This window comes from Heteronotia binoei, chromosome 9 (assembly GCF_032191835.1).
Source record: "Heteronotia binoei isolate CCM8104 ecotype False Entrance Well chromosome 9, APGP_CSIRO_Hbin_v1, whole genome shotgun sequence".
NCBI lineage: Eukaryota > Metazoa > Chordata > Lepidosauria > Squamata > Gekkonidae > Heteronotia > Heteronotia binoei.
In genome coordinates, this window is record NC_083231.1 from 4,215,700 (window position 1) to 4,488,120 (window position 272,421).

The window sequence follows — 272,421 nt, forward strand, 5'->3', positions numbered from 1 at the left end:
ATTCCTTTTGCATTGTGTTGTTGCTGCTTTTTCCTCTCGTATTTGGCCTTTCAGTGTTTATCATCAGTGTGTGCGTGTGGCATGATCTGGGTTTTTCGGCATGGCATGATTGAGTTATGGTATACCATGGAGCAGGGGTGTCAAACATGCAGCCCAGGGGCCAAATCAGGCCTTGGAGGGCTCCTATCAGACCCCAGAACAATTGGCTGTCATCTGCTTCCTTCTCCCTCTCTTTCTTCCTTCTGCATAACAGCTTGATTTGCAAGGTTTGCTCAGTGCACAGGAGCTACAAAGTCTCTATTGGCTGAGGCTCCTCCCTTGGGGAAGAAGTGGGGGAAGGAGAGCTTGCTTTGTCAGGCTCTCTCAATCACACAGCAGAGCTACTGAGCCAAGTCTCTCTTCCTTCTATTGACTGAGGCTTCTGGCCCCCTGGGGAAGGAAATAAAGAGCCAGAGCTTCCTTTGCCCAGTTCCCTGGATCCCATAGGAGAAATACAAAGAAAGCACCTTTAAGACCAACGAGTGTTAATGTTTTAAGCATGTTTTATTTTAAGTTTTTTTTAAAAAAAAAAATCTTTGTGTTTATCTGTGTCCTTTATAAAATTTATGTCTCTGCTGCCTAATCTTCAATAGGTACACATATGGCCTGGCCTGACATGGCTTGGCCCAACAAGGTCTCATTTATTTCAGATTCGACCCTGCCATCAGATTTGACACCCCTGTCATAGAGTATGCACCTCAAGGTAGCCATTTTCTGTAGAGGAAGTGATTAACTTTAGCTTTTCATCTCCTCCCCCCTCCCTGTAGCCTCTACCAAGGAAAAGTACAGTCTTTCTCCACAGTGGGGACCAAAGCAGGAGGGAAGCTACCTACACAGAGTCTACCCTGCAAAGCAGCCATTTTTTCTCAGGGAAGTGATCTCTGCCATCTGGAGAGCAATTGTAATTCTGTGTGGTCTCCAGTCCTCACCTGGAGATTGGCAACAATGGTCCCCCAGGAGGAAATGGCTGGTTTGGAGGGTGGAGTGTATGGCATTGTACCTGTCTGTGATCCTAGCCCTCCTCAAACCCCACTGTCTCCGCCCCCCCCCCCTCAAATCTCCAGAAATTTTCCAACCTGGAGTTTGAAACCCTCTCTCTTTCTCAGCCAATTTTTATCTGCCCCTCTGACTTCAGCTTTTCATCTCCTCCCCCCTCCCTGCAGCCTTTAACTAGGAGGAGAACAGTCTTTCTTTGTAGTGTGGGCCAAAGCGGCTTACATCATTCTCCTCTCCCCTTTTTGATCTGTCCAACAACCCTGTCAAATAGGTTAGGCTGAAAGTCCAAAATCACCAAGTCAGCTTCCACAGCAAGAACTTGGGTCTGGCAGCCCCTTCTCTGAAGCACTAACTGCTACAGCCAAGCCTAAAGTCATGCCAGTCAGGTGGCATCAAGTCACCCATAGGGTGCTGTCAGGGGTAGGGTAGCCAACGTCCAGGTGAGCCTGAAGATCTCCTGGTATCACAACTGAACTCTAGACAACAGGTCTTTCTTCCCCTGGATAGGATAGCATCCAAATCGCAAGAGGTCATCGTTCTATTGTACACTGCATTGGTCAGGCCACACCTCGAGTATTGTGTGCAGTTCTGGACAGAATGGAGTGGGTGCAGAGGAGAATGACGAGGATGATCAGGGGCCTGGAGATGAAGCCCTGTGAGGGACTGCCGAGGGACTTGCAAATGTTTACTCTGAAAAAAAGGAGGTGGAGGGGGGGGGGGACAGGATTCCTCTCTTGAAGTACTTGAAGGGCTGTCCCTCAGAGAAAGGCAAGGAGCTGTTCCTGTTGGCAGCAGAGGAGAGGGGTTTAAAGTAAGGGCAGAAAGGTACTGGCTGGATAGTAGGAAAACTTCTTTACAGGAAGAGTGGTTTGATAGGGAGCGTAGCCTTGGTTTTTACCACCCTGAATAATTTAGTGTCATCCGCAGACTTGGCTACTCTGGTGCTTTCTCCTGGTTTACTCAGGAGTCTGTGATGAGATGCATTGTCACAAACCGTCTGCAAGTCCAAGTATATCAGGTCTCCTGGGTCACCGTCGTCCACGTTTGTTCACTTTCTCAGAGAACTCCAAAAGTTTGGTGAGGGAGAACTTCCCTCTGCAGAAGCCCTGCTGGTTTCCCCTCCTTAGGGTCTGTGCCTCACAGGTCTCTCTTGGATTGCAGCTTCTACTCATCTGCCTGGGACAGCCCTGTAATTACAGCTGCCTGCCCTGTAATTCCCTGGTTCTCCTCCGGACCCCCTTTTAAAAAGCGGTGTCACATTCGCTCCTCTCCAGGCTTCTGCTGCAGTGGCTGAATGTAGCAATAGGTCATAATACATGCAGGTTAGTAGATCCACAGTCTCACTTTTGATTCCCTAAGCCATGGCAGCAAAATCTTTATTGCACTTCTCTTCCAGATGAGACTCTGAAGTGGGCTGAGATCCAGCCCTTGTGCTGTGGGTGTGACCCCGCCCTTTGCCTAACACAGCAGTTCCCCATCAGTGAATAATTGCAGGCGATAACCCATGGCCAACATATTGAGGCTGTTCTTTGAATGGATTTTCCAGCTGCAGGCTCAAGAAGCCACCTGCGTTTTCATCCTCTACATATGAAGGTCTTCTTGTGACTCCTGCGATCATGGCCAGATCCTTCTCATCGTGCTTTTCATTCTAACCCTCACTGCTTGGAGTAGAGAAACTGCAGGAAGTCTTCTTCAGCATTCAGAAACATCTACTAGGGGGCTCTGCACCAAAGGATCATCCAGCTATCACGGTCTTTGCCTGAGGCCCTTTGCTTTCTCCTACTGTGGCCATTTTAACTTGTTAATCTGAAGAATCATGGCATTGTGTAGGCTGCTGTTTCTCCCTCCCCCCCAGCATCACTGTCCAGTTCAGGGCTGTTCTGTATCCAGTGGCCAAATGTTTCCTCAAGGATCTCACATATTGTCTGCATCTACATGGAGCCTGTTTCTGGTACTGGCAGAACTCCCACACAAAGCCTTTGAGCTCCCTGACTGTCTCTGCTCTCCCTTTCTATGACTCTTAATTCTGCTGCAACTCCTGCTTGCCCCTGTGGAATGGAGGGGAAGCACTTTCGCCTCTTGGCCGGGGCTAGTGGAGCAAGAAGGCAGGAGGGACAGGGCTGCGGAGGCCTCCTGTATGCAGGTCCTTGGGCACTCCCGAGACATCCTGTCCGTGGTCTGCAGAGCTGCCCAGGAGCGTTCTTGATCTGCTTGGAAGGCAGATTTCCTTGGCTGGGTTTTCAAGCTGTACCAAGTATTTTTGAGTTTGAGTTTTTGTCCTTATCCCTAACATAACTTCTAACTTTTGGAATATTGTTCTTTGAATTCCCAGACAGGTCAACAATATTATTGGCTTTCCCGAAATTCTTTCAGGTTTATAGGCAATTGCTGTCAGTTGTTTTCTGAATATGTGGTTGCGTTTACACTATAGGTGAATGGGTTTGATATCTGTCTCTCTCCCAGGGCTTTTTTTGTAGCTGGAACTGCTTTGCCTATTAGGCCACACATCCTTGATGTAGCCCATCCTCCAAGAGCTTACAGGTTCTTTGTACTGGGCCTACTGTGAGCTCCAGGAGGATTGGCTACATCAGGGGGTGTATGGCATAATATGCAAAGGAGTTCCTGCTGCAGAAAAAGCCCTGCTCTCTCCCAAGGGGACTAGTTCTGCAAGCAAAGCTCGAGAAAGCTCACCTTCACCAAGCTACAGTTCCCAGGATTCTTTGGAGGATGCCATGATAGTTAAACTACTGTACTATTGGCAGAAGTTTGCAGTAGGCAAAGTGTACCCTTTGGACTCTACCGTGACATTTTTAAATAAAGGATTGCACCCAATAGCTTTGTTCATACAACCACAGAAACTTGGTTGGCCGTTCGTTTTTACTGTGAGTCCAGTATTGCAGAGATGAATGCACGTGGATCAAGCTTGGGAATCTGCTTTTTAAAGCAAGCTTGGGGTTTCTGGGACGAATGTGGTTGGGTTATTCTTATTTTTAATAATAAGATGATAGGAGTTTGCCATAACCACGCCCTCCCCCCACTGATTGCCCACTGTTGGGCCACATCATGTTTTGGAACCCCGGCTGACGGGGGAATCCTGGCCTAGCGGGGGGGGGGGCAGGCTAGTTTGGGGCTTTCAGAGATCTTGTCTTTTCTGCAAGGCAGCAACATCCCACCTATCAGCCTTCTTCTCCTGCTGCACGTTGACCCTCCTGCTCGCTTCTGTGCCGTGAAACTGGTGGAGCCCAGGCAGGGGCTGGCCGTGTGCTCGCTTCCTTCCTCTCGCTGCTTGGGCTTTGTGCTGCCGAAAACTCCACAGTGCCTTGTTTTACATCAAGTATATTTATATCTTTTGTATGCCAATAAGATAATTACACATATATATAATAAAAATGTGACATTTTAAGAAACTTTCCTCTTTTGATTGCTTCCTTTGGATTTTTGTGCCACTTTTTAGACTCTTGTCTCCCAAAGCAGCTCCCATCCGAGAGAGAGAGAGAGAGACAGGCCTTGGCTCAAGTTTACAAACAAAACATAAAGAAGACCCCCAAAGGAGGAGGAGAAGGGGAGGCTGTGATGCTGACCCTGCAATTCTTGTGTGACTGGAGCAGGGGGCAGAACTCTCCTGCGGCCCAGTCATGGAGGCTAGCCATGCCCTTCTCTTTTCTTCCCCACAGCCTCAGGGCAACTGGCTGGGCTGTGTGTGTGTGGGGGGGGATTCTTTTTTGGGGGGGGGAGCCTCTCAGGTAGCTACTCACCCCCCTCTGGCTAATGGCTGTGTCTAAGATAGGCTTCTCCTTGAGAGCCAGTTTGGTGTAGTGGTTAAGTGTTCAGACCCTTATCTGGGAGAACTGGGTTTGATTCCCCACTCCTCCACTTGCACCTGCTGCAATGGCCTTGGGTCAGCCATGGCTCTTGCAGAGCTGTCCTTGAACGGGCAGCTTCTGGGAGAACTCTCTCAGCCCCACCCCTTGCAGGGTGTCTGTTGTGGGGGAGGAAGATAAAGGAGATTGTAGGCCACTCTGAGCGGAGGGCAGAATATAAATCCAATGTTGCTTTCTTCTTCTGGGTGGGAGTCATGTTGCTCCTTATTTAACCACTTATGCCCGCCTTTCCTTGGGCTTCAGGGCTGCTCCTTGATGCCACCTTCCCGTCAGCCTGGCACCTCCAGGTGTCCTTCCCCCACCTTCAGCAGCCCGAAGAGGATGCTGCACACCCTCCCCCCAAGTGGCTTCTTGTCCTCTGGCTCTCCTCCTTCAGCAGCCCGACCTCCTTCTGAGTCAGCTAAGCCCCAATGGGGCCCAGCAAGGCCAGCAGCTTCCTCCCTGGCCTCCCAAGATGGTTTCTCTTCTCGCTGCTTGTGCCCAACACACAAGGGGCCCCTCCGGCTGCTGCATGAAGTCAGAGCCTGTGGGCACCCTGCTTGACGAGGATCTAGCCTGGGGAGGGGAGGGGATGTGCAAACATCAGTATGTTGGGGACCTGGAAAACGGGTATTCCTGATATTCCAGAATACTGGGATGATATTTGGATGCAGGGGTTTTTTTTGGGGGGGTGGGGAGTGTTCTGAATCTTTTAGGTCTATTACTCCTTGTGGAGAAACTTTCCAGGTGGCTGGGGGTGTTTGTAAAGCCTCAGGCCCCAAAATGGCAAGAGAGCTGCTCAAGGCGCTGGAAGGAAGGAAGGAAGGGGCCGCTCCCAGCCCTCCCCCGCTCCTTGCAGGCATACAAGCGGCAGGCCCCACGCCCTGGCCCAGTGCCTGCCCTGGAAGGCAGTGCTGGAAGTGGGAGCCAGGGTGCCAAGGCAAAGAGAGCCCGCGAATTGTGCAAGCCCGGCAGGACCTGTGTTGAACGTGCAGCAGAGGCCAGGGCTGGAGTGCACTGCATGCTCTCTGGCTGAGGCGGCCACGCCGGGGGGGGGGGGGGGGGCTCCTGCCCTGGAGGTTGGCAAGCGCCGGGGCTCTGGGGGCGGAGGGGGAGGCTGGCCCTGGGGCTCCCGGCAGCGGCAGCAGCAGCAGGAGGGAGGGAGGGAAGCCTCTTGGCGGCGGGCGGAGCCAGGCGGGCCGCCCCCTTCCTCCCTCCCTCCCTTCCCCGGGCTTCCGCTGGCCGAGCCCGAGCCCCGCGGCAGCAGCAGCAGCAGCAGCAGCGAGAGGAGGAGGCGGCGGAGGCCGGCGCGGGACGGAGGAGCGGCGGGCGGTGAGTCCTCTGAGCGGCGCCCCCCCCCCCCCCGGAGCCACCGCCGGACAAGGCCCTGCGGGAGGGAGGGGGGGAGGCGCTTGCCCGCTGCCTGCCGCGGCATCCCTGGAGAGCCCCCCGCCTCCCCCCCCCAGCGCTTGTGGCCTTCCGCGGCCCGCCTGCAGCCGCCACGTGGAGCTCCCAGGAGGCGGGGGGGGGGGAGAGCGGCACGGCCCCTGCGGCCTCCTCTGCACCCCCCCCGCCCCCCGCTGCCTTGAGGGCAGGGCGAGGAGAGGAGAGGAGAGGCCGGGGGTCCCGGCGGTGCAGGCTGGCCCTGAAGAGCCGCTTTCCATTCCCTGCTTTGCAACACCCCCCCCCCCTTCTTGTAGTGAGAAGTTGGGGGGGGGAGAGCAAGAGGGGTCGCTGAAATGACTTGCGGGCTCCGTTGGGCAGTGCCCAGGCTGTGGCAGCTCCCCTTGCAAAAGCCATTTAAAGGGACCTTCCCTTCCCTTCCAATGGCTTTTGCAAGGCGCGTTGTGCAGGAGTAAGGTCCAAGCGGGCCTGGCAACAGCCCTGCGGGGCAGGACGGAGGAGTCCGGCGGAAGCCTTAAGGGGCGTCTCTCAAAGCGAAGGAAAAAGTCTCTCTTCCGCCTCCTTGCTGGAGCTTCTGATGCCCGCGCGCCCACCCCTTAGGCCCAAGGCGGATCTCGCACCAGGGACTCTGGCGCAGCCTTTCAGGCCAGCTCCTCTGCAGGGCAGCCTTCGCCGGCATAGAGGGGGAGACCACCCAGAAGCAAGGCAGGGTCCCATAGAAAGCTCACCTGATAAGCATGTGCGGGGGTTGGGGGGGGGGGACGTGGAAAGGGCCCTGAAGAGCAGTTGTCTGAGTTGACTTCTTTGCAGAGAGCCGGGGAAAGGAGAAAGATGGAGACCGGGAATGCTGATTTGGCTTACTGAACTGGTTCCTTTTGTGAGGTTTGTGACCCGGTGAACTCACCGCTTGGACCTTACTCCTGCACAATGCGCCTTGCAAAAGCCATTTAAAGGGAAGGGAAGGTCCCTTTAAATGGCTTTTGCAAGGTGAGCTGCCACAGCCTGGGCACTGCCCAACTGAGCCCTCAAGTAATTTCAGTGATCCCTCTTGCTCTCCCCCCCCCCCCCACTTCTCACTACAAGCGCCACAAACCTCAAAAAAACCACGTGGAGGCTTGTGAGAAGGTCATGGGTGGAGATGGGCACTGACCTTGGTTTGCAAACCACAATTAGGCAATTTTTGGGGCGTGCCCCATCCCTAGTCAGGACATTCTGACTTGCATTTTATTCTTGTTGGGAAAACACAACCGCAAAAGTTCAGTTAGTATTATGTTCATGTAATATCACTGTGGCATGACTCCGTGAACTCAGAAGGCATCTACAGAGACCATGGTCTTTTTAAATGCCTTCTATCCGCACCAATTAAAAAGCCGAATAATATTTATTTATTTAGTATATATCTATTCCACCCATTCCCCCGTAGGGCCCAGGGCAGAGTACAACATAGAATAAAAACATTCTATAAACGAACAACTCTGCAGCACTCAGAAAATTTTCCATATCATCACAATAGTGCCCAGCCTGGCCATCTCACATCATGATGAGATGCTGTCCCATAGAGATGGCAGATTTTATTCCATTTTATAACAAGAACAGATCAAGAATAGACACCCGCAGCCTCAACTAAAGCCTGGCGGAACAGCTCTGTTTTACAGGCCCTACAAAAGGCTAATAGACCAGGTAGGGCCTGGAACTCCGTAGGGAGCTGATTCCACCAGGTCGGGAGCAGGACTGAAAAAGCCCTGGCCCTCGTTGAGGTGAGGCGGGCGTCTCTTGGGCCAAAGATGGCCAGCAGATGTTGGGAGGCCAAATGTAACGACCTCTCGGGCATATATGGGAGGACACGGTGCCACAGGTATGTTGGTCCCAGGCCACGTAAAGCTTTGAACATTAAAACTAAAACCTTGAAGGGGACCCGGTGCTCAATAGGCTTTTAACAATATTGGCTTTTATTTGGGTGGGGCTAGTTTGGTGACTAAATCAGTTTGTATAATCTGTATTCAGCTAAATAAATTCTCCCCAAATACCAATAAGGTATTTTCCAGCTATTTATTCAGCTTGGTGTATACCGAGTACACATCCCTAGTGAAAGCTCCAGAATATAGAGATAAAATACAATGAGACTCAGATACATTGGGGAAATGAGCAGATGTGAACAAGATGTGATTTAATAGAAATAATGTAAAGTTACGCATGCAAAGCAAATCGTGGATACTGTTCTGGGTAGTAGCATGTGTGGAGGGGATCTTGGGGTTTTGGTAGACTGCAACTTGAGTATGAGTAGCTAGTGTGGTGCGGCAGCAAAGAAGGCAAATGTGATTTTTGGTTGTATAAAAATATATATAATGCCTGGGACACAAGATGTGATACTACCACTGTAGACTGTGCTGGTCAGACCCCATTTGGAGTACTGCGTCCAGTTCTGGTTTAACTTTTTTCCAGTTTAACTTTTTAAAAAGAGTATTAAAATAGGAAGGTCATAGAAACGTTCAAGTGGGTGCAGAGGAAAGCGATGAGGTTGATTAGGGGTTTGAAGACTAGGCCTTATGAAGAAAGGCTGCAGGAACTGGGAATGTTTAGCTTGGAGAAGAGGAGGGACATGATTACTCTTTTTAAGCATTTGAAGGGCTGTCATTTACAGGAAGGTAGAACACTATTTCAGCTGGTGGAAGAGAATAAGACTCATAATAATGGGTTTAAATTACGGGTGGGGAGATATTGGTGGGAGATTAGGAAAGACTTTTTAACCATAGAAGCAGTTCACTGGTGGAATGGCTTCAGGCCAGGGGTGTGGTGAGGCCTCCCTCCTTGGAGGTGTTTCAGCAGAGAAGCTGGGCACTTAGTTGTCAGGGAGGTTTTAGGTGCCATCCTGCCTGGTGCGGGGGTGGGGGGTTGGATGGGATGGTCTTTATGCCCTGCCTAACCAGCTTCTTTAATTCTATTATTTTAACTGGAAAAGCTGCATGGGAGGAAGAAAATTTAACCCCCCTTCGTAAACCTCTTTCTTTTTTGCAGTTAATTTAAATACTTGATCCTCAGTTGGCACTCAGTTTCTGTGCTCCTGTGGTTTGATTTCCCCCCCCCCCTAATGAACTAGCAGGCAGTCGGCGTCTGTTTTGACGTCTTCCAGACCTGGCTTCAGTTCTGTTGATATCATCAATTATAATAATTGTGCTGACTTCCGCTGAATTGTGTACATACGAGAGAATATTCACTGTTGGCCAAATGGAAAGTTTGAGTAAAAGAGAATGTCTTCATTTGCATTTTTTTCCCCTGTCCATCCAAGAATCTTTGAAAAACTTTAAAAAAGAATAATACCCAATGTGACTTAACATCTGTTTCCCAGTTAATATGTGAGATCTGTTGGCTTTCTGCTGACAACAGAAACTTTTCAAGAGCAACAGAAACTTTTCAAAAGCAAGGCTGTGATAATTCTCCGGCCTAAGCTAGTATTTGCACGTAGACAACATAAATGATCAGAAAGCTGCACTGAAGGTTAACTCTCATTCTGATGTTTGACCTAACTTGGCTCCAAGTTTTGTTTGCCCTTCTGCCTTTAAAAATCTTAGTGGATCTTAATGTAGAATTCCTGGTAATTCTTGGGGGCTGTCTCCCAGGCCCAGAACAGATCTGCTACTCCCATGGGCCTCCTCCACTGGGGGGGGGCTGTCATGGGAGGCTCGCGATGCTTCTGCTACTTCCAGGGACCATCAAGCTACCCCCTGGGATGTCATTTCAGCCCCAGAACAGCAAATCCTGAGAAGGGAGGGAGGCGGGGGGCGGAGTAGAGAGGGGAGCTGGGAAAGAGGCAGCCCCCCCTTCAGATTATTCCTTCTCCGGACCCCTCCTTCGCTAGACGGAAGCTGGCACTGGGAGTGGGCTCACTGGCAGCTCTCATTGGTAAGTCCACCCTAATGCCAGCTATGCCTGAGATGTTTGAAGGACGGATTGGAAGCAACAGAAATCACTCTGGATTTAGTTGTGGCTGCTGGAATGTGTCTCTCTTTTCCTGCTGGAAGAAGGCAGCTCCACTCTTCCGCACAGATTTGTTTAAAGAGATGTGGGACATTGCACTCTTGTCTAAATTAGCATATTATAGAGCAATGGGTATGAACTTTCACCCAGAAAAGCTATTAAAATTTCTCAGTAAGTGTGAATATGCAGCCTTGTTGTTTTCAGTGTTATAGGCAAACAATTTGGTAGCTTGGACCTCTTTGGTTTCTCAAGGAGTCACTCCAACTTTTGGTGTTATATCTGTGTGATTGTAGGATTGTATGTTATTGTAGTTTTTGTCTTTAAAATTTTTTTTTAATTACCACTATTATTTCACTACCTACTAAGAATGAATCTTACTCCTCCCTTCTCTAAAAATGGTGGCTGATGGCTCAAAATCTAGTCTTGCAAGATGCTCAGTTTTTTTAACCAAAATGCTTAATTATGTTGTTCTTTTGGGGGTTTTTCTGCAAGCTTGGGGATTTCCCCAGATCTGTTGTAAATGTCTGACGGCCCCATTTTCTATCTGCGTGTTGGCCAGGTTCAGAATTATTTTAATTGTTTTAAAAATTACTTGCATTATTTGCAGTCCTCAAAGATGCTGAAGGTGAACCCCATATAGTGCAAGTCAGTGTTATCAGCACAATGCCAGAGGGCAGAAATCTGAAATGAGGCAAAGGTATTAAATATGACCTCTTGGACAGTGCAAGAACTGGGATTTCATAAGGATAAATATAATGCAGTGAGACCTCAATAAAACACGTAGCCACAGGTGTACGACAAGTTGGAAGCCCACCATGGCTTCATTCCTCACCCCGTCCCTTTCCCTGCCCTGTTCCCTCTTTCTGTCCTCCTGGCTGCCACCATATCCTCTCCCCCCTTTCTCTGCTTTCTTCTTTCCTTCCCATCCACCAGCCAACCTTTCCTTTATTTGTCCCCTTCCAGTCTTCAGCTATATTTATTATTTATTTGCTTCATTTATATCCAACCTTCCTCCTCATTGGGGACCCACCATTCTCCTCTCCTCTATATTATCATCACAACACCCCTCTGAAGTAGGGTGCGAGAGAGTGACTGACCCAAGATCAGCCCAGCAAGCGTCTGTGTTAGAGGAGGGATTTGTACCTGAGCCCCCCAGATCCTAGCTCAGCACACTGACAGCCCTGCACAAAACTGGCTCTCCTGTCCTGTAGGTCTTGTAAAACAAACCCTCAAGCCCTTGTTTTTACCCTGGTCTCAGGCTGCTGGATCGCAACGAGGAGTCAGCCTCTCCAGCTTTCTCCCTCTCATTCCCTTTCACCAATAGACCTTCCTCCAGGCCCACAGGATGGAGCTGGCCTTTGGGGGGCTCCCGCCCCACCCATGAGCATTGGGCTCTCCCTCCCTCCTGCTTCCCTTCCCTGCAAATCAGGCCCAAAGCCAAGCCCCCTGCCCTCCTGACTGAGATGGGGAGGGCCAGGAAAGAGCCGGAGGGAACAGAGGCTGAGTCCAGGCAGGCAGCTGGAAGGCCAACAAAGCTTTATTTGAGGTATGACCTTCGCCGTGCAGGCACACCTCTTCAGAGAGGGGGGGAGGGGGATTCTTCTGACAAGCAGAGTTTGCATTGAGGTTGCCATGTGCACTCTCTCACACGCACACGCACATTAAAAGAAAGGAAGGGACGGGATGCGTTGGGATAAGAGGAAAGGGGAATTAAAAGGAAAGTATTTGGCTTGTTCTGAAAAGAATTTTTTATAAAAAAGATAAGGCATTTATGGTTCCATAGGAATTACAGTACTTGCATTGGATTTAAATGTTTAATGGCTGGAAGTGGTTGGCTAAGTATTTCAAAATACATTTATGGTTCCATATGTTCCTCACTTCCCTCCCAGATTGCTGGCTGCCTTCCTTCACATGAAACCCCCTTTTGCTTTTTTAACTGTTTCATGGTCATAACACTAGCACTAAGTGGATTCAGTCTGAAATCAACACATTATTTCACTTGGAGAGACCCCCCCCTCCAGTTCTAACAGATGAAAGAAAAAAACCAATCTTACAGCACAGCTTGCAATCTGTATTAGTGGAAAGGGGCAGGAGTCCAGCAACACCTTAACGACTAACAAAAGTTGTGGCGGGCATGAGCGTCCATGAGTCACTGCTCACTTCTTCAGAGGCAGCTGGAATGTGAGCCCATCTCTGCTTATATCTTGGAGAGTGGAGCGATAATAGCAGGCGTTGGTAATGAGACAGGAAACCCAGGTCTCAGTCCAGTCCAGGAGGATGCCTGGTCTCGAGCTTCATCATCAGTTGCAATTCTGCAGTCTCGCTTTCTAATCTCTCTTTGAAATCCCTTTGTAAGAGAACGGCTACTCTTAGGCCAGCAACTGAATGTTCTGGAAGGTTAAACTGTCCCCCCCCCGTCCCCCCCCCCCACGGTTTTTACATAAGAACATAAGAGAAGCCATGTTGGATCAGGCCAGTGGCCCATCCAGTCCAACACTTTGTGTCACACAGTGGCCAAAAAACCCAGGTGCCATCAGGAAGTCCACCAGTGGGGCCAGGACTCAAGAAACCCTCCCACTGTTGCCCCCCAAGCACCAAGAATACAGAGCATCGCTGCCCCAGACATGGAACTGTATCTATCCCCTGTGGTTAATAGCCACTGGTAGACCTCGGCTCCATATGTGTATGCAGTCCCCATTTTTGAATGGTGTGGTTTCTAATGTCAGACTTATATTCTTTGCATCCTCCTGGACTGAACTGAGACCTGGGTTTTCTGTTTCATTATCAATGCTGATGTCTCCATGCCTACTACCCCTCTGCATATCACTCCTAACCCAGTCAAGCCTGCTGTTGCCATTTGGCATCTGAAATCACCTTTATAACGTTTATATCCGTGGTACCTGGCATTAAATGTTATGGTACACACGGCCCTGGCCCAGCAGTGGCATTTATGCCGGATCCAGCCCTCCTAACCAATGAATTTGACACTTCTGGCTTACTCTCTGCTGCCACCAGCAGGCTGTTACTGCAATTGCAATCTGACAGCTGACAACAAGAATCCCTTCCTTTTATTCAGTCAAAGGGGAGTAGGAGGACGATGCCTGAAATGTCACGAGTTAGATGCTCAGCTGAGCTGACTCTCCCTGCTTCTCTCTGACACTCTGATAACCATGAGCCCGAGCAGGAGGCTTTGTTGCAGCTGCAGAGAGCAGGCAATTCCGGTTTCACACACACACACACCCTTAAAACAAGATGCACAAACCATGCAGTTGGTAATGGGAAGGGGCCGCAGGTCAGCTGGTCAGCCCTCGAGCAGGACAGCTTGAATGGGCAGAGCTGCAGCTGAGGACTTGTGGGTGGGAAGATGCAGGGGGCTGGGCAGAGACCAACCCCAAGGGAGGCTGAGCCGGGACAGATCCTGAAGGGGAAGGATTAGGGGTGCACCCCCCCCCCCCCACGCACGAGAGAGGTAGTTTCCAGGTTCAGGTATGCTGAACCCCCAGGATATGGGTATTTCCCGATATTCCTAAATCCCAATATCAGATTCAGGAAATATTTGGGATTGCTGGATTTTTTCAGCCCACAGACGTGGTTAGGACTCTGGGGCAGGATCCGTGTGCAGCTGGGGAGCCTTCTCCTGCCTGGGGACATCAACCGTGGGCAGAGAAGCTGCCCCAGCTTTTGTTTGGGCTCAGCGATATTGGTAGCCAAATCAGATCCTTTTAGCTGCATTTGGCTGAATTAATACCCCCAAACACTGATAAGGAATTTTTTTGATATTTCTTCAGTTAGATTTCTGCTGAACACGCAGCCCTAGGAAGGCTGTGTCTCTGGAGACCAAGATCAAGTTAATTCACGCCATCGCATTCCCCGTGACTATGTATGGGTGTGAAAGTTGCACAATGAAAAAGAGTAGATTTATTAAAAGTGTGGTGTCATTACCAATACCGCAGACTGTCCAAAAGATAAAGAAGTGAGTACTAAATCAAATCAAACTAGAATTGCCTCTGGAAGCGAAAAAGACTAAACCAGGGTGTCAAACTCATTTGTTAGGAGGGCCAGACTGACGCAAATGGGACTTTGTGGGGCCGGTCCATTTGTGCCATAAAATGTAGTGTGAGGTAGCAGAGGTATAAACTTTATAAAGGACACAAACACATTAAAAGTATTATTTTTTTAACTTAAAACACTTAAAACTTTTAAAACTCTCGCAGGATTTTGTTTAAAATGGAAAGGTGGGGGAATAGTGGGATTTGGCAATGCAATTTTTAAAATATCAAGAAAAAGCACAGGGATCACAGCAGAAACTACAAATATAAAATGGTCTGAGCTTGGGAAAACAATGAAATGGCATTGCAAGCTTCTCCCCCTCCCCCGGGGTCTACTCAGATCAGCAATGGCTCTCCAGTGTAATATTTCCGTTTGACTATGGGTTCCCAGGTTAGAGTACTCTAGATGCTGGAAACCACATGTGAGACAAGTAGGTCAGGTCCATTCAGCAGAGGCAAGCTGGCTGAAAGCATCAACCTTTTATTTGCAAGGAACACAACTCCAGGAAACCTGAGCTTCAACTGTCCAAATAGGAATGCTGAAAGTGAAACTGATCTCCATTCCATTTAAACACATTGCAGCACAGAGTTGCAAGGAAAATGTGGCATGGATTTTCTATTAAGGTCTCTGGGCCCTATCTGCCTTGGCACAGAGACCTTAATGGAAAATCCATGCCACGTTTTCCTTGCAGCTTTGTTCCCTGCTGCAGCCTGCAAAGACAAGACAGAAGAGGCAGGGAATTAAAAGAGCAGGGAACTTCGTCAGCTTTGGAGCCTCAAATGGTGAGGACAGGAGGGGAAGGGGGGAGAAAAGAGCCCTGGGGGGCCTGATTAAAGCCCCATGTGGGATGTTTCTGGCCCATGGGATGGGCATTTGACACTCCTGGACTAAACTATCATAGTTTGGTCCTATTATGGGAAGACAAGAGTCACTAGAAGAGACAGTAATGCTAGGAAAAATTGAAGGCAGCAGGAAAAGATTTGGATTGACCTCATCAAGGAAGCCATGAGGGCCCTCAGTTTGCGAGACCTTAAAATGGCCGCTAACAATAGGACATTTTGGACAACATTAATTCAATGGGTCAACATAAGCTGGAAACAGCTTGAGGGCACTTCATACACACAAACACAGAGCGTTGGACTTAGAAGGAGGTGCTCTCAGCGTAGTTGGCAGATTAGTGATGCCCACTTTGGTTTTTGCACCCCTGATGAGAGAGGAAAAGGGCGGTCATCCCCAGCCAGAGACCCAGACAGTTGCTGGTTTTCCTGACCTAACCGGAAGGCAAAGGGAAGCGTTGGTGAGTCTGTTCCTCCACAGGCTGCTCCCCCTCAGATGGCGTCTTCCCACAATTCCTCTCCTGTGACTTTGTCCAGGGATGAAAAGGAAAGGCCCCTTGGAGGCTGCCTCTTCGTGCCCTCAGAGCCTCATATGACTCTACAGTCCCCAGGCAGCAGCTAGGGCTTCCGGTGGACAGGGGGCTGTGTGTGTGCAGAGAGAACTAGCGCTTTCTTTTGACCAGACGGCCCGTGAAGGCAGTTTGAGCTGAACTCCGGAGCACTCACACAGTGAAAGCCCAATTTTCATAAAGCAGAGTAGACAATCCTGACAGATTGCATCACAGGCTCCTCATTAAAAGTGCTCTCCTCTGACTTGTTGTCCTTGGAGGTGTGCAATTGTGTGTCTTGTATGTGCTTTGCTGCCTGTGCCATGTGCCCAGTGGCTCCCTGGGGCCTGGGGAAGGCTTCCTGGCCTGCCTGCTACATCCAGGCGGGTTTTCAGATGGAATCAAAAGGGGGAAATAGTTTTGTTCCAGGGAAGCCAGACTTTTACATAATGCTGATGTTTTTATATTCATAAATCTAAAAGGAATGCACTTTGTTTTTTCCTGCAAAATCCATTATCAGCATCCCCGATTTTTCCTTTCTTCCTGGACCGAAGCTGTAGTACATAAAATAACAGCAGAATGGATCTGGGGGAATCCGTTCCTTTCTGGCACAGTTGATTCCAAAGAGGTATCGAAAATGTAAGCCCCTCCCCTTCCCAGATTCTCTTGCAATCCTGTCCTCTGTGCCATTTTTAAAACTTGAAGCTTTCACTGAAAAGCCATTGGGGTCAACTAGATGGATCCCTGTTAAATGACTCCCATCATGACACAAATTCTGAGCAGTTCTTTTGGTTGTAGTTTGGGGAGCTTTCTAGTTGGAAAAAAAGGGTCAAGGGTTTCCTAACAGGACTAAATGTTAGGTCTCATCACAGATCTACAGACCCACCTCATTGCAGTGCTGCACTACAGACCATGGTTTTTAATGCAGTTTTATAAAAAGGTAAAGGAAAGGTCCCCTGTGCAAGCACTAGTCGTTTCCAACTCTGGGGTGACGTCGCTTCCACAACGTTTTCATGGCAGACTTTTTACGGGGTGGTTTGCCATTGCCTTCCCCAGTCACTTACACTTTCCCCCCAGCAAGCTGGGGACTCATTTTACTGACCTTGGAAGGATGGAAGGCTGAGTCAACCTGGAGCCGGCTACCTGAAAACCCAGCTTCCGCCGGGGATCGAACTCGGGTCGTGAGCAGGGAGCTCAGACTGCAGTACTGCAGCTTTACCACTCTGCGCCATGGGGCTCTAATACAGTTTTATAGTATGTTAAAGTATGACAATCTGTTTAAAAACTGGCTTAAACGATGACTCAGATTGATGTCTCCACGAGTAAGTGGAGATATTTATATGCAATGGATGGCAGTGAAATGCCTTTTAGCAGCACAGGAGGAAGACAGTGCCTCATCTATAAATAGGTACAGTTGCTACAAAACCCTTTAGTGGTATTTTTGTACCAATGTTACATGCATCTATGATAAAGCTTCTTGCTTTTATGTTGCTGTATGAATGTTCCTTTTGATAACAGCCCAGGACAATAGAGGTTCTGAGGGCTTTAGATAGTTTTAACAGGAGTTCATTGTCCAGAGAGAGTGGCTTAGAGGTGGCCAGTGCCAGTCAGCTAGAACTGCCGGATCCGGAGTCAGGCTCAGGGAGTCCAGCCAGCCTGCAACAAGCCCCTGTCTGTCTGTCTGTCGAGGCCTGCAGAATATCTCAGACTGGACTTGTCTCCCAGGTGGTTTCCAGCATTTAGAGTGGTGGCTCCTTTGCACTGCCCGGGTGCTTTGTATTCTGAAGGTCCCACGGAGCAAAAAGGAGCCAGAAGAGCCAGCAGGCTCAGTGAGGGTCTTCCCATGCGCAGAAACCACTTCTCATCATAGAAGAAGATGATTTATATCGCGCCCTCCACTCCGAATCTCAGAGTCTCAGAGCAGCTCACAGTCTCCTTTATCTTCCCCACAACAGACACCCTGTGAAGTGGGTGGGGCTGAGAGAGCTTTCACAGAAGCTACCCTTTCAAGGACAACTCCTATGAGAGCTTTGGCTGACCCAAGGCCATTCCAGCAGGTGCAAGTGGAGGAGTGGGGAATCAAACCTGGTTCTCCCAGATAAGAGTCCGTGCACTTAACCACTGCACCAAACTGGCTCTCATAGCCTTCCTTTCCCTTCTGTTTTTGACAAGATTGTCAAGATGAACAGAGACCCTTTCAAGGCCAAAAGCCAATGGCCACATTATTTCCCAGCTCTCTTCCTTGGCTCTGGAGGTGGCAAAAGAGTTCATACTTTTGCAGACCCGACCTCCACCCAGGGTCATCTTGGCAAATTCTGCAAAAATCATCAGCCACTTTGTGGGCTTCCTCAGTGGGCTCACTGTTGGCCCTCTAGAGCCGTCTGTCTTTGGGTTTCCAGCCTCTCCTCTGCTGATGAAGACATCTCAAAGGCGCTCCAGGATGACTGGAAGGAAATCGCCCAGAGATCAGCCTTCACAGCAGATACATCTCTGGGGGCCATCCGGCTTTTGGCCAGGGCCAGAATACCTAGCTTGTGCTCCTGGGAAATCTCTCCCACCTTCCGGCTCAGGAGGCCAGTATTCCCTTCAGAGGGCTCCGTCTCTTTAGGGATGTCGTGGATAAATACTTAGTGGATGATAAAGACAAAAGGCACTGCTGAACCACAGGAGAAAGGGCTAGCCTAAGAAGAGCTTTCAGTCCTCTGGGGACTCCCAACCACATTCTGGCTTTAGATCCTACACTGCTCAAGGAAAATGGCAACAAGCTAAAAGCTCAGCCAGTCCTAGCAAGCCTTCTGCCAGCACCAGGCAGGGAAATCTCCCCCACCTTCCAGAAACTCTCCTTAGCCTGATGCCAAACATTCAGCAACTCCAAACAACACTGAGGACCACCCAATATGCTTCATGCACATCTGGGAACACTCCGTTGGAGACTGGGGGGTGTTGGACACAGACTGCAGGGCCTGCTCCCTGGGGCTCCGATTTCTGCCTCCAGACAGATTCATATCGGTCCTCGGGTATTGCCACTCAAACACCATCTCAGGCTCCAGGCGATAAACCATCTCCTCCAGACAGAGGCAGTAGGAGGACGAACCAGATGACCAGGCAGCATCTGGGGTCTACTCCATTCTTTGCTTGGTCTCTGAGAAAAACAGAGGTGTGAGTGCGATCTTCAGCCTGGGGTGGCTGAACCAGCAGTTCAAAGACAGAGAGGTCCAGATGGGTAGTGTTGATGGTGTTGGTTATCCACAGTGAATTCCTTTCTTCGGTGGGCCTGTTTGATCTGCATATCCTGGCCATCCAGGCAGGTTCATTGGTGCTTCAGTGCCTCCATTTCCATTACTGGATCCTCCCCTTTGGCCTCAGGTCAGCCCCTCAAGTATTCACCAAAGTGCTGGTTTCCCGGGTTGCAGCCTCAGTTTCCCTTACCTCGATGACAACCTCATCAGGTCCGCTTCCTTTCCCCAGGCATTGGCAGATGCGGACTGCATCATTTCTTGTCTCCAGACACATGGCTTTGTGATCAGCTGGGAGACGAGCTGCCTCCTTCCAGCACAGCTGATTGGCCCCCTGGGAGTGGTGCTGGATATGGGCTTCCTGCCTCAGGAATGCCAACTCAAGACCAGAGAGAGCTAATAGAAGGAGTGGTGCCGAAGTCTTGAGTCCCTCTTCTGGCATGCGAGTGTCTTCCCAGGGGTGTCTTTACAGGCATGGTTCTTGTTGCTTGTCCAGAAGGAGACTGAGCAGTGTCTTCAGCTCTCTGTTCCCCTTTCTTACCAGCTGGTACAGGATCTCCAGCATCACCAGGAGGGCTCCTGCATGGATTCCACGGAGAGAACCCCTCGGGACTCCCTGGCCGTTGCACCTTTCCTCTAATCTAGGACAACCTCTCCACAAGGGGATGCAGAAAGCTGAAGTTCTTCTCGCAACTCCTTTCTGGCTCTGGTGATTGTGGTCACAGGACTGGTGAGATGCTTTTCTCCCATCCTCCTTGTCCGGACTTGTTCCAGGCCGAGCAGCAGCACTTCAAGGAAATTGGCTGCTGCTCGGTAGCCCCCTCCCCTGAGCAGCCTCCAGAAGGAAATCCACCAGCTGGGGGGGGGGCAGTGCTGGGCATTTGCTCTGGCCGGCCCCTCTCAGGCTCCTCCCTCTGAGGCATTGTGTGGGAGGTCTTCTAATGTTCCATATTCAGATAACCTTTATCCTTGTGGCCAGGGGAAGACTGATACTTGGTCTCATAAAATATTGATATGTTCCCTTAAAAAAAAAAGTCTTTTTAGGAATCAATGGATTTTACCTGCTTTATCATATTTATTGTTCAATAATTTCCAAAGGGATGTTGTGCCCTGTCTGAAGCTAGACAGTGATCTGAATGCAGCCTTATTGGTTGCTAAATTCCTAACATATTTTCTTGTGAATTTAGTTCTCTTCTGGTCATTGCTCAAGATCTGAAAAGGAAAGGGACGGGTGACACTTGGACAAAGCTTCCACATCCCGGTGTGGGGAGAGGAATGTCGTTCCCCTTTGGGCTAACATGGGAGATGTTTGGGCTCCTTCAGTCGGGGCTGGGGAAGTGCCCAAGGGATATCAGTGTCCGCAGATGTCAGGTGGTGGCCCCCTCTGCCATAGTAGGAGCAGAAAAGGGGCGGGGCTTCTCCTCCCACCCTCCCATCAAGAGGTTCCTTAGGAGACCATCTTCTGAGTCTGCCAGGAGTACACAGGGGTCACACACAATGACAAAGTGATGTGAAGAAATGGCCCTGCTTTCATCCCTGAGGTGCATCCAGGTTTCCACAGGTCTCAGGAAATAGTTTTGCCTTCCTTTTGCCCTACATCCCAAGCATCCACTGGAATGTGAGCGGCTCTGCCTGGACATTACGAGGGCCCTGAGTTATTCCACTGCTAGGCCCAGGGCTGTAAGGAAGTCTGCCTCTTTTTGTCTCTTTCAGGAGGTCTTCCATGAGCACCACAGTGTCTTCTTCTGCCATATGAAAGTGGAGTCGAGGTTGTCAAGATCTGGCATACAAAGCCCCAGACAGAGGGTTGGAAGCCCGGGGGGGGGGGGGGAGCGGTAATGGCTCACTCTTTAAGGGGTGGGGTGTGCTACCTCAGCAGCCTAGAGGGGCTTTTCTTCACCGTAGGTGGTATGCTGGGCGGCTGCTTGGAAGTTGCTGCACATCTTTACTTGGCGCTACCATATTGGGAGGAGAGTCCTTCAACAGGCTCTGGCAGAATTATTAAAGGACCCTCCCTGGGATTTATTGCTTGTGTACATCCCACGGGTTGTGAGTGTCCCACCCTGGAGAACAGAGAGCTCTTCTTGTTTTCTAATCTTTGACTGTTGGAGTTTATAAGTTAATAAGTTTTATTGATGGGAGTAGGAGGGCTTCTGGAGGGATCTGGGGGTTGTGGGAGAAGTCCCTCCCACTGGGAATCAGTAAAAGAAGGATAACCCTGCCTGCTTCCAGAGGGAGCTTCTGCCCATTAGTTATGACTGCCCTATCCTAGGACCACTGAGAAGGGAACTCCACAGCAACCATTCCATTAACAAATAAAGAATAATAGATAAGAATTCCCTAATGATGGTGGCCAGATGAAACGCTCCCATTGGCTGATGGGCGCACTCAAGAAACCATGGGCCCATCTTACATCAGTCATCACCTCTGGGTTCCCATTGGCTGATCCCCCTTTCCCCTGCAGCCCTGGGAACACCGAACAAATCACCAAAACAGTCTTACCTCAGAGACAGACACTTCTCTGTGTCCTCTCCATCAACTGGCATCAGAAAGGGCTGCTGCTCTACTGTGGCCTCATAAAGCGTTTCCTCAAAGGCCATGGTTGCCACCTCTTTTGTGTCACTCCCTCCCTTCCTCCTCCCCACTGGGGAAGCTGCTAGCCAGAGGCTGTTGCTAGGCAACCAGTGTTGCCCTCCAATGAATAAAATGCCATAGAGTCCACCCTCCAAAGCAGTTATTTACTCCAGGATGGAGAGAGAGATTTGTTGTCTTCAGTTCAGTTGTGATCCCAGGAGATCTTTAGGTTCTGCCTGAAGGTAGGCTACCCTAGGCCCGGCAGCACCCTCAGGATGACTTGATGACTGTTCAGCAGCAGCCCCCTATGACAGCCAGCGTGAATTAAAAGTTGCCAAATCCACATTGGGAAATTCTTGGAGATTTGAGGGGTAGAGCCTGGAGAGGATGGGTTTGAGGAGGGGTCGGGCCTCAGGCAGGTACAATGCCATAGACTCCACTCTCCAAACCAGCAGTTTCCTTCAGGGGAATCACTGTTGCCAGTCTCCAGGTGTGGGCTGAAGATCACTCAGCATTATAACTGCTCTCCAGATGGCAGAGATCAGCTCCCCTTGAGGTGGGGGGAGGGAATGTCTTCACTTGGGTGGGTGGGAAGACGGCAAGGGTGAGGGGGCACTCACCCAGAGCTTCCTTCTAGAGCCCATTGTATTCCCCCCCCCCCCCCCCAGAATAGGCCTTATTCCTTGTGTGACATATAATTATGTACCCACAGGACTTACTGAGCACAGCAGTTGTCCGAGGATCAAGCACACTTCAGTTTACAAATTCTGTAAGCTCAGGAAAGCATGGTGGTGCCCAGATAAGAGGCATCTTAACGTCTGTGCCACATAAACTGTTCCATTCTTTGCCTTTGCTTTGGTCTTTCAGCTTGACATGGGCTCAGAAGCAGAATCCAACAGGGGCAAACAGATGCTGCTGTCTACTCATGTAATGGGAGCTGCTAACTCAGCAAGAGCATGGTGACTCATAAACTAGTTGCAGAGATTGTTTCAAAGGAATGTTTTCCATGTGTAAGGACTCATCTGAAAATCTGATTTTTGTGTTCTGGTTCTGCATGGGCTGGGTGAATTATTTAATTTCCTCACTACCTGTTGGTTCCACTGGGTGGTGCTTGCAACATTTCCATAACCACATTTCCTTCGGAAAATGACTCTGTCCTTTGGATTTCTTCAGAGATGCTAGGAGGCCTCGTTAATTGTTGAGCTTGGGTTTTTTATAGCTGCTGTGCTATTAAAGAAGTTTGCAAAGTTTAAGACAATTTCTGTTTAAAAGTAGCCTCATTGAGACCAGGTCATTTATCATAGCAGAGGAAAAATTAACTTTAATAGATTTTAGAAAGCATTGTACCATAATTTGTCATTTAAATTTGTATTGCCCAATAGTGGAAACTGATTTCATGTGTATAGTCTCACTGGAAATCTGTGGCAGCAAATTTCCGAAATGTTGGCAGTCGCTCCCAGACATGGTTTGTGATGGAGCCGGGGCAGGCGGGGGGGGGACTGCGTTGTTCTGAAGCCATAGAATAAAGTAGCACCTTTAAGACCCCCCCAAAATTTATTCAAGATATGAGCTTTTGTGTGTACGCATTGTGTGATGTTCATTTCATCAACATGTTATTGAGATAGATTAGATTGGATTGGATTTATGTCAACCGTGTTCCTTTTGAAGAAATACATTACGGTTTGTATTACTTCTGAGTGGAAGATAAGACATTCCATTCTTTGACCCATGTTGTTTTAATCTGTTTTCTCAGTGGAACCTCTGTGTACAGAGGCCGTCTATCTATACATATCCAGAGCTACAAAGGAACAGTAGTGGAGACTAAAGCAGGAGTAAAGTTGGACCTTTAAGACCAACAAAGTTTTATTCAGAATATACGCTTTCGGGTGCTAGAAGCCCACTTTATTAGACAATAGGATAAAATGATAAGAAGAAGAAGATTAGAAGAAGATATTGGATTTATATCCCACCCTCCAAAGAGTCTCAGAGTGGCTCACAATCTCCTTTACCTTCCTCCCCCACAACAGACACCCTGTGAGGTGGGTGGGGCTGGAGAGGACTCTCACAGCAGCTGCCCTTTCAAGGACAACCTCTGCCAGAGCTATGGCTGACCCAAGGCCATGCTAGCAGGTGCAAGTGGAGGAGTGGGGAATCAAACCCGGTTCTCCCAGATAAGAGTCGACACACTTAACCACTACACCAAACTGGCTCTCCATGTCCTAAGCAGTCCTAAATGCAGAGAAAGTGAGCATTAGTATGCAAAATCATGGAAATGTTTTTTAGCAGATTAAAGGAGTAACAAGTTGGGGTCTGGTGATAGTTTGTGTTGACTGTACTGAAACAACAAGAAGGCAATATAAGTTGGAATATTAGATTGATGTCTATGTCATTAGGTGTGAAGTGCAACAAATAAGAGTCTGTTGTAATGTCAGCTCTGGGTTAAAATGAGGGCATTAGTTTCTCAGAGGTTTAATTTAAACATGTAACACACACATAAACATCAGTCTAGTTTGTCATTAGGAAAAAAATAGAATACATTAAAATATAGTAGAAGATGGGTTAGTATATCATAGAATCATAGAGTTGGAAGAGACCCCCAGGGTCATCTAGTCCAACCCCCTGCACAATGCAGAAACTCACAAACACCTCCCCCTAAATTCACAGGATCTTCATTGCTGTCAGATGACCATCTAGCCTCTGCTTAAAAACCTTCAAGGAAGCAGAGCCCACCATTTCCCGAGGAAGCCTGTTCCACTGAGGAATCGCTCTAATGATATCTCATATGTAATGAGATGAACAGCCAATATCCTTTATTTGAGTATGTCAATACAAAAACACACACACATTATTCTGACACACTATTCTATTCTTTTTTCAATAACCCTATAATGGCAAGGCTCTTGACAATATTGCCTTCTTGTTGTTTCAGCTCAGTCAACACAAACTAACAATCACCAGACCCCAACTTGTGATTCTTTTAATCTGCTAAAAACATTTCCATGACTCTGCATACTTACTCACTGCCCACTTTCTCTATATTTAGGACTGCTTGCCATTCCATCCTATTGTCTGACGAAGTGTGCTTCCAGTACCCAAAAGTGTACATTCTAATAAAACTTTGTTGATCTTAAAGGTGCAATTTGACTCCTGCTTTGTTGTTTCAGACCAACATGGCTGCCCAGCTGGATCTATCAGCAGTGGGGACTGTTGACCACCATTATTGATGGCTTATGAATTTCCAGAGGTTGGCTTTAGAGGTGTAAAAAGTCTGGAAATTTGAAACCTGGAGGGGAGGCATTCTTTCATTTTGTGGAGGGAACAAGTTTTGGGGAAAATTGGATACTTTCCTATCAATACAATTCTTTTACTGATTTAGCAATATAAAATGCATCATTTATAAGTCAGCTTGCCAAATGACCACTTGTGGTTGGCAAATTCTTAGCAATTTTGACTGTGCCTCTTTGTTGTATTTTCATTGGCTTAATCTAGAGATTAATCTGAGGCAACATCTGTGCTGTAGCAATCTTGAGTATGCTATTCAGGTGTTGTTCAGGTGTGTGTCTGTAAGTTGCAAACCTACTTTCGATTTATTGACATTCATTAGAGAAATCTCATGGTCTATGTTTTTTTCGCCTAAGACCCTGGGAAAAACATGAAATGGCTGGGCATTGCGAGTGTTTGTACATAAGTTGTTTTATGTGCTGGTCAGCCAGTAGAGAAAACAGAGGCTTTGCTCTGTAACTCCTGTGTGCTTGAGCAAGCCTGAAAAGGCAAACGGTGATACAGAGGAAGCAAGAGAGAGAGAAGGAAGCAGATGACAGTGAGTTGCTGGTGGGCCTGATAGGAGCCCTCTGGGGGCCTGATCTGGCCCACAGGCTGCATGTTTGACACTCCTGCTCTAGAATCTCAAGCTCCCCAGCCAGCATTGCCTCTTCGTCTAGATCCATTTTTTTGAATTTATAATTTTTATTAATTTTAACAAATTCAGTACAATATAATAGCACTGACATCTGATAAACATTCATCAAAATAACAGACTGTAACCATCACACCCCTAAGCATACAAGCAAATAATCAAGTTTTATGGTGGGAGTAGCTGAATGCAACTTACTCTTCTACATATATCCAAGAGGTAAAAAAAACAAGTGAGCATTAAAACCTAGCATAGGGAATCACACATAAGGTCTGGGTTGTAAGGCAGAAGACCCCTTTGTGCCAAACGGACCTCTATCCTAAACAGCAACTGACAAGCAGATTTCATCAAGGGTTCTCTCCGGTCATAAGAAAGACTCGCCCAACACTCTGGCCACAAATCCAAGGGGAACTGAGAAGCAAACATTGTCCCACAGATATGGACCTGTAATGATCAGGTTCTGATTGTAGTATTCTGTCTGATAAGCATCCCATAACAAAGCGATTTCCCCCCCTGCGTTGACTGTCCCTTCTTTCCTTTTTGAAGCTATTGTTAGTTTGGCCACTATGAGTGTCCTGAAGACCCCCAACTCCAAAGCTCTGGGGTTTTAGTTCCGGCACCAGGAAAAGTGGAACTGTGGCAAAGATCTCTTTTTGGATGCCCGCTTGCAAGAGCCACGGAACCCAGTCCTTACATTCACCGCAGCAGCTCTTGAGCCCCAGCTGCAAGGAGCAGAATCCCTGCAGAGCAGAGGTGGGCTGCACGGCCTTCGGGCCAGATGACCTGATCCAGGGTGGGCGGGGCCTCCTCCCACTCCTGCGGAACAGCCCCCGTTCTCTGCCCAGGAGGTCCTCGGTTGAAATCCTAGACATGGTCTCATTAGTGGAGCGTCTCCCATCAGGACACCTGAGAGGACGTGTTGCAAGCGACATTAAGCCTCTTAAGCTGGTTACGTGGTTTTCACCTGTCTTGGCATGCCTGCCGTTTGGCTCAGCCGCCTTCACCCCAGGATTTATTCCAGCACGAGGGCTTGTGAGCCAAAGCTCAGTGCTTCCGGTGCGCATTAGAGGGAAATTGTTTTGCACACGTTTTAAGTTTGAAGGTCCCGGAGAAGCCCCCGCCCCTTGATGACTCCTGCTTGCGTTTGGGGGGCGGTGGGGTGGCTTGTAATTGCGACCAGCCCAACAGTGGAGCAAGGCCACGAAGAGGGGCCCGGCCTTCCTTTTATCTGCTTAGAGACCGGCTTAGACTTCTAATTCCATTGTCCTGGAGGGAGCATCAGCTGGCCATGCCAGACCTTCCTGAGGCTCTTCTAAGGAGCCGTTGATCGTTCTTGTACTAGCAAAAGAATAGAACACGTTTGTTTCAGGCAGGAGGGGAAAAGGGAAATCTTGGGGCTGGTTTTGCTTGTTTCTGCCCTTTCACTAAACTTGCCGCATTGTTGTAGAGAAGAGGATGGCCAAGTGGGGCATACGGCTGGAAAGCTGATGCCCAGCCTTTCCCCTTCCTCTCTGCTGTGTTTTTGGGTCTTGATGTTTTGCTCATGGAGGTGGTGAGATTCAAGCTAAAGATTCAAGCTTCTGCCCTAGAGCTCTGGGAAGGGAAGGAGCTGCTGTTCCCTTGCTGTGGTGCTCTGGGCAGCCGCCCTCTCCTGATCCAAAGGCTCTGTTGCCTTAGCCTGCTTATGGAACCCCCTGGGCCAGGTCAGCCCAGGAAGACAAGGCCAGACAGAGCTTCACAGCTGCTGCCGCCACCGCCAGGCTGCCTTCCTCCTCCTCCATTGCTGCTCTTTTTGTTGTTTAAACCACCTCCTCTCTGTATGGCTGATCCGGGAGGACACAGTCCTCTTCTGTTCTTAACAGCAGCAGTGATGCAGTGGGGAGAGAAACTTCACCAGTTGAACTTCCTTGTTGAGTGCTGAGACCAGTTAATGCCCTACCAGTTAATATCTCCCTCCATAGCCTCAGAATTGCCTTTACTTCAACCGCAATCCTTAAGGACATCAATATTTTCACTCTCTCTCTCTTGGCTATAGCTGTAAAATAAATTTCCAAAAATGTGCTGAATATTCTTATATTAGAATCCTAGAGTTGGAAGGGACCTCCAGGGTCATCTAGTCCAACCCCCTGCACCAGGGCTTTTTTGTAGCAGCTGCCCAGTCAGCTGCTTGGCGTGTTTCCATCTGGAGTCAATCAGTTCGGCTGCCTAGTTGTGGCTCCCCTCAACGGCACAAGGGGGAGGACTCGGCCCGCAACTGGCTGCTTCTTAGGGAAAAATCCCCACTGCAGCTTTTATCATTGCTGGAGGAGGGAGATTTTTTTGTTGGTTTAAACTTTGATACTAAAATAAAAGAGGATGGTCTAGAAACTTCCAAGCGGCCTTGGGGATCCCCCACCCAAGTGCCTGTGGACCTCTTCTCTTCCTCTCTGTGGCTGCAGCAGTGCAGCTGAAGAGCCAGGCTGCAGGGAATTCTGCTGCAGAAGCAAAACCTTGGCAGATGGAGCAGGAGACCCAACTGCGGGAGCAGAATTCCTAGCCTCTGATACGCTGCGGTCTTCCATCCAGATACATGCAGGGAGGACACCTGGCAGGAGGGGAAATCATTCCCCCCCCCCCCCCCGCCAAGAGGGAGAGAGCTCTGGGGGGGGGCAAGAGTACCTTCCGGTCAGTGTCCCCTCTGGGGATCCCTTCCTTCCCCAACCCCCTCTCACCCTCAGGGGCTTCTTGTTTTTCTAGCAAGGGGTCTTGAGCAGCTGTTTTGAAACAATGTGTGTTCCTGCACACAAGCAGCTTTTTTGGGGGGCGGGGAGGGCTCCCATTTATTTATTTTGGGTTTCCCGCTTTGCAGAAACATCTCCCCAGTTCTTCTTGGGCTCCATTGTGAAGATTTCCTGATCTTCATGCGGGGGGGGGGGGGGGAGCCTGAGATTCTAATAGTGAAGTCAGCCAAGCCTTTGGATGCTGCTGTCTGGTGACTGGTGCTGGGAAGGGGCAAGACAGAGCTTTCTACAAACCCGAAAAGGGCCCCAGGCTTGCAGGAAAATGTGGACTCTTTTAACCCCCCCCCCCCCTTGGATGGTTTAAAAATCTGAAATCTGGTTTAAAAATCTTGCTGTGGAAACTGACAGGGTGATTTTGGATCAATCCTATACATTCAGTGTAACCTCCCTCACTGGGTGGTTGTGTGGATGAAAAGGAGGAGAGGGGAAGAGTGTTGTAAGCTGCTCAGTCCCCACTGGGGAGGAAGGCCACAGTTTTCCTAGGCAGAAGCTGCCGGGAGGGAGGCTGGCTGTTGGCTGGGAAGAAGAGAGGGGGGCGAGTCCAGGCGGGGAGATTCCTGGAGATTCGAGGAGTGGAGCCAGGCAGGTACAATGCCATAGACCCCACCCTCCAAAGCAGCCTTTTTGTCCAGATGAACCAATGTTGCGAGAGCTGAGAGATCACCTAGAATTACAACTGCCCTCCAGATGGCAGAGATCAGTTCCCCTGGAGAAAGTAGCGTTTTTTTAGGGGGGTGGACCCAGCTGAGGTTGCTTCCCTCCCCAAACCTCATGCTCCCCGGGCTCCACCCCCACATCTCCAGGAATTTCCCCACCTGGAGCTGGCAACCTGAAGGGGAACAGATCTCTAGTTGGGAGATTTGGGGTGATTCCTGAAGAGAGGCTGCTGGTGGGGGGGGGGGGAGGTTGGTGGGCAGAAAGAGAGAGTCAGAGAAGAAGGGCGGGGGAGAGAAAGAATGAGAGACAGAGAAGTGGGGGGGGGGAGAAGGGGGGGAGGGGATAGCTGTTCCTGCCTGTTTCTTGTGGGTCTGGCTGGTTCCTACGCAGGATACACAGACACAGGGAACAAGGTCAGCAGTGGGGCAAGGAGCAAGGAAAGGCAAGAGCTGGAATTGGCAAAATTTCTATGCAAAAAAAGTGCCCAAAGGAAGCCCGTGGCTGTTCCCAGCAGCTGTGTGTGGTCTGTGGAAGGGGTTGTGGCTGGTTGTGGGGCCTGCTGAGCTGCTGGCTCTGTGGGGCCTGTCCTGGCAGGGAGGGAGGGAGGGGCCTGCTGCTGGACCACTCGTCCTGCAGTGCCAAGAAGGCCAGGCTGGAAATCCTGGAGGGACTAAAAGAAACGTGGCTGGAGGTGGCGGCCCACGGTGGTTGGAAATGGGGGCGTTTGTGTCTCCTCCGTATGAGGCAAATTTGGCCCTCCTGTGGGGATGGACGATTGCTCAGAAAAGGTATCTGCTGCAGGGACAGGTCAGTGACATCCCGGTTTAGAAGAAAGACAGACATGGGGTTTTTTTAAAATACTCATTTTCCAGTGCAAAAAAACCATCTCTGTTTTCTGTGATATCGCTTTCTCTTGGGGGGGGGGGGCGCGTTCTTGGTAGTCAGGGTGGACAACTGTGGGCAGCTTCTGTGCACTTCTTTATTCAACAGTTTTTTTGTGACTATTTTTGTTTCTTTTTCTATTGGCTGTACAGTACAGAAACTCACCCATTTTGCTTATTTTTTTAAAAATATTTTATTTATGCAAGTGAGATGCAGTTCAGTAATTATTTCATGGAATTTTTCTACAGTTTAGCGGGGAGGGCACTAAGAATTATTTCACATACACAAAATGATTATTAATATCATTTTTAAAACCCAAGAACACAAAAGAGTCATCCTTTAGCAAAACAGACTTTCATAGAAGGTGTTTTACGCAGGCAAATGTAGTACTCCAGAAGCCAAGAAAAGAATCCATAGTTAACCAAAACCTCAGGAATTCTTTCCCTCCACCCCCATACCAAAACAGAGACACTTTCCTCTGATCCTGGCACCCTTCTCTCTGGTCTGGCTTCACTTTTCTGCCACCAGCGACAACTTTGAGGCACAGAAAAATATTCCTCTTTTCAAGTGAGGCAGTGGAAGGGAGGGGAATATGCAAATCCCTGTCAACTGCGGGGCTTCTCCAAGGACCCCCAGGGGCTCCTTTTAAGAGAAGGGGAAGGGGGGGAAACGCCCTTCCAGATGTTACAGCATCCAAACAGGTAAGTCAAAGCCAAAGAGAAGCAGAGTGTTGTCAACTAAGCAGCCTCAACTAAATGAACAATAACACCATCTGAAGCAAATCCTAATACAACAGAAATGTTTTCACTTGGCACCAAAATTAAAACAAAGATGTTGAGTCTTCGGGGTGAGCTATTCCACAGTTCACCACCACTGAAAAGGCGTTGTTCTTTCTCCACCATTTCTTCTGTTGGCAGGACTCCTCATGGACACCAGAATTCCATTGACAGCAAGCAGTCCTTCCTTCCCGCCTTCCCCTAGTACAGACCTCAGGGCAAGTAACAACATATTATCATAGAATTGTAAATTGATTAAAACAATTTTAACAAATTTTAAAAAACCGGCTTTAAATTATTAATCATAACAACAGATGGCAGGTACTGACAATAATCCATAAAATCACAATTCATCTGGGGAAGAATTTTGCCATGCTGAATCTAGGGGGAGTGTGCAATCCACAAAGAGAATCATGGCAATCATAGGCAGAGAAATCCAAAGCACAAGGCTTTCCATGAAAACCAGCCTCCGTACAACCAATAAACTCACCAAACAATTCAACAAATACAAAAGCATATATTAGTTCATGACAGACCACACAATGAGTCCTTAGCAAAATAGGGAAAGTGTTCACCAAGAATCAATCCAGTCTTTATAGCAATCAATGCTCAGTTCATTCCAGGGAGTCCTGGTGAAGTAGTTGTGCAATGTATCTCAATAGATGCCGCCAGCAATCCAAAAGGTTGAAAAAAACAAGGTCGTACTGGAACGCTTGTTTCGCACAGGCTTCTTCGAGCTGCAGTAATCTTAAATGCATGAGAAGATCATATAAATTATTAACCAGTATACATATAAGCCACAAATCTTAATATGGAACTAAAACGTTAAAACATACCTTTTTACAACATTTTCATACCCTGGGCAAAAAACGCCATTCCATTACAACATGGAAAGGCACTTGAATAGTGATAGGGAAAACAGTTACCAGTGGCTTATATGTAACAGGTGTACATCCTTGGGCGTTCCTTAAAGGTACAGTGTAACAAGCTTCAGCAGTGTCCCAAACAAAAACTTACAAATAACCAGAAAACATATCAATACACAGATCCATTTGATTATAGAAAGCATGTTAGGTCCCAATCGTTATTTAACCCATGCAGAGTTAAAGTTCTTAATTTAAAAATCATCCGCATTTTTTGTTGAAGAAGCCTCCTACTGCTGCCCACCTTGCCCTGCAACCTGACTGGAAATTTAAGCAGCACACAAAAGCGCATCGAATCAGGTTCTTGTTTAAATTTGAGGAAATGCTCCACCAAAGGAGAATCTAATACGAGATTTTTCACTCTTGATTTGTGCTCCAACACGCGTGTATGAACAGCACGTGTGGGGGAGCCCAAATAGATTTTTTTGCAAGGGCAGATGATCGCATAAATACATCTTTGAGTAGCACAAGTCGTGGTCTCTTTCAAAAACACCTTATAGCCCGTATCAGGATGAACGAACTCAGACGTTTGCACAGATAAGCCACATGCTAACCAGGCACTGCATTTAAAGTGCCTACCCGTCTTCCCCACATTTTGTATAGATTGTGCAAGGTCTGCTCTCACTAGGAATTCACCTAAGTTTCTAGTTCTTCTAAAGCCGATTTGGGGTGTCTCATGGCAACCCGGAAAATCCTTTACAAGAAACCAAATTTTTTAAATTATATTGTGGACCGATTGTGTTATCATGAACTAATATATGCTTTTGTATTTGTTGAATTGCTTGGTGAGTTTATTGGTTGTACAGAGGCTGGTTTTCATGGAAAGCCTTGTGCTCTGATTCTAGGGGGAGGGCAGAAAGGAGGGCATCAGGAAGCCCATTTTTCTTCTCTGTCAAGAGCCTTGGCCCTGGGCCTAGTGAAACGGCTCTGTTTTGCAGGCCTGGCAGAATTGTGGGATAGAGTGAGTTACTGTAGTCTGGTCTGGAGGTGACCATTGGCCTGATGCCTTTCTCTCCCAGTAGAAGCTGTACTGTGGTCTGAGGCAGGCAGCTGTCAAGTTCCCAAAAGTTCAAGAAAGCACACAGTCCATTCTTTAGGCAGGCTTTATTCCTTGAGCAGCATGGAAGCAAAACAGAGTTTTGCTAAGACTAACGTCTTACATCAGGGGGTCCTTATATAACCCTATGCAACCGTTATACATTTGGATAAAGTGGAAAAGCAAGGCGGGAAGGTTTTTTGGCGGGTCCCCCACCCCATCACCCGAGAAACCCAGGTGCAGGTTAATCACATTCTAGTTCAGTGTCTGACCTTGGGCCACAGCTCAGGCCGGTGGAAACAGTGTGGGTAACAAGTTTCATAGATAAGTGAAGCTGGTATACGAAGGCAGTAATTGCACTAGGAATGCATGCAAGATGCATCATACAATAGGGTTCAAAATCAACCAAACACTTGACAGCAGCGGGACAGAGTCAGGTGGACCCTTGAGGTCTGTCTGTGCCATCAAGGAGACACTGAGGGCTGCTCGGACCTGCGTCGCCCCGGCAAGCCCCCCCCCCCACTGGATCTCGTCAGATCTTGGAAGCTCAGCAGGGCCGACCCTGGCAAGGACTTGGAGGGGGGGGAAGACCTTGGAAGACCAGGGCAGGAGGCAGAGGCAGGCTGGATCCAGCCACTTCTCTGAACGTCCTCTGTGCCCCAGAAGGGGTCACCAGAAGTTGCCATGACTTCCAGGCACACGCACACACAATACAAAGGAGAGAGAGAGAGTATACATTTAGGGCCTAAGTGCACAAGGATCAGGATGGAGGCTGTGGGGGCAAGGGGCTTCAGCTGGACCAGAAATGTCCCTGGGAAGCAGCGTTTGCCCCATTTTCAGATAAGTCTGAAACTCCTGCACTAGCACCTGTGGATGTTTTAATAATTGTTCTTATGTTTTTACTGTTGTTTTATCTTGTTTGGTGCCGCTAATCCAATTGCGTGACCCTCCGTCTGTGAGCCGCCCTGAGCCTGCCTTTGGCGGGGAGGGTGGGATAGAAATTAAACAAACAGACCAATAAATAAAGTTCAAGGGAGGCCTAGAGCCAGCAACACCTTCCTGGGGGATGTGGGGGAGGAAGGATTCTGCCCCACTTCCCATGCGCAGGGGTGGGGACTGCATTTTGAATTGCCCCCCCCCCCCCCGCCCACCTGAGCCAGGAAGTCAGAGTTTCCCCCTGCAAATGCGTGCTTGACCTGGGGACACCCAGGAACCATTTCTTCTCTTAGCTGCCTTCAGTAGATGCACAGGTCATTTTCAAGCCTCTCTTCTACCCCTGGTGGTTCTGCTATGTTTGTTTGTTTTACTGTGCAGCCAAATAGATCCAGTTCTCTCTGGCAGAGTTTTACGCGGACGATGCACACAAAAGGACATTTTGTCATCTGAATTGGGGGCCTGTTTGGGATCCCCAGACTGGAAAAGTCACCCCCCCCCCAGGACTTTCATGCCCTATTAAACTCATTCATCTGGGACAGACAGACAGACAGACAGACCCGGTCTCTTCCCCTGTTGTTGTTGTTGTATGTAGGGCAGGCACATCAGCTATGGCAGCATTTGACAAAAGGGATGTCACGCCTCTCCACCCAGCATAAACAATACCAGTCCCTTTTTATTTAGTTGATAGTCGTAGGACTTTGCCTATCATGGAGATGGCAGAATGTCCCCCCCCCCCCATTTTCCACGCAGGGTTCTCAGGGGAGGGGTGTTGTGGCGCCCAGAGAATACAGCTGGGTTAAGCCCCTTCAGCAGACAGAAGCTGTCCTGCTGCCATGCGGACTGGTGGAAGGGGTTGGTCTCCCTCTCTCTGCCTCTCTGTGCAAGCAGGGCACTTGTGTCCTGGAGATGGAGGAGTATGCAGCAAGCGAGGCCTGTGACGTTTCTAGCAATGGGCAGTCCAGTCCGAAGGAGGCTGTAGGTTTGGAAGGATGGGGCTCTGCCAAGGAGTGGGCTGCGGGAAGAGTTCGAGGCTGGCTTTGGCCACCTTCAGTAGTGTGTGTGTGTGGGGGGAAGCTGACTGGTTAGCATGGGGCGGCCTAGTCCATGAGGGGAGGGGTTGTAGGCAGCCCTCTTTGGACGAATGCAGCTGTGCAGAATGAGCCAGGTTTATATGCATATTATGCTGCCTTCATAAAACCAGCAAAATGCATTAAAAGGATTTTAAAAAGATTTTATAAAATATTAATGGAACATCTAGCAGGTTTGCATCACAACTTCAAAGCAACAGAACCAAGTCTGAATCCAGCGGCACCTTTAAGACCAACAAGGTTTTATTCAGGGCGCCCAAAAGCTTCTACCCAGAATTAAACTCCATTGGTCTTTTCCTGCCTTGACATAGCAGCATATACTTTCCACAGTTGCCACTTGTGTTGTGCCAGGGCGACTTCTGGCAGGGAGCTGAAGGCAGGTTGAAAGCAAGGCCATTTGCTCCAGAGGACGAGGATTGGCCCCTTGCCCTCATTTTGTCTCTCTCTCTCTCTCTCTCTCTCACACACACACACTCTCTCTCTCTCCCTCTCTCCCTCCCTCCCTCCCTCCCTCCCTCTTCCCCCCCTTCCCGTTGTGGCTGTTTGTGGTCCTTCTTTGCCCTCCTCTCTTCTGGGCTTCAGCCTGAGCCCTGGCCTGGGGCACAGAGCAGGGGGTCCCTGGGGCTGTGTGGGGAGGGGCAGAGGTGTTTCCTGCCTGGTGCCAGGAGTTGGACTAGATGACCCTGGAGGTCCCTTCCCACTCTTCTGTAATTCATCCCCAGCTGCCTTCATGCCCACGACACGCCATTTCTTCTCCTTGCTCCCCTGGCTGCGAAGGGTAAAGCCTTGCTCTGTCCAGAGGGCAGCAAGGGGTATCTTTTGGTTGAGCTTCTTTTTGTTCTTCTGACATGACCATTGTTGTCCAGGCACCCGAAATGTGAGCTTTGCATTAATTCCGTTTCCCTGTGAAAGATCTCAGACCTCATTTCTCGGCCCCTGGCTCCATCCTGCTCTACTGTTGCAGTGCCTGGTGGATACTCAGCTGTTCTGTTGCGGCCAAATAAAACAGGCCAGGGCCATTTGAAAAGGCCAACAAAACTGTATTCCAGCAGAAGCTTTTGTGAGGAACTTGGAAGAGGAGAGCTTGTCTCTGAGGTGGGGGCTCCCTTGCAGGAAGTGTCTGTCGGAATGAGGTTTGCCAGTCTTCCAGGGGCCGTTGAGACCTCCGTGCAGAGCTGCTGGTTGAGGTTTCAGGGATGTTCCTTGTGGTGTCTCTCTCTCTCTCCTTCCCTCTTCTATCCTTCTCCTCTCAGGGCTGAGGGGGACTCCAAGGGGCCTTTGCCCCAAATGATGGGCCTTCAGCCTGCCTTTACTTTTCCATTGAGGTGTTTCTCACGTCTGTTGAGGCCAACCGGCTCCATGGCCAGACTGTCTGCAGGCTGTGCCAGTTGCAGACCTTCTCATTCACGGTCAGCGTCGATGCTGCTTTGGTGGTCGATTGGTGCTTCGGTGGCTCCACTTTCAGGTCTGCTGCTGTGCCCCCCCCTGCCAGCTGTGCATTCCCAGAGGGGTCCATGCTGGGTCTTCCTTGCAACAGGAGATCTGGAAGGGGGGAGGCGCTACCGATATGTGGAGGACACCCAGCTGTTTTCCTCCTGCACTGCTGACTCAGGTGTGTCTGTGGAAGGCCCAAACAGGTGTCTGGAGAAAAACTATGTGAATGGGAACCAAAACTGAAGCTTAATCCAGACAAGACTGAGATACCTTTGATGAGGCTGCCCAAGAACTGAGGTGACCCCCCCCCTTGGAGAGTGGATTTGTAGCTTGGGAATGTGGCCCATTCTGGCTTTCTTGAAGCCTCCGCTCTTCTCACCGGCACACAGCAACTTTTATTTGCTCCAGTGGATAGGCTGTATAAAAGCGTGAGCTGCTCTGGTCATAGATCATAGAATCATAGAGTTGGAAGGGACCTCTAGGGTCGTCTAGTCCAACTCCCTTGCACAAATTCATTGCTGTCAGATGGCCATCTAGCCTCTGTTTAAAAACCTCCAAGGAAAGAGAGCCCACCACCTCCTGAGGAAGCCTGTTCCACTGTGGAACTGCTCTGACTGTCAGGAAGTTCTTCCTCATGTTGCGCTGGAAACTCTTTTGATTTAATTTCAACCCACTGGTTCTGGTCCTACCTTCCGGGGCCACAGAAAACAATTCTACACCATCCTCTTCAGTGTTAGGTGTCTGTCGTGTATTCCTCCTGCGTGCGGTGGCTCGATTGCTGTTGGGGGATGACATGGGGGACATGGCTGCCCAGTGCTGAAAGATCTGCTCTGGCTACCGGTTTGTTTGGGGTCACAATTCAGGGTCCTGGTGGTCACCTTTAAAGCCTTCAATGGCTTGAGGATTGGGGGGGGGCAGGTTGTATAGGACCGGCTCCTCCCCCAATACTCTGCAGCTTTCCATTGACATAGAAGTGCAGGCATATATATATATATATACACACACACACACACACAGTATATTCCCTGGGGCTTTTGATTCCATCAGGTGGTATTCCTGCGCTGTGAAGATCAGAAACTTCCTCTTGAAACTTGTGTGGGTTCTGAGGATTCTGGAGCTCATTCTGTGCTTTTTTTCCTGAGTGCCTACAAAGCATCTCATTGAAGCATCTCAGTGTTGTCAGAGAGAGCTGCCCCGTTTGCAGTGCTGAGCCTTGTGACCTCAGGGTGCCACGAGTGGCCAGGACCGAAGGAATATGTGGATGAGAGAAGCTGAGGCCCAACCCTGACGCATCTGTGCCAGTGTTCCTTCTAAGCTGAGTGAGTGTGAATTAGCTCCCAGTTTTTTTAGCTTCTGGCTCACCCATTTTTGTCTCAGCTCAGGAAAAATGGCCCAGAGCAAGCTAATTGATGCAGTTGCTCCCAGCCTTAATGCCAGTGGCTCACAGAGTTGCATTTTTGCTCACAAGACTCCACAGCTTAGAGGGAGCATTGAGTCTGGGCAGCTTTGCTTCAGCAGGAATGTGGTGTGACGCTAGACAGGCCCTCTCGGTCAGACTAGCAGGCATCCTATCTGCCCTTCAGTAGGAGAGATGCTGGCAGAAGAGCCGTAAGGGAGCAAGTGCCCTTTGAACCCATTCCTGTTCCCTCTCAGCTGAGGATGAAGCTGAGGGTTTTCTGGGCCTGGAGGCTTTGAGGAGTGGTCTGGTGGGTGAGTGAGAAGGGGCAACAACAGGGCCTTGGTGGTCTGGGGGTTCTGGGCCGGGAGGGCTGCAGGAGGTGCTGAGGCAGCAGTGCTGAGCATCCTCTCCCTCAGGGAAGTGACTGGGCCGGGGGAGGGAGGCAGGCTGTGGCACAAAATGGATCCAGTTCCTCCCGGATGGAAGCCTGGCTGCTTTTGAACAGTGGTGTGGACTGAAATAAACGCCTGGCCAAGTCTTGACGGTCTTTTCCACTCTTTAATCATCACATGCCTGAAAATCCAAAAGTTCCATTTCTGGCAGGTGTGCTGACTTCCACCAGGATGCGGCCTGCTTCTTGGAGCCCTCCCCTTTTCAGCCCCTCCACTCTGCTTAGGCACACTTTTGGGGTGGGGGGTGGGGAGGGGAAGTGCCAAAGGGACTGGCTCATGGGAACTTTTGTGAAACCCAATTCCGCTTGAGCTCCAGCTGTTACAATGGCTCCAATCATCTCCTCCTTTGGCCTCCTGCAGCTGTTGCCATTTCATCATCTCTTCAAATGCCGCATTACCGCTTCGCCCCTTCTGCTCCACAGAGAATGTGGCTACTTCATGATTGCTAGGTAACCACCACCAACAGAGAGCCTTCTATCTCCGGAGGCCGGGAAGCTGGATTCCTCCATACCGCATGCATGCAAAAGGAAGGCATGCGGATGGGGTGAATTGCAGACTGGCTGGCAGCAGCAGTTGCATCGCATTGTTCTGCATTTCCTTTCTTCTCAGGGCCTGGCAGGAAGCAGGGCACAGTCAGGGGAAGGTCTGATGCTGTAAAGGGAACAGAGATTAGTTCCGCTGAACATTTTTAATGACATGAGCTTTTGCTAATATGTCCCTCGTTCCCAAAAGTTTCAGGTTCCGGTTCACGAGAATAATTTGTACTTTGCAATTATTAGGCTTTCTGCTTAGGTTTGTGGGAGGAGCTATAGCTCCCCAAAAGTCATAGTCAGTTCCTGGGCTGCTTCTCACAGATGTGTTTGTGCTGGTGGTAGAGAAGGAAGTAGGTGCCCTTTTCTGCCATGGACTTCACAGGCTAGGCATGGGACCATGACCTGCACTCTGTTGGGTCGTTTCCCTTTCCAGGTCCCTTCTGTTTGCGCCCACCTCCCTTCCCATCAGCCTGGGTCATCGTTTGGCCTGAGTGCCGCCGCAGGGAAGCAGTAAGAAGGCAGCAGAGGTCTTGTGGGCCTTGGCCGTGTCCAGGCTCCACCGTCCACCAGGGCACTGACAGCAGCAGCTCAGCCAGGTTGACTGGGAATGCCGTCTCTCACGATGGGGGAACGTTGAAGTGACCACCTCAATGCTGGATTTACTCACTGTCTCCCTAAGCAGCAACAAAGACAGGCAACAAAGTGGGACATAGCACACCTCACAGTCCCTATTTTGGCGAATTCGACAGCCCTGAGTTCAAACTTGTCCTTGTCTTCAAGAGAAGTTCCCAGTGAGTTCGATGCCCTCTGAAGCCAAGGGAAACAAATGATGGGAAGTGATCTTGCCCTGTTGTGAACCTTTCGTGATCCCAAAGCGTTGCTATCAGGGCTTTCTTGGAGCAGGAATGCAGCTGCGACTGGGTATTTTCTACAAAAAACGCCCTGGTTGCACATTTAAAGGCAAACATGGGCCTCAGCCTACAACCAGCTTGACTGACCGGAGGGCCTCAAACAATCTTGATGTGTCCAGAAACAAGTTACAGCAGGGGGGTCCAAACTGTGGCTCAGGAGCCACGTGTGGCTCTTTCACACACATTGTGTGGCTCTTAATGCCCCCACCACCCCACTAGCTGGCTTGGAGAAGGCATTGGTCTCTTTAAATCACTTTGCCAAGCCAAGCCAGCCAACAGCTTGCATTCAAAGTTAAAGTTGTGTTCTTTCCATCTCTCTGCCTCCCCCCTCTATTTGCCTTCCTTTCTTGCAACTCTCACAGACCTGACTTTCATGTCTTGGGTCTCTCAAGCATCTGACGTTTAATCTATGTGGCTCTTACATTAAGCAGGTTTGGCCACCCCTGAGTTAGAAATGCTCTGCCCATTTCTCTTTTTCCCTCCTTAATACCGGAAGTGTTTGGTGCCTCCTTTTAATATTGCAGAGTGAGCATTTAAATTGCCATGAGGAGTTGCAAGAACTGAAGGATTAAGATGGTTGTGGATCTCTTTGTGACTTCGAGCTCCTTGACAGCTGAGTTGGGGGGGGGGGGCTGTGGAAGTGCCCATGAGGTTCCCGGAGAAGGGAACGGGGCGGATGAGAGCAGGAAACAGGCGGGACTCAAGGGCGGAAGGACCAGCCTGCCTTGGAGGGGGTTGCTCTCCCTCGGAGGAGCAGGTCCTCAGCTCAGAGATGTGGCCGGATCTTGGCCAGTGGCTGGAAGCCGAGGTCTCCTCCCCACCCCACCCCGTCCCCGGTGGCACAGAGTCGTACCTTTGATCAGCTCCAGTCGTCCGTTGAAAGTGTGACCTGACCAGGATGATACATCCCACTTAAATTAATTCCTGGAATGTGCTATATTTTGGGCTTTGAAAATGGTCCAGAAACTTCAGCTGGTCCCAAATGCAGCAGCAGCAGACAGCTCCTCTCAGTTGTGACACCCCCCCCCCCCCCCCAAGAGCTTTCCATTCTTCTGCTGCCAGAACCCAACTTTCCGTGGTTATAGCCAGGGCTTTTTTTTCCTGGATAAAAAGGGGAAGGAATTCTCCAGAGGGAAAGAAAGGAGAAACACACAGGATTCTTTGGAACTATATAATTTTCACACATTATGGACTTACCTCTACTTTAAAACAGTTTCCAAACTTTAGACATGTCACCAACTTCCTCAGTTCTTTTTCAGGTCTTGCTTTTGATGCTTAACGCTGAAGGAAGACCTTTAAGCAGCCACGTTTTAACATACCTGGTTGGAACAAGGACTGTTAAGGGAGATCCAACAGTTTTTATAAACAAGAATGATGTCGTGGTTTTGACCGACAAGGGGATCTTTCTGGAGTGACTGTATAGCTCTAAACCGGAGGCGGCCAAATTTGCTTAATGTAAGAACCACATGCAATAAATGTCAGATGTTTGAGAGCCACAAGACATGAATGTCAGATGTTTGAGAGATGGAAGAAAGGAAGGAAGGAAGGAAGGAAAGGGAGGCATGGAAAGAGAGCAGCTTTAAATTATTCTCTAAGCCACCAGCTGGCTTGGCTTGGATAAGTGATATAAAGAGAGAAATGCCGTCTCCAAGTTGGCTGATGGGACGGTGGGGCTTTGAGAGCCACACAACATGTGTGAAAGAGCCGCCTGTGCTTCCCAAGCCACAGTTTGGCCACCCCTGCTCTAAACAAATGGTCACATGCTACAGACACAGTCACATCATATAATAGTGTAAGATACCCAAAGTACAAAGTGCGTGTCAGGCCTGGACAAAGGTACTGATCACATTCTACACTGTAGTGTGAAGCGGAGGAGCTACATGGCAAGGCTGTATAGAGGAGTTAGCAAGGGACTGTCGCTTGCTGTGAACATATTTGAGTTGCACTTAAAGTAAATAGTGACAGTGTTATTTCTCCAATTCCCCTGCAGAAATTATGACAGATCCAACTTGTCATCCAGGGGCCACTGTTTTAAGGGTGAACACCCAGAATGCCTCTCTTCTCGACCGAGTCTGTTCTGTGGCTTTAGGACTGAACAAGCAGGAGCTTCCAAGGACTTAGGAGGTGAATCTTCTTTCCCTCTGCCCTGCTGCTGTTTCTTCTTTCCTTTTCTTGAAAGCCCCCAGAACCTCTCCTCCATTCCTGTCTCCTTCCCATATACCAGCCAACCTACCTTTATCTCTTCCCCAAATGCAGTTTCCCTCCCTCCCCTCCCCTCCGCTGGCCCCTTCTGCCCAGGAACCCTGTGGCCTAGCTGCGTGGTGCCACTTGCCAGGATAGGCCCAGTTAAACAGTGGGTGACTGCTAGGACTTGCAGAGGGCACCTGTTTCTTCTGCCCCAACTTCCCCACACCATGTCCTCTTTCCCCCTGCCTGGCAACCCCATATCCTCAACCTTCTCTGCTTCTTTCTGCTTCCTCAACCTTCTCTGCTTCTTTCTGCTTCCTTCCCAGCCACCCATCTTTTGTCTGCCCCTCCATCTATATTCATGACCCACCAGCTTGACCAGAGCAGAGGCAAAGGGCTTGGGGGAGAAGATGAGCGGGGGCTTTGATGGCAGAGGGCCTGAGCACAGTGTCTCTACCGTGGTGCTGCCTGTGCCGTCTGTGAGAGAAGGCACCCTGGGTTGCCAGCTGGCATGTGTATTTGGGGCCGATTAGAAGAAAATGCCTGGCTGAAGCTGTGTCCATATATGGGTGTCCATAAGCCAGGTGAGGCTGCACCATACAAGGGCATGGGGATGTTGGCCTGTTTTTCTCTTCACTGCCTTTCTTCAGAATCCCCTGCATGCAGACATTCTCATTTTGCTGTGACTCTTAGTACATTCATGCCCCATCTGCATAGGGTGGGGTTTTATATTCCAGTGTGCATCACTTTACACTTGCATACATGGATTTTCAGTTGCCATGTTGTTGTCGATTTCTGAGATCCTCCTGGAGCTCTTCACAAATTTATTTGTTTGTTCAAAGTGGGTCACAAACTGGGATCATCTAGTTCAACTCCCTGCACAATACAGGCGCTTCACAAATACCTCCCCCCCCCCCAACTCAGTGGCCCCTCCTCCATGCCCAGAAGATGGCAAAAACTGGCCTGGAGGAAATTGCTTCCTGGCCCTGAAGTGGCAACCGGCATTTCCCTGGACATGCCAGAAAGGGCCACGAGAACTCAGCACTGACGCAGCCCCCCTTCCTGCCCTCCCTCTCGCAATCTGCCCAAGTTCACAGAATCAGCATTGCTGTCAGATGGCCGTCTAGGCTCTGCTTAAGAAGCTCCCCAAAGGGGACTGGTTTGCCAGCTGAAGCCTTTCTTGGACAGAAAAGATCTGGCTGCTGTGGCACATGCCCTGGTGACATCTAGAATAGACTGCTGCACTGAGCTGTACTTGGGGCTGCCCTTTGAAAGTGTTTGGAAATGTGCATTGGTACCGATTGCTGCAGCAGGGGTGTTGACTGGAGTGGGTGATGGGAACCAGATCACAGCACTGGTTTCCAGGCTTCAGCAGGATGTGGATCGGGAACTACCGGACGTACAAGCTGGGTTTCGGAGAGGTAGAGGAACTAGAGATCAAATTGCCAACATTCACTGGATTATAGAGAAAGCGCGTCTATTTCTGCTTCATTGACTACGCTAAAGAAAAACATCTATTTCTACTTCATTGACTACACTAAAGCCTTTGATTGTGTGGATCACAACAAACTGGCAAGTCCTTAAAGAGATGGGAGTACCAGACCACCTCACATATCTCCTGAGGATCAAGAAGCTACTGTCAGAACGGGATATGGAACAACTGATTGGTTTAGATTAGGAAAGGGAGTTTGACAAGGATGTATATTGTCACTCTGCTTATTTAATTTATATGCAGAGTATATCATTCGGAATGCCGACCTGCATGAACCCCAAGCCAGAATTAAGATGGCTGGGAAAACGGCAACAACCTCAGATATGCAGATGATACCACGTTAATGGCAGAAAGTGAAGAGGATCTAAAGAACCTCTTGTGGAGGGTGAAAGAGGAGAGCACAAAAGTAGGCTTGAAACTCAATATAAAAAAAAACTAAGATCCCACCATTGCAAAAAGTCTTGTGGCGAAAAAGCACATTATATCCATTGTTGGTGGCGGTGCAGATATATTTATTATGCATTTTGACAACAGGTAAATAGACAAATAAGTAAAATTACCCATACAACCTTAGCATTGGAACCTGATTTTTGTAACTTCATAATTGGCAAGACCAAAGGTTAAGTTTGTTTGTTTGTTTATTTATTTATTTATATTTCGATTTATATCCCGCCCTTCCCACCGAGGTGGCTCAGGGCGGCTTACAACATATAAACTTACATAGGTTTGGCTTAAAAACAGTTAAATAACAACAGTTAAAACAATAATTTAGTAAAACGTAAAACATAAAAAAGCAGCGGTCTGTCAGAATGCATTCTAGCTCCATCCAAAGATTCTCAGTGTCAGTTAGTTGTGGTAGGCCAGCCGGAAGAGGACTGTCTTGCAGGCCCTGCGGAACTGCCCTAGGTCCCGCAGGGCCCTTACCTCTTCCGGCAGCTGGTTCCACCAGTAAGGCGCCGTTACCGAGAAGGCCCGATCCCTGGTGGATTTCAGACGGGCCTCCTTTGGCCCGGGGATTACTAGCAGGTTTTGCGAGTTCCAGTACATCAGAATTAATTCATATCTTAATAGCCACGGCACGGTTTGTCGTAGCCTCACACTGGATAGGTAAACACCCACGCACATTAGAAGCCTGGTATCAAAGGCTGTGGGAAACGTTCATATTATGCAAAATCGCTTATAATTCATACACTATATCTTATGACCAATATGAAAGTCATGTGGTGCCTGTTTGGTACCCCTTACTTACTTTTCTTTCTGAAAATGACATCATTCCACAGAATCAATATTATAGAAAATTTATTTTTGATAGTCCTGTTGCTTATGTATATTATGCAACCAATTGTTAAACGTCAGTTAGTTTTGTGTAACATGCAATGAAGGTCAGATTTTGAAGGATTGTATTAGATTAGATATAGCAATGTATCTATGTTTCCATTGGTTTTCTGTTTTTAAATGTAATATTGTTGGAATAAAAATTTAATTTAATTTAAAAAAACCCCTAAGATTTCTGGCCCCATCACACCTTGGCAAATAGAAGGGGAAGATGTGGAAGTAGTGACAGACTTCACATTTCTGGGATCCAAGATCACTGCAGATGGTGACTGTAGCCATGAAATTAAAAGACGTTTGCTCCTTGGGAGGACAGCTTTGGCAAACCTGGGCAGTATAATAAAAAGTAGAGACATCACCCTGCCAACAAAAGTCCGTATAGTCAAAACGATGGTATTCCCAGTAGTAATGTACGGCTGTGAGAGCTGGACCATAAGGAAGGCCGAGCGCAGAAGAATAGATGCTTTTGAGCTGTGGTGCTGGAGAAGACTCTTGAGAGTCCCTTGGACTGCAAGAAGATCCAATCAGTCAGTCCTAAAGGAAAACAGCCCTGACTGTTCCCTGGAAGGTCAGATGCTGAAGCTCAAATACTTTGGTCGCCAAATGAGAAGGGAGCACTCACTGGAGAAGACCCTGATGCTGGGAAAGACAAGGGAAAAAGAAGAAGGGGACGGCAGAAAATGAGATGGCTGGTGTTACTGATGTAATAAACACGGATTTGAGCAGACTTCGGAGGATGGTGGAAGACAGGAGGGCCTGGCATGACTTGGTCCATGGGGTCACAAAGAGTCGGAGTTGACTGTGCGACTGAAGAACAACAACCACCTGACAGACCACCTAATTCTGTCGGTGTGGGATCCTTCCTTTCAGACTTGGTTTTTCATGAAAAGGTGATCTAAATCTTCACAAGTGGACTGTTGTTCACTGTTATTGGTTCTTAAATCTGTACCGTGTTGCATTCTGGGCCACTGCCTACCAGCTCTGTAAGACTCTGCTCAGCTCTGTATGGCTTTGCTCACTGTGCTGGATTCCTCGTCTGATGAAGTGTGCTTACGAGCGCACGAAAGCTTACGTTCTAAATAAAAATTGGTTGGTCTTAAAGGTGCAACTTGACTCCTGCTGTGTTCTACCTCAGTTACTTTCTTGTTCATTCTCCAGGCTGTCAGTAGGACACTGATCTCACTCTGAAATGGCTTCAGTCTCACAGGTTAATGATTAATTGGGAGAAAAGCTCTAGGATGGCCAACATTTTATCGTGGTTGAGACCTCTGGCCTGGCCAAGTGTCCCCTGCTGTCTAGATACCACAAAGCAGACTCAAAAAGATATCTTAACCATAGCTGAACTGGTAGTCACGTTGGCCTCACAACAGAATTCCTGAGGAAAGCTTTGTGTGAGCCTTACTTCAAAGCCTGGCTCCCTTTTCGGAACAAGGTGGTGCACAGCAGCTCGGACTTCAGATATCTCTTTTGGACTCATCCCCCTTGGAATGCCAGTGGTGGCCAATGCAAGATCATCTGCCACTCATATTGCCTCTCCAGGAGCTAACATGCATGGTAACCCCAGAGGACGGACACCTCAGCTGGGTAGCCCAGTTCAAGAGCCTGGACATCAGCAGAAAGCCGGAACGGTATTGGCTGACTAGGTCGTAGGGCAGACCTTCTGGAGGTCAGGGACCTGCAGACCCAGACAAGGATGCAGGAAAGCAGGCTTAGTGGGTGACAAAACGTGAAGAATCCTGAGCTGCTTGGAGAGATATCAAAAGTCCATAAAGATAGAGCACATGGGGGGGGGGAGGAGGCAGTTGGCTAAGTTCCGATGACATCTCTGTGTAGTGATTTTACTGAATAGTTTGTGGTCTGCTTCATGCAGATTGTGTGTGTGTGGTGGGGGGGGATAGAAAGCCTGACGCCCTTGGCTTCTGCTCCCTCGAAGGCAGAACTGTCCAACCTTCCTCCTTTCCTGGGTTGAGTCTTGCATTCAGCCTCTCCGGGCCCTGGTTTGCAGTTGTGTGCTCTGTTGTTGAGCATGTTGATGTTGCTACATGAATATCAAGAGCAACAACAACTAACTGCTGCTTATGCCGTCAGGATCACCGAAGGTCTCTTTGCTTTGGGTCTGTTCTGGGGGCCGGAGACTGTACAGGCTCAGTCAGAGCTCTTCCTTCTCCGGAGGAGAGTTCTCTGGGGCTTCGAGGAAGGTTCCAGAAGGCACTAAATTTTTCCAGCTGCTGTCTCGGGTTTCTAAGATAGCTCCCCCTCCCATGATTAGTGTGGATTTCTCTTTGCAGTCCCCTCACAGCACAAGCGGCCATAGTGCACCGCGTTGACATCTGAGCAGATTTCTTAATGGCCTAGCTACATTTTTCCCATTCTTTTCTCACAGGAAAAAAAAAATCTCTGAAGGGTTGGCTGAAACTTCTGACTCTGCGAGGTTTCCTTTCAGCCTGCAGAACATAAAGGCCTGGTTTTATTGGGGGAGGGGGCAGGGAATGGTGCAGAGAGCCAGTCAGTCCCCAGAGTGTGAACATGGATGAGGCTTACAAGTTGTTTGCAGCCACGTTGGTCCAAAATCAAAATCCTGGTCCAAAGTCATGAGGATTATGGACCCCCCCCCCTCCCGAGTTTAAATGCTGGGGTAGATCTCATTTTTCCATTCAGTTCAAAGCAGTTCAAAATACAGATTAAAATGGTAAAACAATTTTTTAAAAATATATATAGCTAGTGGCAGAAGAATCCACCAGCAATTTGAAATAGCAACAAAGAAAGAAAATCAGGATTGGGGAACTGCAGCACTGGGATAAATGAAGATCATGGAGTTTTGTCAAAGTAGTTAATAGCTGTAGGTTACCCAAAACCCAACCAGAACAAAACTGGCTTGGAGAAATGCAGCACTTAGCCGGACTGCAAAGCCTCATGGGATGCTAACCAAAGAACCAATAGACAAGAGGCCAGAGCTGATACCACATGGCCGAGAGAACAAGAGCTCACCTCCCTTGACAATAAATTCCCACTCACTCTGTTTGGGGTGGTCTCCTGTAGTTCATCGCAGCCCCTTTGTCCTTCAGCATCCTGAATAATTTGGTATCCTCCATAAACTTGGTTGCACTGTTGCCTTTCACAAATCAAATAGCACTGGGCCCAGGACCTATATTTGGGGGCTCTGCTGCTCACTTCCCTCCCGTGTAAGAAATGTCACTTTATTCTCACTCAGCGCTTCCTGCCATTTGGCTCAAAAAACTGGATAGAATAATGAGGCAGGACTTCCACCTGCAGAAGGGGAGGGACGGTGCCTCAGTGGTAGAGCATCTGCTTGGGAAGCAGAAGGTCCCAGGTTCAATCCCTGGCATCTCCAAAAAAGGGTCCAGGCAAATAGGTGTGAAAAACCTCAGCTTGAAACCCTGGAGAGCAGGGGAGGGATGGTGGCTCAGTGGTAGAGCATCTGCTTGGGGAGCAGAAGGTCCCAGGTTCTCTGGGGAATGCCAGGGTGAGAGGGATGAGCTGTGGGAACCAAGTGTAATGGCCAAGGTGTCACCATGCTTTCACATTATTTATTTAATTAATTTTTGACCACCCTTCTTGATGGCCGGGCTCAGGGTGGTTCAGAGCAATTTACGTTTCAGAAATAGATAAAACCAAATTAAAAATCAGTAAAAACATTCAGTTCCCTAAAAATAAGATGGCGCTGTTATCTCATGGGGAAGTGAGAGTGGGAGTGCCAGATGTAAACCGCAGCTGCCCTCAACCCAATACCTGGCGGAACATCTCTGCCTCATGAGCCCTGTGGAATGGTAGGAATTCCCCCCGGATCGGGATGGAAATTGTGTCATCGAGGAAGCTCTGGAGATGTCCAGCCACGACTCTTTCAGTCACCTTGCCCAGAAAGGGGAGATTCAAAACTTGGGAGGGATCACAGGGATTCAAAGTTTGCTTCTTGGAAGAGTTGAACAACCACAGCCGCTTTCAGGAACCTGAGCACAAATGTTACCTGTTGCAACTGCTAAACAGGACTCATTATTAGGAATGTCTATGTTTAAAAAATACTGGTTGTTTTTTTCAGTTTTAGATTTTGAGAGGGGCAAATATGCTGATATTCAGGGGTATTTGGGTCCCAGTATACAACTGCAGAACTTGGGTCCTGGTTTTTGACTTAGCGGGGTGGGGTGACTTTATGGAGGCATGGGGCCATTGCCATTTGCAGACCGCCTCCCTCCATGCTAAGCTTGTGGAAGAAGGGGGGGGCATCATCAGTGATTGGTAGTTGTTGGTGAAGTTGCTGTGGAACCCGGCTTAATAATGATATTGTCGCTGATCAGTAAGGAAACCTGTCTTATTCGCTGCTTTCTCTCTGGAAAGTACTCTTTCCATTTTACTTCTCCAAAAGTATGAGTGACCAATTGTACAGCATTAAAGCTACAACAATGTAAGCTGCCGCTAGCAAAGCTGGCATTTAAGGTTGCTCCGTCTGGCATCTTCTGGTGCATTGGGTTCTGGTGGGCACTCTGTACTGCTGGGCACTGCTTCTGCTGGGCTTGCAACCCTTTGCTTGGAGGGTGATTCCATGCTACATATCAGTCCGTTTGAGCTGGCATTGCCACAAGGGCACTGGGTTCTGGTGGGCACTCTGTACATTGCACTGGTTCTGCTGGGCTTGCAAAAAAAAAGTGCTTAATATTCAGCACATTTTAGAAATTTATCTTGCAGGTATAGCTAAGAGAGAGAGAAAATATTGATGGCCTTAAGGACTGTTATTTCACTAGTAATTATTTATATACTTCATACCTAAATTTTTCCCTATAATATGAGGAAGGGCTTGAATAAATGTTGAGTGTCTCTTTGATCTGTTGATCTTTGATCACATTTTGAAAATGTCTGGCATTTTGGCTTTACCTTTGATTACTGTAAGTTGATATGCCAATTTTTCTGCCATAGCTCAAGATACCAAAAATGGAATGTTAAAATTTCTGCACATTTCCAGCTTTTTGCTATTATCCTACGGGCTGCCATGAACATAAACATTATTAATTCTTTAGAGGTCACTTTTTCTTGTTGTTCCTCCCTGGCTGTTAACAGAGCCCCAGGGCTGGTGTGGCAGAAATCATTTGAGGAGTCCCTCGAAACTGTGACACTATAGGGCAGGACCACCACAGGGGGTCACAGTCTCCTTGCCCTGCTGATGACAGTTTCTCCCCAAAATTTTTAGCATTTGTATTACTTATTCTTGCAAGACATACTGGAGTAATTTGCCATCGATGTGACCATTTCAAGGAGTTCCCTAAGGACTATTTTCTGTTTAAAACAATTTTATTGATTTGCAATATATTGTTATAGAAATCTATCAGAATTTTTTTTAAAAAATAATAAAAAATAAAAACAATACATTGCTTTTTCCCCTTCTCCTCCCTCCCTTTTTCTTGACCCTCGCTGGTGTTTGCTTATAATTATAAAAAAAATGAAACAAGGTAATTTAACACATCAAGAATCTCCATTTTAGAACCTTATATCAATACGAAAGAAATAAAAACATAAAATAAGAAAAGTTAACTCTTTAAGTTCATCTTCATTTTTCAAAGGAAAAAATTTCCCCTTTGTAAACTTTAGTCCATTGTTCCACTCCATTCATCTATTATCAAAAATCACTAAATGTCCCTTTACTTTCCATTGCTTTTCAACATATTTTTGAAATTTCTCCCATTCCTTCCTAAACTTCTCCAAATCATAGTCTTTTAAGATTCTTGTAAGTTTGTTCATTTCACTCCATGACATAACTTTTAAAATTCAGTCCCATTTTTCTGGTATTTTATCTTGCTTCCACAAGTGCACATACAATGTCCTTGCAGCTGAAAGCAGATACCACACCACATCTTGTTTTGGAAAGCTTTCCATTTGTAATCCCAACAAAAAAGAGTCTGGAGACCTCTTGATGTCATAACCTAAAATTTTTGTCATTTCTTTCTGAATCATTTGCCAAAATTGTTTTGCCTTTTAACAAGTCCACCACATATGGTAGAAAGATCCTTCATGTTTTTTACATTTCCAACATCTGTCTGACACCTGATTGTTCATTTTTGCCAGTTTCTTAGGTGCCATGTACCATCTATACAGCATTTTAAAACAGTTTTCTTTAATATTATAACATGTCGAAATCTTCATAGAGTTCTTCCATAAATACTCCCAAGATTCCATTTGTATTTCTTTGTTAAAATTAATTGCCCATTTTATCATTTGAGATTTAACTACTTCATCTTCTGTTGACCACTTCAATAGTAATTTATAAATCCTTGAAATCAACTTTTCATTATCACCCAACAGCATTTTTTTTCCAATTCTGTTTCCTCCTGTCTTATACCTTCATTTTTAATGTCCTGTTCCACCAAGCTCTTAATTTCTGGTAGTTGAAACCAATTATATTTATATTGCAATTCTTCAGCTGATTTTAATTCCACCTTTCCTCCATGTATTTGTAATAGTTGATTGTACATTAACTCATCCCTTCATCAGTTTCTGAAGATAATTTTAATACTTCCGTTGGCACAATCCATAGTGGCTTTCTCTAATCACCATATTTTTTATATTTTACCCAAGTGCTTAGCAAGTTTCTTCTTATATAATGATGCGAGAAAAAGCCATCCATCTTATTTTTCCCCATAAAACATATATGCATGCCAACCAAAAATATTTCCATGACCTTCTAACTCCAACAGCTTCTTATTTAGTAATGTCATCCATTCTTTAATCCATACCAAACAAACTACATCATGATACATTTCAAATCCGGCAGTTGGAAGCCTCCTCTTTCTTTTGCATCAGTTAAAATTTTCATTTTAATTCTTGGTTTCTTAGCAGCCCATACAAATTCTGAAACTTTTCATTGCCATTTACTAAGTTGTTTAATGTCCTTCACAATTGGAATTGTTTGAAAAAGAAACATAACTCTTGGTAGAACATTCATTTTGATTGCAGCAATTCTGCCTAACATAGACAGGTTCAGTTTATTCCATTTTATCAGATCTTCATCAATTTTCCGCCAAAGCTTTTCATAGTTATTTTTATACAAATCTATATTTTTCATAGTAATTTCCACACCTAGATATCTTACTTTTGAAGCAATTTCACACTCTGTTACTCTCTGCAGTTCTTCCTGTCGACTGTCATATTTTTATTCAATTTTTCTTTTATATAGAAGATTCACAATCTTGAATTTTATGAAACAGTAATGGTGTCACAGATAGGGGATTTTCATTAATAAACATTACATCATCAGCAAACGCTCTGTATTTATAAGAAAAACCCTTCAGTTTCAGCCCCTCTATTCCTTTATCTTCTTGTATTTGCATAAGCAATATCTCTAGCATCATTATGAATATCAATGGAGATAGAGGGCAACCTTGCCTTGTACCTTCGCTAATTATTATTTTCTCTATCAAATCTGCATTTAAACAGAGTCTTGCTTGTTGCTCAGTATATATCGCCTTAACCATTCTTATAAAAGCTTCTCCAAGTCTTAATTTCTCAATCACTGCAAACATAAAGTCCCAATTCACATTGTCAAAGGCCTTCTCTGCATCTGCAAAGAATAATGCCACTTCTTTTTCAGGATGCTTCTCATAATATTCAACAATGTCTATAGCAGTTCTGATATTGTCTCTTATTTGTCTCCTGGGGAGAAATCCTGCTTGTTCCTCTTTGATAAAATTGTTCAAATGCTGTTTGAGTCGTTCTGCTAGTATCCTAGCATATATTTTGTAATCGTTGTTAAGTAATGAAATTGGTCTATAATTTTTTACATTTGTGGTGTCTCTATCTTCTTTTGGTATCAACGAAATTATTGCTTCCTTCCATGTATTTGGTATTTTCCCATCAATCCTTATAGTATTCATCAATTTTTGAAGTTTTGGTACTAACACTTCTACTAGGACTTTATAAAATTTTGCTGTAAAACCATCTGGACCTGGTGCCTTTCCCAATTTCATTGAATTTATTGCTGTTTCAACTTCAATTTTTTCAATTGGTTCATTTAAGACTTTTTCCATATTTTCTGTTAACGGGCTTACTTGAATTTTCTGTAAATATGCATCTATTTTATTTTTATCCACCTTTTGACCTTGAAATAACTTAGCATAGTATTTAAAAAATTCCCTTTTAATTCCTGCTTGGTCAGCTATTTCTTTACCTTCCAATACAATTTTAGTAACAAATTTACTTTTCCCTTTTTTTTTCATTTGCCAAGCCAGGTATTTTCCAGGTTAATTTGCTCCTTCAAAGGATTTCTGTTGTAATCTCTTAAGGTTCCATTCTACCTCTTTATTTAACAAATGTCTCAGTTGATTCTGCAATATTGTAATTTCCCTTATTATTTTCTTTCCCCCCCCCGGTCTTTTTTTTAGTTCCTTTACTTTTTTTCCAATCTCTTTTTGAATATCCAACAATTGTTTCTCTTGATCTCTTTTGTCTTTCTTATTCATTGTAATTAAAAACCTCTAATTACAGCTTTATTCACATCCCACACAGTTAGAAAATGAATGTCCTCATTTTCATTTAATTGAAAGAAAGCTTTAGTTTCTTTTTCTATAGACACCACTGTCTCTGTTTTCTGTAGCAAATCTTCATTTATTCTCCATCTCCTAGTCTTTTTCACACTTTTTGCCGACCACATCAGTGGGTTGTGATCAGCCCCAACTTTAGGAAGAATCTCTATTTTTTTCATCATAAGTCCAAGATCTTTTGTAGTCCATAACATAACAATTATTGAGAAAGAGTTATGCCTTGCTGAAAAAAAAGTATAGTCATGCACCTTGGGATTAAATTTTCTCCATGTATCTTCCAGATTTTCTTGCTTCACTAAATCAAAAAATGACTTTGGTAATTTCCCCTCCTTACTTCTTCTTCCTGATCTGTCCAAATCATTTATAATTGTTCCATTGAAGTCTCCCATTATCATTATTTGATCATAGATCACTTGGTCTAATTTTTGCATGATATCTTTAAAAAAAGAGTCTTTTGCCCCATTTGGGGCATACAATCCCAACAACAACGTCTTTTTATCATTCATCGTCACTTCCACAGCCAGATATCTGCCATCACTGTCCTTAAAAATCAATTTTGGATCTAATTCTTTTTAAACAAAAAATCACACCCCTTTTTTTCTCCTTAGCCAAGGAAAAAAATTCTTTCCCCAATTGTTTATTCCATAAAAATGTGTAATCCAATTGTTCAGTATGTACTTCTTGTAGACAAATTATATTACATTTTTGATTTTTGATCCATTAAAATGTAGCCCTTCTTTTTTTGTGGTGAATTTAGTCTATTTACAGTGCAAGATATTAATTTGTAATCCATAATGATTCTTCTTTTTATTCTGTATCCCCAAATCCCCTATTTTCTTCAAAAAACTTCCGCAGTTCCAGTACGTTTGTAATAGTAATCCTTTTTCCTCCATGTTCAAAACTTAGACCTTCTGGCAGTATCCATCTGTATCTTACGTCCATATCCTGAATTTATCTGTTAACCTTTTGTATAATCTGTCATTTATAACTTTTCTTGGCAACTGTTTCATGATTCTTACTCTCAGTTTCCCTCAATTTCCAGTGTTTTTTCAAATTGCTCTTTAAGATCTTTCCCACCATATCTCTTGTAATGAATTTGACTATCACATCTCTTGGTAATTTATTTTTCTTGGCATACAAGGAATTAACTCTCTAACAAATAGCTGGATTCATCAGAGTCTATTTCTAAAAACTCAGCAATGATTTTTATTATATATGTCCTTAAATCAGATTCTTCATCTTCAGGCACTCCTCTCAAACGAATCTGGTTTTCCATTAACTTGCAATTTTGCAGTGCTGCTTTCTCCTGCAATTTATTAATCATGGAATCTTGATCTTTCACCTTATTTTCAACCACATGTACTTTGTAAGATTTAAAAATAGACAAAATGGCGCCCATGATTTTTCTAGCCCTTTTAAAATTTTCTTTTTCTCCAAAAGGCCACCAAAATTAATACCTCTCATATTTCAGTATGTTTCACTCTGCGATGATGAAATCTACCGGCACCAGTAATTTTTAAAGTTCCGTTTTTTTTCCTTTAAAATTTTAAATTATTTTGACCTTCTTTTAATGGCTGCTGCAATTTTTCTATGATTTTCAAGTCCTAGAGAAGGCCAGGAGGTCTTTAAATTCCCTTCTTTCAATGGCCTCTTCCTGCTTTTCTTGCCACAAAGTCCCATTTTCAATGGTTGAAAGATCTCGCGATACAATTTATGCGTCACTTCCTGCGCAGTCTTCCAGCTCAGCAACTCAGTGACAATGGGGTTTTTTTGCAGAAACCGCAAGTATTCCAAACATAAGTTGTTTTTTTGCCTTTAACTTTGCTTCTAAGTCTCCAAAAAGTCTCAAAATTGCCCCCTTCTCTTGTTTATAACTTTAGAGCATTGTAGCTAAGTCCAAATTTCAATCTTTATCTCAAATAAAGTTGATTTTAATCCCGGAATGAAAGATAAAGCTCTCCTTACCTTGCAGCCAAATTTAACCTTCTTAACACAGTCCTCGTCAAAGATTAATATTTAGAAATTTAAATAGTTCCAAGAAAGCTTGAATCTTGATGAATTTAAGTCAATTTAATGACAACGGAGACCCTCTGTAGATGCTGGAATGCAATTCCTCGATGGAGACTCTTCAAAGCCTAAAAGGAACCCCCGCTGGGACTCCTCGTCAGCCAAAGTAAATCCCCTCAGAATATTCCATGCATGTCTTGGCCTTTTCCCTCACTGCGAAAAGTAGGCAGCAGGCATTAGAATCGCCTTCTCTACCCAGAACAAAAGCTCTGGTCCGCTCCCCTTTTGAGAAGCAGCTCAATTCTCCATGATCCAACCCAGGAAGTCAAGGAGTTCCCTAAGGACTATCGATACAGTTTTCCTCGTTCGGCTCGGACAAGGAAATAACTTGTTCCATACATTTTGTTCTGTTTTTGTCCCAATATTATTTCCTCATGTTATTTTCAGACTGCTTGATGTATCTATTTTGACTAAATGAGAATATATTTTAGAAATTATTCCCTTTGCGTTCTTTATATGTTGCATTAATGATTGTTAACCCTTTATTTAGGGTTTACAGCCAACACTGCCACATAATCTGTGAACATGTTAGCTGTGTGTACTTTACTGTTTATTTCTGAGCCTCCAAGATGTTGTGAGTCTTTCTGGCAGTTGCCAGAGGTTCTAATGAGAGACAGAGAAGCAGGGGGGATGGGGAGGGGGCAGCAGCTGGCGGGGGACAAGAATGGCTTCTCTGCAAGCAGCTGAATTGAAGTCCAGGAGCACCTAAGAGACCAGTGAGATTTTTGGGTAGAAGGTCTTCTTGAGAGTCAGAGCTCCCTGGGTCAGATTTGAATCCACCACTTTGGCTACCGACCAGCATGGCTGCCTCCCGAACGGCCTGTTCTGTGAATTTTCCCCCTGGCTGGACTGGGTGGGGGATTGGAAGAGAACTGGCTGTGGAGCCCTCTGACCATCTGGGGGGTGGTCTGGGCAGCGGAGATGCATGTGGAGGCCCCCATGCTGGGTGAGGCCGTGGGCTCCGTCATTAGGCCAGGTAGAAGGATTAAGCCGTCGTTCTTCTAGAACCCACTTCAAGGGATTCCTTTTATTTTGCTGCATTGTGGGCATTTGGATTTTTCCCCCTTAAAAACCAAAACTGGGTTTATGTTCTTTGGTTTCCAGGCCAGAACAAGTGAGGTTTCAGCGGATGACGTGGATTCCTCACCTGGGAAGAAAACAGCTTTGAAAGAGCCACAGCGACGGCCCAAAGTAAGAATTCCTTCGTTGCTACTTTTGTCCTGGTTGTCTGATGGGTGAGCCTCTTAAGATGTTGTGTTGTTTTTATCATTTAAAAAGTCTAAGCAATGTAATAAAAAGAGGAGAGAATAAGAAAAAGTGGGACTTTATTTTTGTTTTTATTGTAAAGCAGCTGTGCGGAGCTGATTGCCAGAGCAGTGCTCCAGTATCTCCTCCCCTGGGACTGGTTTCCGGATTCCTTCTGCTGCGCATCTATTTATTATAATCCATCAAGTCCATCTGTCTTCTGCTGTTCTCCCTGGTAGGGACACAGAGTTGCTAACAAGACACAGAGGAAGAAGCAGAGTGCCAACACGGAAGTGGGGTGGGGGGGCGTTCCTGAAGGCCCAGCAGGTTTTGTTTCTTCCTCTCTCTCTCTCTCCACCAGCTGATCTTCTGCCCAGATCTAGGCAAAGACCTGAAGGGCCAGAGCTTCTCCGGCAGGTGTCTCTGGGCAGGCCTTGAGGGCCTGGGTGCAGAGAGGAGAGCAAAGACAGGGGGATGTCCACTGCTGCTGCCAACTTTCCCATTTCTCCCTCCCTCCCCCTGCCGGTCCACTGGTGGGAAGGAGGGGCTGAGTTAGACTGGGAAAAACAACATGGGGGGTGGGGGTGGGGGTGGGAAAGGAGAGACAACATCAATTTATCAGAGCAGCACCCAGGATGAGAAAGAACTATGCTTATGATACTAACTATAGTATTCCCCAGTTTCCAGTGGAAACTGGATGAACAGGATTGCTTTGACAACATCTGGGGTGTGGTCCCCCCTCCCCCCCACTTCCCTGTCCCTGCTTGGAAATGCCTGCACTCCCACCACATTGCCAGCAGGGGCAGCTGGAGCCTCTGGCTTCACTGGGGAGGGAGGGGGTCACTTATCCACTCTCTGGAGAGACGGGGGTTTGGGGGGGGGGTGTTTGTGCACGCGTGCAGTTTCTCCTGAATACTGTGGGTAAGGAGAGATGTGCGTTTGTGTCCCAGTTCCTACAAGAGCCAGAAGCTCTGGCAACAGGCTGCATGGTGCAGGTTCAAGGGTTAGCCACTCAGGTTGCCCACTCCAGTTTGGAAAATTCCTCAAGATTTGGGGTGGACCCTGTGGATGGTGGAGTTTGAGGAGTGGCGGGGGGGAGCTCAGCAGTGTGGTAGAGGTCGCCCTCCAAAACTGTCCAGGGGAAGGGGTCTCTGTACTCAGCTGTAGTTTCCCCGCCTGAAGGGAGGGGCCCACACAAAACCTTTGACCCCTCTCAAGCAAGATTTCGTGGACTGGCATCCCAGCCCTGGTTTGGCTGAGATTCTCCATTGGGCAGCTTTGTGCTGAGTAGGGTGACAGATATCTGAGTCATCTCTTACTAAGGGAAGGATGTGAGAGGCATTGTGAAAGGGACAGTTGGCATTGTCTGGATTCCACCATTGTTTCGATTCATCCTTAGATTCCACTCGTGCAGCCCTTTTGCAAGATTCTGGGAATTGTTCTTAACCTTTAATTGTTTAATAAATCAACTATGAATCTTCTCCTCTGAATGAACATTGGAAGTCTCAAGAAAACGGGAGAAGGAATGCAGGGGAAGCCTTTGGGGACTTAGTAATGCCAGAGAAGTTCAAAATAAGCTGCAACGATGGATTTCATGGCACAGTCGCTTCTAAAAATGGGCTCTTGTCTTTTAGCTAGAAATGCTCTTGCAACAGAATCCTTGGATCACAAAGTCTGTTGTGAACTTCTGAGTGTAGAAGTTACATTTGTCCAAAAGTTAAGTGGTTTGTTTTCATTGGTATTTCAAAAGGAGGGCTTTTTAGCTACCAAGGCCAACTTGTGGGAGTCCTCTCCCAAGGCGGGGTGGGGGGTGTTGAAAGTGCTTCTGTCCCTCATAGCTGCAGGCCCGGCTGTGGAAGCAGGGCCCCTCCAGAAATAGTTCACAGCAGCTCCTTATCGTTGGAACTCTCTGTCTGGGGCAAGGATGCTCTGCATTCTAGGTGCTTGGGGGGGCGCTTCTGGTGTCCTGGCCCCACTGATGGACCTCCTGATGGCGCCTGGGTTTTTTGGCCACCGTGTGACACAGAGTGTAGGACTGGATGGACCACTGACGTGATCCAACATGGCTTCTCTTATGTCTGGGGCAGTGATGCTCTGTATTCTTGGTGCTTGGGGGGAAGGGCAACAGTGGGAGGGCTTCTAGTGTTCTGGCCCCACTGATGGATCTCCTGATGGCATCTGGTTTTTTTGGGCACTGTGTGACACAGAGTATTGGACTGGATGGGCCACTGGCCTGATCCAACATGGCTTCTCTTATGCTCTTCTCTCTGAATTCTTCATCTTCATTTTAAAAGTAAAATATCTGACTGAGACAAAAGGAAAAGCTGCAAGCAGATTTTTTTTTCTGGATTGACTGGGAAAGAGCGAGGGAGGGGAAGCTGCAAGAGGCAGGGCCTAATCCCATCCACTCCTTCCTGTCCTCCTGTATCCCCTCACCTTTTCTTCCTGAGCCCTTGGTGTCTTTCCTTGTTTTTAGCTGTCCTTTTGCATGTTTACAGTGGCAGATGAGAAGAGGCAGAAAAACAGTATAGAATAGTATTATGCTATTTTGGGATTGGGGAAGGCAATGGCAAACCAACCTGTAAAAAGTCTGCCAGGAAAACATCCTGATGTGACATCACCCCATGGGTCGGTAGCAACCCGGAGCTTGCACAGGGGGACTGCCTTTACCTTTTTATGTTGGGGTTGTCTTATGTGTTTGCCATAGAGGCCATCCAGTCCACTCCCTGCTCAAGGCAGGATCAGCCTAGAGCCTCCCCAAAAGGGTTTGTCCAGCTGGAGCTCCCCACCCCACCTCCCTAGGAAGCCCATTCCACTGCTGGACAACTAACCCTGCAAAACAGGTTTTTCCTAATAGCCAGCCAGGCGCTTTCTGCCCTTAATTTAAACCCCTTGTTGCCAGTCCTCTCCTCTGCTGCCAGCAGGAACAACTCCCAGCCCTCCTCTAGGGACAGCTCTTCAAGAGAGCAATCCTGTCCTCCCTCAACCTCCTCTTCTCCAAAGGAAACACTCCCAAGTCCCTCAGCCTTTCCTCCTTGAAGGACTTCTTGGTCTCCAGGCCCTGATCATCCTCATCACTCTCTTCTGCATCTGCTGCGTTCTGTCCACATCCTTCTTGAAGTGAGGCCTCCAGAACTGCTGGTGGTATTCCTCCAGGTGTGGCCTGACCAGTGCAGTGTTCAGCAGGACTATGACCTCTTGTGATTTGGATGTGATGCTTCCATTGATGTACCCTAAGACCACATTAGTCTGTTTTGCTGCTCTGCCACGCTGACTGCTCCTATTTAGCTTACAGTCCACCTGTAGCTCAGGTGAGGTTCACACATATCCTGCTGCCCAGAAGCATATCCCCTGTCCACGAGACCTGCTTCTCATTGTTGTTACCCAGATTTACATGTAAATATCCAGGGTTTTCTCTATTTAGGACAGAAGGGGCAACTACTGAACTGTGCAGTTCAAAACTAGGCACTTATCAGCCCTACATAGGAAGTGTGTGTGTGTTTATGCCAATGAAGGTCTGAACTGAACTGAAGTGCGTATGTGTGTGTGTGTGTGGGGGGGAATTTCATGCTTTCCTGCCACAGCTTCCCTGTAAATGGCTCATTCTGGGCTCCCCCTTTTCTGTGTGGAGAAAATGCTACTCAGGTTCCCGGACTGATGCCTCACCTGGCTCTGAGGAGGGGCGAAGAAACCTTCCAGGAAGAAGATCCTGGACTTGGCCTTTCAGCCCAGCATCCCCCCTCCCCCGGCCAGCCTCCGCTTGGCTGTCTCGAGAACCCTGGCTCTGCGCGTGAGCAGCTGGATCAAGCCCTTTCTTTCTGGAGCTCAGCTTTTGCAGGGGTGTGTGGGGGGGTGCTCAGCTCTGTTCAACTGCTTTGTTGCCTGGTTTCTTCACTTGGCACTCATTTTTTTTACACAAGCTATTTTTACTCAGTGTGAGCTGAGGTAATTGTACTATTACTGTAGTAGTAGTAGTGGCAGCAATCATCACGTTATGTCCAGACACTTTCCAAATCAAAACTATGACCAGTCTTTCCAAATCTCCACTGGAGAGAGCGGGGTGGGGGTGGGACTCAAGGCTTCCTCTCACTGGTGCTGTTAATCTTGTCTGGGAGCTCCAGGCCTCCTTTCTGTGGGGCATGACGCCTGCGAAGCCCTTGTGAGCCCTCTCCTGCACGCAAGTAAAAATAACCCCGCTGGAAGCGAAGATGCCATCTGTGTATCTTCCCGAAACATAAGCGATGGGTGCTGCCCTTTTCAAAGCAGGTCTGATATGGAGCGAAGGCCTCTCTTGGCTGTTCTGTCTAAGGAAAGCCTAACCACAATCATGCCTTTTACGGGCAGCCAGGAGCATTTCAGATCAGAAGAGGTAGAACTGGGGCTTTAAGGCTCACACGCAGAGTTTGGGTTTTTTAAAGAGGAATATCACAGGAGTCTTCCAAATCTTGGAGACTCTCGTCAGCTAGTTCAGTGGGCCTCTTTGAACCCACCGAATCCCCTTGAACTTCCTCAGATGGTGAAGGGGGGAGACCAAGGGGGGGGGGAGCATCATTTGCAATGCTGGAAGCAGGAGGAGGAACAGAAGAGAGCATCCCAGCAGTTGCCTTTGCTTCTGCAGAACCAACTTGGAAGGGGGGGGGGGAGTTGGCTCTTCTACCCTCTCTTGAGCCACGACTCCCCCTCTAAACACCATGAAGAATAAAAGATGATTGATAGTTTATAGAAATATAAAATAATTAAAATGCTGGACTAAAATAGCCCAAGGCAGAGTTTTTTTAAAAGCTAAAACAATGCATAATAATATATAAATATATATAATTTTAATAAATTATTCTAAAATAAACTATTGTAAAATAAATTATATAAAATAAAATATTTATTAATGTAGGAGTCAAGGAGCCGTGGGAGTCAAGATACTGTGGGAGTCAAGAAATCAGACTAGACGACCGTGGGGTAAAAAGCTGCTCTGTCGGGCCAGGAGCAGTGCTTTATTTTATATCCTTGTAAGCCAGGCGTTGGCTCAGGTAATGATTGATACCCTTTTACAACAGGGCAAAGTACAATGCACATGAAGCGGTTTCGGTTGGGGCCCTGCGGGGTACAGGCAGCACAGACAAGTCACGTGGTTTGCCAGCGTGATGTCTGATACTTGTTCCTGTACCCCTACATCTCCCCCTTTTTGTTTTTAAGCTGATGATAAGCATAATACAATGCACGCCGTTGCCATGTTTCCTTAGAACGTGTACACATTTGCAGCAAATTAGGAAGGCACTGAATACAACAACAGGCAATGATTAAAAGAACAACAATTACAATTATGGCACAAATCAATTGTCGGAGCCAAGTAGGGTCTGGGAGCAGGGAGGTTAGCCAAGCGAAAGGGTCCCAATCAGGACGGAGTGCATTATCCGCAATGAGGTTGTGCAAGTGCTTCAACTCTTCCTCGATGGTCCGGTTGAAGTCTTGAAACCGTACCTCACAGGCTGCTGGTCCAACAATCTTGCAAAACCCTCCCTGGCGTGCCAACAGATAGTCCAGGGCAAGCCGGTGCTGCAACTGTATTTGGTGAAGACTGAAGATCTCCTTCTGTAGGTCACGAATGATGGAGGTAGTTGCATTAATGGATTGTTCTAGACGGCAGGTGAGTCCAATGATGGAAGCGCGGTTCTCCTGCGCTACTATATTAGAGTAGCCGCCTAAGGTTAAAATGCCTGTGAGACTTGCAGCGGCTGCCCGCCCCGTACCCCAGAAGAACCATAAATTGGGGTCTTTTATGATCCACCCACTACAAATGGACCCGGGGGTAAAGGTTGAAACATTTGGAAACAAGAATGGAAAGGTGACATGAAGCATGTCCCAAGTAGAATTCATGAGGGAAATATTAACATTATAAGAAGAATTAAAGTTCATGTTATTACCGCCTCCCACCCAGAATCAGTCACTACAATGAGTCTGATTCTTGCGACTAAGCCAATGTTTGTTCCCATCAGCAAGTCCCTTCCACTTGGAAAAGGCGTTATTTGTAGCGCCGCAGCAAAAGCACAGTCCTGGTAAGGCATATTGGTAATGAAACATGCGAAAGCGAGTAGCATTAACATCGTCCTCCAATGGGTTGGTAAACATATAGGATCGATTTAAGTTCTGTAATTGGGCTAACACTATTTCTGGAGCTTGAAAGGGGGTGGGCAGGAAAGACATAGAGGAAACAGACATGGGGGGTTCATATACAAGTGTAACATTAGTACCATGATGCCAAAACATATACGCGTGTCGAACCCACAAATTCTGAGGAGGAGACTGAGTAACTAGTTCTGCATTGACTGGAACCAACAACAAACAATAAAAAGGTTTTGTGCTCAGAGCATGTCACAGGAAACAGCGGAGGGGGATTCTCCCCCTTTCTGTTTTTCAAGAACAGCCAGGGCAGCGGTCAAGGTACGGTTGGCACGCTCCACAACAGCTTGACCTGTGGAATTAAGGGGAATACCGTAGAGATGTCGAACGTGCCAGCGGCCACAAAATTCAGCAAAGGCGGAGCTACAGGAAGCAGGGCCATTGTCTGTTTTGAGGGTGGCAGGACGACCCATAACAGCCATGGCGCGGGCAAAATGAGAAATAACCCGTTTCACGTTCTCCCCTCGTTGATAAGCTTCTCATACTGGGGTTGAAAGAGGATCTTCTGCCATGGACCTATTGGGTATGTGAAAGTCCTAGGGGAGGGTGAACTAAAGAGTCTTCCCACCCCCCCTAGCACCCAGTGAAATGAGTCTTTATGGTTGCCAAAAGGGAATTCTTCCTGTAACCCAGCATAGAATTGGCAATGGTGCTGTCCTGCCGGTATCACCGATGGTCCATACAGCAACAGGGGGCTTGAGGAAAAAAACCAAAAAGGAACCAAAAACATTCACACATGACAACATGGAGATGATTCCGTACCATTGTAGGGAGCAGTGAAAGCAGATCAAAAATGCATACATGCAACCATGAAGAAAGGAGTCTTAAAAAGTTATTAGTAAAGTGTCCTCCTGTCCAGAGTATGGTGACCAGTGAGCTTTTACGTCACAAGCTTACATATGTCATGTTAGGGGCCTGCATTGGGCAGGTTTGCCTAGTACACTAAGCATTCAGGACTTCAGGAGGCTTCTTCCTTGTCAAGGGAGGAAAGTAACATACACAATACAGAAAACACAACCCAAAATATTCTTTGTTGCAACATAAAACTTAAAACATTGTGCACAATCCAGGAAAATGACCATAGTTTGGGGCGTCCCCCATATGATGAAAATAGTTCCATAAAAAAGAGACAAAAGAAAACCTTTGCTATAGCCTTGGAATATAATAAATTGTCAAAACAATATAAAAACTTCAAAAACAAAAACTGAGGCCTCAATAGAACAATGCTAGCTAGCTTTATATGATAGGTGAGCTAGATCAGAGAAATTAAAAACCTGGACATAAGTGAGGTGATCAGGTCCCACTAAATCCAGTGTTTCTCTGGGCTAGGTCAGCTAAAACGATCTTGGCATGGGGGTCTCACATGTGAGCATAGATTTCAACAAAAACTTAACAAAACAAGGATTCTGAAAAGGAACATAATGGTCACACATACATAAAACAATTCTTAACAGGACTATCAACAACCTTTAGAACTACTGAGCATGCATTAGACTTGATTTGCAGGTCCAGAGTCCCTGCACATCTATATTGAAAGAAAAGATGAGCAAACTTAACAAAACGGTTACAAAATCCTAGAAATCAAATCATGGTTAATACCTTGATAGACACACTAAAACAATGCATGAAAAGAGAAAAGATGTGTCAAGGCATCTGTAGGACCAAGATTAAAAGGCTGAGTTGTTGCAAGGACAAGTCAAAAGAAAGACTAGAAGCACGAAAGCATATCCCTTTAAGAAGAGACCTTTTATGGAGTAAAAGGCAAAACTAGGATGATGGCACAATGCTCCAGGTTTAAGGCTTGTGCCAGAGAATGAGTTTCCCCTGTGCATACACAGAGTGCAAAGAATGTGTTGCTGGAAGGCAACACGCTGTCAGAAATACCAAGTAGACCAAAAGTTGAGCATAATACAACAAGACTGAAATTGAAGGGCCTTTATTGAGGCAAAAATAACACAAAAGGACATTTAGTAGCAAGAAGAAAATCATGATCAGAAATGAACCCTGAGGGATCTACATTAAGAATCTAACAGGTTATGGCTCATTTCCTTGAGAACATGGAAAATAGAAAAGGGTTTTCACTCAGAAAAGTCAGGCTCTAACAAGATATACTGAGCCCACAAGGCGGGGCCTTTTAAGAACATGTGGATACCTCTTTTCACAGGCAGACTGGATTAAACAACAATTAAAACTCAAGCTGCACCAAATAGCTAGAAAGGGGAAGATTGATCATAGATGGAACATAACTACAAATGACATGCAGAGGGCAAATGAAGATATCAATAGTTGAAATACATTTGAGGAATCCAGATTTCTAATGGAGACCAAGAACTTTCAGGAATTCTGCCAAAAAACAAGAGTATGAGGTCTGGAAGCTTAAGAGAGAAAAAGCACAGGGAGAGGGTAAGTTTACCCCAAGGAAATGTACAGATGTCCTATACTGCTTGTAGGAACCAAAATTTGTGAGGTAAAGTTTAAAACATTGCCCTGTATAAGAAAACTACTAGAAATAACAAAAAGGATTCTCTATGAGGTGCACCATTTCCTTAGAACAATGGAAATCATAGGCGGACTATTTTAAAAGGGTTTACCAGTCACTAGAAAATTATTAACCTAGGAGAACTCCTGGTATTAGGGCAGTTTACAGGCAGAGGAGTCTCTCCAGCGGAGAAGGATTAGCTGTAAGTAGAACTTTGGGATGCCAGCTCCAGGCTGGAGATTCCTGAAATATTGAATCAGATGTGAGAATCACAAGGCGTGCAGTTCATTTCCTTGGACACCTATTCCCTCCAGAGGCTTTAGCCTCAATGTATTGGGGAAAAGGCTATGATTTCGGGAGAGACCTCCAGGTCCCACCTGGAGACTGGCGACCTTACAAAAACAAAGTAGTATGCACATCTTCCATCCAGGTATTTCTCTGGCTGGGGAGAGGCTGTCTGTGAGAGACTGCAATATTAGAAAAAGGTTTGGTAATGAAAGACTTTTGAAATTATATCTTTTAGACCCAAAATCAGGAGATGAGAATTCAAAATAGCACAAAAATATTTCCACACTATTTCCACCCTCCCCCCCTAGATGGGAAAGAAGGGGAAGGTTTTAACAGACACAATGGATTTGGCCAGTACTCTCTTATCTAATCCTGATAAGTTTTTACAAAGAAAGGTGGAAAAGAGGGACATAATGAGCTTTCTGCCTGGGTGGGGCTCAAAATTGTAACTCTTTCCAGTTTCTTTAACTCAAGCTGAATTTGGCTGAGTTTATTTCAAGAGGGTTTTCCAATCATAGGGCAACATGGCATATCCTTGGGCGATGCCCTCCAAGGTCCCTTGCACAAAGGTGGATTTTAACCCATAATCCTTAATAGATTTATTCAATTCTCTCAGGACAGAATAAGGTAGCCCTGTCCAGGTCACCTAACCTCGGTCAGGGTGACTAGGATCTGGTCCCCGTGTTCTGGGGAACAGCCCTGGAGATTCCCCCCCCCCCAATCCTCTGACAAGTCCAGTTCCCCTGCCTCTCGGGCTCGAGCCAAAGAGCGTTCTAAGGGGCTGAGAAGGATGGCGGGAGAGGACTGGGGCGCTGGGAGGACTGAGCCCAGCGGCTCACTGGGAGACACAACCGTCTGGGGAGCTCCCGCGGGAGCTGAGGCCTCTGACCAAGGGGCCAGGGCCGGGTAGAGATGAGGAGGGGGTTCACCCGACGTCTCAGGGGGCTTACAGAGGATGTTATCAGTCGGGGTGAACTGGCAAATAGCATGATGAATCCGCTGCCAGGTTATGAGCAGAGACATAGGAGCGCGGGGTTCCTGTTTTAATTCCGCCCCGATTTTCCCCCAGTCACTGGGCTTCATGGAACCACATTGTGGATACCATGGACACTGGCAGTCTATCTCCCGCAGGAGCTCAAGGATCTCTTTCCCTGACGGGCATCTGTCTGGCTGCTGTGACTGACATAATTCATCTGCATGCACTACCTGTTCCTTAGACAACGTTTCCCCCATACTCACCTGAAATTGGTGCACCGTGAAGACCGAAGGGTCGGGTGAGCAGGAGCCGGGAGCTGATCACGTCGGGGTCACCAGCTGTAGGAGTCAAGGAGCCGTGGGAGTCAAGATACTGTGGGAGTCAAGAAATCAGACTAGACGACCGTGGGGTAAAAAGCTGCTCTGTCGGGCCAGGAGCAGTGCTTTATTTTATATCCTTGTAAGCCAGGCGTTGGCTCAGGTAATGATTGATACCCTTTTACAACAGGGCAAAGTACAATGCACATGAAGCGGTTTCGGTTGGGGCCCTGCGGGGTACAGGCAGCACAGACAAGTCACGTGGTTTGCCAGCGTGATGTCTGATACTTGTTCCTGTACCCCTACATATTAAGAACTGAATCAGTGGTACCCTGCAGGGCAGACCTATAGCCAGTTGGCGGGGCCTCACAGGGCTCCACCCCCTTTTGCCTCTGCAGCCCCCCCCCCCGCTCAGCCTTCCCTTTCTCTTGTTTCTGGGCGCCTGGTGGCTGTGGTTGCAGTGCTGGGCTGCCGCGTGTGCTGCCCGTCGACTTGTGCAGCGAGGCGGGGCTGGGTTGGTCCTGAGGGCGCTGCTCCTGCTTCCCGGCCACTGGCTGCTGCCCAGGCACCTGAGGTGGAGGGGCGTGGCCAGTGGGGGTTGGGCTGGGCCCGCTCTGGGGCTGTTGCGGCTGTGTGGCTCCGCTGCATGGCAGCCAACCTCTGTCTGGGACCCGCTGGGCTCGGGAAGAGCCAGTGCAGCCTCGTCAAATAATTTAATTAGTGTCCCTGGCACCCTCCTCAAACAAAAATCCTGGCTCTGGGGTAGCTGCAGGGGCTTAGTCTCCCCCCAAAAGTGAGCTGCCCAGTGACTCCGCAACTCTTTCCAAATACAATTTAAAAGATTACTGACTTTAACATGCCCAGAGGTCAAAACAAACAGCCATAAAGAAAACCTAAGGAAACAATCTCCTCCCTCTAATTAGAGATGGGGGGGGGGAGAGAAAAAAGGGGGGCAGGAGGAATCTTCCCAAAACATGCACCCCACCTCTCACGTAGACAAAGGAAAATAAACTAATGTACCAAGAGAGAAAATTACTCGAAAGAAAAAGAAGGCAAAGAAAACCAACCAAGCTGCACAGAGCAAGAAGACACCTGGCTCTCTGGAAGGGAGGGCAGTCCAAGCGGAAACGAGAAGCAAACGTTTTGGGTGACTGCTGACTGCTCCTAGTTGCCCCCAGGCCTCTGCCGCTGCAGTCACTGGTGCTTGCAAAAATGGCTGTGGAATTTTAATATGCTGAAAGGAGCTGCAAGGCTAAAGCAGAAGTTTGCAGGGCTGTTTAATGCAGAGCAGGAAGCACATGGACGGAGGGCAGGCTGGGGAAACGGCAAGGGAAGCCATCCAGTTCTGAACGGCGGCGGCTGCTGCTGCACTTAATAATAACCCATGAATAACCCCCAGTGGCGTGTGGATGCCGACTTGGCCACGTTGAGTTGAGAGGCCCAGCTTCTTCCATCTGGTAGGCTGTTCTTGCTTTCTCTTCCAGGATGTTCCAAGACTAGAGTTGCCAACTGCAGCTTGGGGAATTCCTGGAGTATTGTGGGTAGTTCCTGGAGAAGACAGGTTGGGGGGGGAGCGCAGCAGAGGCATCGTGTCCTAGACTGGAGGTGTCAGGCTTGTTGGTTACGAGGGATGGAGCTGACATGAAGGGCCCTTTGTCAGGGGAGGCCATTTGTGCCATCAAATGTAATGCTGGATCTGGGAGATATACATTTTCTAAAAGACACAGGCAAACCCAGTTAACGATATAGTTTGTAGTTCAAAATACAAGCATGCTTTAAACTTTTACACTCTTCTGGTATTTCCTTCAAGTGCCGTATTTTTCGGTCCATAAGGCGCTCCGGACCATAGGATGCACCTTCCTCCTGGGGGGCGATCCACTGCCTCCGCCTCCGATCCCGGCGCTTCCCCCACGCCTGCCTGCCTGGCTCCAGCTCTGCTTCCAGCAAGTGCTGGGATCGCTCCACGCTGCCCCCCCCCCGCAAACCCAGCGCTTCGCGAGCGCCGGCTGTGGAGGGGGCAGCGTGCTTCCTCTGTGCCTGTCTGCCTGGCTCCAGCTCTGACGCTTACAGCAAGCGCCAGGATCGCTCCCTCCGCCCTCCGATCCCGGTGCTTGCTGTAAGCATCAGAGCTGGAGCCAGGCAGACAGGCACGGAGGAAGCACGCCCCCTCCGCAGCCGGCGCTTGCGAAGCGCTGGGTTTGCGGTGGGGGCAGCGTGGAGCGATCCCAGTGCTTGCTGGAAGCAGAGCTGGAGCCAGGCAGGCAGGCACAGGGGAAGCGCCGGGATCGGAGGCGGAGGCAGCGGATCGCCCCCCCGGAGGAAGGTACGTCCTATCGTCCCTTCGCTCCATAAGACGCACACACTTTTCTCCCCACTTTTTTTGGGGGGGAAAGTGCGTCTTATGGTCCGAAAAATACGGTATCTCATTGCTGCTCTCCCTCCCACTTCCACCACCTCAGACTCATGAGCTCTGGGAGCAGAGACAGGGACAACGTGCCCCCAGCCTCTGCCCTCTAGACTCCAGGGCAAGACAGGAAAGGATCACTTGCTTGTGGGTGGGAATAAGTGAGGGAGAGCCCCGCCTCCACAGCTGCCGTTTCCTCAAGAGGAGTCAACTGCTGTAGTCTGGAGATCAGTTGTACTTCTGGGCAATGTTCCCTCTAAGCTGCAGAGTCTTCTTGTGAGCCAAAATTCTACTTTGTGAGCTACTGGCATTAAAGTTGTGAGCTGCTGCATAAATTAGTGTTCTCTGGGGTCATCTTTCCTGAGCTAAGACAAAAATCTGTGAGCTGGAGGCTACAAATCTGTGAGCTAGCTCGCGCTGACTCAGCTTAGAGGGAACACTACTTCTGGGAGAAGTCCATCTGATGCCAGTCCCAGTAAGAGGCCAGGCTGCTAGTTGGGTTGATAATTTCTGGAAATGCAGTGTCATATTTCAAACATTCCCCCCTCTGGGGAGCACTTCAGGGGAAAGTTTGCTTGTTTAAACATTTCATATCCCTCTTCTCTGCTCAAGGTGTTCAACCTATGGCTAAAAATCATGTTTCTTTTTGCATGAACAGCAGATTTGATTATCCTGAGTACATTATGTGATAAAAAAAGAAGATAAATGTGATTAAAGAAGAATTTCTTTCTGCAGGACATCTAATAAGAAACAGATAATTGGGATAAATATTTTCAGGCTATTTTTGCCCTTCTGCAACCAGCTGTCTTTTGGCAACAGCTTGTGACATATTAATGAGGAGGCCAGAGTTAAACTTTGCACACACGGCAGGGCAGGGCAGATGCCGCACCAACACAATTTCCCTTTCTTGTACAATGTCACTTTCCAACTCTTTTTAGTACCTGATAACAGCAATGAGCCAGTAGCAGGATTGCCACTGGCAGGTTCCCACTCCAGGGAGGAGACCCCCAGCCCCAGCTGGCCCTTTCCACCACCACACAGCGAGGCAGCAGAGTGGAAGGGGATTGCCAGGGTCCTGACATGATGACATCACTACCTGTGTCACTGGAAGTGACATCATTGCATCACTGGCAGCACTCTAGCATTCAGTCAAAACTCTCTGGTTAAACCATAGAGTTTTGGCCAAACACCAGAGTATTCCCAGCAACATGGTGAAGTCACTTCTGGTTGTAGCAACACCAGCAACATTATTATGCTACTGGCCACCCGTCCCCCGTCAGGCTTCCAGCAGCTGCCATCCTAATGCTGGCAACCCTCTCTGGTAGTGACCGGGATCCTCGGAAGAGGCCAGCCTCCTTCAGAAGGATGCCAGGCTTAAGGAGCATCTTCTGAGTTTTATTTGAGCCCACTTTATTTGGGGGGGTCTTGCAGTGCCCCTTTTTATCTGGGTTTATGATAGAGCTCCAAGCGTGAAGGCTTGTCTTTCTCTTGTCTTCAAATGTTTGCTGCTTTTCAGTCTTCTCTGTTGTTTCCCAATGTTTTTTTTTTGTTTGGTGCAGAGTTGTTTGCAGTTTTTTGCAAGGGTATGTAAGCTAGTTCTCCAGAGGGGACAGCAGAGCTAGTAAAGTGCCTTCTGCATTCCTCCTCTTATCTGTTCTGCTGTTGCTTTTTTATTTACCCATAATACTAGTCTCAGGGACTCCTTCTCTTCCAGTGCTTGTGCTCTTTCTCTTTCTGCAACCTCTAAGGAACAGGCTGAATTCTGCTCAGCTTCTCTCTCCAGGACTCCCTGGTCTCCTGCCCCTGTTGCTCCCTCTGTCCACTCAGCTGGGCGTGGGGGAGGGTGGGAGGAAGATGCTGCACAGAATGGGGGCCCAGGGCCGTTGGGCACTTCCGGCAGGATCCAGAAGTGACACCACCACAGTGGCTGATGCTCTTGCATTTGCCCCAAAGGCTGTGGTTAAACTGTAAGGTTTCAGGGTGGATGCTAGAGCACACTTCCCCCCACCCCCGTGCAATGATGTCACTTCCAGTGTTCAATCATTGCAGTGGAGACAATGCCGCTAACATAAGTTCCTGTCTCCCCCCATTCCCGCTGCTGCAACCCTATTCTTGATCCTGTAGTTAGATACATGGAATGCCTATATTGATTTTCCTATCATAGTATAAATGGCTCACTAAAGGCTCACTCCAAGACAATGGAAAAACTTATCCGAGAGCTACTGTTTGCTGATGATGCTGCACTCGTCTCCCACTCGGTATCAGCTCTGCAGCATATGATGTCCGGCTTTGCAGAGGCTGCCAAGCTATTCGGCCTAGAAGTTAGTCTGAAGAAGACAGAAGTTCTCCACCAGCCTGCACCCCAGGAAGATTATCACCCTCCCTGCATCACTGTGAGTGAATCAGTTCTGAAGACAGTCCAGCAGTTCAGCTACCTGGGGTGCATCATCTCCTCAGATGCCAAGATCGACAAGGAGATTGACAACAGGCTGGCAAAGGCAAACCGTGCATTTGGCCGACTGCACAAAAGAGTGTGGAGCAACAAGCATCTGAAAAAAGGCACAAAGATCAATGTTTACAAAGCGGTTGTGATGACAACCCTCATCTACAGCTCCGAATCGTGGGTTTTATACCGTCATCACCTGCGACTCCTTGAGCGCTTTCATCAGCGCTGCCTTCACACCATCCTTAACATCCACTGGAGTGACTTTGTGACCAACACTGAAGTCCTCAAGAGGGCAGAGGTTACAAGCATCGAGGCACTGCTGTTGAAGACACAGCTGCGCTGGGCAGGGCATATTTCTAGGATGGAAAACCACCGCCTTCCCAAGATTGCTTTATATGGCGAACTTTCCACCGGCCATCGAAATAGAGGGGCACCAAAGAAGAGGTACAAGGACTCCTTGAAGAAATCCCTTGGCACCTGTCGCATCAACCATCACCAGTGGTCTGACCTAGCCTCAGATCGCAAAGCATGGAGGCACACCATCCACCAGGCTGTCTCTTCCTTTGAGAACGCACGCATAGCTGGTCTTGAGGACAAAAGGAGATTGAGGAAGAATCGCACTGCTACAGCACCAACCCCAAATCAGACTTTTCCCTGCAGCCACTGTGGCCGGATCTGCCTGTCCTGCATTGGTCTTGTCAGCCACCAGCAAGCCTGCAGCAGAGTTTCCGGTAATGGCGTGGTGGAAGAGAGTTTCCGGCTGGTGGAGAACTTCTGTCTTCTTCAGACTAACTTCTAGGCCGAATAGCTTGGCAGTCTCTGCAAAGCAGGACGTCATATGCTGCAGAGCTGATACCGAGTGGGAAACGAGTGCAGCATCATCAGCAAATAGTAGCTCTCGGATGAGTTTTTCCATTGTCTTGGAGTGAGCCTTTAGTCGCCTCAGGTTGAACAGGCTGCCATCAGTGCGATAGCGGATGTAGACACCATCGTCATAATCTAGATCTACTGCGGCTCTTTGAAGCATCATGCTAAAGAAGATCGTAAAGAGAGTTGGCGCGAGAACGCAGCCTTGCTTTACACCTGTGCCTATTGGGAAGGGCTCCGAGAGGTCTGACTTGGCCTCGCTGGTCTTCATGTAGCTGGATGATCATGCTGAGGAACCTTGGGGGACATCCTAAACGTTCCACGATTTGCCACAGGCCTTTCCTGCTAACGGTATCGAAAGCTTTGGTAAGGTCGACAAAAGTCACATATAGACCCTTGTTCTGTTCCCTGCATTTCTCTTGGAGCTGCCTGAGAACAAATACCATGTCAGTGGTGCTCCTGTTAGCTCTGAAGCCGCACTGGCTCTCTGGGAGGAGTTCTTCTGCAATGGTGGGCACCAGTCTGTTCAGGAGTATTCTGGCAAGGATTTTGCCTCCAATGGAGAGCAGGGTTATCCCCCGGTAGTTGGAGCAGTCTGACTTTTCTCCTTTGTTCTTGTGTAGAGTGATGATGATTGCATCGCGAAAGTCCTGTGGTAGTTTGCCTTGTTCCCAGCAGGTGACAAGTACTTTGTGAAGTGTGCTATGTAGTACTGTGCCCCCATGCTTCCAGATCTCTGGTGGGATTCCATCTTCTCCCGCTGCCTTGCCACTTTTCAGTTGCTTGATGGCTTTAACAGTCTCTTCTAGGATGGGGATCTCATCCAACTCTGTTTTCACTGGTTGAAGTGGGGTGAGGTGGGTTGCTGAATCTTGAACTACATGGTTGGCACTGAAGAGAGCCTGAAAATACTCCGACCAGCGGTTCAGTATGGATGCCTTGTCTGTGAGGAGCACTTGGCCGTCTGCACTACGCAAGGGACTCAGCCTGATATGATGGGCCATATACTGCCTTCAGGGCTTCGTAGAACCCTCTTAAATAACCAGTGTCTGCACACAGCTGGGTTTTCTCTGCAAGCTTGGTCCACCACTCGTTCTGAATGTCTCGAAGCTTGCGCTGGAGGTTGCTACATGCAGCGCGAAAGATTGCTTTTTTCCCGGGACTGAGCAAGATGTGCTTGGTAGGCAGATCTCTTTTTTGCTAGTAATTCTTGGATCTCTTGATTGTTCTTGTCAAACCAGTCCTTGTTTTTCCTTGTGGAGAACCCGAGGACTTCTTCAGAGATCAACAGGATGGTAGTTTTTAGGTGTTCCCAGAGTGCTTCTGGAGAAGAGTCTGTGGGGCAACTGGGGTCCTCAATTCTTGACTGGAGTTTTGCCTGGAAGGCAGCTTTAACTTCGGCTGACTGAAGGCTGCCAACCTGAAGCTTCCTCCGAGGGATACCTCCTCTCCTGGGTGTGGGTTTAAAGTGAAGACGGAGATTGCAGCGTACAAGACGATGATCCGTATGACATTCCGCACTGGGCATTACTCGGGTGTGTAAGACATCTCGAAGGTCTCTCTGGCACACCAGAATGTAGTCGATAAGGTGTCAGTGCTTGGACCATGGGTGCATCCAGGTTGTCTTCAGGCTGAAAGATAGTGTTGGTGATGGTGAGCTGGTGCTCCGTGCAGAATTCTAGCAGGAGGCGCCCGTTATCATTGCAGTTGCCAATGCCGTGTTTGCCAAGTACTCCTTTCCACGCTTCCGAGTCTTTACCTACTCTGGCATTGAAGTCGCCAAGGATGATCACCTTGTCCTCTGTAGGGGTCTTCCGTACGAGGTTGCGTAGATCAGCATAGAACTTGTTCTTTTCTGCAGGATCTGCTTGAAGGGTTGGGGCATACACACTGAAAATACTAAAGGCCTAAAAAACAATCAATGGGTGTTAGTCCTTGTGATTAAAATAACAATAAGTGGTTAGTAAACCCTGAGGGCTAAGGTACAGTGAAATAATAGTGAACCATTAATGAGCAAGGATCATAATACCAGCAATACAACCAGCAGTCATCCACTGAAGCTGTAACTGCCAGAGACTTGTTCCTGACACCAAACAAGGGAACAAACCCTCCTCAGAAATAGACACCTTCCTCAACCAGCATCTTGTCAGAATTTCGGCTTTAATCATTATTCTCAAAAATAGCAGAGTGGATCTCAACACACACAAAAAAGAGCAATGAAAAAAGTAGTTCTGTGTTGGTAAAAATACTTGATTTTTTTAAACAAAATCTGTTGTTCTGGGTATGACAACATTGGCTGTATGAACACATCTAAAGAGAAGGAAGGCTTTTATAACCATAACCACTTAGACCAGGGGTGAGGAACAGTGGCTCTCCAGATGTTTTTTGCCTACAACTCCCATCAGCCCCAGCCAGCATGGCCAATGGCTGGGCTGATGGGAGTTGTAGGCAAAAAACATCTGGAGAGCCACTGTTCCCCACCCCTGACTTAGACAGAGGTTGTCTGTCTACTGAGAACAAACTCTGTCTCAACTTGCTGCTATTCACAGATGTTACCAACAGCGCTATTCCAATCTCAGCTGTACTTATGCATCTTGACTCTAATTTGTCCTTCCTGACAACTGACCCCGCCCCATCTATATGTAATGCTTGAGGAAATCTGTTTCAGTGTATCTGAAGAAATGTGCATCTATGCATGCTAATTCTGCAGTGGCCCTGGTAGTGGGTCCGTCCTTCTATTGGGAATGTAGTTCCTCCTCTCCAAGGACAGGGCCGGCTCAGACTTGATCCTGGAGGGGAGGGACATCCCCTGGCCCTGCCCTTGAAGCAAGACGTGTCGGCTTGAGCTCTCTTGAGCTCGAAGTTCCTGATAAGAAGAAAGAAGTTGAGGCAGCCACATGGAAGTCAATTCATTCCTTTACCAGGCACTACAGGATGGATAAGGTGGCCTCAGCAGAGGCTGCTTTCCGTAGGAGGGCTCTAAAGCATGCTGTCTGCCTGGGGAAGCTGCTAAACCCACCCTGGGATGCACCGCTTTGCTATGTCCCAGTAGCAAGGACTGACCCACTACCAGGACCACTGGAGAACAGAAGCTTTGTTTCACTTACCATGAAGCTTCTTTCTCGGTGGCCCTAGAGTGGGTCGGTCCTACCCAACCTTTGACGTGGGGCAGCTTCCAGGTATGGATGATTTGCTCAAGATCTATCTAGGTTCGGACAGATCATTATGCTGTGTTTTTCCCCTGCAAGTTTCTTTTTCCTGAGAGCAGGGTCCTCTGTTTTTTTCTGGGTTCCTTTTAGAGCTCCCCTAATGTAGGTCTTTGACTACAGAGGGGGAGTCTGATGTTGGAAAGCATTTTTTTGGGGGGGGGGTATGTTTTTCCCTTCCCTGTCTTAGATAGTGGAGATGGGAGGCGAGGCTTGGATATGACTGGGAAACCAGGGGATAAGTCCCTCCCCTCCAGGATCAAGTTTAAGCCGGCCCTGTCCTTGGAGAGGAGGAGCTACATTCCCAGTAGTAAGGACTGACCCACTCCAGGACCACTGAGAAAGAAGCTTCACGGTAAGTGGAACAAAGCTTCCAGTCTCTCAGTCCTCATCTATACCTGGAACTGAATATGTTGGGGATGGCTGACTGGACTCAGACTTAGTTCTCTTGCTTTAGACCAACACGGCGGCCCATCTGATTCTGTGTCAGTTTGTTAGTCTTACTTGTGCTCTGTGTCCCGTCCCACACGTGGGTTCAATACCTTCACTTGAATTCGACTTTGGGGAACTTCAGGAGCTGGCGTCTACTGTTTTGGCACTCTTTTCTCCTGCACCCCAGGGAGAAGACGCACAGTGGGCATGCCTGGAGTGGGGGGAAAGTGCCCTTCCGCTCTGTGCCTTCTTGACCGCCATGTTGCTCACACCTCGCTGCATCTTCTCCTGATCTTTGAGCTGCTTCATCCCTGCCGTTCCTCCTTCTTAATTTCTCTTTTTCTTTCCATTTCTACGTTCACCTGAAAAAAAGTTCTAAATTTTTTCCTCCTTTTCTACCTCCCTCACCAACTCTGCCCACTCCATCGGTACCAAGGACCATTCCTTCCTTTGGCACCTCCCATCCTCATTGCTCAGACGTTGATGTCATCAGTGCCTTCATCTCTCACTGCTGCTCAGACCCAACTGGCTATTGGCTTTTTGGTGCGCTGAGCAAACTATGATGTTGGCATCCATCTAGTTCAGCATTCCATTTTCAGCAATGGCTAACTGAATGTTTCTGAGAAACTTAAACATCTTACAAAGGGCGCGGCTGCCTCTCCCATAGTGGCATTCCCACATACACCGCCTTTGCATATGGAGACGACATTCCAGCTTTTGACCCTCTCCTCTTCCATTCTTCCCCCTAATACCCCCTATGATTCTAAATAACCCATGCCAGGAACCATCCGGACACGTTTTACTTGATCAGCATGTATATGCAGTGAAGAAAAGAATAACTAGCTAGTGTATGACATGGAAGATCCTGTTTCCAGGGTCAGATCTTGGTTTCCAAAATACAAAAGAGAGCAATGGAAAGGGCAGGGGAGGCCATTAGAGAAGGCTAGCCCATGACCTCCTTTGCAAACCACTTTTGGGTTCCGACGAGGGGTGTGCAAGAAAAAAAAATGGGCTGTTTTATTTGGGTATATTGGGCCCGAAAAATATCGGCTACCCTTCCTCACCCTTCCCACCCCCCAGCCCTGCAAAGAAGAATGTTTCACAGCAAATTAGCTTCATTATTTATGCTGCACCTGCGGGTTCTGCTGGTTCCTGTTTCACAAACAGGTCTTGTGTCCTGCTCTACTCTTTCATCTCCATCAAAATGAAGAACAGCTTTTGTGTTGCTGCTTTAATTCCAGCATGCAGTTTTGGTTTGGGGTGGCGAGTGGCTAAGTGAATGAACTTGAGGACTCCACCATCAGAATCACCCTGTGTTGCACTCCCACCTGAATTCTGTAGAGGTATTTTGATGCAGGTGGATTCAGAAAGGCAGTGGGGAGATTGGTGGGGCATTTCTGGGCCAATCCAGTTGGTTAAAGGCCCTGCTACTTCTTTCTGCTCTCATGTTAATTTTGGAAAGAGCATTTTGCCCCAACTTCCCAGCGCTCATTGAGAGAGGATGCAGGCACAAGTATGTACTCACTTCAGTCACCCTCAGTGTAGTCAGGCTTAGAGTAGCAGCTGAGACCAAAGCCAGCACACACTCCCCAAGCCTCTATCAGCAATGGAGTCTAGCTCAACCAGACCCTTGCATTTATGCTTTTTGCCCATGCCCAGGAGAATTTTTAAAAAACAAACTTCTGTGATTGGCTAAAGAGCAGTGTTCCACTAACCTGAAATTCTGTTTGCCGAATTACCACTGCACCTTCTCCTCTCTTTCCTGTTCCTTGGGAAATGGGTGGGGAAAGCAAGGTGGTTACTGAACTGGACTTCACGTTTGAAGCCAACAATAACGTTACCTGTTGCAAACCCGCAATGCAATGCCATTTGCAAAAGCATTGCAATGATTGGCTTTAAAGCACTACAGGTCCCCCTAAGGTGCTTTTTGCCTTTGGGCTGCAGAGATGCCCATTCCTCCTCCCTCCTGTTGCTCTGAAAAAAGACAAAAGGCAAGAAAGAGCTCCAGAGGCACGCTGAAAGCCTCTATGCAGCCTTTTAAACCTCCCCAGCACCAGCTATTCAGGATAGCCGAATATTACCAAATAGAATCTGAATTTTTTCAGCTTTAGTCAGGGTCAGTTTCTATGGTAGCCAGTCAGATTCTCTGATCTGTATTTGGCTTAGAAATTGCAAAAAAAAATACTGGTAAGATGCACACCCCTAGTTCCAACAGCAGCTTTGCTTGCAGCAGCAAAGGAATACTATTTAATGACCCATTTCTTGTATCTGTTCATGCTGGATGTTTGCAAGAGCTCTGTTATCCCCCCCCCCCCCCCCCAATCTGCACTGTCTGGTAAACCTCCTGGGCCAGATGGATTGCCCAAAGAATTTACTAAAGCTTGTAATTACTAATCCCTGTTTTGTTTCGCTTGGTTTCTTGAGGCGGGGAGGGGGGGATCTGAGGGGGAGTGGTGGTTTGTTTTCTTCAAATATGTTAGAATATCTATTGAGGATAAAATCCTGCCTTTATCTCAGCTCCTACTGTCTCTCGTGGGTCTACTCTGTTGCAGTGGAGAGGATGGGAGTTCTGTGCATGCAGCTGTTTCCCTCTTGGATTCTGTTCCTCTTGCGAAACACAGAACTGAAATCCTGGCACTGATGGCTGTTAACGGATTAGGAAGGATCATTACCAAATTAATTCACCAGATCAGATAGATTACTGGTGTTCAGGTGCTTACTTAAGAAGATAAAGCGGTTACTAATACATTTCTCTATGAGATCCCGCTAAACAATTTATTTTATTTTCCTTTCTGAAAATCGTCTTACTTGTCCTGTCTGTGACGGTCCTCTGTTTAATAACATTTGGCCACATGTGCTTATATTAAAGTGGCATCTGCTTCCCTGACCCATCCTGCAAAGCTCTTAAACTGCAGGGAATTACTGGCAGGCTCTTCAAGCAACAGATGCTTCGATTCTTTTTGCGCCTAATTCTGAAAATGGGAAGGGTCTGGTTAATAAGAAGGAGAGCTGGTAGAAGGGCAGACTAGATTGTGGGCCTGAGGCCAGCCTGACGTCTTCTGAGCTGTTGCCTTGTTTCCCTCACACTGTTCAAGGCGGAAAGGACAGCAGTGGGAATATCGGGTGAGGGGATTTTAGCTCCCCCAGAGACCTGTGCATGGTATGTCATAGATGTGGCCATCTACTCGTTCTTATCTCTCTTCCACAGAGATCTCTGAGGCACCACAGTTACACCATCACTGTCTGTAGCATCACTCACAATATTGGCTAGCTCCATGCCAGATTGGTTATTCCAGTATCCCTTCCACCATGTGAGAGGACACATACAAGAATTTCAGCATTTAGCATTTTGATTTGATCTACAAAGGCAGTCAGGTGAATTTCTGAAATAAAAGTATTCTGAACTTGGAAAAATAATTCATAACTTGATTTTTAAAATTCGGATTATTATATTTGTGTTTTTATTTCTCCTTCACATCCTTAATCTAAAACAATGAAACATACATGTTCTCTCATCTATCTACCTGTGTGTCTCGTTTTCTAACCCACCCTCTCCGCAAGTGGACTCAAACGATAACTTTGAAACTGCCTGGCTTGGCTGTTGATTGTGTTAATGATGGCATCCACTCAATTTTGTGAAGTTACAGGAAGTGAGAGATCTAAGAAGGATTCTTTCTCCAGTAGCTGGATTATGAAATCCCTTTATAGTTAACATCACAAGGGTGATGCCCTGTGGGTCTATGTTGTATTTGGTCTAGCTTCTGATCTTTCCTAAATTCTGCTCTTACAAGTTTACAAGGCCGAGCGCAGAAGAATAGATGCTCTTGAGCTGTGGTGCTGGAGAAGAATCTTGAGAGACTGCAAGAAGATCAAATCAGTCAGTCCTAAGAGAAATCAACCCAGACTGTTCACTGGAAGGTCAGATGCTGAAGATGAAGCTCAAATACTTTGGCCACCAAATGAGAAGGGAGCACTCCCTGGAGAAGACCCTGATGCTGGGAAAGACAGAAGGCAAAAGAAGAGGACGGCAAAAGATGAGATGGCTGGACAGCATTACTGATGTAACTAACACGAATTTGAGCAGACTTTGGAGGATGGTGGAAGACAGGAGGGCCTGGCGTGACTTTCTCCATGGGGTCACAAAGAGTCGGACTTGACTGTGCGACTGAACAACAAAAGAACAACCTGGAATGGGACAAACCAAATGCCAATATTACTGAATAATCAATAAAGGAGAATTTAATAAATCACTCTGAGGTTATCCTGTAATAAACTGTTCCTGTTGTCTGGAGAGCAGGTGCAATACCTGAGGATTCCAGGCCCCACCTGGAGGACGGTCACTCTACCTTGCAGGGTGCCTCTTATGTTCAGCTCAGAAGACTTAACCAGCACCTCAGTCTCTGGAAGAGGCAACAGCAACTTCCACTGTAGACCCCTCATTTTGCCCCAGGGCTAACCCCAGGGAACAAAACTGGGGAGGGAGTGAGACTGGACTAAAGCAGGAGAGGGGGGCAGGATATATCCCATTACTCTAAAAGGTGGCGTGTTGTTTTTATAGAGTTGGAAGTTTTGCTGCTGGGAGATGCCGTTTGGTAGGACAGGAAACAGGAAGTAGAAAGGAGATTAGGCCTGGGCCTACTTCAGTTTACTAAATTTTGCAACAGTTGTTACATTTGTTCTAATGCCTACAAAAGCCATCTAGTTTGTAACCTGAATGGTGTTCAGTTGCTCGATGCAACAGTTGGGTCCCACCACAGAAAAGGCCAGTGGCCACCACCTCATTTCTGAAAGGAGGGGGCGCAGAGTGAGGCCTCAGCAGGTGGTCTGAGCATCCAAGCAGCTCCATAGGGGAGCAAACAGACCTGTGAGTTGGGAGCTTTCATGGCAAGGACGGAAGGGTGCTTGGAAATAGCTTGGTAGCCAGAGAAGACCTTCAAGCCCTGGTGAACTGTAGGTCTCCATCAGCAGCCCAGTGGCTGCATTCTGAGTCTATGAAGTTGCTGAAAGATTCCTCAGCAGTGGCCCCTCCCTGCGTCTGAACACCCTGCAGTTGCCCAGCTTGGGCAGTTCTTAGGAAGGGCACAGCTGGCGGATACTCTTACGTAAAACTGGGAAAGGGCAATAAGTTTAAATGTTAAGACTTGGACAAGTAAGGTATTGGAGTTGGCTAAGTTATCTAAATTGATTGAGCTGAATAATTTGAGAGATGGGGAGGGCTAAGCATACTTCCCTGGTTCTTGGAATCTCTTTTGATTTTTGGAACAGAGAACAGTTTGATGTTTTCAGTTGTGCAGTTCTGTATGATGTGACTGGATTGATTGGGAAGTAGCAGATGATTGGGAAAAGAAGAAGATGACTGTAGATTTATACCCCGCCCTTCTCTCTGAATCAGAGTCTCAGAGAGGCTTACAATCTTCTTTACAATCTTCCCCCACAACAGACACCCTGTGAAGTGGGTGGGGCTGAGAGAGCTCTCACAGCAGCTGCCCTTTCAAGGACAACCCCTGCGAGAGCCATGGCTGACCCAAGGCTATTCCAGCAGCTGCAAGTGAAGGAGTGGGGAATCAAACCCAGTTCTCCCAGATAAGAGTCCGCACACCTAACCATTACACCAAACTAGCTCTCATATAATTAATGATAGGTATGCAAGGTATGCTCTTTCCTGAGAGAGGCAGGTGGTGGCAAACCACTTCTGAATGTCAGTGTGGTGTAGTGGTTAAGAGTGGCAGATGGTAATCTGGAGAACTGGGTTTGATTCCCCACTCCTCCTCCACATGCAGCCAGCTGGGTGACCTTGGGCCAGTTCCAGCTCTCTCAGAGCTCTCTGAGACTCACCTACCTCACAAGGTGCCTGTTGTGGGAGAGAAAGGCGGTTTTAAGTTGCTTTGAGGCTCCTTATAGTACAGGAAACTCTTTTTCTTTTTCTTCTTGCCTTGAGGCAGCTGTGACTTGATGGCAAAAAGAAAGAAAGAAAAGGGTCTCCTGACCTGTCTGTCCTCCTCAGAGCTCGGAATGGGATGGGAGCCCTCCGAGGAATACCAGGAGTGTCACGGTGGATGGGGAGGCAGGCAAACCGCCTCTGGACATCTCTTCACTGTGACTTGATGGCCAAAACAAAGAGCGAGTTCTCTCCCAGCCTGATCTCACCAGTGCCCCTCTGCTGCAGAGGCAGGCAAGGCCAGGCTGCTGGTGTGTTTAGTGAAGGAGTTTGGCTCCTGGCCGAGTATTCTTGCCTTCTGGAAACCAGAAGAGGCAAATATGCCCTAGGAAGTATACTGGAGTTTTTGGGAAACACTGAAACAAAAGCCTCTCAGAGATTCTAAGCCACTGGGAAAAGCTCATTATTTATTTCAAGTGTGATCCTGTGAATTTAGGGGGAGGTATTTGTGAATGTCCTTCATTGTTCAGGGGGTTGGACTAGATGACCCTGGAGGTCCAACTCTATGATTCTAAGCATAATCTGTGCCTATATTGATTTAGCTCAGAAATTTTACCCCTGATTTCACCTTTCCCCGGTACATTGAATGAAGTATTTTGTTATTATTTAATTTTAAAAAGCCTCAAGTGCCATTTCAGTGGTTCCTGCAGCAAAATTGGATACAGTGACAGGGTGGGACAGCCATAATTATCCAGAAAAGAAGGAAACTAATAAATAGGGCTGCTTAGAAAAGGAGAGAAAAATGGAGAGAAAACCTTGTCTCTGAGGGAGGGAAGCGGGCAAGGACATCATAGTCACTGTAAGTTGGTTGCACCACCACCTTGCAAGGGATCTTAGAAATGGGTTTAATTTAGCTGTGAGAGTCATGTTGTTTGGCTATGGGGGGTTTATGACCTTCTGTGAATGCACTGCTTATAGGCTGCTTATCTCATTGGGGCTAGACAAGATATGTATTCTATTTATGAACTACCTGACTGACTATGTCTGGCTTGCACAATTGTGTGTTCTACTGTGTTATGTGTATGGAAAACTAATTTTAAAATCATTGTCCTGTATATTCAATGCAGAATCTATGAGACAGTTTTAAAAACATTAAAATACAGTGAAAGAACTAAAAGAAGAAATAAATGATGAGCAGCATAAACATATAAAGTGGCAGATTGTTGTTGTTCAGTTCCACAGTCGATTCCAGCTCTTTGCGACCCCCTGGACCAAGTCACGCCAGGCCCTCCTGTCTTCCACCATCCTCCAAAGTCTGCTCAAATTCGTGTTAGTTACATCAGTAATGCTGTCCAGCCATCTCATCTTTTGCCGTCCTCTTCTTTTGCCTTCTGTCTTTCCCAGCATCAGGGTCTTCTCCAGGGAGTGCTCCCTTCTCATTTGGTGGCCAAAGTCTTTGAGCTTCAGCTTCAGCATCTGACCTTCCAGGGAACAGTCTGAGTTTCCCTAAGGACTGACTGATTTGATCTTCTTGCAGTCCAAGGGACTCTCAAGATCCTTCTGCAGCACCACAGCTCGAAAGCATCTATTCTTCTGCGCTCGGCCTTCCTTGTGGTCCAGCTCTCACAGCCATACATGACTACTGGAAATACCATCGCTTTGACTATATGGACTTTTGTTGGCAGGGTGATGTCTCTACTTTTTATTATACTGCCCAGGTTTGCCATAGCTGTCCTCCCAAGGAGCAAACGTCTTTTAATTTGATGGCTACAGTCACCATCTGCAGTGATCTTGGATCCCAGGAATGTGAAGTCTGTCACTACATCCACGTCTTCCCCTATTTGCTAAGGTGTGATGGGGCAGATAAAAATACATAAATACAGCCCAAGAGTTTATTTGGTTTGTTGGGGACAAAGTGGCTGTTCGGGGAGGGGCATAATTACAGGTCTCCTTCACACCCTGCTCCCCCCCCCCCCCCCGAGCGGCTGGGCACGAGTGAGGTGTAGACCGAAGTGGTGGGACATAGTCCTTCCAGCAACTAGCCTGTATCTTCAGGCCACAGTCTATGAAAGTTGAACATCTCATGAAACTCTCCTACAATTTGGGCCTGCTGAAAACACCACAAACAACAACAAACCCTTCGGTTTAAATGCTTTCTAGGCAATCCAGGAGCAGAACTCTGTGGTGGGCCTGCCACTGCAACTGATGCTCTTCCCCACTGCTCTCCTCCTCTCTGTGCCTGCTGGTGAGATCAGTTCAGATGGTAGCTCATCTCCATCTCCTCCTCCGGTGTCAGGCAACCATTTCTTCTGCTGCACGGCTGGCAGAAAGCGCTCCAGTACACTGGCCTTCAGGAAAGTCATGGAAGCATATGATGTGGAAGCTCTAGGATGTGGTCAGCCTCTAGGCCCAAAGTTTTCCCCAAAGATCAGTGGTGCATGACATCCCCAAAGTGCCGACGCCACTTCTGCATGACGTTGGGGACACCATGTTTGGTGGCAGGCAGAAGACCCCCAAATGGGGGGATGCTCTGCGCAGCCAGGGGGTTCATGCTAGGAAATGGCTGCTTCACGCCCACCTTCCTTTCTGTGTCTGAAGAGATCTCTAAGGCTGGGGTAGATTAGGGACCCGCTCTTGGAAGGCAGGATGATGGCGAGGGAGAGCCTGCCCGTAAGGGGCCATGGCTTAGCCCAGGGGTCACAACCTTTTTGAACCTGTGGGCACCTCTGAAATTCTGACACAGCATGGTGGGCACAGCCACAAAATGGCTGCCGCAGTTTACCTTGCTTCTAAAGCCATTTTTTAAAAGATCTGCACAGACAATCAGAAATCTTGTGCAAAAGTCCCAGGTGGCCCACCCACTTTCTAAAAACATCTGACGGGCACCAAGAACTGTGTCGGCAGGTGCCATTATGCTGGGCTCCGCCAGAAACTCCCTCCAGCTGTTTGCAGAGCCTCCTGCTGCGCCTCTCCCTCCTCTGGCCTCAATATCATTTCCGTCACTCATTTCCCTTCAGTGCTTAGAAAATGGTGCTACCCTCAGCAGGAGAGAGGTTGGTGCAGATTAGAAAATAACTCATGCACTGATTTAAGAACATTTCCAAAGCTTGCTGAGGGAAAAAAATCTTTCTGTCCTTTACAAGCCAGATGGCCTTCCTGGTTCCCAGTAGCTCAGTAAGGTCAGGAGGTTGCTGGCAGCCATCTTTGGAGAGAGAGCCCCAGGTTACCCTTCTGCCCAACTCTTTTAAGCTGAGGCACACGCTTGTGGTCGGCTCTCCTCACTAATCCTGTCAGCAGACTAGAAAGGCCTTTCTTTCCTTTGGACTCCAGGAAAGAAATGGCAGGAAAGAAAGGATCTTCTCTCCAAGTAAAGGAGTTTAATTTAGTTACTGGTCAGAGGACTCTGTGGAAAATCTGCTTCTGCAAAGGAAAATAGCCAGGCCATTTTGGGAGAAAATCCCTTTCCAGCTGTGAGGTTTGTCAGATCTAGTGCTAAGCACTCACATCTTTCCAGAACCCCAGAGCTCGGTGATCTTGGGTTTTACCTCCAAACAGAAAGAAAAACACACACTGCCCTACAGATCCTTCTAGGCCTTCACAGACAATTAGTGAGGGATTCTGACCTGAGAGATGATGCTGTCTAGTGGCTCCCTGGCCTTTGCCTTCTGCCACTGGATGGGAAGTGAGCCTGCTGCACTTGGCCTGGGACCCCCCCGCCCCCAAGTACCAGAGCTCTCTTCATGCTGGGCTCAGTGGGTCAGTGGTTTGACCTGACAGAAGACCACTTTCCGTGTTCCCAGAAGAGGGCTGAAAGGGTGTTTGGAGAATTAAGGCATCCTTTTTTGGTGGGGCCTTTGTGCCAGTAATTGCCGCAAGGATGCCTGTTTGGTATTCAGAGAGTTCAGATATCCCAACGTATCAAAAGTTTGGGACCCAGTGGGTGAACAGGCTTCAAAAGCATTTGTGTTACCCTCCAAGTTTTATTATTTATTTTTTTCACAGTACATTTTATGTTTTAAGTGGAAGGTAGAGAAAGAATCAATAAATATGAAGCTTGAGACAACTCTCTGCAAGCTTGGATACACGTGAACTACCCATTAGTGAGCACCATGGGTGTCCCCCCCCTCCTGCTTATGCTATAGTTAACTCTGAGTGTAATTCGGAAGGTCCAGTTGGAGTTCATTGATGATGGAGAGGGCCTGCATACATGCGGCCAGTGCATTAGCCTGGAGGCAGAACTGTGCCGTCTTGTATAGATCTGGCTGGGAAACCTCTAAGAGAGAGACCGTAGCACAAAGTGTTGCCTGTTGATGCACAGAGTGGAATAAGTGATGTTAAGTGGCAGGGAACGGTGTACAGTATGGATGGCAGCAGAATACAAAGAAAGCTAGAAGACGACATGGAATTCCCTTTGGCTGTAAAAGAATAGCTCTTCAGCAAGACCTTTCTACTAGGGATGACTAACAGGGTGCATTTTTTGGATCAAATCCTAGCCTGTTTAATGGATCAAAACCTGGCCTGTGAGAGACTGGCTGTGGACACCGCATGGATGTTTCACTACAGCTCATAACACATCAGTCACCTGGAACTGCTCTCCATCAGGTATGCTCTCCATTCCTTCCAGCACCTACTGAGGAGCCAAGTAATGGCCATCTTAAAAGACAGCACAACCGCCCTACCTAAATTAGCAGGGTGGTCCTGTATCCAAGAGACTTTGTCTCCTAGTCCTGGACATGTGGGAGGACAGTCTCTCACAAAACATCACTCCCGTGACCTCCTACCTCTCTGGTCTCCAAAATGTCACTGCAGATTTCCTCAGCAGAGGGGGCACCTCCCTCCACAAATGGGAGCCGAATTGGGAGTATCTTCTGCCCCTCATCAATAAATGGAGTCACCCAACCATCACTGTTTTTGCCACTAGACACAATGCGAAGTGTCCAACCTTCTGCTCAAGAGGGGGGACAGACCCCTTGTTGCTAGGGGTTGGCTTCTTTACCCCTGGCACCATCGGCACCTCTTTCTGTTCCCCCCACTACCTCTCAACAACCAGGGTAGTAAATATACTGACGGGAGAGGCACCAACAGGCATCCTAGTCACACCATGGTGACTGAGGCAGCACTGGTTTCCCTCTCTACTCCTCCTCTCCAAGGGAATCTTTCGTCACTTCCCCCCAGAGCCTGATCTGCTCCTTGCTTACAGCAGTCAGGTCCTGCATCACAATGTGCCACAGTTGAAATGGACAGCATGGAAACTCCCCTGACGGGACTCTCCGCCAAGATTCACCATGTTCTTCTTAATAGCAGGAAACCTTCCACATGCCAGTCGTATAACTACAAGTGGAAGACATTTCTCCAATATCTGGGATATGGAAATAGTTCCGTGTCACGTTCTACTTTAACAACTATATTTGGGTTTCTGTTCTCATTGGTGGATAGAGGTCTCAGTCAAGCCTTGATCCCGGGTCTCTTTGGCAGCTGCCTCAACATCCCATCCTCCGGTGGATGGTTTCTCAGGGTTTACTCACCCTTCTACCAAAATTTTTTTGAAAGGTCTGTGACTGTTCCCACCAACATGGTAGCCCATGCCAGTCTGGGACCTGCCTCTGGTTCTACACTGTCTGATGTCCAAACCCTTGGAACCCATGGCTACATGTTACCTACACCTCCTAGTCTGGAAAACGGCTTTCCTGGTAGCCGTTACTTCCTCTAGGTATGTGGGAGAACTCATGGCGTTGCAATATGACCACCCTATCTCTCTTTCCATGAAGACGGGGCCTCTTTAGTCCCAGACATCAACTTTTTACCCAAAGTGTTTTCAGAGTTCCACCTCTCAGTGAATGTCATCCTACCCACCTTTTCCCTTCATCCCCAGGAGGATGCAGAATTCCGTCTGCATGCCATTGAGGTCTGCAGGGCTTTGTCCTTCTATCTTCATCAGACAAGCAGTCACCACAAATCACCCCCCTTGTTTGTACGCTGTGTCCTCAGAACCTTGGGATACAAAATCTCATCTCAATGCCTGTCATGATGGATTGTAGAAACCATCAAATTGTGCTGTCTGTTAGCAAAAAAAACCCACTCCCAGGTTGTGTTTGTGCCCACTCCCCTAGGGTGTTCGCAGCCTCTACAGCATTTCTCAAAGGGGTTCCTCTACCTGAAATCTGGAGAGCTGCCACATGGGCAATGCCTCACACATTGGTGAAGCACTATGTTCTAGATGTTCATCACTCACAGAGGACCTCTGTGGGCTGAGCAGTCTTGCAAGCTGCTTATTCCTGAGTCCTTACAGCACCCACCTCCAAGTAGAGCTCTGTTATTTTGGCTTGCTATTCTCCCATCGGTGTGAAGCACACAGACCACGAAAAAAGATAAACAGGTTGCTTACCTGTAACTGATGATCTTCGAGTGGTTATCTGTGCAGTCACACCACCCACCCTCCTTCCGCACTGCTGTGGGATCCTCGTGCCCCTCGCAGTGAGCCTCATGCATAACAATGGGAAGGGCACAGAAATCCTCTCTACTTAGGCTTTGACGTTACCAGTTAGGATTGGCGCAAGCACACTATGTCCCATAGGTGTGAACGCACAGATGACCAGTTGAAGATCATCCGTTACAGGTAAGCAACCTGTTTTTCCAGTTCAACCCATCCCCCTCTCTCCCCTCCCAGCTTGCTGGCTGCCTTTTTCTTCACATGAAACCTCTTCTTGCTTTTTAACTGCTTCATCGTCATCATTAGCACTAAGTGGATTTTGCTCAGTCTGAAGTCAACACATTATTTCACTTGGAGAGATCCCCCCCCAGTTCTAACAGGTGAACGGAAAAAAATCTAACAGCACAGCTTGCAATCTGTGTAAGTGGGAAGCGGCAGGAGTCCAGCAACACCTTAACGACTAACAAAAGTTGTGGTGGGCATGAGCGTCCATGAGTCACTGCTCGCTTCTTCAGAGGCAGCTGGAATGTGAGCCCATCTCTGCTTATATCTTGGAGAGTGGAGCGATAATACCAGGCGTTGGTAATGAGACAGGAAACCCAGGTCTCAGTCCAGTCCAGGAGGATGCCTGGTCTCGAGCTTCATCATCAGTTGCAATTCTGCCGTCTCGCTTCCTAATCTCTCTTTGAAATCCCTTTGTAAGAGAACGGCTACTCTTAGGCCAGCAGCTGAATGTTCTGGAAGGTTAAAAAGTCCCACACTCGTTTTTGAATGGTGTGGTTTCTAATGTCAGACTCATGTCCATTTATTCTTTGTATCCCCCTGGACCAAACTGAAGTCGAGGTTTCCTCTCTCATTACTAATGATGATATCTCCACGCCTTCTACCCCTCGGCATATCACACCTAATCCTGCTATTGCCATTCAGCGTCTGAAATCACTTTTATAAAATTTATATCTCTGGTACCTGGCGTCAAATTTTATGGTACACATGGCCCAGCCTGTAAGGTCTGCCAAGTAAGACTCAGATATACTTCCTCTATCCGAATAAAGGTGATGCTTTATTGACTTGTTACATGAGCAAGACCGTTCCCTTAGGAATGGCTTGCCAGGACTAAAGACAGAAATGTGATTAAGTAACCCCAGAGCACAGGCTCTTCCCACCCCCTTAACCTAAACATTCCAGAAAGCAGTCTAACCTAAACGTAGGCTCTTATCTTCTGAGATTCTCAGGCTGGGTGGTGGTGGGAGGAGGCAGTTTCTCAGGCTACTGAGAATTATGGCCTTTCACACCCCTTCCCAAGGATGACCCCCCCCCCTCCTTGAGATGCAATAAAAGAGTAATAACCAACAGCTGCCCACCAGGCTTGAAACATGACAGGAGCTATGGTGGGTTCCTACACAGCCCAACAAAGTGACATTTATGTCAGAACTGGTCCTTGTGACAAATTATTTTGACACCTCTGCTCTAACCTTTCCCATATAAAGAGAAAGACATCTCTTTCCTTGCTTTTCAGTTGGGCAGTTCCCATTTGCTTGGCCTTTTGAGCAAAAGGAGTAGCTCGTTCAGTCAGACTGTGACTAAGAAAAAAATCCTTCCTTTGGGAGTGGAAAAAATGTCATTCCAGTTCCTCCACGCCATTGAGACACATTACATATTTACATCAGCAGCAGCATGACCTATCAAAGAGAGATTTTTTTTTTTAAAAAAATGGCAAACTAAATAGAACGGTCCCCATTCTTGTGTAGTGCCTTGAGTAAAAGGTGCGTGAAGGTGCTAATTAAAGGTTGTTTCCCCAACATTTTCAAACCTGGGACTCCCCCACTTCAACCTGAGTTGAGCACGCTCTATTTCCCCTCTATCTGCCCATCTTTCTCCTATGAACATATGAAGCTGCCTTATACTGAATCAGACCTTTGGTCCATCAAAGTCAGTCTTGTCTTCTCAGACTGGCAGCGGCTCTCCAGGGTCTCAAGCGGAGGTTTTTCACGCCTACTTGCCTGGACCCTTTTTAGTTGGGAGATGGCAGGGATTGAACCTGGGACCTTCTGCTTCCCAAGCAGATGCTCTACCACTGAGCCACCATCCCTCCCCTATGTTCCATTTGCATTGCCTGCTTAGGCTTCTCAAGTTCCTGCCTGGGCGGGGTTTCCCCCAGTTTCGGGGCCTCTAACCTTCTGCCCTATAATGCACTGGAGGGGGAGCCCCGCCCCCAAAGAGCTCCGGTGTGCCATGACATGCCTGCTGCGATGAGGTCACCCAGAAGTGATGCTGGACACATTGTGCGTGGGGCGCTCTAGAAATTGGGTTAAAAACTCTATGGTGCCATAGAGTTTCTACCCAAAGGCTAGAATGTTGTGCATGTGACAGCATGACTTCTGGGTGACATCATCACACAAGGTACATCACGGCGCACTGGAGCCAGGTAAGGCTTGGTAATCCTATGCCTGCTTTTCACATTATTTTGTTCCTTCTCATTTATGTTGAAAGGCAATCCATATTATGAATTCCCTTGGAAATGATGGTTGTGCTGTCACAGCCAATATTCTGAGCCAGGAGCTACAAGCGGAAGACCAAGACTTTAAAGTGTATCCAAGTCTGAAGCAGCCATTGTCTGTCCCAAAGTTGTGGGTGGTTAATGGCTCCATACAAAGACATTGTATGAGCAGAACAATATCGCAGCCAGAATCCTTCATACAAACGAAGGGGCTTATTTCACATTCCTTCTGAGGGGGAAGGAATTCCACGGGAGACGCTTCCCTGAGCAGGTCCTCTCTGGATGAAGCAGCCCTTGAGACTCACATGCAGGATTGGCTTGATTGGAAAAGTACACGCTCACTCGCCCACTCCCCCCCTTTCTAACAAGTCAAGCAACCTTCTTTCGGTCCCCTGCTCTCCGCAGCCTCATTACTACCACTCCAGCACTCTATACATGCTGCTCTAATCATTGTTAAGCGTGAAAAAATGCAAGATAAAATAGCTAATTTTATCTATAAAAGGGAGTGTTTGGCAGAGCACAGCCAAAAAGTTTCATAACTACCAGAGCCAGAGTATGAGTAGAATGCAGGCAGAGGCCATGCTTGATTGTGGAGAAAACCAAAGTGGACTATGAAGAACTCCGTGAGGATCTCTCCAAACTGAGTGAATGGCCAATAATCGGGGGAAGTCCCTGGAAAAGGCAATCGTGCTAGGAAGAGGCAACAGGAAAAGAGGAAGAAGAGCCAGCTTGAGATGGACGGGCTCCGCCAAGGAAGCCGCGAATTCAGCTGGGTAGCCGCCATGTTGGTCCTGAAGCAATAGAACAAAGTTGGGGCCCAATCAGGCACCTCTAAGGCCAGCAAAGCTTTATTCTGGGTAGAGGCATCTGTGGGCATGCACACTTCTCTGGCAAGCCCAGACTTTGCAAGACCTGAGTGATGCGAAGAAGTCCTTAATTCATAGGGTTGCCCTGCGTGAAAGGCGTCTGGATGGCACTGAACCCACAACACACAAGGCCCCCTCCCTTCCAAGTACTGAGGCCGCTCAAGGCTTTTCAGGAAGTGATGCCAGAGGGCACACCTGCCCAGGACCTCAACTCTGGGAGGAGGAAAAATCCTGACAGACATTAGACTTAGCTGACTTCTGACACTTCACACCGTTCATTACATCATGGCTGGAGCTTTAAATGCTGGTCATCTGATAAATCTGAAATACTTGTGAACCACTTTTTGTGATTTCATCCCACTCTCTCATTATTCTCTCACAGTTCTGAGTGACCAAGGAACAACTATCCAAACCAGGCTAATAGCTGCAGTCGCTTAGGACGGGGATCAGGTTTGCAAGCCTAGATGGCTTCAAGAGGGGATTGGATCAACATCTGGAGCAGAGGTCCATCAGTGGCTCTTAGCCACAAGGGGGTAGAGATGGAATTGTCTTTCTGGGGCAGTGATGCTCTGTATTCTTGGTGGTTGGGGAAAGCAACAGTGGGAGGACTTCTAGTGTCCTGGCCCCACTGATGGACCTCCTGATGGCAGAGTGTTGGACTGGATGGGCCATTGGCCTGATCCAACATGGCTTCTTGTATGTTCTTAGCATGTCCACACATGTATAAAGTTAAAAGAAAAGTGAGGCAACTTTATGAAACATCAGGGCTCTTCAGTGGCTTCTCTCAGTCCCTTGCATTGCTGTGTGCAGCGTAGCAAAGAGAGTGGAGACAGAGGGGTGAATCCTGAGAAATTGCTCATGGAAAGCCCTTCGCACCTCCCCCTTTCTCCTCCTGAGGCCTCGGAAGAGCCGGTGCTGCAGGCTGAGGAGGGGCTCTTCTGAACTGTAGCCCAGGAAGCTGCCGTCATCATGGGGAACCAGGTAAGTCTGGCAAAACTGTTTTGTGACTGGACATTACTCCTTTTAGCATCAGACTTCCAAGCCTCTGTCCGCTTCCTGCTCTGGAAATGTAGTTGCCAAAAGTAATCAGAACTGACATCACCATGGTGTGGAGTTAGTTCCACGGGGCCTGATCTGCTGGGATTGCAGTAGCCAAATGAAAACCACCTGCGCAGTTGCGGCAAATATGATGGTATGAAACGGATGTCACATTCAGGGAAGGCAGCTATAACTTATGTGTTGTTATGCTGTTAATGTGGTAAAGCCAATTTACATTTGATAAGAAAGTATTACGTTAATTTCATTTTGCCCCAATTTTTTTACTTAAAAAGGGTGTTTTTTTCATGGGCTCTAAAGCAGTGGTCCCCAACCTTTTTGGCACCAAGGATTGGTTTTGTGGAAGACCATTTTTCGAAGGACCGAGGGGGTGGGATGGTTTCAGGATGATACAATTATGCACTTTATTTCTGTTAGTTTGGTGTGGTGGTTAAGTGTGCTGACTCTTCTGGGAGAACTGGGTTTGATTCTCCACTCCTCCACTTGCAGCTGCCGGAATGGCCTTGGGTCAGCCATAACTATTGCAGAGTTGTCCTTGAAACGGCAGCTTTTGGGAGAGCTCTCTCAGCCTTACCTGCCTAACAGGGTGTCTGTTGTGGGGGAGGAAAAGAAAGGAGATTGTAAGCTGCTCTGAGGCTCTATCCTTGAAAGGGCAGCTTCTGGGAGAGCTCTTTCAGCCCCACCCGCCTCACAGAGTGTCTGTTGTGGAGTAGGAAGGGAAAGGAGATTGTAGGCCACTCTGAGACTGTCCTTGAAATGGCAGCTTCTGGGAGAGCTCTCTCAGCCTCACCCACCTCACAGGGTGTCTGTTGTGGGGGAGGAAGGGAAAGGAGATTGTCACCTGCTCTGAGACTCTAAAATTCGGAGTGGAGGGCAGGGTATACATCCAATGTCGTTGTTGTCGTTTTCTTCTTCTTCTTATTATTATTACGACTACGACTACATTGTAATATATAATGAAATAATTATACAACTCGTGGCCTGGTTGCTAATAGGCCATGGACAGGGGTTCACGGCCCAGGGGTCGGGGACCCCTGCTCTAAAAGACAATAAATTTTATACACCCAACAAAAAACAGCATTAATTTACAACTGAGGTGCTTTCCCAGTGGGTGTGGGTGTGGGGGGGCGTGGGGTGTGTGTGAGAGAGTGAGCAAGCGAGCTGTGTAGCCTGTTTCAGCGGAGAATGGGTTGGAGCGCAGGAGGGCTGAGGGTGCCCTAGAGTTCCCCTCTCCTGAGCAGGCATTCTCTGCAAGGCAACTGTCATTTGGAGGCCAGTTGTAATCCTCAAGAGCTCTCCAGGCCCCATCCAGAGGTCAGCAACCTTGTGTAGGTGAGGGGGAAATCCAGGCTTGTATGAGCCCCTCAGAATAGAATTATATGGCACTCTGAAGTACAGCTTGCAAATGCAACGCCCCCCCCTCCCCAGTAGTGGTTTTGCTGGAAATTACATATTTACAACTTCAGGAAAGTAACATTTCCATATTTTAACTGCTGTGCAGAATTTTTAATTTATTAACTGTCATTGAAAAGGTCAAACTCAGGATAGGAAACTTTTATGACCACAAAATGAAAATATTTTAATGCAGTAATCTGAAATAAGCCATGGAGACGTTCAAACTTCATTAAGATGTCCTGGTCAAGCCACACACACAGACACACCAAGCAGGAATGAAAACCCCATATTTAGGCTGAAACCTGCGGAGGTTTCAGATTCCCTGGATCCCTCCAAGCTGTGCCAGACCCAAATATGGGTGTAGGAGTTGATCGGCATGTTGCTTTTTTCCCAACAAGATGATGAGGGCTGCCGTGAAACAGATGTCTGAGCCTCATGGTTATGCGGAAGAATGTAGAAGCTGTTACGAATTTTAAAGGTAGTTTACAATGAGTAGTGTGCATTTTGGAAACAACAAATCAGAATATGATTTACACATGCTGCCTAGTCTTTTCTAATCTCTGAAAGGTAATTAATGAGATTATGAATCTAGTCTTTTGGATCCCAACAACTCTGGTTTCAAGATCTTCTTCATGGTCTCTGTGCTTCACACCCATGGGATGAAGCTTCAGTGCCGATCCCCGATCAGTAATACCCAAGGCCGGGATTTTAACGCGCCAACGCCCCGTGAGCATGCACAAAGCCCCCACTACGCATGCTCCCGGGACGCTACGGAGATCCCGCCAGTTCCTTTTTGACCGCCGTGTCGGACAGTCACGTCTCGGCTTTTCCGGTCGGTATTTACCCTTTTTTGCCCTTATCAGGTACTTTTTGTAGCTAGTTGTTGTATAGTTAATAGTAACCCCCCCCCCCCAAAAAAACCCTTGTTATTAGCAGTACTTGGGGTTTCTGATCCTTCGGGGTCTCCCCCTTTTTTCTTCCCGCCTTTTCCTATTGCTTCTATGGAAATGCGCTGGGGGGTTTTAAACACTGTCGCCAGTGCAGGAGTAAGATTCCGCCTCCTGATGGACATTCTTTGTGTTTGCTGTGCTTGGGGGAAGATCATCGGGTTGAATCCTGTCACCACTGCTCCAAGTTTTTGAGGCGAACCAGAAAAAACAGAGTGGCCAGACTTTCGGCAGCCTTATTAAAATCAGCCTTGACACTGCAAATGGCAGGTTTGATGTCGACAGCGACCCCTGCTTCGGCTTCGACACTGACGTCGCCATCGATGAAGAGTCAGCAGACTCAATTCTTCCACGCCGACCACCCCCCCAAGCATGCAGGCTCGGTGTCAGCTTCCGATCCCTCCACTCCAGCCAAGACGGCTAAGGGAGGAAAGGAGCGCTCCTTGCAGGAGCCGAAGAAGCGGAAGGAGAAGAGATGCAATGTCGATTGACATACTCTTTCCCCGCCATTGAAGAGGCGCTCGGACCCGATGATCATGCAACCAACACCACCAAAACGAATTCTGGCTTCCCTGTCATGATCGAAAAGCCCCTCGGGACCGAATGACCCACAGCCGACGTCCTGCTCCAGCTCCGAACCTGAAATCAATTTAACCCAGCAATCGATTTCACCGAAGGCTACGTCACATGGTGGCACAGACTCCACTTCACCATTGGAAGTCGATGCCCCTCGAATGAGGATTACATCGACACCGGTGGCCAAACCCAATGAGCGGGAGCAGCCCGACTCCTTTTGGTGCCCGACTCCGCTACCGAACTGGGACCCCCATCCATGGTCATACCCATTCGGTGGATTTCCGTACCAGACACCTTACCTTGGTACCCTCTGCAGAACTCCTACTTGGATCAGCGTTTGGAAGCCTCCCATTGCTCCAGGGTGTTGTATCGCTCGGCTCCGGTCAAACTTTCTACCTCAATGCCAGAATCGCAACTGAGAACCAGCACTTCCCGGTCTCGCACACCAGAACACACCCCAGAAGTGCCACATTTGTCCGAATGTGTGGGGCGTAGTGATTCCTCCTCTGCATCAGTACTAGAGTCGGATGAGGAGCATCATTCTGAACAATCTCCGGAGCAGAGGACTGCGGAGGATCTTCCCATCTCCCCCTCTGAGGATCTGAAGTCCTTTGAGGAACTCATTAAAAGACTGGCTCAAACTCTGTCATTGCCCATGGTGCAACCTCAGCCTGTAATCGATGACACGGTGTTTGACATCATCCAACGAGACACTTCCACACCTATAGTGCTGCCTGTGACTAAGGTCAGCCAGCAGGCCATTAAGGAGCCATGGGCAAAGCCGGCGTCAACCCCCATTTCTTCCAGGAGGTTGGACTACATGTACAGGGTTCAAGAGCAAGGGGCTGAGTATTTATTTTGTTACCCTCGCCCCAATTTGGTTGTGGTAGCCTCCTCATCTAAGGCCAAGAAGACCCATTTTACACCTCCTGATAAGGAGGGTAAGAGGCTGGACAATTTTGGCAGACGCTTCTACACTGCAAATGCCTTAGACATTAAGATATCCAGTCATTCGGCATGCATGGCCAGGTACCATTACTCCCTGTGGGAGCAGATTGCACTGCTCTTAACCTCTCTGCCAGATGAAAAACAAGCCTCTGCAAGGAAGCTGTTAAAGGAGGGATTGCTCCTTTCGAAGCAACAACTGACAGCGTCCAAGCATATGGTCATCCCTGCAGCCAAAACCTTGACGTCAGCAGTAACCTTATGACATCACTCTGGCTTCGTTCTACGGCACTACATCTAGATACGAGGTTGTGGGTTGAGGATCTTCCATTTGAGGGGGAAGGACTTTTTAGTTCTACCACAGACTCCATCCTCCAAGAAATGGACAAAAGCATCAAGACATCCAGAAATCTTGGGGTTCCTTCCACGTCTCGGCCTAATTGACCTTGCCCAAATCCTAGACAATGGTCCAAGAAGCCATAGCCGCCCAAGTCACTGGAGAGGGCATGGAAACCTCAGACTCCGCAACAGGACAACAAGAGCCTTTATTCTGGGGACAAATCAAATTTTTTGTAACCACCCTCACACTCTGCCAAATCTAAAGGTTCTCGGAATCCTAAACAGGGTCTTTGACTTTGGCCTTCGTACCATCCACCCTTCTTTCCCCTCCTCAGACCCTAGACGCCTCTACAGTTATCTACCAGCATGGAGGCTTATTACCACCGACAAATGGGTCTTGTCGATAATAGAGGTGAGTTATGCGATAGAATTTGTTCAGCTTCCCCCATGTTCAAAATTAGTCATCACTCATCCTACACCGTTACTGCTGGAGGAAGTTCAGAACCTCTTGACCAAGCAAACAATAGAACCGGTTTCACCTCCCCTTAGGGGGAAAAGGTTCTATTTGAGGTACTTCGCAGTTCCCAAAAAGTATGGTGAGCTCCGCCCAATTATGGCCTTGCGGGACTTGAACATCTTCATATCCTACCAGAAATTTTGGATGCTCATGCTGCAGAGCATTCTACCTCTGATCAAGGAAGGGGATCGGATGGCCACATTGGACTTGAAGGATGCCTACTTCCATATCAGCATCCGGTTGAGCCACAGGGCCTTTCTCAGGTTTGCCATGGGACCAGACCATTACCAATACAGGGCTCTCCCATTTGGACTTTCTGCAGCACCCAGGGTGTTTACAAAGATGATGGTGGTGGTAGTCTGCAGGGTGTAGTCTTCTCTTATATAGACGATTGGTTGGTCGTGGCCAGTTCCAAGCCTCAGCTTGGTGTAGTGGTTAAGTGTGTGGACTCTTATCTGGGAGAACCGGGTTTGATTCCCCACTTCTCCACTTGCAGCTGCTGGAATGGCCTTGGGTCAGCCATAGCTCTGGTAGAGGTTGTCCTTGAAAGGGCAGCTGCTGTGAGAGCCCTCTCCAGCCCCACCCACCTCACAGGGTGGCTGTTGTGGGGGAGGAAGGTAGAGGAGATTGTGAGCTGCTCTGAGACTCTTCGGAGTGGAGGGCGGGATATAAATCCAATATCTTCTTCTATCTTCTTCTTCTTCTCACCAACCTCACTCTGACCCTCAATCTCCTTCAGGACTTAGTTTCCAGGTGAATTTCGCGAAGTCACATCTGACGCCTTCAAGAAGGGTGCAATTCATTGGCGCGATTCTGGACACCATGCGTCAATTAGCCATCCTCCCAGACGGCAGAGCATTGGACATTATTGCTCTGGTTTCTCATCTGCAACTCCAAAGGAAAGGACATTGCTTCAGTTTCAGCATCTCCTGGGGTTGATGGCAGCCACCACGAATGTTTTGTTTCGTGAAGTTTCACATGAGGACACTATAGTTGTGGTTCCTAAAGTGCTTCAATCCATTGCTGGACTCTCGGTGAAGGTCCATGCCCATCCCTGCATTGGTTCTCCGCTCTCTGGACTGGTGGAAAGTCAGAGCCAACCTTTGTCAAGGAGCCCTGTTCCAACTTCCATCGGAGACGATACTAACAGATGCCTCTCCATGGGAATGGGGGGCCCATCTGGACGAACTGAATGTCGGTGGTCCATGGACCCGTTCTTTCACACAGCACCATATCAACTACCTGGAGCTGACTGCTATTACATTAGCCCTCACTTCCTTCAGGCCCCTGTTGGAAAACAAGACTGTAGCTGTTCTGATGGATAATACTACTGCAATGGCCTATGTCAACAGACAGGTGGGCACGGTCTCAAGAAAGCTGTGCGCTTTAGCGATGAGCCTGTGGGAAGATTGCATCCGAGCAAACATCTTCGTGGTGGCCACTCATTTGCCGGGAGAGCTCAATGTGAGGGCGGACTCTCTGAGCAGAGGGGCAGTGACTCCTCATGAGTGGAAAATGAACTGGTGGGTTCTGACCCCCATATTCAAACTCTGGGGACATCCACAGATAGACGTTTTCGCGACTGTGCAGAATCACAAGTGCCCTCGCTACTGCTCCAGAGGGGGAAAGGGCCAGGGTCCCTGGGGGATGGCCTCCTGGTTTCGTGGAGGAGCAAGTTCCTCTGTCTTTTCCCCCCATTACCTCTCCTCACCAGAGTTCTATACAAACTGCTGCGGGAGAGACCGGAGTGCATTCTGATCGCTCCCTGGTGGCCCAGGCAGAACTGGTTTCCAATCCTCCTGTCTTTGGTGTGTGTGTGTGTGTGTGGGGGGGGGATCGGTATCGCATGCTTCCTCCGGAACCAGACCTCCTACTAGCTAAGGGGGGGGGATCCCTGTTTCATCACAATGTCCCCCATCTCAAGTTAACTGCTTGGAGGATCAGCTTCCAGCATTCTCCAGCAGGATTAAACACGTCCTCCTGAATAGTAGGAAGCCTTCGACTTGCTGCTCTTACAGCAGCAAGTGGGCGAGGTTTACTAAATTTGTCCAGGAACGGGGTGTGCTAGCCTAGAGTGCTGGACTTGAAGTGGTTTTTGAGTTTCTTTTATCCATGGTGGATGCTGGCCTTAACCACTCTTCTATTAGGGTTTATTTGGCTGCGATCTCGGCCCACCATGCCCTGGTGGAAGGGAAGTCTGTGTTCACCCACAAGCACACTAAACGTTTCTTGCAGGGTCTACCGCGGTTATATCCACCTTCCAGAGTGCCTCCCTCTTCCTGGGACCTTCCTTTGGTGTTGGGTAGGCTTGCGGGGAAACCGTTTGAGCCCTTAGCCTCCTGTCCCTTGCATTTGTTATCATGGAAGACTGCTCTTCTGGTTGCTGTTACCTCGGCTAGACGAGCGGGTAAACTGGTGGCTTTGCGCTCTGACCCTCCTTACATCACCTTCCATATTGACGGGGTGTCCTTAGCACCGGATGTTGCTTTCCTTCTTAAGGTGTTGTCCAGTTTCCATCTGAACCTGGAGGTCACATTACCGGTGTTCTGTCCCTCACCCTCCTCAGCCGAGGAGTGGAGGCTGCACTCACTGGATGTTAAGCGAGCCTTACTTTTCTATTTGCATTGCACAAAGAGCTTTTGCAGAGATCCTCATTTGTTTGTTTCTTATGCACCCCCTAATTTGGGCCATAAGATTTCGGAGGCTATTAGACTGTGCTACTTGTTGGCGAAGTGGCCTCTGCCGGGTCCCATCTGTGCCCTACTAGGGCGCTGGCTACTTCCATGGCATTGCTTAAGGGTGCCTCCTTAGCTGACATCTGTAAGACAGCTACCTGGGCGTCTCCTCACGCATTCATGAGACACTACGCCCTTGACGTCCGGAGGCATCATAGAGCGCAGCTGGGCAACCTGGTTCTTCAGTCTGTTCATTCAGCTTGACCACCAGCTCCCTCCCCCAGGTAAGCCTGGCTTGCTAATCTCCCATGGATGTGAAGCACAGAGACCACGAAGAAGATCAACAGGCTGCTTACCTGTAACTGATGATCTTCGAGTGGTCATCTGTGCATTCACACCACCCGTCCTCCTTCCCCTCTGCTGTTGGTCATTCTTGTGACTGACTATGGTCGGAAGGCACTGGTGGGATCTCCACTCCATCCCGGGAGCATACGTAGTGGGGGCTTTGCGCATGCTCACGGGGCGTTGGCGCATTAAAATCCCGGTCTTGGGTATTACCAGTCGGGGATCGGCGCTGAAGCTTCATCCCATGGGTGTGAATGCACAGATGACCACTCGAAGATCATCAGTTACAGGTAAGCAACCTGTTTTTCTGTTTATTTGCGCCATCTTGGAGTCTTGTTTTGAGGGATGGCCGGGGCAGAGAGGAGCATCAAGGAGACACAGCGACTCCTTCCCTCTCTTGCTTCCATGCCTTTGGCCTTCTTCCCCCCAGCCAGACACCCAGCAGCTGCAGAAGAGGGGAGGGCTGCTTTTTTAGAAAGGGGAGCCCCAGCAGGCTTGGACTGCTGCTCTGGGGGGGGGAGCGCAGGGGGAAAAAACAACATCTGTGCATGAAGGAGGATTTGCTTTGCTGATGGTGCGGCTCAGTTCGGAGGACCTGTGCTTGTGGAGCAACAAGATTGGTGAAAGAACTCTCCCCCTTCCCCCCCTGGCAATTTGGGAAGATTGCGGGGCAGAGTTTGAGGAGGTGATAGAACTCAGCAGGGCTGTGATGTCAGAGACTCTACCTTCCCAAACTGCCCTTTCCAGCAGGGGAAATGATTCCTGTGACCTGGAGGTCAGCTGTAATCCCAGGCAAACTCCAGCCCTCAACTGGAAGTTGGCAACCCCAAATACTCCCCCCCCCATGCGGTGGTGTCTTGGTTGGTTGGCTGACTGCAAAGTGAGAAAGGCTCTCCCTTCCTCCTTCTCCCTCATCATCCTGAAGGGCATTGCACTGGTATTTTGATATGATGCTTAGCATTCAGAAGCAAAAAAGATAACATGATGAGCTAAAAAGCTGGTGCAGAAGTCATGCTCAACCAAAACTACCTCTGGAAGTGAGGGGGAGGGGCAAGTGTGCCTCCTGGAGAGGAGAAGGAGCATCCCCCCATAGCAGGAGTTTCCCTGTCCAGGGGCCCCTCAGGCACTCCACTGGCTCCAACTCCCCCCCCCCCATCGCCTTCTGCCCACCACTGGCGCCCAGAGACACCACTGGCTCTTCCAATAGCAGATGTTGAGAGCATGCCTTGATCCGTGTTACAGAAAAAAGTACTGTGGCTCTGTGTAATGTTGGGCTGAAGAAGAACTCGATAAGCGAAACCGTGAGGATTCCTTTAATAAGCGGTTCCTTATTCTCTCTGTCTAAATCACGAACGGAACACCAAAAGACTCCACCCACGTCTACAGTTTATTTTGAAGAGGCAACTGCCAGTGAGAGACTGATGCAGTGACTTTGTGGGGTTTTTCAAACAATACGTGTTTCCTTGTCTTTTTTTATTTTGCCTAAACGAGAACACATTTACACACTTACAGTGTGATAGTATTATTGCTTCTGGAATTCTAGTTCTAGGCTGGAATATTATTGATCCTAAATTAATTTCTATTTATTAGGTTTATAGTCTGCCTCAGAGATGACTTAATGGCATACAGAACATGCATAGTCCAGCTCAACCAATAAGCTTCGTTGGTCTTCAAGTTGCCTGACTGGACTCCAACGTTGTTCTGTTGCTTCAGACAACATGGCTACCCATGGCTTGCTTATCTGAACAGAGGCAAACAGCTGGTTGAATATTCAACAAGAACCAGCTTAGTGTCCTGGTACAGAGTGGTGGACTCTAATCTGGAGAGCTGGGTTTGATTCCCCACTTCTCCATACGAAGTCAGCTGGGTGACCTTGGCTCAGTCACAGTTCTCTCAAAACTGTCTCAGCCCCAGCCACCTCACAGGATGCCTGTGGTGGGGAGAGGAAGGGAAGGTGATTGTGAGCCGCTCTGAGACTCTTCGGAGTGGAGGGCGGGATATAAATCCAATATCTTCTTCTTCTTCCTCCTCTGATCACAAGATGAAAACAGATTGCGGATATAATAGGCAGGTGATTGAGCATTATCAGGCTTCAAGATGTGCCAGAAATGGAGGCAAGTGACCAGACTATACTCCCTCCCCCCTCGGAGACTGCAGATGGATGGTGAGGGGAGACTGCAGAATCTAAAGCTTAGCTCTCCCCCCCCCCCCCCGCGCAGCACATAGCGGATCCAAGCCTGGGTAGCCGTGTTGGTCTGAAGGGGCAGAAGGAAGCGGGGCCAGACTCGGCCCTGAAGCAAACCTTGCGAGAGAGATGTTGGGGGCTGGCAGGGACACGGGAAGGGTCACATCAAGCTGCTGATTCAGGATCCGAGATTTCTCAGCATCTGTTCTTTCTGGTAAAAACCATTCAGCGGCCGTGCATTCCCCCTCCCCCATACAAATCCCTCTTGCTCACCTATCAGGAGCCTCCGTTGGGAGAGGAAAGACACCCTTTCCATGCCTAGTGTGTGCACAGGTGAAGTCGAAGTCAAAACGAAAGCACCCCGCCCTGCATTTTGCTTGATTACTTCCAGCATCCGCCACAGCACCCCCCCCCCCCCGCTCCCGCAATCTGCCTGACTTCCAGGATCAGGGCTGGTGGACCACGCTTATCCAGCCCGTTAGAAGATTTCAGAAAGAGAAAGGGAAGCTCCCGTGCATATCAATCAATGCTTGCCAGGCCTGCTGCACAAATAAGAAATGTAATGCTTATAAAATAGGAATGTGCTCCCCTGTCTGCCTGAAAACTAGGGGGGGCGGGGGGCAGGCTTGTTTTGAGCCGGAGTGACACAGTTCTGGCTGGCTTGGCAGTGAGTGGGTGTGGCCTAATATGCAAATGAGTTCTTGTTGGGGGTTTTCTACAAAAAAAAGCCCTCGGAGGGAGGGATAGTGGGTGAGGGGCAAAACCCCTGCAGTCAACACAGTTGGGTGGGAGAGGACTTATTAGTGGAAATGGAAGAAATGGAAATGATTATTGGACTAGCTTTAATTCCACTGTTAATGAGAGCTGAATGTTCAATACATTGTTCACCTGCATCCCAAAAGCCCAAACATGCCTGATTGCAGAAGAAAAGGATAATTTTGCATGTATGATTTTATTGCAGCAGCTGCGCAGCTCAACTGCACTGATCCCTACCTCCAGCTTAAAGGTGTATAATTAAAAGGGTGGGGGAGACATTTTGCATTTAAACTTATTCCTTTTTAGAAATCACAATGGAACTTGGTGTTGTCCAGATCAATTTCATGTGCATTCTCACACGATCCTGTGGAAACTGCAATCCCTCCTTTCACCCACAAAAGTGTCCCCCCCCACCTTTACAAGTCCAGAACAAATGTGTCCAAAAGGAACGTATGGTACTTGCATTGTATTTGCATATTGGTCTTGTCTTGTATCAGTCGTGTAGTAGTACTTGCAGTGCATCAGGCTTGTCTTCATATGTGGGCTGCTTCCACACAACGGTGATTTTTCATGGCAGTTTTGTTGCAACTCTATGTGAAATCACTCTTGCAGCAGAGATTCCAGACAGCCCAAAGTAATCCCTTTTTAGCAGTGATTTCCCTTTCACAACTGAGGTGTTCAAAGCCGCTCTCCTGCTGTGTTCTCACATGGATCTCAAGATTTTATTTTGAGGATCATGGGTAATGCAGTGCTGCACAGAAATAATACAATACCTTTAAACAAACTTTTAATAAACTCCCACGTATTTGCGGACATCCCCAATGCCCCCTCCCCAAACGTTAGGCTGAGATGTGGGTGATTCACTTCTGTTTTTAAAGAAAGAGCACAAGTAACACTGCATAGGAATAACTCAATACCTTTAATTAAAAACCCAAGCTGGTATTTGTGCAGCCTCTAGCTCTTCCCTCCCCTGGGTTTCAAAGGCAGTTGTTGTTGTTGTTGTTATTATTATTATTATTTGTTTATTTATATTCTTCCCGTTCTCCCATTGGGAGCTCAGAGTGGAGTACATCAAATAAAATCACAATAAAATCATAATAAAACTAATTACAACATTCATCAAGTGCAGCAAAATAATTCAGCAAGATGGCATGACAGCAAGGTGGTATAGCACAAGTAGTACCACAATACAGCACCAGTAGGGCAGTAGGGGGGAGGCCAACTGATCGATGAATAGATGCCCGCTGCCTCATCCAATGACCTGGCAGAATATGTCAAGTCTGCAGATTCAATAACGAGTCGATGTAGATACAAAGAATTAGTTTATTGATGCTGGTTACTTGCGGCCTTGGCCCGAGCTTGAAAAGACTGAAGACCGTATAATAGATACATTGCATATAAGGAACACTTCAAAGGGATTTCTACGGGCCGGGGAATCTAGCAAAGAGAACATTCACACATAGAGGTTACTAATACATTGTCATGTTGATTAGAGGCCCGCGGCCTTGGTACTCCCAGGCTTCCTGTCTCCCCCGAGCCTTAGCTGAGAAGGTTCAGATAAGACTTTTCACACATCACCATTTCAAAGCAGGGACATTCTCTACGGAAGGGAGGGGGGAACAGGGGAGAGTTAGCTAGCAGCATTTGGTTACACTTTGGTTCTACCCAGCATGCTCTTTGAGTGAGCCAGAGTTAAGGCCAGACCTGACAGAATAGCTCTGTTTTTCAGGCCCTACGAAAGGCCAATAGACCAGGTAGGGCCTAGGTCTCCACAGGGAGCTGATTCCACCAGGTCGGGGCAGGACTAAGAAAGTCCTGGCCCTGGTGGAGGCAAGACGGGCATCTCTTGTGCCGGGGACTATCAGAAGATCTTGGGAGGCTGAATGAAGTGACCTCCGGGGCATATATGGGAGGAGACGGTCCCGTAGGTATGTTGGTCCCAGGCCACGCAAGGCCTTAAAAGTCAAGACTAACACCTTGAAATGGATCCGGTACTCTATAGGCAGCCAGTGCAGGTCGCGGAGTGCCGGCCATGTGCTCACCCGTACAGATGATGCAGTCAGCAAGCGAGCTGCCGCATTCTGCACCCGCTGCAGTTTCTGGATCAGTTTCAGGGGTAGGCCAGCGTAGAGCGAGTTACAGTAGTCCAGCCTGGAAGTGACCATTGCATGGGTCGCTGTAGCCAGGTCTTGGGGGGATAGATATGGTGCGAGCTGCTTGCTCTGCTGTAGATGGAAAAAGGCAGACCCAGCAGCCGCTGTGATCTGGGCCTCCATGGAGAGGGAGGTGTCCAGAATCACCCCCAGACTCTTCACCTGTTGGGTTCTCTTCTGTTGTGCTACTTCTTGCCATGGACTGCTGCCCTTTGCGCTCACCTGCAAATGGAAAGGGGCGCTGCGGAGGGAGGGCGGAATCCAAGCCCTGCCCTTGTGCTGAAGCTGCTGCTGCCCGGAATGCAAGTCCTCCCACTCCTCCTCACGGCCTCCTTGCACAGGAGCACTTCTCAGATCTGACGCCTTGTTTCTGGGGATCCCTAAAAGTTGCCCCCTTACTCACGCCCCCTCCTTGGGCTGCAGGGTCTTACAAGCGTCAGACTGACAGCTGCTCATCTGCATGTGGAGTGGGGTGGGGGGATCCCCACAAGTCCAGCTGAGCGTCTGCGGGAAGGGAGCCGGGGTGTGTGTGTGCCTGTGACTGGGGAGGGATGCTCCAGAAAGCAGGGCCCTGGTCTGAGGATGGTGCTGCTGAGGTGTACACAAGTGCGTGTGTGTGTGGGGGGGGTGTTGTGGGCACGCAGAAGGGTTGACTGCAGACATTCAGCTGCATGTGTGTCTGTGGGGGGTGGGGGCAGTGGGCATGACTCCACTCTCCTCACCGCCTGTCAGCCCCCAGGCTAGTTTCTGCAGAGGCTCCCAGGCGTCCCTGGATGTTGTAGTCTCAAATGAGGCCCATCCAGGATTGCACACGTGAGGTTTGCCTAGGACTTCCCATGTTCAGGTGTTCCTTTGAAACATTGCAGCTGCACATCTGGGAGGGAAAAGGTGCCAGGCTATCCTGCCCACGCCCTGCTGCCTTCTCTGGGGGGGGGGGTGTCCGCACTCTCTCCTTGGAGTCTGCATAGGTTGGCTGATCAGCGTGTGTGTGTGTGTGTGTGTACCTCTTTTGTAGTGGGTTGTGCTGTGCTGGAGGGTGTCATGCTGCAGGCAGGGCCGGCTGAGAGCACGCTGCCTGGCTGGGAGCGCCACAACCAGAGGGAGCCGCATGCGGCTGCTGGGTCCTCAGCATCTGTTTTCGGCTGCAAGAAACCAGACAGACTATCGTGAGGTTTGGGCGGCTTGGGCATCCCTTGCTGATTCTTGCACTCCTTGACATCGGAGGCACCTGCCTCGTAGTTCAAATGCATAAACAGCTAACAGCACTTGACATTTAAAAGCGATTTTCTTGTTATGCACTTGTGTAGTCAAAAGAGTAACACTAATCCTATTAAAGATCTTATGTCATAGAGGAGGAGGATGGGATCCTCTGCGTGAGTGTGTGTGCGTGTGTGGGGGGGAGGTTTCTCCTGATTGGCAGGATGCAAAGCAGGAGGGGAGGTGCTTGTGAGGGGGAGGGGGAGGATTTATGACCTGATATAGTTAGAGCGAGGATTTCTGTGGGAAATGCCAGCAGTGGCAGTTGCTGATGCTTTCACACTGGCAGCAGTGCGGTGCGGTGCTGTGTGGTGCAGAGAGAGAGAGAGGGAGGGTGACCTAATAGCGGAACGAGATCCAGCCCGGGGGGAGGGGAGGGGAGGGGGGGAGCAGAGCAGGGGGTGTTCAGAGGCGGCAGGAGAGAGAAGGGAAAGTGAGTGAGAGAGTGCCTTCCCGGCCCCTGTGGAAACGGATACCAGGGCCATCTGCTGCCTGTAGATCAGAGCTGGTCGGCAGGGCGGGCCAGAGAACTTTGTGGCTCTTTTGAATGAAGCGCTGAGTGACGCACCGCAGCTTTGGCCAGGCAGCCTGGGAGATGGTGCTGCTGCATGAGACCTGGGCATGGAGGTCCCCATCCCGGAGGCCTGCTTTGGCGTGAGGGTGGTGGCAGAGAGGGAATGAATGCAGGGCATCTTGCCGGCAGCGTCTGGCTTGGGGCGCCTGATGGAATGAGTGGGTGAAGCCCCCAGAAGCCAGCCTGCGGCCGCTCATGAATGGCGGAGCTGAGCCGGAGTGGTGTGTTGCATGCAGAGACATGCTGAGGCTCCCCTCTGAGCCCTGGGCCAAGAGACACCATGGAGAAGTCAAGTAGCGAGGAGTCCTCCATCCGGCGGAGTCCATCTTTGGAGAGCAAGGACTCGGACTGCGCCAAGCCCTCTACCTCAGGCAGGCAGTTTGGCCGCGGCTTCACGGCCGGCGCTTTCTACGGCACTGCTGGATCGCGCAAGCAGAGTCCCCACAACGCAGCTGGAGCAGGGACTGGCGGCGTCACTGGCGACAAGGGCAAAGCACCCAAAGGCGGCGGCAGCAGCAAATATGTGGTCTTTTACCTGGATCTGTCCTTTGTTTTCCTTCTAGAATTTCAGAAGTGCAGCATGGCCAGAGGCTGCTTGTGTTGCTTGAAGTACATGATGTTCCTTTTCAATTTAATGTTCTGGGTGAGTACTGCTTCTATTGTCTTCCTTCGTTCCTGCGGCATTTTGAGCAGAGCGTCTCTTTCCAGCCTGACAGTTACACAGACCCCCCCAGCCTCTCTGCTCCCTCTTGCTGCTTCTTTCTGCCTGCACAGAATAATGACGGTGCTGCATTTGTGCTGCAGAGGGCCCAATCCTCCCCGGCCTCTTGGCTGTCTTCAGAGGGAGTGCACTTTGGCGAGAGACGAGAGCAGTGGGAGGGGCCCTGGGCAGGCTGCATTGGAGGGAACTCTCCCCCCCCCCCCCATGGAGTGGTCAAAATGGCCCACGTTGCTTCCCTTCTGCCATCTGGCTCCTTTCCTGGGGAGTTGCACCTCAGCCTGCATCTCCCAGCTGCCCCTGCTCATCTGGCTGACCTGCCTCAAAAAGGCAAGAAAGTGACAAGCGACTTCCCAGGCTTCACCCCCTTGCTCCGTTCTTCCCCGGCCAGCCTGTCCCTTCTGATTTCCGCCCAAATGGCAAACGGCTTCTTGGGTTCTGCCTCTGCCTCTCCCTTGTTGGTCTGAGGACTGTGCTCAGCTGGCAGGCAAGGGGGGGACAGCCTTTTGGGGGGGGGCAGGTGTGATACTCCAGGGAGCAGACGTGGAAGCTCCAGAGGAGGAGAGCACAATGACAGAAGGCAGGAACAGATGCAGGAGAAACCAGGCTGATAATGTCAGTCAGCAAATTGTTTTAATGATTTTTTTTTAAGCAAGGAAATTAATTTAAATTCTCTGTGCTTGAGACATTTGGATGCCACTTGGTGTTTGATGGAGCAAAAGCCAGCCGGGTGGAACGAGCAGGATGAAGAGTCTCCCCCCCCCCCCCCACAGCTCAGTGGGTCAGTGGAGAGGAGGCTGATCCTTCAAGGTCATCAGGCAGAGATAAAACAGCCCAGTGGCCAGTGATGGTTCTCTCACTTGTCTCCGGATTGTGCAGCAGAGTTGCATCGCTTAGGCTTAAGTCAGAGTTCCAAAGATCCTTTTGCTCCCTGGGGGCTGCCTCTTTCTGTCTGGGCTCCAAACTTGACATGAGGACAAGGAGGGGCTTTTTCCTCAGGGTGGGGGTGGGGGGGACAGGGGACCACCCCATGCAGGACTGCAGCACTGAGGGGGCTTCCGTCTCCCCATGCAACATTGCTGTGGTTTAAATCCCCCCCTCTGCCCAGAGCTCTCTTTGCCCCCACAGGAAGAAACATGAAGGTGCTGTGTGGCCACAGGCCTCCTCCTGCCCCCCCCCCCCAGGTGAAATACTTCATGGAGTAGCAGAGATTAGCCTTACAGAGATTGATCTAGTGGAAGGGGTTTTGTTTGTCTTAGACTTGGGGTTGTCTTCTGTTCAGCTTCCTGCCTCATGTGTGGTGTCCATAACCCTCGGAGAGCCCCTGCCGCTCGGTCCTGAAGCTTCCTGCCTCGTGTGTGGTGTCCACAACCCTCAGAGAGCTCCTGCTTTCTTATTTTATTGCCATCACGGGGTAGGGGTGGGATTGGCATGGGAGTCAACATTTAAAATTTAAAACCCATTTAAAATTTAAGATGGCTGTGGTCCAGTAAAGGGGTAAACCGTGTAAGTAGCTGAGGCCACTAATCCTGTGGTAGAGGTTGTTCCATTTGAGAGAAGAGGGGCTGCTTCTTCCTTGGCACTTCTGACTGTTTAGAGTTTTCCTCCCCCCGCCCCCCCCCTGCCCCGGCTGTGTCTTTAGGGCAAGTGGAAGAAGAGCTCCAAGGACTGTGGGTGGTCCTATCGCCACCGTTTATGAATGACTGATCGAGACCAGCCATTTGAATTGGGATTAGGGCTGCATGCCTCAGATAGCTCTGCTTGGCTGGGGACAGGGCTAATAGAGCTCCATTGAGGAATCTCACATACAGAATGCAGGGGGAAGAAGCCCAGGGGTTAGAAGGAAAGGCAAGAATAAAGGTAGCCTAAAGAAATCCATGGGGCTTGGCGGGGGGCCACACACTACAGAGGAATGACGTGTCCCCCCCCCCCAGCATATCTAAGATCCAGCATATCTAAGATCACCGTCACTGCGACCTTAGACTAGGCACGAAGAGCAATTTGTAAGTATTTCAGTGGCTGGCTTTCTATTATGTAGACTTTGTGACATTAAATATTTTATTGTTTCATTATGAATTGTGAGCCACTCTGAGCCTGCTTTGGCAGGGAGGCCGGGATATAAATTGAATAAACCTAACCTAACCTTATAGTCTAATTTTTTTTTAAATGTACCTTTGGTTTACGGGAAGAGTCGAGATTAAGGCCCAGGTCACTCATTCATGTTTTCATTCCAATTTGGAAATGTTGTCATTCAAGGCAGTCAAGATATTCTGTCCCCATCCCCCTTGAAACACTGGCCAAGCCCTGTGGCTGCCTTCAGTCCTCTACCCCAGCCTGCCAAGGGAGCCGGGACTGAGCCAGAGATGGAGGAGGAGGAGGAAGAGGAGTGCAAGGCTACCACAAAACCACCTCCTGCCTCACCATGTGTGATCCATCTTGAGTCCCTGTGAGAAAGGCAAAAGTGGAAATACATTTTTAAACGGCAAAAATCCGTACTGCTGAGCAAATTGCCTCTCAGCAGGACCCTGGGGCTTGTATGCAGGAGTCTGCTCAACCCTCAAAGGATGAAGGAGGAGTCCGGGGCACCTGAAAGGCCAACCAAGCTTTATTCAGAACGGAACCTTTGCTGTGCTAGAAGCACCCTTCGTCAGGCACTGGAGTGGGGCACAGTGGGCAGAGTTACATATAATGCCAATGTTGTGGATCCTGGTTTTGATCCAATCCGATGATCCTGTAATTATGAGATTGTTTTGTTTGGATGTGGTTTATTTAATGTCGTCGTAAAGTTTTTAACGTTGTAAGTCGCCCTGGGCCTGCTTGCGGGATAGGGCGGGGTATGAATAAAAAAATCAAATTAAAATTAAATCTAGCTGGTGGGCAGCGATTAAGCATGCGAAATAGAAGCAGGTTAGAATCTCTGGCAAAATAGGACTCCGCTTCCAGTCTGAATAAAACTTGGTTGGCCTTCAAGGTGCTCCTGGACTCCAACTTTGTCCTTTTGCTTCAGACCGAGACAGCTGCTGCCCACCTGGGTCTGGACTCCCAAGAATTTGGGCCACTGCCCTAGAATGTGCTTTCTCAGACTCCCTGGAGTCCTTGCTGGGAGATGAGTAAGTAGCGACCTTGACGATGCCCCCCCTCCCCGCCATGGGTGTCCCTTCAAGAGAGCTGAGAAGCCGCCTCCCACACTAGCCGTGCTGCCCTGGACAGAGGAGCATTGACTTGTCTGCAGTTGTCTGGAGTGGCCCAAAAGGGCTTCTTTCAAATGTTCTCTCAGCATTGGCCGGAGGCCCTTCATCTTTCACAGCTGATTGTATGGCTTGTGTCTTGCCTAAAGACTACGGTGTGGTGCTCAATGCGGGGTGCTCCTGAATGCTGTCCTCAGCTGTTGGCTGTGCCCTGGGCTTGTTTCAGGGTTGATGGCTCTTGTGTTGTTGCTTTTAGAATTTTATTGTGTTGTTTTCGCTTTGTGAGGTGCTTCAAACAGATTTCTGTAGGAGTGACATACTTCCAGAAAGCTTTTGATAAAGTTCCTCATCAAAGACTCCTAAGTAAGCTCAAGAGTCATGGGGTAAAAGGACAAGTCCTCTTGTGGATCAAAAACTGGTTAATTAGTAGGAAACAGAGAGTGAGTATAAATGGGCAATTTTTGCAGTGGAGGATGGTAAGTAGTGGGGTGCCACAGAGCTCAGTACTGGATCTGAAGCTTTTTAACTTGTTCATTAATGATTTGGAGTTGGGAGTAAGCAGTGAAGTGGCTAAGTTTGTGGATGACACTAAATTGTTCAGGGTGGTGAGAACCAGAGAGGATTGTGAGGCACTCCAAAGGGATCTGTTGAGGCTGGGTGAATGGGCATCAACATGGCAAATAAGGTTCAACGTGGCCAAGTACATGGTAATGCAAATTGGGGCAAAAAATCCTAACTATAAATACAAGTTGAACTGGCAGAGACTGACCAAGAGAGAGATTTTGGGGTAGATAACTCACTGAAAATGTCGAGACAGTGTGCGGCTGCAATAAAAAAGGCCAATGCTATGCTGGGAATTATTAGGAAGGGAATTGGAAATAAATCAGCCAGTATCATAATGCCCCTGTATAAATCGATGGTGTGGCCTCATTTGGAATACTGTGTACAATTCTGGTCACCGCACCTCAAAAAAGATATTATAGCACTGGAAAAAGTCCAGAAAAGGGCAACTAGAATGATTAAAGGTTTGGATCACTTTCCCTATGAAGAAAGACTAAAACACTTGGGGCTCTTTAGCTTGGAGAAACGACGACTATGGGGTGACATGATAGAGGTTTACAAGATTATGCATGGGATAGAGAAGGCAGAGAAAGAAGTACTTTTCTCCCTTTCTCACAATACAAGAACTCATGGATACTCAATGAAATTGCTGAGCAGTTGGGTTAGAATGGATAAAAGGAAGTCCTTCACTCAAAGGGTGATTAACATGTGGAATTCACTGCCACAGGAGGTGGTGGCGGCTACAAACATAGATGGCTTCAAGAGGGGAGTGGATAAATATATGGAGCAGAGGTCCATCAGTGGCTATTAGCCACAAGGAATAGATGGAAATCTCTGGGGCAAGGATGCTCTGTACTCTTGGTGCTTGGGGGCGGGCTTCTAGTGTCCTGGCCCCACTGGTGGACCTCCTGATAGCACCTGGGTTTTTGGCCACTGTGTGACGCAGAGTGTTGGACTGGATGGACCATTGGCCTGATCCAACATGGCTTCTCTTATGTTCTTAAGGCCATTTCAGCAGCTGCAAGTGGAGGAGCGGGGAATGAAACCTGGTTCTCCCAGATAAGAGTCCGCACACTTAACCACTACACCAAACTGGCTGAGTGGTAGCCCTTGGCTTGGCAAGCAGTGATGGTGGCTTGAGGGTGAAGGCTGTCCTCACCCCTCCTCTGTGAGGTGCACTGGGATAGCCAATGGCAGGCCCTGCTGCCTAGCTGAGCAAGCTGTGGCTCTGATAGAAGGGGCTTGGCTCCCTCTCTTGGCTGGCTGGGCAGTACAGAGGCTGTGGCTGGCCAAGTGCCATTGCTCCTTGACAGGTTTGTGGGCCTGCTGAGAGTGGGGGAATGGCTGCAACCCCTTCTGCACTGGGCTTTAGAAATAAGCGGGTTAACTAATCTCTTGCCAGGTTCCAGGCAGCTGCAGAAGTGGCGGTGAAGTTGTAGTGTCCCTTGGTTCACCTGGAATAATACTTTGCACCTTTTCTTAGGTGCCTCCTCTCATTAGATTGTCCCACTGGAAGGAGGGATGGAATTAAAGAGGGTGGTGCAGGGTTCCCCCTTAGTTTCATAGCTCTTGTAGGAGCTGTATTTACTAACCTTGGTGTCAAGGCGAAGAGAGATGCATAATAATGCAAACTGTGGTCAGTGATTTATAGGCTATATGTGGGTTTCCTTCTCCAACTGGTGCAAAAAAATAATTCCCTAACCTTTCCCTATGCTGGTCTTATGGGAATGGTTAGTCCCAGCTTCTGGTTGTTTTTTTTAAGTCTCCTTCTAGCATGGCTCTGTGGTAAAGTGCATACATATGTATTTTATATTTTTGAGGAAAGAAAGTCTTAAGAGTTTGAATAAAGATGTGCGTGTAATATTTGTTTGTCTTGCCACTCTCAGGCATCTGATGTTTATATGGCTCTTACATTAAGCAAATTTGGCCATCCCTGGTCTACAGTATAAGATTTTTTCCCCAGTGTTCTGCAATGCTCCCCAATAGGGATGGGTACAAACCTAAGCATTCTGGTTCAGTTTGGGGTTCGGTGCAGTTCCTGAATCAAAAATGTCCCAAACCAAACTGGCCAGTTTGGATCTCCCTTTCAGCTGTGGCATGCCACAAATGAGAGAAAGCAGGGATTGTCTGGAAAGGGGTAACTGGCTGCCAGCCATTTGACCTGTCTGTTTCGCTTTCCCCCACTTTAAAGCAAAACTGAGGGGGTTTAATGTCTTACAGCCATTTAAACATAACAGCCCCCCTGTTAGGTTTAAATGGCTGGCCCCTGGATGCCAGCCTTTTAATCCTACCTGGGTGATCCCCCCTCCTTCTCCCTGCCATGGCTTGCTGTGGCCATGAGAAAGGGTGCTCCACAGCTGGCCAAGTTCGGAGGCTCTGAACTGGGCTGAGTTCGTGCCAGATTTTTGCTCCTGAACATGTCCGTGGCCATGCCTGCTCCCCAAGGCTTTTCAGGCTTTTCCATGCTATAGAATTGGAATGGATGAAATGCTTTGTAGGTCAAAGTGCTTGTTGCTTTCACACAAAAAGAATATATTGCATATGAGATTTTGTTCAGGATCCCCCCAATCGCCCCATTTTTCCATTGGGAAAACGGAAAAAGTCTTCCCAAGCTGCATCTTTTTGGCATGAAAAGTTTTGCCTTAAGAAGTAGGTCTTGGAAGAAATATTTTCCTCACCCCCACTCTTGGCCTTCACATTTTTATCTGCCTCCCAGTACTGAGCAAGAATCTGGAATTTCTTAGTCACGTCGGAGTTAATTACGGAAGTGAAATCTAGGATTCCTCACCTCTAGCAGGAAAAAGTAGTCCACATACTTTTAGTTTAGTTCACTTTATTCGATTTATACCCCACCCTCCCTGCCAAGGCAGACTCAGGGAGGTTTGCAACATTGGTCATAACAACAATAAAAGATTAGCACACTAGTAATAAAATCAAGTCAATTAATAAAACAATTTAAAACACTTGGTACTAATAACATTTTGGTATTATTCAGTTACCCTGGTGTCAATATTTGCTGGATTCCTCCTGCTGTTATAGGTCTCAAGGGTCAGCTGAAAGGCAGCTGGAAGAGTGTGGTCTTACATGCCTTGCAGAACTGAGTAAGGTCCAGCAAGGCCCTAACCTCTTCCGGCAGCTGATTCCACCAGTAGGGGGCTGCCACTGAGAAGGCACCATCCCTAGTAGTTGTCAATCTCGCCTCTCTCGGTCCGGGGATCACTAAGAGGTGTTGAGTTCCTGACCTTAGTACGCTCTGGGGAACATGTGGGGACAGATGGTCCCTCAGGTAGGCAGGTCCTTGGCCATAAAGGGTTTTAAAGGTAATGACCAGCATCTTGTAGCGAATCCAGTATACTATTCGCAGTCAGTGCAGTTCTTGCAGCGCTGGCTGTATGTGCTCCCACCTGAGCAGCTCCACTAACAGCCTAGCCGCTGCGTTCTGCACTAGCTGTAGTTTCTGGGTTCGTGACAAGGGCAGCCCCATGTAGAGGGCATTACAGTAGTCCAGTCTCGAGGTGACTATTGCATGGATCACTGTTGTCAGGTTGCTTCGGTCAAGGAAAGGAGCCAACTGTTTTGCCTGCTTAAGGTGAAAAAAGGCGGATTTTGCAGTTGCTGCTATCTGGGCCTCCATTGTCAAGGAGGACTTCAGTAGCACCCCCAAGCTTCTGACCTTGTGTGCCGTTGTCAGTGTCGCACCATCAAAAGTTGGTAGGGGAGTTCCCCGACACAGACCGCCGCAACTCAGGCAAAGGACCTCTGTCTTCATTGGATTCAGCTTCAATCAGCTCAGTTTAAGCCATCCAGCCACAGCTTGCAGTGTTTGGTTCAGGTTTCTGGGATGTTGTCAGGTCAGCCGTCCATTAGTAGATAGAGCTGCGTGTCATCAACGTACTGGTGGCAACCCAGCCCATACCTCCGGGCAATCTGGGCAAGGGGTCACATATAGATGTTAAACAGTATTGGGGATAGAACCGCCCCCTGAGGCACACCACAGTTAAGGGTGTCTCTGAGACAATTCTCCCCCAATTGATACCCTTTGTCCCTGGCCACAAAGGAAAGAGAAGAGCCACTGTAAGGCTAACCCCTAGATCCCTATGTTGGCGAGACAGTGGGTCAGTAGCTGATGGTTGACTGTATCGAACGCAGCCGATAGGTGTACCAACATCAGTACCGCCGAGCTGCCTCAATCCAGATGCCGCTGGAGGTCATTCACCAGGGTGACCAAAACTGTCTCTGTCCCATGGCCTGGACGGAAGCCAGATGGTGAGAATTTAGGATGGAAGCATCCTCCAGAAAGCTCTGTAACTGTAGCACTACTGCCCTCTCAATAATTTTACCCAAAAAGGGTAAATTCGAGACTGTGCCAATTTGACCGAGTCTAGAGTGGACTTTTTCAAGAGAGGGCGGACCACCGCCTCTTTAAGAGATGTTGGAAAAAGCCCTTCCGAGAGAGAGAGATCTATTTACGATACCCAGTATAGGATATCGGAGCTCTCCCTGGCAAGCTTTAATCAGCCAGGATGGGCAAGGGTCCAGATCACATATTGTTGGGCGCACAGTAGAGAGGATTCTGTCAACTTCCTCCAAACAGAGAAATTTAAAATGATCCAAGGCTGGCCCGGAAGACAGGCATGGGGAATCGAATTTGCATACTGTTTCAACTACGGCAGGCAGGTTGTTGCGGAGCGATGAGATCTTGTCTGTGAAAAAATTAGCAAAAGTCTCACAGCTAATATCCAATCCCCTAAGATTTTGTCTGCCTTGCGGCATTGTTGTAAGCATCCGAATTATATGGTCGAGGACCTGCCTACCTGAGGGACCATCTCTTCCCATATGAACCCCAGAGAGCACTGAGGTCAGCGGGGAAGAACCAACTGACTATCCCTGGGCCGAAGGAGGCAAAACTACAGAACACCCGTATACCAGCCTTCTCTATTGCAGCCCCACACCTATGGAACCAGCTCCCGGAAGAAGTGCGGGCCCTGCGGAGCCTCGAACAGTTCCGCAGGGCCTGCAAGACCATCCTTTTAAGGATGGCCTTTGTCTGACTGAACGATTGATGGATTCGCCTTAAGTGAGATCCACCATCATATCTACTGATGGAATAGCACCAGAAATATTTAATGTTTAATTTTAAACTGGAATGTTTTAAGGTTAGATGCTGTTTTTAATACCTATTGTATAATTTATTGTATTGATAAGTTGTTAGCCGCCCTGAGCCTGCCTCCCTCGGCGGGGAGGGCGGGATATAAATAAAACATTATTATACTAAGCAATTGCGCTGAGCACGAAGTTGCAGACGCAATCTTGGCTGTAAAGTAAACTTTTTTTGTGGCTTTGACTGCAATCTCATAGGACCTTATAAACTCTTTATAAGATGTTCTTATCTTATAAGTTGCTTCGTCTCAAGTCCGTCACCACTGCCTCTCTAGCCGTCTGAGCCCTCGTTTCATCAGCTGCAATTCCGGGGTAGCTTAGAATGGGGGCGCAGAGGGCTCTAGCTTAGAATGGGGGCGCAGAGGGGCCGTGGTGCAATCTCATCAATGACCCTGGAGAGTCGGCCATGCCAAGACTCAACTAGATCATATAGAGAATTGCCAGGGGACCAGGGATCCTGAAGAGCCATCAGAAACCGCTCTGGGTCAATCAGGCTCCGTGTGTGAGCTAAAATTCGCTCGCCGCCTAAACAGGTTTGAGGTGGGACATCCATACAAGCCTTTAGGGCAGAGTGGTCCGACCCTGGCACTGCTTCTGCAGTAACCCAGTCCACTGTAATTCCTGCTGCAAAGATCAAATCCAGCATGTGTCCCGCCTGGTGAGTGGGCATTGTAACAAACTGGGAGAGTCCCAGTGTTGCCATGGATGATGCTAGGTCCGCCGCCTGATTCGAGGCCGCGTCATGCACATGGACATTGAAATCAGCCAGGATCAAAAACCTTGGGTGTTCCAATGCCCGTCCGGTAAGGTGCTGGTTGGTGTGTTAGGTGGACGGTACACCAGCCATATCGCCAAACCCTCCCCAACATCCCATGCCAAACCAACGCATTCAATGCCATTGATCTTTGGTGACAGGAGCGCCCCAAAGGAGTAAGCCTCCCATATGAATAGAGCCACCTCTCCCCCCCCCCACCCGCTAGTTCATGTTTGCTGAAGGACCGAGTATCCTGGGGGAGCTACTGTCTCCCCGTCTCGCACCCAGCTCTCAGTCACACAAGCCAGGTCCACATCCTGTTCAAACAGGAAATCCCGAAGGACCGAGGTCTTGTTATTTATGGACCTGGCATTGCATAACACCCATGACAGAGGCAAGTGTTCCAACCTGGCCCCACTACCTGCTACCCTTGGGATGGGACACAGACTGGAAGGGGGCCGAGCACCCTCTTTATTAGGCATGAGTTCTGCCTCCTTCCATGTCACTCTGTCCTTTTTCTGGGCATCCCTCCTGCATCAGGGGTCTGTCTGCCGAGGGAGGAGGGAAAGGTGTGGCCTCTCGTTCACAAAAGCTTGTCTTGGAATCTGGTTCATCTTGAAGGAGCTGCTAAACTCCTGTCTATTTCTGCCGCGACAGACCCCTGTGGCTGATCCCACCCAGACGGAATTATGTCCTAGGTCAGTATTTGGACCAGAGCACTTGATGACGATACTTTTCGAATGAGTCTGATGAAGATCTCCCAGAATCCACTTGCTTGCCCCACAGCCAGGTGGAGAACTTCTTTCCCCCAAGCACTGCAGTGCCCAGTTCAGGCCAGGATCGTGGCCTGGGGAAGGAGGGGCGTGTAGTCCCCAACCGGGCCCATCATGGTCCCGACAAGACATCCTTGGCTCGCTCCAGCTGCGCTCCAGTGGCTCAGGCCAGCCAGCAAGCCAACAAATCCGGCCGGGTAGGGAGGAGGCAGTTTTGCTGCTTGTCTGTCTGTCCTCAGGGTGCTGCTTTCTCATGGGTGCCGTTGAGAGTCAGGGTGTTTTGGTGGGCCTTGTGGTTTAGTTTGAAAGACGGTCTGGGAGTCTGGTGGCTAAAGCTGATTTCCCAACGGCTGGCTGAGTCTCCTTGCCCATCCCAGGACTCTGGTGTTGGGGGGACCACATTGTGGAGTGCCGGGAATGGATGGCTCTCACTCTTGTTTTAGGGAACGTGGTTGGGCCAGACAGTCCAAGAGAGCATTTGTTGTGCTTAGAGGGCACACGAAAGCTGACGTTCTGCATCAAGCTTGGTTGCTTGACTCCTGCTTTGTTCAACTGCTTCAGACCAACACGGATCTGCCCACCTGGATCTGTCTGTTGTGCAATGGCTTGTGAATTTCGTGATGTGCATTTGGGTCTTCTTTTGTCAGTCATCATTAGCCACCCTTGGGCTCTTGAGGGGAGAGACTGAGACAGGAAATGCTCATAATCAAATGAAAGGCTGCGCAAAGGTGAAGGAGGGGACTCGTGGGGCTCCCAGTCAGTCTCCTGAATTGGCCACCCATGTCTGTGGCCCCAGTGACTAAAGGGCTGGGCTCGGATCTGGGAGACCTGGGTTCAAATCCCCCCACAGCTATGGAACCCCCCCCCCCGGGGGCCGGTCACTCACCCTCTCAGCCTTGGCTGCCTTACAGGGTTGGTGTGGGGCTGAAAGAGAGGGGCAGCATCTGGCCACGGGGGTGGGGGGGTGGGGGTGGAGAAAGGCAGACTAGAAATGAAGTCAGTCCACAAATGAAGGAGAGCTGCTCTTCCGCCTCCTGGCAAGCCATGGGGCTTCCAGCGGCCCCCACGGGGGCCCCCTCTTCTTCTTCTTCTTTCCTGGGGCCCGATGGGGGGGAAGGAAAACTCACTCAAAGTCACAGAGGGCCTCTTGGAAGTCCTTTTGTTACTTCAGTGGGCATATTATGTTTTGTAAAAGCTTTTTAAAAAATCACGACCTAATAAATCCCCTTGTCCCCAATTAGCCCAGCCGCATAAGGCGGCCTTTCAGAGGGCAGGGTGACCCTCCCCCGGACTGTGTGGAGTGACTCGTTCGTTTCTCGAGAGAAAAGGTCTTTTTTGAAAAGTGGGGCTCCTGCTGCTGCGCCCTGTTTGGGGAGAAGAGTCTGGAAGGCTCCGGAGGAGTCCTGGGTCTTCCCCCTCCCCCCCCCAAAAAATATTGAAAGGGAAAGTGGTCTGAAGAGCTGCCCCCCCCCCCCCCCCGCAACCCTCCCTCCACAAAATTCACAGTGCTTGGAGGTACTCCGTGTGGCTCTTATCAGGTGTGCTTTGACCATCTGGCACTGCTTTCTTGAAGAGATTAGAACCAGCTGAGCTGAGGGGATAAGGAAGCGGCGGCATTGAACGAATGGGGTGACCATATGCCTGGCAGTGGTAGGAAGCCAGAACCCCCCCCCCCGCCCTCCTCCTCCTCCTTTTACAGTGTTGAGCTTGCTTCTTCTCAAGCACTTTATTGCCATGAAGCGGAACCTGCCATCTCTCCAGTCCAGGATTAAAGCCTGCTGATGTGTCTCTCACTCTTTTGTTTTTGCCAGCATTAACTTGCCAAAAGGGAGTTGCCGCCCCCTCCCTTCTCCCAGACCCGCCCCCCCCCCAATAATGCTGCATGGCGCCAACAGCGTTCATGCAGAGACCCCCCCTCTGCCCGGCCTCCTTGGTGAAGCAGAGGCAGAAGGGGGAGGGATTGCCATGGGGGGGCACACTGCAGCTCTGAGCCCCCCTGGCCATGGGGAAGATACGAACTGGGGTAATCCAGGAACTACGGATATCCAAGCATTTGGACTTTAAAGCAATATGGAAAACTTGAGAGCTGGCAGAAATCTCCCCAGGTGGGCTTGGCTGCTTGGGCCAGGCTACACATGACACTTCCCCAGATGTCCCCAGCCCCTTCCCCTGCAGCCACACAGCAGCTGTGGGGGATATTGGCTGAAAAGTTGGTAGGGCCAGGAGTCCGTCTGGGACTGCAGCGGGAGGGAGGGCTTCTGCCCTCCCCCTGGTGCTCTTTCCCTGCCAGCCTCGTCTTGGAGTGACGTGTGCAGTTTCCCGGGCAGGCTCCAGGTAGTTTAGCATCCCCCCTCCCCCGATCTGCAAAAGAGGAGTTCTAATGCTAACCCATCTTACAGGATCCGTGTAAGGACATTAAAAGGCACTACGAAGCATTTTGACTGCCTGAAGACACGACACAAATGCGAAGGGTTATTATTGTTAACAGCAGCTTGCTTGGTATCTATGGGGGCCGCTTCTTTCACGCAGTGCTTATTCTGTGGAAAGTACAAACAGTTTTAAAAGGTGATGTGGAAGCGAGTGGCCAGCGTTGCTCTCTGGAAGGCTGCCCACCCAGGGGGCCTCGAGGGTTCAAAGCACCAGCAGCTCATGCCTGACGGGTCCTCCTTTTAAAAGACTGCCTCAGGCTGACTGCCTCAAACTGGAGAGCCAGTTTGGTGTAGTGGTTAAGTGTGCGGACTCTTATTTATTTATTTTATATATATATATATATATATATATATATATATATATATATATATATATATATATATATATATATATATATATATATATATATATATATATATATATATATATATATATTAAGATTTATACCCTGCCCTTCTCACCTAAGTGTCTCAGGGCGGCTTACAGCATAATAATTCAAACACTTCAGTTTAAAACATTTAAAAATACAATTAGAATACAATTAACCATAAGTTATCTGGGAGTTAAAAATACAATTAGAATACAATTAACCATAAGTTATCTGGGAGAACCGGGTTTGATTCCCCACTCTTCCACTTGCACCTGCTGGAATGGCCTTGGGTCAGCCATAATTCTTGTAGGAGTTGTCCTTGAAAGGGCAGCTGCTGTGAGAGCCCTCTCCAGCCCCACCCACCTCACAGGGGGTCTGTTGTGGGGGAGGAAGGTAAAGGAGATTGTGAGCTGCTCTGAGACTTTTTGGAGTGGAGGGCGGGATATAAATCAAATGTCATCATCATCTGAGTCGGGGGTGGGGGGAGTGCCCTTTGCTGCCTTCCCGCCCTGGGCAGCAGGTGACGGCTCTTCCCCGTGTGCGGGGGGGGGGGGGAGTGGAGACTGAGGGGAGCAGCCAGGTTGGGCCTGGAGGGCCCAAAGGGCCCTTCTGCCCCTGCTTGCCACGGGGCCCCTCCCCCCTCTCCCCTTTGCTCTTGGGATGAGGGGGGGAAGGGCAGGAGTCCCGGTTTCATCCCAGAGACCTCCTGGGGGCCAGATAACAGCAAGGCTGAAGGGGTCAGGGAACTGCTGCTGACTTTGCAGAGCTCCCACTGGCAAGCTGAGGTGAGGCGTCACGTCTGTACATGTCTTTATTTTATTGATATCCGGAAACAGTAAGCACCGGAGCGTTAGCCATCTGGGGTCTCTTTTCTTCAGGGCTAGGCACCAGCCCCTCCCTCCAGCCACTGGCTGCTCTGAAGGTCTCTCAGATCCTTCACCACCAGGGCAGACGCCCCCCCCCCCTCTGCCCCTGTCATGAGGAGGAGTGATTTGGTCTCTCTCCTTGACTGGGGCTGTGATTGGAAGGGCCAGACAGGGGCGGGGCGGGGGGGAGCTGTGGGACTGAAGGGCTTTGCTGGGTCCAACCAGGGCCTTTTTTGGCCTGGAGATGCAGAGCACTGAAATCACACACCCCCCTTCACTGTATGCCTCCACCTCAGCATAGTTTTTCAGTGGGGTTTTTTCTCTGGGTTAAAAAAAAAGCCATGCAAAATTAAATTTACACAAAGCACAAAAGTTCTGCAAAAATAATGGCCCAGCTTGTATCCCACTGAAGATTTCAGGGATTTTGGTTTGGTTCCCCCCTCCTGCCCCTCCCATGGTGTTTCTGGAAAGCAAATTCTGACAGATTTAAAGGTATGCTGAGTAGAATCCCATGGCCAGAAATACTTCAGGAGCTGGATAGGGGTGGGAGTTTCTTAAAAGTGAAATATTGAAGGCCCAATCACAAATTATACCTGTAAGAAGGAAAAATGGGAGGTGCCTAAAGAAGCCAAGGTAGCTCCATAAACAGCTCTCTGAGGACTTGAGAAATAAAAAAGGTTTGTTTAGGAGATGGAAAGAGGCCTTACAACCAAGGATGAACATCAACAGATCACCAGTGCTTGTAGAAAGAAGGTTAGGAGTGCTAAAGCTCAGAATGAGCTTAGGTTAGTGAGACATACTAAGAACAATAAAAAAGGGGGGGCTGTTCTTTTCTTATGTACAAAGCAAGAGAAAAAGCAAGGACATGGTGGGCTCATTGCAGGGGCAGGAAAGTGAAATTGTAACAGGTGATGAAGAGAGGGCAAAACTGCTCAGTTCCTACTTTTCCTCAGTCTTCTCTTGTGAGGGAAACAGTGCTCAACATGTCAAAAACAACATAAGATAAGGAAAGGGAGTTGCAGCCTAGGATCGGCATAGGATTAGTACATAAACACCTAGTTTCTTTAAATGAAACGAAGTCCTCAGGGCCAGATGAACTGCATCCAAGGGTACTAAAAGAACTTGTGGATGTAATTTTTGAGCCGCTGGCCGTTATTTTTGAGAATTCTTGGAGAACAGGTGAGATGCTGGAAGAAGGGAGAAAAGAAGGATCTGGGTAACTACCAGTCTGTCAGCTTGATGAAGGATCTGGGTAACTACCAATCTGTCAGTCGGAAAATTTTTAGAACAAATCATCAGTCAGTCCTTGAGCATTTAGGAAGGATGTCTGTAATTACTAAGAGCCAGCATGGGCTTCTCAAGATCAAGTCACATCAGACTAACCTTATATGGGTTTCTTTTTTTTTTTGAGAGGGTTACTGCCTTGCTGGATCAAGGGAATACTTGATTATCTTGATTTCAGAAAGGCTTTCAATAATGTTCCATGTAATATTCTTGTTGACAAATAGGTAAGATATGGTTTAGATCCTGTTACTGTTAGGTGGATCTGTAACTTACTGACAGATCGCACCCAAAGAGTGCTTGTGAATGGTTCCTCATCCTCTTGGAGAGGAGTGACAAGTGGAGTGCCTCAAGGATCTGTCCTGGGGCCTGTTTTGTTCAACATCTTTATCAATGATTTGGATGAAGGAATAGAGGGAATGCTTATTAAATTTGCAGATGATACCAAATTGGGAGAGGTGTCAGGCGGGGGTTCATTGAAGCTCACAAGAAAGCAGACTTAGTAATTTAAAACAAAGTTTTAAATGAACAGAGCCTGACAAGAGGTTGCAAATACAGTAGAAGACAGGATCCAGGATGACCTTGACAGGCTGAAAAACTGGGCTGAAGCCAATGAAATGAATTTTAACAGGGATAAATGTAAAGTTCTGCATTTAGGAAGGAAAAATCCAACGCATGGTTATAGGATGGGGGAGACTTGTCTTAGCAGTAGTCTGTTCGATCTAGGGGACTTAGTGGACCATACGCTGAACATGAGTCAGCAGTGTGATATGGTATCTAAAAAGGCCAATGCAGTTTTGGGCTGTACCAACAGAAGTACAGTGTCCAGGTCACTCAAAGTGATGGCATCACTGTACTCTGCTCTGGTAAGACCTCACCTGGAGTCTTGTGTTCAGTTTTGGGCACCACATTTTAAGAAGGATATAGACAAGCTGGAACAGGTCCAGAGGAGGGCGACAAAGATGGTGAGGGGTCTGGAGACCAAGTCCTATGAGGAAAGGCTGAAGGAGCTGGGCATGTTTAGCCTGGAGAGGAGGTGGCTAAGAGGTGATAGGATCACCATCTTCAAATACTTGAAGGACTGTCATGTAGAGCAGTAGCTCCCAACCTTTTTGGCACCAGGGACCGGTTTAGTGGAAGACAATTTTTCCACGGACCAGTTGGGGTGCTGGTGCTGGTTTTTTTGCTGCCCCAGGCTGCCCCCTCCCGCATCCCATCCCTGCCTCACCTGGGGGGTCTTTAAAAGGGGAGAGGGAGACTGGGGCTGTTTCTACCACCTCCTTCTATCTGCCTCCTCCTCCCATTTAAAGATCCCCATTGATCAGCTGATTGGGCCCTGGGCAGTGCGGTTGCTCTACCTTGCTCTGAGGCTGCCTGCCTGCCTGCCTGCCTCAAAGCAAGGCCGCATTGCCTCTTTCATCTGCCTAGGTCCTGGGCAAGCGGAGGCAGTGTGTCGCCTCTGCCTGCCTCCCTCTGCGGCCCGGTTGCTTGCTGTGGCCCGGTACTGGTCCACGGCCCAGTGGCAGAGGATGGTGTGGAATTGTTTTCTGTGGCCCCAGAAGGTCAGACCAGAACCAACAGGTCAAAATTAAATCAGAAGAGTTTCTGGCTCAACATTAGGAAGAACTTCCTGACCATTAGAGCGGTTCCTCAGTGGAACAGGCTTCCTCCTCGGGAGTGGTGGGCTCTCCTTCCTTGGAGGTTTTTAAACAGAGGCTAGTTGGCCATCTGACAGCAATGCGGAGCCTGTGAATTTAGGGGGAGGTGTTTGTGAGTTTCCTGCCTTGTTCAGGGGGTTGGACTAGATGACCCTGGAGGTCCCTTCCAATCCTATGATTCTGTGCCAGTCTCCTCATCAGAATCGGGACTGTCTGCGTTTTTTTACACCAGAGGTGCCAGCAAAAGTCTCCATGATGGTCATGTGTAAAAGTAACCCTCTGTTTTGACCCTGAATTGCTGGGTGAGCTTTCCAGTCATAACGGTCAGACCTGTGACTTGGTTGGATGCCGATGAGTGACTTACAGGGTTTCTTTATACGAAGCTCCTTTCACTTGAAAGGAGGGGCTTTTTTGGGGCGGGGGCTAAAGTGGTAAATCACCTGTTTGGCGTAGAAGGTCCCAGGTTTAATCCCTGGGATCACCAGCTAAAAGGATTTGGTGGTTTGTGATGTGAAAGACCCCGAAGAGCCACTGCTGAGTAGACCATGTGAAGAAGCCTGATGAACCAAGCAACAAATGCAGTCTAAGCCCTTTGCTCAGGGGACAGATGACCCTGGCGTGGCCATGAGGATCTTGTACATTTGCAGAGTTATCGTGTAACTGTAATCCAAACAGATGATGGAGTACATTTGCTGCCTGTAATTTTTGTTTTTTTCCATCTGTATCTTTTTATTCTGTGAATTTAATGAGATAGTTTAAGACAGACTGTTTTAATCTCTTAAATTCTGGTACAAACAGCGGGGTTTAATCTTCTGGATAGAAGGCACAAAAGTTTTCCGCATGATCCCACGTCTGTGATCGCAAAGGTACATGAAATCTCACTGCTCTTATTCGGACTTTCGCACACGGTGGCTTCCCTCTTGCCAGGCCTGGGGGGGGGGGGGGTCAGCACTCCAAGCGAAAGCCAGCAGGTTGCCATGGCTACAGGGCCAAGCTGGGGTCTGGGGGATTTGCCCTTCTGCCCAGGAAGCTTGCTGGGTGACCTTGGCCTGGTTGCGCCCTCTCCGCTTATCTGCTCTCACTGGGTTGCTGTGAGAACAACATGGAGGACAAGAGGAAAATGTCAGCCTCTTGGGGTCCCCAGTGGGGAGAAAGGCAGGGCAGATATAATCAAATAAAGTGGAAATTAAAGAGGCCGTCCTTCTAAGCGAGTGAGTGGTCTGACTTGCTGTCTGGGGAATTATGTGAGATGCCCCTTGTGGCTCTTTTGACCACCACTCCCCAATGTGGCCCTTGCTGCATGTTCCAGGAGAGTGGGCACTGCTTGGCGGGCATGCGGCTGCCAAGTGACCCCTCCCTTGAAGCTGCAAGGATGCCGTGGGCCTTGTGCCGGGAGTGGGGGAAAGGGCCACTAGCACAGCATCGCCCCGTGGGGGAAGGCAGGCTGGCTACAATGGGATGGAGGCAGCTTCACTCGCCTGTCTCCTCTGGGCTCTCTCACCTCAGCTGCTGGGTCTCACACTGGGGAGGGAGCAAAAAGACAGAGAGGGAAACTGAGGGCAACAGGCTGCTTGTGGAGAGAGTGACAGCACTCTCATCTGTATAGAACCACCAACCTCCCCTCCCCGCAACTTTCATTGGTAAAAAGTAGACAGGGCTCTAGGGACAGGCAAAAAGATCACAAGTCTTTAGAGAAATGAGGGAGCCGAACAGATGTCAATTTTTGTTGTGCCCTTGCCCAGATTATTGAGAATGGAAACTTTTGAGTGCTAAAAACACACTTCCTCAGACAATGAAACGGGGTCCAGTGAGCAGTGCTCCATTTAGCTTGCTGTTTTTCTCATTATTTATTTTTTTATCTCCCGTTATTGTTGTTTATCGCATTACATATGCTAAACCCATCTTCCACTGTATCCTAATGTATTCTTTTTTTTGTACTGGCAAACTGGAATGATGTTTATAATGCTGTGCTAAATGTTGAAAAGCATCTTGGGTGGACAGAAACACCTCTGAGAAAAAAGATGTTCTCAGTTTCACCCAGACTTGACAAATAGAGCCATGACCAGGCTGCACATTTACTGCCATTCTCAGCATCATTCTCCAATTCCGACACGTTTATTGCCTTTTGCTTTTTTCCCACTGGACTGCTACTATCGAAACCAAACTGCTATTCTTTCATAGAATCCTAGAGTTGGAAGGGACCTCCAGGGTCATCTAGTCCAGTCCCCTGCATAATGCAGGAAACTCACAAATCCCTCCCCCCAAATTCACAGGACCTTCATTGCTGTAAGATGGCCACCTAGCCTCTGTTTAAAAACCTCCAAGGAAGGAGAGCCCACAAGTTGTTAATTTCAATTTGTTAATTTCACTGTTTTACCTGGATTCTAACTTTGGACTATTTTGCGTGCTTAACCACTACTCACAAGCTATATTCACTGTACCCCATTTCCTTGTCTGAGGAAGTGTGCTTTTAGCAACGAAAGCTTCCATTCTCAGTAAAATTTTGTTAGCCTTAAAGGTGCGCCTTGGTTCAATGAGGTAAGTTGCTGAGAGAGCTGAAGCTGGGCTTTTGGGTGGGGGGCACTTGCTTTGAGGGGCCATAACTCAGACATTCCAAATCCTATTCTCACCAACCTTGGGGAGACTCCTGGTGAGTTTGGTGTCTCTCACTTGCGCGGGGGGCTGTTCTACACCTCATGAACCAGGTTAGGCAATCAAACCAACCAACCTGAACTACTGTTTTCTCAGTTTGTGCTCATCTCTAATGAGAACATTTGAAAACCACAGGAAGGATATCCCAAATAAGAGCTTGTTAATTGAAGGCATGCATGGAGAAACGCCATCTGAGTTAATGTTGGTGCTTGGTTGGAGGGGAACATGAAACTACTAAAGCAGGCTTTGGGGCCTAGCCTTCCCTTCATCCCCCCCCCCTCCCTTCCAGAGTTAAACCAGCGCCTCTAGGGGGAAAGCCTCCTAGAGGGGTAGGAAGTTCTTTAGCCTTCCCCTCATTCCCTCCTCCCTTCTGGAGTTAAACCAGCAACTCTAGGGGGAAAGCCTCCTAGAGGGGCAGGAAGTTCTTTTGTTGTTTTTATTTGAGTTAGGCGGGAAAAGGGCAGTTCTTGGCTGGCACTCAAGGAGAGAGGTTGCCAGTCTGTGGGCTCCTGCCTGTGGGCCCCCAGGCAGTAATTCACAAGGTAGGGCAAGTTTACACCAGGGACGAGAGGATGCATTTAAATCTACCTTTTATTTGTCCTTCTTGTTGCTGTTCAGGTGCTGTGCTAAACTTTTACATGTAACTGTTTTTGTTTTTATTTTTCTCTCTCTCTTCTTATTAAACATTTTTACTGTTTTGAATGCTGGCAGTCAAACTCTGTACCACATAGATCCCCAACCGCTTAGACCACACTGCTTTATGAAGGGGGCCCTGGGGAAGGAGGAAGGCATGCAGTTGGATAAGGTGCCAATCCTCCAGGGATTCCCCGAAGAAGTGCTGTGGACTCTGTGATACCCAAGTACAGGGTGGCAGAGGACCTTGAGGCGTGGCCTCAGATCTGGAGAGGGGGATTGGGAGTCCTGTTCCTCTCAATCTGAACCCCTAGACTGAGCAGGTGGTGGCAGCGAGCCCAAGTGGCCGGAGGAGAAATAGCTCCCTCCAGGAGTTGGCAACTCAATAGGGAGTTGATGGGACCGGGTCTGAAGGCAGAATCGGGCCGGTTCCGTCACAGCATGGAACAGAACTTTCCAGAATGTCTTGAGTCATCTTAAAAATGCAGAAGAAATGTTTTGGCATTTGAATCCTGAGTTTTGAGGCCTTGTAAGCAACAACAGCAACAACCAGGCCTCAGATTCAGTGGGAGCTCACAGGAGCTCTGGTCAAGAGAAAGAGATTGAGTTTCTTGATGCTCTCAATGACTGTGCTATGGAGCAGATGGTCTCAGAACCTACCAGGGGTGGGGCGATCCTGGATTTGGTCCTAAGTAATGCCCAAGACTTGGTGAGAGATGTAAAAGTGATTGCGCCACTTGGGAGCAGTGACCATAATGTTATTGATTTCACCGTTTGTATAAATAGGGAGTTGTCCAAAAAGACCACCACAACCACGTTTAACTTTAAAAGGGGTAAATACACTGAGATGAGGAGGCATGTGAGGAAGAAACTGAAAGGAAAGGTACATACGGTCAAAACCCTTGGGGAAGCTTGGACGCTATTTAAAACTATAATCCTAGAAGCTCAGATAAAATACATACCACAAGTTAGGAAAGGCACAAACAGGCATAAGAAAAGGCCTGCGTGGTTAACAAACAAAGTAATGGAAGCTGTAAAAGGTAAGAAGGACTCCTTTAAGCGGTGGAAAACCAGTCCAAGTGAGATTAGTAAAAGGGAACACAGGCTGTGGCAAATCAAATGCAAGACTGTGATCAGGCAGGCAAAAAGGGACTATGAGGAGCATATTGCAAAAAACATAAAGACCAACAATAAAACTTTCTTCAAATATATTAGAAGTAGGAAACCAGCCAGGGAGGCAGTGGGGCCCTTGGATGACCATGGGGTAAAAGGATTACTGAAGGAGGATAGGGAAATGGCTGAGAAGCTAAATGAATTTTTTGCCTCCGTCTTCACTGTAGAAGACGAGAACTTTTTGCCCGCCCCAGAACCACTAATTTTGGAAGGGGTGTTGAAAGACCTGAGTCAGATTGAGGTGACAAATGAGGAGGTCCTACAACTGATAGACAAATTAAAAACTAATAAGTCACCGGGTCCGGATGGCATACATCCGAGAGTTCTGAAGGAACTCAAAGTTGAACTTGTGGATCTTCTAACAAAAATCTGTAATCTTTCATTGAAATCTGCCTCCATTCCTGAGGACTGGAAGGTAGCAAATGTCACCCCCATCTTTAAAAAAGGTTCCAGAGGAGATCTGGGAAATTACAGGCCAGTCAGTCTGACTTCAATACCGGGAAAGTTGGTAGAAACCATTATCAAGGACAGAATGAGTAGGCACATTGATGAACACGGGTTATTGAGGAAGACTCAGCATGGGTTCTGCAAGGGAAGATCTTGCCTCACTAACCTGTTGCATTTCTTTGAGGGGGTGAACAAACATGTGGACAAAGGAGACCCGATAGATGTTGTTTACCTTGACTTCCAGAAAGCTTTTGATAAAGTTCCTCATCAAAGGCTCCTTAGAAAGCTTGAGAATCATGGAGTAAAAGGACAGGTCCTCTTGTGGATCAAAAACTGGCTGAGTAATAGGAAGCAGAGAGTGAGTATAAATGGGCAGTCTTCGCAGTGGAGGACGGTAAGCAGTGGGGTGCCACAGGGCTCGGTACTGGGTCCCATGCTCTTTAACTTGTTCATAAATGATTTAGAGTTGGGAGTGAGCAGTGAAGTGGCCAAGTTTGCGGATGACACTAAATTGTTCAGGGTGGTGAGAACCAGAGAGGATTGTGAGGAACTCCAAAGGGATCTGTTGAGGCTGGGTGAGTGGGCGTCAACGTGGCAGATGCGGTTCAATGTGGCCAAGTGCAAAGTAATGCACATTGGGGCTAAGAATCCCAGCTACAAATACAAGTTGATGGGGTGTGAACTGGCAGAGACTGATCAAGAGAGAGATCTTGGGGTCATGATAGATAACTCACTGAAAGTGTCAAGACAGTGTGCGTTTGCAATAAAAAAGGCCAATGCCATGCTGGGAATTATTAGGAAGGGAATTGAAAACAAATCAGCCAGTATCATAATGCCCCTGTATAAATCAATGGTGCGGTCTCATTTGGAGTACTGTGTGCAGTTCTGGTCGCCGCACCTCAAAAAGGATATTATAGCTTTAGAGAAGGTGCAGAGAAGGGCAACTAGAATGATTAAAGGGCTGGAGCACTTTCCCTATGAAGAAAGGTTGAAACGCTTGGGACTCTTTAGCTTGGAGAAACGTCGACTGCAGGGTGACATGATAGAGGTTTACAAGATAATGCATGGAATGGAGAAAGTAGAGAAAGAAGTACTTTTCTCCCTTTCTCACAATACAAGAACTCGTGGGCATTCGATGAAATTGCTGAGCAGACAGGTTAAGACGGATAAAAGGAGTACTTCTTCACCCAAAGGGTGATTAACATGTGGAATTCACTGCCACAGGAGGTGGTGGCGGCCACAAGTATAGCCACCTTCAAGAGGGGTTTAGATAAAAATATGGAGCACAGGTCCATCAGTGGCTATTAGCCACAGTGTATGTGTGTATATAACATTTTTTGCCACTGTGTGACACAGAGTGTTGGACTTGATGGGCCGTTGGCCTGATCCAACATGGCTTCTCTTATGTTCTTATGAGCACCGCGCCTGAACCTTTCTGAGAGTTCCTCCTCCTCCTCCTGGGAGTTCCACCTCCTTGTTCATTGAATAGTATGTGCAGCTGCATAACAATCTCTGGATGAGCTCCACCACCTATTTTTCTACAAAATGACCCCTGACAACAACCCATTATGCTTTTTAACTCCACAGCCTTGAGCTGGGGATTTTCAGACTTCTTTAAGAGATCCTGACGGAACTACGGAACAATATGCCGGGCTGCTTTTCCGTTCTGCTAAAGATGAATCAATAAATTAAAATCCTTTGCTAACATTTACAGAGCTACATCTTATACAAACAGCAAGAAACAGCGTTGTAAAAGCTCCTCCCCTTCCCTGCATTTGGTTGCCAGCCTCCAGGTGGGGCCTGGATATCTCCCACTTTTACCACTTTTATCACTGTCTGAGATCAGCTCCCCTGGAGAATGCAGACTGATCGAAGCCACCAAGTAATACACCGTCTTACAGTTTGCAAAAATATATTACAAAGATTGTGTACGACACATAGTAAACAATACAATATTGATAGAGGCCAGCGGTGCTGGGGCCTTTTAAAGTAACAGAAACCCCAAGGGGGCCAACCCCCCCCCCCCCCGGTCTCCAAATAAATAAATATAAGTCCAAACTTGGAAAATGTCCAGCTGAAATTCATAAGGTAGGTGCTCTTAGAGAACGTGGCTTCAATGCAACCGCTTTCTTAAAAAGACGTCTCTCTAGATTTTGATGACGTTTCAATTCCTTCTTCAGCTTTAACGGCTCAGTTGTTTAGGAACCCTGTTCTGCATTCTCTAATCACAGCATTAAGCTTCTCATTTTCTATGTGAACACTGGGCACATTGAAAATGAGAAGCTTAATGCTCATGGTTTGTAATGATGGATCTGCTAGATGCATGTGAAAATAAGACCAGACCACCAAAGGTGTCCTCACTTGCAAAACGGTTTCCTTGCGTTCAGGCTAGTTGCAGCACCCAGAGGATTCACCAAGGTGGTCGTGGTTGGGGGTATGTGTGTGTGGCTTCTCTCTGAAGGTGGGATGCCTGGTTGACTGTGGCAGGAAGTTGAAACTTCCTGCCCCCTGGGTGTGCTTGGCGAGTGGAACTTTTCTTGAGGCCCCAGACTTGCGCTCCACCTTCCTGACCACGGGGGGGGGGGTGGGGCGGGGGGCAGCAGCCAGGCAGGTGCCGTTGGGGGAGGGGGTGGAGGGGGGCTTTCCTCTTCCTGGCAGTTGGTCTCCTTGAGCTGGGCTGGAGGTCAGTGTGTGCCATGGAAAGTGGGGGGGGGAGCTTGAGCGGCTACCTCAGGCTATCCAGTGGATTTATGGCCGGAATGTGATTCAGTCTTCTGGGCTTCCGGACTGCCATTCCCTCTATCAGAACCAGGACTGGATCGACATGTTTTTGAGGGAGGGGCAAAATTAAGAAATTATGCCCCCTTATCAGCCATTCTATCTTATGGCCCCATCGAATACAATGGACTCCATACCCAATTTGGCGCCCCCCCCTCCATCAGCACCTGGGGCAAGCACCCCCCTCTGCCCCCCCCCCCCAGGTCCGGCCCTGGTCAGAACCAGAGCAGAAGTGAAGTGGAGAGATCCGGCGTCAGACATTCTCTCTGGCTTGCTAACTCAGACGGGTGGCAGAATGCAATCGAATGCAAGAACATCCGGGGGGGGGGGGCGGGTGGCTCTTCCAGGTGGTATCTCTGTCCTGCTGACCTTACTTTGCAGGCTTCAGCAGAACTGCACCTGCGGGCTGTGCTGGATTGACCCTGAGCTGCCCTGGCAGGCTGGGGAGAGGAGAGGAGAGGAGTCTGCCTGAGCAGCAGCTCTTGGGTCTGTGGGAGGCTCTGGAGCTTGCTGGTTCCTTGGCGTCTGGGGAGCTCTGATGCCATATTTGAGGCACGCCGGGCAGTGAGATGCCCTTGGCCTGGGCAGAGCACTCCTTGTGCCAGTGGGCGTCTGCTCCCTTTTGGCCCGGCTCTTGTCCTGATCCCGCCTGGCAGCTTGTCAGACTGAGGAATGCAGAGTCCTCCAGAGAATCCTCCTCGCTCTTTGCTGGCTCACGGCTTCACTTGACCAGCTGCAGTCAGCATTCATGGGGGATGAATCACAAAACAGGGATTTCAGGAATTGCCCTCCCCCAACCAGTGTGAAACTAGGTCCTGAGCAGAGGAGGGCCACCGGCTGGCAGAATGCTGGGCAAGTGTGTTGGCACCCTTCCTCTCCGCCGTCCACAGTCCTCAGCCAGAACCTTTATTGCTACCCCACAATTACTTCTTATGGATAATATACAGTATTTTCACCACAGCTCTCGGAGGTGGCTTCGTAGGAGAGAGAGTGGCTGGACCAAGCGCAGCTCACCTAAGGAGTTTCGTGGCAAAGAGAAGCTAGACTCCCACAGTCCTCACCCAGAACCTTTACTGCTACCCCAGAATGACTTCTTATGAATGACAATGAGAGTTATCATAGAATAGAATCATAGAGTTGGAAGGGACCTCCAGGGTCATCTAGTCCAACCCCTGCACAATGCAGGAAACTCACAAACACCTCCCCCTAAATTCACAGGATCTTCATTGCTGTCAGATGGCCATATAACCTTAATCCTGAAACTTTTCCCATTTATAAAATGTTTACAGGAGACCATTTCAAAATTCTTGAGATATTCTATTTAAGACGATACCCAGCTAATCTTAACATGACCTTTCCTTTCATCCAAGACGAGCTCTGTGATGCATCAATTTTAAACAGTGAATAGTTATTTGTCACTTGTCACCCAGTAAGCAAAAGAAATGATTTTTTGTTGTTGTTGCAACTGCTAGGATTCTTCTTTGATTCCTATAAAGATACGGAATACATCCCAAAGTTGTGTGTCATCCTTTGTGCGCGGGGAATCTTCACATGACAGCAATTCTCAGCTATGCAGGCTAAAAATGCACACCCCAACATTCCACCTGTTTCTTGCTAAGTGTGTATGTATGGTTTTGCTCACTGTGCTGGATTCCTCGTCTGATGAAGTGTGCTTAAGAGCACACGGAAGCTGACGTTCTAAATAAAAATTGGTTGGTCCTAAAGATACACTTGACTCCTGCTATGTTCACTTGCTAAGTGATGTTATACCGTGGGGCAATCTGACTTTGTTGTAATATTTAAATCTAAATTAATACTGCCATTTGTTCTATACTAAGAAAACTCCAGATATTTTGGAATATTTTAAATATTTATTGTGAAGAGTGTGTGGTGCTCATCAGAGGAAGTAGTGTGTCATCAGCATAAAGTATAATTTTTTCATTACACTGTCCTATTTTTTTCATTAATTTTATCACACGTGATTGAAATTGCAGGAGGCTTAATGAAAATTAGAAAGAGCCAAGCAGAACGGAGGCAGCTGCCTTCCTCCTCGTCACCATCCGTGCAGGGCACTTCTTGGGCCTGTTGTCCAGAGTGGCTCTGTCCAGGGGTGGAATTCTAGCAGGGAGCTCTTTTGCATATCAGGCCGCATCCCCCTGATGTAGCCAATCCTCCAAGACCTTACAGGGCTCTTTTTTGTAAGCTCTTGGAGGATTGGCTGCATCAGGTGTGGGGCCTAATATGCAAAAGAGCTCCTGCTAGAATTCCACCCCTGGCTCTATCCATGGTTTTTACTTTGTGGCTTCTATTGCTTGACTTATAAGTCCATCTATTCTAATTATATCAACATTTGATGGACAAATTGCCAGAGAAATGGGTGTCTGTTGTTGGGGGGGGGGGGGAGGGTGTAGCTTAATTTTTTAAATATAAAGCTGCAGCAGCTGCACAGCTCTTCCATTGTTATGTTGTTGATCCAGAATGGATGTGTACTCTCAGAAGGGTTCTTTTAAGGACCCACACAGCTGTGTTCTGGACCAGTTGAAGTTTCTGGAGCAAGTTCAAGAGCAGCCCTGCGTAGAGCAAGTTACAGTAGTCCAGTCTGGAGGTGACCATTGCATGGATAACCGTAGCTAGGTTATTCCGGGACAAGAAGGGGACAAGCTGCCGGGCTTGGTGAAGGTGGAAGAATGCCCTCCTGGCTATATTTGTGCCCTGGGCTTCCACAGTAAGGGAGGCATCAAGAGCCACACCCAAACTCCTGATGGAGGAAGCTGGTGCCAGCTATACCCCGTCCAGAGGGGGAAGCTAAAGTCCCATCCCATCGCCCCCCCCTATCCAGCCCCAGGACCTCCGTCTTTGACGGGTTCAGCTTCAGGCAACTCTGTTTTAGCCATCCCATCACGGCCCCCAAACAACTGACCAGATCTCCTGGGGTGGTATCTAGCTGGCCGTCCAGCATATTGATGACACCTTATCTGGAACTTCCTGAGTAACTAGGCAAGAGGGTGCATATAGGTGTTGAACAGCATTAGGAGAGGATTACCCCTCAAGGGACACCGCATGCCAGTGGGGGTCGCAAAGAAACCCTCTCCCCAAGAACCACCCTCTGTCCTCACTCTTGAAGAAATGAGCACCTCATTCTGATTTTCTCGCTATATCGGTTGATCATTTTCTTATATTTTGTGTTTTGTGTATTTTCAAGCGTCTTATGTATTCATGTGCATTGTTTTCATTAAGTTACGGAGATATCTGTCCTGGGCCCCGTTTTGTTCAACATCTTTATAAATGATTCGGATGAAGGAATAGAGGGAATGAATTTTAACAGGGATGAATGTAAAGTTCTGCGTTTAGGTAGGAAAAATCCAATGCATAGCTATAGGATGGGGGAGACTTATCTTGGCAGTAGTCTGTGCGAAAAGAATCTAGGGATCTTGGGGACCATACGTTGAACATGAGTCAACAGTGTGATGCAGTGGCTAAAAAGGCAAATGCAATTTTGGGCCGTATTAACAGAAGCATAGCGTCCAGGTCACATGAAGTGATGGTATTGCTTTACTCTGCTCTGATAAAACCTCATCTGGAGTATTGTGTTCAGTTTTGGGCACCACAGTTTAAGAAGGATATCTCTCTCTCTCTCGGCTTGGCTTCGCGAACGAAGATTTGAGAAGGGTGCAATAGTCCACGTCTGCTGCAGGCTCGCTGGTGGCTGACAAGACCAATGCGGGACAGGCAGGTCCGGCCACAGTGGCTGCAGGGAAAAGTCTGATTTAGGGTTGGTGCTGTAGCAGTGCGATTCTTCCTCAATCTCCTTTTGTCCTCAAGACCAGCTATGCGTGCGTTCTCAAAAGAAGAGACAGCCTGGTGGATGGTGTGCCTCCATGCTTTGCGATCTGAGGCTAGGTCAGACCAAAGGATATAGACAAGCTGAAATGGGTCCAGAGGAGGGTGACGAAGATGGTGAGGAGCCTGGAGACCAAGTCCTATGAGGAAAGGTTGAAGGAGCTGGGCATGTTTAGCCTGGAGAGGAGGCAGCTGAGAAGTGATATGATCACCATCTTGAAGTACTTGAAGGGCTGTCATCTAGAGGATGATGTGGAATTGTTTTCTGTGACCCCAGAAGGTAGGACTGGAACCAATGGGTTGAAATTAAATTAGAAGAGTTTCCGACTCATCATTAGGAAGAACTTCCTGACAGAGTAGCTCTTCAGTGGAACAGGTTTCCTTGGGAAGGTGGTGGGTTCTCCTTCTTTGGAGGTTTTAAGTAGAGGCTAGATGGCCATCTGACAGCAATACCAATCCTGTAAACTTAGGCAGACCATGAGAAGGAGGGCTGGAAGGATTGTATCAGTGCTTAGTTTTTGTGGCCCTTTCTTATACGTTCAGGGAAATGCTGTTCACTACTTTGGGGTTAGGCAGCAATTTTTCTCCAGCCAGTTTTGCCGGGAATCCTGGAGGGTTTTTTGCCATCTTCTGAACTTGGAGCAGGTGTCACTGGGGTGTGTGGGGGGGGGAGGCCTTTGTGAAGTTGCTGCATTGTGCAGGGGGTTGATGACCCTTGAAGGCCCCTTCCAACTCTCTGATTCTGTGATCTTGTGTTTTCTGGCCCCTGAAGAGAGACCCCCATGGAAGCTCCCTCCCTCCCTCCCAGGCCTGAGCAAGGAGCAGAATGGCTTTGAGGGGAGGGGTGTTTGGGGTGCTGGGGGAGGGGACACTTTGGTTTGCAGTTTGTGCTCCAAAGGCAGCTGCAGGAAGTTTAGTCAGACATTGCAGGTAGCCCTAAAAGTCTTGCTGTGTCTGAAAGTCTTGCCTGTTCCTCTGCCGCCCAGCACAGGGTCAGGAAGGGCACTATGATGAGGCTGTCCTGCTCCTCTGTGTCTTCCTTCCTTGTGGCCAGGTTGGAACCTCTCTGCATCACTGGTGGACGGGTCCGGCTGTAAAAACTTTCTGGCAAACAGTTCTGCAGCACATCTAGCAGATTACAGGTATTCAAGTGCCCTGCTTGCCACAAGTTCTTCTACTGAATCTATGGGAAGATCTACAGCTAACAAAACCTCAAAAGGAGTTGCTCTGGATTATGTCTACAGCAGCTAAACATTCTATTGCAGGGGTGTCAAACATATGGCCCGCGGGCTGGATAAGGCCCGCAGAGGGCTCCAATCAGGCCCTCCATCAACTGGCTGTCGACTGCTTCATTTTCCCTTGCCTGCTTTTTTCGGTCGCCATCTTGTGTTTCTCCCCAGATAAGCTAGAGCAGCAAAGCAGCCTTTCCCTCCCCCCCTCCCTTTTCCCAAAGGGAGGAGGAGGGAGGAGCAGCCTCAGCCAATGAGGGAGCTTGGCTCCATAGCTCTGCTGGGTGATTAACTTTGCCAGGCTCAATTAATCACTCTGCAGAGCTACTGAGACAAGCCTCTCTTCCTTGTAATGAATGGCTGAGGCTCCACCCCCTCCTCTTGGCCTGGGGAAGGAAAGAAAGAGCCAGAGCTTCCTTTGCCAGTCCCCACCATCAGAAGGGCTACAAAGAGTGCTTTTAAGACTAGCAACATTTTAGTGAAGGTATGAGCTTTTTGCCTTGCTACAGAGAGAAAGAGAGAGAGAAAGTTTTGTTGGGCTTGTTATGGGTGTAACTGGGTTCCCCTCCTCTTTTTCACTGTACTCATGCCTTCCAGTCTTTCTCAATAGGAAAGCATGTGAACTATTTAGAAGAGAAATATCAGCATTAGGCTGAGAGTGTGTTCCACCCCAGGTTTACCCAGCAAATTTTCTGTATTTTTTCTTTCACATTTTCCTTTGGGGGTCTTGAATTTAGACTTCCCAGATAGCAGGCGGACACTGACCACTGTACATGGCTGTCTCTCTGCTCTTGTAGTTGTTTTTTGGGGGGAGGTTGTATTTTTTTTTTAGTTGTAGTCATTTTTCTGGGGAAAATAGTTTTGTAGACAAGCACATAGCCCTCAGTCTGTGCCATGGTGCCTTCACATGTTCTTGACTGGTACGTGAAGCAACTTCTCTACAAAAGTTCACAATGCCCAGCTGCTTCATGTTCCTCTGGGTCCTAGGCTCAAAGCATTGACCATGAGATGTCTGTAATGAATGTCAGTGAATCAAAAGTAGGTTTGCAACTTACAGATGTGCACACCTGAACAGCACACATTCAAGACTGGTACAGCACAGACATTGCCTGCAGTTTTTGATGCGATAATTCATAGCAAGAGGTGACATTTATCAGAGACTGTAAAACAAAATATTGCAAACGGGCTAATATTTTTAGCATGTTTTATTTTAAGCAAAAAAAATCTTTAATTGTGTGTCTGTGCCCTTTATAAAGTTTAAATGTCCGCTACCTGGCATTACATTTTATGATACACATGGCTTGGCCCGACAAGGTCTCATTTATGTCAAATCCGGCCCTCATAACAAATGAGTTTGACACCCCTGTTCTATTGCTAATTACTGGAAGACACCTGTTTCATCTTTGATTAAAACGTGGCTATTTAAGCTCTGGGAATATTTCTTGCTAGACAAAATAACTGACAATAAACTTGTTTTTGACACCTCTTGAGCCTAGGGTTGCCAAGTCCAATTTAAGAAATATCTGGGGACTTCGGGGGTGGAGCCAGGAGTCTTTGGGGGTGGAGCCAGGAGACATTGGGGGCGGAGCCGAGAGCAAGGGTGTGACAAGCATAATTGAACTTCAAGGGAGTTCTGGCCATCACATTTAAAGGGACTGCACAAATTTTTAAATGCCTTCCTTCCATAGGAAATAATGAAGGATAGGGGCACCTTCTTTTGGGGCTCATAGAATTGGACCCCCTGGTCCAATCGTTTTGAAACTTGGACAGTATTTTGGAGAGAGGCACCAGATGCTACGCTGCAAATTTGGTGCCTCTATCTCAAAAAACAGCCCCCCCAGAGCCCCCGATACCCGTGGATCAATTCCCCATCATTCCCTATGGGAATCGTTCATGGAGGTGCATGATGGCTCTGGGGGCGGGGCCTCCCCCGCCGGCCAGCTGGCTGGGGGAGGGGGGAAGCCTGTAAAACCGGGGGATCCCCCTCTGGGACCTGGGGATTGGGAAGCCTACTTGAGCCCACTCATTTTTTCTCTGCAAGTGGGAACCTTTCCTTTCACAGAATACGGGCTCTCCAGTTCAATGTGGCTGGATATCATCTAGGGACTATCTTTCTCTACTAGTACTACACTGATCTCCTCTGACATTTCATTCCTATTCCCCTCTCTCCTTAACTCCCTCCCCCCTTTTATTTTTAAGTTGTGTTTATCTCTTTGCAGGGTTTTTTGAGTGCACCCAGCATTATTTTTGTGGTCACCAGAGTTGATAATATTCATTTTGTTTTGAGATTTTGCCAATGTTTGGTATACGAAGAAAGATATGTCTATTTTGGTATTGATTCTTTTAATAAAATTTGATTGTTGTTTTTTTTTAAAGATGAGGGTGTGTGTGTGAGAGAGACTTTTTGGCTCCTTGTTGGCCTGTTGAGGCAGGTGCAGTCATGGATAAGACATGTTTTGAAAGGCAGCTTCAGTTCTATGTGAAAGACTTTGGATACGTTCCAAAGACATGCCACTCAACTGACATCACTGTCACTTTCTCAACCAATAATCTGTGGGAAGGCAAATTATTTGGATGATTCTGTTGTTCAGAGAAGCACATTATCTGCTTGAGCGACTGCCTTTGTGTGTTCAATTGTATTTCAGGTGAACTGAAGTACAGAAGGTGCAATTACACTTGAATTAAAATGCCAAAGTCTAAAATAAAGTCTGTCAGTTTCTACTCTTTACTGATGGGGGCAACCCAAAATGTTTCTTAATTTAATCTGCACCTCGCCCCCCGCCAACCCTGGGGCCTCTTGGAGCTGATGACTGAAGAGAGAGCTGCAGCATCCATCCATCCATCCATCCATCCATCCATCCATCCATCCATCCATCCATCCATCGCGGGCCCTTCTGCCACTGGGTTGGCAGAAAGGGGAGGAGGAGGAAGAGGGTCCTCTTTATTTGCTAAGAAAATGTATTCGGAGGCTGGCAAGATCCACCTGTGAGAGGGGGAGCAGCAAGTGGGGGGGAATTGGGTGAGACGAAGTGGGGAAAGCGGTCTGGCTCCAAAGCATTGCTCAGGCAGAAGGCAGCCTGCTGCTGCCGGGGTCTCAGTGTCCTGAGCAGGGGATGCAGAAGAAGGTGGTCAGCGGAGAAGCCAGAGAAGCAGCACCAGCCTTTGCTCCTTTCTCTCTGTGGTGTGGACTGAGGGATGAACGAGGAGAGGGCAGATATGTCATGGTCAAAACACTTGTTTGCTCTACTTGGCCCTGGAGGTTGTGCTTTCCAGCTGTTCATTTTCCTTGTTTGAAAATAAGGTGGTGTGCCTTGAACATTTCTGCCACTTCCTAACACAGTTTCACTCAGCCATGACTAAGGGGATGCCATGACAATCCTGCCGCCATCTTAAACTGATTTTAAAATGCTGTGACAGCCTGAACTTGCTTGGGCCTGTGACACAGCCCTCTTCTTCTCCCCCCCGCCACATCTTCTCAGGTGCTGAAACAACAACAGGCCCTGTGTGTGTGTGTGTGTGTGTGTGTCCATTTCAGCATTTAAGGTGTGTGTTGGGGGGGAGAGAAGAGTCCCTCAGCCTACCTCTCTGTGGTCAGGGTCTGGCCCTCACTTACTTTGAAATGGTGGCAGTGTTCCAGTGGTGTCCACGCGGACACTGCCACATCTTGCCTGGTGCTTGGACCACAGTCTGCAAATGAAGAGGGCCCCCACAGGCAGGCCGTGCTGGGAGGAGCTGCCCGCCAGGAGCAGGGAGTGAGTTCCCCTGGGTGCCCCCCCCCCCTTTGCTTTCTGTGTGGATCTTCATCCACAGTCATCCCGGACACTGCTCTCCATCTTGCTTCCCTTCTGAGGGTTGTTCTTGGAGTCTTTGTAGATACCAGAAGAACAGACAGTGCTCTCTAATAGGCCTTTCCAACACATTTCTCAGCCGCCTACAGTTTGGGCTGTGAGCTCTACTGACCAAAGTGTGAAGCTTTTCTCCATAATTGGAAGGAATTCTGAGGCTCTGGATAGAGTAAAAGCAGAAACTAAATTTTATGAGGGAAACAGGACATGCCACTGGCCTGGAGAATGAGCCCAGCATTTCTAGAGGCTGCTTCCAGTAGGAGATCATTCCTCCGCTTGAGGGGGGTGAGATGCAAAGAGTAGAGCAAAGGAGGAAGGCAAGGCCTAAAACCCACCTCCCTGTGCCATCCTGCCAGTGGGGTCCGTTCCCCTCGGTAGAGCTCCAAGGTGGAGTTCATGCACAGATGATGGAAGCCACCCTGTTTTGCAGAAACACAGTCATGCCCATCTAAGCAAATTGACTCCATTGGACTTAGAAGGCTAAAGCTCAGTTTAGGATTGCACTGTTAATTTACCAGCAGCCAAGTCACAAAAAACTGGGGGGGCAGGGAAGAGGGCAGGCATTCCTTTTCCATCTGAACTGAGTTCTTTGTCTGACCCTGCTAGTCAATCACAAATATTGACCCAGGGACTCTTCTGTGCCGTTCCCACAGTCAGATCAAACTTGTATCCGCAAAACTTGTATCCATGTGGTGGTGGTACAGGCTGCTGTCTTTCTTTGCAAATGCACAGCTTCTGAAACCTGCCTGAGTTTTTTATTTATTTATTTATTTCGATTTATATCCCGCCCTACCCCACCGAAGCGGACTCAGGGCAGCTCACGACATAAAAATTCTAACAATAAAATTAAGAATTAAAATACATTAATAATTTACACAATAAAATAAACGCAATGCATCAGTGTGCTGTCCCACAGTCTTCCTTAAAATATTCAGATGCCGGTCGGTTGTATGCCAACCGGAAGAGGACTGTCTTACAGGCCCTGCGGAACTGCCCAAGGTTCCGCAGGGCCCTCACCTCTTTTGGCAGCTGGTTCCACCAGCAAGGGGCTGTGATCGAAAAAGCCCTGTCCCTAGTTGACTTCAAACGGGCCTCTGAACCTCCGAGCACAGATCTAGTGACCAGGAGGTGAAAGTCCAGCCTCCTGGTCACGAAATCTATTGGAACAAGGACAATTTGACAGTATTGGCAGGATTAAGAATGTAATGGATTAAAACCACATGTTTTTGAATAGACAAAGTTCAGGAACTGTAATGGGGTCACTCATCCTGCATTAGATACAAACAATTATATGTCAGACTTCCTACCAAAAAGTTTTCTTAAAACAAATTTATCTTGAGTTGTGTGCTGTTTAGAAGTCACTCTGTCCTAATGTTCATTTTATTCACTCTGTCTTTGCGGTTGAGTCACAGCTGACTTGTGGGGTATTTGAGGCAAGAGAGGTTCTGAGGCTGTTTGCCCTTCCCTGCCTCTGCCTCACACCCTGGCCTTCCTCGGAGGTCTCCCATCCAGACACTGACCGGGGGTGGGGTGGGGGGCTGTGCTTGGGTTCTGAGGTCCAGCAAGATTGTCCCAGCCCCTGAGCTTATCCAGGCCTTCCCTACGCTTCTTAGTCAAGAAGAAATACTTTCTTTGCCTCCTCCTCTAGTTTACGACTGTTCCCTGTGTCAGAGAGTATGATACTGTCAGATCAGGCCTCGATTTTTTAAACATACTATAATGCCTGGTATCCCTTGTCCTTTTGCCTGAGATGCAGTCAAGACGTTTCTGAGGCATTCTTGAAAAAGGACTTCTGAATATTTAAAAAAGCCTTTCAACAAGAAGATCAATTTGTCAGAAAACTGAGTGTTAAAATGTGGGAGCAGCTCCTGATATCACGGGGGTGGGGGGGGGGTGGGAAATCCACTTTGTTCACCCGAGATCAAATAAAATAGAGGCGTTTTTTCTCAGTTACAAAATATTGTGAAATTTGCTGTGTGCCAGATTTAAGTCAATTAGAAGCTCCATTTGCTCCAAAAGAATTAATTTCCACTTTTAAGAAATTTTTAAAAAACTATAAACCACGATAATTTCAGCTTTGGTGGAAAGTTTAAACGATGGATGTCTCTGATGTATGAGAATCTCTGGGCAAGTAAATGAACATGTCTCAGGCAAATGTAGTCTTTTCAAAGAGACTTATTTAGAAACCTTCTATTGTTACTTAATCAAGGCATTAGTGGCGGACAAAGGCTGTATTGCAAGGCATCTGGCAAGGCAAAGCCCCAAGGGCAGCAGCAGGAACTTTGGACAGGCCAGTTAGCAAGGGGGGCCTGGGGACCCAAATATGATGCTTGTTCCTGTGGCTGGTGGAGATGAGCCCCGCCGGGAAAGAGACTGAAGGGGCTGCAGAGTCCAGAGCCCTGAGATCCTGCAGCAGCTGCATTGGGTTCTGCCAAAGAGGCTGGCATTGCTGTTTCTTCACATTTAGTACCAGTGAAAGCTAACCTTAGCCCAGGCCTGTCACCCCTAAGGTAGGTGCTTTCGAATGAGCAATTAGAATGAACAATGAGTCATCAACCCAAATGGCTGGCCTTCTGGATTACATAGGATTGAAAATCTTCTTAGAGGTCTAATTCGGGCAGTGAATGGCTCTAACCCATAACATTAATTCTACTTAAAATCTGTAATAATAGAATAAAAATGTTCTAAGAAACTTAAGGAAATGTTTTATAAGGACAGTTTGCATTGAATCTGCACTTTTTATGCAATCTACTTTGATAAAGAAATATTGTCCGTACTATTTATTTAAAAATGACACATTCAGCTGTGAGACTGGATCGGATTTGGTTTAGGATTCCTGTGAATAGGAGAGAGGGAGAATTTTGTTGGAATTGTCTGCCACCAAATAAATTAGCTCACATTTATCACCCATTTCCTCGTACTTGTTGGACATAAGAGAAGATTTGTTGGTTTTGTTCTGGTTTCCCCCAAGTTTAAAAATTTGGAATATCAGATTTTGGAAATGACAGGTGAGATAACTGGGGATTATGTTTCTTCTAGTGTGATAAATTGTATCTGTTTACATCATTTGTACCCCATCTTTCTCTCTAGTGGGGGGGGGGGGAGGGACCCAGAGCAGCTCACACCTCGCCTCTGTATTATCCTCATAACAATCCAGTGAGGTAGGCGAGGCTGAGTGGCCCAAGGACACCCGGGTTCTGCGGCACAAGTGGGGAGCTGCACCTGAGGCTCCTGGAGGTTAGTCCAACTTCTCCACAACCCCGCACTGGCTCCTGGCTTATACCCCTCTCTGGGTTTCTCAAAAGATACCATCAATAAAGCTCATTTGAAAGAAGTGGCCAGCTTAATGGAAGCCGCAAAGCAGCTTGTTGGGAATTGTTCCATCCATCCCACTAATATTTGGAATACAGAATTTAAAAAAAATATATGTTTTTTTTCAAGCCGCCTTGAGTCTGTATAGAATGGGTGGGTTATAAATATAACGTAAATAAATAAATAAATGTACTTTAATATATAAAAACGCAAAATTTAAAGAATGGTTCTGACAGATCTGTAGAAAAAGTGTTTCTCTTTACATCATTTTAGAATAATAAATATTATGATAGAACTAGGAGTAAGGTCCATTGTGGTGTTTGGTGTAGTGGTGAAGTGTGCGGACTCTTATCTGGGAGAACCGGGTTTGATTCCCCACTCCTCCACTTGCACCTGCTGGCATGGCCTTGGGTCAGCCATAGCTCTGGCAGAGGTTGTCCTTGAAAGGGCAGCTGTTGTGAGAGCCCTCTCCAGCCCCACCCACCTCATAGGGTGTCTGTTGTGAGGGAGGAAGGTAAAGGAGATTGTGAGCCGCTCTGAGACTCTTCGGAGTGGAGGGCGGGATGTAAATCCAATATCTTCATCTACCTCCCAGGGTGTCTGTTGTGGGGGGGGGGGGAGGTAAAGGAGATTGTGAGCCCCTCTGAGACTCTTCGGAGTGGAGGGCGGGATATAAATCCAATATCTTCATCTACCTCACAGGGTGTCTGTTGTGGGGGAGGAAGGGAAAGGAGATTGTGAGCCGCTCTGAGACTCTTCGGAGTGGAGGGCGGGATATAAATCCAGTATCTTCTTCATCTTCTAAAAAACCCACAATGAGCTCTAGAAGGAGGCTCTGGGCAAGTGCCCGCCACCCTTGCTGTCTGCCTGCCCACCTACCCAAGTGAAGGCATTAACTTCCCCCCACCTCAAGGGGAGCTTATTTCTGCTATCTACAGAGCAGAAATACATCTGAGTGATCTCCAGTGGTTCCCTAGGAGGACATTGCATTTTACCTGTCTGAGGTCCTACCTCTCTTCAAATTTCGCCCTCTCTAGGCCCTTAAATATTTAGGAATTTCCTAACATGGAGTTGGCAACCCTATCTCCTTCCCTTTACCTGCCCCTCTGACTTCAGCTTTCCATCACCTTCTCTCTCCCTGCAGCCTCTACATAGGCTGTCTTTCTCCACAGAGGCAGGGGGCGGGCTGCATCATTCTCCTCTCACAACCCTGTGAGATGGGTTAGGCTGGAAGTCTGTGACTGGTCCAAAATCACTCAGTCGGCTTCTACAGCAAGGACCCTCTCTGGCAGTGGGTCTGGCAGGCCCCACTCTGAAGTCCCGACTCCTCTGCCCTCCTAAAACGGCACCACAGAATGTCCACTCCCCTGGAACTGGCAGCTGTAGTCAGGAGTGGCCCCTATGAGTTCTGCCTCAGCCTGTAGTGAGACGTTAGGAATTTCTGACCAATGAGGAAAGGTATCACTAAAAGCCTCTGGGTGGGTGCGCCCCCCCCCAACCTTGCTGTCTTCCCACCCACCCAAGTGAAGGCATTCACTCCCTCCCCCCGGCACCTCTCTCTGCTTTCTGGGGAGCAGTTGTAACTCTGAGTGATCTTCAGCCCACACCTGGAGATTGGCAACAGTGATTCTCCAGGAGGAAAGTCCTCTCCCTGAGAGTCCATTCTGTCATATGAGCCCTCTGTAGCCTAATTTGAATAGAAAGTGAAGAGTATTCGCAGGTGGAAAGGGCCTCTCCCTGCTGTGAATGAACATTCCTTTTGCCTCAGTTGAAGAGAAGGAACCCTACTGTTTTGTCTCATGAACACAGGCCCGTAGCTGGGGGACCAGGTACCCCAAATCTTCCGTCTGTTTTACCTTTCCAGCCCCTCTGCCATCACTCTCACGGTGCCCTGCCCAGTCTCGCACCGCCCTGCTCACTCTTGTGTTGTCCTGCCCACTCTCGTGCCACCTTGCCCACTTTCACGCTGTGGTGCTGTCTTGCCCACTCCTGCGCCACCTTGCCTGCTCTCATGCTGCCTTGCACACTCTCACGCCACGGCACTGCCTTGCCCGCTGTTGTGCTACAGCACTGCCTTGCCTGCTCTCCTGCCGGCCTGCTCCTTCTCCTGCCGGCCTGCTCCTTCTCCTGCCGGCCTGCTCCTTCTCCTGCCGGCCTGCTCCTTCTCCTGCCGGCCTGCTCCTTCTCCTGCCGGCCTGCTCATTCTCCTGCCGGCCTGCTCCTTCTCCTGCCGGCCTGCTCGCTCTCGCGCTGTCCTGCTCGCTCTCGCGCTGTCCTGCCTGCTCTCATGCCATGGCGCCAGCTTCTCCACTCTTGCATCACCTTGACCACTCTCATGCCGCGGTGCCACCTTGCCTGCTCTCACACACCCCTGCTCGCTCTTGTGTTGCCTTGCTCACTCTCCTGCCTACCAGAACATTCAATGGGTGACCTCAAAGTTGCTGTTTTACTGCAAAGGACCTTCAAGAACAGAATGGAGAGGGAAACTGTTGATTTACAAATTATCATGATACTTGGAACAAACACCTCCCCAGGACTGAACAGGGATATTGGTTTGTTATCTCATTACATATGCTAAACCCACTTTCACCAAGTATAGCTGTATATCCACAGTTTTCCAATGTATTTCTCTTTTAGAATAGTGCAGTGGTGGCCAACGGTAGTTCTCCAGATGTTTTGGCCTACAACTCCCATCAGCCCCAGCCAGCATGGCCAGTGGCTACTGTTGGCCACCCCTGGAATAGTGTATCAAAATGTTTTTTGTATTGAAATACTCAAATAAGGGATATTGGCTGTTACCTCATTACGTATACTAAACCCAACTTTCACTATATTTAATGTGTTTTTTTTTTCTAATGGCTAACTAGAATGATGTTTACATGTATGTTACATGTTAAAAGGTAAATTAGTTGGACGGGAAAACCCTCTGAGAAAGAAATGTTCTCATTTTGGCCCAGGCTTGCTAGCAATAGAGTAATTAGCAGACATTCTCACATTCTGACATGTGACTGTTTTATTGGTTTCCCACGCAAATGCTATCCTGACCAAATGTTCTCTCAATTTGTTAATTTCCCTATTCTGCCATTGGATTTTAACTTTGTACCACTTTGCATTCTAAACCACTGCTCATCAGCTATATGTAGCTCGGCTCACTGTACCTCATTCCTTGTTTGAAGAAGTCTGCATGCACACAAAAGCTTCCATTCCAATAAAACTTAGTTGGTCTTAAAGGTGCTCCTGGACTCCTACTTTGTACTGTTTCTCAGTCTTGTGGTTCTTGATATCAGATTTGTGTCCATTTCTCCTTTGCTGTAAGGCAGGGGCGGCCAACGGTAGCTCTCCGGATATTTTTTGCCTACAACTCCCATCAGCTCCAGCCAGCATGGCCAATGGCTGGGGCTGATGGGAGTTGTAGGCAAAAAACATCTGGAGAGCTACCGTTGGCCACCCCTGCTGTAAGGTTTGACCTGTTTGCCCTATGTAGAGAACTGAAGGGCATCGTTGACATTTAATGGCATAGACGGTATTAGAAGATGGTATGGTTTGATGTTGTTAGGGCCAGTGATCGTATAGTCTGGGTGTTTGTGGCAGCAAAGTTGCCATCTGACTTCATTGTAAGCTCTGGTACCAGTGTCCATGTTCAAATTAGAAGTTGTATCGTTGTGGGTGAGGAGTTGTTTGAGACTGGGGGGCAAGAAAAGCCCCCCCCCAGTACTTGTGGAAGAGAATTGTCATTATACAGTTACAGAGCTTTCTGGATGACGCTTCAGTCCTAGACCCTCACCAGTCCGGCTTCCGCCCAGGTCACAGGACGGAGACAGTGCTGGTCGCCCTGGTGGATGACCTCCAGCAGCATCTGGATCGAGGCGGCTCTGCGGTACTGATGTTGTTGGACCGATCAGCAGCGTTTGATATGGTCGAACATTGGTTGCTGACCCGCCATCTCACCGGCGCAGGGATTCAGGGGTTGGCCTTGCAATGGCTTTCCTCCTTCCTTGATGGTCAGGGACAAAGGGTGGCGATTGGGGGTGAACTGTCCTGGAGGCACACGCTTGACTGCGGGGTGCCTCAGGGGGCGGTGCTCTCCTCGATGTTGTTCAACATCTACATGCTCCCCCTTGCCAGATTGCCCGGAGGTATGGGTTGGGTTGTCACCAGTACGCTGATGACACCCAGCTCTGTCTACTGATGGATGGCCAGCCCAACTGTGTCCCAGAAAATTTGGACCTGGCGCTACAAGCTGCGGCTGGATGGCATAGGCTGAAGTTCAGTCCAGCAAAGACAGAGGTCCTTTGCTTGAGTCATGGCGGTCTGGGAAGGGAAATTCCCCAACCGGCGTTTGACGGTGCGCCACTGGCAATGGCGCACAAGGTCAAGAGCTTGGGGGCGCTACTGGAGCCTGCCTTGACAATGGAGGCCCAGATAGCAGCCACTGCTAAATCCGTGTTTTTCCATCTTAGGTGGGCAAGGCAGCTGGTCCCCTTCCTGGAGCGCGGCAACCTGGCAACAGTGATCCATGCAATGGTCACCTCGAGGCTGGACTGCTGTAATGCCCTCTACATGGGGCTGCCCTTGTGCTGAACCCGGAAGCTGCAGCTGGTGCAGAACGCGGTCGCCCTGCTGTTATTGGGGCTCTCCAGGTGGGAGCACATTCAGCCGGGGCTGCGGGAACTGCACTGGCTGCCAGTAGTATACCAGATTCATTACAAGGTGCTGCTTATTACCTTTAAAGCCCTATATGGCCTAGGACCTGCCTACCTTAGGTGCTGTCTCTCCCCACATGTTCCCTAGAGAGTACTTAGATCGGGATCACAAAATCTATTAGTAATCCCTGGGCCAAAGGAGGCCCGATTGAAATCAACCAGAGACAGGGCCTTCTCAATTGTAGCCCCCTGCTGGTGGAATCAATTGCCAGATGGCCTTGTGGAACCTTGTGCAGTTCTGCAGGGCCTGCAAGACTGTCCTCTTCTGGTTGGTATTTAATTGACTTGGCACTAGTATTTAAGAGAAGTGGAAGAAGGCTGTCGCCACCGGAATAGCACCAACTCAATATTCTGTTTTAACTGTTTTAATCATTGAATATCTGTGTAATTTTAATGCTTATTAATTTAATTGTTTGTGGGATTTTATGTTGTTAGCCGTCCTGAGCCTGCTTCGGCGGGGAGGGCGGGATATAAATAAAGTAAAATAAAATTAAAATAAAAAAAAATAATAAATTATCCAGTAATGGTTGTAAGTTGTCGATGGTTCATTGAACTGCTGTGAGTAGAGAGCTATATGTGACCATGGTGGTGTTCTGCTATTATCTCTTTGAGGCCTGTTTTGCAACAGGTTTTCTCTGGATACCATTCTGGCTTTGTTAATCTGTTTCTTGACTTCATCATAAAGATTTGGTGTAGATCCCTCAGGTGAGAATCTCTGTAGAATTGGAGGAGATGTGGCTGTAGCGTAGAGCCTGGCTGAAGACTCTTTTAGGCAGAGTTTGGTATGTTTAGGATGGTAGCTGGAGGCATGTGGGTATGTTTGTCGGTCAATAGGTTTCTGAAATAAAGTGGTGTCCTCCATGCATCCATTGTATATTTTTACAGTAGTGTCCAGAAAATGTATTTCTTGCATAGATTGGTTCATTATCAGGTTGATAGTGGGGTGAAAGTCAATGAAGGCCTAGTGGAATGCGTCCAGGGCTTCTTTACCATGTGCCCAGACAATAAAGGAGAAGTGTGCATGCCCATGAAAGCTTGTACCTTGGATAAAACTTCTTTGGTATGAAAAGTGCTACTGGACTCAAACTTTGTTCCTGTTCTCTGGAGCTGAGTGAATTTCATAGCAGCTAAATGGAAGATTATTATTTCTTTGTCGCTTCCATGAGTCACACTGATTGGGATTGCACACAGCAATTGTTTAGAACTTCAGGCATGAAACTCCCCTCCCTCCCTGCCTGCCTGCCTCCCTGCCGAGTGAGGGCTTTGGCGGGTGCCTGCCCAAAGGGAGGGAGCAGCAACTTCCTGCTTTCCTCTCTTTTGTCTTTTGCAGCTCTTTGAGGTTTCTCTTTAAAAAGCTATTTTCTCCTTCTACAGTTAGTAGAGGCTATAGTTAGTGTAACAGTTCCCATTGTGGTATTTAAATAGTTTTCACCGCCTTTCATATGAAAGGCCTCTTTCTTTTGAGGCACTTGATGGCTGAAGCCTGTGGCGAAAACCACCTCCTTTCACACTGTGGAGGGAAGCTCCTTCCTGCCCATAGGAACAATGGCTGCCTTTGGCATCTTAGAAAGGCTCATCATACTGGCTCTTGTAAAATCTGCCTCAAATTCCCCAAGCAGGTCCAAAGAAATGGACTTGCCAGGCTCTTCCTGCACACGGAAGTATCTCGGAGCCTACTTCTTAGGCACACATGTCTCAGTTATCAGCCCCTTGTGCCAAAGGATGCTTCTCATGTGGATGTGCAGGCTTCCCTTATGGACCACCCCCCCCCCCCAGGCAAGGCAAAGCCCGCACCTGGGAAACCTAAGAAGAAGCAGAAGCATAAACTGGGAGTCTCTGCTCATTCCACTTCCTTAGCTGTTATGGAACTGTCTGTGTAGGTGCCTACCCTCCGATCTCTCAAAGATTCCTTTGGAACCAGAACCAATTCCATAAACCTTTGAATTCCAGCAGCCTCTATCAAAGGGTCAGCTGGAAGAGTCTCTCTGTGTTCAACCATCTTGTTCCTCAGCTCTGGCAGCACCTTCTCCTTGACCTCAAGCAGAAACACCAATTAATCAATATAGGCTTCACAGTGAGCTCTATCAAATTCAACCAGATTTTGCCACAAATAGAGCTTTAGACTTCTGCCAGCATGTGAGGAACTGCACATAGATCATAAGGGCTGTATAAACAGGTAATGAACTGTGAAGAGTTAATGCCTCACTGAGACAGAGAGCCTTGAGTGATAGGCTGCTCAAAAGAATTTGAATGCTTAATGTGAACTGAACAGAGAGAAATTTTGTGACTGTATGGTGAGGAGAAAAGAGTCTGAATGTAGCCCTGACATAGAAGAGTTGGGTGCTGACTGAGTTTGTGTTAGCCCTGACTGAAAGTAGTTTAACATGGAAAGAGAACTGGGAAGGTTGGCAGGAAAAGTGAGTAGATGGGTGAAGACTACTTTCAGGCCAGAAAAAGGGATAGATATTCTAGTGCAAGAAGATATTCCCTACTCAGTTAAAGAGGGAGATAGCTTTAAGAAGTGGAGTAATCCCTAGTCTGGTGTGTTTAGAGATTGCCTGCTGAAACATGAAGTCAGTTCAACACAAGAAAGTATACTGGAGTTTTTGGAAAACACTGAAACAAAAGCCTCTCATCTTGAAGATTCTGTGTGAAAATAAACTCTCAGTTGCTTGAAACATATGAACTGTAGTCTGTGCCTATACTGATTTACTTCAGAGTTCCTTATTCATTTACCTCAGACATTTCCCCCCTGATTTCACCTGACCTTTCCCCCTCTATATTGAATAAAATATTTTGTTATTTTTAACTTTTTAAAGCCTTTTGTGTGCTGTTTCTGAAGTTCAGATTAAGAGGATAATCTTGTCCCTTCCCTCAGGTTCCTGGGCTGAGCCAGCAGCAAAATATCATACTATGACAGGGTGAGACAGCCATTGATCTTCAGAAGAGAAGAAAATAGATAGCAGGGGCTGCTCAGTTAGAAAGAGAAAGAAAAACAGAGGGGAATTCTGGCATCTGAGGGAGTGAACAGGGCTAGATCATTATACAGCTCTTATCAATACACCAAACTCCTCTGTAAACCAAGGGGCTAGAATTTTATTTGATGGTGAAGGACCATGATGAACAATTGTGTACATCATGAAGAGGAGCCTGTTATCCCACAGACACCACATAGTTACTATTTATTCTCAAATTACCGTACCCACTGTTTCTGCTTATTTAAAATATTTATATCTCCTTGTATCTCCTCAGACTCAAGGTAGCTAATAGTGCAATGAACAGTTACAAACATATAAAGCAATATTAACAGTCCGCAAGGTCTGCCAAAATACCTCCCACTGAATAGCTCACAGACTGTTTTACAGGCATCACTGAGTGCGTAAAGTGAAGGTGTTCTCTGTGCCCACTCTGCCAAGCCATTCCAAAAGACAGAAGGTGTCACGGGGATAAAACCCATAATCCATCTGGTGCCAGTTGTTAAATTTTGCTTTGTCTTACACGTCTTGGTAATCATCCTTGCATCTGCTTTGAAATCTCTGCCACGTTTTTGTGTTTTATGAGAACAGCTGAGGATTGCATTCAACAGTTTTCATAAACACCACTCAGTCTCAGTTGTAAGCTCTCCCTTCTGCCAGGGCAAGACAGGGGTAACAAAAATCCAATCTGGTGCATGCCTGCTACATGTTTTGAAGCACAGGGCAAACTGAAGATTAGTAAAAACCCAAACGATAGCATTGGTGTAAAAAGTAAAACAGCCTGCGTTTTAGGACTGATATAACATTTACAGGCATCATGTTTTTATGTTATAACACATTCGGTGAGAAGGGCAGGATAGAAATTGAATGAATTAATACATAAATAATAGACATATTTTCCTTTGAAGACTTTAACACACAGTACATATCCCAAGTATTGCAGCGAAAACTTTTAGGGATGGGCAACTGGAATTCTGTTTTATTTGTTTTGTCTGACCAAACAATATTTGAATCTTTCCACATTTGGAGAAACATCTCCCCTATCTGTCTCCAGCCTTACTGTGTGGGTTGTTTTTTTTTAAAAAAAATTCACATTCTGGAACCAGGCTCAGAATTAGATATAGAATCATAGAGTTGGAAGGGACCTCCAGGGTCATCTATTCCAACCCCCCCTGCACAATACAGGAAACTCACAAACACCTCCCCCTAAATTCACAGAATCTTCATTGCTGTCAGATGGCCATCTAGCCTCTGTTTAAAAACCTCCAAGGAAGGAGAGCCCACCACCTCCCGAGGAAGCCTGTTCCACTGAGGAATCGCTCTGTCAGGAAGTTCTTCCTAATGTTGAGTCGGAAGCTCTTTCAATTTAATTTCTGCCCATTGGTTCTGGTCCTACGTTCTGGGGCCACAGAAAACAATTCCACACCATCCTCTATATGACAGCCGTTCAAGTACTTGAAGATGGTGATCATATCACCTCTCAGCCGCCTCCTCTCCAGGCTAAACATGCCCAGCTCCTTCAAGCTTTCCTCATAGGACTTGGTCTCCAGACCCGTTCCAGCTTGTCTATATCCTTCTTAAAATGTGTTGCCCAAAACTGAACACAATACTCTAGGTGAGGTCTTACCAGAGCAGAGCAAAGCGATACCATCACATCACGTGATCTGGACACTATACTTCTGTTGATACAGCCCAAAATTGCATTTGCCTTTTTAGCCACCGCATCACACTATTGACTCATGTTCAGCGTATGATCCACTAAGACCCCTAGATCCTTTTTGCACATACTACTGCTAAGACAAGTCTCCCCCATCCTATAACCATGCATTGGATTTTTCCTACCTAAATGCAGAACTTTACATTTATCCCTGTTAAAATTCATTTTATTTGTTTTTAGCCCAGTTTTCCAGCCTGTCAAGGTCATCCTGGATCCTGTTTCTGTCTTCTACTGTATTTGCAATTCCTCCCAATTTAGTATCATCGACAAATTTAATAAGCATTCCCTCTATTCTTTCATCCAAATCATTGATAAAGATGTTGAACAGAACAGGTATAAATATCCTAATGGGAAGAAGAGCAGTTCAGCAGCAGCTCAGGTGTGGGCATAGACTGTCCCTCCCCAGGGACCTTCAAGAAGGGGGTAGACATAAGAACATAAGAGAAGCCATGCTGGATCAGGCCAATGCCCCCCCTCCAGTCCAACACTCTGTGTCACTCAGTGGCTAAAAAACCCATGTGCCATCAGGAGGTCCATCAGTGGGGCCAGGACACTAGAAGTCCTCACACTGTGCTCCAAGCACCAAGAATATGGGCATCACTGTATTCTATTGTAAGGCAATCCTCCTGTCTTTATGAATCCTTCCATTCCTTTGTTATCAAATGTTGTAACTACTTCCTGGCCAGATTCCCATTTCAGATACAGATTTAAAACAGTTCCTTTTTATCTTAATGTTAGTAGGAATATACGCTTCCAGTTCTCATTTTGCTTGCCTTATTTGTTTTGCTGCATGTGCACCTTCATGTTTTCATCACAAGGACATGAATTGTTATCGTGAAGATGATTTTCAGTACTGCTGTCATTAATATAGCATTTTGTAATGATTTCAATCGATTTTTAATGTTTTGATGTTTTAATCGCCTATTGGCCTGTTCGCCATCTTGAGCCGCTTAAGTGGGGAGGGTGGGATACAAATGGGACAAAACCAAACAAATAGATAAATAGCTTCCATTTTCCAAGTGAAGCCTTTAGGGCAGGGGTGCCAAACATGCAGCCCAGGGGTCGAATCAGACCCCTGGAGGGCTCCTATCAGGCCCCCAAGCAATTGGCTGTCATCTGCTTCCTTCTCCCTCTCTCTTGCTTCCTTCTGCATCACAGCTTCCTTTGCCAGGCTTGCCCAATCGCACAGGAGCTACAGAGCAAAGTCTCTATTTTCTCCACTGTCTGAGGCTCATCCCTTGGGGAGGAAGGGGGGAGGCATAGCTTGCTTTGCCAGGCTCTCTCAATCGCACAGCAGAGCTACTGAGCCAAGCCTCTCTTCCTTCTACTGGTTGAGGCTCCTTCCTCTCCTGGTCCCTTGGGGAAGGAAGGAAAGAGCCAGAGCTTCCTTTGCCCAGTTCCCTGGATCCCATGGGAGAGACAAAAAAAAACACCTTTAAGACCAATGAGTGCTAATGTTTTAAGCATGTTTTATTTTAAGGTTATTTTTTAAAAAATCTTTAATTGTGTTTGTGTCCTTTATAAAGTTTATATCTCTGCTGCCTAATGTTAAGTAGGTCCACACCTGGCCCAGCCCAACATGGCTCGGCCCAACAAAGCCTCATTTATGTCAGATCTGGCCCTCATAATAAATGAGTTTGACACCCCTGCGTTAGGCTTCGAATGGCTTCCTTGACTTTGGGCATTAGCCAAGTAGCCATCATCTTAGTCTTGAAGACACCTTGTGTAACATGGCCCACAGTCTAGCTGAGCTTCAGACACTGTAGATTAAAACAATTTGCAAGCGTCCCAAGTAGTACTTTGTGCTGTCTTCTGCCTAATCCGTTTTCTCTTCTGAAACCAAATGTGGCCACGTTGGACAAATTTCCATGGATATAAAAGTTGAGCTCAACAGCACTGTGACCACTGTTCCCATCTATCCCAAATTTTCAGTCACCTCTAACATGTGACCCCCTGAGAGCTAAGCAGAGGGAGGGGTTAGTGCGTGCTCACAGGGAGTTCAGGCCCCATCCCACCTGGGGAGCTGAGGGGAGCTGAATACGAGTGTTCCCCACCCTCCAAACTTGATGTTGTGCAATGCCAGGTCAGTAAGAAGCAAGTCGTGTGTAAAGTACTGGGGTCGGCGCAGTAAGAGACCAGAGTCAGAGAGTGATTTCAGCAAGCTTTACTTCAGGAACACCAACACAGACTGAGCTCTATTCAAACCTCTCGCTCCTTTATACAATTCTTGCCCCCTTCTGATTGGACCTTAACTATGTACATGGATTGGCTATTTACAGAAGCCTAAGGGCCTATCAGGGTACAGTATGAGCCTAGATGTTGATTGGCTACTTATGTTTCAATCCTTCCCCTGATTGGGCACGCTTAGGCCTTCTCTGGAACCCTGGTGTGGAGTACAAGCTTGGCTTGTTCAGCTTCCCTCCAAAAGTAACAGTTCCCTCCAAAAGTAACAGTTCTCCATTTGAACCTAGGACACAACACGTGTTTGGCCAATGACCTTCTTTTGCAGGAGAACGCAGGCCTGGCTTGCTGGCTGGGGAGCTGGCTGGCTGGTTCACCTTGACTCCAGCCTGGTATGTCGCCCTCCGTGAACCCTGATAGGGCTGGGGGCGAGGGGTGTCTCCTTAAGAGTGCTTCTCCTTCCTGTGCCTCCCAGGGCCTCCTACTGCCAATTTCGATTGTGCGTACCTTCTGCTGGGAGCCAAGGACATCTTGCCAAATCACAGGCCCAGCTGTTTGGCGATTGCTCTGTCTGCCGTGGCAAAGGCCAGAGCTGCTCTGGTGCTGGAGACCCCAGGGACTTCGTGGCCCAGCTGGGGTGATCTTGTCAGGCCCAACTGAGAGGTGCCAAGGCCCAGAAAGAAGGCCTGGGGAATTCAAGGGGGAGTGTGTTGTTTTTCTGGTTTTTAAAATGATCCCCCCCCCCCCCAGTATTTCCAATGAAAAAATCTAAAAACTTTGGGGAGCACTGAAAAATAAAAAACTCATATGAAACACTTTTTTCCTTTAAGGGAGTTAAATGCTTTTAAAACAAAGATTTATTGATTCAAAATGTATAGCAGTTAGGCTTCCTGATGGAAAAATTTGGAAATTTTCAGAGAGCCTTGAAAAAAATCCTATGGATTTTATAGGAGAAACTATTTTCATACTATTTACATAGTTTCTCCTATGGATTTTTTGCTTTTGCTTTTTTTTTAGACCAAGCAGGATGCTTTCCAGTGTGAATTTTACTCTCTGAAAATGTCCAGCATTCAAAGGTCTAAAGCAGAGGTGTCAACAGAGGGAGGGGCCCCTGGGACTCACCAGGCCCCTCCAGGCCTTTGCTCGTGTGCATCGGAGGGGAATGGGCTGCCCCCCCCCCCAGCAGACTTCAAGCAGCGGCTGGAGGAAGACTTTGGGGATGCTCTAGGCTGATGCTGCATTGAGCAGGGGGCTGGACTGCATGGGCCCTTCCCACACTATGATGCTGTGATTCAAATATTTTTCTTTGTGTGTTTTTTTTTCTTTGTGTGTGTGTATGTGCATATTTGTGTGCAGGGCTTTTTTGTAGCAGGAACTCCTTTGCATATCAGACCACACACCCCGATGTAGCCAGTCCTCCTGGAGCTTACAGTAGGCTCTGTAAGAAGAGCCCTGTAAGCTCTTGGTGGATTGGCTACATCAGGGGTGTGTGGCCTAATATGCAAAGGAGTTCCTGCTACCAAAAAAGCTCTTTTTGTGTGCATTCCTGGAAGTCATGGCTGATTTCTGGTGACCCCTAGTGGGGCTGAGAGGCAAGGACGCTCAGAGAGGTGGCTTATTCTTGCCTGCCTCTGCATGCCAGCCCTGGTGTTCATTCTTTGGAAGTTTCGCATCCAAGTCCTGCTCAGCCTCTGACAAGGCTGGGCTATGCAGGGCAGGGCCTGCTCTAATGATTCTTCCAACTGAGGACCCTCTCTACGAATCACGCTCCAGTGAGCAAACTAGACAGAAAACTTTTCATTTGTAGGAATTCAAAAATCGGAATTTGACCATTGCTTTTGACGGAGGCCTGATGAAGTGTGATCATTCCATTATCAAGAATTAGGGTCCAAATGTTGCTCCTCCCCTTTACATAGTTTCTCCCAACGGATAATGTTGTGGGTGATGTAAGTCCTTTACAGCAGAAGCAAACCGGTAGGTGTCTCAGCTTTGCAACAGATTGTCTAAATCAAATAAGTGTTTTTGAAAGCACATTCACCACAGAATGTGGTGCCAAGTCCCACTTGCTGTCAAGTCCTTCTTTACACAAACCCATTTATAACCTCAAGATAGAAAGGCTGTGCTGTGGTACATTTGCAAATGGGGAACGTTTCCCCATCTGTCTTGAGCGGTAACCCAGTTGAGTCTGAGCCTCTTCTTTGGCCGTCTGTTGCCACAGTTCTTGGCACAGTCGCTAGCAAAGAAGTTAACCTTGGGGGGAGGCACCCTCATCCAAACTGCATGGATATGTCCAAATATAGAAGGGTTAAGGGGTTCCCATAGACCAAAGTTAGTTTTTATGTAAATTATTGTTTGCCCACAGTTGTTTTTGTTAGTTCTATGGTGACAGTTGGAGTGACTCCTCAGTGGAACAGGCTTCCTCCTTGGGAGGTGGTGGGCTCTCTTTCGTTGGAGGTTTTGAAACAGAGGCTGGATGGCCATCTGACAGCAATGAGGATCCTGTGAATTTAGGGGGAGGGATTTGTGAGTTTCCTGCATTGTGCAGGGGGTTGGACTAGATGACCCTGGAGATCCCTTCCAACTCTAGGATTCTATTAGGAAGAACTTCCTGACAGAGCAGATCCTCAGTGGAACAGGCTTCCTCCTTGGGAGGTGGTGGGCTCTCTTTCGTTGGAGGTTTTTAAACAGAGGCTGGATGGCCATCTGACAGCAATGAAGATCCTGTGAATTTGGAAGGGGGGGGAATTTCCTGCATTGTGCAGGGGGTTGGACTAGATGACCATGGGGGTCCCTTACGACTCTATGATTCTATGATTCATGTCCAGTTTTTAAATCTTAAGCTAATAGTCTAGTTTTGAGATTAGATCTGGGCCAAGAATTCAGAGACAGTCGTATTCAGCAAGAGAGCTCCTGTTTTAGCTGCGTCTCTGCTGGGGGGGGGGGGGGGCTGCCTTGTGGGATGGCCTGCCAGAGGAGTGCTGCACAGATCTTACTCAAGCTCAGTCCTATAAGGTGATTCCTGTTCTGCTGAATGGCTCTGGCTAATATCTGTACCATTGGCCAGTTCTTTCTGAGGTTTCCAGATCCTTCTTGTTAATCACCCAATCACTGCTACTGCAGGGATCTGTGCAATGTACAAAATCCATAAAGACACATACATAAGTAAAAGAATCAATAACTCTAAAACATTTTGAAAATCAGATCATGGTAATTAATAATGCCTGTTCAGACTGCCAGCTACATGGCAAGCAGGGGAGAAGGCAAAATGCATCCAGAGAGCAGAGAAGGGGGCTGGTTTATGAATTTGAGTCCAAAACTAAAAGCTTTTAGGCTTTTTAACAGGAATCTCTGCTCCAGTTTGCCAAATGCTCTGATCCCTTTTTTTAGTTCCAGGGGGGCAGCCATGTTGGTTTGAAGTAGTAGAACAAAGTTCCCATGCAAATGCTATCCAGACCAAATGTTCTTTCAGTTTATTTATTTCACTATTTTGCCACTGGATTCGAACTTTGTACCACTTTGCATGCTTAACTACTGTCCACCAGCTATATGTAGCTCTGCTCACTATACCCCACTCCATTGTCTGATGAAGTCTGCATGCACACGGAAGCTTGCATTCTGAATAGAACTTTGTTGGTCTTGAAGGTGCTCCTGGACTCCTGCTTTGCTCTACCATTTTTAGTGGCAAAATCACTTAAGCACTTTTAAGCACTTTTCTAATGTTTGATGTGGAATAAATTCTGTCTGATCATATGTAATGTACTTTGACATTATAGTTTTCAGCTAATATAGTTCTTAGGATTTTGTAATCATAATTTAAAAGGCAAATTGGATGTAAGGTGCAGCATTAATTGGATCCTTCCTTGGTTTGGGGAACCACTATCATTTTTGATTCATTCCAAGAAGCTGATAAGTTCATATCAGTAAAGATTGAATTGATTACAGATAATAATTCATTAATTAATTGCAGTTAATGGGGGAGGATTCTGCAGTCTGAGAGAAGCACTGGTAAGATTGAGGTATTCAGCCATCAAAGCCTGTAGGTGACTTCTTCCCTTTGACTATTATGTTGGGGAAGACGAGACGAGGCATCAGCTAAGAAATTCTTTGAAACTGGGATGTGTTTCAGGGTAAAATTGAACTTGGCGAAGAAGCCTGCCCAAGAATCTGCTTTTCTGTCAATTTCCTATGCCCCGTGAGTGTCTCTAAATTTTTATGGTCTCCAGATTTCGAACGGCACTCGTGCCCCTTCCAACCATGATCTCCAGGTTTTTAATGCAAAAATCACTGCGAACGCCTCTTTATCCCAAACGGACCAATTCCGTTGTTTTTGGGAAAAATTTTTAGATATATAAACACAAGGTTTTAGCCCTCCCTCTTCATCGGGCTGCATCAAGATCGCTCCCACCGTGATATCAGAGGCATCGCATTGAACCTCAAAGGGTTTTCGCTCATTGGGATGAATAACGATAGGTTCACTGGTGAACAGTCTTTTTAGTTTATTAAAGGCTTCTTGACATTTGGCCGTCCATTCTAACTTGGTCGTTGGCCTTTTGGGTTTGGCCCCTTTCCTTTAGTCTTTAAAAGGTCAGTTAGGGGTAACATCATTTGCGCAAACCCTTGTATGAAATTACAAGGAAAGATTGGAGTTGTCTACGTGTCCTCGGGGGTTCCCAATTTAACACGGCTTGGATTTTGGTGGGATCCATGGCTAGCCCTCATTTTGACACCCGGTATCCTAAATAGTCAAGCTCTGTTTTGTGGAATTCACACTTTGACAGCTTAGCATACAGTTGGTGCTCGTATAGGGTACTTAGTACTTCCCTTACTAATTTCACATGCAATTGTAAATCCTTAGAATAAATAATTATATCATCCAGGTATACCACGACCCCTTTATACAAGTGTTTCTGTAGAACTTTGTTTATAAAGTTCATAAATACTCCGGGGTCCCTTGTAACCCAAAAGGCATGACCGAGTATTCAAATTGGCCCATGGGGGTATTGAATGCCGTCTTCCATTCATCTCCCTCTTTTATGTGTACTCTAAAGTATGCGTCTCGTAATTCTAGTTTGGTGAAAATCCTCCCCTCAGATACAGTGCTCAGTAGATCTTTGATCAGGGGTATGGGGTAAGCATTTGAGGTGGAAATCCCATTAATGCCTCGAAAATCTGTGCAAAGCCGAAGCCCGTCGTCCTTCTTCTTCCTGAAAAGCACCGGAGCGGTGTGTGGGGCCGTAGCTGGTTGAATAAAGCCTCTTTTAAAATTTTTGTCCAAAAACTTCCCTCTCTACCCACCCTATCAAGTAGAGTTTAGCTTTGGGGAGTTCCTGCCCGGGAATGAGTTCTATAGCGCAATCAGTGTCTCTGTGGGGGGGAAGCTCATTTGCCTCCTCTTCACTAAATACTTTTTTTCTCTGTACTCCTTAGAGATTGACCACACCTTTTCTATTGTCAAACATTGTTTCTCGTTTCTAGGAGGAGGTTCAGCTCCCCAGTCTTTATCCCAATGATGCTGCTCGCACTTGTTACAGTAAAGTCAATAGTTTGATCCCCCCATTTAATATCAGGTTCGTGCTTCGCTAACCACCCTACCCCTAGCACGATGTCGAAGGATGAGGAGGGGGCTATTACAAAGAGTTCAGTGTCCCAGTGGTTTTCTATCCCTGCTGGCACTTCTTGCGTCTGTTCCACGCATGGCTCCCCTTTCATTACAGTCCCATCCATTTGCTTGAACTGAATGGGGTGTGGTAGTAATGTTTTATGGAGCTTCCAACAGCTTAGGGGTGATTATGTCTCTCGTACACTTAGAGTCGATTAGGGCCTGGACATGGACAAATAGCCTTAAGTTTGGGTTTAACAACGTCAGGGGAATGAAAAATAAAGTTCCAGTTATCCTCATCCTTAGTGGTGCCGTTAGTTCCGCGACCTGCTGCTCGGCACCTCTCAGTGCAGGTCATCCCCGTTTCCCGCCGGCTCATCCTCCCAGGACATCTCACTCAGCTCATCAATGACGATGGTTTCTTCCTCCGCTGAGGTGGCAGCAATGGTGCTCCCTTTGGCGGAGTCCTTCTGGTGTGCCTCGGTCTTCTTCAGTTTGGGGGTGCTGGGCTTCGGACTAAGTGGGGGGGCCTCGAGGTCACTCGGGGCAATTCACAGCCAAGTGATTCGGGTCTCCACATCGGAAGCAACGCCATGGGGTGACTGGTTTGGTTTTTTCCCATCAGTTTTTGCCCTGGACTGAGACTCATGTCCCCCTTTCCCCCTTGCTGCTGCTGTTGTTGCAGGGCCACTCTCTTCATGTTGGTTTCGACCTCACCGGCTAACTGCACCCACCCCACCAGTGTGGCAGGGCGAGCTTGCTGTAAGGCCCGATCCAACACGCTCGCATTTAGGCCCCTCATTAATTCGTTCTAACCCCTCACCTTAGCCATATTCGCTCTGAATTCGGCCGCATACTCTCTCACCGATTTTGATCCTTGTTGTAAGTCTAGCAAGGTGGTGAGGACTCGGGTCTCCTGGAGGGGGTCTTCATACTGTGTCAGTAACACTTGTAGGAAAGCTGCTACAGTATCCAATTCGGGGCTCCTGGTCTCGTACAGGCTTACGTACCAGCATTTTGCTGCTCTTTTCAGTTTCGACCCCAGATAATTCACTCGGCTGAATTCGTCAGGGAAGTTGTTCCCCCAATAATGCATATAACTGTTGGCTTGGATAGAAAAGTATTCTACCTCTTTTGGGTCCCCATCAAAGGTGTCATCCAGCTCTCTCGCCCTGCCATAATCTTGTGGAGCAAGTGGCAATGGAGGCTGCGGTGTTGCCGGCGGTCTCCCGGGAAGGGGTGGTTGGATCCCTCGGGTCTACTGGGGGTAGTACCTTCTCCCAACTGCCGTCTCATTTTTTGCACCATGAAGGTGGTGTTGACTTGCATCTCCTCCCGCAAGCATTTTGCCATTTCGACCATCTCGCTCCTCAGCATCTGGACAAATCCACCACCCTCAGGTTCTGGGCTGTCGTCATCATCGTCTGGGCCTGGAGGGTTAGGGTCATTGTACTCTTCTCCCTCTTCTGACCGGGGTTCATCGCGATCTCCACCGTGATCTCCACGATCTCGCTCGTGTGCCTTCTTGGCTACCCTCACTCGTCACTCTCACCCTTCGTGATGGCCGCGCCAAAATCGCCTCTGTCAGAACTGCCCCCCTTGCAGGGGAAAACAGTGATCTTAGTGGTGGTAGACACCTTCTCCAAACAGGCGCACTTTATCCCCTGCAAAAAATTGCCCAACGCCAAGAAACTAGCCCAACTATTCTTCAACCACGTGGTCCGCCTACACTCATTTCCGGACAAGGTCATTAGCGACCGCGGGCCTCAGTTCGTTGCCAACTTCTGGCGGGAGTTTTGCAAAATCACCGGAATAGAACAGGGGCTCAGCTCAGCCTATCACCCCCAAACGGACGGGCAGATGGAGAGGGTGAACGGGCTTCTGGAACGGGCTTCTCCATGCTGGTGCCTTGTCCATGAGTGTGTTGGAGGTTCTGGGCACCCAGGCCCGGGGGTTGATGAGGAGTTGTTGGATGTGCAGAGGGGACCCTCTCCCAGTTACTCTCTGCGCATCTAGGATATGCCAAGGAGAGGTCCGTACTCCGGTCTCCTTTTCTCTGCGTTCTCCTCGTCTCCTCTTAGGGGATGTAGGGAGTCTGCCGTTGTCTGAAGTTCTTTCCGCCATGCGGTTAGAAAGTTGCCAGTTTGGTTAGAATCCCAAAAGGATCACTTCCAAAATGTCAAGCATCGGTATTTCTAATAATCAAGCTATTGTTTAAATCAAAGACTTGCTTTATTGATAATCCAATACTTGTCCAAGGAATGATACCTTGGAAGTGATACAGTAAGTTACATAGCATGGCATCTTAAAGGCTACTTCAAAGACAAAGTTCAGATAGCTTCAGAACATAACATATAGATGTGAATTGCATAGAAAGTTCAAAGCATACTATCAACTAGCCATTTGGATACTACAACATCTCTCGGTTCCTGGCTTGATGATATGTATGGGAACTCGGGGAGGTACTTCTACTTTACAGTATGGAGATTACTTGCATATCCTGCATCCTTGAGAGTCCACAGGTGGGGGAAGCTTTGAAGAGAAATCTTTATTCAGAAAAAGGGAATAGTTAAGAGAGGGGAGGAGCATGAACACTAAATGTCCACTAAATCAATACCAGAAATATCATGCTTGACACCAAGGACTTCCTGGCCAGGGTAGGAGAAGGGCTGCTGTGGGGTAGAGTGAGGTGGGGCCAGTTGGGGGAGAGCCAGAAGTACAAAGAGTGGCTCAATCTCTGCTGATGATGATGGCCTCAGCTTCGACTATCTCAGATTTATAATTTTTATTGGTTTAAACTACAAAAGAAAGAAGCATAAGCATAGATACAAAAAAAGGGGGGAGGGCATATATAGAATGGGAAAAGCAGGGGGAAAAAATAAAAATATATCAATTTTAAATCTACCTCCAAATAAAATATCCAATTGTGCTACCTGCAAGTATAGAGTTCTCCATATATTTTACCATCTTTATCTTTCATTATAAAACATTTTTACTAAACTATTATTTGCAATACAAGTCTAAACAGTTCTTCAACAAATATAAGTATAAACAAGTCAGAGCAATCTCACCACGGAACTAGCTGCTTTGGCTTAACCATGTTAAAAACACAGACTAGTTTGTTAGTTTAACACTATCCTCATTAACATAAACACAAAAAAAATCATATCTTTATCCTTAAGAAGCTAAAAGAAAAATACAACATAGTATTTTGTCTATCTCAATATAAACAGTTTCTCCTGGGAGACAGATTAAAGATAAATCTGCCAGTTTACATAACAACTGTGCTGTCTGCCTTTTTAACAATTAATCCAACTCTTATATCCCTATTGAGCTAGAAAAAACAACTAATTATAACCCAAAAATAAAAATCCCATGCCTGTTCTTATTGAGAGTTTCATACCCAACTACCCACCAAGATAAAACATTTCAAGAGACCCTTGTTACTAAAAAGAAATCTATCTCCTGATTTATAACTAATATGCACCTTCTCTCTCCTTAACACGGTCTGTGACTGATATCTTTATCCTTGACAGATTAGAAATAGAGCACAATAATTTATCTATTTTATAGACAATTTCTTCAAACAAACATATTAGAAGGAGATCTGCTAATTAACAAAATAATTACAATATCTACCTTCTTAACAGTTATAGATTAACTTGTAGGATTACCCATATCAATAACAAACATAAAAAGCTAATATCATTATCTGTGAAAGACAAGTTTATCAGTTTATCAAGTAATTACGCTATCTGCCTTCTTAAAAGTTAATCTAAGTTAACTATTTTTACATAAAATTATTTTCAAAGACTTTTTAGTCCTTTAACTTTTATATCCATATTGTTTTAAACAAGACAACTTATTGTAGCCCAAAACAAAAAAGCAAAAAGAAATCTCACTTAGCCTTCTAATATCACATATCAGATTTTCTTACAAAGTCCATGTCCAACTATCCACTGAGAAAAATCTAATTCAGGAGGCTCTTCCTTCTGAAAGATTTCCACATCATGATTTTCTGGTTAAAATGCATCTTCTTACTTCTTAATGCAGTCATCCTTTTCGAAGAAAGTTGGAAAATTTCCACAGCCTTTGTTCCTCTCGACTTAACTTGAATCAGTCTCCATTTCTGATCTTTTTTAACTACGCCATAGGGTTCCATTTTTTCTCTGTCAACAAACTCAGTCTATTAATCCAGGTTGAAAAGTAGCTCAGAGTCCCAAATAGCCTGTCCTTCCCAGTCTCCTCCAACTGGAGTTTTAGATATTAGCGTATGAATTTCAAATCAGATGACGAGGAGAAATCCCTCTAACAAGTATCTCATTTTGTTCAGACCATATTGCAGTCAAATAATAGTCTATTTAACAAATATCCAATTATGATCTGGGTCGATTTAAATATCCATATTCAGATTATTTCAAATTGTTTCCAGTACTTTTTTAGCTTTTCATGGCCTCATTCACAGGGAAATTAGAGGTTTCGACCTCTTTCCCTTCCTTTGAACTGCCAGTTTATTGAAATGCAAAAACGACCCATTAACCATTGGCAATTGAAAGCCGACTTACTTGCATTGTAGAGTTGTCATGCTTGAGATAGAGGGGTGATAGATCAAAAGCTTATTGAAGAGAAAAAAAGCAAGCGATCGGGCGTTCACCTCTTCCTGCTGTAATGGCGATCACGATGGGGAGAGCTTCAGGACATACAGAGAGGACAGGAGCAACTGCCATTGTGCCCCTTTCTTGCTGTAAAAGCCCCATGCCAAAAAGAGACCCCCCCAGGGCCTCTTTGGGGGTGTCACATCCATGGCACCCCTTCCCCTGCCTGATTCAGGGGGGCCCCAAGCAGGAGCCGACTGAGAGCAAGGCAACATAGCCCGGAAACCTCAGCTTCAACTATCTCACAAGGTTGTCGTAGGAATGAAGACGAGAGGAAAGACCAGGCCAAAGATAGATCCAAGCGGCAGCTGTGTTGGTCTGAAGCATTTGAACAAAGCAGGAGTCAAGTTGCACCTTTAAGACCAACCAATTTTTATTTAGAACGTAAGCTTTTGTGTGCTCTTAAGCACACTTCATCAGACGAGGAATCCAGTACAGTGAGCAAAGCCATACATAGCTGAGAAGAGCCATAGCCACTGCCTACCAGCTATGTATGGCTCTGCTTAGCTATGTATGGCTTTGCTCACTGTGCTGGATTCCTCGTCTGATGAAATGTGCTTAAGAGCACACAAAAGCTTACGTTCTAAATAAAAATTGGTTGGTCTTAAAGGCGCAACTTGACTCCTTCAAGGAAGGAAGGTAGAGAGAACTCAATCTGGACTTATCTTTGGGATATCTAACAATATATATTAAATGTGTATGTCTCTATACAATATGTGAGCCAGTGTGGATTGGGTTGGCTTTGGGAGAAGGAACGAGGTGGAAATTATAGACGTTTTTAAAAAATAGACTGACCTGCTTGGGGGGGGGGGTTCCCTTGAACTCCCCTCCCCATGGCCCCCTGCCTGCTTCCTGGGAAGGCCAGTGCCGGCCAGCTGTTTACGGAGCAGAAAGGCTGCAGCTTGCCCCAAGGGACCCACCGGAGGGAGGAGTGCATGCAGCCTTGGAAGAGAAAGTGGGGCTCTGGAACCAGGCCAAGATAAACACTCAGAACCTGAGGAAAAGGGAATTAGTTCGACAAGACGCACCATCGTGTGACTCTAGAAAGGGACAATGATCAGTTACTGAACGGAAGCCATGTGTCTGAAGCCTCATTTGCACCAAATATTTTGCTCTGCGTGTCCTCTGTTTCCACTGCGCCTCATGCCAAGTCGATCCCATTCTGTAAGCTTCCCTCTGTCTTTCCAAGTTTTCACGCCAGGCTTTCCTTTGCGCATTGGAGCTGTGCTGGGGAAGGATGCCTTTCCTCCTGTGTCAGCTTTCTTGGCACTGCTGAGTCATGGACTACACCCACCTCTCTCCCCGGCCTTCCTCCCCTCCCCAGTGAACTTCTCTGCAGCTCTCCCTCATCCACTCTCTGCCCTTTATCTCTGGCAGCTTCCCCGCCCGCCCCCTCTGCCCCCACCCACTGCAGCAAGGACAGAGCAGCCACTGTGCCCCCCCAGCCCCCACCAGAGGGCACCCCGGAAGGACAGGCTCCCTTGGCTGGGCAGACTTAGAGGGCTCCTCTCCCTCCCATCCCCTGTCTCCTCTCTCTGCACTCCTTCATTTACTGCAATTTTTGGATTTATATCCTGCCTTATCCCGCAAGCAGGCTCAGGTCAGCTTGCAGCAGTAAAATCAGAGTTTAAATAATCTCATAAAAACAAGCATTATTAAATCAGAAGCAGCACAATAAACAGTCTCACAGACCTAGGCGGCAAAACTACCAACAGCAAGTGGCTGAGGGCTCTTTCCCACCCCCTTTATTCTTTCTTGCTGATGGAGCCTTGCCCTTCTTTTTTTGGAGGGGGGTGATTTGTGGTAGTGGACACCCCCCCCACACACACACACTATCAGGTTCTGTCTGTGCCATGATATTCTTCTTTGTCTCCTGGCTCTCAAATGTAAGAGGGGTGTGTGTGTGTGTGTGTTTCAAGCTCAGCCCTCTGCAACCCCCTTTGCAAACACAAACGTGCTGTTCCAGCAGCACCTTGCAGTTTCCAAAGACTGCCACAGGGGGCAGTCAGGGGCACGACCAAAGCAGGGGAGGGAAGAAGGAACCCCCCCCCCCATGTGATGCATGGGGGGCGGGGAAGAGGCAGGACAAATTCTGCTACCCAGCCAAATTTAGATGGATAGATTTGGCATGCATCGGAGGGTAGTGGGTATATATTGGAGGGAAATGTTGGCACATAAAAGGCTGGGGAAATTCGCCAAAACTGGTGCCTTGGAACGTTGGTATATCAGCTTTTCAGAGCCTGGTGAGGCTTTTAAAAATGGAGTGAAACCAGAAGCTTCTCTGGAGAAGCGTGAAAAAGGTGTCCTGTGCGTGGTGAGGGAAAGGGGTGCTTTGCAGCAGGGCATCAGGGAAAGCAGCCAGCTGTATGGACTGAGCAAATAATGACCCCAATGCACTTTCCTGGAAACATCGGTGCAAAGGTGGTTTGTGAACATACAGAGAAAAGCTGGCTGGGAGCTGGGACCTGGGACAGCGAACAACAGGCATGCGATGTAGGGAAGGCGGCGGGTGGGGGGGGCATGGGCTGATGTTAAGCAGTCAAGGTGGAGCAATAAGTCCATGCAGCGATGACCGTTAGGTGAGCAGACACCATAAACGTCTCTTTCTACAATCTTCCCTGTCATTCTTAGAGAACCTACTGGAAACCTGCCACCTGCCTCTGCTTACTGCTCCAACCCCCCCCCCCCCCCGCATTCATGCCTCAGCTTAGTTGCCCGTCCTCAACGGTTACACTCCCCCATGGAATCTTTTTGACTCATGCAGCTACGAGTAATTTATAATAATTGTGCTGCATTATTCTGTTGCTCTATAGATGCTATTTAAAAATGAATATAGCAGGAACCTTGCCTCTTATGGAAAGAGAGGGGATTAAATCTGACTCATTCAACACAGCACACATGAGCCAGTTTTTTGGAAAGACCAAATATGGGCAGGTGGGGAACTACTGGAAACATGCATTCCTGGCCGATCCCCTCCCTGTAGCTCCAGAAGGTTTCAGGCCACTTTGTGATCACAGTTCAGCAAGTCCTGGTAAGAACGCAGTGAGGGTTGCCAGCCTCCAGGTGGGACCTGGAGATCTTCTGCTTTTACCACTGGTCTCCAGCTGGCAGAGATCAGCTCCCCTGGAGAAAACGGCTGCTTGGAAGGGTGGACTCCATGGCGTCCATGCTGAGGCCCCTCCCCTCATAAGAACACAAGAGAAGCCATGTTGGATCAGGCCAGTGGTCCCTCCAGTCCAACACTCTGTGTCACACAGTGGCCACAAAAACCAGACGCCCCCTCCCCTCCCCAAACCCTCCACTCTCCTGGCTCCACCCCTAAAACCTCCAAGCATTTCCCAGCCCAGACCTGGCAATAGCACGAAGGTTATCCTCTTGGCAGTCCTCCAAGCTTCAGAGGAGATGACAACGTGAGATGGCTGAGTTTGAGCCCATTCACAAGTGTAGAATAAGGCCTTCTCCTGAGCCCCTTCTTGGCAACACCCCCCTCCCCTCCCCTCTGCTGGCTGGACGTGGCCTAGAAGGACTTTGAGATCTCCTCAGTTCCAGTCGGTATCTGACCAAGGGAGCGTCGACTCTGGAAAGCCCGGAAATCTGGCTGGTCTCTCGGGCTCCTCGCCTCCAGCTGCTCTCCTGCAGATCGGCTGAAAAGGAAAAGCCCCCACTAAAAAGCTCCTGCTCCCAACTCAGTTTTCAGTGTTGGTTGATTGGTGGTTGGTTCTTTAAATACTGAAATTGTAAAGTATATTGAGAAAAGGGCAGTGTAGAAATGCAGTCAGTAAGTAAATCATGTTGGTGTGGTGGGATGTCAGGAACTGTCCTTGCCTTTGCATTCTCTCTCTCCCTCCTGCTCTCCGCCTCCCCCCCCCCCCAATGTTTATTTTGTATATTCTTCCAATGAGGAAAAGGACATCAGAGCTGGCTGTATCTGCAGCATATAATGTAGAAGACTCCGGAGATCTGCTTTGCCTTTAAGTGGAAGGGGGGAGGTTTTGCTAAGGTGTCTGCTTCCTTTTGTGCTCCTTTTCCAGAGGTGCCGGTTCTGCCCACTCAAGTGAAGGTATCGCCCTCACCCGCGTGTGGCTGTAGGAGGGCACCGTGAAGCCCCGCGAAGGGAGTTTCTCAGACCCGCCTCTTCCGTGCACAGATCACACGTGTTGAACGCTCGCTTTCACTGCACACGCGAGGCAAAGCTGTCACGTTCCATTTCCAGCTGAAAGAGTGGGAAGCAGCCCTGAGTCTGCGGTTGGAGACAGAGCCCCTTCCTGACCCTGCCCTGTGGCCGTGCGTTCTTTGAAGGTTAGAGGGTGTGACGTGGCTGCCACCTCAAAGCAAGCAGGACACGAATCCAGGCCTCTTATCTCTTCTGACATTTCCCATAGGCCCCGGAGACTTGACATAAATGCAGCTGGGATGTTGCCTTGCAAACATCATCACCTTGTGTTTAACCTCCCTCAGGCACCTCTTGTTCCTGGTTGCCCCTTCTCCATTCCTGCTTCTCTTGGAAGTGGGTTTTAGGAAAGGGGGAACTGCCGTGGGGTGACTTGCCTCCCCTCCTTCACTTTGGCCCAGTATGGTGCTGTCCCTCTAGGCATCATCCCCCACGGCTCAGCAGGTTCCTTTCTAAATGTCATCCTGCTCATAGGGGAAGTTTCCAAGCCCAGACAGTCAGAAGCACTGTGTGAGCTGCCTTTGAAGAACATGTGCTGGACGCTGCCTTCAATGCACAAACCGGACCAAGCTTTGAACTGCCTGGGGCAAAGGACAGAGGTGGCCGGCAACAGTCTCCGTGTCAGCTTGTCCACCGTTCCACATGCCCAGTCCTGTCACCTGGACGGCTTCTTTAGCTTTAGCTGGGTTCCGTCTCCATTTCCAGAGTAAGTCGTCCTCATTCCCAGTTAGGCTCCTAAGAAGCAACCGAAGGCTTTTCAGCCCATTTGTCCCCTGGTGAAGACACAGCCCAGAAATCCAGAGGGAAGGGACAGAAACACGAGCCTCCCTCCCCCCCGCCCTCAGTAATGCAGCAAGGACGGCTGTCCCTTGGCTCCATCCAGGGGGTGTCAGTGGTTCACTTCTGACTTAGGGCAACTCTCTGAATGCACATTCTCATTTGCAGCCGCTCTCAGGTCTTGCAGAGGGATGGCCCTCCTGGCTTCTTTTCTTGAGCACACCCATCTCCTGTCGGCTCTCCCTCTTTTCCTGCTGCCTTCCACTGCCCCCAGCACACCAGTCTTTTCCAGGACTCCTGGATTCTCCTAAATGTGACCAAAGTCTCAGTTGAGCCATTTTAGCTTCCGAGGAGAGTTCAGGGTTGATTTAGTCTAGAAGGCAGTGACTTCATCCTTTGCCTTCCCTGGCTTCCTTCCCTCCTGGGTTCCTGGCATTTGTCCATCAGCATGGTTTCTGTGCAGTCCCATATGGGGATTGTGCCCTCGCAGGCTGGCTGGAGGGAAGAGCTTTTAGAGAAATTTCCAGAGCCTCCCTCCATCTTGAGTGCAGCTTTCCCTGCCCAAAGGCAAGGAATGGCCTCTTCCCTCAGTTCTCTTCTTGCGACCATAAGGAGAGCACAAGTTGACTCAACCTGCATTCTTTGGGGCCCTTTTGTTCTTGATTTCACTTCAATCTTCCCTTCACCTCAAGCGTCCTTCCCATTCCCCATGGAAACCACAACCGAGGGATTGGCGTCATCCTGGGGATCATGAAATGTGTGTGTGTGTTTGGGGGGGGGGGGGTAACTGGTTGTCCACATTCTTTGAAGCATAGTTGACAATTACGGTGGATTTCTGGGTATTATCCATAATAAATCAGGGTTGTTTCTTGGAACTTTATTCTTTGCCTCCTCAGATCCCTCCGCAGTTCTGTAGCAAGAGGTCTCCTCCCTCAAATCTGAGGGCACAACCAGGAAACTTCCTCAGAGGTCAGAGAGAGAGGGGGGGTGGGTGGGTTTTTTCTCTAGGCATTTTGCATTTTGCAATGGACCTCAGGGCCCTGAGTAAATGCTTGTGCGTCCTGCCATTTCGGATGTGACCCCTCCAGCTGTGCTGCCTTTGGGAAGATCCAAGCCAACCTGGGCAAGGAACAATCAGTTCTCCGAAGGCCGAGACGGGTTCCTGCAAGAGGAGCCACAAACACCTGCCTGCTGGGCACGAGGGGAGGGATTTTGAGGTTGGAGAAGGTGATCTGCAGACAGGTGTAACTGGGGGCACCTGCCGTTTGGGTAATTAAAGGGCTGATTAATTGCTGTGTCACTCACCCACCTCCTTCTTGAATCCTAACCTCATAGTCTTACGTCTTACAACCTCTCTGGGAGAAATCACTTTCCCCAAGGTAGCTGGGGGGGAGGGGTGTGTGCATGAGTGCGTGAAAGTGCTGCCCTCAGTGCAGCTATTCAGTGTGACTTTGCTAGGCTTTGGCCCCCCATTACTGGACCCGCCCACTCGCGGCATCTTGACGTCTTGCCCACTGATGGGGAGTTCTTGGCAACCTTTGCCCCGCCTACTTGGCAGACTGGCTTTGCCTCCCCCTGAAAGGGCTGGTTGCCGGCGCCCCGGCAGCCCCACTCCGTCTTCAGAGCGCCTCCTGCCCAGCCAGGGGGATGACGCCGCCGTATGCTGAGGGAAGCCACCCTCTCGATGGGGCCTGGGACTCTGCCGGGAGTGCGGGCGGTCTCCAGGTGAGAGAGCTCAGGCCCGCTGTTGGGCTCTGTGGGTGGACGGAAGGTGCTCCTCCCCCCCAAGCCCAGCTCTCCTCTGGCTCTGCCCCCGTAGCAAAAGGGGACTGCCTCACAGGGTGAATGCAAATAAAGGAAGGGCTTTCAGCGCACGAGAATGCAACACAGATGCTCTTATAGAGCCATGTCTAGGCTTTTCCATGCAGGCTTTCTTCACACCAATGAGCAGACAGGTCACTTCCCTTTGCAGAAGTAAGAACGGTGGGGGTTTTTTACGTTTCAGTTTAGGAGGAATACGAAGGAGGACCCAGAAGAGGTTCTGCTCATCCAGTGCGCGCGCACACACACACACAGAGGCAAACTTTCCCTCTAATGCTCGGCCTTGACTTCCGTGCTCCGGAAGCAGCAGCCAGCCTTTTCCCGGCAGCCTCAGCTGTTGTGCTTGCTCTGAGCTTCCCCTCCAGGCTTTGTGACCAGATCCTTTCCTGCTGGGGGTTGTGGGCCCCCTCAAGCCAGAGCCAGAGTGATGCAAGAAGAGATGTGCTTTTAAATTTGGACAGCATTTTGTCAAGCTTGTCTGCAGCTGCAGAGGCAGTCCTGTGCCTGCCCCCCCCCCCCCCCACAAAGCAGAACCAGCCTGGGACTGTGCAGGGAGATCCCAGGGGAGGCAGCACTTTTCAGTGGGGAGGAGGGGATGGAGGGTCTGGGGGAGGAGGGGTTTCAAACGCCTTCAAAAAGCCCTCCTTTCCCGAGATTAGGTGGGAGAGAAAAAGATTCCCTCAAGGGTTTAGGCCTGCAGTGGCCATAAATTGATTGTCCTGATGTAAGTAAGAAAAGATCAAGCTGGCATTCCGAACACGATGCAAAGTTCTCCTCTGATAGGAGAACACAGACAAAAGGCCAGGGTCCAGAGTTCCAAAGGAAAGTTCACCAATTCCATTGTTAAACATAATTCACTTTTACCCTCCTTTCAGAGTACATCTTGCATTCCTTCCAGGGAGAAAAGGAAAACATGCCCTCTGCACAGATGCCATGGGAGACAGGGATGGAGCAGACCCTCGGCTGAGATAAGGTTGCTTAGAGAACAGATTTCCAGTGTGTGTGTTGGGGTTTAGGAAGGAATACAACATCTTTTAAACTATGTCAAGCCAGCAGAGGCTCACAATTTAGAACAAAGCAGGAATCAAGTGTACCTTTAAGACCAACAAAGTTTTATGCAGAATGTCAGCTGTCATGTGCTAGAAGCACATTTCAACAGACAGTAGGGTGGAATGGCAGGCGGTCCTACATATAAGCCATCTTAAGGATCTCTCTCTTACTTAACACTGTCACTGTCAAGATACATGCAGAATTCTTTCGTCTTCTGTGTGAGTGCCTCTCTCTTTCTGTCTCACACCAGGTTCTCTAGTCACCTGGAGCTATTGCTTTGGCATTTTTCTCTGTAACTCTGTCATAGGCAAACATCTTAAAGGATCCACACTGACTCTTGTGTTCGTAATCTTACGCCATTATTCGGACATGCAGTGCACATTCTCAATGCCTATCTAAGCCAGATGGTGTCTCCTGAGCTTTCTTTTGAACGAGGGCCCTCTGGACGAAGCTCTGAGAGTAGGGGCAGCTGGGCATTTGGGCAGCATTAATAGCACAAGGGGAAGATATTGCAGAAAGGAAGGACATGACTCTGTGTGTGTGTGCGCGGGCTGCCTCTGAGAGCTGGAAGCGGAGAGTGAGGCTGCCAAACTTCCCACCCACCCTCCTGGCCTCCCTACTATTCTGTGTGTGTCTGTGTGTAAGGGGGGGTGTACTTCTGCTGTGATCCTTGTGCTTTTAATTTTTTTTAAATTGTGTTGCAAAATCTCACTATTCCCCCACCTTCCCAATTTAGGCAGACACCTTTTAAGGGCAGGCGGGGGGGGGGGGAGGGAGGTTTTGGGACCAGCCACAGTTAAAATATAGAGTCCTGCAAACTCCAGGAACTCCAGCTTTGCAGAGAAACATTAGTTTTAGCATTCCCCCACCCTGCTGACGTGGGGCTGCAATGGAATAATAGCAGAAAGAGTGCTGGAGAGGACAACCAAAATTATTACCTCAAAAAACCCTTGTAACCCCTCTCCCCCTCCCCCCCCGACCCGGGAGGACCACTCTGAGGGGGAAGAAGCGTGCAATGCTCAGCTATTTCAAGTTTTTCTCCTGGGTCCTTGATTCAGACCATTTATATTTTTAAGGGCTGGGGTGGGGGTGGGGTTGGTACCAACCACAGTTATATAGAGTTCTACAAGCTGTAGGAACTCCAGTTTTGCAGAGGAATATTAGTTTTACCACACACCTTGCCTAATGTGGGGCTCCAATGGGATAGCTCCTATAATATCTTTGTGTTTGTCTGTGTTTATCGGCTTAGTAAAAAAACTTAGAGTAACATTTGAGATCAATATATAAGACTAAGATCATGTACAAAAGTTAAATACATATGATTAAAATAAGAACATCATAGAATCATAGAATTATAGAGTTGGAAGGGACCTCCAGGGTCATCTAGTCCAACCCCCTGCACAATGCAGGAAACTCACAAATACCTCCCCCAATTTTATAACAAAACGCAATTGGATTTAGTTGTCAGAATATCCTCTAAAATTTTGCAACTTCTCTAGTGATTCCTGCTGCCAAATCATTTAGTAGGGACCTAGAATTGATTCCCTTGTTCCTTAGATCAATTGCATGGGATAAATTCTCAGATTCCCACATAGGCTTTCATAGAACTGACCATCAAAAAGTATATCCTGGATTGATTCAGGAAGGTTCACTCCACAAGGAAAAAGTCTCTCATTAAAAGGAACAACATAAAAGGAATCTCAAGGCCGTATACATAATGGGGCATCTTCCCAGACGGAATGTCGAGACCTAATGAAGCAGAATAACTTCTATGGCTGGACAGGGCAAAATTTTTGGTATTCTAGATCTAAAAGTCTTTGTTTGATAAGTCTAAAACAATGCGATTCATCTGACAAAAATAAATCATCTACAGCAGCCCCTTCTGACCGCCTGTGCTCCTGTTTTAAAACAGGCAATAGCCTCACACCTGGTGCTGCCCCTCTGGCCCAGGAAGGGGGTCCCGGCAGGGCATCTCACAGACACCTCCCCCCCCCCCTCATGTTTCTGTTGTCACCAACGAGAGCTACAAGTATGAAGGCTGGAGGGGGGCGGGGGGAGGAAAGAAAATTCAAGGGGGAAAAACCAAACCAAAAATTTCACAGAATCCCAGAGTTGGAAGGGGCCAGAGAGGCCATCCAGTCCCACCCCAGTGCTCAATGCAGGATCAGCCCAGAGCATCCCTGACAAGGGTTTGTCTAACCGCTGCTTCAAGACTGCCAGTGAGGCGGAGCTCGCCACCTAGTTAGGTAGCTGATTTCTACCCCAAGATTTTAAACTTTCCAAGTATGGGGAAATTGAGAGGAGCGCTGGGGGAAAAACTCTGAATTTTCCTCCTTTTGAGAATTAGTGAAATGTTTTTAAGGCATGATTTTACTCAAAATGTGCAGTATGAGAAATTGTCTGTAAAACAGTCTAGAGCAGGGGTGTCAAACATGCGGCCCGTGGGCCACACCGGCCCACCCAGGGCTTCAATCAGGCTCATGGGGCTCTCTGCTCCCCCTCCCCCTTTCTGTCCTCACCCTTCTGCCTTCTCTTTGCAGAGGCTAAAGCTGAAGAAGAAGATACTGGATTTATATCCCACCCTCCACTCCAAATCTCAGAGTGGCTTACAGTCTCCTTTACCTTCCTCCCCCACAACAGGCACCCTATGAGGTGAGTGGGGCTGAGAAAGCTGTCCCAGTAGCTGCCCTTTCAAGGACAACTCCTGTGAGAGCTATGGCTGACCCAAGGCCATTCCAGCAGGTGCAAGTGGAGGAGTGGGGAATCAGACCTGGTTCTCTCAGATAAGTGTCGGCACACTTAACCACTAAACCAAACTGAAAGCAAAGCAGCAAAGAAAATGCGGAATGGATTTCCCACTCTGACTTCTGGGCAGAGTAGAGGTGAACAGAAAATCCAGTCCACGTTTTCCTTGCAACTTTGTCCATGTGTTTCAATAGAACTTCTCAGCGTTCCTATGGCCAGCTGAAGCTTCCTGGAGTTGTGTCATTGCAAACCAAGCATTGGACATATGGACATATGAAGCTGCCTTATACTGAATCAGACCCTTGGTCCATCAAAGTCAGTATTGTCTACTCAGACTGGCAGCGGCTCTCCAGGGTCTCAAGCTGAGGTTTTTCACACCTATTTGCCTAGACCCTTTTTTGGAGATGCCAGGGATTGAACCTGGGACCTTCTGCTTTCCAAGCAGATGCTCTGCCACTGAGCCACTGTCCCTCCCGGGAGCATTGATGCTTTGAGCTAGCTTTGTCTCTTCTCAGTGGTGTGAGAACTAGTGCCTAGTGAGTAACTTGGGAACCCACAGCCAAAGGGGGATATGACACAGGAGAGCCATTGCTAACCTGAGTAGACCAGGAGGGGTGCGGGGGGGGGGGGGGGAGAAGTTCACAATGCCTTACCATTTCATGTTTTCCCAGGCTGAGAGCATTTTATTTTTTAAAGTTTCTGCTGTGATCTTTGTGCTTTTTCTTGATGTTTTATTTTTAAAATTGCATTGTAGAATCCCACTGCTCGTCTTTGCATTTTAAACAAAATATTGCCAGAGTTTTAAGCATGTTTGTATTTTAAGTTTAAGATTGATATATTTAATTGTGTTGGCCTGTGTCCTCTATAAAGTCTATATCTCTGCTATCTGGCATTACATTTTAGGACATGTATTGGCTTGGCCCCACGAAGTCCCATTTATGTCAGATCCGGCACCCCTGGTCTATAGCATTAGATAATCATAATTCCTATGTAAACTATAGAGTTCATATACAACTTACTTTACTGTTTAAATGTGAAGAATACAGCTAACAATTAATATGCTGTAATGGACTAAATCAGTGGTGTAGAACCCATTTGTTATAAAGGCTGGATCTGACATAAATGAGACCTTGTCAGGCTGGGCCATGTATGTCATAAAACGTAATGCCAGGTAGCAAAGATATAAACTTTATAAAGGGCACAGACAAACACAATTAAAGATTTTTTAAAAAAAATAAAACATGCTTAAAACATTAGCACCCTTGCAATATTTTAACAGTCTCTGATAACTGACACCTCTTTCTCTGAATTATTACATCAAAAACTGGAGACAATACCTGTGCTATAGCAATCTTGAGTATGCTGTTCAGGTGTTTAGATCCATGTTGGGCAGCCATGTTGGTCTGAAGCAATAGAACAAAGTAGGAGTCAAGTCGCACCTTTAAGACCAACAAAGTTTTGTTCAGAATGTAATGCACAGGAAAGCTTACATTCTGAATAAAAGTTTGTTGGTCTTAAAGGTGCAACTTGACTCCTACTTTGTTCTGCTGTTCAGGAGTTGTGCAGGTGTGCATCTGTAAGTTGCAAACCTACTTTTGATTTGTTGACATTCATCACAGAAATCTCATGGCCAATGTTTTGAGCCTAAGACCCAGGGAAAAACATGAAATGACTGGGCATTATGAGCTTTTGGGCAGAAGTTGCTTTGTGTTCTGGTCAAGAACATGTAAAGACACCATGACATAGACTGAGGGCTATGAGTTTATCTAGTAGCTATAGTCTTCCTCAGAAAAATAATTCTTGTAGGGCAGTGCAGGAATAGAGGGACAGCCATGTGTAGTGGTCAGTATCAGCCTACTATCTGGGAAGTCTTAAGTTCAAAATCTTCAGCCAGTCAAAGGAAAATGTGAAATGTGAAAGAAAAGTCAAAGGAAATGTGCTGGGTGAATTTGGTCTGGACACACTCTCAGCTTAGTCCTGGTTGTTGTTATTCCTCTTCTGGATCATGAAGGCATGGATACAGTGAAAAGGGGGAGGTAAATCCAGTTCCACCCAGGACAGCCCTGACATAACAAGCCAACAAAAAAACACTGTGTGTGTGTGTGTAGCAAGGCAAAAGGTTCATACCTTGAATAAAATGTTGTTGGTCTTAAAAATGCTTTCTTTGTATCTCACCTGTGCGATGGAGAGAACCAGGCAAAGGAAACTCTCCCTCTTTCCCTCCCCCTGCTCCCAGGGGACGAGGAGGGGGAGGAGCCTCAGTGAAGAGAAGTAAGAGAGGCTTGGCTCAGTAACTCTGCAGTATGATTGAAAGAGTCGGGCAACCCAGGTATCTCAATCACACAGCAGAGCTACAGAGCCAAGCTCCTCCAATGGCTGAGGCAGGCTCTGTCTCCATCCTCCTCCCTTTGGGAAGAGGGAGGGGGGAGAGGGAAAGAGGGAAAGGCTGCTTTGCTTGGCTGCCTCACCACAGAGGATAATTTAAAAATGGTGACTGAAGGAAGCAGGCAAGGGAGAAGGAAGCAGGCGGTGGCCAGTTTCTGGGAAGCCTGATGGGAGCCCTCTGGGGGCCAGATTAGGCCTGTGGGCCGGACATTTGACACCCTGGGTGAAATGCATGAGTTCAGTATTTTCTATGCTGTAAGTACACTAAGTGTCAGATGAACATTTAACGTGATATTTCAACAATGCCTTCTTGTTGTAAACAGAAGAGCTTTCTCCTCTGGATTCCCTTTCCTATGGCTTGTTCACATTTTAAGCAAGTTTGCATAAATGCTTCCATTTGTTTAAATGCCTTTCGGACTCCTGGCTCCACCTCTCTTCCTATTCTGACTCTGTGGGAGTGTTTCTGCCCAAACAGGTCTGTTTTTTTAAATTGCAGCTTGTTTTTTTTATACATTTTTAATTTTTTCCTAGCTCTCAGATGGCAAAAATTAAGACACAGTAGTATTGGATGCAGCAGTTTGCAACTCTGTCTCAAATATTGGGTATATTTGCAATTTTTTTCTCATATAAAAAGAAAACAGTACATCTAAATTCCATAAATATGCCATAGTACAATCTTAGGTGCTAATTAAGTTATAAATGATGCATTTTATATTGTTAAATAAGCAAAAGGAATTTTGGTTTGATAGGAAGATAGTTGCTGCATATATTTCAATTCTTCATAACACTTTTTTTTCTGACGGAAGGGAGACTGTTTTGTTTTCCAAATGGCTTCAAAATTTCCAGACATTTTATACCTCTGTTCAGAGCTGCAAATTAAACTGCCCCTCTGAGTAGAAGAAGAATTGTAGATTTATACCTCGCCCTTCTCTCTGAATCAGAGACTCAGAGCGGCTCACAATCTCCTATACCTTCTCCCCCCGCAACAGACGCCCTGTGAGGCGGGTGGGGCTGAGAGGGCTCTCACAGCAGCTGCCCTTTCAAGGACATCTCTGCCAGAGCTCTGGCTGACCCAAGGCCATTCCAGCAGCTGCAAGCGGAGGAGTGGGGAATCAAACCCGGTTCTCCTAGATAAGAGTCCGCTCACTTAACCACGACACCAAGCTGGCTCTCATGCAGCATCAGCACTGCCTCTGTCTCTGTTTAGGGACCAGTCCAGGGGTGCCAAGTTCCTGCTGGGGATGTGGAATCCCCCCCTCCACGGTCCCCTGGCCCACCAGCGCTGGGGTCTCCGGACCTGGCAAGGTTGCCAATCCCCAGTTGGGGGCAGGGGATCCCCTGGTTTGGAGGCCCTCCCCCCACTTCAGGGTTAGCAGAAAGGGAGGGGGGATGTCCACTGAGCACTCCATTATGTCCTATGGAGACTGGTTTCCTGTAATCCATCTGTGGGGCTCTGGGGGAGCTGTTTTTTCAGTTAGAGATACCAAATTTTCCCTGTAGCATCTGATGCCTTTCCTCAACCCCCTGCCTTCAGTTTCAAAAAGATCGGGCCTGGGGGTCCAGTTCTCTGAGCCCCAAAAGAAGGGGCTCCCATCCTCTGTTATTCCCAGTGAAGGGGACTAAAAGGAGCACGGTCCCTTTAAATGAGATGGCCAGAACTCTCTTCCGAGGTCAGTTGTGCTTGTCACACCCTGGCTCCTGGCTCCACCCCCAAAGTCCCCAGATATTTCCTGAGTTGGACCTGGCAGCGGCGTCACTAGGGCGGGGCCAAGGGGGCCATTGCCCCCCCCCCAGAGCATTCTCATTGGCCCCAGGCACTGACCCATGACCCCCCCCCCAACAGGAAGGGGCTGGCCCTGGGACTAGAACGCTGCTGCTGTGTGTGGGCTGGCCGGGATTCTGAAACCGGGGCCGCGCTGCCGCCGGCTCAGCTAAAAGCGTGTGGGTGAGTGGGGGAAACTTAAATGCTGCAAAACTGGTATCTTGGATTACGGTCATGTGACCAGAGGGTGGATGAGGGAGGGGCCATGTGAAGTGGGCGGGGTTGTGTGCGGAGGGGGTGACGCAGCCCTCCAGAAGGGGTGATGCCCAATGGGGGGGGGGTGACTTGAATCAGTTACACCCCAGGGTGCAACCCACCCTAGTGATGCCTCTGGGACCTGGCAACCCTTCCTTAGATGCATGAAGGGAAATGGCACTGGAAAGTGTTATGGGGGGGGGGGGGGGCTTGGTGAGCATTGCTCACCGTTTGAATTTTTAAAATTATTTCATTCCCGCTTGCTTTTATGGCCTGCCACAGGACAGCCCCCTGTGCTGCAGCTGGGAACTTTTGGCAGAGCTTGCAGGGACAAATGACAATGGCTCGTCTGGGTTTGAAGAGTCCCGTGGTGCAGAGTGGTGAAGCTCCTAAGCTCTGCTCACGACCTGAGTTCGATCCCGGCGGAAGCTGGTTCAGGTAGCCGGCTCCAGGTTGACTCTTCCTCCCATCCTTCCGAGGTGGGTAAAACGAGTCCCCAGCTTGCTGGGGGGAAAGTGTAGGTGACTGGGGAAGGCAATGGCAGACCACCCCGTAAAAAGTCTGCTGTGAAAGCAACGTCACCCCAAAGTCGGAAATGAATGGTGCTTGCAGTGGGGACGACCTTTACCCTTTTTTTACCATCTGGGCTTGAGTTTTGTACCAGAAGCCGAGCTCTTCCCCAGCAGGGGCAGGACCTTTGTGCCCATGTGGGGGTCCTGGGAAGCCCTCTGGCTTCAGCATCGAATCTACTCCATCGAATCTTGCTGGCTGCTGATGCCAGTTCTGATTTGGATCTTGGCTGCTTTGCATCAGTTGAGAATCCTCCTCCTGCATTCTCTGGAATGTAAGGAATTCGTTTCTTTGCAAAGAAAGGCACTGCTCACAAATGCTGCATTAATCTTGAATGCTGGTTCATGGGGCACAACTCTGCTGTGCTTTCCGATGGAAGACTAATTTGCAGTGCAGCTTTAATTTCCATCCTTGTGAAGGTAAAGATAGCTGAAGTTGGCAGGCATAAAAGGGGCATCTGATACCCTACTGAAGTTGCCCGCATGTCCTTCTCCATGTTCTCCACCCTGGCAGTTAGAAGTAGGGATTTGTGCCCAGTCATTGTGTCAGAATAGGGGGGCACTGCAGAAGAGCCGAAGGCGGCTGGAGAAGACGAATGTGGCCCTCTTGGCGCCACAGGTGGTCTCCTGGGAGTGGAGAAAGCAGACACCCAAGCGGGCCTGCAGCCGGCCTGATGCACTTCATGAAAGGCTCCAGCCGCCGGCCTGGCAGCACAGCCACGTGGGAAGAGGCTCAGAATGAGGCTCGGTAAAACTCAGCTGTTCCCAGACTTCACTGCCAAGCATTACAGAAACCATTTGAGAAAGAGCTCCTTCCTACTCTGCCAAGAATTTCAGATGAGCTTGGCCACTTTTCCCGTTCTAATTTAAGCTCTGCAAAGTGAAACTGCTGCCTTGTTGTCTGCGCAGCAAGATCAGGGCATGTTTAGGGACAGCAGAGAAGGGGGCTGGCCAGCGGCTCTCGAGAAGACTCTGCGTCAGACGGAGCCCCTGAAGGAGAGCCCGGGCTGGGGAAGGGGGGGGGGTGCTCAGAGCTGCGGCCTTTGGGATCTCCCCAGCCCGGCCTGGCCTGGTCCCTTGGGGGGGGGTGCTGATGGGAGAGTGCAAAGAATACGGCGGCAGCAGGGGTGGGCCTGGGCAGTCCCCCCCAGCTCCATGGTGGAGAGGGAGCCTGGCTCAGCAGGAAGAAGGCACCAGGCCCCCTGGGTTAGCCTCTCAGCAAAGGCTGGGGAGGGGCTCCGCCTGAGGCCCTGGAGAGAGTGGACAGTGCAGACTAAGGCGGGTCTGATTCCGTAGAAGGCAACTTCATGTGTGTTCCTGAGTATGCATGAAAAGTGGCTGGGTAAAAATGCAATAAATACATTAATTAATAAAACAAAGCATTCTCATGTCATTAACCCATTTTTCATGTATCCGTTTTTACAAGAGAGGGAAAAGGCAACCCCCCCCCCCATGCCCATTACCTTTCTGTGATTTTCAGTGCTGACTTTTCACTGCTGACCTCTGGCCTTTCCCTTCAGCCGTTGTCCTCCATCTCACAACCCCTGAAACTCTCCAGATTCACCAAATACCACCGAGGCATCCATTCTTAATTCTGTCTGTAGCAGCAGCAGCAGCAAAGAGCCCAGCCGCCAAAGGCCAGAGCTGTAGAGGGGCTTGCTAAAAGTCAGTGGGGAGGGGAAGGCTGTAGAGTGTCAAGTCCTGCAAGGTCTTCACCATTCAACGCACCTTAGTTCCATCAGAAGGTTTTTATTGAAGGGAAAACATGACAGGCAAGAGGATCCCTGCTAAAGCTGGCGTTGGCAGGCAAAGCCCTTCTACATATACCCAGCGTCCACCCGTTACACAATTAAAAGAGAGCCAGTTTGGTGTAGTGGTTAAGTGTGCAGACTCTTACCTGGAAGAACCGGGTTGGATTCCCCACTCCTCCACTTGCAGCTGCTGGAATGGCCTTGGGTCAGCCATAGCTCTTGCTAAGTGGTTAAGTGCACAGATTCTTATCTGGGAGAACTGGGTTTGATTCCCCACTCCTCCACTTGCACCTGCTGAAATGGCCTTGGGTCAGCCATAGCTCTGGCAGAGGTTGTCCTTGAAAGGGCAGCTGCTGTGAGAGTCCTCTCAGCCTCATCCACCTCACAGGGTGTCGTGGGGGAGGAAGACAAAGGAGATTGTGAGCTGCTCTGAGACTCTTGAGTGGAGGGCGGAATATAAATCCAGTGTCGTCGTCTTCTAAAAGCTTAAGCGCCAAAACCCCCACTAAACATATTCCCTCCCCCCTCAGTTCCAGTGTTCCCAAAACAGACGGGTGCACTGTCTGTGAACTAGATCAGTTGACCTTGGCTTAGTCTAGTACAGGGTAGAGAGATACTTCCTGAGTGGCGCAGTGGGTGAAGCAGACAGGCAGCCTCTGGCAGAGCCCCACCCACTCCTCCTGCCACCCCCTCTACCCAGGTTTCTGCCCTCTTCTGGGCCTTTGGGGCTGCTGTGGAGCCTCTGGGGCATCGGTCAATTAAGAGTTTATAGTTTAGATCCAAAGTCAAAGTAGGAAAATGAGGTTGAGGTTAAGAGTGATAATTAAATTCTCATTGCGATTTTTAATTAGTGAGCTTGTTTATGATTTCTCTATTAAGTAATTTAAGAAAAATTACATTGTGTGAGGTAATGAACTATGGGATAAACTGATTTGGTTTGATAATCAGCTGCTGTACCTTTAATTATTTAGGATTTATTAGTTCATTAGTGTGTGATCCATTGGGAGTCCAGTTGTGCAGTCCTGAACAGAGCGATGCCCTTTGAGGCCCACGGCTGTTACTGTAGCTGCTTTCAGAACACTCCGCGGTGCTGCAAGAACTCAGACGTGGACTTGTGGGTCTCCTGACAAAAGCATGCAATCGGTCACTAAAGTCTGCCTCCATTCCCAGGGACTGGAAGGTACTTAATCTCACCCTCATCTTTAAAAAATGGTTCTAGAGGAGATCCAGGAAATTACAGACTGCTCAGTCAGTCAATACCGGGTAATCCATTATTAAAGGTGGAATTAGTAGGCATGCTGGTGAACAAAAGCCATTGAGGAAGAATTGGCATAAATTCAGTAAGGGAGGAGCTGGTTTCATTAACCCCTGCGGGTTCTTTGAGAGGTGAACAAACATGTGGACAAGGGTGGCCCAATAGATGTTGTTGACCTCGACTTCCAGAAAGCTTTTGCTAAAGTTCCTCATCAAAGGCTCCTAAGTAAACTCAGCGGTTATGGGATCAGGGGACAAGCCCTCTTGTGGATTAAAAGTGGGTTAATGAACAGGCAGTGGTGACTCTGTGTGGGTAGTTTCCACAGGGGATGGTGGTGAGCAGTGGGGACCGCAGGGTTTGGTGCTAGGTCTGTTGCTTTTTTAACTTGTTCATTAATGATTTAGAGCTGGGAGAAAGCAGTGAAGTGGCCAAGCTTGCGGATGACCCTAAGTTGCTCAGGGTGGTGAGAAGCAGGGAGGATTGTGAGGTGCTCCAAAGGGACCTGTCAGGGCTGGGCGAGTGGGCGTCAGTGTGGCAAATGAAGTTCAACAGGGGCAACTGCAAAGTAATGTTGGAGCAAAATATCCTAACTGTAAATACGCATCGATGGGGTCCAAACTGGTGGAGAATGACCAGCAAAACAGCAGTAGTCAAAGCTGAGATTTTGCCCCCCTAAACGTCGAGTGCGGGGGGGGGGGGAATGCTGCCCTCAAGTTGACCGGCTGCCTCACATGTTCACCATTTTGGCTGGCAGGTCCTTTGCACCACCTCCTTCCTGTACTCTGAGGGTTCGTTTTGGTTACCAACTGTCTTCTGGTTTTTCATCTTGGCCCTCCTGAACACAGCCTCTGTGGCTTATCAGACACCAGTAGTGGGGGATATGGGGGAGGGGGCAACCTGGAGACCCCCCACCCCCCCTCAGAAAAGCATACCTGTGCCCCTGCAAGCCACCCCCTTTGCCCCCTTCTCCACAGAAGCAGCATGCTGAAGACAGCGGAGATAAGGGAAGGAGAGGGGGTGGGAGTGGATGCTGACCTGCCAGACCCCTCCGCAAACAGGAACGCAGGTTGTGGAGCACTCAGCCCATTTCTCAAACAGCCTCAGGAACAGTTGAAACAAGTCAGAGGCACGCGCTGCTGTTTCTCCCTGTGCTAAGCACTGAGATTCTTCCCGCGCCCTTTCTCTCAAGTCTCCTTTCTGTCCTGATGTTCTGCAGCTGCTTCTGTGCTGGAGGGTTTTCTGAGCTGGTGATGTGGCTGCTGGATCCTTCAGCGGAGGGGCTGCTCTGAAGTGGTAAAGTTCCCTGGGAACGCTGGCATTTCCTGTGGGAGTGTGAGGAGTCTCCCAGGGAGGCTGCGGGGTACTCCACAGGGCTGCAGGGTGGCTGTGGGGCTCCCGGCAAGAGTTCAGACGGGCACTGCCGGGCAGCAGAGTGGGCAGCAGCCTCCACAAGGCGGGCCCTGCAGCGGCCCAGGGATTCTGCTGCCGACTTCTGCCTCAGGGCAAGATCCACAGAAACGGGCAGCCAGGTGGCCTGTTCGCAAGGGAGAGGCGCTGGAGAGGGCTTTGCATTCTGGGTTGCCTGCTGCCTTGATGTTTGCTGCAAAAGCCACTCACAGTGTGCAGCCCAAAACTCTAGGGAAAGACTCCTCTGGCTGTCATGAGTTTGAGGATGTTCCACTGGCTGCTCATTTGTCTTGCCTCCATTTCCCTGCTGTGGAGGTGGGTCCCTGAGAGGAACCCTTCAAAAGCATGGCTGGCAGTTCACCCACCGCCAAGAGCCGGGCAAAGCTGGGACTGCCCCCTTCTGGGGCCTGGAGCCATGCCAAACACCAGAACCAAACAAACGACTGGGCTGGCATCTCGAATAATGCAAGGGCCTGCCTCTCTCTCTGTCTGTCCATTTGTGGCTGGCAGGCAGGCCTCATCCGAAAAGGAAAGTAACTGGAGTATCCCGGTCCAGGTTGTCTCGCACCGCCCCCCCCCCCAGGCTATTTGCAGTGGAAGCTAAGCTTCTGGAGAGGTTAAGCAGTTAGACTAGGATCTAGGAGGCCCAGGTTTGAATCCCGGCTCTGCCATGGAAGCTAGCTGAGTGTACTGGGGCCAGAGTTGCCTATCCCCAGTTCAAGGCAGGAGATCCCCCAGTTTGGAGGCCCTCCCCCCCGCTTCAGGGTCTCCAGAAAGTGTGTGGGGGGGAAATGTCTGCTGAGCACTCCACTATACCCTATGGAAAATGGTTCCCATAAGATAAAATTGGGGAGGGGGAGGGCTCAATAAATTCCAGCATGTAAACCATATTCTCAAAAGTCCATCTCTACATCATCCACTTTTATTCCTTTGAACCTTGTGTCTGGTCTGATCTTTGTAGCCAAAGAAATCTCTTGCTATGATAAATAGTAGGGGTGAGAGGGGCATCCTTGGCGTGTTCCTTTTTCAAATGAAATGACTTCTGTTCGCTTTCCATTTATTAAAATCTTAATTTGTTGGTCCGACTATGTTGCCGTGCAGCCAGTTCCAGCATTCAGGACCTCACAGCCCATATTTTGAAGTACATTCCGTGGAAGAGGCCATCTTAAGGCTTTCTCTGCATCTGCGGGGTTGGGGGGAGGGGCGGATGATGCTTTCACTCTTTTCTTGTTCACAAATTTGATTTCATCTATTATGAACTGCATATTATCTTTCATATACCTCTTGAGTACAAGGCTGGTTTGTTCAGTGTTGTTCCTTCTAAGCTGCAGAGTCTTGTGAGCAAAAATTCTGCTTTGTGAGCTAGTTGCATTAAAGTTGTGAGCTGCTGCATAAATCATTTTGCTCTGGGGCCATTTTTCTTGAGCCAAGGCAAAAATGTGTGAGCCAGAGGTTAAAAAACTGTGAGCTCGTTCACACTAACTCAGCTTAGAGGGAACACTGCATTTGAAACATATATTCTTAGTCTTTCTGCCTTTACTGAGAAAAGATTTTATAATGTACATTTAGTGCTGCCAAGTTCCTGGACCATGTGGGGGTTCTCCCACCCTGGAAGTTCCCAACCTGTTGGCCCAATGTGGGCTGGTTGGAGATACCATAGAGTTTTCCCTCCCAAATTGCTAGGGCGTCCAGGAAAACCATAGAATTTTTCCGGAAGCTCGTAGAGCAGTCGGCGTATGCCAGCTTTGGTGCGATGATGGCACTTGTGAGTGACGACATTGCGCCGCACGTGCAAAACGCACACAAAAACAGTCCCCCTTCAGAGGCTGCGAAGGACTTGGCAACCCTATGTGCATTCAGTAGAGAGATACATCCAGGACTTTTTTTGTAGCAGGAACTCCTTTGCATATTAGGCCACACCCCCCCAAGTAACCTGTCCTACAAGAACGTACAGGGTTCTTTTTACAGGGCCTACTGTAAGCTCTAGGAGGATTGGCTGCATCAGGGGGTGTGGCCTAATATGCAAAGGAGTTCCTGCTACAGAAAAAGCCCTGGATACATCTATATGACTGTGGTAGTGTTGCATCTCTGCCTTCTTTATATAATAACCAGGGCTTTTTGTGTAGCAGGGACTCCTTTGCATATTAGACCACAGCCCTCTAATGTAGCCAATTGTCAAGCATGCTATTTCTGATTTCCTATATTCACCCTTCCCCCCTCTCTTCCCTGTTTTCTTTCCTCTGAACATAGAGGCTCTTCTTCAAAACTGCCCCCCTTCCTACCTAGTAATTCTCAAGGATTTAGAATATGCAAGTAACCTTGTCATTGTAAAGTAAATGCCTCTCCCCCGAGTTTCCATCCACATGCCTTAACAACAAGCCAGGAATGTGTGGGAACTAAGAGATGTTGTAGTGACCAAATGGATAGTTGATAACACCCTTTGAACCTATATGCAATTCACATCTGTATGTTATGCTTTTGAAGTTATCTACAACTTTGTCTTTGAAGTAACCTTTAAGATTCTATGCTGTGTGAAACTTTGTATCACTTCCAAGGTTTCATTTCTTGGAGCAAGTGTTGGATTATCAATAAAGCGAGTCTTTGATTTAAACAAAAGTTTGATTATTGGAAATACCGATGCTTGACACCAATCCTCTAAGAGCTTACAGGACTCTTAGAACAGGGCCTACTATAAGCTCAGGAGGATTGGCTACACCAAGGGGGTGTGGTCTAATATGCAAAGGAGTTCCTGCTGCAAAACAGCCCTGATATTAACATGGCATCTTACCACATCAAATTTGGGGTAGTATTTGTGGGTTTCCTACATTGTGCAGGGGGTTGGACTAGATGACCCTGGAAGTCCCTTCCAACTCTGATTCTATGATTCAAAGGTGTGTTGTCTTTCCTTCTTTTATCTCATTCATAACTTTTTGTAATGGTATCATTAAAACTTCAAAATGTTTGTAATATATTGCTGCCAGCTAGGACTGTCAACAGAAAAAAAATTCAGTAATATCCGGATTCGGAAATATTCAGAAATAAAGTTTTCGGTATTCCGGATATTACCGAATAGGGTATTTGGATATATCCGAATATACCCCACTTTGGTGGGGTAGGGCAGGATATAAATTGAATGAAATAAAATTATGGAGGAGGTTTGAGGGAGAGCCCCCAAATTTGCAGGAGTCCTGCAGGGGACTCTCCCCTACAAAGCCCCCAAGTCCTAAAAAGATTGGGCTAGGGGGTCCCATTCCAGGGGCACCCAAAAAGGGTGCCCCTATCCCACCATTATACCCTATGGGCCATTGCACTCAATGGCAACATGGGGTATAATCAAAGACTGCTGGGGGGCAGCGGGGCTGGAAACCCCTGTGAGGGAAGCAAGGCAATAAAGTCAGTGTGGAGATGGGGGAAAGGACAGGGTGGTGAAACGGAGGCACTTCCACGGGCCCTCCAGGGTTCTGCTGCTGGCACGGGGGGCACCTCGGCCCACCACAAACATTGTGCCAGGAGTCCACCAGTGCAGATGCATTTCTGCTGCCATCCCCCCTTTTGGCGAAGAGATGCAAAGGAATGCTGGGGTCCCCACGGTGGGCACCAGGGAGTCTGTTCCCAGGGTGCCTCCTGCCTGTTGCCCCATTCGGGCAGGAGGAAGGGGAAGCACAGAGGGCAGCCTCACAGGCAGTCGAGTCCCCGGGGCTGTTTCCAAGACTGACAAGACAACAGAGACAGTGGGAGGTAAAAGGAAAGAGTTGCCAGGCATCCTTGCTACCACCAGGTGGTGCCAAAAGATCGACAGACTCCAAAACCAGAAAGTACAGCTGGCAGTGGACAGGCCAGGGGGAGGGCAGTGAATGCAGCAGCTTGGGCACTGCCTCAGTCACTCCACAGCAATTGCACACAGCATATCCAGCAGCACGAGGTCGACCCGTTGAATCATAGAGACAAACCCCATCTGCATAGAAACTACAGTCAGGATGAGACCGAGGAGTGTCCGAGCGATCAGGAGGAAGTGTAGGAGACCAGAGTGGTCCTGTCGTGGGGTCAGAGGGAAGCAGGAGGAAAGGAGCAGTGCGAAGGACACCACCGTGAATGAGGCTGATGTTATCGGCTGCTAAAATTGGCTTTGGTTGTGGGTTATGTGAGTCGGGGAGAGCTGTTGGGTTTTGCCTGCGCAAGGAGAGCCGGTAGAGAATGGGGAATAGCCACAGGGAAGGGGTGTCCCACAACAATATTGTGGGTTTTCTCGGTGCGTGCAGTAGGCGCTACCACAGCTCTTAGACAAGGAGGGCAGCAGCGGCTGGAAGGAGCAGTAGGATGGGGGAAGCGTCACCAAATGCCCCCCTGCCCCCTCTGCCAAGTCCTGACAAAGCAAAAGGAGGAGCTTTCCATAATCTGGCAGCCCCGGGGCGGGGGGGGGCGGGTAGGAAGCAAGAGTCACTTTCAGGGCGGAAAAAGTGGAGGAGGTGTGCTCACACACACACACACACACACACTGTAGCAGGCCTGGAGAGAAGTTGCAGGTAGGCAGGTGGGGGGACCTGGGGATCCACTGAGGATAGTGATTGGCTGGGCTGCTCCCAGGAGACAGAGGCTGTTGCTTGGTAACAGGGTGGTGGGGGAGAGACAAAAGAACCTTCAGGGGCTCAGGAGGGAGACGTTTTTGCCCCTGAGAAATGCTGTGACCTAAATAGAGAACTGAAGTCTGGCAAAACTGTGATTTTGCTTGAGAAACGCCAGAAGCAGTATCAGCAGCAGCGGCTTCTTTGGCATCAAAGGCAATTAGAAGACCCTCTGGAGACTGGCTCCAAACAGCCTTTGCACCTAATGCAAGATCATCTTGGTCTTTCTTTAAACACTGGGCATTTATTGTGGGAGAATCCCAGAAACTCCGGGGGAGGCCTGTGGAAGTATCTTGTTAACCTTTATAAGGAGAAGCAAACAATTGGTAACTATCAGGGTTCAGTCAAATTGGGGGAAAGACACTGGAAAGATCAAGGCCCAGGGACCATTTAGCTGTGGGAAGGATCAAAGTTGGACCAATAGCTGCCGTATTGGGAACAACGAAGGGGAGACGGGATTCTGTTCCTCTTTGGCCTTGTGTGCAGTCCCCCCCCCCTCGGGGGCACCCCTTCCCCTTCCTTGGGGAAGGGTCTTCCTTGCAGCTCCCTTGGGCCAAATAGCCTCCTGCCAGCATTGGCCCCTGTGAGAGAGAAAGGTGGTCCTCCTTTTGCTTTTAAAAAGGAGCAACGAAGAGAAGCAACAGACGGAGCCAGGCAAGAAAGGGCAGCCAGGCCCTGCCTTCCTTTTCCTTCTTCCGACTGCTGCCTTCGTGCCCTGCCTTATTTCACCGAGGACTCTTCCACTCTCTTCAGGGGATGAGGATGGGGTAGAACTGTTATCTGTGGCCCCAGAGGCTCGGGTCAGAACCAGAGGGTTGGAATTAAATCAGAAGAGTTTCCGGCTCTACAGAGGAAGAACTTCTTTGTTTCTTACTCCTGGTATTCAGAGATATCATTCCTCTATACAGGGAGACTCCACGGAGCTGATCCTTTAAGAATTAACCCTTGGACTGGTGGCTATTATTGCTTTTTGTGAAAAAATGATGATACAAATTAATTATGTTTTGCAAGATTTACTTTCTATCAAACCAGTTTGGTGTAGTGGTTAAGTGCACGGACTCTAATCTGGGAGAACTAGGTTTGATTCCTCAATCCTCCACTTACAGCTGCTGGAATGACCTTGGCTCAGCCGTAGCTCTTGCAGGAGTTGTCCTTGAAAGGGCAGCTGCTGTGAGAGCCCTCTCAGCCCCACCCACCTCACAGGGTGTCTGTTGTGGGATGAGAAGATACAGGAGATTGTAAGCCACTCTGAGTCTCTGATTCAGAGAGAAGGGCGGGGTATAAATCTGCAGTCGTCGTCTTCTTTGGTCTGGCATCAACTTCAATCAATTTCACTAGCTCCAAGTTCTAATGCTGAATATAGCAAGGTGCTGATCTGGTAGCCAGGGCTTTTTTGGAGCTGGGACACAGAGGATTGCCATTCTGGCTGGCTTGGCCAGCGTTCTGGCTCAAAAAAAAGGTAAAAAAGGTATCCGGAAGGATTGGTGCATGGTTCCCACCTCTCCACCCTGTGTAGTGCAGTGCTTTCTCTTCACGGGCTTTGTACGATTTCCCGCCTCTCCTCTCCCCAGCTTCCCATTGGGCTGTGCAGTCTTGGCCCTAGAAGCTGTGTCACGTGGGTTGCGCTGGACTGGGCCGTGTGGCTGACACTGTGCATTATGGAGGAATGCGTTGGCAGGATGGAACTGGAATAGCGATAGGAGGTGAGCCTTGGGGAGGTGGATGGGCAGGGGGTCTTGGTGAGTGCAGCACAAGCAGTGATCTCCCCACCACCACCCTCCATCTCCACCCAAGCTCTGTCCCGTGCAGTCATTGAGACTCGCAGCTGCAGATCCGCTGCTCCTCCTGTTGCCACTGTGCGTCCATGCATCACCAGGGCTGGAAGTCTTGGAGGGTGCCACGCAAGCAGCGATGAGCCTCCCCTGCTTCTCCCTGCCACTTCCCTCTCTCTCTCCACCCAAGTGCTCCAGCTCTGCCCATTGGGATTCAGCAGCTGCCGATCTTCAGCAGCCATTGCTGCTGCTACTGTCACCGTGCATCCACGCACTGCCGTCACTGCACGAGAACAAGAATGCATGCACAGCCCACCTCGCTGGAGGCAACTCCTGACACAGGTGCGAGCTGTGTTGTACTCGTGCATCATGGGAAGTGTAGTTCTTTGGCTCCGTGTCTGTCAACAGAAGAGAAGCAGAGCGGAGAGGAGAATAATGTTGGCCACTTTGGGGGGAGGAAGGAGAAGCTTCAATAAAGTACTGTCACACGGGGTGGGGGGGAGGGGAGAGGGACAGACTCTTCTCCCCCTGTGCAGAAAAGAGCCAGAATGCTTGAAACTTTGTAATGGAGCCTTGCTTTAGTAGAATTAATGTGCCTGTTTTGTCATTTAGTTGTATTCTGGGACGTCTGAGCGAAAGAGCAGGATCTTGAAAGGAGGCCTTTGAATACCATTTGCTTTTAAAAGCTTGTCCAATAAACTTTTGAGCTGTGGCAGCTAAATCCTGGCTTAGTGGAAGGACAGGGTTAGACCAGACACAGATGCATCAGCGACTTCTCTGTGAAATAACCTGCCATTTCTACTGTAAACTGCGAAAGCTCAGAATATCTCAGGTGTCAGTCAGGGTCCCCCCTGGGTACTCAGTGAACGTAATACTCCGTACGTTCCATTTGTTTAGAATCCCAAGCAAGCACTCTCAGATAGGAGGTCTGAGTTAGAGCTGGGGTCACACAGGAAAGTATCCATCATGTAGATGCAGCAAGCAATGCCCCTCCCTCCCCTCCCCTCATTGGGTTACTTTCTCAAGCATTCTTTAGACAGTGTTTGCACAGTCCTGTAAGACGTCGGAACTTCAAACAAGAACAAATCATTTTGTTTCAAAATTAATCCATTTATTTGAGTACAAGCGGTCTGGTATAGAAGCAGATTGAGTTTGATACTCTCCAAGGCTAAACCTTGGGCTTTTGTACATTACAGAGAGGCATAACAATAAAACCATTCTCACACTCTTGGAGACAGTTGACACTTCCCATACTCCCTTATCTCCTTCCCAGGGAAGGAACCCTGCTGGTTACCTTGGGGCATGCTAGCTTCAAAGGCCCCAGATGTTCTGTGTACCAAGTGAGAAATTCCTCCCCTTGCGGTTAGCAATTGCTTTGGTTTGAAATGCATATCTCTGTTCCAAGGGTTAGTAGAGGGCATGGAATTTAACAGTCTACAAAATGGGGTTAGTCATGTCCAGCAAGCATATCTATCTACCATAGAAATAAGGTTGAGTTACAATGTCTGACAAGTCCAAGGTTGCAGATCTTTATGCATTTTGTGACCAAAGCGCATGTGGTCATAACACTAACAGGTGCCAGGCATGGGAAAGAGGGAGAGAAGAGACAACAGTCCAACAGTGCAGGAAACACTTTATGCGATAGTTTCAGAGCATTAACACCTTCGTGGCAATGGATCGACATTAGGGTTGCAACTGCTGTTCTGGCCATTTTAAAATCATTATTGATAAAGAGGGTGGGAAGAAGAGGCAGGCGGTGTAACTGTAGTGCAGAAAAGCTTGATTCCTTTATTCGGAAAATGATCCTAAACTGGCATACTCAAATGTAAGTCCCATTTATTAAATGGTGTTTACTCCCAGGTGGGTGTTTTAACGATTGCAGTCTTGGTTTGTATCAAGCATCGATATTTCCCAATAATTAGTCTTTTGTTGTTGTTGAATCAAAAGTTGCTTTATTTAAGAAACTCAGGAGCTTTACCAAGGACACAAGCCTTGGAAGTAATGACGGACACATTGTTACACAGTCGCTTTATAGGATAACTTCAAAGGGTATCATACAGGTGCAGCTTGAGTCACGGGTTCAAAGGTTACTACATACTATCTCTTTTATTGCTAAGGAATTTAGGCTATTAAAAACATCTCCCTTTCTCTCACCTCTTTCAGCCCAGATAAGGTTGTGTGAACCTGGGAGAGAGGCGGCATGAATGTGGCACCAGCCAGGCTGTAGTATAAACATCCTTGGGCCAGATGGATTTATTACTTGCCTAAAGGTTGTAAAGGAGGGGGGAGCAGCAGAGTAAGGGTGACCTGCTCTCTGTCAAAGAGACCATTAAGTTACAGAAATATGCATGCTTGACAGTTTGGCTCTTGTAACCATGACTGGAAAAATCTCTATGAAATGCTGCAGCTAGTATGCCCAATTAATTTTTTAGTTTAATTTCATTTTCTTATTAAGCACTCAAAAATAATATAGTTGGTGATAGAAGTTATAGAAGCTTATTAAATCAAACTCAAAAGGTCTAATTTAATTCACGTGGTTCCAAATTTATCTGTAACTTGTTCAGCTGATGATCTCTAAATCAAAGAGATTTTAAAGTTTAATATTCATCTTCCAGTATGCAGTCTGTTTTATCACACTGAATAATCCCCAAACTTTGTAAAGCCCATCTAGGTGTAATTAGGTCTTGACTTCTCCTTCTGATATTTTGCTAATAGTAAAGCCCTGAGCCCGAGAGATGAGCGCATTTATTGTTATATTGTTTATTCTTCTGGTGACATCAGGGGGTGTGGCCTCATATGCTAATGATGCCCTGCTGGGCTTTTTCTACACCCCGCCTCCCCACTGGTAGCCATTTTAATCCTTGGTTTTTGTAATGTTCTCATAATAGGTTTTGTTTCATCTCATTATAGCTTTTTTCATTGTTGAGAGCCAGTTTGGTGTAGTGGTTAAGTGTGCGGACTCTTATCTGGGAGAACCGGGTTTGATTCCCCACTCCTCCACTTGCAGCTGCTGGAATGGCCTTGAGTCAGCCATAGCTCTGGCAGAGGTTGTCCTTGAAAGGGCAGCTGTTGTGAGAGCCCTCTCCAGCCCCACCCACCTCACAGGGTGTCTGTTGTGGGGGAGGAAGGTAGAGGAGATTGTAGGCTGCTCTGAGACTCTGTCCTTGGAAGGGCAGCTGCTGTGAGAGCTCTCTCAGCCCCACCCACCTCACAGGGTGTCTGTTGTGGGGGAGGAAGGGAAAGGAGATTGTAGGCTGCTCTGAGACTCTGTCCTTGAAAGGGCAGCTGCTGTGAGAGCCCTCTCCAGCCCCGCCCACCTCACAGGGTGTCTGTTGTGGGGGAGGAAGGTAAAGGAGATTGTGAGCCGCTCTGAGACTCTTCGGAGTGGAGGGCGGGATATAAATCCAATATCTTCATCTACCTCACAGGGTGACTGTTGTGGGGAAGGAAGGGAAAGGAGATTGTGAGCCGCTCTGAGACTCTTCGGAATGGAGGGCGGGATATAAATCCAATATCTTCTTCTTTTGTATCATTTATTCCATTCCTATGCCATTTGTATGCCATTTCTCAACATTTCCAGGGTCTCAGGGATTGGGGACGTGGGAGGTGTGCTTGTGGGACTGGGTTTTGCAAAGGAGGAAGGCGGAGAGATGGATGTTCTCTCTCTCTTTCCGAGCTTTGTCCCATCCCGGGACAGGTTGGTCACAGGGCTAGGAAATTAAACCAGAGATAGTTAAACCAGAGCCAGTTTGGTGCAGTGGTTAAGTGTGCGCACTCTTATCTGGGAGAACCAGGTTTGATTCCCCACTCCTCCACTTGCAACTGCTGGAATGGCCTTGGGTCAGCCAGAGCTCTTGTAGAAGTTGTCCTTGAAAGGGCAGCTTCTGGGAGAGCTCTCTCAGCCCCACCTACCTCACAGGGTGTCTGTTTTGTGTGGCGGGGGAAAGATAAAGGAGACTGTGACCGCTCTGAGACTCTGAGATTCAGAGTATAAGGCGGGATATAAATCCAATATCATCTTCTTTATCTTCTTCTCCCATCCTGATGCTGTGCAATGCCAGGTCCATCGACAATAAGACCGCTATGTTGCAAAACAAAAGGTGAACGTGGCATGCATGACCGAGACCTGGGTGAGGAAGGGAAAACAGTCACCCTAAAAGAACTGACCCCTGACACACACACACCCCTCTGCCCAGGTTTTCAGTCCTCCATCAGTCTTGGATAAAAGGTTGGGGGTAGCAATACTCCCTCGTGAGTCATTCCCCTTCAGGCCAGTCCCCTCTCGGGCATTGATGGGGTTGGCCGAGTGTGCCCACTGGCTGGAGCACCCACTGTCTAGCTCACCAGCAGATTCCCTGCATAGCCTGGTCCGGGCCTTGGGGTTCCCCTGACTTCTAGCCCTGGGGGATTTCAGTGCCTGTGCCAGTGAGGCTGCCTCCACACAAGCAGTGGGCCTTGCCTCTTCCATGGCAGGACTGGGCTGCTCTCAGATAGTATCAGATCCCAGGCATCAGGCAGGCCACACGCTGGATTTGGCCTTTGGCCTGGGGGTAGATTGGATCTGACTGCAGTTGATGAGTGCCCACTTCATTCTGAAGGCACGTCTGAGTACCCCAGCACCCCCCCCCGCACTTAGGTGGTGAGCGGATTTATACTCGCTTGTGAGAATGATGGATCCAGTAGGATTCCGGAATGCTTTGCAGGGGCCGATGCCCCCTGGCAACTCATTGGGTGTGCTGGTCGAAGATGAGATGGCTCCCTGATTCACCCTTGTCCCAAACGAGCTCCTTGGTGTGCCTCAAGAGCTCCAGAGGATGAAGCGAGTGCTGAGGCAGCCAGACTCCTGACGGAGCTTCAAGAACATTCTGTGGGATGTTTGTGAGACCCTCTGAGGTGGTGTGGTGGGGAGGCAGCAACAGAGGAAGAATTCTTTGCTGCCTCTGTCACATCTGCGAGCTCTCACCCAACAGAATTATTCAGGGGCGTTAGATCTCTAACATCCCTTTCTGAGGGAACCTCAAAGGTTAGTACTTTGGAAATTAGCTGTGAGGCTTTGGTGAGCTTTTTTACTGATGAGATCAGTCGCTCTGCTGCAGCCTGCCTGGCAGTATTGATAGAGTAAGAGAACTGGAGGCCCCTTGGCCATCTTCAGGTCCCATATTGGATCAGTTCAGCCTCCTGTCCCAGGATGATGTCAGTTGGATCCTGCGTGCCGTGAAGCCAACGACACCAAACTGGCTCGCTCCCCTTCACCACAGCCCCAGGCTGAGATCTGCCACTCCACATGACACCCCAGACCTGACTGGAAATGCATTCTTCTTAATGGGGGGGATTTGGAAGGAGGTAGAAGAAACTGGTCTGAACACAAAGACTCCTGGGTTAGTTTCTGAATAACATTTATAAACCTTTCCTTGTGGCTCTACGCAGCGATCTTTAATGATCGGAAATGAAAACCTGCGCCCTCCTGAGTGTTCCCTTCTGCTCTCAACGTGGTCTCTGGATGGGCTGCTGCCTCCCTACCAACAAGAGTGTGGGGCCTGCAGGCTCCCCCTCGCCTGAGGAGGAGGAGGAGGAGGGAGCAAGGGGGTGGGTTCCAGGGCGGGGTTCCAGCTTCCTGGACATCAGAAGAAGACGACATTGGATTTATATTCCGCCCTCCACTCAAGAGCCTCAGAGTGGCTCACAATCTCCTTTATCTCCCTCCCCCACAACAGACACCCTGTGAGGTGGGTGGGGCTGAGAGGGCTCTCACAGCAGCTGCCCTTTCAAGGACAACCTCTGCCAGGGCTATGGCTGACCCAAGGCCATTCCAGCAGGTGCAAGTGGAGGAGTGGGGAATCAAACCCGGTTCTCCCAGATAAGAGTCCGCACACTTAACCACTACACCAAACTGGCTCTCAGAGAGCTGCATCCCGGCCACTTTCTTTTCTGCCCCTGCTGCCCAAGATGGCCCCAGTTTCCTGTTGGCTAACGGTCCCTTTCCTCTCTTTCTTGCCAGCTGTGCGGCTGCGGCCTCCTTGGCGTAGGAATATGGCTGTCGGTGTCACAAGGAAACTTTGCCACGTTTTCTCCCAGCTTCCCGTCGCTGTCAGCTGCCAACCTGGTCATTGCTCTCGGTGCTATCGTCATGGTGACTGGCTTCTTGGGCTGCTTAGGTGCTATCAAGGAAAACAAGTGCCTCCTCCTCAGCGTAAGTGGGCCAGGCAGGCCTCCAGCCAGGGCCTCCTCTCAGACTCTCTCGGCCCCTCAGGCTCTGCTCCTCAGCCAGGCATGTGAGATTTGATGGGTCCCAGGCCAGCCTGCTTCCGCAGAGAGACAGAGGAAGATCACTTGTACGGGGAAGTCTTATGGGAAGGTTGGTTTATGAAGGGACTGACACCCAGACCTCAACATTAGCTCCGCCCTTTCCCTTTTGCATCTCTTGAGGGACTCAGAATGCAATTCACACCAAGCCCACACACCCACACCCACATACACCTTCCCCATAAGACGTCCCAGGACGATTTTCCTTCATGTGCCTGTTTTTATTGGCATGACTCCAGAGTTCTTCCCCAGCCCTGCCATTTAGGTGAGAGGTCCTCTCAGGCATCACTCCCTCCTTCTCTGATGGTCATCTCTTTCTTTGTCTCTCCCCCCCCCCCCACCACCACCTGGTTTCCTTGCAGTTCTTCATTGTTCTGCTGATCATCCTCCTTGCGGAGCTCATCTTGCTCATCTTGTTCTTCGTTTACATGGACAAGGTAAGCCTCCTCTGTGCGGCTGTGGGTTTTCTCTTTTCCCGCAACTCTGAGTGGGTCAAGAACAAGGTAGAAGGCAGGCTAAGGAGAAAGGGGGCTTTAGGGGCAGAGACAATGCTTTCGTTGGTATCATATGGTGTACTGAAATGTGGCAGCCTTTCTGCTAGCCCAGACTGAGACCAGGACAGGAGAGACGGGCACCCGTGTCCTGCTGGCTGGAGCTGAGTCTCCGTGTCCATTGCCAAGCCATGAATCCTGGAGCAGGATAACGCAGGAGAATTGCCCACCTGGGTGGGAAACGAGCCAGAGGATTAGTGGGCTCAAGGAAGGGAATCCAGAGACCATCATTTTGTTTGGGGCTGTGCTGCAGTTGTCCTGGTGGGCAGTCTTCCCTCACCCTTGGATGTCCTCTCGCCAGTAGGGCTGGAGATGTCAGTGGGCTGGGAGCCGGCCGGCCACTCCGCTCTCACCCCAGGTTGAAAGGCGGAGTTGGGGTCAAGAGGAGGAGCTCTTTGATAGTTCCAGTCTTGACTCTATTGGGAGTTTGGGATGTTCTTAAGAAGCCATTTTATTTGCCGGAGCTCTTAACAGGTTCTGACGTGGAGGCCTTCAAGTCTGACACCCCTGTCGTAATTTAACCTTGCTAATCTTGTCTGTATGGAACAGGTCAGTGAAAATGCAAAGGAAGATTTGAAAGAAGGGCTCAAACTTTATAACACAGAAAATAATGTTGGACTGAAGAATGCTTGGAATATCATTCAGGCAGAGGTAAAGACACTGTTGTGTTTCTTCGTAAAATGTCACTCTGTCTCCTTCTGTACCATTCGTAATTTTTAGTCTTATCTGCACCTTAGCAGAGTATTAGATTATTGCATTGCTATGCAGCAGTTTACATACTGGTTTATATAATCTGTAGTATTATCTGTCATCCAAAGAGTAGAAAGTGGTCCTTAAAATGCTATGCAACGCTAAAAAGTAAGCTAGCAGAATTTCCGCAAGATGAAATTGGTGCCCCAAGGAAGAAAAATGCTGAAGCTGTAATATTTGAAAAAAAGAGTAACTGTTGCTCTTGAAAGCTCCAGTTTTTGGGAAGTAAGATCTTCTAATCTGATTTCCCTTCTGGCGTTGTCAGTTTTTACTGGCTTTGCTCCAGTGCTTTTGAACAGCAGCTCCCATGCGGAAGTAGAGCACATTTTCCTTGCATTGGAGCAAAGCCAGCGGGAAATACTCGAGCTGCTCCATTTATCCATACAAGAGATTTGAGTTGCTGCTCAAATCATCTAAACAGAACCAGTAAAAAAAGCAGGTAACTCTATGTAAAATGTTTGGAGTTTGGTTCATTTAGATCAGGGGTCCTCAAACTACGGCCCGCGGGCCAGATGCGGCCTGCTGAGGACGTTTATGCGGCCCGCCGGGTTATGGCAAAATCAGACCGGAAGTGACGTTCAACCTAAACTCGCGTTAGCAAAGCACACTTCCGGCACTGGGCTGAGGCAGTGGAGACAGAGTGTGAGGTGATACCGAGGTGAGGTGAGTTCCCAGGCCGGGGTGTGTGGTGTGGGGAAGGGAGAGAGATGCAGAAGATGGAGAACTGACGGCCCACGGCCTTGTACAGTAACGGCAGTCCGGCCCTCCAACAGTCTGAGGGACAGTGAACTGGCCCCCTATTTAAAAAGTTTGAGGACCCCTGATTTAGATGGTTACTTGCAGAGTTACTTACTTTAACAACCCCCCCCCTCCCCGCAAAGGCTCAAACAGCAAAAAAAGCCCCGCAACTAAATCCGATTTCCCCTTGCCTTGTCTGGACCGTCATTGTCTGAACCAAAAAGAATTCTGTTCTGTGACATGTGCTGCCCCCCCAGCCCCACTCCTTCCCTCATGCTCTCTCCAGTGTCCATCTCCTTCTATTTGTTGACAGTTTCTCAGCCCGCCCGCCCTCCCTGCAGGCCGTGGAGCCCTCTGAGGGGATGTTCCCTTTAATGACTGGGGAGCCTTTCTGCTCCCTGCCTGCTCTAGAAGGAAGGGCAACAGTCTCTGGGGATAAATGCTGTTCCTCCACAGGTTATATTACCAAGACGCGTCTTTCTTTAATGCGGGCACCAGTTTTCCCCTTGTATATTTCTGCAACTCTCGGAATTCTCAAGCAACACGAACCACAAAGGGCATCCGAACAACAACTTTTTGCCTTGACATCATGGCCTCTGCGCAGGGGAACAGCCAGAATTGGCAGGAAACGTGTGGAAGGAACTGAGGCTTTGGAGGTTAAGTGGAGAAGTTTTCCGATCCTGACTTGGGCTTAGGCTTCTTAACGGCTCAGGTTCTTGAGTCCTGTGGCTGCTTTTGAAATAGATACGCTCATAATATGGCCGCACATCTGATTTGCCAGTGAATAGATTCTAAGACCTGCTTGATATCTGTGTGAGGAGGTCTCTCCTGGTCTTTTTCCACAGATGCACTGCTGTGGTGTCACCAGCTACACAGACTGGTACCCAGTGCTGGGCGACAACACTGTCCCCGACAGGTGCTGCATGGAAAACTCCCAGGACTGCGGACGGAATTCTACCAACACCAACTTAGTGTGGAAAATGGTAAATTGTCGTTTGTGTCATCTTAATTTTGTTTTTAGTGTCACTCTGGAAATTATCCTAACTTCAATTTCTTTAATGTCACTGAGCATGAGTGAAAGCACTGAGAGAAACAGAAACACCCATTTTCAATAGGCAGTGACAACTGATTCCCCCCCCCCCCCCCAGTAAGAATGTCGGCCAAAGTCCATTCTGATCCAGTCTGCTCTTGACATGGACCAGAGACTCCGCTTTTCCTGGCAAAGAGGCTGAGGTCTTGGCCAAGGAGGAAGCTGAGCACCAGGGACTCCCCCCCCCCCAGAAGGAGGCCTCTGAGCTGCTCCCTTTGATGAATTCCTCTGGAGGGGGGACGGACCAGGAAGATGTGCTTCAGATTGTGGTTCATGGTGGAGCCATGAACCAAGCCATGGACAGTCACAAACTTAAAAGTTTGTGAAATTTGTGATGTGTTAGAACATCCTCCCCCCCACCCCCTGCACAATTACAGGGAATCCAAGTTTTGTGAGGATTGTATTTGTGAGTCACAGCCCCCAAAGAAGGTGTTCCCAGGAAAAGGCTCTCTGGGGAAATGGCTGGTCCAGATTCGGGAGTGTATAGCATAGCCCCTGGAGGGCTAGGGGCACCAAACTCCCCACGGATCTCTGGCTGACTCTCCTCCTACCTGCCCTCCAAGTTTGCTGAGGATTGTATTTATGGGGTCTGAGTTACAACCTCCCCCCCCCCACCCCAAAGAAGGTGCCCCAAGTAAAGGGCTTTCTGGGGAAATGACAGGTGCAGGCTCAAGAGTGTATAAGATGGTCCCTAGCATGCCAGAAACATCAAACTCACCGTGGATCTCTCCTCTGCCTGCCCTTCAAATTCGGTGAGGATTCGAATTATGGAGTCTTGAGTTATTCCCCCCGCCCGTGAAGGTGCTTCCATCCTCTGTTGTCAACAGCGGAGGGGGAAACCAGCAGAAAAAGCAAGGGCACTAGATGCACCCCCCCCCCAGCAGAACAGAATCGAGGTCCCAGAAAATCTCTGCAGTAGAAACTGAAGGGGAGGGGGGGTGTTTGCCAGCCTATTACAATGTTAAAACCCAAACCAGCATGCCATGACGTATGTAGATATGATGACTCTAAGTCCCCCTGAGACAGATGTAGTGGATCAAAGCCCTGAGATGTATGAAGATGCGGTGGATCAAAGCCTTGAAACATACGTAGACCTGGTGGCTTGAAGCCCTGAGTCCAGCCCTGACCCCCAGACCCCAAAGGGCGTAACAACGTATATAGACATCGTGGCTCAAAGCCCCAAGCCCCAAAGCTTTTTTGGGGGTGGGGTGGGGTGGGCAGAGTGATTCTGAAAGTCACCACATGCCTTTGAAGCCTGAAGTATTTCACAATGTAATCTTACAAAGATTTACACCTTCCCAAACTCATTTGCTTCAATGGACTTAGAAGGGTATGACTCTCTTTGGGATTGTAGTAATAATTCTACTTCATTGCTCAAACGCTCATGTTTTCAATATAGACGTATTTGTAGATACTGTTATTTTTAAAGGAATAAGGAGAAAGACGAAAGATTTGTCATCCCGTTTACCAGGGAAAGAAATGGTGGGTGGTGTTCTTTTCTGGCCCTTGTTGGCAACTCAGTCTGAACTTTCTTCAGCTAACATGTTGTTTCAAAATCTTTTTTTCCCCCAGGGGTGTTTTGAAAAAGTTCAGATGTGGTTTGATGATAATAAGCACATTTTTGGGACTGTTGGGATGTGTGTCCTCATCATGCAGGTAGGTGTACCCCAAGTGACCCTCCCCCCATGACCCCATGGAGGGAGCAGTGGGGCGGGCAGGAAGGAAAAGCAGGGCCGGAAGACCCTCTTCCTCAGAACTCCTCCTCCAGAAGGCCCCCTGTCTGGCTGGCTCTGAGATCAGACTGGCAAGATGACGGGCTGTGGCCAAATAGGCCCTGAATCGGCTGAAAAAGAGTCCAGTTGGGGCTATTGAGCATGTTTTCTTTCCAGCAGAGGTTGCGTTATGTTTGCTCACCTTTTTTTTTTTTTTGCTTATTTTAAACATGCCGTGAGGTTGTGCTTTTTATTCTCCTGTTAAACCCCCCCTGCATAGTAATAAAGTTGAGAGGCTTTCAAACCTTCCTTGTAAGGCCATGTGATTCTGCAGGTGCCTGACTGGTAAAGTAAGCCTTCTCTGTTGAACGTTGAAAACATTAATGCCCCATGTTTCTCCAAGGCTCAAAGCAGGTTGCTAAACAAAACAAAACCAGCCCCATAATTCAGCAACAGAGATAGATAATCTGAACTATCTCTAATTGGCGAGAGTCTTCTTTTGCTCAGGGCCAGGAGCTCTGCCTCCAAAGAAAGCTTCCCCCACCTCCATTCCAAAGTGTAAATCCTGCCACTGAAACGCCTCCAGCCAAGACAAGGAGCACAGACAGAGTTCAGGGAAGGTGCAGCAAAGCGGTTGTTGTTGGAGGAAGGTGCAGCCTGTGCCTCAGAGGGGTTGAGAAGAGGAGGCCTGTTGGGGGACAAGGCCCCCCCCCCCCAGCAGCAGCATCTCGTGTTGGGCCTGGGGGCAGGGAGGGTCGAGGCTGCAGCGCAAATCTGGTCATGGTTTGAGCGCGTTTTCGAGAGCAGGCCTGGCAGAACAGAGCTAGCACTAAGTGTGGTCTAGGCATGGGCACACTTCTGCCAATCCGCTGCTCGCCTTATTAGGGCTCTGGAGAAGGTCCTGAGTGCTGCGAGGAGCTGAGTGGACGTCAGCCTTGGTTTTTTTTGGGGGGGGGGGGTGATGCAGTTTCCCTCGACCCCTGCTGGCCCCCACGGAGGGTCTGTGGACTGTCAGAAGCATCGATGATGGCAGAAAGCCCAGTGGCTGCACAGGAGGGGCGATGCTTTATGAGTCTGCTTAGGGGATTATGGAGGCAAATCTGTGTTAAGGGTTTGGGCAAATGGCTCTGGAGCAGGGGTGTCAAACATCTCGCCTGGGGGCCAAATCAGGCCCCCGGAGGGCTCCTATCAGGCCCCCGAGCTACTGGCTGTCATCTGCTTCCTTCTCCCTCTCTCTTGCTTCCTTCTGTGTAACAGCTTGTTTTTCAAGGCTTGCTCAATTGCACAGAGCAAATAGAGCAAAACCTCTATATCCTCCATTGGCTGAGGCCACTTGGGGAGGAAGGGAGGGAGAAAGAGCTTGCTTTGCCAGGCGATCACAATTGCACAGCACAGCTACTGAGCCAAGCCTCTCTTCCTTCTATTGGCTGAGGCTCCTCCCCCTCCTGGTCCCCTAGGGACGCAAGAAGGAGCCAGAGCTTCCTTTGCCCAGTTCCCTGGATCCCATGGGAGAAATGCAAAGAAAGCACCTTGAAGACCAATGAGTGCTAATGTTTTAAGCATGTTTTAAGTTTTTTGAAAAGAACTTAATTGTGTTTGTCTGTGTCCTTTATAAAGTTTATATCTCTGCTACCTAATCTTAAATGGATACACACCTGGCCTGGCCCAACATGGCTTGGCCCTGTAAGGTCTCATTTATGTCAGAGCCAGCCCTCATAACACATGAGATCTTCTTCGTGGTCTCTGTGCAGTCACACTGATGGGATATAGGCGCCCGCGCCGATCTCGATCGGTATTCTTGAAAGCTGCGGATTTCCGCGCCCCAGGCCCAGTGCGCATGCGCAGAAGCCCCACCGCGCATGCGCAGAAGCCCCACCGCGCATGCTCACAGGGACCGGAGCGGACATCCCGCCAGTTCTCTTCTGACCGCCGCTTGGATCAGTCGATCTCTCGCTACGGTCGGTAGAAATCCTTTCTTGGAAGTTGCTATTGTTGGATTTATCAGATATTTTATTTGGCTTAGTCCACACAACAGTCTTTTTAAAGACTAAGAGGCGGAAAGAAACATTTTGTTTCGGGACTTTTCTCCTCAGTTCTCTCTTCCCGCCCTTTTTCCCCCCCCTCCCCCCCGCATGGAAAAGCGGTGGGGATTTTTCAAGAGGTGCAGGAACTGCGGTAGCAAAATCGCTCCCCCAGACGGGCACGCTCTTTGTCTTTTTTGCCTGGGAGAGACACACATCCCTGACGCGTGTGCTCACTGTGCGAAGTTTTCCCGCCAAACGAAGAAAAACCGCGCGGGACGTTTAGCGGCGGCACTGATGGAAAAAGCTCTGTCGCCTAAGAAGATGTCGATGGCACAGCACAAGCCGTCAACGTCGGAGTCGCTCGGCACCGACAAGAGCGCCCCCGACGCCGATCGCCCCACGAAGTCGGGCTCGGCATCAAGGTCCGCCTCCTCCACTCCTGCAAAACGGCCAAGGGAGGAGAAGGGACCTCAGCCGGAAGCGAAGAAGAAAAAGTCGGATAAGCATCGGTCGTCCGCAACTTCGCTCCCGACATCGCCATCGGAATCGGCAGCGAGAGTTCCACCGTTGAAGCTATTCGCTTCCCCTCGCCGCCGTTCAAGCCCCCCGGTATTGGCATCGATGTCGACGCAAATCGCCATATCCTCCGACTCGGACCGCGACTTTGATCTATCGCAACGATCGGGAGCAGAAGGTAGTCCACCAGATACACATATGGTGGAGGACACTGTTCAATCCCGAACACCGACCCGAGACCCATCGGTCAGCCCCGATCATCGGCGGAACCGAAGCCCCAAAAAGGATCGACCCACTACACCTAGAGAAGACGGCGGGCGCGACTACTCAACCAGCCCTCGGCGTAGTCCCCGGGGTCGACATCGATCCCGAGATTCAGAGGAGAGATCCCGCATCAGAGATCGATCTCCTCGGAAACCACCGCCCCCAATGTCATGGGATCAGCGGCAGTGGCAATACCTATACGGGTCGTGCCCTATGCCCTCCATGTTCCCCTGGTTCACACCCAGACCTCTGGATTGGGACCAGCAGTCTGAAGCATCGGTACTATCCCGGACGTCGTACAAGCCGAGGCACACTCCGTCGGCGTCGGTGTCAAAACCACCTGACACGACACCGCCAAGGACACAAAAGACTTCCCCACGACGGCGAAGTTCGGAGAGTCGAAAGACCCCTGAGTCACCAAAGGCTCCAGAGACGCCCAAACATTCCTCGGAGCACTCGGGCTCGGTAGAAGGCTCCCCCAGATCTGAGGAAGGTTCTCCCCGGGAAGACCAAGACATCTCCTCCCCAGAGGAACCGGCTCCATCAAGTAAAGTGGGCGAGGAGCTCCCCATATCCCCATCCGAGGACTTGAAATCGTATGGGGATCTAATTAGACGGATGGCACACACCCTGTCGCTACCGACGGTCCAACCAGAGCCGGTAGTCACTGACAACGTGTTCGATGTCGTCCAGCTAGACACCTCGACGGCCATCGCCTTACCGCTTACAACGGTCATGCTCCACACCACAAAATCGTCCTGGGACAAACCAGCTTCAACACCAATAAGCTCCCGCAGGCTGGACCATATGTATCGAGTCCAGGAATCCACAGCAGAGTTTTTATTTACCCACCCGAAACCAAACTCTGTAGTAGTGGCATCGTCCACAAAGGCCAGAAAGACAAATGCTTCTCCCCCAGACAAAGAAGGGAAGAAACTAGACAACCTGGGCAGAAAGTTCTACACAGCAGGTTCGTTAGGAGTAAAAGTTGCAAACTATGGAGCGTGTATGGGCCGTTATCAATATGCCCTATGGGACCAATTGTCGGCTCTACCAGACCTGTCAGAACAAACCAAACAGGCAATGAAGAAAATCCAAAGGGAAGGCATTGCATTAGCAAAACAGCAAATCAATTCTGCCAAACACGCAGGTGACATTGCAGCAAAGACACTTACCTCAGCGATCACCCTAAGACGTCACTCTTGGTTGCGATCCACGGCGCTCCAGCAGGATACACAATCCTGCATCGAAGATCTCCCATTCGATGGAAGCGGATTATTCAGCTCCAATGCCGATACCATACTGCAGGAGATGGATAAAAGTATTAAAACGTCACGCAATTTAGGGGTCCCCATCTCATCTAGGCCCCAAGGGAGACGCTCCTGGAACAAGCCGTGGAACAAGAAGCAGTTCCCCAAGCAGCCTGCAGAACAACAATGGAGACCCAAGGGCTCCACACCTTACTCCAAACCTCCGTACAACCCCAAAACGAAGTACTCACCTACTTCATCACAGTCATCCAGACAAAAGGGGAGTAGACCGTCCAAACAGGGTCTTTGACTGCCCTTCCCCCTGTTTTATCCCTTCCCCTTCGGACCCGGACCATACCAGACTTTTCCCTTATTTCCAGGCATGGTCCACAATCACTACGGACAAATGGGTCTTGTCGATAATCCGGATGGGTTATCAAATAGAATTCAGAGAAAACCCTACAGTTCCCACCGTCATCCACACCAGGGTGTCCCTCACACTACAGACAGAGGTTCAATCCTTGCTCGAGAAAGATGCAATAGAACGGGTGCCAGTCAACCAGATTGGACAAGGTTTCTACTCCCGATATTTCACCATCCCCAAAAAAGATGGAGGCCTTCGGCCCATTATGGACCTACGAGGCCTGAACCATTTCATACCAAACCAGAAATTCAGAATGGTCTCCCTACAAAACATCCTACCCCTACTGAACCAAGGGGATTGGATGGCCACACTGGACCTGCAAGATGCCTACTTTCATGTAACTATACACCACGACTACAGGAAGTTCCTCAGGTTTGCAGTTGGAGACTCCCACTACCAATACAAAGCCTTGCCTTTTGGCCTCTCCACGGCACCGAGAGTTTTTACAAAGACCATGGTGGTGGTGGCAGCTCATCTACGTCTACAAGGGATCACTATCTTTCCTTACATAGACGATTGGCTGCTGGTGGCGAGTTCGAAACCCCTACTACTACAGCACATAGAAGTCACCTTAACCCTTCTGCAAACCTTAGGCCTACAGGTCAACCTAAAGAAATCGGCACTGCAACCCGCTCAGAGGGTGCAATTCATAGGGGCCATTCTGGACTCACAAGTGTGCAGGGCATTCCTCCCGGCACAAAGAGCGGAGGATATCCTATCCCTAATACATGTGTTCTTAGTCAACCCTACAGTCACAGCGTTCCAAGTCCAACGCCTCCTGGGCTTAATGGCAGCGACCACGGCAGTACTGAAATTCGCCAGATTCCACATGCGAATGCTACAGTTATGGTTTCTGCGCGTGTTCAACTGTCAGACAGACCTCCCCTCATGCCAACTGACAGTCCCAACGTCAGTAATCTGGACTCTATACTGGTGGCAGGAAAAGCAGAACCTCCTCCAAGGAGCCCCATTTCACAGACAGACTCCCACATTCACCATAACGACGGATGCATCCTTATGGGGCTGGGGAGCACATGCGAACGATATGTGTGTGGGGGGCAGATGGCCTCAGGGCCTTCTGCGCTGCCACATCAATTTCCTAGAGCTGCTGGCCATACATCATGCCATTCTCTCATTCAGACACCAGATTGTGGGGAGAACGGTAGCGATCTTGACAGACAACACCACAGCCCTATCTTATGTAAACAGACAAGGCGGCACAGTCTCAAGGAAGTTATGCCTTCTAGCGCTACAGATTTGGGAAATCTGCAGAGAGTCGAACGTTACCCTAGTAGCCACTCACCTACCGGGCAATCTGAATGCCTGTGCGGATTACCTCAGTCGGGGAGGGGCCTCACTCCACGAGTGGGAACTCAACTGGGAGTTCCTCCTACCGGTGTTCCAGAAGTGGGGCACACCGGAAGTGGATGTCTTTGCCACACGCAACACCGCAAAATGCGACAAATTTTGCTGCAGAGGGGGTGCAGACCCTCTGTCGTTGGGAGATGGGTTACTGATCCCATGGACTCGCTTGCATGTGTACCTCTTTCCACCAATCCCGCTAATTACGAGGGTGATTCACAAGATTCAACTCGAACACCCCAAGGGGATTCTCATCACACCGTGGTGGCCCAGACAGCAGTGGTTCTCTCCGATACTGAGGCTGTCTCGCGGAATGTTCCACCAATTTCCGATGAGCCCAGACCTTCTACTGTCACACGAGGGACGAGTGATTCACCACGACGTGCCTCACTTGAAACTCACGGCATGGAGGCTGGTGTGACGACATTGTCCGATAGAGCCCGGGACGTTATGTTGAATAGTAGAAAATCATCCACGAGGAAATCATATGATTATAAATGGACAAGGTTTATCCAATTTGTGAACAAAACTAACAGGGAACCCAAGACAGCAGGCCTCCCACTAGTCCTGGACTTTCTGCTCTCACTCCTTGACAGGGGACTAACGGTGTCATCTGTGAGAGTGTACTTAGCAGCCATATCGGCTAACCATGAACAACTTGAAGGCCACTCTGTGTTCTCACACCCTGATACTAAACGGTTCTTAAAGGGCTTGGCCAAGTTGTACCCTGCGGTGCGAATCCCAGCCCCTGCTTGGGACCTCCCAGCGGTACTACGGGCATTAACGGGAAAACCCTTCGAACCCATGGCGACATGTTCCTTGCAATTACTGTCCTGGAAAACAGCCTTCTTAGTGGCCGTTACCTCTGCTCGCAGGGTTGGTGAACTGGCAGCGCTGCGCTGCGATGACCCATATTTAAAATTCAGTACGGAAGGAGTGTGCTTACGTCCTGATGTAACATTTCTTCCGAAAGTAACGTCTGCTTTTCACCTGAATGCAGAAATATGCCTACCCACATACTTTCCTAATCCAAGTACAGACTCCGAAAGGAGACTCCATACACTGGATGTGAAAAGGGCTCTCTCATTCTACTTGCATAGAGTGAGACCTGGACGAAGGGACCCTAGACTCTTTGTCTCGTACTCCACAACATCGCAAGGTGTAAGAGTTTCGTCGCAGCGAATCTCTAAGTGGTTAACCGAGACTATAAAACTGTGCTACCTGTTGAACAAGCAACCTCTGCCAAGACAGATTAGAGCTCATTCCACGAGAGCCCTAGCTACTTCGGCAGCCTTTATGAGAGGAATACCACTGAAAGACATTTGTGATGCTGCCACTTGGTCCTCCTCGCATACGTTTATCAACCATTATGCGCTGGACCTGAACTGGCGTAGACGCTCATCAGTGGGCCGTGCGGTGCTTCAAGAGGTTTCTCGCTGATGGACCGTTGCACCCTCCTCCAGGTAGGACTTTGGCTTGCTAATCTCCCATCAGTGTGATGCACAGAGACCACGAAGAAGATAGACAGGTTTCCTACCTGTAACTGATGATCTTCGAGTGGTCATCTGTGCAGTCACACTACCCGCCCTCCTTCCCCTCCGCTGCCGGTCCATCTATAAGGGCTTACGCAGCGGTCAGAAGGAACTGGCGGGATGTCCGCTCCGGTCCCTGTGAGCATGCGCGGTGGGGCTTCTGCGCATGCGCACTGGGCCTGGGGCGCGGAAATCCGCAGCTTTCAAGAATACCGATCGAGATCGGCGCGGGCGCCTATATCCCATCAGTGTGACTGCACAGATGACCACTCGAAGATCATCAGTTACAGGTAGGAAACCTGTCTTTCAACACCCCTCCTCTAGAGGAAGAAGGCGTTAAAGCCAAAGTCAGCTCTTAAAAGAGGCAAGTCTTTTTCCAGCACTGTTTATTTTACTATTCTTAGGTTTACATGGTTAAAGAAACATCCCATTTAATAGCTCTCCCCCAAAACTTTTAAGGTATAAATCCTCATTGGTCCAGCCAGTACGGGCATTTCGATCTCTTGGACTATGGCAAAGACTTTCAACAAAGGGCGACCTGCAATCCTTGCGGGGGAGGGGAAATCTGGCTCAGTGGGGGGAAGAGATTCATGGGGAGACCCCACCATCCGCCCGGCGTCCTCCTCTGCTGCAGCGGAATCTGGCATGGCTGCTGGCACCTCTCCAGTCACTGCCCCCCGAAAGAGGGAAGGGCTCCTCCCTCCCCTGATGCAGCCCTGCCCCCAGGCTCCCCCCTACACGCCAACCCTGGAGACCCCAGCCTGGCCAGGCGTGGCCACACATGGCAGCAAGATGCCCACCGGGGCTTCAAGCAAAGTCCGCCGAGCAGCCCAAGGAAGGCAGCAAGCCACGAGTTCACCCCAAAGGGCCGTTCGTTACCACAGCAGAGGAGCCAGGCAGCATGGCCAGGAAATCCAGAGGTCGTGCACGAGGCAGGTTTGCCAAGCCAAAGGCAGGATCCAGAAGCTGGTCCCAGGTGGGCCAAGCAGGCCAGGCCCCGGAGCTGCGGTCACAACAGGGCCTCATCCACCCCCCCACCCCCTCGCCCCTGGTTTGCTTTGAATTGTACTTAATGTGGGATTTGCCCCAAAGCCCCAATTCCCCTCAGCCTCCCGTCCACGACCTGTGAGGTTTGTTTAATCCTGGTAGTCTACCTGACAGGTGTTATGCAGATGAGTAAGCACTTATAAGAAAACACTTATAAGAAATGTCGCGCATGATGCACTAAGACTAAAGAGTTGTGTTTCTTTCTTTCTTTCTTTTTCGTTTCTCTCTCTCTCAGATACTTGGCATGGCCTTTTCCATGGTTCTCTTCCAGCAGATTCATAGAACTGGTAAAAAATACGATGCCTAAAACATCATATTCTTAACTGCAGCCCCACTTCTCTCCTGCCATTAAAAGTAAAGGGTGAACAAGAGAACCGAGCGCTGCCCTGTTTGAGGCCTCCACCCCCCCAATCCGCCCAGGGCAGGGGGCTGAAAGGCCTGAGCACAACGTGGGACTGGATTGACTGGCTTCTTTCTTTTTATTCACTATTTTTTGCCAAAGAAGAAGGGAAACTTATCAGAAGCAAATCAGTTTTCTACACTAATTCAAAGGTCTGTGGCTGAAACTTTAACTACACTTAAGGAACACCCTTGACCATACTAATCTCGTGAAGACTTGTGAAGGTAACGCCACTGGTAACGCCACTGACGTGCGCTTCGCTTCCTCAGAGAACCCTCCTAAAGTCTTCTCGCAGGGCAATAAACTGCTTGTGCCCAAGAAGACATCCCCCCAGCCCAGGGAGAGACTTGGGGAAGCCGCTCACCTCCTGGGAGGCAGACTGTTTTGTACCTTACTGTGTATACTAGGATTTAGTAACCTGATTTATAACTTTTTACTGGGTTTTTCCCTCTTTTTTCCTGTGTTATTCTCAGAATAACTTCATGCAGTCTTTGAAGGATGCTCTTTTTAACTTTGCAATTTAAATGCAGAAGGGTGTGTGGGGGGGGAATGCAGCCTTGGTTCCAGACATCTTGTGATGGCCACACTCTACCCAGCACTGGCGGTGTGAAACCCTGGCAGGAAGGGATGTGCCCCCGGTGTGCACCAAGGTGTGCAGGTGTGTGTGCGCCGACATCGCAGAGTGCCTAGGTGTGCTTATTCGGGAGCTGGGGCCAGAGTAGAGGACACACCTGGAAGCAAAGCTAGATTTGTGGGAGGAGCCCGAGTGCCACAAAACAATTCCGGGTTGGATCTCTTGCAGAATTCCCAGTTGTGCTGAAGCAAAAGGTTAAGGCAAAGTCCACGATAGGCATTTAAACTCAGTCAAACTTCTTGTATCCCCAGTTTTGTTTCTGCTTATGTAAAATCTTTTGCAACCAGTTTCTGGATATAGGAAGGAAAGCTCTGGGCGTGGCAGAAGATCTTGAGCAAGTGGAACTGTGCTAAGCCTGCTTCTGTTTCTACTCCCCCCTCATGGGACGGAAGCCTGCCTCTTGCCAAGATATTCCTCAGCTTTCCTGGCCCACTTCTTGTTTCTGGGTATTCTTGCAGCACAGCAATGACCATGTGTGCTTTGTGATTCTGTTAGCGCCCTGACCCAGACCCAGCCCATCACATCCGGGCAGCTAAGTAGGGTTGGCCCTTCTGACTGTTGGGACAGGGAAACCCCCAAGGAAGTCCAGGGTTGCAGCACAGAGGCAGGCAAGGGCAGCCCACCTCTCAACATCCCTTGCCCTGAAAACCCCTGCCGAAGTCAGCTATGACTTCGCGACCAGAAAACCAAAACGATCTGTATTCGATAAGGGCTTCCATTTTGATTTCCTGCAAAAACTGGAGCAGAAAGAGTTAACCTGCAACAGGAAACTGTGGCTTTTTGGCTGTCAGCTCCTGCAGTTGTTAAACCCAGAAGGCTTCCCAGAGTGACCCAAAGCCTCTCTGGAAAGAGAGAACTGCTGCCTTGTTAGAAGCAATGAATGCGACACGTAGAGATTCCTTTCAGCTCCTTCAAGATCAGGTTATGCGGGTGGCGGCCAGTGCTGTCAAGTCACAACAACTGACCAATGGCAACCCCTTCTGCGGTTTTCAAGGGAATGCCACGGACAGCACACCCTCTACCTGTGCTGTGCCAGCTACGCTGGCTTCCAGTTGAGTAGCAGAATCAAGGTTTTGGTTATGACCTTTAAGGCCTTCAGCAGTCTGAGACCAGCCGATCTATTTGACTGCCTCCTCTGCTACGTCCCTGGAAGAACAGTAATCAGAATCGGCTGGTGATCCCCGACCCCAAAGAGGTCTGGCTGTCCTCAACAAGGACAGGACCTTTTCCGTCCTGGCCCCGACCTGGAGGACTGCTCTGCCAGAAGGCACTAGGGCCCTGCGGGATCTTTTGCAATTTTGCAGGGTTTGTAAAACAGAGACAGTGCAGCAGGCTTTTGCCTGAGGACAGCGATGGTTGCTGAGGTGGCATCTCCCCCCCCCCGCCCTTTGAGGAGGGCCCCTTGCCCCTGAGGCAGCGTCCCAAAAGCAGCAATAATAGCCCTTCAATATGATGCCATCAGGGTTTGTAATCTGTTTTTCAATTTATTGGTTTTATTGATTGACTTCTGCATTTTTAATCACTGCTGTACATCGCCTAGAGCAGGGTTTCCCAAACTTTTCTTTCCTGTGGCCTGGTTATTTTTCACTTCTCCTTCGTGACCCGCTAAAATTTGGGGGTGGAGCCAGGAGACTTTGAGGGTGGAGCCAGGAGACAAGAATTATGTCATTTCCTGTGGTGTCAAGGGCCAAGTGATGTCACTTCTGGGGTACACGGAACCAAAACTCCACCTTTTCCTGTGATGTCACTTCCAGAATGTCCACCAGTGGGGCCAGGGCACTAGAAGCCCTCCCACTGTTGCTTCCCTCCCTCCCAGCAAAAAAGAATACAGACAGAGCATCACTTGCAGGGAAAGAAAGAAAGAAGGGGAGGCAAAGAAAAAAAAGCCTTCCTCGCCATCAGATGACCTCAGCCAGCAGCAATTCTGCCCAGGGGTCATTTGGTAAAAATGGGGGGGAGAAGGAAGGAGAGGCAGCCCAGCTCCTTTCTGCACAACACAGAGACGGGGGAAGGAAGGAAGCCAAACAGAGCTCAGACTTTGCAGCCTGTGACAGTCTTCAAGGCTAGCTTTTCTCTACAACAGAGAGACAGGGGACGGAAGCCAAACGGAGTGCAGTCTTTGCAGCCTGTGTCAGTCTTCAAGGCTAGCTTTTATCTGCACAACAGAGAGACGGGGGAAGGAAGGAAGCCAAATGGAGCTCAGGCTTTGCAGCCTGTGTCAGTCTTCAAGGCTAGCTTTTTCTGCACAACAGAGAGATGGGAAAGGAAGGAAGCAGAGCAGAGGTCATGCTTTGCTGGGGGCGGGGCTAGCTTTGGCTTTTCTTGTGGCCCGGTAGTGAGTCTTGACTGGGTCATGACCCTGCAAACGGGGAACACTGGCCTAGAGCCTGACTTTGGCCAGGATGGGGTGATTCATCAAGCCAAATAAACAAGAAGAAGAGTCGCTCATAGGTGGTTGGCCATTGCCTGCCTCTGCACAGTGACCCTGCCCTGCCTGGGCAGTCCCCAAGGCCCACTCAACTTCTCTTCCAGAACCTGACAGGCTCAAGCTGGCCTGGACCACCCAGGTGAGGGCCAGGTGATCCCGGGGACAGCCATCCTGCATGGTCTCTGCCTGGAGGTGTCTGGATCCTTCAGTCACTCCTGGTGGCTAAGATGCTGCTGAAAAGCAGCAGCTCATAGTCTGGCTGGGGACCCCTTTCCAGTTAGTGCAAAGGCATGTCCAAAAGCCACTTAAAACTTATACACTATAAAGGTAAACATTCTGAAATGTAAGAATGAAGTATGTCTCTAATTTTAATTCAGAAAAGGCGTGCCTCTGCTATCAGAAGCATGTGAAGCACTGCATTAAAGCAGCCTGATTTTCTACAAAGCCTTCAGGTGTCACCCCTTCCCACGCCTTGGTGTCCGGAGCACCAGGCAGGAACCACGGAGGAGAAGGCTCCCTTCTTGGGACACTCAGGCTGCAGGAACTGAGCTTCCCCTCTGCATAAGGTGGCCGTTCACTTTACTTCCAAACCAAGTTCAAGGCAGACTTCTTTTTAAGGTTAGAGATAACCAAGCAGGTGGCCTTGACCTTGACTTGGAAGCCTTGATGTTCAGACAAGAATCACTCAGCAGGTCCTTGGAAAATCTTAATCAAAATTCATGCTGGGTTAACTTTGCAGCCAAGAGCCCAGCCATGAGAAGAGGTGACTCCTCCTTGAAATGTGACACCATCCCTACAAGACAGAGGGAGTTGGACTAGGTGAGCCTGGAGGTCCCTTCCAACTCTAGAGTTCCATGTTTTCCCTCCGTTTGTGGTCGGGGGGTGTGTGAGGGAGCCCTCCACTGCAATAAGCAATGTAAATGTGGCTCTTCCACATTCCATCAGGTGTGACCCCCCCATTTCCTACCCTAGACATTCATTTCCAATGCATTTTAAGTCATGACACAGTTTCCAGCATTAGCAAGAGCTTCTGTTTTGTAATATGAGCGTCTTTTGAGCGCACGTCCACCCATTGGGAAGTAACTTCAGGCCCAAGCTGATTGGTCACTGCTCCTGTATCCCAAAGAATATCTTATACCTCGGTCATATTTTTGATCACAGTCTGGAATGCTCCTCTAGCAGCCCGTCCTGCCTTCCCAAAGAAGAAAGAGGATGAAAGCAGGGCGCTCTGCTCAGCCCTCCCACCCCACTCCCTTTTCTGGGAGACTCCAGATACGCAGATCTGTAATCTGAAGCAGCAGTATGCAAGGACACATTTACTGATGGGATCATTTAATTACAGAAGCTTCCCTATAAATGCCCAGCCCATGAAGTGAATTAATAGTTGACACCGTGCTCCACAAGAGGCTCCTGCTGGGTCAGACAATCTAGTCCAACTTCCTGTCCTGCCTAGTGGACAACCAAGAGGGCATGGAGGCCAAGGCCTTCTAAGTACGCAGCGTAGAGGCTGAGGTCTTCATTCATACACAAGAAGAATCAGGAGCCCTGCTGGATTGGACGTGGTCCATATAGTGCAGCATCCTGCCTCACATAGTGTCTAGCAAGTTTCTGTGGAAGGTCAAAGGCCAAGACTTCTGCCCAGGGTTGCTTCCTAGAGCTGGTATTCAGTGGGTTGCTGCCTTCAACTAGTTGCTAGGGCTAGTAGCCACTGCTGGAAGTATCTCCCATGAATTCACCGAATGCCCTTTTAAAGCCATGGATCGTTGTGGCCATCGCAAAATCCTTTGGCAGCCAATTACTCGTTGAATAAAGTTTCTGAGAGTAGCAGAACAGCCAGACCCAGGAGCACCTTAGAGATCAGGGGCAGGGGGGAGAGTCTGAGCTCTCGAAAGTCTCAGCTCCCACAAGAGGCAAATATCTCACGAAGGGAGCTTGGAATACTGAAAGCTCCTACTCCCTAAATCTTACCTGTACTTGAATATCATGGTGAGCCTGGGCCAGGCGAGCCTGGGCTTGAGTATCATGGAATAAAGAAGTAGTTCCTTCCGTCCATCCTGAACCCATTTCCCACCAACTCCACTGGGCTCCCCCGATGGCCACTGGCGTTCAGGGAGAGGAAGGCCTCTTTGTCCACATTCTCTACTCAGTGCATCATTTTATAGGCCTCTGTCCTGCTCTCCCCACCACCTTTTTATCTTTTCCTGAAACTGAATTGTCCCAGACTCTTCAGTTGTCCTGCACAGGAAAGTTGGTCCAGCCCCTCAGCCAGTCCTCTGGGTAGCCCATTTCCTTTCCTTTCCCAGTTTTGCAGTGTCCTTTGAGAGATGCGGCAACCAGAACTGCACAACGATATTCCAAACAAGGCTGTGCCATAGATCTATAGGGGGGTATTAGAATATTGGCAGTTGTATTTCAGTACCTCGCCTAGTTCTCCCATGCATGGAGTTTTAACCACTGCTGCACAATGAGTCAATATCCTAAATCATTTTGTGTCACCAGCCCAGATCATTTATGAACCAATTCCGTAGTCCCAGCTCCAGCCACAAGCCTCGAGGATGCTACTGCCCACTCCCTCCCATTGGGAAAATGATTGCTTTATTCCTACTCTTGGCTTCCTGTTGTTATACCAGTTTTTAGACCATAAGAAGACCCCTCCTCCTCTTATCCCAGACAGCTAAATCTGGGATAAGGTTGGGAGTCTTTGGTGAGGTGCCCTTTGGACCCGCAAGTATATAATAGCTCCTGGATCACCATGACCTGCCTGCCTGTTCACTTTCTCAGAGAACTCCAAAAGAAGCCCTGGTTAGGCAGGACTTGCCTCTGCAGAAGCCCTGCTGGTCTTTCCTTCAGCTTTCCTCTGTGTGCTGAATACTTCTGTCTTTGGTTACAGTTTCTACTACTTTGCCTAGAACGCACATTAGGCTCACTGGCCTGCAATTTCCTCTGTCGCCCCTTTCTAAAAATTGGTGTGACATTTGTAACTCTCCAGTCCCTTGGTACAGAGGCTGATTTTAATGGCAAATTATGTCCTGTTAGTTGATCAACAGTTGTTTCCTAAGAACCTTCACCATCAGTGCCTGGAGACTTGCTCCTTTTTCATTTCCCCAGTAGGTCTAGGACTTCATTTCTCCTTACCCCAATTTGAGACATTTCTCCCTTCCTGGGAATAGTGGGGGTCTGTGCCCCAATACTTGCATTTCTGTGTCATTTAGTTGCCCGGTGGCTTCCGGGGCCTGTTCCCTGCTCCTGGGGGACTTCAAAAAGTGCTCACCTGTGTTGGGTTCTGCTCCTTGGGTTCTCTTTGTGTGTGTGTGGAATTGTTAATTGACATCACTTTGCAGGGCCCTGAGCTCCCTTTCTGTTGGGCTAAACCTTTGCTATGCATTTTGTTGGGGTAAACCTTCCACTCTTCAAAGAAGCCCGCTTAGGCTTTTATGGCTTCTTTGACTTGGGTTATTAACCACGCAGTACTGTTTTTAGACTTGGTGGTACCTTTCCTGACAAGGTCTGCCTTCTGTCTGGCTCTCAGTTAGTAGTTATAAATGGCTTCCAATAATCTTTCAGGGATATGACTGATGAGTTTTGCTTTCTGCTTCCTTTTAATTAGTCCCCTTATTTTTGTCAGTTCCCCTCTTTGGAAGTCACAAGTGTCTGTCCGGGGCAACTTTTCCATTGCTGAACCAAAGAGCATTCTGATCCCTGCTCCCAGTTAATGCAACAAGAAGTGCTTCTTCTCACACGTATTCCTGAGGCCTGCTCAGAAGCCAGCCCAGAAGCACAAGGCCTCTGATGGGCTCTGCGGCCCCCACCCTTCTAATTGATGATGGATAAGAACCTCCTTCCTAGAGCATGACTCAAGTACAGGTTTCACCAATCCCTGTAAAGGAAAGAGTCACCCTGAACGGCCAGAATTTTCTGCTTCAGCCGTCTCCCTTATTTCTCCCTTCATCTCAAGATAAGATGGGTAAAGGAAAGTAAGAAATCCAGATGGCCTGGAGCGATTCTGTGGGAGAGCTGGTTCCCAGATGGTTTCTAGTCCATGTGACTCAATGCCCCCTTTGATATACAAACCAACACCTCCCTGGACACATCCCCATTTGCCCTGTCTGTGGAGCTCATAACCAGGGAGAACAGCGCCCCACTGATCTTTGCCACCCCACCCCACTCCACCATGGTTGTGATACCACCACCACCACCACCCCCCGCATCTATATAGTCATTTAGCCTTCCAGCTCCCCCTTCTTGGCTCAGGGGCTTCTAGCGCTGACATGAACTGTAATGTGTTTCTCTCCATCCACCCTTTCGCTTCTTGTCCCTCCAATCCCTCCATCAGTCCTCACACATGGCCCCCCCTTCTCCTCCTCCTCCCCACTCTCGCTCCCAAATGCTGTTGTGCTCCTACCAATATCCACTATTGCCATGAGGGGCCACACGGTGTCATCCCTTTAGACCAGCGGTGGGGAACCTTTTTTCTGCCAAGGACCTTATGGATATTTATAACATCATTGGTGGGCCATAAAAAATTATCAACTTAAAAAAAAACAGTGCTCTGCTGAGGGGGAGAGTGATTCAGGCCAACAAAATTAATGCAAATAATTGTTTTTCTATCTGAAGTCATGTGGGGAGAGCCAAATCTGGTACACACACACACCCAGCCCGCTGCCCAAGGCAAATGCAGAGGTCCGGGGCTTTTTTGTAGAAAAAGTCCAGCAGGAACTCAGTTGCATATTAGATCACATCCTCTAATATTAGCATATTAGGTCACACACTCATTAGCATATCAGGCCACACCTAACTAAACTGTGACAGTAACTTTTCCAGGCCCTGCAGCAATTCTGGCCGGCCAGCCAGGCCCCAGGGAGGCTGCTGCACAGTAAATCTGAGCCCTGCGATCCCTGCCTGGCCCTGGGGAGGCTGCCACATGGCTCAGTTCGGTCCAGCAATCCCCGAGGGCCACACCAAGTGACCTCTGGGGCCGCATACGGCCCCCCGGACGGAGGTTCCCAACCCTTGCTTTCGATGGAGTTGTTGTGACCCAAAAGCTCCCCACAAAACTCCCATCCAGTTGCACCTCTAGTGACCTCAGCTTTCCCTCCGGGGCACACCGCTTGCCTCCTCCAATGGCATTCAGTGATTGGCTCCCTCTGAATGTGCAGGCCCCTCCCATCAGGATGACAAATGCTGGTCGACCTGCCCCTCATTCATCTCTCTCATCCCCCCCCCCCTTTCTATAGCTAATCAACAACAGTGAATCTCACCATTTGACTACTTGCTCACTAAAGAAGGACTTCCTTTTGTCTGCCCAGAATGTATTGCCTGTCAGCTTCACTGAGTGCACTGGAGGTGGTTTTGTTTTTTAATTTTATGGGGGAGGGGTTCTAAATGTCCACTGAATTAACATCCGGACAGCAGGACTAATGTATAATCAAGTGTAAGGAACCTGAGCAGTAGGACACTGGTTTTGTGCAGCTTCAAATCTTGCTAGTAGCCTAATGGCCAACTTTTTTGAAAAACTGTTTCCTCGGCGATGTCTCTATTCCAAACTTTGCTCTCTGGAAGCAGGAGGGGGGTGGGTGTGAAGATGGTTCAGGGAAAGTAGGAGAAAGGTCTCTGGCAGGTCTTTGTGGAAACTGCGAGGAGAAGATGAATAGAGTGTTTTGCTCAGTAATCACTAGTAAAATGCTTCAAGACTCTGGTTCAAACTCGGCTAAATCTTTGCACACAATTCTTGTCTGCCTTCAGTTTTTGGAGTTCATTCAACATTTCCTTTTAAGAATATCATACCTTTTTGCTGACATTCCTGTATGCAAACTTAAATATATACCTCTCTTGACTGATTGCTGCTCCTCTCAATATGAGGCCCATGTTAAGAACGTTGTGCTCCTCCACAAGAGAAAGACACAAATGGAAATGGAAACTGAACACTTTCTGTCGATTCATTTAGTGCTGCTTTGTTTTCAAGCAGAACCTGCTATGGTGAACTAAGCCTTTTGCCCTCTTTCCCTCAATGTCCAAAATCCAGTCAAGAATCTTAAGAGCATGTTGGCGGCAGGCAGTCCCTCGTGGCGCTGGGGAATGACCAGAAATATAGACGGGGGCAGCAAATACAAACAGTGCCGAATGTTGTCAACATTCACTTGTAGAATTCCATATCTGCCCTGGGTCTTTTCCCCTGAAAATGAAGGAGAAACACACAGGTGCCCCTCAGGAACTTTTAATATATATATTTTTTGAGAACTTTGTTTCTACAAAGAGGTTCCAGAACTCCATTCCACCACGACCCCTCCAGGGGAAAAAAGCCTTGTGTCTAACATTTGGCAGATGTGAACATGCATTTGCGATGTTGATGATTCTGAATCAAATCCATGTCCAGAAGCAGGTTGTCACAATCCCCAGGCATTCCTGAGGGACAGCAATGAGTTGTTTCAGAAGTTCCGCGGAGCACCAGGAGGGACCCAGCTATGTCAAGAAATGCTCTCGTCACCAGCGTAGCTCCAAATTGAGGATTTCTTTGGTATTCGTTTTGTATTTTGTTTTGTATATTCATTTTGTCTTGTACATAAATATTCCCATCCAATTTTGCTTTCATTATTACTTGTCTTGGTTATTATTTACAATATTACTTGTCTTGGTTTCAGTTGTTTGATTTTGTGTTTATTTCTGTTGGATTCATTTCCATGTTTTATAATGAGGATTATTGTTATTTGTTTGCTCCTCAAGTTGGACTCACTACTAAAAAGATACTCCATGCTTAAGAAAAAAACACAAGCTGATGCTACCTTAGCTCATATCCCTTAATTTGTGCTATCTGAGAAGTAGAGAATGTAGGAATTCAAACAGCAAACAAGTTTTGTGTTAGATAACATAAAATATATTATTTGGTCAGGAATAAAAGAACATTCAAAGGGTCAATAATACTATCTACACAGCTGGATGTAGTTAAGAACGTACGAGAAGCCCTGTTGGATCAGGCCAGTGGTCCATCCAGTCCAACACTCTGTGTCATACAGTGGCCAAAAAACTCAGGTGCCATCAGGAGGTCCATCAGTGGGGCCAGGACACTAGAAGCCCTCCCACTGTTGCCCTTCCCAAACACCAAAAATACAGAGCATCCCTGCCCCAGACAGAGTTCCATCTTCCTTCTGTGGCTTCCAGTTAGAGGATGCTCCACTCCCAGAGAAACTTCCAGTTTTCCTTTGAGGCTTTGGTGCTGTTTCTGACACACACACACACACACACACACAACCCCACTTTCTGATCCTCTTTTTCTCCCACCAGCAAAGTAGTTCCTTGATATTCAGTCTGGGCGTATTTGTTGTGTCCTAGTAGTTTGCGAGAGAGGTGAAGAGACTGATCCCAAGAGAAGAGTGAGACCAAAAGGGTGTCTCAGAAACCACGAAGGCCCTGCCTGCTCCCCCCCCCCCCGAAGATACGGTACCCCCTTCTAGATGCAGAAGTGCCCCTGGGGCTTAAGGGCTGTCTGTGTCTACAGTGTGCCCACCTTGTCTTGAAAAGCCTTTCACTCTCTGTCAAAAACAAAATATTCCATAGGAATGGGGGGTGGATTTCAGCACTCCCCAGAATTTCTACATTTTTCTGTCAGAAAAACTGAAAAGGCCTCCAAAGATTAGGAATTTTCCCAGTTCTTTCCCTCGCCTTCACATCTCTGGCCTACACAAGGTGGCCTGGCCCCGCCTCCATCCCATGACCACTACCACCCCCGCCCCACTCCCCAGTGCTGCTTCAAAACAAAATTAAACATTGTGGTTTTCATAAGGTTGTCCTCCTTCAGATCTCATGCACGGCTTCTGCTTTGGCCCCACTGTTCGGGGGGGGGGGGGGGACTGTCTGCTCCCGCCATTGCACCACAGCAGCCCTGGCTCTTGTCTTCCGGGAAGCACAGCACAAAACTTTTGTTTTCTCATGTGTCTGGGAGTATACACGTTTTCAGAAGGAGGGACTACAGATTTTTTCAATTTTAGTTTTGGCTCTTACAGTACATCTGCTTCATTGTCTTCTCATTTTAGTAAACTTTTTCTTTCCTATCAAGTTAAAAGTACTTTGATTCTCTCTAGACTCACATGAAACGTGTATTACTAAAGAAGCCATTGAAAAGGATTGCATGATTTTTTTTCTTGAATAAAACAAGCAATAGCTAAACGCCTCATGTGACTTGCTGCAGAAATGTCTATCAGTCCATGTAGTCGGGCTTGATGGTGTGTTGCCATGAAGTTGCCTCCGCAGCATGTGAAAGCCACCTCACCAAAGGAAAGGGGTTTCATGGGGCAGCTACAGAGGACCCCTTGAGGGCCGGCTGGTGTGGGGGGCATTTCTGCAGGGGTGGGCAGGGAATGGCCCCAGGGGCCTTCTCCCTTCTAAAGCCAGGCTGTGGAAACGCATCACTCAGGGCCGCACAGTATTTCGCTGCTGCTCTGCCCTGCTGGCAGCCAATGGGTGGGTTAGCTGCACAACATGGTGGCATCGCTGGCCATGTTTCTGTTACTCCACAATACAGAGCTGGTTTTGGTACAAACCTCATGCTCTTCATCATGCCTTATGCTACCTTCATACCACTGAACTTAATTGGGGGTTAGCACATGTATCCCCTGAACAGACCACTCACACGGGCACTGTTGGTTTGTTGGTAACATGTTCAAGAATAACTCCAGAGGAGTTAAATTCAAGAGGGCAACTGTGTTGGTCTGAAGCAGTTGAACAAAGCAGGAGTCGAGTGGCACCTTTAAGACCAACCAAGTTCTGAATAAAACTTGGTCTTAAAGGTGAAATTTGACTCCTGCTTTGTCCAGAGGAGTTAAGTGGTTTTCCATGAACTGATCCTTGCACCCAAGAAAATAGGCACTAAAAAAGGGCAGAAAACTTTTTAAATGATCAAACAGTGGCACTTGTTAGATCATAACATTTTCATCTGCCTTCTCTTTTGTTTAGAAAATAAAATGAAATGCATTTCTACTTTCCAACTAGAAGACAGAAGTGATCTAGTTATGCTGATAAGCATCACCTCTGCTTTTTGCATGACGAAATTTGAGACTTTGGTGTTTGCTGTAGTGAACACCTGCAATGTAACCAAGCAGTATCTATCCTGAAGCATCTTTGTTCAACCAGCCTCCTCCCCCCTGCCTCCACTATGGCACATGTGGCTTCTTACACCGCGTGGTGCTGCTCTCCACCTTGGCTTGCATCATGTGCTTAGATCCTGTGGCAGGTGGGGTTTGTACAGGCCCCACCTGAAGAATGTCATTCCCGACAGCTGTGCCAGAGGCTGGAAAAGCAAGCCGGAGTTTGTCCTCTCCTCCTCCCAGCTGCTGTGGATGCAGCGGCCTCACGGGATTGGGAGTCTCTTCCCATAGACACAAAAGGCCCAGGGAAAGCGAGATGCCAGAGATGTGAGGGGCTGTGTGGGAGGAATGGCCACCTCCACCTGAACCCTCCATTGCGCTCTGAAGTGGGGCAGCTCTGAGACACCCTCCTTCTTCCAGTGAGAAGTGGCCAGGATCAGACAGGCCTCTTGGCCTCCCCTTAAACTTCTCTCTCTCCCTCTTTTTAATGGTGAAACCATTACTCTTGAATTCCTTTGTACAATTGCATACGTGTTTCCCAAAGAGTTTCAATATTCGGAGCAGTAGTCTACTCTCACCCGCTGAATCCATGAGTGCTGCTGATCCGGAGGGAATAGAACAAGCCCCCAACCGGCCACCCCCAGCCAGGCTCCTTAGCCAGTGGGGGATGGAAGGCCTCCAAGGAGGGCGGGCACCTTCTTGGAGAAGCCAAGGGGGGGAGGACTTGCCACTCCACTGCAAATGGGACAGGCAGGAAAGAGAACAAAACTGTTTCTTTGTCAATGGGAAAGAAAGAATGGTGGGATGAGCTGGTATCTGGCAAAGCCAATACTGATTGCCCTGCAGAGAACTCTTGGGTGGAATGGATGCAGAACTTGCTTGAGGAGCACAGTTATGTTTTGCATTTGGTGGGAAGATGGCTCTTGGTGCATTTTATTCCGTTCCCCTTTGCATCACTTTGTTCATTTTCTTAGCATGTTTTTAAATAAAATCCGATATTGAATAAAAGTATTTTAAACATACAAAGATTTGTGTTGGATGGATGGATGGATGGATGGATGGATGGATGGATGGATGGATGGATGGATGGATGGGCAGACATAAACGGAAGCAATATCAGAGTTCCTGCCCCTTCTTATTGTTGTTTTTGTTCGTAAAATAGTTCCTTTCTGGGGAGGGGATGTCCCAGTTCCTCCACTGTCTGAAAAGGCACACAAGCTAAGTCCAGAGGTGAGTCAGCTGTGACACTCCTGCAAAGCACCAGGTGGGGAGAACCATCCCTCCCCTGCCTACTTTGCTGGGGAGTTGTGCACAATCACAGTGTCAAGCATGAGATTTCAAAATAACCAGTCCTTGGATTTTGAAACGGAAGTTAGGTTTATTGATAATCCATGTGGCTCATTCGAGCTGAAGATTGGGACTGATACTTTGTAACACTGGAATACAAGCTTTAAAATGGCACATCAAAGGTTCTATAAGCAATTCTACATTCACATGTGAAATTCACACTCTATATTGCGGCTAGCACATCCTGGGTTCAAGCCTTGCCAGGCCTGGGAACAAGTCCCAGGAGGTCTTATCTTCAAAGAGGACATTCCTGCATCTGTTAGTAAAAGGGAAAGAAGAAAGGTGGGGGTTGCTACTTTGATGTGCTCACATTTTAGCTTTGGGTTAGTAACATTTCTGCCATCTAAATTTCTCTAACGTAAGAATAACAATTCCAAGGTCTGACTTCAGCAATATAGAAGGGGTATACAATGCTTGACACACAGGCCCCCGAAAAGGGCCTTTTCTCTGGGAAGGAGAAGCTACTTTGAGGCAGGCCCTTGTCCTCCTCCCAACCCCACCTTCCACCCCTCCAGCAACTACTACTTGGGCAGAAAGTTTGCAAAGGGTGAAATTGGCATTCAATCAACTAAGGAAGGTCATATCCTGATCCCTTTGGGCCAAGACTCCAAAACTCAATTAAATGCCTAACATGGAATACTGCTGGCTGGTATCCAAGAAAGCTGATAACACTTTGAACTCTTTGTTGGTACAACATGTCATCACCTGACTTCAAGAAACCTTGTCCAAATACCCACTGCCTGTAGATGGAGTCATAACAGTAAACCTTTCAGCCACTCCAAGGGAAAGGAAAGGCCAAAGGAGGTCTAGCTCTTCTTATAGTGACAAGCTCACTGGCCACAGCCACCCTGCTGGTATCATGTGACCGCTGGGCCCAAATGCCCAGAACTGGGTCCTGCCGTGCTAATGCAGGCCTCTCAGCCTAGCCCTGGTTCCCAGGCTTCAGGCTTTGCTGAATTCTTATCTGTTCTTTGTAACTGCTCCCAAATAGCCACTCTGCCTTGGCTGCATATTTCTGGGGGACGGGAAGGTCATCAGTCATCTGCTGTCTGAAGAAACTTTCGGTTTAGGAAGGAGTATGTTTAAACAAATCAGCCAGTATCATAATGCCCCTGTATAAATCGATGGTGCGGTCTCATTTGGAGTAATGTGTGCACTTCTGGTCGCCGCACCTCCAACAGGATATTATAGCATTGGAGAAAGTCCAGAAAAGGGCAACTAGAATGATTAAAGGGCTGGAACACTTTCCCTATGAAGAAAGGTTGAAACGCTTGGGGCTCTTTAGCTTGGAGAAACGTCGACTGCAGGTGACATGATAGAGGTTTACAAGATAATGCATGGGATGGAGAAAGTAGAGAAAGAAGTACTTTTCTCCCTTTCTCACAATACAAGAACTCGTGGGCATTCGATGAAATTGCTGAGCAGTCGGGTTAAAACGGATAAAAGGAAGTACTTCTTCACCCAAAGGGTGATTAACATGTGGAATTCACTGCCACAGGAGGTGGTGGCGGCCACAAGTATAGCCACCTTCAAGAGGGGTTTAGATAAAAATATGGAGCAGAGGTCGATCAGTGGCTATTAGCCACAGTGTGTGTGTGTGTATAATTTTTTTTTGCCACTGTGTGACCCAGAGTGTTGGACTGGATGGGCCATTGGCCTGATCTAACATGGCTTCTCTTATGTTCTTATGTACTGTGAGGGCTAAAGGATGACTTAGAACGACGTTGAATGACTGCCCGCCATAATTTACACACCAATTTGCACTGCGTTATTAACAGCTCTTTGATAAATTATAAAGGTGTGTCTTGACCAGTGTTAACCAGTTTTGGCAAAGCCCGTCTTTGCTGTGATCATGTCTATCATGTCCAATAAAAACCTAAAAACTGCACCGAACCTGATACCAAGCCCCCCTGATACAATTGAGGAAACCAACCCGCCTGAGTCTAAATGGCACCAGGCAACAGGTACATGGAAACTGGACCAAGTCTGAGCTATATCTAGACTTGCTGATCGTGCTCTCTTCAAATGCATCTGTTGTGATTGCAGGAGATTTCAGTGCTCGACTTGGGCCCTGGGAGGAATGCATCTTTCAGCTCAGCACCACCAGTGCAAGAGCCCTGAAACATCTCCCCTTCCCCCCTAGAACCTTCTTTAAGGGCAGCAGATTAAACTGGGAAGGTTGCTGCTCACTCCAGGCTGTGTCTTGGCTAGACCTTCCCATTCCTCGTGGGGTACCTTGTCTGAGACCTTAGTGAAGAAGGGGGAGGAAAGGAACTGGGAAGCATCAAGAACTACCTCAGAATACAAATGGAGTGAGAGGAAGATGGGAAGTTCCCTCCTTAACCAAAAACAGACAATCCTAGAATTCCTGGACTACATGTAAAGGAGAAAATCCAAACCTGTAGGCACTCCTGTGGAGGACAATTACCCGCAACAGCAAGGGAATGAAGATCCACTAACTGACAACAAGCAATACAAGGAAGCAATTGGTGAACTGCTACTGTAGACAAGGATGCTTCCACACCCTGACGTCACAGCGCTGTGGGCCTGCTAGGCGGAAAAGCAGAGTTACCAAGGAAGAGAGTCTGGAATGCAGGAAAAAGATTTGCCCGGTACCTTCATGGCACTGCTTATCTTCTAGGGTTGCCAGTCGCCATCTGGAGGCAGGGGGTCTGTAGATAGCTGGGGCTCTGGGAGGCTGTTTTTGAGGTAGAGCCACCAAATTTTCCACAGAGCATCTGGTACCTCTCCTCACCCCCTCCTCACAAGTTTCAAAATGATTAGATCAGGGGGTCTGATTCTATGAGCCCCCAAAGAAGGTGCCCCCATCCTATATTATTTCCAATGGAGGGAAGGCAATATATGTTACTCTGCTGTTTCTCCATCCCCTTCAGCCAAATGATTTGAGGTCCAGACATCGTGTGATTACCATGGGAACCTGCAGCTGTGCAGTCCAGAACTGCCCCAGGGGCCTGATTGGGACCGTGACTGAGTGAGCCCCTGTGCTACAGCCCTGAACCCAACCAGGCAGCTGCTGGTGCTGCTGCATGTCTGAACTGAGTTCCCAGGAGGAATAGTAGCATGGTGGTTGAAACATGGCTCTCCCAGAGTCTGGCCTGAAACTGTTGGCTTTTTTTTGCTGTTGACCAATAGCAGGCAGGCAGCTGGGCCTGGTGAGTCAGTCATCCAAGCCGGGTGGTAGCAAATCACCTGGTGGTGAATGAGTCCTTCCTCAAAGGCCAAGGCGAGGGTTCTGCTGCTCTCCTTTTCGCTGAGAAATGCCACGGCTTGAAGACTGGCAATGTTGTCGATGAGGCCTAGCAACCTTGCCTTCGGATGGGACGTTGGCAGGGCTGCAGAAGCGGGGGAGGACAACATTCTGCGGGCCCAAGTCATGCTGTATTCCGGGAATGTATTTAAATATCTTTTCTAACGCAGTTCCGACTGCAGCCACTAGTAGCCCAGGGAAGGCAGGGCAGAGGAAAGAGCCGTTCCTCTTGGCCTTTCTGCAAAGTTTGCTTCTATAGCAGGAGCTATAAAAGAATCACAAGTTGGGGTCTGGTGTTTGTTAGTTTAGTTTTAGAATAGTGTATCACAAGAATGTTCTTTGTGTTGACATGCTCAAACAGGGATATCTGTGTCATGAGATCTGTGTATCTCATGACACACACTACAGAGGAATGACGTGCCCCCCCCGGCCCCCCAGCATCTCTAGGATCACCGTCACTCCGACCTTAGACTAGGCACAAAGAGCAATTTGTAAGTATTTCAGTAGCTGGCTTTCTATTATGTAGACTTTGTGACATTAAATGCTGTATTGTTTCATTATGAATTGTGAGCTGCCCTGAGCCTCCTTTGGCGGGGAGGCCGGGATATAAATCGAATAAACCTAACCTTACCTAAGCTAAACTAACATATACTAACACATCTTCCACTATAGACTTACCTTTATATGTGTGTTACATGTTGAAATCAAACCTCTAAGTAACCCATGCCCTCTTTTTAGCCCAGAGACTGAACAACAGACTCTCATTTACTGCACTTCAGGATAACTAATGTAGGATAACTACATGGACATCAATTTGCTTTATATAACTTGTTGTTTCAGCCCAGAACTAACTACCAAACACCAGACCCCAACTTGTGATTCTTTTAATCTGCTAAAAAACATTTCCATGACTCTGCAAGCTAGTTCACTGCCCACTTTCTCTATATTTAGGACTGCTTGCCATTCCATCCTATTGTCTGACGAAGTGTGCTTAGAGCACACCAAAGTGTACATTCTGAATAAAGCTTTGTTGGTCTTAAAGGTGCGACTTGACTCCTGCTTTATCAAGGTTATAGTTTTGACCTTCAGAGCCCTATGCGGTCTGGGGCTGTCATACCGCTTCTCCCCATATGAGCCCTAGAGAGCTTTCCGCTCATCCAGGCAGCATTCCTGAGAGCTCCTGGCCCGAGGGATGTCCACTTAGCCTCCACCGGGGCCAGGACTTCCTTGGCCCTTGGCCCAGCCTGGCGGGACAGGCTCCCACGTGAGATCAGGGCCCTGCGGGATTTCCCACAATTCTCCCCTTGGATGGTTTGCTGGTCTTAAAGGTGCCACTGGACCTTTCCCACCACATGTGCCTCCTCTTGGGTCTTGCTCTCTTCCTTCCGCGATCTGCCTTCATGCCTCTGTCCCCACATCTAATACTCCCCCTTGCTTTTCACTCTCAACTCCTTGTCGTCCTTCCTCGTTAGCAAATTAGAATGAATTGAACAGCAGCAGAGCAGCAAACCTTGGCTAATATCATGAATGACAGAAGGGAGGAGTAAATCTTTCCTCAGAGTCTATCAAAGCAGGGAAAGGATGCTTTCCCCACCTCCACTCTTCACATGCATGATAATAGGATGTCAATCGGTTTCAGTGGCAAGAGGTGTGTCCGACAATGGGACTTCAAATTAAGCAGACTCCATTTGTTACAATGTTTAAGCCTTTATTTGATAGTTCATAGTTTCTGAGCGCAGCTAGATTGGAACTGATACTTTTCCCTAGAAGCATAGATATTTTAACAGGTTGTACATCAAAGGGTTTCTAAACGATCTGCATTCCCACAATGGAGTGATACATTTCACACAGTTGTTTCCTCTTATCTCATTGTGGTTCTCATTCTCACAGGGACGGCCAAACCGGCCTTCCCAGAGGCATGTTCTCTTCAAAGGATGTTTGCCTTTGTTAGTATCAGGGACAGGAATCCACACTAGTGTTAGTAGCAACTTTACTTCTGCTTTGATATGCAAGGTTTCTACTTGGGGTTAATAACATAGCACAGAAAATGGAGTCAGTTAAGCTAAGCAGTTCATCTTCGTTTCAACTCAACATTACATCATATTGTAATAACTTTCCAGTGTCTGACAAGGTGAGGAACAGAGGTTACAATTTGGCTTTGCTTCCATTGCAAATAGAGAGGTGTGTGTGTGTGGGGGGGGGAGACAGCCCAGCATGCTTTCTTTTTGGACTGTGGAACTCCCATGGTCGTCTCATTTTGAGATGCCTAATTTTATTTTCTGATTCATTCTGCCTGCTACAAATGGACATGAGGATTCTGTTATGTGTGTCTGTGTGACAGCCAGGCAAGTGACTTCTGTTGTTACAGTGCTTGGCTTGGACTGGGGTCATGGGGGGCGGGGCAGGTGGAATCTTTGGCCAGGGGCCCCCAGCGGCTCTCAGCAAGGCAGCAGGTCCCCTCTGGGATGCTTTCCCGATGGACGGAATTCATCCCTCGTGGCATACCAGCTGATCTCTTGGGAGCTACCGGACTGCTTCCCACCAGTTAGGGGATTGACTTTTCTCAGAGCAAGGATGTCATTCTGACTTACATCATGAGGTAAAGTAGACATCAAAGGCCTGGTTGAAATGATGTATAGCAACAGCAAGCGTAGAACGTGCCCATAGCAATAGATCACACTTGGCAGCTTCCCTTAAAAGGATGCAAGAAGGAGAAATGAAAAGAAAAATGGGGGGGGGCATCATTGCCCTGAAAATAGTGTAAGGAACTCAGGTGGAAATGCAGATCTCTGCAGCAGAAAGGAGGTCTGAGGGAGATGCAGAAGTGAGTGCTCTCCCTGGGAGACCCACAAGTGAGAGTGAGGCAAGGGCTGTGTGTCCCTGTGCTCTTCCCAAGAGGAGTGTCAGCTGCTTCCAGAGCCCCGCTGTCCTCGGGTGGCCTCGCTTGTTCCAGCAGGTTGCTTTCTGGCAGCTCATTCTCTCAGGTCCTCCTCCTGCGGCTCTATTTTTAGTTCCTGCCAGGACATGCAGTAATGAGCATCTGTTCTGGGCCCTCCTTTGCTTCCAGTTCTCAGTCCTTTTGCCCCTTCTTTAGCACGCACGGAATCACAATGACTTTTGAAATTATTAAGACCAACTGTCGGCTAGCCTGTTTTGGACCTGCTGCCAATTTAGAGAACCACATCCTTTGCCTCCGTTTCCATTAGCCAGCTGCTGAAGATGTGCAAACCGTGTTGTTTTCAGATCAGAATGCCGCAGCCTGGTTACTCTTGGCCACCTGGCAGAACACAGAGGAGAATGTCGCACCCATCCTGTTGCCAGTCCTCTGCTGGATCTGATTCAAGATCCTGGCCCTCCTAGATCTGCAGGGCCCCTCTCCCACAATGCTCTGCAGTGGGCGAGAGGGCCACTCCCTATCCCTGGTGGCTCCTCCCACTGGGTGGCACAGGCTGCCCAAGGAGTCAGGAAAGCTCCCCCACTTCGATCATCCCTCAGCATCCTTTTCAGATGCTGTGAGGCGGCAGCAGCAGCAGGGGAAGACCTCCCCCCCACCCCCCGCCTTGTCTGCTGCCCTCCGGGATGACTGGCTGGCCACTCTTGGGAACAGGCTGTGGGATAGAAGGAGCCCCCAGGTCTGATCCAGCAGTTGGGCTCTTCAAGCTGGGAAGGACTTTGCGTGAATGTTCAGAGTGCAACAGAATCTGTCTGTGTGCAGACGTGCATTTCCTGGTGACCGCACCAATCTTGTTGCAAGTAATCACAATGCTCAGCTCCTCTCGTGCTTCAAGATGGTGCTGAATAGACCAGTCTTCTGTTTGTAACATGGCTAAATGAATGGCAGTTTCATTATCTGTCAAAAAATTTACTCCCGTCGTTTGAGTGGGTGAACATAATTTCCCAAGCTTTATTAAAATCCAGTTCTTTTCTAATAATAGCACTTTCATATTCATCGCCTTCTGTTTAATGGAATGTTAAAATGTCTTCTTGGAAGATTTTTAATTCTGTCTCAATCCTATTTTTTTATATTTTTGTATTTTTCATGTGTTTGTGTGTGTGTGGAAGTCATGTTGACCTCTGCTGACTGACCCCTCCCGGAGGATACTCCAGGATGTGGCTGGATAAGCCTGCCCCTGTCCCCCAGCTGGGTATTTCAAGGACAGTCTCCTGTCCAAGTACTAACCAGTCTGCCCTGCCTAGCTTCTGGAGATCTGACCAGATCAGGCTTGCAGCTTGGCTACCCAGGGCAGGGCTGTTCAGTTCTTTATTGAAATATAATGTGATGGAGTTCTAAATGTTCAGTTTTAATTTACACCTGTCCTTGCAAAATATCAATAAGTAAATAATAGTGAAATCCTCGTCATTATGTCAAGTTCTCTGCTATTAATCAGCGGCCAACGCTCTAATCAGCCACACGGTTGTTTCTGAAGCACACAAGCAGCTGTGCTAAAGCTGTGTCTTAGCTGGGAGTTTTAATGGATGCAGGAAGATGTTTTTGGCAGGAAGACAAGGAGTCAAACAGGTCAGAACCTCCACTGGCAGCAAGAGCTCTGCACCTTCAAGGTTTTAGTTTTGACTTCTAAAGCCTTACATGGCCTGGGACTGACACATCTATGGGACCGCCTCTCCCCATATGTTCCCCGGAGATCACTACTATCCGGCACACAACATCTGCTGACCATCCATGGCCTGAAAGATGTCCAGCTTGCCTCAACTAGGGCCAGGGTTTTTTCAACCTTGGTCCCAGCCTGGTGGAATCAGCTCCCTCTGGAGATCTGGGCCTTCACGGAATTGCTACCTTTCCGTAGGGCCTGCGAACTGGAGCTATTCTGCTGGGCCTTTGGTTGAGGCGGCAGGCGTCCTATACCATCGGCCGGCCCTAGGCTGCGAATTCCACCTCTGCTGTAACATTAATTTTACTTTCGCTGCTCTAGACCCCCAGTATATATAATATGTACCCAACTGAGCTGCCATTTTATCTTATTATGATCTGTCAAATTGTGTTGTCCATATTGATTTGGTTTTAACCGTTGTTTATATTGTTTTTAGAATGTTGTTATCCGCCCTGGGCCCATTTTGGGGAAAGGGCAGAATGCCTAAACAAACAAACTGCCATGAGCACACCCGATTGGCACACTTCCTGCTGGGCATCTGACACAGGGCCATGGGCCTTCTGCCAGCTGGAGGGTCTCAGACCTCCTCCTGCTGCTGCTGCTGCCCTCTCGGGATACATTTATGGCCATGATCCGGAATCTCCATGGTGCTCTCCGACTGGGCCTCCACCTCCACCAGGACTCTAATTTAAGGGCACACAGCCTCTAACAAGGTGTTTTCTGAGCTGGCCAATGAGGGTGGGATAGAAATCCAAAATAAGAAATAAACAATACATTGCAAAAGAGGTTCCTGAAGCCTGAGACACTGCAACTTCTGTGTTCCCTGCACAGAGTCTCCCCCCCCCCCCGCCCCACATCAACTGAGGGACCTGCTCCAGTGCTGGGAGGGGTGCTTGAAGCCCGAGCAGTCCCTGCCGCTCTCGTCTTGTTTCCCAGCAGCCCCTCCGGCAGGGAGGCAGCTCAGGGTGGACTCAGCGTTCAGGTGCAGCCGCAGCCATCTGCTGAGCCTCAAACACAAGCGGCAGCCCCAGTGACTGGGGGGCTCTCGGCTGCTCTGTTGCCAGCCGTGCTGTACTTGCCTGACTCTTGTCCCACTGCAAATGGCTTCGCAGACAATTGTTTCGCTAGCCCAGACATGAGCGTGCCGAGAGAGAGAGGGGCAGTTGTTGGCTCCCTGATTTTGCTGGGGGTGGGGGGGTCACTGCGGTTTTCAAAGGGGCAGGAACCTCACTCTGCTCCTGACGCTAGTGAAGAAAGGCCTGGATCACTTGGCAGCTGGTAAAGAGCGGGCGTCTGCTCATGCCTGGCCTCTGTTGTCTTTGGCATGGGACTGCTGCAGGTGGGAGGCTGAGTGAGGAAGTGCCCTCCATTGTCCCCACAGTTGTGTTCTAGCAAGGCGGGGGGTGGGGGAGGTTTCTTTGAGCTCACAGCCTTCTGGCTCACGGCTTAAGTGAGGAGGGCAGAGGTGGATAAGAGGAGATGGCTGTAAGCCGCCCCCCCCCCCCAGTGAATACCTCAGAGGGACAATTGGAGGGAACTTTTCTCAGCCGGTGCAGCAGCCACCCTCTCAACCCAGCCCTGGGATGGATCTATAGCTAGTTTTGACCCAAAGCCCAGAGGGCTAGATTGATTATGGGTGCTCCCTCAGGCGCCTTTTCCCTATGATTGAAAAGCCCCTCCTAATAGCAGGAGACCAAATGCAGCAGGTATTTTTCAGTGGTCCATTTTCTGCAGAAACAATAGTAATCCTGTGTCCCAAAAATCCATATACAGGGATCTTGCATCCTCAATTAATCCTTTCTACGATATCCGCAGCATTCAAAGGTCAAAATGCAGTGATCTCTAGCTGCCTTGTGGAACCAGGTTCAAAGAAGATTCCTGCACCTTCCCCCTCCCAATAGAAGGCCATTTGCCACCAAAGTCTGGAGTGGGGAAGAGGCAGAGATTTTCTGCCCTGCTGCGTCTGGCCTGGCAGGCAGTGTCTCCAACCCCTCCTTGTCTGCTGGGACTGCAGTGGTGCTTTTGGGGGATGCTCCTGCAAGCCCCGTGCAGGAAAGCACCAGCTCCATGGGAGAGAACAGGCGGCAGCACCCCATTTCCCCACCCGCAGGCTCCATGCTGGAAGAGAGGAGGCTTGGGATCTGGAGATGTCCTGCACGGCAGCTGGGGGGGTGGTGCCCGTGGCCACAGGAATGGACTGGCATGGGGATCATCAGGCGATGAGTTGAAGCGTGCTGTTGGGCCACAAATGGAGTGAAAGTTCTGGTTTCCTGATATCTGAGAAGGCCCGACTGCTAAGCCCTGGCCATACCGGAAGGAACTGAAATCCAGGGTGAGGGGTCACAGGAGAGGGTTGGGTAATCCCTGAAGATTTGTGGGAGTTTGAGGAGGGGAGGGGCTTCCACGGGGGAGGATGCTGCAGAGCCCACCTTACGACACAACCATTTTCTGTGCGGGGGGAGGGGAGGGGAGGTCAACTGTGATCCCAGGGGGCTCCAGACACCACCTGGAGATTAGCAGCCTCATCTCAGGATAACGCAGCCAGTGGTGCAGGCGGCATGGGAACACTCAGCAATCAAGTCCTCTCTGGTTTCTCACCTTCCATCTCAGCAAGCTGCTTCAGAGTGCCCTGCTGAAAACATCTAAATCCATGCTGGTTTTTGGGCTAGTCTTTGATGTCTGTTTTTTCATCCTTGTCCTGCTTGTTCCCAAGGGAGGGGAGGGGAGCCCCCCATCCCATGCCAGTCACACTCGCCAAAACATTTCACAAGACCTTATAAAGGCATTCATGATTTAATGAAAACAATCCAGCTTGCAGATATGACAGTTACCAGTTGTCAAGACGTGGCACTTCAAGTAAAGACAGATCATAGTGTTTCAAAATTAATCCATTTATTGAGAACAAACAGTCAGAGAGGCAGGTTGAGTTTGATACTGACCCAAGGCTGGGGCCAGTCTTTTCTACATTTCAAAAGCAGGAAACAATACAGCCCTTTTCACACCCCCGGAGACAGCCGGGCCTTCCCAGGGCCTTATCTCTTTCTCAGAGACAGGGACCTTGGCGCAGATGGCTTCTCGGCTGGGTGTGATATTTTACTCCTTGCGGTTACACTATGCTTAGGGAAAAGGCACTTGCTGCATTTCTCAGGGTTAGTAAAGCAGAGGTCATATTGAAGCACATCATGGGGTTAGTCATGTCAATCTTTTCTATTCTACATTCCAGTTCTAGTAAGTTACACGTCTGACACCAGTTATTGATACAGGCAGGCAGCTGGGAAGCAACAGAACCAAGTCCCAGTCCAGTCAGGCGCTAGGAAGGCCAACAAAGCTTTCATGGGCAGGCCCACTTCCTTCCTCAGATGCAGCAGGAAGGGAATTCAAAGTTCATCTATAGAGCCAGATGCCTCTCTCTCTATATATATGAACCACTTCCACGTCAATGTCTCTGAGGAAGTGCGCCTGCACATGGAAGCTCATCCCTGGAATAAAATGCCGGAGGGTCTTCGTGGGCTTAAAGGTGCCTGGCTGGACTGTGATATGGCTCAGCTGGTTCTTCGGTGGGTTGCAGGAGAAGAGGAAAAGGTCAAGGCAGACGCAGACTCTGGTGGTTTAAGGGTGCAGCAGACTGGAAGAAAAAGGAGATGATTTAATTCCAGAGCCCAAGTAGTTAATGGCAGTATGAAAAGCTTTTAAAGCCTGTTGGAGGAGAGAGGAGCGCAAGGAGGAAAAGGCACTTCAATGAATTAGTGATGAATCCCAACGGCTGAGAAAGCAAGGCCAGTTCCAGACATCATCTTCCATGCTAGGAAGACTAAAAGGGAATTGTGTGGAAAGGGCTGGCGTGTGCTGGGGGGGGAGGGGTCACGCATCCTCTGGCCACTAAACAATCTGGGCAGGGGGCTCCCAAGGGTGTGACTTGGTTTCTCGTCACTCTAGAATTTGCAGCTGAATGTGTGCATTGACTTTGCTGAAATAACTGTGGTTCTGAAATGCCTGGACTTCTTGAAGAAGAAGAAGAAGACTGCAGATTTATACCCCGCCCTTCTCTCTGAATCAGAGTCTCAGAGCGGCTTACAATCTCCTTTATCTTCCTCCCCCACAACAGATACTCTGTGAGGTGGGTGGGGCTGAGAGGGCTCTCACAGAAGCTGCTCTTTCAAGGACAACTCCTGCGATAGCTATGGCTGACCCAAGGCCATTCCAGCAGCTGTAAGTGGAGGTGGGTGGGGCTGAAAGGGCTCTCACAACAGCTGCTCTTTCAAGGACAACTCCTGCGATAGCTATGGCTGACTCAAGGCCATTCCAGCAGCTGTAAGTGGAGGTGGGTGGGGCTGAAAGGGCTCTCACAACAGCTGCCCTTTCAAGGACAACTCCTGCAATAGCTATGGCTGACCCAAGGCCATTCCAGCAGGTGCAATTGGAGGAGTGGGGAATCAAACCCGGTTCTCTCAGATAAGAGTCTGCACATTTAACCACTACACTAAACTGGCTCCACAGCTCAAGGTTCAGCAGAGAGGGTCACAAAAAGGCTGTCCACAGTTCTGCCTGGGGTCTTTTGATGGTACTCCAAACTAATAACTGAGAACTTTGCCGAGGCATGCGTAGATGACATCACACGCTTCTGCTGCATGCTCACCTGACATGTCAGGGCCCGGCACTGCTTCTGAGGCTGGCGGGCTTGACAACTGCACACCCGGCCAGGGGAGCTGCTGCAGCCACTCAGAAGCCTGCTGGGCACACTGCCTGAAGGACCCCACCGGACTAGACAGTCTCACTGCCCTGAGTTCACTCATGCATCCCTGCATGCTGCTGTGTGTTGAGTCTGGGCATGCAGCACATGTCCCTTCCTTTCGTGAGAGCCAGTTTGGTGTAGTGGTTATGTGTGCGGACTCTTATCTGGGAGAACTGGCTTTGATTCCCCACTCCTCCTCCCTTTGGGCTTCAGTTAGGCTCTCTGATCTTGTTGAGGCTAGGTGGACATCTTTTGGGCCAGGAATTACTAGTCAATGCTGATTGGCTGAGCTTGGGGCCCATCAGGGTACACGTATCGGGAGAGGCAGTCCCACAGCTATGCTGGTTCCTGGCCATTCAGGGCCTTAAAGGTTAAAGCCAACACCTTGAACAGTCTACAGAGGGCCAGCTGAATGTGTGCCCGCAGAGGCAACGCAGACACCAGGCGCACTGCTGCATTCTGCATTAGTTGCAACTTCTGGATGAGGCACAAGGATAGGCCAGCATAGAGTCAATTACAATAATCTAATCTGGAAGTGACTGTTGCATGGACCACAGTAGCCAAGTTGTGGAATGAGAGATAGGGCACCAGTTCATTGAATCATAGAGTTGGAAGGGACCTCTAGGGTCATCTAGTCCAACCCCCTGAACAAGGCAGGAAACTCACAAACACCTCCCCCTAAATTCACAGGATTCTAATTGCTGTCAGATGGCCATCTAGTCTCTGTTTAAAAACCTCCAAGGAAGGAGAACCCACCACCTCCCGAGGAAGCCTGTTCCACTGAGGAATCGCTCTAACGGTCAGGAAGTTCTTCCTAATGCTGAGCCGGAAACTCTTTTGATTTAATTTCAACCCATTGGTTCTGGTCCTACCTTCTGGGGCGACAGAAAACAATTCCACACCATTCTCTATATGACAGCCCTTCAAGGACTTGAAGGTGGTGAACATATCACCTCTCAGCCACCTCCTCTCCAGGCTAAACATCCCCAGCTCCTTCAACCTTTCCTCATAGGACTTCATCTCCAGACCCCTCGCCATCTTTGTCACCCTCCTCTGAACCCATTCCAGGTTGTTTATATCCTTCTTAAAATGTGGCGCCCAAAACTGAACACAATACTCCAGATGAGGTCTTACCAGAGCAGAGTAAAGTGATACCATCACGTCACGTGATTTGGACACTATACTTCTGTTGATACAGCCCAAAATTGCATTTGCCTTTTTAGTCACTGCATCACACTGTTGACTCATGTTCAGCATATGATCCACTAAGACCCCTAGATCCTTTTCGCACATACTACTGCTAAGACAAGTCTCCCCCATCCTATAACCATGCATTGGATTTTTCCTACCTAAATGCAGAGCTTTACATTTATCCCCATTAAAATTCATTTTATTGGGGTTAGCCCAGTTTTCCAGCTTGTCAAGGTCATCCTGTATCCTGTTTCTGTCTTCTTCTGTGTTTGCAACCCCTCCCAATTTAGTATCATCTGCAAATTTAATAAGCATTCCCTCTATTCCTTGAGCCAAATCATTTATAAAGATGTTGAATAAAACAGGCCCCAGGACAGAACCTTGAGGCACTCCACTTGTCACTCCTCTCTGAGAGGATGAGGAACCATTCACAACCACTCTTTGGGTGCGATCTGTCAACCAGTTACAGATCCACCTAACAGTAACAGGATCCAAACCACATTTTACCATTGTTCATATGATGTCTATGTACTTCTGAAATGAAGTTTTCTGAGCCCCTCGATTATTCCAGTACCAACCAGCTCTCAAGGTTAAGGGATATTGTGGTGTTTGTAATTGTTTCTCTTTGATTGTCTTGTAAGAACTAACGGCTTCGCTAAGGCATGCTTTTATGCTTGGAATTCTGGCGGGATAGTAATGGTTGCTGATAAAGATATATAACCTGGGTACCCAGTACCTGCCCCCCCTTAGTTTAGACACTTTCCCCTGTCAGTGTCTGTCATCTATTATTCAGAATAAACACTTGTCCTGGAGAGAGTATTTGAAGACAGCAGCAGAGCTGACACCTCAGGCCAGGACCCAGCCAGATCCACGCTTCCCAAGGCAGGATTCCGCCAAAGCAAACATCTGGGAATTACCAGTACTGTAACACTCAGATAGACTTCAGCTATGAATATATAGGAGAGTGTTATTGATTCGTTACAAGAGCAGACTTCTCCCTTGAGAGGCATTGCCTGAGGTGAAAATGAGCATGAGTGTCATTAAGGAATTCCAGAAGGCCTGCATTTCCGCTCCCCCCCAGGCCTTCGAAGGTCTAACTACTCACAACTCAGGTCCCAGAGCTCTCCGCCTGAGCACCGAAATGCCTCCTCTCAGCTGGCTGGTTCCAGATATGCCCCCGCAGTGCTCACACAGAGACACAATGGTTTACAAGAGAATGTGGATACACACAGAGCAGGTACAGACAGCTCGGGCAGGGGATGGAATACTTCAAGTGACATATGACAAAACCAATGCAAAGGAGACACTGAATATAACACGGTGGACTGCATGGCAGAAAAATGCATCATGACAGAAGACTTGTGAATTCTGACAAGTCCACTGACTTCTGCAACACTCAAGTCAGCCAGCTGTCTCCTCACCAGCGCTCTGATGAATCATTAGCCTTGTTCTCAGAGAGCCCTTGGGGGCAGCTGTATTCTTTGTCCAAGCCAGAGACTGTGGCCCTCTGGGAATTCCTCACAAAAGATCTGGAGCTTGGGTTTATCCATCCATCCATCCATCTCCCCAGTCCTGTGTGACAGAAAGAAGGGTGGGGAACATTGCCTGTGTAATGATTACTGGGTGCTTAACAAGATTATGATCTGAGACTGATACCTGCTTCCTTTAATTCATGAACTGTTGGAATGGCTCCAACCAGCTACTCAGTTCACCAAGCTAGACCTGAGGGGGGGGGGGGGCTACAATGTGGTTCAGATCCAGCAGGGGGACAAGTGGAAAACCACCTTTGGAACCTGGTATGGTCAGTATGAGTATCTGGTCATGCCCTTCAGTCTGCGTAACACACTGGGGGTGTTCCAACAGTTGCTGAATGATTCTGGGATCTGCTGGTAGGTATGTCATCATTTATCTAGATCAGGGGTCCTCAACCACTGGGCCGCAGAGCAGTCCCAGTCCATGGCTTGCTAGCAACCGTGCTGCGGAGCAAGGCAGAGGCACAGCACTGCCCCCACCTGCATGGGACCCAGGCAGACAAAAGAGGCAGCATGGCCTCACTCTGTGGCAGGGAGGCAGCCTCAGAGCAAGACAGAGCGGCCCCGACACCCCTTCCACAGGGAGGCAGCTTCAGAGCAAGGCCATGCCACCTTTTCATCCACCTGGATCCCAGACCAGCAGAAAGGGCAGAGCTGCCGCAACCTTAGCTTGCCCCTCCTTTAAATGGGAGAGGCAGGCAGATTGGCCTTCTGCTGCCTGGCCACCTAGCAGAGAGGTGACAGAAACAGCCCCAGTCTCCCCCTCCCATGGGGTACAGGGACAGGGGCCTGAGGGCAGCCTGAGGTGGCAAAACCCCCAGCGTTGTCCCCCCACTGGTCCATGGAAAAACCATGAAACTGGTCCCTGATGCCAAAAAGGTTGGGAGCCAATGATCTAGATGACACCCTGATCGACTTAAGGCACCCTGCCAAGCACACAGAAATGTCCAGCCTATTCTGCATCAGCTTAGACAACAGGGACTGTATCCAAAGTTAGAGAAGTACAAGTCTGAGTAGACATCGGTTGAGTTCCTGGGCCACCACATCTCTCCCCAGGGAATACCAATGGACCCCACCAAGGCAGAGGCTGTGCTGTTATGGCATGCAGATCTGCCTGGGAAGTCAGCTGGTGCTTCTCACCCCAACTGGTCCTTGGGAAACAGCACCCCTAGATTCCATCTTGGTTCCAGGGACATACTTCCATGCTGGTCATAGTGAATATATTAATCAAGTTGGCCCATTCATCCCCTACTTCACCCTGCCTTTAGCCTGGGAGATGGCTCAACTCTACTTACAGCATGTGTTGTAGCTGCACAGAAGTTGCCACCACCTCCTCCTCCTTGGAATCTGAAGAACTGGACCCTGCACTTGTGGAATCCCCACCAGAACAGATGGCTCTGGCAGCAGACCCAATGGGGGAAGCATCGGGAAGCAAGATCACTTCCCCATCACAGCCAGGCTGCTTGATCTTGCAGGAGAAGAAGAGATGCCACAGAGGCCAGCTTCCCCGCCAGCCTCTCCTGAGCCAGCAGAGCGAAGAAGATGAAGATGAAGAAGAGAGGGCTTGGTGTCTCAAGAGAGACCAAGGAGAGCCTGCTCAGCTGCTCAGCAAAGGTCAGCATTACTTCCTGGAGTGAATTCCTTGCAGGACCAGGGCTGACAGGCTGACAGGGAAACAGGCAAAGACCTGCACCTGTAGGAACACAGCTGTAAGGAGCGACACCTGGCCTCAGAGGATGAGTCAGCAGAAGGTGCAGATAAAAGGAGCAGGCTGATCAAGGTTTGGTGTGGAAGTGACCTTGCTTGTGACCTCTTTGTGCACTGGCCTGTTTGGCAAAGAGAGCTCTGCCCTGACCCTGCTGCCTTCTGCCCTGCTTGCTCCTGAAGCCTGGGGCCCAGACCCCGTATCCTGCTCCCGTTCCCAAGCCTCGAAGCTGGATTGCTGCCCCCTTGACCCTTGGTCTCTGACTCTGGACTGGCTTGTAGACCTTGCTCCTGTGTGTTTCTCTACCTCTTGTCATTGTGTATCCCAGAAACCCTGGGTACAGCAACAGTGCCTGGCTTTCTGTGAGTGTGAAATAACACCACAAAGAAGTTGGCTTTCAAGCAATAATAAAACTACATCTGTTCATATGCATAGGAATGAAATATTGGGAAACAAGTGCAGCATGCACTTTCAGCCAGCATAGGCTTCACAGCTGCTTGCACACCCGAATTCTTATGCTTAGATGATGAAGAATGTACTTTGCCTTCCCTTTGAGAACTAGTTCTATACTGAGTAACAACTATCTGTATTGTTTATGCCAGACACTGGAGGAAAAATTCCCTCCCAAGGAAAAAGGAGTCGTTAGAGAAATTAAGTTACGCATCATATGGTCAAATTGATGGCTTAAAACCCCCCTCTAACATATTGATATCTTGAAGCAAATGCTGGATCAGATGTACAATTAATTTTTGTTTATGTTTCTTATTAGGAGGTAGTGATTAACCCAATTATTTATATTCTGATTTTTTTTTTTAAAAAAAGGTCACTTTTGTAGGTGTTGCTTGTCCCATCTTGAATGCTACTGGGCAGTGGGTTTTTCCCCCTGGGTCCCCATAGTGTGGTGTGGTGGGGAGAGTCTTAGACTAGGATCTGGGAGATCCCGCTTGAATCCATACTTGGCCAATAGAGACTTGCTGGTTGGCCTTGGGCCAGTTACCTACCCTGCAGGGTGGTTGTGAAGATAAAGTTGCAAGTCAGCTCTAGGTCCCCACAGGTGGGGAAGGATTGGTCTAAAGCAGGGGTGTCAAATATGTAGTCTGGGGGCCGAATCAGGCCCCCAGAGGGCTCCTATCAGGCCCACAAGCAACTGGCTATCATCTGCTTCCTTCTCCCTCTCTCTTGCTTCCTTCTGTATCACAGCTTGCTCAGCTGTACAGGAGCTACAGAGCAGAACCTCTATTTTCTCCATTGGCTGAGGCTCCTCCCTTGGGGAGAAAGGGGGAGGGAAGCAGAGCTTGTTTTCCCAGGCTCTCTCAATTGCATAGCAGAGCTACTGAGCCAAGCCTCTCTTTCTTCTATTGGCTGAGGCTCCTCTCACCAGTCCCCTGAGAAAGGAAGGAAAGAGCAACCACTTTCTTTGTCCAGTTCCCTGAATCCCATGGGAGAAATACAAAGTAAGCACCGTTAAGACCAACGAGTGCTAACATTTTAAGTTTTAAAGAAATATATATTTAATTGTGTTTGTTGGTGTCCTTTATAAAGTTTATATCTCTGCTACCTAGGTCCACACATGACCCGGTCCGAGATGGCCTGGCCCAACAAGGTCTCATTTATGTCAGATCTGGCCCTCATAACAAATGAGTTCGGCACCCTTGGTCTAAAGGTGGTCATGAAATAAATAAATGCCATGGGATCCTCAGAGCAGCTGCCAAGCTCTGCCCAATGCTCTGCACAGAAGCCCAAGCAGGGCCTTTTGCTTTGCCCCCTTCCCTGTTCTTCCTCTCCCCCTCCCACCAGCTAACCTTTTTTCTTCTCCATACACTCAAGGAGCACTTGGACTTCTGTTTGGCTGCTGCCTGGTGCCATTTCACTGAGCGGGGGGGGGGCACCATTTGTTTCCTTGCCCAAAGGAACTCAAGAGCAGCTTGACACCAGAGACACCAAATGCGCATTCAGCCCAGAGAGGCTGGTGGGAACGGGCCTTTCGCATCCTGGCCTAAAACGTATTTTCTCCTCTAACTTTTTTTAAATGTAACAGCAACAAGCCTCAGGAAGAATTCTCGTGAGCCTGAAAGCTTACAGGCCGCCTTGTTTCCTTCCAGCTGTGGATCTGTGGGTCGTGGTCTTTGGGTTTGGGGCCAGTCTGGCTGCTGCTGGCGTCTCTCGTCTCCTTGGGAGGGAAGTCCCGGAATTGCAGGGAGCTGGAGGAGAGGCGGCCGCGAGCGAGGAGCGGGGGAGCTGTCCAGGGTGCTGGAGGAGAGGCGGCGGGCGAGGGAGCCGTCCAGGGCGCTGGAGGAAAGCCGGCCTGGAGCGATGGGCAAGGGGCGGGGGGGGGGGGGGCTGTCCAAGGTGCTGGAGGAGAGGCGGTGGGCGGGAGAGCGGTCCAGGGCGCTGGAGAAGAGGCGACCAGCGGGGGAGCCGTCCAGGGCGCTGGAGGAAAGCCGGCGGGGAGCGATGGGCGGCGGCGGGGGGGCGCTGTCCAGTTTGGTGTAGTGGTGAAGTGTGCGGACTCTTATCTGGGAGAACCGGGTTTGATTCCCCACTCCTCCACGTGCACCTGCTGGAATGGCCTTGGGTCAGCCAGAGCTCTGGCAGAGGTTGTCCTTGAAAGGGCAGCTGCTGAGACAGCCCTCTCCAGCCCCACCCACCTCACAGGGTGTCTGTTGTGGGGGAGGAAGGGAAAGGAGATTGTGAGCCGCTCTGAGACTCTTCGGAGTGGAGGGCGGGATATAAATCCAATATCTTCATCTACCTCACAGGGTGTCTGTTGTGGGGGAGGAAGGTAAAGGAGATTGTGAGCCACTCTGAGACTCTTCGGAGTGGAGGGCGGGATATAAATCCAATATCTTCATCTACCTCACAGGGTGTCTGTTGTGGGGGAGGAAGGGAAAGGAGATTGTGAGCCGCTCTGAGACTCTTCGGAGGGGAGGGCGGAATATAAATCCAATATCTTCATCTAACTCACAGGGTGTCTGTTGTGGGGGAGGAAGGGAAAGGAGATTGTGAGCCGCTCTGAGACTCTTCGGGGTGGAGGGCGGGATATAAATCCAATATCTTCATTTACCTCACAGGGTGTCTGTTGTGGGGGAGGAAGGGAAAGGAGATTGTGAGCTGCTCTGAGACTCTTCGGAGTGGAGGGCGGGATATAAATCCAATATCTTCATCTACCTCACAGAGTGTCTGTTGTGGGGGAGGAAGGGAAAGGAGATTGTGAGCTGCTCTGAGACTCTTCGGAGTGGAGGGCGGGATATAAATCCAATATCTTCATCTACCTCACAGGGTGTCTGTTGTGGGGGAGGAAGGGAAAGGAGATTGTGAGCCGCTCTGAGACTCTTCGGAGTGGAGGGCGGGATATAAATCCAATATCTTCATCTACCTCACAGGGTGTCTGTTGTGGGAGAGGAAGGGAAAGGAGATTGTGAGCCGCTCTGAGACTCTTTGGAGGGGAGGGCGGAATATAAATCCAATATCTTCATCTACCTCACAGGGTGTCTGTTGTGGGGGAGGAAGGGAAAGGAGATTGTGAGCCGCTCTGAGACTCTTCGGAGTGGAGGGCGGGATATAACTCCAATATCTTCATCTACCTCACAGGGTGTCTGTTGTGGGGGAGGAAGGGAAAGGAGATTGTGAGCCGCTCTGAGACTCTTCGGAGTGGAGGGCGGAATATAAATCCAATCTCTTCATCTACCTCACAGGGTGTTTGTTGTGGGGAGGAAGGTAAAGGAGATTGTGAGCCGCTCTGAGACTCTTCGGAGTGGAGGGCGGGATATAACTCCAATATCTTCATCTACCTCACAGGGTGTCTGTTGTGGGGGAGGAAGGGAAAGGAGATTGTGAGCCGCTCTGAGACTCTTCGGAGTGGAGGGCGGGATATAAAATCCAATCTCTTCATCTACCTCACAGGGTGTCTGTTGTGGGAGAGGAAGGGAAAGGAGATTGTGAGCCGCTCTGAGACTCTTCGGAGTGGAGGGCGGGATATAAATCCAATATCTTCTTCTTCTTCTTCTTCTTCTTCTTCTTCTTCTTCCAAGGTGTTGGAGGAGAGCGAGCCGACCGGTGCTGGCTGGGAGTGGCTGAACTAGCCAGAGGGGAGGAGCTAAAACTTCCTCACTGGCGGGCAGCGAAGAGAGGCTGGCGAGATCGCCCCAAAGAACTCCTCTCCCCCCTCCCCGCGTAAAGGAAGGAAGCCCACAAGCTGTACCTTCCAGTCGGAGAGCGGGCGGGCTGTAGTGAAGGGGGAGGTCGGCCTCTTGTTTGGGGTCCTTCGAGCCGGGCCTACTCCAGGGTAATCTGTGGCTGGTGCTGAGTTCGAGACCCGCCTCCGCTGCCTCTCAGGAAGCGCTTCTGCGACCACCTCTTTGCCCTGGCCTCGTCCTGCGGGAAGGTCCTGACTCCCCCGGGCAGGAGCGGGAGGGGGCGGGGGCTCTCCCGCCCGCCTCTCTTGCCCTTCCCGCCCCCTCGGGGGCCGCCTCTCCGGGGTCTGGGAGCTCCTGCTGCCCCAGAAGGAGCGGGGTCGGGGGGGGCTGGGGGGGGGGGGTTGGGGAGGCGCATCCAAGGCAGCGGGGGGGGGGGCGGCTGGGGAGGAGCATCGCGCCGGGAGGAGGCGGGGCGGGCGGGCGGCCCTCCCCTCCCCTCCCCTCCCCCTGGCCGGCCAGTGGGGCGCCCGCCTGCCCGCCGACGGGACTGGGGAGCCAGTGCCGGCTGCCCCGAGACGCCCGCTGCCTGCTCGCCCGCCCGTGCTGGAGGCCGCCCGGGCCAGCCGCTCTCCCCGCCTCCCGCCCGCCTCCCGGCTCCGAGCAGCCCCCATGGGCATGAAGCACTCCTCCCGCTGCCTCCTCCTGCGCAGGAAGATGGCGGAGAGCGCGCCTGGGCCGGCCGACACCCCCCCGGAGGTAAGGCGGCGGCGGCCAGGCAGGGCTCGGGGAGGCGAAGGGCGGCGGGCGGGGAGCTGGCCGCGGTGCTGGAGGCGAGGCGAGGCGGCGGGCGGGGAGCTGCAGGGGAGCCCGCGGCGGGGGGGAGGCGGGGGGGGGGTCCTGTCCGGAGCCAGCGGCGGGGGGGGGGGGCGGCTGCGCCCAACTCTGGCGGGCTCCGCGGAGGCTCGGGGCGGCCTGCCGGGGACTCGACGGGGCGGCGGAGAAGGGAGAAGAGGCTTCTGCCCCCCCGCCCGCCCCCCGCCCCCCGGCCCTTGCTCCCGCCGCCTCCCGCTCTGCCTCTCCCCCGCCGCAGGCTCTCGAAAGAGCTCCGGGCTGGAGACGGCGGCCCCTTTGGGCGGGAGCAGGAGCAGCCTGACCTGCCGCCCTCCAAGGGGAAGGCTCGTGGCCCTCTCGCCCTCCCGGCTCCGGGGGCAGGCCGGGGACTCTCCGCCTCTCCCTTCTCTCCCGGCCCCCCTGCGGGGCAGCCGCCCCCCGCCCCCCCGACGGGCTTGTGCCTTCCCTGCAGGCGCCTCCCCCCCCCCCCCCCCGGGCAGCCCGCCTTCACGAGGTCTTGGCGGCTCTCCCAAAGCAGAGCAGGCGCTTCCTCGCAGGCTGGGGCCAGTCCGGGGGCTGCGCGCGAAGAGCGCAAGGCTGAGCCCTGAGCGGCCCCCCCAAGGCTGCAGGCTGGCAGAGGGGGGCGCTGCACCTGCTCCAGTGGGGGCCTGGGGGCGGGGCTCCATCCTGACCGAGGGGCCTGTGGGAGGGGCCTCTGGCCTAGCCTGGGACAGCAAGAGCGCTCGGAGGAAAGGCGGGGCGGTTGCAAGTTTTATCCTACCTGCCTTCCGTGGCGCTTTGTCAGCCTCCTGGAGCCCAGAGGAGAAGCCGAACAGAAAGCGGATGAATGCACGTCCTGCTGGGCGGTGTGGAGGGCTCTCGGCTCTTTCTGCAGCTCTTGACCCTTGAGTCGGTAGATGATGCCTGAGTGCCTTGGGGCAGCGCCTTGTCTGGCTGCCAAAAAGGCTTTCCAGGTGCAACCCCGGGCATTTCCCCAGTGGAAAGCAGCACAGTCGTCTCCCTCTGCCTAGCTGGCCCTCCCAGCCAGGGGGTCTTCACCTGGGCTCCAGGGGGTCTGGGAACCAGGCACAGTTTTTTTAAAAAAAGATCTCTTATTTCCTTCTCTTACTTTGAACATTGTCTCCATTCAAAGTATTCTTATGTTCTTACAGTAATGTTTCACTCCAAACAAATCTTGGAGGGATGGGAGGCTACTGAGCATGTCCTGGTAACACACACTCCTCATTGGCTCCTCGCTGTGATGTTTTTTCCCAGAGTTTTCATAGAATCCTAGAGTCGGAAGGGACCTCCAGGGTCATCTAGTCCACCCCCCTGCATAATGCAGGAAACTCACAAAGACCTTCATTGGTTCATCAGGTTTGTGATCCCCAAAAGGTTAAGAACCCTGCCCTGACCAGCAGGCCGTCTCTGCTTGTCACCTGGTATGCAGGATCAAATAAGTTGTCTCTAAGCCAATGAGACGTTAGAAGACAGAAAATGGATGCTAAGTTCAGGGATCTTCCTCAGTGTAGCCTCCCATGGCAGGAACTTCTGCAAGCTCCACCGCAGCTTCATCCCCAGCTGTTCCCACAGTGGTTGTGCTGCAGAAAGTAGAAATGAGTACTAAATTGTCTCTTTCTAAAAGATATTTAGTGCAGCTAAATAGCTAAAAATGACAACAATTGGTAACCCCCGGAGGTTTTTCTGAATTATTTGTTTTTGCACTTCTTGACTCACTTCCTGTTTGTCACCCCTGCATAAGGTGAAGACACTGGGAGGGGCATGAAGGGAAGTGCCAGACTCAGCAAAAGATAAGAACAGAGGCAATTTGGAGCTCATACCTGCTTTTCGCAGCACAAGCGGGAACTGGGAATGAAGCAGGAGTTGTGGAGCTACAAGGTAGCCAGTTAGTTCCTGCTTGCTTGTTGTTGCTTCCCTGTTCTGCCTTGATCCATTCTATATTTGGAAGGGGTGTTGAAAGACCTGAGTCAGATTGAGGTGACAAAAGAGGAGGTCCTACAACTGATAGACAAATTAAAAACTAATAAGTCACCGGGTCCGGATGACATACATCCAAGAGTTCTGAAAGAACTCAAAGTTGAACTTGTGGATCTTCTAACAAAAATCTGTAATCTTTCATTGAAATCTGCCTCCGTTCCTGAGGACTGGAAGGTAGCAAATGTCACCCCCATCTTTAAAAAGGGTTCCAGAGGAGATCTGGGAAATTACAGGCCAGTCAGTCTGACTTCAATACTGGGAAAGTTGGTAGAAAGCATTATCAAGGACAAAATGAGTAGGCACATTGATGGACACGGGTTATTGAGGAAGACTCAGCATGGGAAGATCTTGCCTCACGATCCTGTTACATTTCTTTGAGGGGGTGAACAAACATGTGGACAAAGGAGACCTGATAGATGTTGTTTACCTTGACTTCCAGAAAGCTTTTGATAAAGTTCCTCATCAAAGGCTCCTTAGAAAGCTTGAGAGTCATGGAGTAAAAGGACAGGTCCTCTTGTGGATCAAAAACTGGCTGAGTAATAGGAAGCAGAATATATATAAAAATAGGAATATATATATAATTTTTTTTGCCACTGTGTGACACAGAGTGTTGGACTGGATGGGCCATTGGCCTGATCTAACATGGCTTCTCTTATGTTCTTATATTTCTGTGCACTAAAAGCCATAAGAATGAACATATGAAGCTGCCTTATACCGAATCAGACCCCCCGTCGGTCCATCAAAGTCAGTCTTGTCTGCTCAGACTGGCAGCAGCTCTCCAGGGTCTCAAGCGGAGGCTTTTCACGCCTACTTGCCTGGACCCTTTAGCTGGAGATGCTGGGGATTGAACCTGGGACCTTCTGATGCGCTACCACTGAGTCACCATCCCTCCCCAAAAGAAGAAGATATTGGATTTATACCTCACCCACCTTCACTCTGAATCTCAGAGTGGCTCACAATCTACTTTATGTCTTCCTTCCCAACAACAGACATCCTGTGAGGTGGGTGGGGCTGAAAGAGCTCTCATAGCAGCTGCCCTTTCTAGGAGCTATGGCTGACCCGAGGCCATTCCAGCAACTGCAAGTAGAGGAGTGGGGAATCAAACCCGGTTCTCCCGGATAAGAGTCCACACACTTAATCACTACATCAAACTGGCTCTAATCATGAATGACTTTGTGCAGATTAGTTTAGAACAGTGGCTCCCAACCTTTTTGGCACCAGGGACCAGTTTCATGGAAGACAATTTTTCCACTGACAGGTGTGTGTGTGTGTGTGTGTGTGGAAGGGGTGTGCCGCGGTTTTTGCCACCACAAGCTGCCCCTGCCCCATCCCTGTGCCCCGTGGGGGTCATTAAATGAGGGGCAGGTGAAGGTCACTGCTGCACTGCCCTTTCTGCCCACCTGGGACTCAGGCAGGTGAAAGAGGTGGTGCTTCAAAGCAAGGCCGCGTTGCCTCCTTTGTCCGCCTGGGTCCCAGGCAGGCAAAAGGGGTGATGCCTCGCTCCACGGCCCAGTTGTTAACAGGCTGTGGACTGGTACTGGTCTGTGGTCTGGGGTTTGGGGACCTCTGATTTAGAAGACAGAAGTTAAAAAAGCAAATTGTTGATCTGCAGCACAATGTAACTTCACAGGGCAATTATCATGGCTTCAATTTGCATCGGTTGTTGTAAACAGTTGTAGATAGACTGATAAATTCTAACCCAATTAAAGCAAAGCATGAATTTTAAACATGTTATGCGAAATAAATTTATCTACCAGAGACTCCAAAAAAACCCCATTCCGTACAAACAGTGTAGGCGGAGAGCCATGCTGCCTGGCAGACTGTCCCTTTCCCTCCAAAAGAGGACGTGGGAGGAGGAATAGGCTGGTGCCTGCCTGGAATTGGGGCAGGGTTGGAAAGTATGATGGGAAAGGTGTCCCCCGCCACAGAGGCCGCAGGGTGGGTAGAGGCATGAAGCCATTGATGGTCATTCAATGTCCATCTGCTGGAGTCCTTCTGAAGGGCTCTACAGCCCACTGTAACTGAACAGGACAGGCTGAAATGCAGGGCAGCAGAGAATGTGGAGTCCCCCAAGTTTATCAAGTCCAAGAAGACTTTCTGGGCTCTCAGAGTTTATCGGTTAACCCTGCTTGGATTGCAAGCAGAAGCCCAAGAGCACCGAAGTCTTTTCAGAGTGATTCCTCTGCTTTCGCAATTCCTTTGAAGGCTTTGCTGCCTTGAGAGGTCTTCTGAATATTTAAAATGCTGATTGCCATCAGAATGAGAGCATCTTACTTTTCATAATATTTTAAATGCTGCCTTCTTGTTCCAACCTCTTGGAGGGAGTCGCAAGTGGAATGCCTCTAGGATCTGTACTCGGACCTGTTTTGTTTAATAGCTTTTTAATGATTTGGATGAAGGAATTGAAGGAATGCTTATTAAATTTGCAGATGACACTAAATTGGGAGGGGTTGCAAATACTGTAGAAGACAGAGGCACTATTATCTTGGGAGGCTGGAAAACTGGACTAAAACAAATAAAATGAATTTTGAGAGGGATAAATGTAAAGTTCTGCATTTAGGTAGGACAAGTCAAATGCATAATTATAGGATGGGGGAGACTATCTTGGCAGTACTTTGTGCAAAAAAGGATCTAAGTGTGTCCTACCCTGTCAGCTGTGTGATGCAGCAGCTAAAAAGACAAATGTGACTTTGGGCTGTATCAACAGAAGTATAGTGCCCAAGTATCCAGATTGTATGAAGTGATGGTATGGCTTTACTCTGCTCTGAACATATGAACATATGAAGCTGCCTTATACTGAATCAGACCCTTGGTCCATCAAAGTCAGTATTGTCTTCTCAGACTGGCAGCAGCTCTCCAGGGTCTCTGGTTAGACATCACCTAGAATATTGTGCTCAGTTTTGGGCACCACAGTTTAAGAAGGATATAGACAACTGGGAGCATGTCCAGAAGAGGACAATGAAGATGGTGAGGAAAGGTTGAAGGAGCTGGGTATGTTTAGCCTGGAAAGGAGATGACTGAGATGTGATATGATCACCATCTTCAATTACTTTGGGGTTGGACTAGATGACCCTGGAGGTCCCTTCCAACTCTATGATTCTATGATACTTGAAGGGCTGTCATATAGAGAATGGTGCAGAGTTGTTTCCTGTTGCCCCAGAAAGTTGGACCAGAAGCAACAGGTTGAAATTAAATCAGAAGAGTTTCTGGCTTAACATTAGGAAGAACTTCCTGGCAATTAAAGTGGTTTCTCAGTGGAACAGGCTTCCGCCAGAGGTGGAGGGTTCTCCTTCTTTTGTGGTTTTTAAACCACGGCTAGATGGCCATCTGACAGCAATGTTGATTTTGTGACCTTGGGCAGATCATGAGAAGGAGGGCAGGGAGAAGTACTTGTGGTTTTCAGGAATTGTGCGGGCATTGGACTAGATGACCCTGGAGGTCTCTTTGATTCTTATATCACTCCAAGGGTTCATCTAGTCCAGCATTCCAACAGCTGACTCTGAGCGGCTCAGAACAGGAATCTCCTAGCTTGAAGTCTGTAGTCTTCAGCAGTTTGTGCTTTCTGCTGTCTTGCCCCAGGGAATGCACCATTGACTTCTGAAGCAATAGAACAAAGCAGGAGTCCAGGAGCACCTTTAAGACCAACCAAGTTTTATTCAGAATGCAAGCTTCCGTGTGCATGCAGACTTCATCAGACAATGGAGTGGGGTACAGTGAGCAGAGCTACATATAGTTGGTGGGCAGTGGTGAAGAATGCAAAGTGGTGCAAAGCTAGAATAGTGAAATTAACGAATTGAGAAAACATTTGGTCTGGATAGTATTTGCTTGGGAAACCAGGAAAAGGTAATAAAAGCTGTCTGTTAATTGTCCTGTTGCTAGCAAGTAAAGTTAAACTAAGGACATGTTTTGTTCTTAAAGATGTTCTTGTCCACCTAATCTACTTTTTGCATCATTCTAGTTTGCCATAAGGAAAAAAAAGAATACATTAAAATATAGTGAAAATGGGTTTAGTATATGTAACAAGATAAACAGTCAATATCCCTTATTTGAGTACGTCAATACAAAAACATTATTCTGATACACTATTCTAAAAGAGAAATACCCTGTTTCCCTGAAAATAAGTGTCAAGTCGGTGGATTCAATAACGAGGCTTTGTTGAAACAAAGTTGCTAGTTTATTGATATCATAGTTCTCGACTACAAGGAGATTGAAAGACTAAAGATCATACAGTAGAATGCAATCATATAAGGTATACTTCAAAGGGATTCTTGAGGGAGGGGTACTATGCAGGGCACATTCACACATTGATGTTACCATTTCGTTCTCAGGCCTGCTTTGGCCTTGAGCGTCTCCTCCTCCGATGCCCGGCCTGAGAAGGCTCTATAATCTCTTTCACATATTCCCATTTCAAAGCACAACTACATAACAAAGGAAAGGAGGGGGGTGAGGAGAGTTCAAGCTAGCAGCATTGGCATACAGTATGGCTTTACCCAGGATGCTTCTTTCCTGAACCAAAGATTGAGTGCAGACTTGACCAGAGTTAAAGCAGACTTGGCAATAAGACCTACCCAAAAAATAAGCCCTGGCAGGATTTCTATGCATTTGTTAAATATAAGCCCTACCCCAATAATAAGACCTAGTGATGGGCTTGGCTATGCAACGTATCTGCATAGCCACGCCATGCATTTCGGCGTGGAGTGGTAAGGAAGACTGAAACACCTGGAGAGTTATGACAATGTTCCAGAAGACGACTTAACTGTATTTGAATAAATGTAGATTGTTGTATCATACTTAATACAAAATAAGACAACCCCTGAAAATAAGTCCTAGTGCGTCTTCTTGAGAAAAAACAAATATAAGACAGTGTCTTATTTTCGGGGAAACACAGTACATTGGAATATTGTGGTTATACAGCTATACTTGGTGAGAATAGGTTTATCATATGTAATGAGATTTTTAAAAACCCAATATCCCTCTTCAGTCTTGGGGAGGTGTTTGTTCCAAGTTTCATAATAATTTGTATTTCAGCAATTTCTCTCTCCATTCTGTTCTTGAAGTTCCTTTGCAGTAAAACAGCTACTTCGAGGTCACCCATTGAATGTTCTGGAAGGTTAAAGTGTCCTCCCACATGTTTCTCAGTTTTGTAATTCATGATGTCAGATTTGCATCCATTTATCCTTTGTTGTAGTGTTTGTCCTGTTTGCCCTATGTAGAGAACTGAAGGGCATTGTTGGCATTTAATGGCATATATAATGTTGGAAGATGAACAAGTGAATGAGCCTGAGATGGTGTAGTTAATACTGTTAGGTCATGATTGCATTCTCTGGGCGTATGTGACAGCAAAGTTGGCACTTGGGTTTATTGCAAACTCTGGTACCAATGTCCATGCTCAGATTAAATGTTGTATTGTGGGTGAGGAGTTGTTTGAGATTAGGAGGCTGTCTGTGTGCAAGAAAAGATTTACCCCCCCTCAGTACTTTTGAAAGAAAGTTGTCACTGTCCAATAGAGGCTGTAAATTGTTGATGATACATTGAACTGTTTTCAGTTGAGAGTTGTGTGTGACCACTAGTGATGTTCTGTTATTGTTTTTTTTTTTAATCTGTCTTGTAACACGGAATTATTTTAACATGTAATTATGGAATGTAAGCCACCCTGAGCCTGCTTCGGCGGGGACAGTGGGATATAAGCTGAAGAAATAAAAAAATAAAATAAATAACAGGTTTTCTCTGGGTATCAGGCCAGTCAGTCTGACTTCAATACCGGGAAAGTTGGTAGAAACCATTATCAAGGACAGAATGAGTAGGCACATTGATGAACACGGGTTATTGAGGAAGACTCAGCATGGGTTCTGTAAGGGAAGATCTTGCCTCACTAACCTGTTACATTTCTTTGAGGGGGTGAAGAAACATGTGGACAAAGGAGATCCGATAGATGTTGTTTACCTTGACTTCCAGAAAGCTTTTGATAAAGTTCCTCATCAAAGGCTCCTTAGAAAGCTTGAGAGTCATGGAGTAAAAGGACAGGTCCTCTTGTGGATCAAAAACTGGCTGAGTAATAGGAAGCAGAGAGTGAGTATAAATGGGCAGTCTTCGCAGTGGAGGACGGTAAGCAGTGGGGTGCCGCAGGGCTCGGTACTGGGTCCCATGCTCTTTAACTTGTTCATAAATGATTTAGAGTTGGGAGTGAGCAGTGAAGTGGCCAAGTTTGCAGATGACACTAAATTGTTCAGGGTGGTGAGAACCAGAGAGGATTGTGAGGAACTCCAAAGGGATCTGTTGAGGCTGGGTGAGTGGGCGTCAACGTGGCAGATGCGGTTCAATGTGGCCAAGTGCAAAGTAATGCACATTGGGGCCAAGAATCCCAGCTACAAATACAAGTTGATGGGTTGTGAACAGGCAGAGACTGACCAAGAGAAAGATCTTGGGGTCGTGGTAGATAACTCACTGAAAATGTCAAGACAGTGTGCGTTTGCAATAAAAAAGGCCAATGCCATGCTGGGAATTATTAGGAAGGGAATTGAAAACAAATCAGCCAGTATCATAATGCCCCTGTATAAATCGATGGTGCGGTCTCATTTGGAGTACTGTGTGCAGTTCTGGTTGCCGCACCTCAAAAAGGGTATTATAGCATTGGAGAAAGTCCAGAAAAGGGCAACTAGAATGATTAAAGGGCTGGAACACTTTCCCTATGAAGAAAGGTTGAAACGCTTGCGACTCTTTAGCGTGGAGAAACATCGACTGCGGGGTGACATGATAGAGGTTTACAAGATAATGCATGGTATGGAGAAAGAAGAGAAAGAAGTACTTTTCTCCCTTTCTCACAACTTGTGGGCATTCGATGAAATTGCTGAGCAGACAGGTTAAAACGGATAAAAGGAAGTACTTCTTCACCCAAAGGGTGATTAACATGTGGAATTCACTGCCACAGGAGGTGGTGGCGGCCACAAGTATAGCCACCTTCAAGAGGGGTTTAGATAAAAATATGGAGCACAGGTCCATCAGTGGCTATTAGCCACAATGTGTGTGTATATATAAAATTTTTTGGCACTGTGTGACACAGAGTGTTGGACTGGATGGGCCGTTGGCCTGATCCAACATGGCTTCTCTTATGTTATCATTCTGGCTTTGTTAATCTGCTTCCTGACTAAGTTCCAAAAATATTTGTTATAGTTCCCTCAGGTGAGAATCTCTGTCAGTAAATTGGAGCAAATGAGGCTGTAGCGTAGAGCCTGGCTGTAGACAATGGGATATTTGGGATGGTAGCTGGAGGCAAGCAGCTATGCTTGTCACTCAGTAGGTTTCTGGTATAAAGTAGTGTCTATGTTTCTGTTGTGTATTTTTTACAGTGGTGTCCAGAAAATGTGTAGACTGGCTCATTGTCAGGCTGATGGTAGGGTGAAAATAATTGAATGTCTGGTGGAATGCATGCAGGGCTTCTTTACCTTGTGTCCAGACCGTAAAGATGTAATCAATGTAATGCAGGTATAAAAGAGGTAGGAGTGGGTGGGAGTCTAAGAAGCGTTGCTCCAAGTCAGCCATAAAGTTGTTGCAATATTGTGGGACCATGCAGGTGCATCCATGGGTGTACCATTGATCTGTAGGAACAGTTCATTGCCAAATCTGAAGTAGTTATGGGTGAGAACAAAACGGTACAGTTTGGTGGCAAACTGTGTGGGGAAGGGGGGTGCATTCTTTATTTTTCTTTTGCATCTATTGATGAAAAGATCTGGATGGTGTTTTCCTACAACCAGTTACTCAGGGCTTTTTATGTAGAAAAGGCCCAGCAGGAACTCATTTGCATATTAGGCCACACCTCCTTGCATCACCGTTTTTTCACACAGGGTAGAAAAAGCCCAGCAGGAATTCATTTGCATATTAGACCACACCCCTTGATGCTAAGCCAGCTGGAACTGCGTTCCTGCTATAAAAAAAAAAAGCCCTGCAGTTACTATATTCTTAGAGAGGCAACACGTAGTGGTAGCCAGGGTCATCAGTTTTTAGGGATGGATACAAATGACATTTTTGCAGTTTGGTTTGTGATTCATGGCTGAACTACAAACCAAACTGATTTGTTTCAATTTGTGAGCCATTTAAAGTTTAAATCCCCACTTAAACCCCTTTGACCTGTGAAAAGCAGTGAGAAGCAGAAAACAGGAATTTAAATGGCTGCAAGTTATGTCATCTCTAGCTGTCTGTTCATCTTGGATGTTGACCATAATGAGCAAAACGTAGGGGGTGAAATGGCTGGGAGGGACTCTTTTGGCTTCCAGAAGGCTGGTGCCTTCTTCCCAGTACCTAACCCCTTTTCTTGAAACACCAGGACTCATTTTGAGTTTTTAACTGATTCTTAAGGTCTCCAAAAGTGATTTCTAACTCTACCAGACCAGGGAGCAAACTCTCCCCATTTTACTGGGTAGGGAAATACTCCTACCTCTAAAAGATCTTTCCCTTTTCCTTGACCAAATGGGGGTCTCCGTCTAACTGCTTACTCATCCTTACCAGCTTCCCCCAGTTCTCCTGTCTGTGTTAAATTGCTCTGTCAGGGCTGAATTCAAAATCAACTTCAAACTGTCAGTACTCAACTATTCTCAGCTAGGACAAAGATCAGACTGTCAGTACACAGTTAAGGCAGAAATCTGGCTGACTCTCTCCTCAGCATGCAGCTCACAAGTCTTCCTCTGCTCAACTGATGCTTACCAGAACCAACCAGTTTGCTTGGAGCAGCCTGTCACTCAAGGCTCTCTGTTTCTGTGAAGAATTAATCCAGCGGTGTCAAACTCGTTTGTTATGAGGGACGGATCTGATGAAAATGAGACCTTGTAGGGCCAGGCCATATGTGTTATAAAATGTAATGCCAGGTAGCAGACATTTAACTTTATAAAGGATACAGACAAATACAAAGATTTTTTAAAAGCTTAAAAGAAAACATTAGCACTTGGACTTAAAGGTGCTTTTTTTTCTATCTCTCCCGTGCAAGCCAGGGAATTGGGAAAAGGAAGCTCTGGCTCTTTCCTTCCTTCCCCACGGGACCAGGAGGGGGAATAACCTCAGCCAATAAAAGGAAGAGAGGCTTGGCTGAGTACTTCTGCTGTGCCTCCCCCCTTCCTCCCCAAGTGAGAAGCCTCAGTCAATAGAGAAAATAGAGACTTTGCTCTATAGCTCCTGTGCAATGGAGCAAGCCTGGCAAAGCAAGCTGCGGTGCAGAAGGAAGCAAGAGAGAGGGAGAAGGAAGCAGATGACAGCCAGTTGCTTGGGGGTCTGATAGGAGTCCTCTGGGGGCCTGATTTGCCCCCTGGGCTGCAGGTTTGACATCCCTGAATTAACCCTTAACAGAATTAACCCTTTATCTGTTTACACAGCAAGTCTAGGTTTTTAAAACTGCAGGCCAGCACATGAGCATAGTGTAACTGTTTCAAAGAGCTCGGAACAAAACTGTAGAAAGAAAAAGGAGTCTATTTCTTTGCACAAATCTAGGCCACTGCCACTGGGAAATAAACAGCACATCCAAATTTAGCACTATTTTATTTCTGAATTGCGTTTCAGAGAGTCACTGGATGCTGGTAAAATGTGAGTGTTCTGTTAAAATGCTGTAAGTACTTCAGTTAGCCTTAATTTATCTATTTATTTGGATACTTTTACTTCACTTTTATCTGCTAAGTCGAGAAGTGGTTTGCAATATGAAAAACAAAGCCAAAAGGCCATAAATGTATGCAGACAACAAATATAAAAATACGACAAATCTACTTGGCCGCAACAATCCAGTCGACAGGGGAAGGCAAGGGAGCAGAGCAGATGGCCACCACTCCGGCCCAGATGGCAACAGAGTCTCGTTAGGCAGTTGAAAAATTATTTGACAATCTAAAAATAAACCTTTTCAATTACTTTGTAGGCTTTCACTGCAGCATCACCTCTAAATACAGTACAGACCATTTCTATCATAAGGAATATATTACTTAGATTAATGGCTAGTTTTTAAACTGTGCAATCCAAAGCCAAGTTACACTTTTTAAAAACCTAGTGACTTTAATGGACTTAGTGTCAAGAGTCACTCCATTTTGTTTCTTTTGTCATATGTATTCAATTATACAATGCTGTGCTTGTGCTTGCTATGCCTTTGATATAACTGTTGCTTGCTTCTTATCTTGAGGGAGGCTGGCATGTCTGGGAACTAGCTAGTTGCTATGCAACCAAGGTCAAAGAGCTGGAGGAGATGTGAACCATGAACTGATAGTAGTCACCTGTGGTGATGACAGCTTAGTAGAAACCCCGCGCAAAACCCCCACTTTTGCTTGGCGCGCTTTGGCTTGAATTATAACCGTCAGGGCAAATGTTTATAAGTCAGAGGGACTGAAAGAAAGGTCAGTTCCGACAATGCATGTGTATGCCCGTGAAGCTGGAATAAAGATCTTGAACTGTACTTGTCTTTTCCTTGACTCTGGGTCTGACACTTAGAAGGGTTTAACTCTGCTTAGAACTGCACTGCAAATGTCCTAATCTAATCCAAATCCTGCATGTCTGTCAAGGGTCGGGCCTTGCTTATCTACCACCATGATCAATAATGGTGGGATATATTATTTTCCCCTCACATTTCATTGGCAAAACTTTCCTTGTGCCTTTGGGGTAGACACATTACCAGTATTAAAGGGTGCAACTTATACTATGCAATATAGTCTCCGTGTCAGGAACAAGTCCCTGACAGGTATAGCTGGAGATGGCCCTGCTATTTGTTTTGCTGGTATTGTTATCCTTGCTCATTACCTACTGATTATGCTGATGTATTTGTATCTGTATGATGTATTAGCCCCATGCTGTAATTGTATTCAGGAATACTAACACCTGTTGATTTTTTTTTTTGGACATGGAGTGTTTTGTGTGTAGTGGGGTGTTCCAGGCCTGCAGGTGGAAGAGGAGTGTGGGGAGACAGCTAATCTGGTTTCTCTGGGTAATGCTGATACGGACCAGCTAAAAAGGGAAGAGTATGTGGAATGTGACCTTGATGGGAAGTATCCCTTAGGCCTGAGAAAGGACTTTACATTAATTAATTCAAATGACTTTGGCAGGTGCAGGAAAAGGGGAGGCATTATTTTGTAATGTATAATTGCTTGGGGACTGCCAATCCACTTCAGTGTGGCAAGACACAGCCTTGCGATCCGCATGCTGATAATGGTTGCTACCTGATCTATTAATGAAGCTGCTTCTGCTGCCTGTACTCAAGAGGTCTTCTGAGAGGATCTGGGTAGAACCTGACACTCCGTATATGAACTGAGCAGTGATTGCAGAAGTTAGCCCCATAGGAGTAGACTTTTTAAAAATTTCTATTTTGTTAGATGAGTAAAAGTAGGAAATGTACAAAAATCTGAAACCATACACAAATGTCACCGAACAAGAAGACCAAAAACAAAAAAAAGAAAGAAAAAGGAGGAGGGGATATAAAAGGCTTCAGATTTTCTCTTCAACTGTCAGAAAAGACAAGTATAATTCAAGATCTTTATTCCAGCATCATAAGCAGGTACAGGCGTTGTCGGAACTGACTCTCCCACCAGTTCCTTGCTCTTATAACCCTTTGCCCTGACCATTACAATTCAAGCCAAGTGCGCCAAGCTGCAGCGGGTATTTTGCGTGGGTTCCCTCCTACTCTATCATCACCCCAGGTGCCTGTTATCTTCCCCCTCAGCCACCTCTCCACCAGCTCTCTTGAACTTGGTTGCATAGTAACGTGTGAGTTCCCAGACCAGCCACGCTCCCCGTAGATAAGCAGCAAGGATGCTTAAATGCAATCACCTCTCATAGCATAGCAAGCACAAGCGTTAGCGTTGTATAACTGTTAGCCATTTGGATACATGTGACAAGAGAAACAGAGATGAAGTGACTCTTGACATACAACAAATAAACTTTTGATTACAAACCTTTTCTTGCTTATATATAAAAACAAAAGCTATCTCTCTCTTTTTCTTTCCCCGTAAACAGATTTCTTATTCAGAAAATCCACAAATCATCAAGTCATACATCTTTGTCATGCAAAAAGCCAATCCCTAACAAGTGAAATAGTTATCTTTCCCCTAACCAATACTATAAATTTAGCCATAACTACAAAGTCCAGCATCTTCTCTAACCGTTCTTCTACTGTAGGTATTTTCAGACATTTCCATTTCAATGCATGTAACATTTTCACTGCCATAGTCAAATGTAAGAACAAAAGCCCATAACTTCTTTCCAACTGATTGTCCATAAAACCTAACCAAAAATACTCTGGTTCCAGCTGCATCTAAGTCTTTAGAATTCTCTGCAAATTTCGTTATTTTCCCCTTCCTTTTGTAAAAAAGTTGGCCAAAAACAATATAATCTTCTCTATTTTGTCAATATCTTCTTGGGTAGCTCTTAGTCTCAGATAATACTTTTCTCTCAAGTCCATAAAATTGGCCCAAAGTGACATAATCCTCTCTCTGAAATCTTCATCAGTATCTCCTTGGGTAACTCTCAATTTCAGACCATATCCTTTTCTCTCAAGTCCCTAAGAACAGATAAAGTCTCTCAAGTTCTTTGTCAAGCTCTTTTATTTTATTTTCTACAGCAACCACTTAATAATTGATTTGCTTAACCAACTTCTTTCTGAACATTTCATTTCTTGTTTAGATTCCCCAAGACTCTGATTCATTCTTTTCTTAAGAGCCTCTATCTTGTTTTCAAGATTCTCTATTTCACTCTCTATTCTGCATCCCATTTGTTTGAGTAATTTCTGCATCATATCTGATGTGGCAGGTTGGTCTGATGAACCTTTCCTGTCATTCATTTTGGTATTAATTATAGAATATGACACAAAATACAAAATGATAGAAATAAAGAATATTTTCACTTTCAGTTTCAGTAGTTCATGTCCTTTCACCATTGCAACAAAAATATCAAAATAGCCTAAACAGATAATCCAGAGTGTTTTCAAATCAGTTACTTTCAATTTTGGCCATCAGCAATTTGTATTCTATTCACCATGGCAGCCAAGGTGAGATAGTCCAAGAATATCTCAGAGTCAGTCAGTCAATACTTTTATTGGGATAAATACGTTGTTTATACGCTGAATATGAGTCAACAATGCGATGCATTGGCTAAAAAGGCATATACAATTTTGGGCTGTATCGACAGAAGTATAGTGTCCAGATCACATGAAGTGATGGTATCACTTTACTCTGCTCTGGTAAGACCTCCCCTGGAGTATTGTGTTCAGTTTTGGGCACCACAGTTTAAGAAGGATATAGACAAGCTGGAACGGGTCTAGAGGAGGGCAACCATGATGGTGAGGGGGTCTGGAGACCAAGTCCTATGAAGAAAGGTTGAAGGAGCTGGGGATGCTTAGCCTGGAGAGGAGGTGGCTGAGAGGTGATATGATCACCATCTTCAAGTACTTGAAGGACTGTCATATAGCGGATGGTGTGGAATTGTTTTCTGTGGGCCCAGAAGGTAGGACCAGAACCAAAACAGCTTCCGGCTCAACATTAGGAAGAACTTCCTGACCGTTAGAGCAATTCCTCAGTGGAACAGGCTTCCTCGGGGGGGGGGGGGGGCGGAGCTCTCCTTCCTTGGAGGTTTTTAAGCAGAGGCTAGATGGCCATTTGACAGCAATGAAGATCCTGTGTATTTAGGGGGAGGTATTTGTGAGTTTCCTGCATTGTGCAGGGGGTTGGACTAGATGACCCTAGAGGTCCCTTCCAACTCTATGATTCTATGAAATATCTCAGTCTTATCTTCTATTGTGTATAGTTATCCAGTAACAAGTAATCTTTTAAAGTAAATATAAGAACAGTCTCACAGCATATCTGTCTTCACAGCAAAAAACCCAACTTTCACGCATGCACATTTTCAAAGAAAATAAAATTAAGTATTAAAAATTAGGCATGAGAAAAGTAATTCATCCCACATCCAATTAGTTTTCACAGTTTCATTTCTACATTTCCTGATTTCTGAATTACATTTGTTGTCAAAGTCATTGTTTCAGAAAGTTCTTTTAAAGTTTTTATAATCCCACGAGAGAGATTACCTTAGCAAGGGTTGTCTCTTTTGTCTTTAAAAAAATATTTCTTTGGCTGTAGATAAAAATGTCCATAAATCTTAAAAAGCTTAAGAGGTCAGGCTTTAGTCCTTTTCAAGATTCCAAATGCAGCTGGCAGCAAAGTCAAAAATCCCAAAACGGCACATGGCTCTATCTCAGGAGGTGTCTGTAAATCTATTTCTAATCATTCTTCATCTTTCCTCTCTCATCCTTTTGTTACTCCTTTTCTCTTAACCCCATCCTTGTGAGCTCATGATCTATATGTTTTTAATCTGCATTATCTTTAGCCTTTTCAGACTTTATTAAGTGGGGAGAATGAATGTATATTGGAGGAGTTAATGGCAGACTTTGCTTGGGGCCAGAAGACTTCCGTCTATGAATACAGCCTGCATAAGAACACATTTGCACACATACTGCTTCCTCTATGTTTTGTTCAGATGGCAATTATTCTAAGGACATTGTTAAGGGTTTGTTTTTAGGTTCAGTGCTAGGTTCTCTTTTTTTACTTTTTTTTTTTTTTACTGTGTCTCCCAATATGTGTTGCCCTTTCCTAGAGTACAGCAGGATCTTCCAGTTGTCCCCTCCATCCAAATGGTTCCGTCTCCCACATCTCAGTTATGGACTTCTTTACTTGGTGGCCCTGGCACTGTAGGACAGTCTATCAGATTATGTCAGGATGACCGTCTGGCAAAGCAGAACTTTTAAAGAGGGTGTTGGAAAGCTCTTGAGGGTTCAGGATGTCAGCTGGTTTCTACTAAGGATGTGCAAAAAAAAAAAAAAAAAATACCAGTAAAATTTGCATGTACTTAGGAGCAAAATATTCAGTGGACTGAATATTCCTGAATACCAAATTTGACAGCCTAATCTGATTCAGGAGATATCCGGCTATTCCCAAAGTCAATGGCAAAATAGGATGTAATGAAAGGTGGCTGGGGAGCAGAGGGCTTGAGGGAGAGGCACCAAATTTGCAGGGCAGCTGTAGGAGTCTCTCCCCTACAGAACTTCCAAGCTTCAAAAATGTTGGGCCAGGGGGTCTAATTCTAGGGACACCCAAAAAGAGTGACCCCATCCCACTATTGTTCCCTATGGGCCATTGAAGTCAATGGCAAACATAGGGTAATGTATGGATGCTGGGGACGAGGGGGCTAGATGGAGAGGCTTCAGATTAGCAGGGCAGTTGCAGGAGCCTATCACCCAAGGAACCCTCAGGTTCCAAAAAGATTGGACTAGGGGTTCCCATTCTATTTTTATTTTATTCTATTTGATTTATATCCCACCCTCCCCGCCGAAGCAGGCACAGGGTGGGATTCTATGGGATCCCAAAGTGGTTGTCCCCCCTTCCCCATTGTCTCCTATGACGCGAAAAACTTGCAAATACAGGCAGCAGTCAGATTCACCTAGAACAGGGTTTCCCAAACTTCACCCACCCTATGGCCCGGTTATTTTTACACTTCTCCACTAAAATTCTGGGGTGGAGACAGGAGACTTTGGGGGGTGGAGTCAGGAGACAGGAAATGATGTTATTTCCTGTGGTGTCACTGCCAGGTCAAGGGCCAAGTGATGTCACTTCTGGGGCACACTAAACCAAAACTCCACCTCTTCCTGTGATGTCACTTCCAGGGCACTCACCCAAACGTGCCTCTTCTTCTGAAGTAAGTTTGTTTTCAGAAAAATCTCTCTGAAACTCATGCTGAGTCAAAATAGGGGTGGAAAGTGGGTGGTCTGCATCTTTTTCATATATTCCCAGGGTCCTCTCTTTTCACCTTCACACCTTGCATGCACCTATCTGTTTGTGTGTTCTTCTCCAGCTTGCAAGCACTCCTAATGCCCATGTTCAATTGCCTGCACCACCTACACACCCCTTCCTCAACAGCACTGGCCAGTGTATGCAGTTGGGAGTGCTGTTGCCATTGCCATCAGGAATGCCAGCACTATGTACCACCCACACTGGACCCTGGCAGCTGCTCTACCTCAAAATATGCTGATACATTTAGTAGGCCCTTCCTTCAGCTGCTACTACGGGAACCCTGCCTCTAGCTACAACCAAGCTTGCTTGGTTTCAAGAAAATCTTTTGACAGCTATTTTTTATACTTTTCCTTGGCTGAAACACTGGGAAATTGCTGTAAAAGGTAGAAGAGAATTGTACTGCAATTAATTAATCAATTTCAAGTTATATGAAGTTCATACAAGCTTTTCTGCAGTTATCCCAAAAAGGACATTTATGAGGGACTTGCAACTTTTTACTGGCTGTGTTTCTCATGCCTTTAAAAGCAACCTGTTGCTCAGATATTTAACCAGTGAACTTCTTTCATCCTTTTTAATATCTACAGTGTCAAGCATTAGATCTCAAAATAAACAGCTGTTGATTTTAAAACAAAGTATTGGTTTATTGATAATCCATTGTGCTTGGGTAGATACCAGATTGGAAGTGATACAGTTTAACTCTAAAACACTAGCTTTAAGGGGCACATCAAAGGTAGCTTAGGAATTCCTACTCAATTCCTTGCTACTTTATCTATTCTTGCGGTTTAGTAAAATCCTGGGTCCAGGTCTGCGCCCGGGAAAGCGTACCAGGAGGCCTTATCTTCAAAGAGGACATTCCTACATTTGCTACTAGTGAAAACTAAGGAAGAGGTTACATGGCTTTGATGTGCAACACAGTAGAATCACAGTTAACAATACAGGCATACTAATAAAGAAACAAGATGCTTGACATACAGAAGGAGTTTAATTTTGGTGTCAGACAGCTGTTAAAAGCAGGACCAGTAAAATGGTGCCAAGTTCATAGTACCATCACTTCCAGTGCTGTTGAGATATACAGCAGTAATCTCCAATAATCTCTTTCTGTCCCACACCTCTCACTCTCACTCACTCACACCGACATCTCATAGAAAGGCCAGCTGGCTACAACTGGGGTGCCAACTTTTCAATGGCAGAACTCCTATGTTTGCAACAACAGTTTGATGAACAGAAAAGTTTCATCCATTAAAAATGGAAGGAAGGAAAGAAAGAGAAAGGAAAAGAATGAAATGGATGGAAAGGAAAAGAAAGACATGTAAAGAAAGAACATAGGAACATAAGAGAAGCCATGTTGGATCAGACCAGTGGACCATCCAGTCCAAAATTCTCTCACACAGTGCCCAAAAAACACCAGAATGTCCACCAGTGGGGCCAAGGCACTAGAAGCCCTCCCACTGTTGCTTCCCCACCCCCAGCACCAAGAATACAGACAAAGCATCACTCAAAAAAACACCCCCCCCTTTGTTGCCCAGGACTCCCAGGGGAATCTACCCAAAAGAACATACTGTAAGGCACATGAAAGCTCATACCTTGAAGAACACTTCATGAGTCTAAAGTGCCAGTGGACTCCGGCTTTTCTCTCAAACACTGGGAGGGGAGGAGAAGGAAGGAGAGGCAGCCTGGCTCTTCTCTGCACAACACAGAGACATTGGGAAATGGAAGGAAGGAAAACGGAGCTCAGGCTTTGCAGCCTGTATCAGTTTTCAAGCCTAGCTTTTATCTGCATAACACAGAGACGGGCAGGCCCGTAGCCACGGGGGGACCTGGGGAGGCATGGCCCCCCCAACTCCCCCCCCCCTTGGACCTTTATGGCCCCTCTATTCCCTGGCTCCCGCTCTCTTCACCACCACTTTTCTGGAAGCCTCAATCTCCCTCCCTCCCAACTCACTCACCAACTTCGCAAGGCAGTGACGAGTGGGCTCCTGGGGCTCTTTCAAGGTGCCCCCCGCCCCCGCCGATCACATGATCGGCAGGGAAAAGCTGCACCGAGACAGGCTGTTCTTTTGCTGGCTTTCTGGTGCACTCAGCAAGTTCAGCGCGCTGGAAAGTCAGTGAAAGAACAGCCGATCCTGGCGCAGCTTTTCCCTGCCGATCACATGAGTGGTGGGGTGAAGGGGCACCTTGAAAGAGCCCCAGGAGCCCGCTCGTCACTGTTCTTTTGGGGTTGGTGAGTGGGGAGGGAGGTAGGGGGAGGTGCCGCGTGGAGGGGGAAAAGCTGTACCTAAGCCGGCAGTTCCTACACTGGCTTTTGGGTGCAATCAGCAAGTTCAATGCTGGGACGGCCAGTGCTGAACTTGCTCACGCCTGAAAGTTGCGTAGATACCGCTGGTTTCCTAGCGGCTTTTGCTGTGTATCATGATTGGTGGGGGTGGGGGGGCGCCTTGCAAGAGCCCCTGGAGCCTCGCTCTTTATAGTTTCTCCCGGTGGGTGAGTGGGTGGCTGGTAGGGAGAGAGGGGAAGATGCTGCGTGGAGGGGGGCCACCAAAGTCGTGGCGAGAAAAGTGGTGGCAGAGAGAGTGGGAGCTGCAAAAGGGGGCCCCCCCTCCATCCAAAATTTTTTCCTGTGGGCCCCTCCAACCAAAATTTTTTGGCTACAGGCTTGGAGACAGAGGAAGGACGGAAGGAAAACGGAGCTCAGGCTTTGTAGCCTGTGTCAGTCTTCAAGTCTAGCTTTTATCTGCACAACACAGAGACGTTGGGGGGGGGGTGGAAGGAAGGAAAATAGAGCTCAGGCTTTGCAGCCTGTGCCGGTCTTCAAGCCTTGCTTTTCTCTGCACTACAGACAGGCAGGAAAGGAAGGAAGCAGAGCAGAGCTCATGCTTTGCTGGGGGCGGAGCTAACTTTGGCTTTTCTTGTGACCCGGTATTGAGGTTTCTGTGGCCTGATACCAGGACGTGACCCTGCAAATGGGAAATGCTGACCTAGAGAATCTCTGCAATGGAAAGCCAACTGAGGTGAGGATGCTTGTTTGTAAAAAACATAACAGTGCTACATGCCCAGCAGAACAAGTGCCACTGTGGCAGTGCCACACATACACAGGATCTTGGTTCAAATCTGAGAATCTCTTTTTGGAATTTGTGTTTCCTCTTCCTCAAACCCCCTCCTCCCCAATGTCAATTTCCCCACCATGGGAAAATTGACACCTTTCCCCCCTGCCATAGGAAACCATGAAGAATGGGGGTACCCTCTTTGGGTGCCCCTAGAATTGGACTCCCTTGTTCAATCTTTTTGAAACTTGGGGGTTCTGTGGGGGAGAGGCATTTAGACATTTATGATAGTTTATGTGTGAGAGCTACCCCGCACCCCCATCCTTTGGAATCCTTTTGAAGTAAGCCTTAAAAGTATTGTATCAATGTATATGCAGCATTACTCTCAAGAATCTGTTACCCAGAAAGTATCGGTCTATCATTAAACGTAGTCTTTGTATCAACTTCAACTCATCATTGAACCCGCATGCTTGACACTCCTCCCACAACAGACACCCTGGGAGGTGGGTGGGGCTGAGAGGGCTCTCACAGCAGCTGCCCTTTCAAGGACAACCTCTGCCAGAGCTATGGCTAACTCAGTGCCATTCCAGCCAAGGACCGACCTACCTGAGGGACCGTCTCTCCCCGTATGAGCCCCAGAGAGCACTGAGGTCAGTAGGAAAAAACAGATTGACTATCCCTGGGCCAAAAGAAGTTAAACTTCGGAATACCCGCACACGGGCCTTTTCGACCGCGGCCCCATACCTTTGGAATCAGCTCCCAGAGGAGGTGCGGGCCCTGCGGAACCTTGATCAGTTCCGCAGGGCCTGCAAGACTACCCTCTTTAAGTTGGCGCTGACGAATGGCTGAATTATAAATGTATAACATCCTGAAATGGCCGGGTTCAGGGATCTGCTATCATTATGCCAACTGCCAGCGATAGTTACCAACAACGTTACCGCCAGATTTATTTATTTATGGTCAGATTTAGAATTAATTAATTAAGTATTGATTGGTTTTAATGTTTTAATGTTAATTCGATGTTTTATTGCTGTACTGTTTGCTTTTGGAAGTTGTTAGCCGCCCTGAGCCTGCTTCGGCGGGGGAGGGCGGGATACAAATAAAATTTATCTATCATCTATCTATCTATCTATCTATCTATCTATCTATCTATCTATCTATCTATCTATCTATCTATCTATCTATCTATCTATCTATCTATCTATCTATCTATCTATCTATCTATCATCTATCTATCTATCAGCAGGTGCAAGTGGAAGAGTGGGGAATCAAACCCGGCTCTCCCTGATAAGATCCCACGCACTTAACCACTACACCAAACTGGCTCTCTCCCCAAAGACTGAACAAAGTAAATAAATATATGCAATGTATACATACTCACAATACATGCTCAGATTTTTACACATGCGTTTTCCAGACAAAACAGAATAGCTTACAAACATTGCATGTGTCATTTTGATTTATTAGACTTATATCCTGCTCTCTCCACAAGCATGCCCAGAGTAGGTCACTACATTCAATTTCACAGATAAAATATAATGTAAAATAATTTGAAATCTCACAGCTAAAATGAAATATCAGATGGCAAAAACACTGTGTCTGATGGTCTCTATGCCTCAAAAACCAGAGCAGAGAGCAAGGGCCTATTCAGCTGAGTCAGTGGTGGATTCCAGTTAACGTGGATGACATGAGCAGTGTTCAAAGCGTTCTCTGCCCCATCACAACAGGACCAGGGAGCCAGCAGTGTAGACAGAGTAAGGCAAGCTGGGAGATAAATGCTGGGAAAGCTATTAGGGCAAAGCCTCTAGCGGCTACTCTGCTAACTGGAAAGTGTTCCCGACACCAACATCTCCTGAGTCAGTCCCTTCACTTTGCCCCTGCCCGCGCCTTCTTCAGCCCAGTCCTCAGCACAGCTACACTATTCTGCTGAGTCTAGTGGATTTAGAAAGGATGTAACTCAGCTGAGGATACGGCTGTTAGGAGGATGGGGGAAAGTGCAGGTAGTGTGGCTAGCAGGATATGTTTCTGATAGTGTCAGGGGTGCCTGCCATGGTTCATGCCACTGGTTATATCAGTGTCTGTTGGGCGTGGGGGAGGAATCAGGAACTCCTGTACTTTCACTATTAACTCGGATGAATCCCACGCTTGCTATGCTGTCTTGTTACTAAGGATACCTTCCTAATGATAGAGCCAGTTTGGTGTAGTGGTTATGTGTGCGGACTCTTATCTGGGAGAACCGGGTTTGATTCCCCACTCCTCCACTTGCAGCGGCTGGAATGGCCTTGGGTCAGCCAGAGCTCTCTTATATGGGAGAACCGGGTTTGATTCCCCACTCCTCCACTTGCACCTGCTGGAATGGCCTTGGGTTAGTCATAGCTATCGCAAGAGTTGTCCTTGAAAGGGCAGCTGCTGTGAGAGCACTCTCAGCCCCATCCACCTCACAGGGTGTCTGTTGTGGGGGGAGAAGACATGGGAGGTTGTAAGCCGCTCTGAGTCTCTGATTCAGGGAGAAGGGTGGGGTATAAATCTGCAATTCTTCTTCTTCTTCTTCTTCTTCTTCTTCTTCTTCTTCTTCTTCTTCTTCTTCTTCTTCTTCTTCTTCTTCTTCTTCTTCTTCAACCTTGGACTGAACTGAGGAAAGTGGTGGGACTATATTTGAATGTCTTGAAGGCGGGAGGAATGGGCGCCAGAATTGCCCACACGATTCTGCTATATCTCCCTCATTGTAACCGTTATTACTTATTCCTGGCAATGCTGGTCATGTACAGATTCAGTACTCATAAATGTTATCTATAGTTTCATCAGAGAAGTTTGTTTGACTGAAACTGGGCTGATCCTGACAGAGAGGCAGCTGAGCCTTCAGTGGATCTCATTCAGTGAAGTTTGGCCCACTGACTTCAGAGGAGACTTAGAAAGTACAGCTCTCCTTAGGAGACCCCTGTATATCATCCAGCGTCAGAATAATGGTCACGTGAAGGTTTTGTAATATCCATGGTGAGTTCTCTTTCAGAGAATTTAGGACTTGGGTTGCAGAAAACTCTTGCTGCCAGCTAAGCCTCCATCACTTTAAAGAAAAATAACCAGAAAAATATAGCCCATCTTCTCTAATTCGAGATTGCTCCCGTGCAGGTGGCCAACTGCATATTCCACCTACTCCTTTAAAAGACTACAAAGTCAGGTTTTAAAAAAAAACAAAACAGATGGGACCGGGAGCCC

At 48.4% G+C, this 272,421-nt stretch overlaps 1 protein-coding gene across 2 annotated transcripts; it reads left to right on the forward strand.

Moving 5' to 3' along the window:
• The first annotated feature begins 6,135 nt into the window (after nt 1-6,135).
• TSPAN9 (tetraspanin 9) lies at nt 6,136-213,330 on the forward strand. 2 transcript variants are annotated; one of them, XM_060246172.1, is made up of 9 exons: nt 6,136-6,227; nt 55,964-56,050; nt 107,648-107,727; nt 198,923-199,114; nt 199,590-199,664; nt 200,328-200,429; nt 202,112-202,249; nt 203,929-204,012; nt 212,723-213,330. In XM_060246172.1, exons 3-9 carry the CDS (start codon nt 107,665-107,667, stop codon nt 212,792-212,794), a joined length of 726 nt encoding a protein of 241 aa, XP_060102155.1. In that variant the 5' UTR covers nt 6,136-6,227; nt 55,964-56,050; nt 107,648-107,664; the 3' UTR covers nt 212,795-213,330. The 2 variants fall into 2 exon arrangements, with proteins under 2 accessions (XP_060102155.1, XP_060102154.1); XM_060246171.1 differs by lacking the exons at nt 6,136-6,227; nt 55,964-56,050 and having other exon boundaries at nt 107,348-107,727; nt 212,723-212,846.
• The last annotated feature ends 59,091 nt before the right edge of the window (nt 213,331-272,421 follow it).

Excerpts from the sequence above, each read along its gene's own strand:
- TSPAN9 (XM_060246171.1), top strand. The coding sequence starts at position 107,365 with ATGGAGAAGTCAAGTAGCGAGGAGTCCTCCATCCGGCGGAGTCCATCT. Across the intron at positions 107,728-198,922 it reads TTTTCAATTTAATGTTCTGG|CTGTGCGGCTGCGGCCTCCT; the intron begins GTGAGTACTGCT and ends CTTTCTTGCCAG. Across the intron at positions 199,115-199,589 it reads ACAAGTGCCTCCTCCTCAGC|TTCTTCATTGTTCTGCTGAT; the intron begins GTAAGTGGGCCA and ends GTTTCCTTGCAG.